Source organism: Lepisma saccharinum, chromosome 26, assembly GCF_977018435.1.
Source record: "Lepisma saccharinum chromosome 26, izLepSacc3.1, whole genome shotgun sequence".
In the NCBI taxonomy this organism is placed as follows: Eukaryota; Metazoa; Arthropoda; class Insecta; order Zygentoma; family Lepismatidae; genus Lepisma; species Lepisma saccharinum.
In genome coordinates, this window is record NC_139254.1 from 43,678,132 (window position 1) to 43,966,489 (window position 288,358).

General features: G+C 37.8%; 1 protein-coding gene across 2 annotated transcripts; it reads right to left on the reverse strand.

Moving 5' to 3' along the window:
• Positions 1-42,996: 42,996 nt before the first annotated feature.
• On the reverse strand, positions 42,997-234,943 carry hyd (E3 ubiquitin-protein ligase hyd). Of its 2 annotated transcripts, none has more exons than XM_083112520.1 (44): positions 234,750-234,943; positions 214,930-215,130; positions 209,825-210,041; positions 205,985-206,196; positions 199,441-199,604; positions 192,858-193,054; positions 178,713-178,981; positions 176,319-176,470; positions 172,479-172,724; positions 167,566-167,676; positions 165,376-165,518; positions 162,536-162,647; positions 159,097-159,251; positions 152,236-152,512; positions 149,525-149,644; positions 140,195-140,317; positions 130,481-130,636; positions 129,614-129,743; positions 124,538-124,784; positions 123,433-123,671; positions 121,364-121,491; positions 117,378-117,482; positions 115,019-115,143; positions 113,922-114,088; positions 112,693-112,873; positions 109,119-109,290; positions 105,138-105,374; positions 100,950-101,061; positions 94,020-94,111; positions 93,127-93,377; positions 90,585-90,792; positions 87,768-87,994; positions 85,209-85,497; positions 83,547-84,424; positions 79,701-79,855; positions 78,668-78,887; positions 70,363-70,551; positions 65,156-65,281; positions 61,297-61,615; positions 59,430-59,625; positions 54,131-54,337; positions 50,884-51,031; positions 46,713-46,943; positions 42,997-44,533 (listed from the first exon to the last, which is right to left on the reverse strand). In XM_083112520.1, exons 1-44 carry the CDS (start codon positions 234,809-234,811, stop codon positions 44,321-44,323), a joined length of 8,709 nt encoding a protein of 2,902 aa, XP_082968646.1. In that variant the 5' UTR covers positions 234,812-234,943; the 3' UTR covers positions 42,997-44,320. The 2 variants fall into 2 exon arrangements, with proteins under 2 accessions (XP_082968646.1, XP_082968645.1); XM_083112519.1 differs by having other exon boundaries at positions 100,950-101,091.
• Between the last annotated feature and the right edge of the window lie 53,415 nt (positions 234,944-288,358).

Below are 288,358 nucleotides of genomic sequence, written 5' to 3' on the forward strand. Positions count from 1 at the left end.
GAAGAAGAGTTATTACAAAAAAAAAATTCTTCTGTTTCATGTCTCGCAACCTCTAGGGCTTTCTTATTTTCAGGAATTATAATTTTAAAATCGTTGCTACAAAAAAAGGACTAAAATACGAGGGAAAATTACGTTATTTTATTTATTCATTCGTGTATATTTAGTGTCAAATTTACCCCACGCTCCTACTTAAGGTGGTGAAAGAGGTGCGCATGGTTAAGGCTTAATGAATGTTACGTTGTAAGTAGTAATAAATCTTGTATAAATCTACTGGGAACCTGGAAATTACAACGTCTTTCCACGAAAAGAAGAAATGCGAAAGGAATAACCATGGAAGTACGAACAGGGTGGTTTTCGAAGGCGTAATCAGTAATCTCGAAAGGAGGGGTTACGTATGTTTTTTAGTAGTCAGCCCTCCCTTTTCCTGACCTTCAAAGTTCTATTTTTTTTGAAGGAATATTGAGCCAAGAAAGGGCATGATAAGCACACAGGTCTTTAGTTCGACTTCAGCACATTGTGTTACAATAATTCATTAGGATTACAATACGAATTTCAAAAGTTCATTCTTGTGAGCGGTTTCCTGAATAGCTAAAATCGATATAACCGATGTTATATTCAAATTATTACCTTTTAGATATTTTTCATCCCTTCCTCTTGTCATAGACTGTATTAAAACCATATGTAAGAGTATAGTGAGAAGTAAACTAGAATATGCGTCTATTATATGGTCTCCTTGTTACAAATTATGAAAGTAGTCTAGAAAGAATTTTAAAAAAGTTTCAAAGATATTTATATTTTAAAAAATATAATAAACCACCACAAGGACAACGCCCTACAAAAACCTACTTTAGGAATTCAATTACGAAACTCTTAGCAATATAGGCGAAAATTGTTAGATAAACTTATCCTGTGCAAAATAGTAAACGGCATATTAGATAATAGTTTATTTCTTGGACAACTTCAGTTTAATATAAGGAAGAATAGAAATATTTTCATCGCTGAAATTCCAAAAACCAAAAAATTTAAGAGTTGTCCGATTAATAAAAATTGTGATATGTATAATGAAATTATAATTAATTCCATTCTTGATTTATAAGAAAACATTAGAGTCAATTCTGAAAGTACGAACATGTGAAAATTAATACATAATCACTATATTTATACTCAAGATTATATTATTTTTTCTTTTTCTTTTTCTTTTCTTATCCTAATTTTAAACTATTCTGTGTGTTTATACTTATGTAATGAATACTATTTGAGAATGGATTATATACGATATATATTGTAATTGTAGCTGTATTGTAACTTTCTAATTACTAGTCAGTATTATTATTATGTACACCTTCTGTCATTGGAAGATTTGCCTCTGTTGAAGATAATGATAAATAAATAAATCATTCATCCTCATCGTCTCGATTAGCCAAGAGTGGAAGAAAGCGACGTGAAATGACTGAAATACAAATTTAATCTAATATAATTCATCTAATGTACTAATAGCACCTCTCTTTATATTTTTTTTCCGACGGCTATGGCTACTGAGCTTCTCTTGTCCTCGCTCCCCCTCGTTCTTTCTCTTGTTCTATCTCTCTCTGCTCTTCTTCATTCCTCTATATCTATCATTCTTCTCCTCCTTCTTGTTTCTTTTCCTTCTGTCTGCATTTCTCTTTCTATATTTATTCCCGTGTCTCTCTATTTATTCCTATCTTCCTTCCTTCCTCTTGCTTTTCATTTTCTCCTTCGAGTTTCTTTCTAACTTTTCTTTTCTTCTTTTTTCACTTCTTTCATCTGTTTCTATCTTTATATTCATCTTTCTATTGTTCCTTATCTTTCTCTCTTTTGTTCTTTATTTCATTCTTTCTACATTTACTTATCTCCCCTCTTTGCTGTGTATTCCTTTTCATCTCCATTTCTTCGGCTATCTTTTTTTATCTTTCTCCATTTAATGCTATGATTCTATCTGTATTCCTCATTCCCTGTTTCTCTACCCCTTTCTATTATTTTCTCTCAACTTTTGTCTTTCATTTTTTCCTTCTCTTTCTCTCTCTCTCTCTCTCTCTCTCTCTCTCTCTCTCTTTGTAGCCCTCCCTCTCTTTCTCTCTATGTGTGTCTTATGTGATACTCTAAGGGAGTTTTCAGACCTAAGCGATAGCTTGGTTGATAGATTGAGTGATTTTGAAAGGCTAGTCGGGAGTGGAGTAGGATCCGAACCACTAACTATGTGCCTCCACCGGGTTTCGAATCCGACCCCCTTGATTACAAGGCAATGACGTACGCATTTAGCTCGGAAACGAGCCAATCAACAGCAACGTTTCACACCGTGGATGCATGACAGGCCTCACTAGCGTGTCGCTTCGGTGTGAAATCTCCTTAGGAAGCTTGCAGACCGAACCGACAAGCGATCTGGAAGCGAACGTCAGCGGTCAATACAACTTTCCGAACCGAAGAGACACGAGAAGCTGCACTTGTCGTTTGTAGCAGCGGCGTATACTCTGGGTCATCTAGGTAATCGCAGATGACCCGGCTGTATTTCTTTTTTTAAAAAATAAATATATATATATATTTCTTCGCAATATTCTTCCAAACCAATTTCGATGCATACATTTCTTTGCTTCCAGCGCGCGAATGCTTCCAACCGTTTGCCGCTGAATGTCCGGGAACCTTTCTCCAGCCGGTGGAATGACTTCAGGGAATCTCACCCTGACGTCATTCCACCCGCTTCCCTTACAACCCTTGGCGAGGAGGGAGGAGAGGAAAGAGGGGGAGGAAACACTGCTTCTCAGGCGCGGTGATTCCGTGCCCAGGGTAAGCTCCTTCTTGTGAGAGTCCACCGGTCGCACTCTCAACCTTCAGAGCCTTTACCGTTCCCTCCGCTGAACTAGGGAAAACGTACCCGGTAGAGTGCGAAGAACAGGAAAATTGAATAACATGGGCAAACCAATTCGACGCTAATTTTCACTTTACATTTGCTTCTGTCTTGCTGATTTCTGTTACTTGAACATAAATTTATCAAAAGGAAAAAGCTTAAATATTGAAGATGAAGCAAACTAAATTAAAATTCAAAGCTTAAGCAATTAAAGCACCTATATGCTGACTCCCCCCATCTTTGTATTTACAAAAATAGTAATTGTTTCTCCTCTCTAATCTTCAAAAGCAGCGAGAATACTTCCTTCACGGAAGTGAATATATTTTAAAGGGAAAGATATCAAAAATAAATTTTGTATATATATATTAGTTAATTTAAGTTGCTATATTCCGCCTCTTTAGATTAATAGTGATGAAGATGAACGAATTAAACATAAAACGAAAAAAACACATCAGGCACGTAGCCAGGTCTCCACTCCTCCCCGAAATCCTACAAATATCTAATTTATAAAGTGTATAGTGGTAATTAATTTTACTTCATTAGCAGGATTAAACGCCTTGCATAACACGTTGTAATAATCTGAGATTCATCTTCAGGACTTCTAACCTCACTGTTTCAACTTTATGTGGCGGCTGCTAATAAGGGATGATCCCCATCCCGAAATAAAATTCTGGCTCTGACCTGCAATGATTCGAACTTTTAAAACCTGTCATTTCGAGCTCGGAAAGGGATTTTTTTTTTAACATTGAGAGAAATTCATTCTGAGCCAGGAACACAACAGAAGTTTGGCACGTGACACTGAATGCGTGTAGTCGTTGGCTTCGTGCTGTGCTTCGTGTTTATTATTTATTTAGGTGTTAGTGTTTGTCGTGATAGTGCTGTGTTAAAGGGTAATGGTTGTGATACAAGATTTGCTGGTGAAACCTTTTGGAACAAGATCTTTTCAGGAGAAGTTGCAAATTGTTAATACAGGTAGGCCAGTGTCATCGCTTGAACTTATTTCTACACACAAAGACAAAAATCGGGAATATGTGAGGCATTTTCGCAAGCAAATTATGACAAAACACCATGGTTGACAGGAAGTATAAGTGTTAATGAGCTTTGCTTTTTTGTTGGCCGTGCTTACTTTTCGGGGCTGAAAAGAATGTATGGACTCGTGGCGGATACTGTAATCTTTGCAACGCTTGTGCCAAACATGAAAAATCCAAAAGTCACATAACTTCCTTTGTTAAGCTGCAATCTTTCGCACAGACACGTATTGACGTGCAACTGGACAAACAGCGTGCTTTGGATGTGGTACAGCACAAGTAATCGGGTCCTGGAGTAAGTTGAATTTTGCACTTAAATTAATATTGCGGGTTTTTATTTCACTAGTGCACGTCTTTCATTTTATATTCCACATGTTGTTTTTTTATAGCTTTATAATACTGTCTTGTTTTATTATTTGAAATTCTACACGTATATTAAACTGCAATAACGAGAATTAATTGATTGTGGTCGTAGCAATAAGACAAATATTCCGACACAATATTCCTAAATCCAATATGGATCCTGACATAAATTGCACGGAAACTTTTGGAGTTTGAGGATCAAGGGTCGGAGATTACCCACTCGTTAGAACCAGCATACGCCACTGGTTTGTAGTTGGGACTTGGCGAGTGGGCCGTTTTCTCAGTGGCATTCATCATGTAGATTCGGTCTGTTGTTCGCGATGCGCTGGGAAGGATTGCCGATAGAGTTATAGGGCCAGTGTCTCTTGTCACTTCCGCTTGAATGCCCACCTGTCGCTCCGGTCTGAAATCTCCTAATAACTCTGGCAATTTCCTACCAAGGGTTATTGGTGGAAGGGCTACCACTATCTTAGGGGAGGATATGGTCGTACCTCGCCGCCCTGGACACACACGCGAAAATGCATTCAAGACTAACATTAATATGGCGATGGAGAAGTGAAATTATAACAATAACAAAAACAACTTAACGAAAACAGAAAGCAAAAATAAGTGAACCTTTGACACAGATCGAAGTAATGAACCTTCAATGCAGAACTCTGACCAACATCTGGAGTATGTGCTTGGCAGCCAGGCAATGATGACCTTTGGCAATGTCGCTCGTTAAGATTTCAGGGGCTCGTCAAGTATCTGAGCGCTCAGCGAACAACGTGATCGCAAGCTACTTGACGGCCAAATAGGCATTCCTCCGTGAGCGCTGCGCACTTGATCGCTGAGCGAACTTGAACCTTGCTCGCCACAGGTTTGAACCACAGAATATAGCGTTTTTGTGTTTCGATCTCGTGAGGCAAAGAGAAGAAGAGGAAAACTGTATGAGGATGGCGGGGTGGCGACCAATGAGGAAATATTTATGATGAACTGAACGGCTTGCGATATAGCGTAATTAGAGAGAAAGTTCAAGTAACAGAAGGTGATGTAATATTCCAGTTTTTGTAATTGTATTAAAATGTAAGTGTTTCTTTTTTTCAAATAATAAATACTAAATATACACCGTAGTTTTGGAAAGTTGTGCAAGGGTGTGAAAATGAAAATTTCGACAGTTTTGCTCACATCAACTATTCCATTTCCATAATTAAGAGCTTTTCAAACACCGAAATCTTGTCCACTCGACGCCAGCCACATTGATCACAGATTATTCAAAGGCACTGATATTTTGATCAATGAGCAAACAGCGTCAAGTAAATGATCTGTGTGCTAAACGAGCGAAAATCTTGCTCAGCGAGCGTCGCTCAGATACTTGATGTGATATGTTCAGTTCCTTTTCTAACAACACACTTGCGATTCGAGCTTTCTGATGCGACATCTGACGAGATATTTTGGAACTAATCTTTGTAGGGATGCTCTGCTTCGCCATGTCGACGCAAATTGAGAAAACACAGGAAAAGTACAGTCACCTGCAATAAAGATCGGACAGCTAGATCCTGAAATAGTCGCTTCCCTGAGGTGTTATGTATGTTGCCTAACTCTATGGCGATTGTAATAGCAAACTTTAAATGGAAACTTATATCACCGCCGTAGATTAAGGCAGAGAAGCGAGTATTTCTAGGTGCCCCATTTTTATTGCGGCTGACTGTACATTGATTATTGAGCTAAGATTTATGTCAAGGGGGCTTAAAACTAAGGACAGCCACCCGTTAATTGATATCATTCTTCTGTTGTTATCTCAGGATTGCAGAGGCGTAACGTTCATGTAACAGGTGTTACGGCAGGTAACAGCAAAATGTAAAGAAATTAAAAGGTTTTTTTTTCTCAATAAAATAACAACATTGTTAAATAAGTTAACCGACAGCGTTGCAGTTGAGTGTATATTGCAGAGGTATTTTTGCTGCAGCCGACAAAAGCGAAGAGACAGGCAGTTCCGCTACCCTCAAGAGGCAACAGGAGGAAAGGACGCCAATGCAAGGGAACAGCGGGGAAAGACTTCGAGGAGGCAACTGTGCTAGGGGTTTATTCATATGCCTGTTTAGGGGCCCTGCTGCCGCTGCGGCCTACCGGATCAGCAAGTGTTGTCACATTGGATTTCCAGAAAAGAGCTAAATCCCGCCTAAAACGGGGATACTATTCTCTGAAGCAACAAGAGCTAGACTGCAAAGCCAAAGCTGGATTTAACTACAACTGAGACCGTTTAGTAATAGACGAAAAGATAAGTACTTTATGCGATTCGTGATTTGGACAAACCTTGCTCCAAAAAACTAAGTTGGCAACAGTAGTACGTACATCTGGACTTCCTCCCACCGCTGGAGGAGGGGAATTCTGTCGTCTGCTTAACGCAGAAACGTCAAACTGACCCGAATGTGTGGTTCTTCTTCCCCTTTCCACCTCTTTGCAAAGAAACAGAGATGGTTGACAAGGCTCGACTACTATTCACTGGATTTTCGCGGTAACTCTCTCATGAGTGGTAGTTCTTTGTAGGAGTGATTGTGGCTAAATAAATCATTGAGCGGATTGGAAAAAAAATCCAGATCAGAGGCAGTAGGGTGGAGATGATAACGTCTGATGGCCGATAACACTTTTGAAAAAGTCACCCCACGCCACTGCAGGATTGCATATCAAAATATGATATTCATCTTTACACTTCGCAAATATTTTCCCGACTTCAATTCACTCAGGTGATATGTTTTGATTGCAATATATCAAGCACTGCCACCAGTGGTGTAGTATTGGAAAACTCACCTTTGGACATAGGCTTTATGAACCCAGATTCTTTTAAAACTAACAACATTTCTCAATTGACGAACCCTTTGTGAAATGCATACAACATATGAACAAAGGTAAGAAAGCGCAAGATTGTGATTCTAAATTTAATCGATTCTAATGGCACGGTCCGTGGCTAAATGCTTTCTAATAGGAAGAACTGAAGCCGAGAAAAAAATTCAAAGCAGGAATGTAAAAAGAAACTGATTTAATAAAATGTCACTTTTTCAAAGACCGTTTGTCTTTTATTTTTAGCAATAAAAATCTTGAACGCCATAAATCATTTATTCCGAGATTAGATCTAAAGGTGTGACCATTGATATTGCTGTCTTTTCCACGTGAAAAATGTAATTCACCGCCACTATAGTTATTCACGAAAATGGCTTGAAGCGAAGATAAATTAACAAAATGAATCGCTCCATCACTTGACGAGAGGACAATTTTGACGCCAGAAATTTACATGGCCTAGAGACGAAATCCGACCCTATACAATAAGATGCACAAGGGCCGGATTAAGACGAAATTGGGCCTGATGTTTGAAATCTTCAGTGAACAATAAACACAACGACGTTATAATTACGTCATAGCGCAATGAATAATAGTATGATAACTGTATGATAAGTAACGCTGTGTCTAGCCGTCCGATCTTTGTGAGTGTCCATTCATCAATTTCATATCATCACTCATCCTTATCTCCGCAAATTAGCCAAAAGTGGCACAAAAAGCGAAGTAAAATAAAGCAAGTATACACAATAACAATCAACGTGCAGAACATGACCTATGAGTCTGTGTTTTCTGTAAGTGACTCGCTATTGAGGGCTAAATAGTCCAAAGAAATTACATTTGTTTCATGGTGATTAAACAAATTGCCTTGTTCTCTAATAGAAACCATTAAATTATTACATACCGAGTGGTCCAAAAGTTCCGAAACGGTCACATATCGTGAGAAATACACATCGAACTGGAAAATGAAAATATACATGTTTAATAAGTGAAAAAAGCTATTCAATGATATCACACTGGGGTTGGGGCGGAGGGGCAACTGTGAAATTTTAAATGGAAACCCCATTTTGTATTGTAGAATCGGAAAGAGGACTTAATTACGAGTCCAACGAGCTATCAGCCATCCTCCTAGCTCAATTAGGAACGGAGACGATTTTAAATTTAATATGGTAGAAACCCCCCCCCCCCCACCCATATACTCTATTGAAAGGTCTTGACGTGCAGATTCCGAATCTGCAATCGCTTTCACTCTAGCTCAATTAGGGGCAGAGCGCCCCTTTTAATTTTTTTGGGGTTTTATAAAATTTTCACCTTTTTTATTTTTTTCTCTCTCTCTCTCTCTCTCTCTCTTCGAAAATTTAAAATCGCCATATCCCCGTTCCTAATTGAGCTAGGAGAATGGTTTGATAGCTCGTTGGACCGGAATGAAGTCCTCTTTCCGAATCTACAATACAAAATGGGGGTTTCCATTTAAAATTTCACAGTTGCCCCTCCGCCCCAACCCCAGTGTGATATCATTGAATAGCTTTTTCACTTATTAAACATGTATATTTTCATTTTCCAGTTCGATGTGTATTTCTCACGATATGTGACCGTTTCGGAACTTTTGGACCACTCGGTATGTAATAATTTAATGGTTTCTATTAGAGAACAAGGCAATTTGTTTAATCACCATGAAACAAATGTAATTTCTTTGGACTATTTAGCCCTCAATAGCGAGTCACTTACAGAAAACACAGACTCATAGGTCATGTTCTGCACGTTGATTGTTATTGTGTATACTTGCTTTATTTTACTTCGCTTTTTGTGCCACTTTTGGCTAATTTGCGGAGATAAGGATGAGTGATGATATGAAATTGATGAATGGACACTCACAAAGATCCATGCCCATGCCTCGATACGAACCCGGGACGTGTACGTTGAATATGAGCCCAAATATAGCACATGATAGGCATTACCTATCCACTCTTCACCACTGGCATCTTCAGAACAAAGTCCTTCACCAGAATGGGTCTAGGAAGTTTTGGTGCAAGAAGATAACAAGGTTCGTGTTTAGATTCGTGTTGAAGGGATTGCAGTTTCCTCAAAATCCATAAAGTATATATAGAGTATAAATTACTTCATTTAGCTTAAATTATATTTTGCACAAACAATCAGTAATTTGGCTAGATATAAGACATAGGCTGAAGGGACATCTTCTGGCGGTACAAAAGCCAATGCTGGAATCATCTTACATTTTAAAGCAAATTCCTGATCTGACCCATACAACTCCTGGAGTCCTTCTGATTGAATATTTCTCCAGACACTCTGGCACAACAATACAGAACAATACATTAGTTCATAGCCTGTTTCTCTTTATATAGCTAATTACTATCTGTGAAAGTGAAAGGCATAAGTGAAAATGAAAGGCACGCCCACGCCCATCCAATTGAAATGTCTATCGAATGTGCACCGAAACTTCCGTGCACCGAGACTTCATGCACCGAAACTTCCGGATCCCCACCAAAATACATTCAGCATCTAGGGTATCTTCCATCTTGCGCAACGGTTTAGAGAACCCAATTATTGATGTATGTCGGTTTAGGGAACGATGCCATCAACATGGGCGTCCAGAGCCCCCCCCCCCCCCTTGGCCCCTCTGGAAAATGAAAATCAATCAAAAATTATGTATTTTTCACATATAATTTCATTTCAGCTACAATAATGTGTTAATTATTGCATGAATATGATAAATTCAAATTTAAGCAACGTTTTTTTTGAGGGAACAACACTATTATTGGGGAAAATGTGCCTTACTTGCCCCCCCCTGGAAAAAAATACTTTCCTGGCCCCTCCCCTCCCCTTCCATGGCCATCAATAACAATAATCTCAAAAATTTACAAATTCTACATATTCACAACTAAAAAAAAAATCGTTATTCTATCTACAACGACCTGATAAAACTGTAAGACTTTACTCATCCTTCCAGTATGAATAATATAGTGTTATGCACAGACAAATAAAAGTATTTAAATTATCCATAAAGAAAAATGTCTCCCTACACAAAGAAAACCGTCACCAGCGCTCGTTTCACTGGTCGCACAGTATCTTGGGGGCCTAAAGAATAGAGTTACTCGGTTACCGCAAAGTGTCTGTAGCCTACTTCTCGGCTGTGAAATAGTGGTGTGTCGGTTTAGGAGCCCTATGTCAGTTTTGGTGACTTTTCTCTATGCTTGGAAAATTGACAATGAGTATTTTCATCCTGCATGTTTTTAGGAACGAATTTTTATGTCTGTTAGTGTACAAGTTGTTACTAGCTTCTTTGGCGTTGTGTTTCAGTTCTTTAAACTTTCATTGTGTAAGACAACGAGAATAAGCATGGTAATGGACAGTTGGCATTGTAATACTTATGCATCTCACTCTACATACACATCTTCTTCCCCTGGCTGGTCATGGTTCTTTGTGTAGGTCCCTTCGATCAATTTCATCAAGGGGTCCAGGGTTCGTTACCCGGAAGAGGCACATAGTGGTTCGGTTCCCACTTTAAACTGTAGGTCCAGTCCCGATTAGCCTTACTGTGCATAAAGTGGACTTAAAACACCAAATCAATCAATTTCATCACGTCGTCACTCATCCTCATCTTCGCGATTAGCCAAAGGTGGCAGAAAAGCGACGTAAAAAAACGAATTAAATCAATCAATCAGCATCTCATTCTATAAACACTAACTCACTCTCTAGCCTTCCTAAATCCGAATGTTTATTATGGCTGTAGCAACACAAGCCGTTTATCTGTCCCTATTGTGGGCAAGATCAATCCAATCTTTTCCATCCTTAACGATTTCCTTTAGGTCCATCTCAACGTTATCCCTCCATCTTTGTCTTGGCCTTCCTACAGGCCTCTTACCAATAGCCATGACGTAAACACAGACACATATTTCTTATTCTGTTTCCATTGCGGTGCAGGTAGATCTTGGTGGAAAGCCCCACAACGCCGTCAACGTCTCTACCATCTGTGGGGGCCTCTTTTTTCAGTTGGAAGAGGGACGCAAGGCTATTTGCACCGGACAGCCCTGCGCCGGAGAACCAACTCCCATCGACTTCCTTGTCGATGGAATTCTCTTTTCTTCGCCACACAAGGCACTTGGTCGACAAGGGCCTCCACGATGGCGTGGTGGTAGCGTCGTCGCCTTGTAATCAAGGGGTCCCGGGTTCGATACCCAGTGGTGGCACAAAGTCGTTCGGATCTCACTTTAAACCGTAGGTCCAGTAACGATTAGCCTTACTGTGCATAAAGTGGACTTAAAGCACCAACTCAATTAACTTGATGGGCGCAAGAATTCTAGCGGGGGACATGTAGGATTTCCCCCGCCAAAAATTTCAGGAGGGGAAAGATTTTGTTATAACAACAAAAGATAACCAATTAGCTTTGATTTCAAATTTACATGACCACGGATAATACTAGACACATTCTCTCTCTCTCTCTCTCTCTCTCTCTCTCTCTCTCTTTCAAGAGACTGTTTACATATCTACACCAATAGCAATAGGTAGGACGCACAATAAAAGTAAAACATGACAGGACAAATATAACTATGAAATCTAATTGATTAGAAAGCGAAAACTAAACAAAAACTTATGCATAATAAAACTATTTCAACTATTTTGTAATTTATTGGCATCTTTAACCAGCTAGTAAAGGGTATAGATTGCTACTTTATAAATATCTGACATCTATCAAGTAACAAATTAATTTATTTGTATGTATTCAATAATAATGTAATGTACTTATTATAAATATTTATATCATATATATGTAAGAGAGAGAAAGAGAGAGATGGGGGGGGGGGAGATCTTCCTACCCCAGTCTTCAGTCTCGTACCAAGCGCGTTGAGTGGTCGAATCACGATCTCTCTACCGAAGATTCTGGGTTCGAGTCCTGACCTGGGTATGGATTGATGTTCTCAGAAAGAGACGCTCAGGCAAGAAGGCAGTCAGTCGAAATTTTAAGCATGAAAAGACAAAGGAGAAAAGAAATGAAAAAAAGAAGAATTAATAATTTTCCTCATTTCGGAAATCTTGATGTAATAAAGAAAAAAATAAGTTTTCGATGCATTAACCAGAAGGTGAACATTATACAGGTGCGTCCGTCCAAAACATTCTGCAGAATGTTAGTATTATTCACGTATGGTCGTTAACTTACGTTGTATTTATTCTTAGAAAATCTTAATAGTACAAAAAATACGCTCAGAGAAGTCGTTTTGTGCAGATCTATAACGTTCTCTACTTATTTCACCTCAAAATTCCCAAACAGTGTTGATGGACTCACCTGTATAGTTCCCCTTGGCTCTGATGAATCTCGTATTACAGCAGTAACTTAAAATTATCATAATAGATGTCGGTAAGATATAAAACTAATTAAAACAGATAAAAAATATTTTGTATGAACATTAGAGTAAAGTTTACAGACAAAAAATAAAAACAAATAAAATAAAATGCAGAATGCATAATTAAGTTATTAATTTGTCTCTCCTTTAATCTAGCAGGTAATGCTTGTTCACAAAATGCGAACTTTCATTAATAGTTATTCTATTCTGGTACGGAAGTACCGCAACAGAATAACATTTTTAAATTAACGGGTCCAATTTTTGGCAGGAGATATGGGGTGCTGCGGTTGGTCCCTAGTCTTCTCTTTGGAGATGCACCAGGGCCCTCCCTGCATACTCAGCTCCAAATAATAAATAACATAATTAAACACTGGAGGAAATATTACATTGAGTTGTTCAGTATTCTCCGAAATGCATTACGCTGCCATTAAAATATGTACAAAGAATTTAATTCCCATAAATCAAATTATTAACCAAAAGTGCAACTGAACAAAAGGGGAAAAAATTGGAATATGTGACATATTACAAAAAAGTATTTTGAAAAGAAAGTTCTTTTTTTATGAGGTCAAACTAAATTACAAGGTATTTCAAACTAATTAAAGGAGTATTTAATCCAAACTGAAATTTGGTTCATGCATCTTACATTTCATCTGATCTTAGTCACACTAACACAAATGCAATTTTAAGTTTAAGGTGATGTGGAAAAACTCCGGACATTCCTTGACAGGTATTTTTGGGAATTGCTTATATGCAGGGGATCCTCCCACTCACCCCAAGCTCCATTGGCCAGTACTTATAATTATTCCTTAGAATATGGGTGCAGCGGTTGGTGTATCGTTATAACATTTGAACAGATGCATCAGGTCCTTCCCTGAACTGTTGAGAGCTGAAAGAAATTGTGTTAAAGCATTCGATATTGTCCTGTATGGCAATGATTTAAATTATAAATAACACAAGCAAAAAAGCAAACAGAAAACCATGATCAGAAATCATTCCCTGCTATGTCGGTGCTTTAATTTGACATATATTATAAAGAATGAAAACCTGGTTAACGTAACATGCTACAAGCCATGGGGCCTAGGTTCGAATCCCGGTCAAGGTATAACATTGCTCGTTCCTTCATCAATTCACCTCAATCGCCAGCAGGGAGATAGAAAATACATAAAGTAACAAAAATAGAAAAAAATAAATGCATAAAACCTTACGTCACTTATGCACTACGGTTAATTTATCCATTGTAAACATTGGTGCTTGAGTTGGTTTTAACAAATGACAAAATAAGTGCGTTTACGAAGTGTACAATCAGTTTCGTCAATCGTGCGTTATACTCATATTCTGGAACGAGTCTTACATAAGGAATGTGGCATTGGACATAGCCTACTGGAAGTATGCAGATGTTTCAAATGTTTATTGAAACATACGATAGATCAGGATAATTGCTAAAGCAATAAGAAATCTACACTGAGAGTATACTCTGATTATATACTTAATTGATTACAGACATAGCTACCCTATAGAACATACTCACCAATCTTAAAGCTGCGTTCAGTTACACTTTCATAGTTACCATCTTCATTGTTGACAACAATTCATAGCATACTTAACGGAACAATCGCCTAACCCACAATTATTTTGTGTCGGTGCATATAACAAAACAAATCGCCTAATCACTGAAGCAACTTTCGATTTAATCTAGAACGTTGGCTTGATTGCGAAAATTATAATGTCTAAATTAAATGTATTAAATCATTTCACTGGTATTGCCAGGGAATTTCCTTAGCGAGGACTAAAGGGCGGAAAAAATATGTTCATTCAGATGGAAATATTTGGCTTCTGTTTCGAGGTCATCGTCTCTTTATTATACTTCTCTTTTTCTCTCTCCTATTCATTTCTTCATTTCTTTCTGTTCTCTCTGAAGCAGTTCTCTTACGCATGCGCTGTGGGCCACTTCATAGTTTAATACTTTTTTCTGTCTTGTGTAAGAAGTTAGTTTAGCACCATGGAGAGAGAGAGAGAGAGAGAGAGAGAGAGAGAGAGAGAGAGAGAGAGAGAGAGATAGAAGCGAGAGATAAAGAATGGAAGATAAAGGACAGAGAAAGAAATAGGGAGAAGAAAAGAAAAACACAAGCGGGAGACAGAGATAGAAAAAGAAGAAAGAAAGCGATAGGGAAAAGAGAGAGAGACTAACAGAGAAGAGAGAGAATATAAATAAAGAGGAGGTATACAAACAAGAGAAATGTAGAGAAAGGGAGATAAGAAGAAAAATGTAGAAACGAGAGATAGAGAGAGAAAATGAAGAAGCGATAGAAAAAGGAATAAAGAGTATAGAAGAAGATACAGGGGGAGAAGCAAGACACCCCCCACACAAACACAGAGAGAGAGAGAGAGAGAGAGAGAGAGAGAGATGGAGAAAGAAATAAAGAAGTGACAGAAAAAGATAGAATTGCTGAAAATGAAAGAGAGATAGAGAGAGAGGGGGGTAAGAGATATAACAGAAGATTGATAGAGAGAGACAAGGAAGGGAGGGAAGGAGAAACGATTGATAGAGAGAGAGAGAGAGAGGAAATATACAGGGGGCCCTCAAAATACTACACTTTAGTTTCTGTCACCAGAGCCTGATTAGCGAAGAGGGGACATAGTCAGTGGCGCAGGAACGGAGGGGTACAGGGGTACAATGTACCCCCTAAATTTTTGAAGGGGGTACTGTACCCACTAAATCCATAGATCCAGTTGTACCCCTTGTACTTCCTCAGATTATTTGACAGACAGAACTTAGTTTCTAATCCCTCAATACAAAAAATTTATATTGTTTACAAGCATTATCTTCCTTTCCACAGGAATTCAAACTATTGTAAACCTATTCTACGACATTGTGCTACTAGTTTGTTCATTGATCTGTGTTCTAGAGAATATTTTTAAGGAGATGGAATCGGATAAAGTTTACTTTCAGAAAATCACGCTGCTTTGCGTAAGGGGGGTACAATGTTCTAGAGAAATGGTTGCGTCGATTCGAAGATAAGATATAAATCAAACAGTGGCGATGCTACATAAAGGGCAACTAGGGCACTGCCCCACAACAATTTTAACATAAAAAGTTCATCTGAAGAGACGATCGGTATATACGCATAAATATTTTTTTGTTTTTTCCCTCAACTCTACGTTGCTGCAACCAGACTTACAGGGTATGCACCCTGTGCGAGGTTAATATATTTCTCCGTCCTGTTGGAGAGAGTCCAATTTCGGCTCTGCCCCGGAGACGTGACGTCACTGACTGATCCAAACATTTACAGCATAGGCAAGGGACGGTCCTCTCACAATGGAAAAGCGCAAAATTCGTAGCCGTCTCTGGGCAGAGAACGAGCTGCCCTGCCCATTCATGTTTGCCCCGTTCACCGTTCAGTGTTTCCAACGCTTGGCAGGCAGTTCATTCGTTCTTCCAGCCTGCAGCAATAAGATAGAAAAAAATCCCTCGAATGCTTTTCTTCGCGCTTGTTCCGGCGACCTGAAAAGTTGACAACACTTTTTATTGCACAAACTAGTCCCTCGTATTTTTAAAAAGATCCTCCTTTCTTCCCATTGTAATACGGATTTGGATTTGAGTTAGTGTGTGAGTTTGCGTTGCGTTCCGTCTGTGCGTATTGGTCGCTTATGAAATAATTAGTTTTTCGCGATTTTATAGTTACTGTACGTGTTTATTTATTTGTGTAATTGTGTCTGTGTTCCAGCAACTTGACATGCAGAATATCTTCGTAAGTAGAAACGAACTTTTTGGGGGTACATGGCCAATGTAAAGTGTTGTAACTGAACTTAACGCTGCATCATCTTCCTAGTTAGTCATTGATATTAGTGGATACTTGGTGTAACATTTTCCTAATCATTCCAGTATCTACCCAAAGTTTAGTTACTGCAAGCGTATAGGGTTCCGACGTCAGTATTCGATTTTTTTTATTCATGTAATTTGTTCCATATGTTGCTGATTTTTCGTATTCCTACGTAGTGAGTATTTAATGCTCTTTGGAGAGATATATTCCAAATTGTTCAAACAATTTACTTACTCCATATCAAGGAACTCCCCTCAAAAACCTTAAAGAGGAATATAGAGGTAAACTGGCCCCCCTCCCCACCCAAAAGAAAAATGTGCCCTGCCTGACTGAAAAGGCACGCGCCGCCCCTGAAATCAAATCTGCACCAGAAGAGTACAAAACTGACCTTCTTTCCTTTTCAATTTTTCAAATGGAATTTTCCGAAACGAAATCCTTCTACAATTCCTGTCTCGTCTCGAAAACGAGTCGAGACACGACAGACCAATTTGGGGGGTACAATGTACTCCTGTACCCAGTGACGTGCACTGAGGAGTAGCTAGTCTAGCAGAGATAGGTTAATCAATTCCACATCTCTAATTATTTTCAAATCACAATATTTATTGTTTTGTTGAAGCCACAGTTCATATGCAACACTTTTTTTCACGCGCTTCTCGACCCTCGGTGCGTTCAGCGGCCTAGCTCGCTCTTTCTCCGCCTCACAGTTCCAGGTAGAAACGGGTTTTCGAAGGGAAAGGGAAGATTTCTGTCTCTACCTCCCTTGCCCCATCGCCCCCTCTCCAATGGTTGAAAGCCCGTGCTTTCAGGTCCTCCAGTCTATCTCCTATAGAACAAATAGGGGATTCGATTCCCTTCGCTTCCTTTGTAAATCCTTTAGAACTAAGGGGAAATTTTTCTGCAGTACTTCTGTTCTCTGTATTTACACCACGTTTTACACGTACAATATGTATGTATAACATGGGATGTACTTTTATTATTTATGCAATTGGAACGTCTAATGTGCAGACAAAAATGTTATGTTTTTTTTTTTAAATATGGAATATATAATGATTAAATAAGAAATATTTGCTCACGCTCTCTTGCTCTCGTTTTAGTAGTGTTTTATTTAAATATACTAATCTCTTGGCCTCCAATAAAAAATTGGTAAGCTAAACAGTCATAAATACGGACGTATTTATTTGGGCAAGTGAACGCACGTTCTAATTCTTGTTGTTGGTTTGGTTTATTTTACTTCGCTTTTCTGCCACATTTGGTTATCGCGAAAATGAGGATGATATGATGAAACTGATGAATGGACCTCACAAAGAACAATTCAGGCCGGAATTCGTGACGAGCGTGCATTCTTGTTCTTATGTGTTGTACTCTGCCTGCAGTGAATAATGAGAAAATTAGAAATGAAAGATGTACCCCAGAACTCAAAAAGCCAAATGAATATCATTGAAGAAAGTAGAAAAAAGGTTTGTTTAAAGGTGTGTTTTGTTACCCATCGCTTTTTCTAGCTGTATAGATTTAATCGGAATAAGTAGCTAAGAGCTTGGAAAGTCGTGAGGGACAATCATAAACAGAGAATTCTAGGCTCCTGATTTCACAGTGCCCTGCAGATGCACTGGGTGGAAATTATTTGTATTTTCTTCTCTCTTCCATCGCTTTACCTAATTTCTGCCATGACGATGAACGTTGATTAAATTAAAGGGGTGAAGAGTGGTTGCAAAGAAACACTCACGCAAAAGGCCAGGGCTCAAGCCCGGATCCTTCAGTAACGAGATCGTGAGATGGGGAAATTTCGGAAATCAAGCAATGCAAAAATTTTGAAAAAAACGTTAATCATACATAAAGATGGTATTTCCAAAATTCAATTGAAAATTACATCTCAGGAAAATGGAGTTTGCTTTACCGATACCCACGTATCCGAATGGTTAGCGCCTTCCTCACATGTTTGTTGTCGGCCGACCTCCGTGGGGGAGTGGAAGTGGTCCGGGATCTGTACCCGATGGAGGTATATAGTGGTTCGGATCCCATATTAAACTATAGGTCTAGTCCCGATTAGCCTTTCTGTGTATAAAATGGACTTAAAACGTCAAATCAACCATCAAATCATCCAACCATGGAGGAGTGGTTACCACAGCATGCTACAACACCAGGAGTTCTGGGTTCGAACCCTACCTGGACATGGGTGTTCTTTGTGTTTGTCCCTTCATTAATTTTGTCGTATCATCTTCGCGATTAACCAACTGTGTCAAAAAAGCAAATCAAATCATTCATTGATTGTTTGATTTGGTTTATTTTACTTCGCTTTCCGCCATATTTGCCTAATCGCGAAGATGATACAATAAAATTGATGAAGGGACACACAAAGATCACCCATTGCCAAGCCGAGATTCAAACCCGGCATCTCTGGCTCAGTAGTCAAATCAAATAGTTTTTGATTTTCGAAAGTGGGTGGAAGTTATGTGTACAATTTTTTGTAGTAATTCCTAACTTTGCAATTTTTCCTGTACTTGACGTTCTTCTTTTAGGAATACTGGGCCCTAAAAAGGGGGGGGGGATTATGACCCATTGGGCACACCACTCATTGCTACCCCAAGTGTCGACGTCACCGCACGTCACTGCCTGTACCTCAACGATTATTTTCATAACTTTGTCAGCGGGTGTTCGGAAAACTATACTTAAACGTACAGAAAGAGATTTGTTGAAAATAGAAATGGTACTAAGACAATAAAAGTCTCTCTTTCCCCTCAAGTTTTGAAACGAGACTGAAATAAATATCTACAGAATCAAAGCGAGACGATACTTTATGTCCGACACGACTCGTTCGAAACTTTGATATCATATTTGAAGAAATTACTTTAAAAATTATTTAAATTTCTATGGTTTATTCAGACATACTAAATGTATATCTTATTGATTTTTTCAAATAAGTTGTATATTTTGTTTATTGTAATTGCAAAGTAAATACAGTAGTGACAATTGCGAGTCTGTGCTGTCCGGTTTCATATATTCAGTACAAAATTCCGTATTTCGACAGTTCGCAGCTTCGAAAGATGCCAAATCAGAATAAAAGTTAAGAAAAGTCTTTGCTTTAATGAAATATATACATTGTGAAAGTTTTGAGTGGTGACACACACAATGCATATGTTGCTTACACTAAATATTTCGTGGACCAGGATGAGATATTTCGTCTTGTAATTGAGGGGTCCCACATGCACAGTGCTTTGGATTTCACTTTAAACGGTAGATCCCGTCCCAAGTAGCAAATCTGACCGTGACGTAAATCTAGAATAAGTTTTAACAACTTTTGAGTCGAAACCGAGACAACAATAAACACAAACGAGAACTAGAAGAACTTAGCCACACAGGACACGAGATGAGGCTGTGGCAATTCTCGACTCGTTTCATCTCGATATGATTCCTAGTTGAAATGTACCAGCGATTTATTACACATTAAAATAGGGTGCGATTTGTAATTTTATCAGAGGGGGGAGGACTTATTTTTACCTATGTATTAGGTATGCTTAGAACTCCACATTAATTTCTTAAAATCTAATTTTGATATCGAATTCAACACAAACACAACGCCATTTTAAGTTAAATTCTAGTCAAACTGTAAGAAAATTACGTTAGTCAGATGAATGCACGAGATAAATGAAACTCGCTGCAGGTTCGACGGTTTGCCAATTAGCTTGTCAAGGGCACTCTGATGCTTAGACCTGATCTAATTGTTGCAAATTTTTCTGCATCAAAGCAATGTCCTTGGGCTTTGAAAGGAAAAGCAGATTTAAAACTTCTAAATGATTTCTCTAATCAGGCATGTACCAAAAGTCCCATTACTCCTCTTTGAATTGTAGACAAATCTGCAAAATGTTATTTTAACAGCATGCGTATGATGAGAGGATGGTATACCATTAAATCAGACCAATGGCCATCATTTACTCTGTGTGCACACCGCCATTTTCATGGCACAGTATTATACGCCTCCAGGTGCGATGCGAAATCCTCCGTACCTTGGAAGGAAGCAAACGCACTGCGAACAGCTTCTTGAAGTTCCTCAGTTGTCTGATAACGATTATGGGCGACTTTCTGTTTGATGTGCCACCATAGCGCATTATCACAAGATGTCAGATTTGGACTTCGGGGTGACCATTTTAAAGGTGCTGGTAAATTTGGCGATCTTCGTCCAATCCGTTTGTCTCTGAACACATCATTGAGGAATTCTCTCAAAATGGCCACCCCGAAATACAGATCTAACATGTTACGTTACGGAGGATTTCACATCGCACCTGGAAGCAAATAATACTGTACCATGAAAATGGCGGTGTGCACACAGATCTTCTGGAGTAAATAGTGGTCATTGGTCTGATTTAATGGTATAACATCCTATCATCATACGCATGCTGTTAAAATAACATTTTGCAGGTTTGTCTACACCCTGTAGATATTGGTAGAATTTGGATTGAATTCCCAAGGTCTTTGACTAAGGTGTATATGTTTGATTATTTTTTTTTTACTTGGCATTTTTACCTCTTTTGGCTAATCGCGAAGATGAGGATGAGTGATGATATGATGATGTATTGATAAAGCGACACTCACAAATAACACCCATGCCCAAGTCGGGATTCGAACCCATCGTAGCACGCTATGCTCACCACTCCGCCACGGAGGCCAACGAGGTGGGAATGTGTTGAAGTTTCTTTGTATACAACATTATAGCTGTCAACAAGTGCTGGAAAAATGCTTAGGGACGAAGCAGCACAAAAAAATATGTCACAAACAGTTTTAATATTCGATAGAAAAGTACTTGTTAAACACTCTTTAGTATTCTGAGAAAACATCGAATACTTGGATTCTAAAAGGCACTGTGTATATGGAACACATCTACCATAAATTGCTTAACGATATTTTTACATCCTATGTAGCTATGGGACTCTTAAATTAACTGAAGTGGAACCTTATAAGTATTATATATTTCATAATATGGTTTTCACATCCAGTGGGTGGGAGATATTTATTCCAGGTTGGGATGGCTCAAGATTGAGGAGGGGAGAATCATCCTTACCCCCTTTAATCACACACTGAAATAAAATTAATAGATCCATCCTTGTTCACAATTTTTTCATTATGAACTCCTGATTTTCCGTTCCGTTAAATTCAAAATTAGCCCAGAATAAGGTCCAGAACTTTATATGTTCATGTATCGGAATGATCATCTTAAAATCAGTTTTTAAAATAAACAAATTCTAAGAAAATTAAAAATATATATATGAAATTGTGCATGAACAAACGGGAAATTCGCCGGATGTGTTCTTCTAAAACAGAATTTCCCATGCCTTATACGTGTGAAGTATTGTGTATAGGGGAGAGCGGGGTCAATTGTAACACGGGGCAAATGTAACAATCGCTACTGTGCTGCTCTCGTGAGGTATTTTTTAAAACTATTCAAACCTGTAGAAAGGAGACGTCAGTTGGGAGTGACTCATGTGGCGGTGGTGCTTACGTAGCGATTGTTCCGGCTATTATTGGGAGTTTTTCAAATTTTCAACACGGAAGTAAAAACATAACTTTCCTTTTTATTTTTTAATAGTGATTTCGCAATGTCGTCTGGTCAAGGTTTGTATATATCATCGCAATACACAATATTTGATGTTTGTTAAGATAGTTGTGATCAATTTCTGGTGTCGGGGTTAGTAGCTGCAAGCCAGCAAACAATATGGCGTCAGGATGGGGCAAATGTAACAAATGTAACCGGGACAGTTGTAACACTGTTACAATTGCCCCTTATGCGTTTCTTATGTAAAATATTCACTTGCATTGTAATAAAAAACATTGTTCAACCATCCTGAATTATTACATTCTGTATGTTTCAGAATGGTGAGAAACAGAAAAAGAACTGCCGAACGAGGCCCTTCACAAGATAAGATGGAAGAAGCTGCAAAGTTAGTTTTGGAAAGCAATGTTTCAATCCGACACGCAGCAAAAGCGCACAATATTTGTCATGTGACATTGACCCGTTTTGTTAAGAAGAGGCAAGAAAAGGGGAATCCTGTTATGGGTTATAAACCACACAATAAAGTGTTCTCTGCCTACATGAAGACCCAGTTAACTGAGTATATAAAGACATGTGCAAATATATTTTATGGACTCACCCCAAAAGAAGTCAGACAGTTAGCCTACCAATATGCAAACCAAAATCAGTTTCCAGAGTCCTGGGCAGATCGTCAAATGGCTGGTGCAGACTGGTTTACTGCATTTATAAAGAGAAATCCTACTTTAGCAATAAGGACACCAGAGTCAACATCCTTAGCGTGTGCTATGAACTTTAATAAAGAGAATGTTAAAAAAAAAAATTGAAAACCTATCGAAGCTTTTGGAGCAATATCAATTCGAACCTCAAGACATCTACAATGTCGATGAAACAGGCATATCAACAGCCCCTAAGCCAGACAAAATAGTCGCACCAAAGGGAAGCAAGCAAGTTGGAGGAATTAATTCTCATGAGAGGGGCACCTTGGTAACGATGTGCTTAGCCGTTAGTACCATAGGCAACAGCATTCCACCCATGTTCATTTTTCCACGGAAGAACTTTCGGGATCATTTTCTCCAGAATGGTCAAATAGGGAGCATAGGAGAAGCAAATGGTTCGGGGTGGATGCAAGCACCACAGTTTTTACAATTTCTCGAACATTTTAGGAAGTATGCCAAGCCTAGTGTTGAGAGAAAGGTTTTGGTTATCCTGGACAAGGGAAAAAGAGGCTGTTCGACAGAAGTGACAGTCGTCAATCAAAAAAGAAGAGAACTGCAAGCAGAAGCGCAAGAAGGTGTCAGGAAAGCAGCTCTGAAGGCGACGAATGTTTTTGTTTAATTTGCCTTGAGAAGTGGTCCAAGAGTGCATCTGGTGAGCAATGGGTGCAGTGCTTAAATTGTGACAACTGGTCACATGAGAATTGCACCAAAGGAGACAACTCTTACATTTGTCATAACTGTCAGTCAGAATGATCAGATATATCTTTGTTAGAAACAGTGTTTGGGACCTGGTATGGTTCGATTAGCCTACTTATTAACAAAAGCACAGTTAGCTAATTCTTAATCATTGTGAAAGGGTACATGTTATTTCCAGCAAAAAAATAAATTGTATTTCTGGTCAATGTTAGTATGTTACATTTGCCCCTGTAGTGTGTTACATTTGCCCCCGAGCAAGGGTTAATTGTAACATTTGTCACACATTTTCAAAACATTAATTATGATTAGCATATTATATATGGCGGGATTGTGACTCCATAATATCAATAACAACATATTGTAGTATTTCCATGCCGATTTTCACGCTGCAAAGATTATTAGTTTAATAGAAAATGCATCATTTGTCAAAATTGTTACAATTGACCCCGCTCTCCCCTATATATACTATGTATATATATGAGGCTGAATTTTGTATCCCCCCAAATGAAAAAACGTTCCTGCGCCACTGGACACAGTCCAGAAAGGATGTATTTTGGTTTATTTATTACTATTGAATCACGTTCCCATCAGCAACTCAGAGGTAAGTTAACGAACGACACTAATGTCTCTGCCAGTGACGTGCGGTGATGTCGACACTTGGGGTAGCAGTCAGTGGCGTGCTCAAGGGTTTGGGGTTGGTGTGGATCACACCCCTATTCCTAAAAAAAATAATGTCAAAAATAGGAAAAGATTGCAAAATGATGAAAGAGTACTAAAAAAAGTACACGTAAACCCGTAAAAAAAACGATTTGATTTGACTACTAAGCCAGAGATCCTGGGTTCGAATCTCGGCTTGGCCATGGGTATTCTTTAGGGATGGGCCGATATGAAATTTTGGCCGATACCGATAACCGATATTCTACCGATCCGATATAAAATTAGAAATGGTCCTTGAAGAACCTGAAAGGTTCATTGACCTCCTTAATAAATGTGTGTTTTGAGGTGACTGCAATGAAAAAGAAATTGCATATTTAGACATTTACTTTTTTTTAAAATTAGGGCATGGAGATTATCCATAAAAATTACAACAAAATGGCAGAATTTTCCACTAAATTATCAGATATTTATCGATATATCGGATCGGTAAAATAATCGGTAATTTTACCGATAAACCGATACACCGATATGCCTATATCGGCCGATACCGATATAGTACCGATTAATCGGTCCCATCCCTAGTATTCTTTGTGTGTGTCCCTTCATCAATTTTATCGTATCATCCATCTTCGCGATTAGCCAAAAGTGGCGGAAAAGCGAAGTAAAATAAACCAAATCAAACAATTAATCAATGATTTGATTTAATTTTTGTTACTTACCGTCTCTTTTTTGTCACATTTGGTTGACTGCGAAGATGATAAGATAAAATTAATGAAGGGACAAACACAAAGAAAACCATGCCCAGGTAGGGGTTCAAACTCGGAACTCCTGGTATCGTAGCGCGCTGTGATAACCACTCCCCCACGGTTGGTTGATTTGGTGTTTTAAGTACACTTTATGCACAGAAACAAAACGTGTAACAAAACACACTTTTTTTGTAGTTCCTTCAATAATATTCATTTGGCTTTTTGAGTTCCGAGATGCATTTTTCATACCAAATTATTTCATTATTCACTGCAGAGTACAACACATAGGACAAGAATGCGCAGTCATCACGGTTTCGAATCCTCGCCTGGATTGTTCATATGAGGTCCCTTCATCAATTTCATCATATGGTCCATCACTCATCCTCATTTTCGCGATCGTATCAATCCCTAAGATAACCAAATGTGGCAGAAAAGAGAAGTAAAATAAACCAAACCAACAACAATATGCCCAAATAAATACATCCGTATTTATGACTGTTTGAGGCCAAGAGTAGTATGTTTAAATAAAACACTACTAAAACGAGGGAGAGAGAGAGAGAGAGAGAGAGAGAGAGAGAGAGAGAGAGAGAGAGAGAGAGAGAGAGAGAGAGAGAGATAGACCGAGCACATATTTGTAATTTAATCATTATACAGCGTGTCCACAAAAACACTCCTCGATTTTATTTGGTTATAAAATGAAAACTTTTTGTAATATGTTTGTAAGTATGGTGTCAGAAGGTGTAGTAACTCAAAATATTTTTGTTTATTCCCTACACGTTGTGAAATTGACCCATTTTTCCGCTAGAGGGCAGTAAATTCAAGATGGCGCTTTCAAAACAGCAACGAAGTTGGTGTGTGTTAGAATTACACACAACAAAGAGTGTCGTGTCTGTTCAACGTTCGTTCAGGCGTAAATTTGGTGTGGAACCACCTTCGAGCAAGTCCATTTTGAAGTGGTACAAGGATTTCGTCGAAGAAGGGTGCATCTGTGACAAGTGGAAAGGGCACTCTGGCCGACCGACAGTCCCACAGCAAGTTGTTGAGAGTGTGAGGGAAACCTTTGTTCGGAGCCCCAAAACGTCAGTGCGCAGAGCGAGTATTGAACTACAAATCCCAAAAAGTACGATTAGCAAGGTGTTACGAAAACGCTTGCACTTTCAGCCATATAAACTGCAACTGGTGCAGAAGTTAAAACCTGAAGACCGTCCAAAGCGACAGCAGTTCTGTTCGGATCTCCAGCAGTTAATGGAAAATGATGACAATCTTCTGTCGAAGATCATTTTCAGTGATGAAGCAACCTTCCACCTGCATAGTAAGGTAAACAGACACAATGTGCGGATATGGGGATTGGAGAATCCCCACGTCACGCTGGAGATACAACGTGATTCTCCTAAGTGTAATGTGTTTTGTGCCATATCTGAACAGAGAGTTTATGGTCCTTTTTTCTTTGAAGGCGAAACTGTGTCCGGCGACAGTTACTTGGATGTGTTACAAAACTGGTTGATGCCTCAACTTACTGAGGTAGGTGACTACCTTTTCCAACAAGATGGGGCACCACCGCACTGGCATCGTAACGTCCGTAACTTTCTCAATGAGGTCCTGCCAAACAGATGGATAGGTCGTGCTGGACGCCATGATCAGGTGTTTCTTCCCTGGCCTGCTAGGTCACCTGACCTTAGTGCTTGCGATTTTTTCTTGTGGGGGTATATCAAAGACATAGTGTTCGTACCTCCCCTACATGCATCCATTGAAATTCTGCAGGACAGAATTACAGAAGCTGCAAACACAATCACGCCCGATATGCTTTCCAGAGTCTGGAATGAGCTCGATTATCGCCTAGATGTTTGCCGTGTGACAGGTGGGGCACACATTGAGTGTCTGTAATGAAATTCAATCACATGAAACTTTATGAGCTTTTACATGTTTACCCAAAAAATGAACACAATATTCCTCAAAGTTTTCATTTTATAACCAAATAAAATCGAGGAGTGTTTTTGTGGACACGCTGTATATTCCAAACTTGAAAAAATAAAAAAGAAAGAAAGCATAATATACATGCATGCACATAACATGTTCCCATTTCATAAATAATAAAACTGCATCCCATATTATACATACATACTGTACAACGTGTAAAGGTTGTGTAAATACAGAGAACATAAGTACTGCAGAAAATTTTACCCTGAGTTCTTTAGAGGATTAACAAAAAAAATCTATGAGAAACCAATCTCCTATCTGTCCTATAGGAGATAGACTGGGGGACCTGAAAGCCTGGGTTTTCAACCATTGCAGCGGGGGGCGAGGGGGCAAGGGAGGTAGAGGTAGAAATCTTCCTTTTCCTTCGGCCGGTCGTTTCTACCTGGAAACTGGTCAGGCGGAAGAAGAGCGAGCTAGGGTATCCAGCCAGCTTTGCCCGCGGATCACACCGATGGACGAGAAGCGCGTGGAAAAGAAAATGTTGCATATGAACTGTGGCTTTAACAAGACAATAAATATTGTGATTTGAATATAATTCGAAATGTGATATTGATTGATCTATCTCTGCTAGACTAGCTACTCCTCAGTGCACGTCACTGGTCTCTGCCATTTAACACGTAGCGTGCATAGTTTAAGGGAACAATTGTGCGTGTACGTGAATTCTTCACCTTCACATTATTTGCTTCATCTGCAGTGTTGCTATCTCATTAAAATTTCAGTCATAACAATAGCCTGCTGTGTTTCAGCTGAAGGCCAAATTAAAAGCGGTACCCCCGCGAGTAGGGGAGGGGGAGAGTGGGACCATGCTCCCTTATGGCCCGAGGTGGAGGGAAGAAGGGAAAGCTGCAAGGGGACTTCTCGTCCCAAGGTTTTTTCCTTGTGGTCGATCTATAGAAAAGTAGAAAGTGAATTTCCAGGTTAGAAGAAAACCTTCATTAGCTGAATAGTTCAAGTCATAGATGTCGCCGAAGGAAATGTGCTGGAAACGTTTTCACCCCTCCCCTACTTACAGCCTGCTTTTCAGAAAGGTTTGGTGAAATTATGCTGTTGTTACGTTTTTTTTTTGTAGTTGTTTTAGGGGAATCTGCTACAAATTTCTGGGAGAAATATGAACAAGATCTAGCACTATAGCTACAGAAATTGTCAGAATGTAGAATCAACTGAAATTATAAGAACACCGCTCAGCATTGAAAGCGATTGTACTCGAAAACTGGACTTGACGAAACCTGCACAAGAATATACTTCCATCAAAAAATGCAAATGCCTGGTAATGGGCATTTAACAATATCGTAATTTTTGTAGTAACAGTGCATTTTCATTTGTAATTGTAACACAATTTTTTACCGTTTGTCTTATAAATCCTTTCGTACCAGTTTTTAAATATATTCAAATTACATACATGTATTTTCATATTTGTAAATTGCAGAAGTGAATTAATATTTTAGAAAAGAAAGTTAAAATAAATCGTAGGGGCGCACAGCTGTAAGTTGCAGGGAGTCGAGAGCATGTTAGTTACGCTACTGGGCAGCAGATGTATGTAAAGAAAGCAAAGAGCGATCATCGTACCTGTATTCGCCCTGCGAGAGAACTCAAGATAAAACGTCCTTCAATGTCTGCAGCAGAAACATTCCACGCCCAGTGATTCAAATAACATTCCCACCCACTTTTGATCAGATCAATTCATTTCACTTGTTATCGCATTTCGCAGCACGTCCACATTACAAGAAAAGAAACATTGTTTACAATTTCGTTAACATGAATTACATTCTCGCATTTGACAATGTCTGTGTCCATGTGCTTGCTATTGTGCGCAGCGCGGAGTGATACGCACAATAGCAACCGGTGTTACTGCAGGTAACAGCAAAAATGTGAAGAATTAAAAGTTGTTTCAATAAAATAACAAAAACATTGTTAAATACGTTAACCAATAGCGTTGCCGTCGAGTAGATATTGCAGAGAACATTTTTTCTGTAGCCAACAGAAGCGAAGAGGGATGCCAGTTCCGCTACCCTGAAGAGGCAACAAGGGGAGTGGAGGCCAATGCAAGGGAAGAGCGGGGGATGGCTTTGGGACAGTGCGCTACAGGCTATTCATATGCCTGTTCACGGGCCCAGTTATTTTTTTTTTTTTTTTTTACATGGCTTTTCTGCCACAGCATCTATTTTATTTAGCTGTAATCTCGTTAAACTATATTTTACATGATATACGAGTAAGGAATACATAATAGAATTTGGTCTCCCGCAACTGTCGCAGGGAGAGGGAAATCTGGAAGGTTCCCTAACGACACAAAGACGAACACAAACATAAAACATAGAAGAAGTGATGTCAGATGGCAGCTAACAGTTCCTGAAGAATCTGCAGTCTGACATCTGAATCAACAGTGCGGCGAATAGCTTGCAGTCCATCCACCAGCACTCGCAGGGGCTGAAGTAATGTTGGATTCAGCAACGTGTGTATCAACCGGCGAAGAGTTTCCAAGTCGTCAGCATGCTGGGGGTATGGGCTCGGAGAAGTGTCCATGGATTGGCTGGGAGAAGGGGCAACCTCTTCTGATTGGTTGTCAAGCTTCCTGGGTTGAGGGGCGCTCTGCTGTTCTCGTAGAGGTGGTAAAATGGCGCCTTGCGACGAAGTCGTAGCTGGTTGAATGGAAACCTGCTTCGGGGGTAACTTCTTCTCCTGGGGCGACTTCTTGGGGTTCGAACCTCGGGAAGCTTCCAGTAAGCGTTGATACACCGGACAACCTTTAAAGCTGGCCGTGTGTGCTCCGGAACAGTTCGCGCACTTCGGAGGAATATCCGGAGAGCGCTGATGACAGTCCTCGATCAAATGTGTTTTAGCACATCTAAATCCCGCCCAAAATGGGGATACTATTTCTCTGAAGCAACTAGAGCTAGACTGCAAAGACAAGGCTGGCTTGAACTACAACTGAGGCCGGTTGGTACTAGACGAAAATATAGTTCCTTGTGTATAGCGATTCTTGATTTGGACAAACCTTGCTCCAAAATACTAAGTTGGCAACAGTAGTTCGTACAGCAGGAGTTCTCTTCCACAATTTTACTGGCTGGAGGAGTGGAATTCTGTCGTCTGCTCACCGCACAAACATCAAACTGACCCGAGAAATGTGTCCCTCTTCTTCTTCCCCTCTCCACCTCATTTGCAAAGAAACAAATGAAAAATTGACAAAGCTCGACCACTATTCATTGGGTTTTCGCAGTAATTGTCTCGTGAGCGGTAGTTCTTGCTAGGAGTGTTTGTGGCTAAATCACTGAGTTGATGAAAAAAAGAGAACAAAATGAAGAAAAATGTAGGTCGAAGGCATGTATTTTTTGGGGGGGTGGGTGTAGATGATAACGTCTAGCAGAATAATTGTCGTACTGATAGCCGTTAACACTTTTGAAAAAGTCACGGCACACAACTGTCTCCCTGTTATATTGACACCATGAGGTGTGTGTACCAGGGATGGCCAGATCCGGATCCTAGCGGATCCGAAATCCGGATCCGGTTGGTTCCGGATCCTAAGGATCCGGATCCTAAAATTTTTCGGATCCGGATCCGGATCCAGAACTTTCGGATCCGGATCCAGAATTTTCGGATCCGGATCCGGAATTTTCGGAGGCGGATCCGTTTTGCCATCCCACATGCGCTTCTTTGGAAAGTAACAATGTGCTTATAACATATTGTTACCTGCTAATATATATATATATAATATACATACACACATATAATATATATATAGTGTCTGTGCGTGCGTGCGCGATTTGCAATTAATTAATACACTTACAAGGGAGGTCTAAGTCTCCCCCTCCGATTTCCATGAAACTTGCAGGCCCCAAATGAAGAAATACGTGTTTTTTTTTGTTTCGGCAAAAAAATTGTTCTAGGGGGCAACCACCTCTCAAATGTCAAGATGAGGACAAATTGAAGTGGGGATCTGACCCCTGTGTTCCCCTCCGATTTCCATGAAACGTGGCAGGTGTATAGTAGGGATGGTCAGATCCGGATCCTAGCGGATCCGAAATCCAGATCCAGAACTTTATTTTAATTTGTAGAACTGTAACTGTAGAACAATTGTATAATTTTTGTATAACATTTCTATCTTGTTATATGTGTTAAAGGTTTCATCCTGGCATGGAATTTCCACATTTATGTGTGTTTTCATTCCCCCCCTCAAATGTCAAGATGAGGAGAAATTGGAGTGGGGATCTGACCCCGAAACCACGTAAATATGGCTTAGGAAGAAACAGGGGGCATACGGACTCTCTATACACCTGTCAAATTTCATGAGAATCAGAGGAGGACACAGGGGTCAGATCATCCTGACGTCAATTTGTCCTCATCGTGACATTTGAGGTGGGTTTTGCCCCCTAAAACAGTTTTTTTAGCCGAAAGAAAAAAACACGAAATTCTTCCTTTGGGCCCCTCTATACACCTGCCACGTTTCATGGAAATCGGAGGGGAACACAGGGGTCAGATCCCCATTTCGATTTGTCCTCATCTTGACAATTGAGTGGGTTTCGCCCTGTAAAACCGTTTTTTAGCTGAAACAAAAAAAACACGTATTTCTTCCTTTGGGCCCCACTATACAACCTGCCAAGTTTCATGGAAATCGGAGGGGGACACATAAGTCAAATGCCCACTTAAATTTGTCCTCATATTGACATTTGAGGGGGGGTTGCCCCCTAAAACAGTTTTTTAGCCGAAACAAAAAAAAACACGAATTTCTTCCTTTGGGCCCCACTATACACCTGCCAAGTTTCATGGAAATCGGAGGGGGATACTTAGATAACCCCCCTTGTAATTATTTAACACTGCATATATTATAATGTTTTATTTTAATTTGTAGAACTGTAACTGTAGAACAATTGTATAATTTTTGTATAACATTTCTATCTTGTTATATGTGTTAAAGGTTTCATCCTGGAATGGAATGTCTCACATTTATGTGTGTTTTCATTTCCAATACATTCGAATGATTCGTTTCAATGGCATTTACAAAATCACCTGTGACATGTGTGCACGAGTATGTTAGCCGATGCGTAGCAAAGTATTTTAGGAACAACACTTGAAAAAAATTCTTGTAGGACTAACGAAAAATTTCTTTGTAATCAAAGATCATAATATATTTTAAGTTGTGGTAATACCGGGTGTCCGAGAAGTCTTTGTATGAAAACAAAAATTAACTGTATCCGCTATATGCAACATAGACATGAAAAAATAGTACCAAAATGTTCGGAAACTATTCAAGTTTTTTTTGTTTCAGATTTCTGTACCGTTGCAGTAGTGTAGCAGTGCCAGTGTTCAGCAAACCGGAAATGTACACAAATCAGAAAAAGGCTGAGTGTGTCCTGTGGTTTCACGAGAGCAGGTCACAAAAAACAGTGCAGAGACAGTTTCAAACATCGTGCGTATCTGCGGTAAAGAGCCCACTCATGAGGTGAGGAAGTCGACCATGGGCAACCCGAAGGTGAACGTTTGGTGCGCGCTGCTGCATGACAGAATAATCGAACCATTCTTTTTCTGTGAGGATACCGTAACATCTGGAGTGTATCTCGACATGTTGCAATTGTTTGCTGTTCCTCAATTGCTAGAATACCACCCAGATGTTATCTTTCAACAAGACGGTGCACCGCCACATGGGAGTCTGGAGGTTCGTTCCTACCTTGAACAGACATTTCCTGGAAAATGGATTGGTCGAGATGGACCGACGGCGTGGCCTGAACGATCTCCAGACATAACCCCTTTAGATTTTTTCTATGGAGTTATGTGAAAGACAATGTCTACAGAACTCCTGCATCCGATCTTGCAACTCTGCAACAACGGATAACCCAAGTCATCACATCAATCCCTCCTTTGATGTTGGCTAATGCATGGCGAAAAGTTGAATTTCGACTAGATGTACTCCGTGCTACCAAGGGTGCTCACGTGGAGATTTATTGATTTCTTTCCTTTTGCCAATAAAACTTGAATAGTTTCCGAACATTTTGGTACTATTTTTTCATGTCTATGTTGCATATAGTGGATACAGTTAATTTTTGTTGGGATTGAGATCCGAATCTTTCGGACCCGGATCCGGATCCGAAATTTTCGGATCAGGAACTTTCGGATCCGGATCCAGATCCGAAACTTTCAGACCCGGATCCGGATCCGGAACTCTCGGATCCGAAACTTTCAGATCCGGATCCGGAATTTTCGGATCCGGATCCAGATCAGTAACTTTTGGATCCGGATCCGTTTGGCCATCCCTAGTGTGTACTACATATATGGTGGTCACATAGAAGTCAATATAACCAGAAGAACATCATTGAAGATGATCATTTCCGAATTTCGGAGGTGTGTGGACTGGCATTATGGTGGGCTCTCGTACACCTCTCCGTGGTTTCCGTCACTGGTCAGATGTACCGGGACATGATTATCCAACATTATATTCAGGGGTGCAAAGGGACTTTCTTTCCTATTTATGGACGATAATGCAAGGACCCATAGAGCGGACTTTGTCAATGAGTCTCTGGAATCAGAGGATATCTGGTGCATATATTGGCCGGTGAGTTCCCCCAAATAGAACTTGCGTGGGATATGCATTGCAGGATGGAATCCCCTCCTCATCCCTCTCCAGAGCTGTGTAAAGCATTGTTGCAGGAGTGCGGTGCTCTTCTTAGGAACAGCTCAATGCTCTTACCTGCAGTATGCCGAATCATTGTATGGCAGGTATTGCTGTCAGGGAATACCATATTCACTATTAACATTTCTGTGGAGCATTCAAATTTGCCTGTGTGTGCAGACCTGGCAATCACCATTTGCTTTTTTCCCTTTTTACAATTGTTTTCCACCACGATTGTTGGTTTCTTGTGTTTTCTTATTGCTTTCAGTTGTATCTTACACATGTAAACCAGATTGGTGAACATTACATTGTATGATCCTTAATTTATGGACAAGTGTGTAGAAAAGAATACAGAGATGTAGGGAAACAGAGAGAAAGAGAAGGGGGAAGATACGTGGAACCAGAGGAGAAAAAAGAAAAGAAAGAAAATCGTGATAGAAAGAAACAAAAATGAAGAGAAATAGAAAAGTGAGAAAGGCAGATAAAAGAAATTGAGAAAAAGAGGGAGAAAGGAAGATAGAAAAATAAAGGAATGAAGAAGAAATAAACAGAGGAAATAAGAAACGAAAGAAAGATATGCAAAAGAGGAGAGAGAGAGAGAGAGAGAAAGCAAAACAGAGACTCTTAGCAGTTAGGATAACCGAAACACAGCCCACTTCAGAATATTTTGTAATATTCATATCTTCCATTTTGTTATACACACTGTAAGCCCATAGTGTACGTTAGCTCATGGATGACGTATTGAAGACTCAATATACATGTGACTAAGGTAGGGTATGCCATTGGCTGAGCTTCTGCGCTGGTTGAGCGAGGAGTTTGGCGTGGCAGATCCTTGCCGACTGGGGGAGACTGAGGACTAACTGGACACAGGCTGAGTATACTGTATTTCCGTGTATCACCCTTTTGGGTCTGCATGGCCAGGTGTAATTTGCCTAACGTTAATATAGTTATTTCGACTTCTTAAAAGTGCTAGAGAAGGAATTTGTTTTTTTGTTGTTTTTTGTTTAAAGGTAGATTGCTCCGGGTCATGTTGGCTGTGGGGGTTTTGGGCGGGGCTGCAGTTGACTCGGACTTGTATAGCCGTTACTTACTGACTTTTGACAATCTAATTGGATGGACTGTTATAATTTAATTGGGAGATAATACATAGTTATTTTCGTTGAGTTAAATAAAATGTGGTTCTTAAATGTTTTGATTTGTTATGAATGAACCATGTTATGCATATATAAATTTGGAAAGTATATTTGCTGATTTGATTTGTTAATAAATATTATAGTTGAAAGTTTAAATACCTACTGAAAGATAATTAACTTCCACTGCGCAGATAATATAATCCTCGTCTCACTTCTTTATTATTTATAAAGGGGAATTAAGAGACGTACAGGATTATAACACACACACATACAAATATTATACACTGCTCAAAATATAAAAGTAGTCACATGTAAAACATCAGATTTGAAAACAATGATTGCATGTACAAATGATCTAACAAGGCTACAGCTTAATTCAAATGTTCTTCGCTACAGAAAAGATGGCACCGCCTTTGCTGCTTTGTTGATCAAGGCACCATATGGAAATTATGGAAACATTATCAAGAGCATGGAAGCGTTGACAGAAGCCCTGGAACAGATCCCCAAAGGAAAACAATACCAGCACAGGACAGTTTTGTTCGTTTACAAGCATTACGGAACCTCCACGTTAGTGCACTAGAACTGCAAGAGGACCTATTGCATGCTTCAGGTGTGAGAATTAGCGACCAAACTATCAGAAACAGACTGAGGAAGGCTGGTTTACGACCTCGACGACCTGCTGAACCCCACAGTTGATAAGAAGATGTCCACCAGAGACCATATTCAGTGGCAGCTAAGACATTAGCATCCTGTGTTATTCTCTGACGAGTCCCATTTCTTCTTGGATGGTTCAGATGGTTGTAAACGTATTTGGAGAAGGCAAGGGGGACGATTCCAATCCTCAAGCAATTCAAAAAATACTGAAAAATGACCTAAATTCCAAAATAGGCTGAAAAATGCAAAATAATGTTTTCAGGTCCCAACGGAAGGGTAACGAACTGATATCAGTTTTAGCATTGTTTCAGGGTGTCTACCAAAATAACGAATTCAAAATTCTTGACTTTTTCTTAACATTTATACTTAAGTGTAGTTGGAAATTAAGAAAATAGATATTCTTATTCAATTATTTTATTTCTTATGAAAAACGCCTATCACAAGGCAGGTTAAGATGAAAACAGACGTTGTACTTCAAAAAGAGATTTAGACTTGCTTGAATCATTAATGCATGAAAAAAATAATGCTTCACACTTCATCCTGGATGGGGAATGGCCACATTACTTTATTTAATATGTTAACAAAACTTCATGCATCTGAGAATGTAATTCTTAAGAAAGGAAGTGATCAAATTTTAACCACACCTGAATACAAATTTCCAAATAATCAATTTGATCAAATCCCAGTACAGGTATATAACAATGCAAATTCACTATACAGCCCCTGGCCAAATTATTAGATGCACCTCCAAATTTTATGCAAAATTTTAAGGATGTTATCTCGTCTAATTTTTTTGTTATTCTCTATTTCTATTATTTATATTTTATTACATGAAATATGACATTGATTACATTTGAACCTTAACATAAAACAACAATTACTTGATACATTAATAGTTACAAATATAATTTCTTACTGTGTTTCTTGAATATTAGCTATATAATATGTACATTATGACTGGAAGTCAATTTTAATATTTGGTTGAGTCGCCTTTGGTCTTTATCAGTGCTTGGATTCGTCTTGGCATACTATCAATGCATGCTTGTACTACTGTCTCTTTCATATGAGGATGGTGATTCCACACTTTAATTATTTTTTCAATTAGGCCAATTCTTGTCGTAATTGTTTGCTTTGCCACTTCTTTTTTCACTAGGTACCAAACATTTTCAATTGGGTTCATATCTGAAGAGTTTCCCGGCCAGGGCAAGAGAGGGACATTTTCACTCTGTAGAAACTGTTTTATTGATTTTGTGGTATGGCATGAGGCTCCATCATGCATGAATACCAACGGTTCTCCATTTGGAAACCATTCTCTTACTTGAGGTAGCAACTTTCTTCTAAGCACTTCCCTATACTGTTCTTGCCTCATTGTTCCTTGAATCAAATACAGACGTCCTGTACCTTTGCCACTAATGACAGACCAAATCATAACTTTTATCGGATGTTTGACAGTCTGCACAACACAATCAGGATTGTATTTTTCACCTGGACGTCTTCTCACAAACTGAGATTTATTCCCCAAGAATTCAAACGTGCACTCGTCACTAAAGCAAACAGATCTCCAAAAGTTCAAATCTTTTTCTTTGTGAGTTTTTGCCGAACGAAAACGTTTACGAATCATAGCAGGGGATAATTTTGGCTTCTTAGTAGGTCTGAGTGCCTTCAGGTTCATATCAGAGAGCCTACGCCTTACTGATGCACGAACACCACTCTTTTCAAGTTTATCTTTAAGTTCCTTTGTACTCACAAATCTATTCGTGAGGCAAATGTTCTTCAAACAGCGTAAGGATTTTGGAGTAAAAATAGTTTTACATCGACATCTGTCCTCTTTTTGTGGCTCACACAGTCCACCATATTCAATTTTCTTCTTTATTCGCCTCACCGAAGCTTCAGACACATCAGATCGTCGAGAAATCTCACGATTAGAGAACATTTTTGTCTTTATTAGTGTCTTAATTTCAGCCATCTTTCTCGGTGTCGTCACTTTTTCACCCATGACTCCCTAATGTTAATAATTAAATTTAAAAAAATATACTGACAGTACAAAAACAACATCACTGCAAAATTTAGCACAAATACAATTCACTATTCGCAAGACGTCGTCCTCTCAACTCAGCTTGAATTGAACTGCGGCATGTTCGTTCAACAACAAAGACGTTTGGTGATGGCAGTATTGTTTGTAACAACAGTACCTCCTCTTTTCATATTGTTCATTACAATAATCAAAGTTCAGCCACAAAGAACCCTATTGCAACATTTTAAATGTAAAAAGGAAGCGAACTGTTAAAATTGTCCACTGTGTCGAATTACATTACTATGTATTATTATTACTATCACAATTATTGTTATCAATGTTGTGCAAGAAAGTGCTTTTGTACGTATTACTTGTATTTGCCAGGGTTCAAATAACGTACAGGAAATTTTTCAGATAACTAATGGTGAATTTTGTATAATTTTCCCCTTCAAAACCATTATTTTCAAAAAAAAAATGTGGTGCATGTAATAATATGGCCAGGGGCTGTACTGTAGAAAATAGCCAAAATTCTTGACCACAAGCATAATTTCTTGACATTCTGTTTTCCAGGATCAGAAAAAAAGTTGACGTCATAAACTTCCGAGCCCTACTGATAACGTTACACAGGAAATATAAGCATGCATATGTGTGTGTGTGTGGGCATGTTGTCTTTTTTTTTATTAATCTTAAGCATCACTTATACTTTTGGCTAATCGCATCTATTAGGATGTGATAATCAGAAGAAATTGATGAAAACACTAAAAAAGGAAGCCCATGTCCAGGCCGGGTCAGTCATATATCCTAGGACTTCAGCACTTCCTAGAGTTTCTTGATGATGATAAAGGGTTTACCAATAAAAGTGTCAGAACTTGAAAACGCGACAACGAAAATGACACCTGATAATTAATATTTCTTTATTACATATGAAAAAACAATATTTGACATTTATGTTTTGAAAATAACATCATTCAAATGCCCTCCTCTGCTTTGTTTTGTTGAACAGATTCTTGAGACCCACTGTCTGGCCACTCTTTCACACATAACGCGTGGTAAATTAGCAATGGTGTGCATGATGTTCTGTTGAAGGTCACGGATCGTTCGTAGCTTATTCTCGTAAACCTGCGATTCCACATAATTGCACAGGAAGAAGTCCAAAGGGGTGATATCGCATGACGTGGGTGGCCAGTTCACATCACCATTCCGTAACCCCTCCAGGAAATTTGTCGTGCAACAATGCGATAGTCGCGCGTGCTGTGAGACATGTGGCACTGTCCTGTTGGAAGAAAACATTGTTCACGTCAACATTTGCCAGTTGTGGCGAATTGGGTGCTGGAGAGGTTGCAAGTCGCCATTCACAGTAACCTGATTGCCTGCAGTGTCTTCAAAAAAATATGGGCCAATCACTCTCCGAGTCCACAGAGCGCACCACACAGCAACTTTTTGTGCATGGAGTGGCAAATATCTCTGCATGTTGCTTTGCCAACTACGGAGCACGACTGTCACAGCAGAGAGCCAACATTTCAACCAGTGTTGCCAACGTGACCGTTTCAAGTTCTGACACTCTTATTGGTAAACCCTTTACATCATATATGAGTACTCGCGACTGCCATTTTGTAGGTAAAGAACCTTGCTGGGCTTTTAAAACTATACTCTCCTTACGCCCGAGTCTGCAACATTGCAGTTACCAGGGGCTGACTTTTGGGTGTCACCAGAGTGGCCCCAATTTCTACTCTGTTCTGGGGCTTGCGAAATGCCAAACGTCATACCTGTTGTATGAGGATACTAGATGTATTAATGATGCCAGAGGGTAGATGGATGTACTCATACAATAGTTAGCAAGTTCTCTTTTTCATGAACAAAGTCTTTTTAAAAATATATATAATAATCAAAACACTTGTAACATATTGGGAAAGAAAAACTGGTTCGATAAAAATGTAACAAAACTCCAAAATGGAAGAAAAATTAACTTCACACAATTTCTCAAAATAATGCCGACATTTAACTCATGTACAGTAAGTACCCTGTGCAACAGAAGAGGAAAAGAATGAATTGCCCCATGAACCTCCTACTGAGGTTAGGGCCCTTTGAAGTGTTTCAACAGTTACAAGAAAACTCCACTACCTTGCTGTAGTGTAGCTAATAATCGTTAAATAGCATGTACAGTCCAGTGCAAATTAATCGGAACAAGATACTTTTTTCGTAATTTTCCTGATGGTTGGCAATAATGTGCTACACATAGCTTATTTTTAGTTATTCTTGGATCCTATGCATTATCTATAGGAGCAGTATTTGCTATTATAGCAGGATTAGTACACTGTGCATTATTTGCTCGTTTGTGCATTGTTCACTCATTAATTCAATAGTACCTACCTGCTCTGTCTGATGACTGTTTAAGTTTAAACATGCATTTATTTATATGCATGTGCTATACTTTCGAGATTTCCATGTGAGATATATATATATCTTTCTTCAATTGATACAAACCCCAAGAAGTTTAGTGCGATTCTAGCATTATCGCATACTTCTATGGCACAAAGAGGCATGCCTACTAAATTTTTGTGTTGGTGCAGGCACTACAGATAGAATTATTCAGTGGCGCAAACTGACTGTCTCCATTTTACCAAGGAAAATGGGAAACTGTGCCAGGAAAGACAAAGTACGCCACGTAATGAACACTTTTTTCCTCAAAAAAAGAAAACTAAACCATTGGATCACAGCTATGGACTTAGTTCATGATTTGGCGGAAAGGGAAGTGAATCCGCATATGCCTAATATTCATCATAGCCTTCTAGCAGATGAAAGGTATGCCCACAGAACTCCAAAGAAGCACCTTTTAACGACAGAATTGCACAGGAGATGTTTCTTGTGGGCAAGATCTCATCGAGATTGCACAAGAATAAAAATAGGAAAAAAAAGTTATTTTGCTGATGAGAGCCACATTGAAGTGCAAGGACTGAGGGTTCAATATGTGGCTGAGCTAAGAATCAGGCAACAACTTCTGCACATTTGCAACAGACTCTCAAAATATCCTGTGAAGATGTTTTGCGGTTTTTTACACCCATGATGGGGTCCTTAATACCAGTCAATAACATGATAAAAAGTGACCAGTACATTGAAATACTGGAAAGGAGAGTTGTTCCTGAGCTACAGAAGAGGTTTCTGGATGGTAACACAATTTTTCAGCAATTAAAAAAAGTCAAGGAGTCATTAAATTGCTCAATGATAACAATATTCGTGTTCTAAAGTGGCCAGGAAACTCTGCTGGCATTAATCCAATAGAAAACATTTGGGCATTTTGAAAAATGAGACTTGCAAAACTTGACTTTAACACATAACAGCTGTGAACATTTGGGAAATTTATCTTCGGTCTTATTTGGATATGAAAACAGATTGACAGCCTCTGGAAAATGTTTTTTTGAGGAGTTACATTTTAAATACAGCACATAAAGTTAATTCATAATTGGGAAAAGAGACACGCGGTAGTATATAAATACGGAGAAACTAGTACTCACTTTTATCCGCGAAGCTGTTTTTTCTTCTTTTTCGATTAATTTCAGTGGCCACTGCCACCATCCTCGTTGGAACTTGCTGCGCTGTTGCTGCACCAAGACGCACGGTGCACCTAACAGCGCACCTAGCGGCAGCCAGAGAACTACGAACAAAAGATGCACGCCAAGCAACAGCGCAGCAAGTTCCAACGAGGATGGTGGCAGTGGCCACTGAAATTAATCGAAAAAGAAAAAATAGCTTCGCGGATAAAAGTGAGTACTAGTTTCTCCGTATTTATAAAGTTAATATTAGTGGTAAAAGTTCATGAATTACAAATTTGAGTGTTTACTCATTAAATTAGCCACACACTGGAGAGGTACTACATACATTATTCAGTGAAACATGCAGGCTCGACCTTGAATAAGGCAACATCCAAGTCTACAGTGTTTCAAAGGCAACAGATCCCATTGGAGTAGCACTAGAAAAGACGATTCCACACAGGTAAAACAGAGAGAGCAAAAAATCAGGCCAGCTCAGTGGCAGAGCAATGGCATGGTATGCCTGACCCCTAGTTTTGAGTACTGGTCGAGCCTGTATTTTTCGCTTAAAATCTGTGTTGATTGTTTAGCAATAAGAGAGAGACTGGCAGAGCAACTGAATCTTCCTACTTGATTCTTGACTCTAGACAATTTACACTCTAAGTTTATGGCAAACTGTATACAGAGCGTTTTTCTTTGTCCCTATTGATGGCCATCTGAGAGAGTTAATTAGTCTTGTTGGACAGAACTCACACCAAGTTGTCCGTACCCCTCTGACTAAGTCAGTACACCCTTGCTTATTACGCAGACATTGTTTTATGAAATGTTATAGGTAGGCAAAACAAATTTATGGTAAATAAAAACTGAGGAGAGCGGTAAATAAAATGTTAGAACAGCGGTATATACCAGCGGTGAAAAAAAAAATTGGCACACACTTTTTCATCATGAGAGAAAACAACATACAAAAGAGCTATAAATTGATAAACTACTTCATTTTTATATACTGTACACATACACAAATACTTAGCTGTCCAACCAAAAAGAAAACATCAACACAAAATCACTTCATTTCTAAATTGCATATTCGGGGGAAGAAAGGAATGCAGCTTGACAGGGAGCGAAGTTTTCGAACTGAGATTATGTGCATGGGAAATCACAATTTGCAGCGTCTTTCTGATGTGATCGAAGATAGAACGTTCTTCAGCTGCAAGTGGTAGGAAACTTTAGGCAAACATTTAGTTAAAAATCGACAGTTTGCGTGCACAACCTCGATTGTCAGTTTTTGCATGTTTTCTACTTAATTTGATGATATTTTTAGGTTATTTTGCGGAAAAGTGTTCATTTCGTGGAAAAGCACATATTTCGCATTACTTCGCAAATAAAACTCGTGCATATTTCATGATTGGGGGTGTAGTTACATGCAGAATGTTCAAAATTGCATCTTTTTTTCACATTTCGCGCATCGCGAACATTCAATGGCCCTAGTTATAGGGAACCCACTGGACCATCTGCTAAAACATATTTGTAATCAAGGGGTCCCAGGTTCGATACCCGGCGGAGGCACAAGTGGTTCGGATCCCACTTTAAACTGTAGGTCCAGTCCCAATTAGCCTTACTGTGCATAAAGTGGACTTAAAATAACAAATCAATAACAAATGGCTAAAACATATATAAAATAACAATAAACAAAGATCTGTCAAGTTATTTGGCCTCCCCAATTGCATGGTGGTAACGTCAATGCCATGCAATCAATAGATCCCAGGTTTCAATCCTACTTTAATCTGTAAGTCCAGTCCCAATTAGCCTACTTGTGCATAAAGTGGACTTAGCTCTTTCTATTTTCTGGCAGGGGTGTTTACTCATCCCAATCTTTGCAATTAGCCAAAAGGGGCAGAAAAGGAAGTAAATCAAATCAATCCAAGAATTTTCAGTTCGAATCATTTTGTTGTTGACCCACAGCAAACCGTAACATAAATCGAATTTTTAGGAATTTCTGGAATTATTAAAAATGTCAGGAACACATGCAGAGGTTGCTGTTTGATTTATTCTTGGTGTAAGAGCAACTTTCGCAGAAGGTAAAATTTTGATATCCAACCTACAAACAAACGCAGTCACGTTTAGTTGGACCATGCCGACTCACCAAATGAATTTACATGTTCGGGTAATTTTTCCCTTCTAAATACAATTCTTGGGAGGGAGGATGAAAAACCTACACTTTCTACAAGAGCATGGTCTCCCTCCCCCCTCCACCTAAAAAAATAACAAAACCAATGTCAATTCTCTCTGATAAGTAGTTTCCTGTTCTTTCTTTTTTGATTCATCACTGCACATTTGAAAAGCACACGCCTGGAAACCTTCCAACCAAAATGGTCAAAGGTTAAATCGAGAAACAATTCTAAAAATATTTTGAGTCTACATTTGATGGATGAGAAAAAGAGGACTTTAATCTTAATGCAGCAGTACACATGAAAATAACTTTTTATGCAGTTAGGTACAGCATATTAAGAGAACCAAAACAAGTTATTGGCCATGGATTTATTGGACTTCCGTTTACAATGATCTAAACAATAAAACTATTGTTGAATCACAGGTATAAAATATGAGAGAAACAGGTATTACTCCATCAAAATAATTGTTGGCATATGTTTATCAAAAGCAAGTTTAGCTGCAACTTCTTTTTTCAAATAATACTCAAGTGATTTTAACAGTGTAAGGAAAAGAAAACTGACAAAATATAGCTTATGTGTAAGTGAGTGAGTGCTCAACAAGCAATAGTCTGTCCATGTCACATCTAACTTGTAGCACTATTAAAATACAGCTTACATATTAACAGAACAGAATGTACAACAAATACAAGAATATTGCTTTAGTAACAATAAGGATGAATACAATTTAATAAATATAGATTTTTGTCTTAGTTAAGCAGTATGAAATTAATGCAAGAATCTGATTTTGAATTTCTGCACACAAAATTAAGCACTTACAACTCTCAAAGTATTCGAAAAACACAATTTATCTGCAAGGAAAATATTTCTGAACCAAAGCAATGCTTGTAATTTTTTTCTACTTTCATATTTTGAAACTGTTCAGCGCACTGTTCTCGAAATTCCATTGCGCATGGAACAAGTACTGTAGAGAGATCACAAATAAATACCTGATGGTCAGTAATTAAAATAACATAAGGGCATCCTTGAATAATTAACTAATGACATTTCCATGGCACTTAAAATACTATCCACTTAAGATAATTTATTCTTTATTGAGAGATTGCATCTGAAATATGACATTGCAAAACACCATATGATGAACAGTGTTCTCAACTGTAAAAGGCATAAAATTAAACTGTTTGTTTCAATCTCATGTTTATTTTCTTCTCAAACATTCACAGGTTAACATAATAGTAATAATTTATTATGTCTTTTTAAAAGTTATGATGCTGTATGTCTTAGAATACCACTTCCAACAATTCCATCCGTTCCTTGTTCTGAGATATGTACACGGAAATCCGATAGGATTCATTTCAATTTTTCTTCTTGCACATCTGCATCACTCCAAAATCTTAGCACTTTTTTCCCCTTGTCAGAACATTTTAGGTATTACAAACAACAATTGGTGAACTAGTAAATGTCGAATTAATCTATTTAAGAACATATAACATTTTTGCTCATGAAAAATGCATTTTTTAATGCATAAGAAAACCTTTAAATTACTCCTCAAACAGATGCAAAACAAATCAAACGGTCACTTCCTTCCAACATACCTCTTCCACTGTTCTGTCTGAAGCGGTCAAAAAAAACACAAACACGATCACAAGCTTATGTCTTATAAAAATTCAAACAAACCCAAAGTTTTTTGTCTTTATAGCCAGTAGTACCTTGTGCCTCAACACGGCTCTGCTGCTGTACAGGGGAATATACAGTCTGGAAATGCATGTGTTTGCGGTAGGCAAGTGAGTGTCGTCTGCTGGACGAATTGTGACGCTTGGCATTGGCTGGAATCCATCTTCCGATGCAGGTAAAGCTGGTGAGCCTGTCCAGAAATACACCTGAAATGGCAAAATACAGAAAATCAGATATTCATATAATAAATGTGTATGTATAATGTATAATAAAAGTTGTAATAAATATAAATGTTTAGCTATTTGCATTTTTATCCATACTTGCCACTTTTCTACATTTGTGACACGTTCAAACAAATTTCACTAGATGCCTAACCCACAAGACGAATCTTTCTTTCTACACCTTGTCAATTGGAACATTTATTACTTATTTCTGATGCTAATAAATACAATATTTTGGTACTACCGGTTTTTATTTGTATGTATTTTTTTAAGGATGTATTAAGCTCTGGGTCTTGTTATTGTATTAATCATTTGGACTTATTATAATTAATATGATGGGAGGAGGAAGGGAGGGAAGAGAGAGAGAGAAAGAATGAGTGTGGAGTTATTCGTGAGCACCAATGACGATAGAATTGATGCTATCTTGAACTCCCTTCCGACTTCCAACTCCACATAGTATCTGATAACAGCTGCTTGAAGTCAGTGACTAGTAAGAATCACTCATACTCTATTAATAGAATTACTTGAAATTCATGTGGAACAAATTCAAATGGATATTCACATATAATTAGAGACATAATTAGGGCTGAGTCAATATCCATGCTGATGTATCGGTAAAGGAAAGTATTTGATGAGATTTATTCACTGATACTGGCAAATACTTTGGGTATATTGCAGGGTCCACAAAAATGACACTGGCACTCTCTCAGTCTAATTATCATGGAAATTATGCAAAATGCAATTTTTTTATTTATTTTGTTTTAATATTCTGAAAAAATGAATTTCTGGATTGATTTTGATTTAGTTTATTTTACTTCGCGTTTTGTGCCTCGTGGCTAATTTGCGAAGCTGGGGATGAATGATGAAATTGATGAATGGACATTCACGAACAACCAAGCCCGACCGGGATTCGAACCCGGGACCCTTGGCGTCGCAGCGCGATGTGCTAACCGCTCGGCCACAGGGTCGGGCGAATTTCTGGATTGAATGACACCTATATTAATATTATGACACAAACTCTTAAAATACTTTAAAGCAAATAATGATAACTAAAAGCATGCATATTTCGTTTTTGACGAAAACATGAAATTTGAAATAACACATTGTAATGTTAATTTTTCATGTTTCATGTGAGGTGCATTTTCCTATCCTGCTTATTCACGAAATGATGCGAAATGAACTGCAAAATGCGAAATAAACTCTTAAACACAAATTTAGAGTTTCTTTACTGACGTGACATTTTCTGAAGTTAGATTTATCCTGCAAGTTATGCAATTCACGGAAAATTGGTTAATTGTGCTGTAAATATTTGAGAAGCAGAAATGGACCCCTTTATACAGGAATAAACTTAATATTCTAGTAACAACATAAATGTGCTATTAGAAGGGATATGTTTATTTTCTGTAATACGTGAAGTTTTTAAATCAAATTTGGGATTACATTCACATTTTTAAAACCAAAATGTCATTTTATATACCGCTTTTTCATCGATATAAAAGCAAAATTTTAATTTATTTACCGCTTTTGAACCCGAAATTTGTATCGAAATGTTGCTTTTTTTATTTACCAAAAATATGTGCCTCTAATAATAACCCATGGCACAACAGCCTTTGAGGGCCAGGGCATACATACCGAAGGGCAGTCACACTTGCACATACCTCAGCAGAGATGGGCAATCATCCAAACAGTTACGTGGTGATGTGTGGTCAGCACGATGAACCCCCAGCTGTTGTCGGAGGTTTCTATGACTGGGTTACGCTACTGATTCACAACTTTCAATTTCCTCATGATGGTGGTGGATATTGGTCCCATACACATGCCAAATTATCAGAGAAAAGTTGCTACACTTTCCCCCTAGGAGATGTGAACCAGCAGGCATCCCGTAGCCCGAGCCCAAAGGCTCACACCTTAGACTGCATGGACACTGTGCGGGATATTTTCCAGCAAAACTCTCGTAAATATATGCACATAATGTTGATCAGTATTTTGGACAAAATTTAAATGTTGCAAATTTCAAGCATCAATATTATCGGTCAGAATCAAGAAGGGTACTTGCATTGTATCGGTTCAATGTCATATCAGCTTAGCCCTACACAAAGGTTTGGATACATCTTTGTAAGTACAGACAAATTAACAGCACCTCAGACATATCAATGTAACTTACCAGATCCTGTCTTTCTAGGGGATTCATCTTCTCCACAATCGACCACAGCCATCTCTTAAACTTTAGCAAACGGTCACTGGATTCCCCGGACTCATCATTGAAGCTGGTGTACGAGATGAGAACAGAAACATTTATGTCACCAACCCCGTTCAGCAGAAGTCTGAAGTCTTCTGCTGTTAATCCATCCAACGATCCTGCGGGAAGAACATCAAACACGCCTGCACGAAGGGCCTGAAAACAGAAAGACAAACGACACTCTTCAGTATTGGCAAGTAGCACTATTTTCAATTACTCTTACAGTCAGGAACAGTGGCGGTGATTGGGTTCCAAAACCTTGGGGGGGGGGGGGGGCAGGTACCAAAACTGGGGTGGGAAGGGCAAGTCAGTATTATTTCCCTTTGCATATAACATTTAGCATAGTGTGGGGGCATCTGCCCCCCCTAATCGCCGGCACTGGTCAGGAATGAATTATATACTTGTAACGCTTCTTTTCAAAGTTGTCCATTATATGCTCAGATTGGCTAATTGAGACTGGACCTACAGTTTAAAGTAGGATCTGAACCACTATGTGCTTCCCCCAGGTACTGAACCTAGGGACCCTAAATTGTAAGACATAATGCTATTGGATTTTTAAATAATAACATTCTAACTCAACAATGGCACCCAAAATAATAAACACTATCTTGTCTGGAGGTGACAGAAACAAATTCCCAGATTATTTCCAGATTCTCATTCTGTAACGTTTTACCTTATTTTAACTGGTTCCAGTTGTAAGAAGCGCCATATTTTTAAGCATTGGCAGCATTTTCCATCAAATTAAGGTTCTTAAATACAAGGTGTGGCTATTAAAAAATGGGGCTGCTGGTATAAATTCATTTACTGACAAACACGTACATATTACATGCTATTACATTCGATGTACACCCCTTCACTGTCCATACACAGCTGCATACACGTCTGCCACTGTTCGAAACAGTCTTGTCACTCTGTAACTGTCATCTTGTTTAGCAACTCTGTCATTTTCACCTTCACTGCTTCCATACTAGAAACGGATTCCCTTCAAGGCAGTTTTCATGTTTGGGAAAAGAAAGAAGTCACATGGGGCTAAATCCGGTGAGTACAGAGGATACATAAGCATTAGAATGCATTTATCATTCATGGACTGGGCGTTGTGGACTGGCGCGTTACCTTGATGCAGCATCCAGATGGTGTTCTTCCAGAGATCTGGTCGTTTGCTCTGCACACATTCTCATAGTCAACAGTCAAAATCTCGATGTAGTAAAACAATCAAATGCTGACCAAAACAAAATTTATTGTAGAAAAAAATTATACACTATATAAAACGTAATGTTTCCACCATTTTCACAATAATTTTATTATTGTCTTTGTCTGAAGAAGACCCTGTTAGAGGGTGGAAACGTTACATTTTAGTGTATAATTTTTTCTACAATAAATTATGCCTTGGTCAGCATTTCATTGTTTTATTAACATGGAAACAATGCTTAACAGTTTGTTAAAAACACTAAAATACACAAACAGCATGATAAAAAACACTTTAGCAGTTCTCCCGAGCTTTCGATTCCATCTTGGAATCAACCTCAGGGCTGGTCGAGGGGCTGCAGAACTTCAACCGCATCCCTTCCGTTCTCCCGAGCTTTCAATTCCATCTCAGAATCATCATCAGTGCTGGTTGAGGGGTAACGGAAGGGATGCGGTTGAAGTTCTGCAGCCCCTCGACCAGCCCTGAGGTTGATTCCAAGATGGAATCGAAAGCTCGGGAGAACTGCTAAAGTGTTTTTATCGTGCTGTTTGTGTGTTTTTTAGTGTTTTTAACAAATATGTTGCCGGTACGTGACACCCTCCTTTAACCATTTGTGCCAATCAAGGATGCATGTATATGATATGGTATTGTACACCTCCCACATTTGAAGAGACACTATTCGTGTTTTGTTCAATCCACCAAAAATTTGAGGTTCACACGTAGCTCAATGTTTCAAATTGGCATGATTCCACCACTGTCACCATGCAGCACCCACTTCCTACAGAGCTCACAGGCACACTAATGGTTAGAGCGAGACGACAGAACCTCTCGTGGATCATCACACTTCAAAGTCAACATCTTCCACCTCTCACCAATCCTCCCCTACCAACATCACCAGCAGATGGCCAGTCTTGTAATTTAATAGCCACAACTTGTACATTCAATAAACCCACATTCAAGTACAACACAACAACCCAGTTCTATATTTCCAGACTTTTCCAGTTTTTGAGCAATTTCATAATTCCATAATCTTTCAAATATAGGTCAACGTACCTAACTTTTCCAGGTCAAGTTACTACGTGGTACTCTATGCCCCCTTACAAAAATATTCAAACGTCACCACTGTGCAACTCGGTTGTTAGCATATGCAGGTGAAGATGATGAGAATATTCTTGAGAATAACATCAATACAGTTAAGAATAAAATTGAAATATTTTAAAAGGAGCAAAGGGAATAGGTTTGCAAGTTAGAATGGAAAATATTAAATGTATGCTTGCAGAACAAAACCAAGTTTTATGTAATAACTAGGGATGGGACCGATTAATCGGTACTCTATCGGTATCGGCCGATATAGGCATATCGGTGTATCGGTTTATCGGTAAAATTACCGATTATTTTACCGATCCGATATATCGATTATTTTCTGATAATTTAGTGCAAAATTCTGCTATTTTGTTGTAATTTTTATGGATAATATACATGCCCTACTTTCTAAATAAGTAAATGTCTAAATATGCAATTTCTCTTGCACTGCAGTCACCTTGAAACACACATTTATTAAAGAGGTCAGTGAACCTATCAGGTTCTTCAAGGACTATTTCTAATTTTATATCGGATCGGTAGAATATCGGTTATCGGTATCGGTAAATTTTATATCGGTAATTTATCGGTATCGGCCAAATTTTCATATCGGCCCATCCCTAGTAATAACTAAAAACTAACTACAGAAAATAATTTCAATCAGTTCCGAAATTCAAATACTTAGAAGCAGTGCTTTTTTCCTGGTAAGAAAGGTTCCAGTACTCTTCAACTTGGAATAGCAAAAATTGTCTATTTCTCCTAGCTTTCATCATCATTTCTTTTTCTGTGTCCTTCCCATTCTCAGCTGTATTTCTCTCTATCGGTCTTCTGCTATTTCTCTCCCTCTTTATGCTTGTTATCTTTTAACTTTCTCTTTTCTTTCATTCACGCTTTTCCACCACCCCTCCCCTCCCACTCTCATTCGCTGGCATCCATGTAGTTAGTTATACACACACACACACACATACATTTCTTTTGTTATAATAAAACATTACTTTGCGTATCACCAGAAAAAAAGTATCGAAGTAATATTAATGAACTAAAATAATATTAAACGGAAAATTAAAAGCAGGATAAATTCAGATAATGCATGTAACTTTCTATTCATTATTTTTCTTCTGTTGACTAATATCAAAAAATCTGATACAAAACATACAAGACATACAGTAATTATGGCTGCACGAATATGAAAGATGGTTCTTTACACTAAAAGATGAATTTATACTATGGGACTGAGAGATGCGGTAGTACATAATTCAGGTACTCATGTTTTCAGTGAAGCTGTCTTAGGTAATTTTCTATTAATTTCGGTAGCCACTGTCACCATCCTTGCACCAAGCAACGACAACGAATTCCAACGAGGATGGTGGCAGTGGCTACCGAAATTAATAGACGAAGATTAATTTCTATAAAAAATATAAATATATTTGGACCTAAAAGGGCTGAAAACTGGTGATTGAGAGGTTTACATAATACTGAACTGCATGGATAATTTATATTCATCCCCTGATGTTTTATTGGAACAACTAAAACAATAGGGCTTCTGTGGGCAGGCTACAGAAAGGATAAAGTTCACAGGCTTCTTGTTGGGAAATGATGGCAAGAGACCACAGGATGGCCTACATGAAGACTGATGTGAGGCAAGTTAATAAGGGTGGGCAAGAGTTGATCGATCTTGCCCAGCATAGGTATGAGTGGGTGCTGCGACAAAAACCTTCATGTTTAATGTCAATTAGTCTAATAACAAACATTTAAATTTATCTAGAACATTCTACTCGCATTCGACAGTTATTTGAAATACACAAATAAACAAAACTTAGAAATTCTTACCTCCAGAGCTTTTTCTTGGGCCTTGATCATTCGATATTCTGCATACTTCCGCACGTAGTCGTACACATTCTGTGCTGTAACTTCTACATCTCGTCCAGCATGAATCAACTCAATAGCTCCACCACCTTCTTCTACACTCAAATCAATGCTGCAAAATTTAATAATAGATACATTTTTCTGAATGTATTTAACCATAGATTTTACATAGCATATTAAAACATCCCTTCATTCCATATCGTCAGAACATGACATCACTCAGTGTGCCTGTCTGCAGTGAATTTGTATTTACTTTTGTATGAGTAGATGTGTCGCATTGAAGAAACATTTATAATCACTTCAGTGTAGTTTGGTAAGATGATAAGCGATAAACAGATAAGTATTATTAGTGATGCTTTAATGTTGCAAAGAAAGTACCTTCAGTAAAAAAAAGTACCCGGAATTTGGCTGGTAAAAGTCCCACATTGGAGGTATCGAGAATTCATTTTGTCCATAGGATGGCAGCACTGTACTGAATGACCACGCAGGGTGGAAGAGTAATCTATCCATCAGTTTGTGCACAGCAGCTGTTGACGGTAGTCATGTTGACGAGTACCCTGCAATTTGCAGAATGGAGACAAATATCGAGCAAAGAATTTCTTTGAAATTCTGTGTTGCCAACATGTGCAGAATTGTTGAAAATGCTACAAAAGGCATTTTGTGATTTGTGTCTGTCGAAACCACAAGTGTATGCATGGTACAAGGCTTTCAAAGAAGGCAGAGAAGTTGTTGCTGATTTGCTCCGTTCTGGTCGACAACTGACGAAAACATCGGAAAAATCAGGACAATGGTGCTTGAAAACCAGCATGTGAGTGTGAGAGGTGGTTCGTGAGCTTGACATATCACACATGTCCGTTCACAGCATTTTGACTGATGTGTTAGGCATTAAACACGTCGCGGAAAGACTTGTTCCGAAGGAGCTGAATTTCCTGCAAAAGCACATCGCAGGGATGTTACTGAAGACATGATTTCGAGAGCCTCTAGTGACTCAACCTTCACGAAATGCATCACAACTGGTGATGAGACATGGGTGTATGAGTATGACATGCAAACAAGTCAACAATCTTCGGAATGGCACTTCGAAAATGAACCAAAACCCAAAAAAACATGCCAAAGTCACTCAAAAATTAAGGTCATGCTCATTATTTTCTTTGATTATCGTGGTGTTGTGCACTCAGAATTCCTTCCAGCAGGACAAACTGTGAATAAAGAGTTTTATGTGACTGTTATGAGGCATTTGCGTGAGAATGTTCGCTGGAAAAGACCAGAGTTATGGAAAAACAATTCTTCGATTTTGCACCACGATAATGCGTCGTCGCACACGTTGACTCTTGATCACAAGTTTTTGGCAAAAAAAAAAGAACTCAACACATTTCCTCGCCCAAGCCCCATATTCTCCAGATATGCTGTGTGATTTTTTAATCTTCCCGCCACTCAAGTTACCACTTTGGGGAAGGCATTTTGAATCAATTGAATCCATTAAAGGAAATTCGTAGAAGGAACTCAGGGTGATACTGTCTTCTGCATTTCAAGTGTTTTGAAAACTGGGTTAAGCATTGGCATATGTCTGTTGCATCTGATGGGGCCTATTTTGAAGGCAACAAAATAAATGTTGATGATTAACCACGTATATTGTGTTTTATTCACAAATGATGGGTACTTTTTGTACGTAGTAGTACATTTTAGAACACAAAAAATTATGAATGATTCTTACTGTAACAAATCTGAAACAGTACAAGGACAAAATTTCCAACATCTTCTGTGACAAAAGTTAGTGACTACTTTACTTGTAATTGTAAAATACTTTAAATAAAATAATTAGAATAAACCTGTAACAACTAAATGAACGGAGGAAAATATAAAATTCAGGCTTCACTGTATAGTTTTTTCTACCTTTATGACTAATGCAGTGGAAACTTGCGTTTTATGGTTTTCAGGAGACTAATGTGAAAAAATTTAAAATGCAGAAACATAAAATTAGGGTTTTACTGAATTTTGTATTAAATTGTACTATTACTACCAAAACAAGAAATTGACTAAGCTGTGAAAATTAATGTGTAAGGCAAGCCGTTAAGCTTTTCAAACTGAGATAGGTGATAACCACACAGTAGCTTGATATACATTATATCAGAAAGAAATATACATATGAACTACAGTGATAATCAATAAAATCTATTTACTTCATCTCCTGCTAATATAGTTGGAAACTTATCAATCACTCCTCATATACAGGGTGTATCATAAGTAATTGCGCAAACTGACACAGTTAGAAGCAAAAAAGTCTCGGTAAACATGGGACGAGCCGTTTGAGATAACTGCGAATGTGTGGTTACAAGCCGCCACTGACTTCATCGTTTGTAAACATCGTCCTAGTTGGTAAAATGCTAATAATGTGTGGAAATATGTGGTTACAAGCCGTCACTGATTGCATTTTGTAAACACAGAGAGCTTTACTCCTTGCACTTTCCAAGGTCTGATCTTTGTTTACAAAACAAAACATTTCCGGGAGGTGGTGGTGTAATCAAACATGATGGATACAATCAGTACACAGTCTAATCGTACGGTGGGAGTCACGTCAGTTGTGCTGTACTGCATAGTGAAAACGGAACCTTACAGCAACGAAGAGTATGAACACTTTGAACACCTCCTTTAACAGGTACGAGTGTACAGTAATTGTAACATGTAACATACTAACGTAGTACTGTATTCCTTGTTAAACTAAGTAGAAAATTCAATAAAAGCAACGAGATCTCCAATGAATTTTCTTACTGTATTATTAGCATTTTACCAACTAGGACGATGTTTACAAACAATTAAGTCAGTGGCAGCTTGTAACCACACATTTGTAATTATCTTGAAAACGACTCGTTTGCAGACCCATGTTTACCGAGACTTTTTTGTTCTATTATCGTGTACTTTCAACTGTGTCAGTTTGCGGTATTATTTATGATACACACTGTATAATACAGTACAAGATGTAAAAAGTCAACACCTGTGGTGGATTGGTCAGCATTATGAACTACAAAGACAGATGTTTCCGGTTCAATCCCTGGCATTGGTGTATAGTGACTCTCTCATCATCCATTTCACCAGTTCCTCATTCATCTTCACTGCCATGGTTAATCAGAGAGGTAGAAAAGCAACATAAAATAACCAAAATACAAAGGAAGACACTTATAAGAATTAAAGCAGTATGATAGCATGCACTTACTTGAAAGTGAGGTCCAGTGCAGAGAACAGGCTGTTGCTGTCCTTCGTTTCAGCATCCACCACCAACTGCCGCAAGCTTTCATATATTACAGGGTCAAAAAATGCCAAGTCATGAAACCGAATATTACGACCTAAAATGTATTTTATCACATGTCGATTCAGGAATATGGGGCAGAGCTCATTCTGCAGCAAACAGAGTCCCATAAGCCTGGAATTGAAGAAGGAATAAACATAATTTTAAATTAAGGAGCATAATTTAAACTAGGGATTTTAATTAGTATTGGCATATCAGTGTATTATTGATAGAATTGTCAAAATTCAATAAAAATCTGTGAATGAGTAATTCATTCTTCAGTTAGTTTCATTTTTTCCATGTAGTTCTTATTTGCGATCGATTTCACCACATGTCTGGTGGCATTGTCTGGCATGTACTGTGAATGAGTGTATGCACAACTTTCGAAAGTTAAGAGGTATAATTCATTTACCCTGGTTTTACACAGAAAAATTCTAAATATGAGGCTTCTTCTCTAATGGAAAACCCATTGCAGTCTTCATGGGACATATACATACAATGGCAAAAGAAATGGTAGGAGAATTATCCACCACCATTTTCCTCCATTCTCTTTCCCAGTGTAATGATCATGATTTGAAATAAAGAAGTTAATAGGGAGAGGACAATGTCTGCTTCGCATCTATGGATTCCCATTCTTGATGTACACTGGATGTAGAATGAAAACAGCCATGAACAATTTGCCTTACTATTAACTTTGCTGTTGGCTGTACAAGCAATTTTATATCAAATGGGTAGAATATGAGTTACCAGTAGCAGTGTCAGTATATTTTATAACTGTATTACCAGTATCATTTACAATTTTGTATTCATTCATTCTAAATTTCAACTATTCAATTTTCAATGTGCAAGCTGGCAAAATTTTTATACACAAAATGATAACTTTGTTCAATGTTGTTTTACAACCTTGGAAATTATATTTCATTTATCCAGATCTTAATTTGTCAATTATTTTCCAACGAATAAAAACATTCCTAAATTTGATTTCATATTAAAGCATATTCTCTTGCACCAATGTAGACTAGGGATGGCCAAACGGATTCGGATCCAAAAGTTACGGATCTGGATCCGAAAATTCCAGATCCGGATCTGGGTCTGAAAGTTTCGGATCTGGATCCGGATCCGGTTCTGAAAGTTTCGGATCTGAATCCGGTTCCGAAAGTTCCTGATCTGGTTCTGAAAGTTTCGGATCTGAATCCGGTTCCGAAAGTTCCTGATCTGGATCTGGATCTGAGAGATCCGGATCTGGTTCTGAAAGTTTCGGATCTGAATCTGGTTCCGAAAGTTCCTGATCTGGATCCGGATCCGAGATTTCCAGATCTGGATCAGGTCCAAAAATTTCGGATCCGGATCCGAGAGTTTCGTATCTCAATCCCATTATAATATTACCACACCTTAAAAGGTATTATGATCTTCGATTACAAAGAAATTTTTCGTTAGTCCTACAAGAATTTTTTTTCAAGTGTTGTTCCTAAAATACTTTGCTACGCATCGGCTAACACACTCGTGCACAAATGTCAGATATGATTTTGTAAATGCCATTGAAACGAATATATATTTATTCGAATGTATTGGAAATGAAAACACACATAAATGTGAGACATTCCATTCCAGGATGAAACCTTTAACACATATAACAAGATAGAAATGTTGTACAAAAATTATACAATTGTTCTACAGTTACAGTTTTACAAATTAAAATAAAACATTATAATATATGCAGTGTTAAATAATTACAAAGTGTAAGACTAACAGGGGAAGTTATCTAAGTGTCCCACTCTGATTTCCATGAAACTTGGCAGTATTGTGGGGCCCAAAGGAAGAATTACTGTGTTTTTTTGTTTCAGCTAAAAAACGGTTTTAGGGGGCAAACCCCTGTGTCCCTCCGATTTCTATAAAACTTGGCAGGTGTATAGTGGTCCCCAATGGAAGAAATACGTGTTTTTTTTTTTGTTTCAGCTAAAAAATGGTTTTACAGGGTGAAAACCACTCAATTGTCAAGATGAGGACAAATTGAAGTAAGGATCGGAATCCTGTGTCCCCCTCCGATTTCCATGATACTTGGCAGGTGTGTGTATAAACGGGCCCAAATGAAGAAATACGCGTTTTTTTTTTGTTTCGGCTAAAATACTGTTTTAGGGGGCACCCCCCCCTCAAATGTCAAGATGAGGACAAATTTAAGTGGGCATTTGACTTATGTGTATCCCTCCGATTTCAATGAAACTTGGCAGGTGTACAGTGGGGCCCAAAGGAAGAAATACGTGTTTTTTTGTTTCAGCTAAAAACTGTTTTAGGGGACAAAATCCCCTTAAATGTCAAGATGAGGACAAATTGAAGTAAGGATCTGACCCCTGTGTCCCCCTCCGATTTTCATGAAACTTGGCAGGTGTATAGAGGGGCCAAAAGGAAGAAATACGTTTTTTTTTGTTTAGGCTAAAAAAACTGTTTTAGGGGGCAAAACCCGTCCCAAATGTCAAGAGGAGGACAAATTGACGTGGGGATCATCTGACCCCTGTGTTCTCCTCAGATTCTCATGAAATTTGACAGGTGTATAGAGAGGCCCTATTCCCCCTGTTTCTTCCTATGCCATACTTACGTGGTTTCGGGGTCAGATCCCTACTTTAATTTCTCCTCATCTTGACATTTCAGGGGGGGGGGCTCTATACACCTGCCAAGTTTCATGGAAATCGGAGGTGGAGACTTAGACCTACCTTGTAAGTGTATTAATTAATTACAAATCGCGCACGCGTGTACACACACTATATATATATGTGTGTGTATGTATATTATATATATATGTATATTAGAAGGTAACAATATGTTATAAGCACATTCTTACTTTCCAAAGAAGCGAATGTGGGATGGGAAATAGGATCCAGATCCGAAAATTCCGGATCCGGATCCAAAAGTACCGGCCTAATTCGGATCCTTAGGATCCGGATCTGGCCATCCCTAATGTAGACACCGTATCGGCCCGAATATAAGCCGCACCCTAAAATTTGAAGGAGCGCAAAAAAAAAAAAAAGATACCCGAATATAAGCCGAGGGAAGAAAACAAAAGAAAGTTTACTGGCAGATTCAGGGGAATATAATTAGGTAGGTACATATTTCATTTTATCATAAATACTACGGTTGGGACCAATTAATCGGTACTCTATCGGTTTCGGCCGATATAGGCATATCGGTGTATCGGTTTATCAGTAATATTACCGATTATTTTACCGATCCGATATATCGATAAATATCTTATAATTTAGTGCAAAATTCTGCCATTTTGTTGTAATTTTTATGGAAAATCTCGATGCCCTACTTTTTAAAAAGTAATTGAATAAATATCAAACTTCTTTTGCACTGCAGTTACCTTGAAACACATATTTATTAAGCAGATCAATGAACATTTTAGGTTCTTCATGGACCATTTCTAATTTTATATCAGATCGGTAGAATATCGGTTATTGGTATCAGTAAATTTTATATCGGTACTTTATCGGTATTGGCCAAAACTTCATATCGGCCCATCCCTAATAAATACAGTACATAGAAAATACAGTATCATTATTCAAAAATTAAGGTTACAATTGTGTGTGCTATACCTACTTCAAAGGTAGCACATTTTTAACAGCATATGATTGATTGATTAATTTGTTTTATTTTACTTCCAAGTTTTGGGCCACTTTTGGCTAATTTGAGAAGATGGGAATGAGTGATGATATGATGAAATTGATGAACGGACACTCACAAACATCCATGCCAAGGCCAGGATTCGAACCCGGGACCCTTGGTATCGTAGTGCGATGTGCTAACCACTCCGCCACGGGGACCGGCTAACAGTATATGATTTGACGAAATGTTATAATTTTTTCAAGGTCGCGAACATAAGACGCATCCTAATTTTTCACAACTGCAATTTGGGAAAAATGAGCAGCTTATATTCGGGCCAATACGGTACTTGCAAGATGCTCATTTTTGTCCAGTTTTATATTCCAGAAATCAATCTCAATAAAACTGTAAGTACATCAATAACTTAATGGAAGAAACTTATTCACTGGCATTAACTAAGTTATGCCTAAAATGATTTTCAACACACTTAGGAGTGCAACTTGTAGTTTTGAGAGTAAAATGAGAGAGATAAGTGAAATTAGAGAGAAGTACAACAGGAATCCTGCCTATCAGCCTCTATTCAGCATCTACTTAGAAGAACTAGTAAACAACTGTTTCCAGAATAAGGGAGGTGTAATAACACAATGAAGATAAAATTGTATAAGATCTGCAAACAACATGGCCTTGTCAACAGAAGACAGTTAGAAGACAAATACCCACCTTGAGCGGTTCAGGATGAAAATTAATGTGAAGAAGACAAAAGTTATGGTTAATGGGGAAAGGAAAATTAACACAAAAATAAAAGGCCAAAGTATTGAACGAGTTGACTGCTTCAGATACCTGGGATATACTGTAAGCAGCAACATGAGCTGCAGTCAGTAATGGCAAAGAAGCCTTTAATAGAAGACGAAGTGTGTTTCTAGACCTTTGGACAAACAACTACGATACTAAGGAAGTGTGTGGAGTATAGTCGTAAAGGTAAGTTCCCCGTGCATATAGCACCATGTCATGGAGACATTTAGGGGACGTGGAGGTAGGGCCCCACATATTCTTGATCTCAGCCATCTTGGAGGTGATGTGATCAGCACCATGCTCCAGATGCCTTTACCCCCCCCCCCCAAGGTACCCATCGATTTGAGGCTGGATGTGCCCCAGGGCCACTTTATGTGGGAACAAAGCAGCAAAATTCCTACCTTAGATCACCCAGCCTGGGAATCGAACCTGGGTCTCCCGCATGGTAGTCAGATCCCCTACTGACTAGACCACCCCAGCACTAGTGTTGTATAGTGCAGAAACCTGGACCATACAAAGAAGTGAGGAAAAGCAACTAGAAGCTTTACAAATGTGGCTATGGCAAAGAATGGAGTATATGTAATGTACAAAGAACGAAATAAAACAGTGTTGGTGCAACAAGAGCAATGCTGGAGTGACCAAGAAAAGAAAAACAAATTCGCAGGGACACCAAGAAGGAGCTGCCTGATAATGGAGGGAATACTTCACGGGGAAAGGATGCGGGGAAGAAGAAATCAGATGATATATGATAATTTAAGTGGATCTGACATAAAGCATACTTTTGCAAGGAAAAAAAAATTGGTAAAGCATATATTATATAAACTCTCTGCTTTCTTACCTTCCCACATTACGGAATGCATTAATTCTCTCAAATGAAGCTTTCCCTTGTCGAGGTGAATAAAAACCACGCTTTCCTGGGCTATAGAACAGAGGGCTATTATCATCAGTATCTTCAGTTCCTTCATCAGCCTCTGTTCCTTGCGAGTTGCTTCCTCCCTTCTTTCCACGCTCTGACAGGCTGAAGACATCCAGATCTGAAGGCAGAAGGCACGTTTAGTAATTTGAAACTGACAGGACTAAATGAACAAGCAACTGATGTGTCACAATAGAACTTTATGCGCTTTTAAGATAAAAACATTTGAAAATTATTAAGTGTTACAAAAAAATGTGTGAAAAAAAGTTGAAAATTTCAAATAAAACTTATAATGAAGTCATCAAACAATACTTGTACACTAGGGATGGCCAAAAAAAAAAATATGGAATCTGGAATCCGGAAAATTGGAAATGTGGATTTGGAAAATTTACTATCAGATTTCAGAGAGAAAGTGGATTAAAAAAAGGTAAAAGGTAAAGGGTTCCCCTGTGCATAGCACCACGCCATGAAGGCGTATAGGGGGTGTGGGGGTAACGCCCCACACTTTCTTGATCCGGTCGTGAGTGGGGGTGATGTGATCAGCATCACGCCCCTGACCGCCTTTACCCCCCAGGGTTTCCCCCAGGTACCCATGTTATTCGACGCTGGGTGGGCGCCGGGGCCGCTTCCACCGTTAGAAAAGTTCCCGGATTTGAACCAGCCGGGGATCGAACCCGGGACCTTTAGCATGGTAGTCAGACGCGTTACCGACTGAGCCACCGCGATTTAGGAGCAAAAAGGATTATGGAAGCAAAGCAGATTTTGGAAGGAAAAAGGATTACGGGGACCCAAAAGATTTCGGAGGCCCAATAGATTTTGGAGGGAAAATGGATTTCAGATGGAAAACATTTCGGAGGCAATCCAGATTTCCTCGAAAATCCAGATTGTCTCCAAAATCTGGATTCTCCACTTTTACTATCCACATTCTGGATTTTAAAATAAATAAAAAACTTTTCATTATTTCTTGTAACGAGGGTTGTTAAAGCTCCTGGAATTTTAAATAAAATGAATTCTGGTCCAGGAGAAAAAATCAGTGAGTGTAAATGTGTTGTGGACCACAAAGAACCATTTTATCTGCAAAGTATTTCAGTCCTAGAATATTTTTTCTGGATCAATTTAAATACAGTACAGGAACATTTTTTTTAGGATCAGTTTAAATATTGAAATGAAACAATATGCAACCTGGACTCAATTTAAATTGTGCAAGAGGGAAAGAAAAAGGTTCTGGTGTTGTTGTGGAACCCAATTGAAGCCATTACAATTTATTGGTTCCTGAACCTGTATCAACCCTGTTTCTAATGAAATTGGTATCGGTAAGAGTATCGGAATCAGCTCGAAATGGTATTGGTTCAGCCCTGCGTACGTGATACTTGTGGCAACCTTAGTTTATCTGGATTGGTTTTTGGGTTGGATTTGTTGTTTTAAGTCCACTTCATGCACAGAAAGGCTAATCAGGACTGAACCTACAGTTTATAGTGGGATCCGAACCACTGTGCCTCCACTGGGTATCAAACCCGGGACTCTTTGATTACAAGGCAGCGATGTTACCACTGTGCCATCGGGAGGCCCAATTTATCTTGAAACAACACACTTATGTTTAAAAAAAATCATACTTTGGGAAAACAATACAGCTACATACACTCAGCAACGGAGGCTGGTATTGAACTTCACGACTACAAATGACATCAAGGATGGTTGTTTTTGTCTGTTCCATCAGATGAACTAATTTAAATTGAATTTTTTGTAAAATAAAATAAACTTTCATTGTTCGAGTTCAAGAAGAAAGTCATACCTAAGATGGCATCTGAAGCTAGATCTCGTCCATGACTTAAGATGAGTTCGACAGCTTCATCCACTTTCTGTCGTAAAGCATCCTCTGAAGCCAAAAGCATCAGCAGTTGAGCTGGAGTGAGTTCCAGCAGCATTCCAGTAATTTTGCTTGCAAACGAAGGGCGCAGTGCCTGCACTTTAGGATAGAGCCTGTCCCCTAGTTGTTGCTGATGAAGGGAGAGATGGTCGTTTGTGCCACCTTCTCCTGGAGGTGAAAACGGGCGAGCATCATAGGATAAAGATCTCCGTGGCTCTCTGCATCGCTGCGAGCTTCGCTGTGTCTAAACAAGTACAACAAATATTAAGATATACAAGCCAATATATACACTATTTTAAAAGTTTTCGCAACAGAAGGAATATTTATTACTGGAGCATTTGGGCAATTCTAATTCTACAACATACCAATATACACTATGAATTCATGTTTGGGGAATAAAAGACACAGTTGATAATAATTAGACGTAAGCAAGTTACTATTTGTTCCACAAAACTTACTTGTAGAGGTTCTATTAATTTGGTAGTTGCTTGGGATTGCACAACCAACTATCGAACTAGCAAAACATCTCAAGTTCAACAAAAACAATATCAAAACAGTTTGTCAGGCACACATCACTAAAACCCGGATTTTTATGTAATATCAAAGTACAAAATATGTAACAATAATTGCCAGACCCTGTGGCCGCGCTGCGATGCCAAGGGTCCCAGGTTCGAATCCCGGTCAGGCTTGGTTGTTTGTGAAGGTCCATTCATCAATTTCATCATTTCATCACTCATCCCCATCTTCGCAAATTAGCCAAGAGTAAAATAAACGCGAAGTAAAATAAACTAAATCAATCAATCATGCAACAATAATTGATAAAATATGTATCTAAATATGTATTATCAAAAGAATATGTATCAAAGAATATGTAATATTAATAATAATCTAGTATCCAAGCAATTTCAAGAATTCTGCTAGATATTTATTTTATTTGAACATATTCAATTTAGTTTTAAGGACACAAGTTGTTTAAATTTAAATTTGTATCAAATTTATAAACTCAAAAAAAGGACAGCAAAGTGTACATATTTACGAAACCAATTTTATCAACTTTTAATTACTTTTCATATCGCAAATGACTGTATAATATGTAGATATGTAAGAGAGCTCTTTGTAACTTTCGAAACAAATTGTAAAAAGAAGCATCTACAGAAAGAACAATCAAATGAAAAAACATAGCTACTTTTGTACAAGTGAACATATTATGGAACTCATTATGTACAGGAAAGTAGCTTTCTTGTCCACCGATGCAAAGTTTCTAAGTGCTTTGCCTAAACCTAAAAGCGAAACGAAAGTAAATAACCAGAAAGAGGTGGGGGTGTGGAGAAACTCAAGCATCTTTCAATAAATAACAGTTCTTTTTTTTTCCTGTCCGTTTGTTGATTTGGCAGTCAATTTTAGGTGACCATAAGCACTAAGCATCTCATTGAAAATATAACATGAGCAACAAATTTTCTTCATGTTTCAGAGATTGAAAACAGGAAAAAATTAATGAAATATGTTGTTTTATGTAGAGTAAATTAGCAAATATGTAAAAATATGTAACATAGAACTTATGCAAAATCATGTCAGTTATATAATTCGTTGATATTTTCCTTTTCAAGGTATATATCTAGAATGGAATAGAATATGTAATTACATACAAATCTGAGCTCTACACATCACGCACACTGATTGACACCAAAATCAAAGAGATGCATGCAATTTTGCACATGATCTGAACATCGACAGTGGTCAGGTGCACCACATTTGGCTCCTGCTACTGCAACTACTTAAACCCAGCGCACACAGCAGATGAACTGGATACACTAGCGAACCTAGCGGCACAAAGGGAAACGAAAGGAACTGGAAGCCAGCCCAGCAGTGAAGCAACGATTTCCCAAGTGGATGGTGGCAGAGGCCAATGAAATTAATATAACCTCTACAAGTAAGTTTCACGGAGAATAATTAGTAACTCACTTAAGTCTAGTTATACACTATGAAGCTACCAGAGATTGTATAATTCAGCAAAGAGATCAATGTATGATAGAAATGGATGACCGATTGATTTGGTTTATTTTACTTCACTTTTGACTAATAGCAAAGATGAGGATGAGTGATGATATGAAGGGACACTTGCAAAGAACATCCATAGCCAGGCTGGGATGCAAACCTGCATCATCGGGCATTATAGTGCAGTGTGCTATCCACTCCACCACAGAAGTCGGCGAAAGGGATAGAAGTGATCAATTAGTAAGCTATAGTTATTGGCCGATATGGTCATCCAGGTGTATCACTTTATTGGAAAATTTGTTGATCAAATTGGCAATTATTCTGGATAATTTGCCCATTATTATGGTAAAAGTTAAAGCATGAACAACTTTGCAACCTTTCTTGCAGCTTCCTCAGGCTTGTACAGTAGAATACATAATCCATGCACCTGTTAAACAGAAATATTTGATATTCCTAATGAAACTGGCATGATATTAGTACGTATGGTTCAGTACCAGGAAGGTGGTAGCAAGCAAGTGCCATACCAGCAAGGGAAAGAGTTAAAGAAAAGATCCACAGCTTGCATAGTGTTCTGCTGTATAGATGGAACAGGCAGAATGTAAGGCCTTCAAATTGACAGTTGACATCAACTTTGAGCCAAGAATTGTCACTGATAATCTACCCCACTGGGATGACTCTTTTTCAAACCAGTTAGTGAAAAGTCATTTACCGATTTTGGCTCTGTCAACACACTTAATGTTTGCTCAACCTTATGAAAGAAGAATGTCATGCATATCAATTCCTGCCCTCGCAATGCTGTTGTCGTGAGTTTTGTGCAAAATCATAAAAATCTATATGAATAACTTCCATAGAACTTGACATAGTTGGTACCATGGCATGGCATTCTTATTATTATTGCAGTTGTATAAAAATGATCAAACATTCTACAATGAATACAATAAATGCTTTTTTTTAAATGCAATGACTCAATCAGGAGATGCAAGTAGAGGAAGTGGGAATGGTGTGGAATTTAAGAGAGAAGAGAAGAAATACATAATTAGATAGGATTGCTTGTCTGTCAATAAAAAGGAAAGTAAATTATTTCATTACGATAGAAAATTAATATATTAATTAGGAATGGGACAGATTAATTGGTACTTTATTGGTATCAGCTAATACAGGCATAATGGTGTATTGGTAAAATTACCTATTATTTTACCGATCCTAAATATCTTATAATTTAGTTCAAAATTCTGCCATTTAGTTACAATTTTTATGGATTATCTCAAAGCCATGCTTTTTAGAAAAGTAAATGTCTAAATATGCAAATTCTTTTGCACTGCAGTCACCTCGAAATACACATTCCTTAAGGAGGTCAATGAACCATTCAGGTTCTTCAAGCATCATTTGGAACTTTATATCGGATCGGTAAATTTTATATCGGTACTTTATTGGTATCAGCCAAAATTTCATACCGGCCCATCCCTAATATTAATTAATATAATTTGAGGAAACACTCAATGCTCAAAATTTGTTTTGTGCAGGAAAGTGACTCCTGGTGAAACAAAAAATTCCTGACTGCCAGCTTAAACTTTAAACTGAAATCCCCGAGTATTCGAATTAATGAAATGATTGATACCACAAACATTACACCACAATGGCAAAATCTTAAATCATGTTATCACACTCTAAGAGAAACCACATCAGTTACAATGATGCTGCAATTCAAAAATAATACACAAAATGTAAAATTTTAAACATCAGACGAAAGGATAAACACCCTATCAGAATCAGCCAATTTCAACATTACCTGACTATGTCTCCGCAAAGTTTCTCTCTCCCGGCTCCTCAGCCTCTGAAGAACATTATATTGTGCGTACTTGGTTCCAACTTGAGCTGCCTCCAAATTAGGAAGTTTATCGTTGGCAAGTACAGCCTACAAAAAAAAATAAGTCAAATCACAGACTGGAAAATAGTAGAAAGTACTAATAACTAGAGGCATGCAAATTTCGTTTTTGACGAAAACACGAAATATGAAATAGCATGCTGTAATGTTCATTTTTCATATTTCTGAGATGTCTGATGTGCATTTTTCTACCCTGTTTTGTCACGAAATAATGCGAAATTGACTCTTAAACCCGAAATTTACCGTTTATATACAGTTTATATTCTGAAGTCTGAAGTATCCTGTGAGTTATGCAATTCATGAAAAATTGATTAATTCTGCATTAAATATTTGAGAAGTAAAAATGGATCCCTTTATGCAGGAATAAGCTTAATACTCTGCTAACTACAGTCAACTCTCGATTCAACGACCTTTCACAGTTCCCGGGAAAAGGGTCGTTATTTCGAAGGGGTCGTTATTGGAATTTGCACCAATTTTCAGCTTAAAGGGAGCTCAAACGGACACAAAGATACCTAGGAGATGGTAACACCATTTATCCTGGTAGTTATACAACCTGTTATGCACAGGATGCGTGTTGTGAGAAGGAAAATAGAACATGAAAAAGTTTTCACAAAAGAGAATTTAAAATAATGTTACTTTGTTTCAATTGTGCACAGTATTTGTTTTTCCAGGAAATTCTTACAATTCTAGTTCATGAGAAACCCGTTTGCACTGAGACCAATGGAAAGGAAAACAATCTCTCGCTTATTGCAAGCGAAATTCGAAGAATCTTGACACCAGTCAGACTGGTGCCAGCAAAAGTCGGGAGATAATCGGGCAGAATGAATGTTGGATTTTATATGGGTTTACTGGAGCATTGTCTGTTACAAGATTAACTGGTAAGATTAGATCTCTCGGGAGAAACAACACAACCTCTCTAGGTACCAGACAACAAAAATAAAGGCAGGGCTGTAATTTTCATTCTGGTTCGGCTGTGTAAAATACATCGTAAAAAAAAAGTCACTTTTCTTTGCTTCAACCAACTTCATTCACCCTCCTTCCCCATTCAAGGGAGCAGTCCAAACTCCTTCCTTGTAATCCAGCGTGAAAAAGGAAATGCGCAACTTGCGATCTATTTTCACCCAAAGCATATTGTAGGACAGGTCATTAAACAACGTGGCAGTTGATAATCATTCGGGTTTGGAATTGAATTTCACTTTAAACTGTATATTTAGTCCCGATTAGCCCATCAGCATAAAATGAACTGAAAACAAGCTTTATGAAACTGCGCATTTTCACATCTCAAAATGGTAGATCGTTATTTACTCTCACGTTAATCGACCATTTAATGTTGGATGTAGGAGTATTCTCGATGTCAAACACCCACCCCTCCAAACGTTTTCCCCTTGAATAATGCATTTTTAATCAGTCTCAGCGACCATTCCTACATTGAACACACTTTTTTTTTTTTTCCTCCACATGAATGGTTCTGAAGAAAGGTAAATTAAATTTACAGTTGTGCTTATCAGAAGGCGCAGAACATGATGTTATTTTAACTCTTGTTTTGCTTTCTGGAATTTCCTTATCGTCAAATCAAAACAGCTTTGCGAGATTCAAAACAATAACTTTTTTCTTCGCGCTGGATGAGTCATCGCTGTTATCTGCAAGCAAGAGCTTAGCAGACGCTAGACAAAACACTGGCACCAGCTGCATCTTAAAAACAAAGAGACCGGCTGGAAGTAAGTTCGATCAACAGGTGGCGGAAGAGAAAAGTCCCAGCAGCATTTTAAAGATAACGCAACTGTCGAAGACGGAACTTTTAACAGTCTATGACCCTTGCTTTACGTTTTACCGTTTTACCACGCAACAGACAATAATATGGGCAATATTTTCTATGCAGACAACAGCATTAAAAAATATGTATAATAAATAAATTTTTTTAAAAAAACTGAATTCTGCAATTATCAACATTGCCATGCACACCAGTGGCGGAGAATGAGCTGGGGAAAGGGGGGTCCCTTTTTGTTTTACTTGTTCTATGGTTTTTGTTCGTTTTCAAGAATATATCCAGAACTGGTTGCCCCATTTTAGATGTCAAAGGAAAGGAAGAGGGATGGGTCCTTTTCCACCCTCGCCTGTAATCAGCCCGCATCAGCAAGAAAATCGTGGCTGAAACAATCTGCATCGCACCCCCCCCCCCTACGTTTCCTGACAGGAAAAGAGGGAGAAGTCAGTAAGCCAACGGAACACTTTTTTAGCAGATATTACGACATCGACACAATTAGGAAAACATATGAAGTGGGAAACGGGAGTTATGATGCACGTAAGATCGAAGTAAACTTTTGTGGAAACCTGGATGACAACGCATTAAGCGGGTTGACGATCTTTAGTTCACCTATGTGGTTTTGATTATCTCTAACAGTTTCGCTTTTTTATGAAGTGTTGCAGGGAACAAAGAACACATTTTGAATGAAAGCGGTTACCGGAAGTTGTCGGCTACAAGGCCGAGAGTTGCTCACTCACAGGAACCTGCTGAACTGGACAGATGGGCCAGACTTCCAGGCGCCACACATCTGTATTTTCGAACATTACTGCGATCTTATCTCTCAAGGTGGTGTATTCATCGATGAAAGAGCTTGACCTGCCATACACATTGGCAAAGACTGCAAGTCCAGCAGTCATTTCGGGCTGCTCCCACCCTTCCCCGCGAGTTTTCAGCAGCTCTTAGGACAAGGAAACAAAAGGTCGATTTAAAATAACATCCAAGCACATTCGATCTTCTCTTCTCGCGTATCCAAGAGAAAGCATGGCAAAACAAGCCTGGCGCGTTGGGTAGCGGCCGTCGGGTGCGGGGTAACATTGGTGCGCTTGATTGAGGGGAGGGCAGAGGTCAAGTGCTATTGGATATCACTCAAGCATGGTGTGGTGGTGTCTATTTTTAATTCAGACCCAATTGTGAGCGGTAGAGCGGTCGCGAAGGAAATGAGTGGGGAAAAAAACAACGCATTTTTCGGCGATTTCCTTCAATTTTTCAACTTTTTTTTTCAAATTTTTCTATCTTTTTCTAAATTTTTCACGGTTCCCGGGAAAAGGGTCGTTACTTCGAGAGGGTCGTTATACCCGGGGTCGTAGAATCGAGAGTTGACTGTACATAAATGTGTGTTAGAAGGGATAAGTTTATTTTGTGTAGTAAGAGCAGTTTTTAAATCAAATTTAGGATTATATTCACAATTTTAAAACCAAAATGTCATTTTATATAGCACTTTTGATGTGATTATTCACCGCTATAACACCGAAATTTAATTTTATTTACCGCTTTTGAACCCGAAATCGACTGTTTTTGTACAGAAATTTTGCTTTTTTATTTACCAAAAATATGTTCCTCTACTAATAACCCATTGAAACACACAACTAAAATTGCCTTAAGGCATAAAAATACATGTAAATCGTTTGAATTTAATCAATGATGCAATCCATTACTTTTCAATAATCCAGGTATCTTGTGGATTCTAAATATCTCGAAAACTATGAATAATTTGCAATTTTCTTTAATTTTGCACCAAAGTTACATTTTATGATTGAATGACATCTGTTATAATATTCCGATTATGCCAGTTTGTTTTAAGTTCCCCTTTTTGCTCATACAAGTTAATCTGGACTGGACTCCTAAATTTAAAGTGGAATCCTAAAAGCTGTGCCTCTCCAAGGGATCGTATCTGGGACCCCTTGATTTGAAGGTGATAAGGGAACTTATAATCCACAACAATGCCAATGTTAACTTTGTAAAACACTGACACTGAAAAGTATTAGCCAATACAGATACATTGACATCGATTCAGCCCTAGTTCTCAGTGCAACTGAGAAGATTTTATACAAGGATGACCCAAAAGTTTCAAATGTCTTAACGGTGCATTCGGTCGAAAAATATGTGAAGCAAACAAAAAGATGTTAATCCTGCTACTCTGAGGATTCAGACAAGTGCTGAATCAGGTGAAGGGACCAGGAGTATAAAAATTAAAGTTGTACTGTGTATACAAAGTAGCCAAGAAGTCCCTGTACATCTAGATTATCTTACATAGTACATGTTGGAATTGGAGCTCTCCTGGCGATGTGATTTGGACAAGTATTGTTGGGTTACCAGTCAGGTTAAATCGGCATTAACTGATGATGAGAACTGATGCGCTCAAAATGTTGGAAGCTAATACTGGTTTCACCTGAACGGTAACCCGAGAACAGTTGTTTATACGTAGTACATTTTATCCCAAGATGTACATGACTTACTTATTGACAGAGGCATGCATATTTCGTTTTTGACGAAAACACGAAATGTGAAATAACACATTCTAACGTTAATTTTTCACGTTTCTGAAAGGTGTGAGGTGCATTTTCCTACCCTGTTTTGTCACAAAATGATGCGAAATGAACTGCAAAATGTGAAATAGACTCTTAAACACGAAATTTACCATTTATATACAGACACAACACTTTCTGAAGTCTCGAGTATCCTGTGAGTTATGCAATTCAAGGAAAAGTGATTAATTCTGCTGTAAATATTTGAGAAGCAAAAATTGACCCCTTTATACAGGAATAAACTTAATATTCTGCTAATGATTTAATGTGCTATTAGAAGGGATATGTCTAATTTGTGTAATAGTGCAGTTTTTAAATCAAATTTGGGATTATATTAATATATATAATAAGTTATTGATTATAACATATGCATTAATCTATTTACATTATAACATACTTGCAAGCAAACAAATTCAACACGTTACCATGATAATAATATAAAAAATGTAAATTATGGTGACTCAGCACATGTCTGTATACTTAAACTTTCTAATAATATTAAACACCTAGGGCTTGTAATCAACAGGTTGAATTAGTTCACAACCAATTGTCCTGCGAGTATAAAGCAAAATTAAAGTTAAAAATTAAAGAATACTGGCCAATTTTCGACACAGTCGCAAATAGAGATATGGGGACTTCTTGAACACTATGTAGAATAAACAGTGAACTAAAATAAAAAATATATTACACTACCGACTACAACACCAAAAGAACATATGGTTTCAAATGCATATGCAGCACCACTCTCCATCATGGCAAAATAATATTTTAAAACAACTTACCTCTGCAATTGCTGTGTAAAAACTCCGAGCTACTCCGGAACCTTCCCCCGGTTCATCCTTGAATGTGACCTTGACCCTGTTTATAGCAAGAGGAGGTTGAGAACTGGATGCTCTGCGATGGTAATTATTGTACTGAGTGTTCAATTCTTTGAAAGTCTGAACAATGAGTTGTGATCTTTCTCGTTCAATCTAAAAAACAAGAAACAACAAATTATTCACATACCTATATATCTTCAGTGCACATATTACATTAGAACTTCTGACATCTTTGTTCCATACATCTTTATGCTTCTGAATCATGCATTATATGAAGGGCTCAGGAGTAAAACAAGGTAAGTAAAATTTTTGTCATTATTGAGTTTCTTAAACCTAGCTTACCAGAGGGGGGGAAGGGCCCTGTCAGGCCCACCATCTCTTTTTTTCCTTCTAATTTTCAAGTCAAAATTTTTATAAAAATTTGAAAAACATTTACATTGTTCACTAGAGTATTCCCAATATTTCTGTATTGCTTTTGTTCATAAAAACTTAACATAATATAAATAGGAGGCAAAATGCACTTGGTGGGCCTGTCAGATGCCATTTTGGAATGCATGTTATTTGAGACGCTCATGCCAGTCACGGTGTACAATTGGCTGGTTTTGATTGATTGATTTGGCATTGTAAGTGCACTTTATGCACTCTAAGGCTAATCACGACTGGACCTATAGTTTAAAAATGAGATCCGAACCACTATGTGCCTCCACCGAGTATCGAATCTGGGAACCCTTGATTACAAAGCAACGATGTTAATACTGTGCCGTCGAGGAGGCCCTTTCAATTGGCTGGTAATTATGGTAATTATTATAATTAATAAACAATTGCACCTCTATAAACAAAAAAGCACCATTGTAAAATTATTGTGGTTTTTGTGAGTGCTAGTGAAGAGTATGTGAGTGACACTTGTGCAATAATTGGTTATTATTTTTTTATTAATGGGTCATTTTTGTATTTATTATAATTAATAAATAACTACATATATATATAATCAACAAAGGAAGCAGGGATTCAATAACAAAATAATTTATTGAATCTTAATGATAAAAAAGTGTAAGTTTCTCGAATGGCACGGGTAAGCAATATGGTTATTAGAAACTAAGCTATGCTGTTGATAAATTGTTTTGGTGTTGTGTTCACCAATTTCACAAGCATTCAATGAGCCCAATGGAAATTGCATGACATACCAATTACATGTGAAAATTGAAGAATGGCTCTTTTTACTTTGTAACTAATAAATGACCAAAATGTCACTTACGTATGTTGCATTAATTTTTCTGATGTGCAACATTCAGCACTGACAGATAGAACTCCAAATAGGTAAAACAGTGCCAGTGAAAAATTGCGCAAACCTGGGACTGGATTGGTCCCACAGTTGGTAGAGAAATGGTACAGGCATCCGGGTTTGACTCCTGATCAAGCCTGCATTTTTCACTGAAATTTCCATGTAACATTGAGTTTATTTTTACAATTTAGAATATCGTAGAGCAATTTGTTTTCACGGAAAATATATTGAGCCTACTGCTGTCATTTGGTGCAACAAAATAACACAAATTTTGCAACAGATTCACATTTTTTAAATAAGAGGTAATAAGAAACTGTCACTTGCCCAATATTTCAACTAACACCTCAGTTACATAATGTGTAAGGTCTGTAGAAGGGATGAGTCGATAACATTTTAACCTAATACTGATACGAGTGCTGGTACTCTCACTGGTTCTCAACCATACCTATGGCAGTACTTCAAAATTGACAAATTTAAATAGTTTACAATATTTATAAGTTTTAACACTGGGACTATACCGTATCAAGCTCCAAAGATTTACTTCCAATTTCACATTAGATAAATATTTAATCACACAGTCGTTTGGAAAAATAATGAAAATTATGTGTTTTGCATAATTTTTAATTTGCAAGTGGAAAGTGTAATTTTTTGTAGACTCCACAATTATTAGCTAGTATGGGTGATTAAATTCCAAACGGTACATCGGCATCAGGTCAACCCAAGGTTCTAGTTTTGCTTCCAATCACCAGGGACTCAACTTTTTTGGTGATAAGAATAATTGCTTCTAGTTTGTTCATGAATTTTGAATAAAAAATAGTGGATATTGATATTTGATGCTATTCCTTACATATTGACTAAATCAATTTACCTCTGTATTTAATTTATGTGCAGTATGCTTGACCACGACATTAATTTTTACCCTCCAGTTGTACCAACTCAGTCATCTCTCTTGAAGGAACATGAAGTTTTTATTAGGCTCAGTCAATACATAACGAGGCAGAGGAAATTTCACAGTACATACATAACAAACCTCAGAAGTATTGTCAGTCACTGTTTAGGCATTTATCCCATTGTGATACCAGTCGCAAAATGGCATGCTCATAGAACTCCATTGGCTGCTGTTGGAACCAATTATGCACGCTCTCCTTGACGTCATTGTTCGATTGTTGTCCCCGTAGTGCTTTTTTGAGCTCACCGAAGATGTGGAAGTCACACGGGGGACATGTCTGGTCTATAGGAAAGGGGGGGTAGCTCAGGACTTCCCACTTGAATTTTTTCAGACATCCCTTTGTTGAGTTGGCTGTGTGTGGTTTAGCGTTGTCGTGCAATAGGACGACACCACGAGAAAGGTGACCGGGATGTTTCTGCTGAGCATTGACCGTAGCTCCATGCTCCAGGAAGTCAACGAGGAGCGGTTCCTTGCGATCGAAGAACGAAAGCATGACCTTGCCGACACTAGTGTGGAAGGGAATCCGTGTGCTTCCACTGACGACTTTGTCGTTTCGACTTGGGCTCAAAGTGGTGGCACCAACTTTCATTGCCGGATATATTCTTTACTTTTGTTGATGAATTTCATGACCACCTACCCCTTACGCTGTCTAGAAACGCACAACACCCCGCTGAGCCTCTTTGGATACCTCCATTATGTGTCGCAGTCAAACACAGAATGACTGGACATGGCCACTGCTCGATTAGCAGCCTTTACGCATACCTTGTCAGACACATCTAGTGGGAAAACGTGCACAAATCAGTTTCGTCACACCTGCACCTCCATTTTGGGCCCATCGACCCATTTCTAACTACCATAGTTTTGGTGTAATATCCTCTGCCTCATTATTTATTGACTGAGCCTCATACATTGCAGGTATTTTGACTATACGGAAAACATTGAAAGTTAAGCAAGTTTTAACAGTACACTGATAAATATTCATGCAATCTTTTCTTTTTTAACCCTTGCATTCCAATGACCTGTTGTACCAAATTAATACCAAACCAAGGAGTTTGATGTCTCTTTTACCGAAGCAAGTGTGAAAAAATATATATAGATTATTAAATGTATTTATACACAAAATGTACATGCTTAATTTTTATTATAAATATTTTTACTGACCGTGTTAGCATCCTTATTCTTCTGTGCTCAGATGCTAATATTCATATGGGTGAAAGAGTAACGAAGTGTTCAGTAATGAAAATATCAAGAGAATTTACAACAAGATTTATTTCGGCACTGCTTAGAGAATATCGCCAAAATGCAGTGCAAGTTAGTCGAATTAGCTTCAGCGCATTGATTATGAGAAGTTGGATGTTTATTTTGGATAATTTTGCAAATGCTTTATGCATATCATGTATATCACCATGCATCAATATATAAAATTAATAAATACAAGGTATGAAATTCCTTGTAAACTATATGAAAATAAATATAAAAATAAAAATAATTTGTTAGCATTTTACATTTTATATTTTGTTAAAAATTCACCAAAAGGACTCAATTAGGAACACAATTACCATGATTTTGGTACATTTTCATGGTTCTAAAACAATCCTCAATTTATCCTCAGAGTCCAACCCTTACACATCGTGTGAGTTGGTATAAAAATCTTTAAGGCTGGGGATGGTCAATATGAATGTTTAATCAATACTGATAAAGCACAGAGATAAAATTTAACAATACCGATACTCAAAATTTTACAAAAGGTGTCACATGTCGTAATTATAACTTTGACTGCACATAACATGGAAACTGTACACAACATAACACCAGGCTTCATTCACTGAGATATTTTTTTAAAAAAAATGTTTTCCAATTATAATACAGGAAATTCAATAAACTGATTGCCCACATTACACTGCAATTTGCCAATTTCGATGGAAAAAAGAGGATAAGAAATTATTGCAGTATCAGAATTTAAAAAAAAAAATGATTGGTGCCAAGCTAATATGTGGTTTGCAACATGAGTCAGCAGCAGCAGTTAATGGATTTGAGTAGTGATCTGAGGAAGCTGAAAATTTACCGATGCCGATGTACTCACCGATAATTATTGGAACCGATACCGTTGCCAATATTTAAGCGATTCCGATACATAAGACTATTCAACAGAAAGGGAATGTTATTTTCATCATGACCAAAATAAATTTGCTATAAGCATTTCCAATTGCACATAAAAATATATATACATATGTATATTCTAAGAGATTTAACCTTAGTACACAAGCAGTTCTTTGAAATGCAAAATGAATTCCAGATTTCTCTAAATGAGAGTTTACACTTAAAAACTCCACAGAGATGAAAATCCATTCATTTTCAATGAATATACAGTCAACTCTCGATTCAACGACCTTTCACAGTTCCCGGGAAAAGGGTCGTTATTTCGAAGGGGTCGTTATTGGAATTTGCACCAATTTTCAGCTTAAAGGGAGCTCAAACGGACACAAAGATGCCTAGGAGATGGTAACACCATTTATCCTGGTAGTTATACAACCTGTTATGCACAGGATGCGTGTTGTGAGAAGGAAAATAGAACATGAAAAAGTTTTCACAAAAGAGAATTTAAAATAATGTTACTTTGTTTCAATTGTGCACAGTCGTTGCTTTTCCAGGAAATTCTTACATTTCTAGTTCATGAGAAACCCGTTTCCACAGACCTATGGAAAGGAAAACAATCTCTCCCTTATTGCAAGCGAAACTCGAAGAATCTTGACACCAGTTAGACTGGTGCCAGCAAAAGTCGGGAGATAATCGGGCAGAATGAATGTTTGATTTTATACGGGTTTACTGGAGCATTGTCTGTTACAAGATTAACTGGTAAGATTAGATCTCTCGGGAGAAACAACACAACCTCTCTAGGTACCAGACAAAAAAAAAAATAAAGGCAGGGCTGTAATTTTCGTTCTGGTTCGGCTGCGTAAAATACATTGTAAAAAAAAAGTCACTTTTCTTTGCTTCAACCAACTTCATTCACCCTCCTTTTCCATTCAAGGGAGCAGTCCAAACACCTTCCTTGACTTGCATTGTAATCCAGCGTTAGCCCATCAGCATAAAATGAACTGAAAACAAGCTTTATGTAACTGCGCATTTTCACATATCAAAATGGTAGATCGTTATTTACTCTCACGTTAATCGACCATTTAATGTTGGATTTAGGAGTATTCTCGATGTCAAACACCCACACCTACAAACGCTTTCCCCTTGAATAATGTCTTTTTAATCTGTCTCAGCGACCATTCCTACATTGAACACTCCTTTTTTTTTTCCTCCACATGAATGGTTCTGAAGAAAAGTAAATTAAATTTACGTTTTGCTTATCAGAAGGCGCAGAACATGAAGTTATTTTAACTCTTGTTTTGCTTTCTGGAGATCAATTTCGTTATTGTCAAATCAAAACAGCTTTGCGAGATTCAAAGCAATAACTTTTTCTTCGCGCTGGATGAGTCATCGCTGTTATCGGCAAGCAAGAGATTTGCAGACGCTAGACAAAACACTGGCGCCAGCTGCATCGTAAAAACAAGGAGACCTGCTGGAAGTTCGAGCAACAGGTGGCGGAAGAGAAAAGTCCCAGCATTTTAAAGATAACGCAACTGTCGAAGACGGAACTTTTAACAGCACTGTAAAGAAGAAAGAAATGACCCTTGCTTTACGTTTTACCACTTTACCACGCAACAGACAATAATACGGGCAATATTTCCTATGCAGACAACAGCATTAAAAAAAATATATAATAAATAAATTTTAAAAAAACAACTGAATTCTGCAATTATCAACATTGCCGTACACACCAGTGGCGGAGATTGAGCTGGGGAAAGGGTAGAGGGGTCACCTTTTGTTTTACTTGTTCTATGGTTCTTGTTCGTTTTCAAGAATATATCCAGAACTGGTTACCCCATTTTAGACGTCAAAGGAAAGGAAGAGGGTGGGTCCTTTTACACCCTCGCCTGTAATCAGCCCGCATCAGCAAGAAAATCCTGGCTGAAACAATCTGCATCGCCCCCCCCCCCCCTACGTTTGCTGACAGGAAAAGAGGGAGAAGTCAGTCAGCCAACGGAACACTTTTTTGGCAGATATTACGACATCGACACAATTAGGAAAACGTATGAAGTGGGAAACGGGAGTTATGATGCACGTAAGAGCGAAGTAAACTTTTGTGGAAACCTGGATGACAACGCATTTAGCGGGTTGACGATCTTTAGTTCACCTGTGTGGTTTTGATTATCTCTAACAGTTTCGCTTTTTTATGAAGTGTTGCAGGGAACAAAGAACACGTTTTGAATGAAAGCGGTTACCGGAAGTTGTCGGCTACAAGGCCGAGAGTTGCTCACTCACGGGAACCTGCTGAACTCTAGGTCAGAGCTGGACAGATGGGCCAGACTTCCAGGCGCCACACATCTGTATTTTCGAACATTCCTGCCATCTTCTCTCTCAAGGTGGTGTATTTATCGATGAAAGAGCTTGACCTGCCATACACATTGGCAAATACTGCAAGTACAGCAGTCATTTCGGGCTGCTCCCCCCTCCTCACCTGCGAGATTTCAGCAGCTCTTAGGACAAGAAAACAAGTCAAGGTCGATTTAGAATAACATCCAAGCACATTCAATCTTCTCTTCTCGCGTATCCAAGAGCAAGCAAGCGTGACAAAACAAGCCTGGTGCGTTTGGTAGCGGCAGTCGGGTGCGGGGTAACAATGGTGCACTTAAGGGAGGGGAGGGCAGAGGTCAAGTGCTATTGGATATCACTCAAGCATGGTGTGGTGGTGTCTATTTTTAGTTCAGACCTAATTGTGAGCGGTAGAGCGTTCGTAAAGGGAATGAGTGGAGGAAAAAACAACGCATTTTTCGGCCGATTTCCTTCAATTTTTCAACTTTTTCTAAATTTTTCACGGTTCCCTGGAAAAGGGTCGTTACTTCGAGAGGGTCGTTATACCCGGGGTCGTAGAATCGAGAGTTGACTGTACAAAACTAAAATATTACTTATTAGAAGGTAAAACTAGTATTATCGGTACCAGTTTAAATATCGGATTTTTGCCGATATGTCAATTTCTGCCAATATTCATACATAGGTAATCGGTAGAGGCATGCATATTTAGCTTTTGACGAAAACACAAAATGTGAAATAACACATTGTAATGTTAATTTTTCATGTTTCTGAAAGGTGTGAGGCATTTTCCTACCCTGTTTTGTCACGAAATAATACCAAATGAACTGCAAAATGCGAAATAGACTCTTCAACACGAAATTTAGAGTTTATTTACCGACGCAATACTTTCTGAAGTTAGGATTATCCTGTGAGTTATGCAATTCATGGAAAATTAATTCTGCTGTAAACATTTGAGAAGCAAAAATGGTCCCCTTTATACACGAATAAACTTAATATTATGCTAACAACATAAATGTGTTATTAGAAGGGATATGTTTATTTTGTGTAGTAAGTGCAGTTTTTAAATCAAATTTAGGATTATATTCACAATTTTAGGACCAATATGTCATTTTATATACTGCTTTTCTACCGCTATAACAGCAAAATTTTATTTTTTTACCGCTTTAGAACCCGAAATTGACTCAGTTTTTGTACAGAAATTTTGCTTTTTTATTTACCAAAAATATGTGCCTCTAGTAATCGGCTTCATCACATCCCTAGATTTGAGAATAGCACATATATAAGCACAGTGAGAAAGTGGCATTTTATTGGAATATAAAGTTAGCCTAGAATTTTATTTGCAGACAAGGTAATACGTGTCCCAATACAGAACACACACAAGAGATCATAAATCATAATTTTGGCCATACAGTGAAAATTATGAAGCATACAAAATTGCAAGTGGCTTACAGTAAATAATACTTACTTGGATTCTACAGAAGTGAACTGTTTTAACTGTGTCTACATATTAACTACATACATTTGAAGCATATGAATCATGAAAAATCTACTGGGACTGATTCATACCACTCAATTAAGGATGCACAAGCCATTTAACAAAAACAGAATAACCATACCTTATTAAGCGAAAAATCTCTCTGTTGAGCATTCCTTAGTTTCTCCATTTCCCTTCGGAATTTTGCCTCCTTAACTGGAAAACCACCCAGCTCGGAAACTATTGATCCAGGCTCCAACCCAACATCCTCCATGAACACACGACCAAACAGGTCAAGTGACAAACGCCACCGGCCAAGTAGCAGATCATGTGATACAGATTGTCCTAGGGTTAGTTGTGTTCTGTGGAAAACAACATTGAGTAAAAAAGTTATTATCAAACCAAAATTGCTCTTGCAGAAAAGAAAATTGTACATGAAAAGTGGTTCAAATATACTTCAAACTCGTCTTAAGAACTCTGGTACCGTTTGTGCAGAATAAATTAAGCACTCTCTTGCAGTACCTATGCTCCAAGTTTCATTCCATGCAATATTTGGAAAATGAAGACAAATAAATTGAATTATTTTCTTGTAGTTTACGGTTATTACAAGCATAAGAAAAGAGTTTTTCGTTGTGAATAAATAGAGGCATGCATATTTCGTTTCTCATGAAAACAGGAAATGTGAAAAAACACACTGTAATGTTCATTTTTCATGTTTTTTAAAAGGTGTGAGGTGCATTTTTCTACCATGTTGTGTCATGAAATGATACAAATTGAACTGCAAAATGCGAAATAAACTTTTAGTTAAATGGTTCCGGTTCTGGAAGCCTACCCAGCAATGAAGCAACAAGTTCTCAAGTGGATGGTGGTAGGTGGTGTTCACCAAAATTAATAGAAGCATTAAAAGAAGTCTCGGATAATTCAAACTTCAGATGGTGTTACGTCAGAAAATAAAGCCTAAATTTCATGTTTAAAGAGTATATTTCACATTTTGCAGTTCATTTCGTGAATAAGCAGGGTAGGAAAATGCACCTCACACCTTTCAGAAACATGAAAAATTAACATTACAATGTGTTAATTCACATTTCATGTTTTCGTCAAAAACGAAATATGCATGCCTCTAATCATTAGCAATAAGGCATAACCTAAATGGAGTACAATAATATTAAACACACCTTGTTTGATCTTGTGAAAAATATCCTGGTCTGCTTGTCTCTACAGTAACATGTGCTGATATATCTTGATTAGCAACACTTTCTTGATCACCTTGCTGCTTTGATTCTGTTGGCACAACCATCACATCTGGAGCATCCGTTTTAGATGAAGAAGGCTGAAAGTAAAGGGACATTGGTTTATTGGAACTCTTGGTATTGGGCAATGTAAGCATTTTCATGTAAGAGTGAGATGTCACACAATTTTACTGATCCAATATTCCTGAAAATAGCCTGAAACTTAGTGCAACTTTCTGCAAAACTTTCATTGTATTTATGAATATATAATGGGAGTTTTTAAAGGAAACATCTGCAAACACAGTTTCTTTTCTTTCAAATCTCTTGTAGCCATTTGCATGTTTATATTGGATCAATGAAATTGGTTATCAGCAAATATTAATTATATCAGTGCTACATTGGGATCGTCAAAATTTCTCATGGGTCCATCACTCATTAATGTGATTAGCTTTGATTCTTTTTCTATTTAGCTATTTAGAAAAACAATCTCCCACGGGGTTGAAATTTCCAATGCACTTAAGAAGGAACACTTAGGAAATATAATTTTTAGCAAAGAAATCACCAACACAGACAGATATCACAACTTGAACTTTTAAAACACTTTCAGTAGTTCCTTGAATAAAGATGCTTTTGTTTGCTGGTGCTTATGAAGAACAGTAGAAAACAAGACACAGAAACATCATAACCTATTACGCTATCCTTTGGGAAAATTAAGTTAAATACGAGGGTTATTTTTTAAGTAAGGTCCATTTTGCAATAAAAACTAAGAAAGTAAATGTTTTTCAAAAAAACATTTATTTTCTGAAGTTACATACACTTCTCTATTCTTCTACATAATTTCCTTGCTGGTTTAAACATTTATCGTAACAAACTATGAGTTTTTGGATTCCCTCCTGGTAGAATTCTGTCGCCTGTGAGGATAGCCAGTTATTCACAGTCATTTTCACTTCTTCATCAATGTCTAAAAGCTTGCCACCCAGGAAGGTCTTCAGATGGCGGAAGAGGTGGTAGTCGCTAGGTGCAAGGTCTGGACTGTATGGCAGATGATCTCCCAATCAAAAGATTAGATCAAATCTTGAGTTTGAACTGCAGCATGTGGCCTTGCATTGTCATGAATCAGTACGACACCAGCTGACAGCATTCCACCCAGTTTGTTCTGGATTGCTCGACAAAGTTTTTTTAGTAGGAAGCTGAGTTAATTGATTTTGATTTTCTTAAACATTTTAAGGAAGCGTACAGACTGACGCCATGAATGCAAATGGCGTCAGATGCTGTTAAAAGAATGCCGGAAGCCTGCACACGCACTCATTCCCGCATGCACATGCAATTTCAAACAATATTCACAGACAGAACTTGCACCTAGCGACTACCACCTCTTCCGCCATCTGGAGACCTTCCTGGGTGGAAGAGTTTAGACACTGATGAAGAAGTGAAAACGACCGTGAGTAACTGGCTATCATCACAGGAGACAGAGTTCTACCAGGAGGGTATCCAAAAACTCATAGTTTGTTAAGATAAATGTTTAAACCAGCAATAAAATTATGTAGAAAAATAGTGAAGTGTATGTAAATTCAGAAAATAAATGTTTTTTTTTTTAAAAAAAACATTTACTTCCTTAGTTTTTATTGCAAAACGGACCTTACTTAAAAAATAACCCTCGTATAAAGAATGAGATGACAATGTCTCAAACCTTCATCAGAAGTTCAGGAGAATATAAACAGAACTACCAATTAGTCAACTTCATATAATATTCTAACAACGTTGAAAACAAAATTCCACTTTTACATGTGGATTAACTAGACCTGGATTTATAATTGTTATTCAGAACCTGAAGCACCTAACCACCCCTCTTTCATGTCTTCCCACATATACACTTTATTTTTTCCATGTTAAAGGCCAAAAATTATATATTTTCTTTCATTTGAGGAAGTGTCAACACATAAATGAAAGATTAAACAATATTCTACTTTTTGTAAGGACCTACAAATGTAAGAAACTGCATAAATCTCTTGGATTATCAACCATAGTGAATGTGCAAAAGAAAAAGCTTTCAAAATCTGTGACTTACACTACAGTTCTGTTTAACCGAATTTGATGGGACCGATGGTGCTTTGGTTGAACAAAAATTCAATTAAACCGGAATAAAGGTTTTTTGATATACAGTACGTACATTATATTACATACAGTATTTTGATATACAGTACATATGTATTTCAGCATGTAGGCGTCAATAACAAAAAGCTTACAATAATATGTAGTCATTTAACTCAAGAACATGAATTACAGTAACATTGAGGCTCCTATTTTTTTTTTTTTTTTCAGTCACAAACTGTTGCAACCCGGACTCCGTATTCACCCTTGTCCATACAATAAATTGCCTCCAGTTTCTTTTGCAGTCACAACAGCTTGCTTTCTCTTTTCCGCCATAATCACTGCCGATCACCAAAAAAGATTCACTGAACACAACGCCATGCCATGAAACTACGTACAGTATAACGCTCAGTAACAGTAAGATTTCAGGCATACTGAACTGAATTACAAATCTCAACTGGCAGGTGTCTCTTGTCCTTGAGAGTACAGCACTGTACGCATGCTAAAAATAGACAGGGATGGGGGAGTGGGTGAGTACAGCCAACACATCGTAACAAAGAACTTACTCTTTGATAACTAACTGTTAGACCAAAACAAAGACAAAAATTGCTTTGTCAGTGCTCCCGTGTAAAACACTGTCACGCACGAGTAACAGCTTTTCTTAGCGATTCAGTTAGCCCAGAAATTCGGTTAATCGGGATTAGGTTAAACAGGACTGTAGTGTAAAATCTCAAGGGTTGGTTCCAAAATTCATCTAAGAGTACTTTAATTTGCACTCTGCTTTTGCCCGTTTCTTTCCACAGACGGTAATTTATTAACACAATGTTGATGGATCCGAGTACATTAATCTGTTACAACCATTGTTGCTACACAAGAAGTCAACTCACGCTGGTATTTTATGCCATGTTAGCTTTTATGCGTGTTCCTTAAGGTGATTATAATAGGTTCATGTTAACGTTGCACAGCTAATTGCTAAGACTTCATCTAGAACACCATCTGTTGAGGTTTGTGTGTTAACATTCAATATTATGGGTTTGGCAAAGGACTTGGTTAGATGTTGCAATTTACCAACATGTTTGGTGGACCTCGTGACAAACTGTAAGATGTACCACTACTTGTGTGATTGTAAGCAGCACATATAACAGGAAATATAATCCAAATTAGTAAAGAAAATAGTACCAAGTGTTTTCCATTCATGGAAAGGTAAATGAAAATCAATACACATCTAACAAGTGTGATGTATACCTTCATATGAATCTGTATTATGCCATACAGTACAACATAGAAAAATTATTAAGATGTTGCAGTAAAATGTCCTGCAAGTTTCATGTACACATTTTAAAGCTCATTTGTGGTGTTGAATTTTGAACAGTATCATGGAATTCACTTTGTTGCTGTTTGATTTGATTTTCATTATTTGGCATCTATTTTCAGCCACTTTTGGCTAATCACGATGATGAGGATGAGTCATGATATGATGAAACTGATGAATGGACACTCACATGGAACACCCATGATCAGGCCAGGATTCAAACTTGGGACCTCTCGCATCGAAGTATGCTGTCCTAACCACTCCATCAAGGAGGTCGGCACTTTGTAGGATTGTAAGAACTGTCTGGGAACAAGAAAGGTAAACAGCGCACCCAAAAACAATTTATATGGGAACAACTATACACATGAAATTATTTCAAGAGTACTTACTGCATGCTGCATTGCATTTGACCCAGCACCTGAACTAAAGTTCACTGCAGATCCTGCTCTTACGATAACACTCTTTATAGCAGTTCTCCCAGCATCGCCTGCAACATGAGCCACATCGGCAGCAGTTTTTCTGGGTGAAACTATGATGGGGGCCCTGTTCTGCTCCACCAATTTCCTATCATCTATCAAAGAAGACAGAGGAGGTAGGGGTCCACTTGAAGCAGCCTGCGAAGCAAGACCCTCAATCGTCTGCGTACACTCGGTGTTTGTCTCCTTTTTGAAAAATGGGCCTAGAAATGGAACGTTGCTGGAATGGCTGCTGGTCTGCTTGCTCAAATCGGCCGGTTCCTCCATCTCTTCACCACTTTTTTCTCTCTCTTCACTCTTGTTCCCAGAGTTGACTGCCGAGGATGAAGGCAAGGGTACATCAGGTTGCGGAAAAGAACTGCTTTCGTCGTCCACTTCCATTTTGCTCGATTCGGATTGATCCTTGAAAGACAAATCTTGCGGTCCTTCCTCTAAAACAGGAAGTGATCCACTATTTTCCATGGCACCGCTTCGATTAGCACTGGTTAAATCCACGGAACTTTGTTCCTCGTGTTGCATCAAGTCATCGAAAGCATCGATCGCAGACACTTCTATTCTCTCTTTGCCTGGTAGCCTGAGAGAGGAAGAGTGGCTCTGTAAGGTCAGGGAGTCAGAATTGCTTCTCCTCTCCTCGGTCATTCGGTTGTCTAATGCACTGAATATGGGAGGCACCTGGACTACAGCTCCTATGGGATTCTGAGGAACACTGTTTCCATCTGCCGTGCGGACTGACAGGCTCAGGCGAGTAGGCAGCACTTCTAACGGATTGTAAGTTCCAGGAGGTCCTGAACCTAGAAAGAGTTTAAAAATAATTTGTGTTGAATAAACTGAATTTAGGGATGGAATAGAATAATTGATAATCTATTGGTATCAGTTAATGTAGGCATATCAGTATAAATGTATAATTCGTATGTTCTGATTATGTAAACTTAGTGCCTATACATGATGATTTTTTTTTTAAAAGGCAAAACTTTTACAGTCATCATTCAAGTTCCTAGGGATTATTTGCAATTTTGTATCTGATTTATTGAATATTGGTATCAGTAAATTTTAGGGATGAGACAGATTAATCGGTAATCTATTGGTATCATCCAATATAGACATATCAGTGTATTGGTTTATTCGTAAACTTACAGATTATTTCACTGATTCAATATACAGTCAACTCTCGATTCTACGACCCCGGACATAATGACCCTCTTGAAGTAACGACTCTTTTCCCGGGAACTGTGAAAAATTTGGAAGAAAGTTGAAAAATTGAAGGAAATCTGCCGAAAAATACATTTTCTGCACTCGTTTTATTTGCACTCATTCCCTTCACAAGCACTCTACCGCTCACAGGTGGATCTGATCTGAAAATAGACACCACCACACCAAGCTTTAGTGATATCCAATAGCACTTGACCTCTACCCTCCTCTCCCCCTAGAGCTGTGAAATGTAAAAATTACATGATATTTTCTTTACAATGCAGAGTATCAAAATAAGAAACAACAATATTTGATGACGACAAAAAGTTTTTTGTGTAAAGTTGCACAATAGCAAACACTTGTAATAAAAACTTATAAAAATCATACCTGAAGAAGGAACAGTAATTGGCTGTTTCAAAATGCCAAATAATTCTTCCTTCCTTGCATTGGGTTGAAGCAAGTGTGGTTGATCGGCCAATGGCAGAGCTTCTGACATAGGAGTTTCAAACGGGTCTGGAGGTGGGCAGCCAAGACACAAGGTAGAATCTGAGCGCTGGAAGAATGGATGCTTCCGACCTTTTGAACTCATGTTGGATGATTCCTCTTCCACAGATTCCGTTTCCATTGCGACGGACTGATTGAGTTCTTCATCAGCTTCTTCATTTTCATTTTCATCCTACAGAGAGAATATATGATGCATATTGGATGCTATGTGTCAATGAACTGACTGATGAAAGAATAAACTAGTACATGTTGCCCTCACATGCATAAAATATGTAACAACTCCACGTTGAAATCTATCTTTCATGGAGACTTTCAATCATAAGCTTTCTTTCGGCAAGTACTTTCTTTACAGAACAAATGCAATATTACATCAATATAGAAAAAGGAGCATTCTTCTACCAAAATGCAAAACTAAACTTAATTAAATTCTGTGGTGCAACAATCTTTGGGGTCCTAGCCATGCAGAAAGTGCAGTGTGTTTCAAAAGTCACACAGCACACAATTTGTTTACTTGTAACTAGCGGAATGCTCTCCCAGGAAATTCTTACAATTCTAGTTCATGAGAAACCCCTTTGCACCGAGACCTATGAAAAGGAAAACAATATCTCGCTTATTGCAAGCTTAACTCGAAGAATCTTGACACCAGTCAGACTGGCGCCAGCAAAAGTCGGGAGATATCTGGCAGAATGAAGGTTGGATTTTATACGGGTCTATTGGAACATTGTCTGTTCAAGATTAACCCGAATGATTATCGACTGCGACCCTGTTTAATGACACGCACTGGGTGAAAACAGATCGCAAATTGTGCGTTTCCTTTTTCACGCTGGATTACAATGCAAGTCAAGGAAGGAGTTTGGACTGCTCCCTTGAATGGGGAAGGGGGGGGGGGGGGGTGAATGAAGTTGGTTAAAGGAAAGAAAACATGACCTTTTTTTACGATGTATTTTACACTGCCGAACCAGAACGAAATTTACAGCCCCGCCCTTTTTTTTTCGTGACAAAACATTGCTACCATGTTTTGTCACGAAATGATGAGAAATGAACTGCAAAATGTGAAATAAACTCAAACCTGAAATTCAGGGTTTATTTACAGACACAACATCTTCTGAGGTCTCAATTATCCTGTGAGTTATGCAAATCACAGAAAATTGATTAATTTTGCTGTAAATATTTGAGAAGCAAAAATGGACTCTTTTACACAGGAATAAACTAAATAATCCGATAACTTCATAAATGTGCTATTAGAAGTGAAATATTAATTTTGTGTAATATTTTTGGTAAATAAAAAAAGCAAGATTTCGGTACAAAAACAGTCAATTTCGGGTTCAAGAGCAGTTAAATAGAATTACATTTTGGTGTTATAGCAGTGAAAAATTGAATCAAAAGATGGATATAAAATGACATTTTGTTTTCAAAATTGTGAATATAATCCAAAATTTGATTTAAAAACTGCAATTATTACACAAAATAAACATATCCCTTCTAGTAGCACATTTATGTAGTTACCAGAGTATTTAGTTTATTTCTGTATAAAGGGGACAATTTTTTCTTATCAAATATTTACAGCAACACTAATCAATTAATCCATGAACTGGATAAGTCCCTGGACCATTCAAACTTCAGAAAGTGTCACGTCGGTAAATAAAATCTACATTTCACGTTTGAGAGTCTATTTCGCATTTTGCAGTTCATTTCGCATCATTTCGTGCCAACACAGGATAGGAAAATGCACCTCACACCTTTCAGAAACATGAAAAATTAATTATTTTCCTGTAGTTTACAGTTATTATAAGCATAAGAAAACAGTTTTTCTTTGTCTATAAATGTCTGATGAAAGGAGCGTCTGTTCTCCTGAAACGTCACAAAGAAAAACTGTTTTCTTATGCTTATAATAACTGTAAACTACAGGAAAATAATTCTAGAATGCAAGCAATGAGTACATACAAGAAAAACTATATGAAAAATTAACACTGCAATGTGTTACTTCACATTTCATGTTTTCATCAAAACGAAATATGAATGCCTCTAGTATTAAGTGTAGATTTTAAATCAAATTTAGGTTTTTATTCATCATTTTAACACCAAAATGCCTTTTTATATACCACTTTTGATCCCGAAATGTCCCAATTTTTGTACCGAATATCACAATGGATGAGGGAGGCTTCATAATCCAAAACACCCAGTGTAAATATCTCTTCTGGTTTTCATGTTACAGGCAATGAAAGTTTGGGATGCACAACTTTTGAAACACATGCTCAAGCAGTTTATTTCTAGACAGGGGGTGGGGAGGGAGGAAACAAGAGGGTAGAAAAGGGAAAAAGGAAGAGACAGAAAGAGAATGAAAATCTTAAATAATTCACAGAATCAATCATGCACACACAATTTCAGAAACTCTCTCATAACAGGGCATGCCAACAATGGAAGAAAATGCTGGTGACTTACCTGATCATTCCATGCTTCAATAGGTAGTCCATCTCGCAAAACATCTGTTTCACTACTTTCTGTGCCTGACCTCATGTAATATATGAGTGCATCAAAGACATATGCTATGTGTTTTAAGGAAGACACGTCCAATACTGGGAGGCTGTCCAAGTGTTCACCATTATGAGCACGCATCAGTGACAGGCAATACGAGAGGAATTCACGCCGTGCAGAATGTGGATCAGTAGCTGCAAATAAATACAAATAATTTTCCATGAGTTACTAAACGCATATTCAATAATAATTACTACACAAATTTTAGTACAAAAATTAACTGAAATATATTTCAGTGTTGTCATGGATAATATCTTAAATGTGATTTGGAAACTTTACACATGACAAAAAATAAAAGATTTCTATCCTAATAAATAGAAACACACGTTTGTGGTGAAAAGATGATCAAAATTTTTGTACAAGAACTGAACACATTTAAAGATTGAAAATAAAATGTCATTTTTTTGTGTTAAAATGGTGAATAAAATCCCATAAGTTGATTTAAAAAAAACATATCTACCACACAAATAAAATTTATATTCTTCACATACCTAAACTTCACTCATGTAAAAAAAACGTGAAAAAAATCTTACAAATCTTTGGCTTCATGGTCTCTGACAGTACTGTATTTGCATTCAGGATGAATGTTGGACAGAGGGCTACAAAAAGCTCTTCCACTTCCAGGTGAATTCCCTTCAAGTACATTGACAGAAGGTATGATCCTGCCTTTTTAATGCTAAAATTAATCATATTTCATTTCTGATAACAGTGCATAACTTTTCTTGATACTTGCCAACATGCGTAATTGAACATTTTTAAGCAAACTTAGTTCCATTTGTTAGAACACGTTTACATAGTATATTAATATAGAAGAATTGTGTCAAAATATGTACTTCAATTCATTAATGTAGTTATTGAAATGTGATGTTAGGAGGGAGAAGTTTATTTTGCGTAACTATAGCTTTTCAAATTTTAAATCACCATTTAACACTGAAATGCCATATTTATATACTACTTTTGATCCAGAAATGTAGCCAGTTCTTGTACCAAATTTTGATCTTTTTTTTTCACCATAAATATTTGGTTGTAGTAATCAGCAGGGGTGGCACCAGGGGGGCATGAGGGGGTGCATTTTTAGATGCCGATATACGTACAAACTTTTCTGCACTGGCGGCAACCTCTTTCTATCGTCAGCATTGTTATGATATTTTTCTTCTTTTGTTTCTTCAAGTGGTCTGTTTGTGGTTTTCGATAATTGCCTATAGCTTAACGAGAGTTATGTCTTTTTCTTTTTCTGTTTTGCACTGTTGATAAACGGTTCATTTTCCGCCTACTTGTTCTTCCTCACACTGGAACAAAAATTTCAGCTGCTTTCAAGGTATCACCAAGTCGTGCTCGGGAAATTATTTAATGGGAGTTGTAACGTGAAGGGTAGTTTTCTCGTTAATACGTACTATCTATTTGTTCCACGCAATAGCCGCGATTAGGAAGGATGAACGCCGCTACTGGTTCCACGTAACATGTCTGGTAAACGTAACACTTCAGGCTTTTTCAAAAACTGTTAGGAAGAGGCCCAGTGTTCATGAAGAAATTTTACAGTTCATTGTTGGGGATAGTGCGGCAGAAGGGATTTTAACAAAGATGAAGTTGCTGTGCACTTTGAGTTTTGTCCTGAAGTGGCAGACGGAAGGTACATATTATGTAATATATAATATACTAAATTTTGTACCTCCATTGGTTACATTGAAAAGGTTCAAAAATTGTGTTTTTAAAGGCAAGGATAATTTCACTTTGTTTTCACTAAGACTGCAACGTGTATCTCAATGTTTACACTGTATGACCACTTTCTTGGGAGTATAAATGAGACCTTAATACATATCATCATGGGCATCCAGGGGGAGGGCAAGAGGGACACAGCCCCCCTGGAAAACTGATTGATTGATTTGGTGATATAAGTCCAGTTTATGCACAGTAAGGCTAATCTGGACTGGACCTACAGTTTAAAGTGGGATCCGAACCACTATGTGCCTCCACTGGGTATCGAACCCTGGACACCTTGATTACAAGGCGATGATGCAACCACTGCACCATCGGGGAGGCACTTCCCTGAAAAATGAATATTATTTCAAGCACATAATTTCATTTCAGTCAGTAATTTACGTTAATCAGTGGCGGCTTTTAGGGATGCAGTTTCTCCCTGCTTTTTGCTATTTTTGCCTCTGCACTATGCTAAACCTTATGTACCAAGGGGAATTAAACTGTCCTTGCCCCTTCCCTCCAGTTTTGAAAGGTTGCATGCGCGTTTCATGGTTTCCTTATTTTCAGCATCGCACCCCCAAAATTTCTTTCTGCACCCCCTCAGCACACCTAGATAATTAATCCTGGCGGCACCTTAAACAAGGTTTAATTGTGTCACAGTTCTGTTGCAAATTTAGAGTTGAGCCAAGCTAACTCTTATCACAGAACAGCCTTCATAGCAGTGACCTGCTGTTGCCACGTTTACCCACAAAGACCCTTGAAATCACTCCATCTCGAAGTGGCCAGCAAGGAAACAGAATTTTGTCAAAACTGTGCATTGTGAATTGGTGCCAGGCGATAGCTTGACCCAGATATAATAAAAATTGCAAGTTTTGCATAATTGCCAGGTTATTTACACTCCTTTAATGTGTCATGCTCCATTTTTCACACTCCAACCAAAATCTGGGAAGTATCAGCCAGAATCACAGTGATTACATTCCAAGCTAATGAATACGTCTACCAAAACCTAGGAAAGAATTCACTCACCTTCCCTTTCACGGCCTCTTCCTTCGGTTGTGAAACCTACAATCCTTGTGCGTTCACGACGTCCAGTATTTGTATGGAGAGGGTGGCTGGGGTGTGTGGGATCTGATGAATTGGTGAGTGAAGCCCCAAACCGGAGCTGAGCTTCAGTAGAATCCATCACTGTCAGCAACCAGTCCCAAGTTGGCTTCAAGTGGTATTCCAGGTACAACTGGTTAGAACAAAAACGAAGTTCATAAGTAAAGGAAAGGAGCAAGTTCAAACAGTACAGCACACCAGTTTTACGCAAAAAAAACAGCAAATCTTATTATCAATAAACATGTATACAAGCAACAACAGAAAACATTCAACTTGATAAGGGTTTTAGATATGAGGATAAGGGTGCAAAATAGCCATATGTACCGATGGACCCAAAAATTTTAACTCATTCACATTCATTCATCCCTAAAACTTTGTCTTAAATCACTAAATGAAAAATGGGATCATAGGTTTTTCCATCTTGAGGGTGGCCACTCTAGGACCATGATAAAATTCAAGTATAATTCACAGTTTTCAAGGTGAACCTTCCAAAACTTCAAGGGTACAAGAAGAGGTTTTCTCTATTTCAACTAGGGATGGGACCGAGTAACCGGTACTCTATCAGTATCAGCCGATATAGGAATATCGGTTTATCGGTAAAGATAAATATCTGATAATTTAGTGCAAAATTCTGCCATTTTGTTGTAATTTTTATGGACAATCTACATGCCCTACTTTCTAAACAAGTAAATGTCTAAATATGCAATTTCTTTTTCACTGTAGTCACCTTGCAACACACATTTATTAAGGTCAATGAACCTTTCACGTTCTTCAAGGACCATTTCTAATTTTATATCTGTAGAATATCAGTTATTGGTATCCGTAAATTTTATATCGGTACTTTATCGGTCTCGGCCAAATTTTCATATCGGCCCATCCGTAATTTCAACGTTACGTATTACCTCCTCTCGCCACCCACATACATACATACACACAAATATAGTAACAATATTAAGGGTTTGTGTGATTCCAGTATATCCAAAAAATCCTAATTCAATTCAATTAAAGGGTACATATATTTAAAATATTTAATTTAAGGTGTGGAATTTATAATTGCCATTTCACATGCTCAGGCTTAAAATATGCCTACAAACTCAAACCAAGTCGCAAATGCTACAGGATATAGTAATCTACGAATTTTTTTTTGTTGTATAAGAATTTCAAGCTCAAATTTACGTAAATTAGTTGAAGATATCTTGCCTAGCAATAATGTTCCATTTGTAAGATAGATTGCTCTGTAAAAGGCACTAGCAAAGTAAACGGATTGAGATAATTCTGTTTTGTTTTCCATCAAGCTTTCTTTTACTTCTTCCATTAATATAAATACTAAACTGTGAAATACTTGCCTCAGGGCATTTATAAATATGCAAAAATTTAATGGGATTTGTATCAATAAAAGTTGCAATATTTCATGTCTAGAGAGAAAAATTCACATATTCAAGGAATTCCCGGTGTGTAACCACCCTGCATCTTATACAGAATTTTCTACATAGTATGCTTTATTGAAAATACATTTTAGTATGGTTAGGTCTCAAGATAATCAGCAAAGATGTTAAAGTTCAAATCACCAAACCTGAGACCTTCTGTAAACAAAACCATGTGCATGCAGAAAGCATTGCAAACTCATAGAAGTAAAATAATCCACACGAAAATCCAGTGTTGTTACAGGATTCATTACGTAAGGTAAAACAACTGCCAATTTGTAGTATGGGATACACTGCCTCAAATGACGTCTCACTTTAAACCCAATGGTCTTTCTTTTGTACTTATTGCTTCACTTTTATGGTTACTCTTTGCACCAGTAATCATTTCCCATAAATTTAGCTCTTTCTTGAATGTGAATTGAATATGTTTTACTTGCATTTTTTTAGACAAAATGATATAACATGGTAACGTATATTTCTAAGGTTTGATAAAGATAGGAGTGTATTTGAAATTTATTTGTAGATTTTATGTAAATAAAATATATAATGGGCATAAACAGCCATATGCAATGCTGTAAGTTCAATAAATATATTGATGATGATGATCAAAACAAGACAAAGAAAGTTCGTAAATTTATTGCGGTTGGAAACTTTGACAAGCATCCTAATAACGATTTTTGTTCCGCCAAATATAGTGCACTTCCTAAAATAAATTGGTGACACGGCAAGGCAAGATAAGTGTGAACATTTTGTAGGAATATGCATTGTAACTTTCAATGAGCTTAGAGATTTGTGTACATAATGACATTTTATAACATTGGTTATTTTCTAAAAATAATCATGTGAATAGCAAGGAAGTAGTGCCACTTTCAACATGGCGAGTTCTAAGCGTGCGGGAAGGTCTCGGTGTTCAGTGATACATGGAATCGGTGAGACGGTTTGTTTACAGAAGGTCTCAGGGTTGGTGATTTACACTTTAGAAAGTACCTTGCAATTTTACAGTTTGCATAAAAAAATTGCTATCATGGAAGATGGAATGTTACCTGAAGGTTTATTGATTCCTGGTAGGAGATTTCCAATGTTCGAGGTAGTGCAGGTGCCAAAGCATGGTAATCCTGCAGCATGGTGAGAAGGTCTGCAATCTGACGGACAACAATCCCGAATGCACGCCCGAGGCAACTTGCTGTTGTGGCCATCGTAACTGGTTCTTGGTTTGTTGCTGCTGCAACAGCTGCGGTGGTTGTTGTGGACCTCCGAAGAGATGTTGGGTCGATGAATACTAGGCTGCTTCCACCTGGAAATTTACATAAAATAAGTTACAATTGCTCTCATCTATTGTCAATATGAGAAGCCTACAATTTACAGTATTAGGAATTTTCAAAGAATACATTTAAAATTCACAGTGGCAGCAATAAAGGTGCCCTTCAACATTTTCAATTCCTCATATTTGTATCATGCATAAAATATGCTTTATCTCAGTTGAGAAACATGGTGGGTTTGTACTCTTGGTGTTAGAAAGGATGTCCTTAGCTTTGACAATATCATCTTCCTTCTATTTTTACGCCTCACAATGCACAAAACGAAGCCACCAATTATGGTGATGGGTAATTTGAGTTTACATATTCTTGAACTGACTCCACAGTTACCAATAATACTGAAGCCTGATAATTTTAAGAATTCATTTTCAAGAGCCTGTGTGTAAATTACATCAGGAAAATAAATTAAATGCATAAGGCTTCTCTTAAATTTGGCACACACTCATTTTAGATATGCTTTACCACTGCCTGCCCACATAAAATATGTTGTTACCTGCAGGCCGATTAATACCATACAATGAAACTCTCTCTTACATGCCATTCTTGGATTGTAAAGAAATGAAAAGAGAAACCTACACTTAAAATAATAAGGATGTTATTGGTATGAAGATAATACAAACCTCCAGTTCGTACTCCAGCCTCCCTGTTCCGTATGGCCCACTGCATTGACTGTGGTGCAAGGTTTGACCTGTGTCCATGGCCTGTGTTGGTGCTGCAGGGAAGTAATTAAAAATAAGTTTCTCAACTGCCATATCCAAGAATACACTTTACCAGAGGACCATGATGGAATTCAAGTATAATTCCCGGTTTTCAAGGCAAAGTTTCCAAATATTCAAGGCTACAAGTAGATGTCATCTCTATTCCAGACTTAGGTATTACTTCCTCTCAGCCCCCCATCCCCCCCTTCCACACACAAACATATTAATAATAAGGATCTGTGTGTTTGCAATCCTATCAAAAAAATTCTAATAATTCGATTCAATTAAACGGTATAAATATATGTATATATATTGGTACACAGTGTTTAAGTAACGTTACATTTGCCATTTCACATATTCAGGCTCGAAATACCTCTACAAACACAAGTCATAATTATTACGGGGCATGCTAATCTACGAAAAATTGTTAATATATAAGAATTTTAAACTCAAATGTAACTAATCAACTTCATGATTATCTTGCAACAATCTTCCATCTGTCTAGTGTATTGTTCTGCAAAGAACACTAAAAAAGTAAACGGATTGAGATATAATTCTGCTTTATTTTCCATGCAGCTTTCTTTTCCTTCCTCGATACACATAAATGCTAAACTGCGAAAAACTTGTCTCATGAGCATTTATAAATGTGTATAAATTCAATGCGATTTGGATTAATTAATTAATAAGTTGCAATTTTTCACATCTACGGAGAAAAAGTCCATGCAGAATGCACACATAATTCCCAGAGCCAATAATTCACACATAATTCCTGGTGAATAGCCACTCTGTTTACCTTCACAGTTCTTAACACAATAAGATATAGCAGAAACTTAATTTTATGTTTATTAAGGAGGCTAATAACAAAAATTGTCATGAGTAGCCGAAAGTGTAAAATAAGCTAATTCAATCAACCAAGATCAAAAACTTAAAATGCAGCAAAATGAAAAATCATGGACAATGAATTCTGTAACATTTTGCTCTACTGGGACCATGAAATTGAATATAGAGGGTGAGTCACCTAAAATTACCACCAGAAATATTTTGTAAACAACAATAAATATTGAAAAACTGTTTTCACAGATATATAGGTATGAGAGGGGCTCATGAAATTAGTGGACACAATACGTTCAACTACATAAATATGGTTTTCAACACAAAATTAGTTGTTTTTTAATGGACACACCCATTATATTTTTAGCAATTCTTAATTAATAGAGGCATGCAAATTTCGTTTTTGACGAAAACACGAAATATGAAATAATATGCTGTAATGTTCATTTTCATGTTTGTGAAAAGTGTGAGGTGCATTTTTCTACCCAGTTTTGTCACAAAAAAATGCGAAATGAACTGCAAAATGCGAAATTGACTCTTAAACACGAAATTTACCGTTTATATACTGACGCGACACTTTCTGAAGTCTGAAGTATCCTGTGAGTTATGCAATTCATGGAAAATTGATTAATTCTGTTGCAAATATTTGAGAAGAAAAAATTGACCCCTTTACCCAGGAATAAACTTAATACTCAAGTTTATTTTATGTAACAAGTGCAGTTTTTAAATCAAATTTAGGATTATATTCACAATTTTAAAACCAAAATGTCATTTTATATAGCACATTTGATGTGATTACACTGTTCAACAATGAAATTTTTACAGAAAGGAAAATGCCCAATCTTTATAGATTTTGGTACGCTGAATTCGAAAATGACAATAGTTTTTGTTTTTTAGCTCCCGTTTTTGAGATAAAGTAAAAAACAATCTTAGAGATTTTGGTACGCTTTCGTATGTTTTCGTGCTATATGAAGTTTGTCACGTCCTTATCCTTCCACATCTAACGATCCCACCTTTATACCAACATCATATAGATCATATAGCGAAATGCACAAAATCACGCAAAGTGAACTCAATGATCTTGTTAGAGACTTGGACATTCCAAAACATAAAGCCGAAGTATTAGCTTCTCGTTTAATGGAGTGGAATCTTCTGGAAGATAAAGTTCGAGTATGTACTTTTCGCCAACGTCAAAAGTCACTCGAAAGGTTTTTCAACACAACAAACGAAATGACATACTGTGCGGATGTTGAAGGTTTGATGCAAGAACTCAATATCTTACACAAACAGGACGATTGGAGACTTTTCATAGATGGTTCGAAAACTAGTTTGAAAGCCGTGCTATTACATAATGGCAATGTGCTTCCTTCCATCCTAGTGGCATATGCAGCCCTAGCAAACGAAAGTTACATCATGATGAGAGGTATTTTAAACAGCATCGATTATGATAAGCATCAATGGCTCATATGTGCTGATTTAAAAGTCATCGGTATGCTTATGGGCCTACAAGGTGGGTACACTAAGTACTGCTGCTACATTTGTGAGTGGGACAGTCGTGCTAAGGATTTACATTACAAACAGAAGGACTGGCCACGACGACAAGCTTTATTGCCTGGCAAGAAAAATGTCTCATGGGAGCCACTTTAAATCCCAGTAAAGTCTTGTTACCACCACTACATGTGAAGCTAGGATTGATGAAGTCATTTGTAAAAGCAGTGAATAAGAGCAACAAACGAGCATTTGAATACTTGCGTGTAAAATTCCCTGGACTGAGTGCTGAGAAGATCAAGCAGGGAGTATTCATTGGTCCACAAATACGTAAGGTCCTTGGAGTGTATTCTCAGTCCTGATGAGCTAAACGCGTGGCAATTCTTTCGGAAAGTTACGTCATTGTTCTTGGGCAATAGGAGGGCTGAAAATTATATTGAACTTGTGAATGACCTTATATGTGCCTATGAGAAACTGAAATGCAACATGCCACTCAAAATGCACTTCATTCACTCACATATCGATCGACGTTTTCCCTGAAGATTGTGGGGCGTTTAGTGATGAACATGGTGAGAGGTTTCACCAAGAAATCTCTGTAATGGAACATCGATACCAAGGAAGATTCAGTGCTTCAATGTTGGTAGATTTCTGCTGAACTTTGCAGATAGACTCTCATCATCCCCATAAGAGGCAGGCGAAGAGAAAACGCGTGTTGTAAACAAGGTAGCTGTTAATAGTGTATCTTTAATTTAACTAAATTGACTAGCATTTCATGTACTTAGTCTAAAGCACTTTGATTTATTTTTTAACATGATTTGTGAATAGGTTACATTTTACTAGTTTGCATTGTTAGTTTGCATTGTAAAAACTAGTCTGACATAAATGATGTGATATATGGAATCAGCAAGCTTGTCATTCAAAAATTTTGAATAGAATATGAAAAATATATGTATCAGTATTTCAGTAGCAATATAAACTTCAACACCCTGTATCTTAAAAACTAGAGCCATTCGAGAAAAACAAACTCCATATTTTTGATCAGTGCATCGAATTAACCCCAAAACCACTGTAAATTGTTTGGTAAGTAAATGTGTGTTAGGCAGTGCTACGCTTGTTAGACTATGGCCCATTATAATGTGTGAAGAACATAAAAGTTTCAATAACTTCCAAACCTGAGCTAATCTAGATTTTTAATTGTCATTTTCAACTTCAGCACACTCAAATCCATATAAATCAGCTATTTTGGCCTCTGTAAAAAACAAAAAGTTAAAATTTGTTGTCTAGTGTTATTCACCGCTATAACACTGAAATTTTATTTTATTTACCGCTTTTGAACCCGAAATAGACTGTTTTTGTACTGAAATTTTGCTTTTTTATTTACCAAAAATATGTGCCTCTAATAATTAATTTTTCCAAACTTTCAAATGAGCTTAAAATACAATAGGGTTTCCATTAAAAAAAAAAAAAACTAAGTTTGTGTTGAAAATCGTGCAGTTTTTAAATCAAATTTAGGATTATATTCACAATTTTAAAGCCAAAATGTCATTTTATATAGCACATTTGATGTGATTATTCACCGCTATAACACTGAAATTTTATTTTATTTACCGCTTTTGAACCCGAAATAGACTGTTTTTGTACTGAAATTTTGCTTTTTTATTTACCAAAAATATGTGCCTCTATTAATTAATTTTTCCAAACTTTCAAATGAGCTTAAAATAAAATAGGGTTTCCATTAAAAAAAACTAAGTTTGTGTTGAAAATCGTACTTCCTTGCGTAGTTGAACATATTGTGTCCACTAATTTCATGAGCCCTCTCATACCTATACAACTGCGATAGCAGTTTTTCAATATTTATTGTTGTTCATGAAATATTTCCGGTGGTAATTTTAGGTGACTCACCTTGTATAATGTTAAATTTGGATTCCACTATTTTAAAATTATTTCCCCAATTTCACATTTTGCTGTATTTTTATATTTAGCAGATGCCTGTGAAAACATACCATGGTGAATCAAATGGAACTTTACAGGCTCAACAAAAATTGTAGCACACACTATGTAGAGCTCAAATTTAGGTAAGCTATCAGTTGTTGTTTGCAGAATGTCCTCAAGGTTAACAGTGATCAACTGAGATTTAACCTTTTGAGTCCCAAGGCCATTTTCACTGGTAAGACTCTCGGTACCGAGCCAATTTTGAGCAAAATGCAGAGTTTCAATTAAATGAGTGTAGATCGGAGACTAATTGCCCTAGAGAGATGAGTGATATACCGTTGAACGCGGAATGAACCAGAGATTCAGACTATATGAAATTTATGCAAATTCGGCGTATATGTGGTTGGGGGAGGGGCTAACTCTCAAAATTCCAAAATTGCGGGGAAAAAAATTTGGTTCTCCCCACCCTCCCCTCAAGAAAAAAGTACATGAAAGTGTCGACATGCACATAGAAATGATCACTGACATGTAAGGAACACAAAAATATTTGCATTATTATCATATGACCAATGTAACTTGAGTTGTACCCCCAAAAGGAATGGTGGGCACGCCACTGATTCAAGCCTTCAAAATGCAGCGGTACCTTGAAATGACTTTAGCTCAGAGACTATTTGCCCTGGAGATATGAACGATATACCGTTGTACGCAGAATGAATCACAGATTCAGACGATATATAATTTATGCACATTTGGCGTATATATGGGAAGGAAAGGGGAAAAATCCCCTCAAAACTTTTTTTTTTTAAAATGGGGTTTCTCCCCACATCCCTCCTGCCCCCTGAAAAAAGGATATGAAAAGTTCAAAATGCACATAGAAATTATCGCTGGCATGTAAGAAACAGAAAAATATTTTCATTTTTGTCATATGACCAATATTACGAGAGTTGTACCCCTGAAACGAAAAGCTTGTACGCCACTGTCATAAGCTTTGGAATTAATCGAACTGCAGAGTTACATTGAAATGACTATAGCTCAGAATTTGGCGTATATATGGAGGCGGAAGGGAGAAAACCCACAAAAATTATTTTAAAAAATTGTCACCACCCAAAAAATGTCCTTGCACTTGGGCAAAAAACGACACCTACGCACAACATTCACGGACGAAAAGCTAGAATGCAGTGAAAAATGAGCGCCGATTCTTGCAGCTGCTTGAAATTCTATTTTTAGACAATGCAGGGTAACCCGTGTTGCAACTTGTGGACACTTGTGCTAAAAAAAACAAAGGTTTCCTTCAGCGCGCTTCGAAATTCCATTCTCACAACGCAGATTCAACAACCAGTCTTCCCCTCCCCCACCCCACACCCCCTGCTTGCACCCTCACGGAAATCTTTCATTTTGACATCGGATACTGATAAACAAGTTTCCTTCGAATGCAGTTAACAGGCGGGAGTGAAAAGCATTGCTTTAGAACAACAAAGCCCGTCTTCCTTTGTCGGCAAAAATTTTCCCTTGAAAAGAGATGCAAAAGAGAAGTCCCTTTTCCCGCCTTTTCACGAAGAAAAAAAAAAAGGTGCAAGAAACATTTCTGTTAAATACATGTGTTAGGAACAATATATATAAAAAAATCGAAATTCTAGCCAAAAATAGAAAAGTTATAACGTAAAAACTACGACCTTGACACAGCGTCTCAATCGAGACGCTTGGGACCGTGAGGGTTACATTAGGGTATCTCGATCGAGACGCTTGGGAAACTAAAGGTTAAATGTCATTTTAAGGGTGAGCACCTCCACACAAAAGGAGTGGGCAATCCCAGGTTACTGAGAAGTTAGAGGCTGCATACCAGCAAACTGAAACTTTCTCTTCCCTAAGATTGTGTCTGGATAGCTGCCTTTGAATTATCCAAATAAATGGTTTGAAAATTCAAACTTTAACATTGGTAGTAATTTTAAGGGGAATAAACATTTGAATTCGAATTAAATTTTTTTGGTGCATCAGTAATTAAACTATTTTGCACCTGTCATGTTATATGGGGTCCAGCCCCTTACCATAACTGTAATGTCGTATATTTAAAACATTAAAATATTCTGACAGGTTAAAAGTTGAGGCTGTAAAGGGGCACTCAGCACACATAAGGACAACACAGAGGACAACACACACCCAGTCCTATGAAGATTATACAGGCCGTAGGTCAAGATGCCAGAGCCTCGTTAGTCGAGAATAAACATGAATAACCAAATAATTATAATTATACAATTTTGAATTTAAAAGAGTCCACTGCACTATTTCAGGGTGTCTGCCAAAATAACATACCAAAAATTCTTGAATTTCTCCTGACCCTTTCCCCTTTTTTTCTTAACATTATTTAATGCTAATTTTTAATTAACTTAAATTTCACTTAGGTACAGTTCCAAATTAAGAAAAATAGATATTTTTATTCAATGGAAAACCCCTACCATAAGGGCGGTTAAGATGAAAACTGAAGTTGTACTTTAACAAGAGATTTAGACTTAACTTAAAAAATGTTCAAAAAGAATCTTAAGTGATGCTTTCATTATGCCCATATTATAGATAGTAAGTTATAATTTGAAAACTAAGACTTACTTCCTCCTCTCCAACTGTTCGTCAGCCAATGCAAATTCTTCAGTGTCCTGTTCATCTGTTTCTCCTGCTTCTGATTCGTCATCTTCCTGTTGACTAGACTCTGCAGAATCGTCTTCAGGAAAGAGGAGAAGTGATGCTATACCTATTCATACAAAATTGCTTTATTGCAGAAATCACATTTTCCCATTACTTTGCTATCTTCACTTTATGTCACACACACATAACTGTGAATTCAAAGCCTGAACAATAAACATGGATGTTCTTTAGTACAGCACTGGAGTATAAGTGTCTTCTGCCTAAATTAAATCTTGCTTCTGAGACAAATACAAAATTATTCTGACATACACGTATGCACACATATTGCAAACACTTATCCCCCCCCCCTCAGTTAAGTGATCACTGATTACCCAATTAAATTAATTGTATTAGTAAAACTTCCACATTTTTTGGTACTTGAAAGTGGTAACCATATGCAACATTTTGTAATTGAAATCTACAAGATAATTTGATAAAAAGTGGTGAATAGCAAAAAAAAATGAGTGGCTACAATACAACACTGAAGTACAGAAAGATATACTGGGCGTAAAACAGAGCATTTTTCTGATTGATCTTGTATATCGTTGTATTGGTTCATAGGTAAGATTACCGATATTTTACTGATCCGATATATCTATAAATATCTTATCATTTAGTGCAATATTCTGCCATTTTTTTAATAACTTCTATGAATATGAACATATAATCTCCATGTCCTACTTTTTAAAAAAGTAACGGTCTAAATATGCACTTTCTTTTGCATTGCAATCATTTGCTAATATAAAGTAAAAAAAAAAGTAAAGTGCTCCCCTGTGCATAGCACCATGCCATGAAGGCGTATAGGGGGTGTGGGGGTAATGCCCCACACTTTCTTGATCCAGTCATGAGTGAGGGTGATGTGATGTGATCAGCATCAAGCCCCTGACCGCCTTTACCCCCCCAGGTTTCCCCCAGGTACCCATGTTATTCGACGCTGGGTGGGCGCCGGGCCGCTTCCAACGTTAGAAAAGTTCCCGGATTTGAACCGGCCGGGGATCGAACCCGGGACCTTTAGCATGGTAGTCAGACACGTTACCGACTGAGCCACCACGGCCACACATTTGCTAATATAGATTTATAAATAAGGTCAATGAGATTCTTCCAGAACCATTTCAAATTTTATACCGGATTGATAAAATATCAGTATCGATAAATTTTGTATCGTACCTAATTGGTATCAGCCAAAATTTCATATCTGTCCATCTGTACTACGTAAGCACCATTGATTTTTATTTCACGTTTTGAACCTATTCTTTTTTTACAATAATCAGTAGTTACATGATTGTATTTCTTTCTATTCAGTAAAGCTTATTTACAGCTACCATTTAACCAGAATAAAACCAGAACGAAGACTCACCACAAGCACATGTTAAACCAGACCTTAAACAATTTTCCCTAATTTACAATGGGTGTAATTTTCCTTGTTTGCAGCACAAATAGTATAAAACTAGTAAACTTAGCCAAACGAGCATATGTAGGGGCTTACCTATTCACATAAATATTTACCTGTTTCCATGGGCTGCTTTCCACAGCAATTTTCATCACCAAAACTTTATCTACCTCAGTCATAATAGAAATAATAATATGTTATACAGGGCGATTTTCTCACTTGGAAACTAAACATTCCTCAATGAATTTTTAATATTTGTTCAGTTTCCTATGAAACTTTACATAGGCACAACTACGTATATCTATCAAAGCAGAATCATAACACCTCTCAATGAAATGAACTCTTATCTGTGACCTGAGACATGAAAACCAAGCAGACACATGTACTCAGTTGAACAGAGCACATTTATTTTTTGTGAATACTGTTGAATGAGTTCAGTAAAGCAAGATCATTTTTCATTGAAATTTCTACATAATAGGGATGGACAGATTAATCGTTACTCTATCGGTATCGACCATTTACTGATTATTTTACCGATCCAATATATATATAAATATCTTATAATTTGGTGCAAAATTATGCCATTTTGTTACAATTTTTATGGATAATCTCCAAACCTTACATTTAAAAGAAGTAAATGTCTCAACATGCAACTTCCTTTGCACTGCAGTTACCTGGAAACAAACATATATTAAGGAGGTCAATGAACTATTCAGGTTCTTCAAGAAACATTTGAAATTATATATCAGATCAGTAGAATATCGGTATCGGTAAATTTTATATTAGTACTTTATCGATTTGATTAATTGATTTGGTGTTTTAAGTCTACTGTATGTACAGTAAGGCTAATCGGGACTGGACCTACAGTTTAAAGTGGGATCCGAACCACTATATGCATCCAACAAGTATCAAACCTGGGACCCCTTGATTACACTGCTCCATCGGGGAGGCCTGGTACTTTATTGGTATCGGACAAAATTTCATATCGGTCCATCCCTACTACATAGTACATGTCCCGTGGATGCCAAATCCTAAGATGTTCTCCATATTGTGTGTCTGTGGTCCAAGAGTTGCTTCCAACATGTACAATACAGTTTACAGTTCCAACATTTTGTTAGGGAACATCTGGGGATATTGACGTTGCATGGTTTACAGATGAACCCTGGTTTCAACTGAGTGGCTATGCAAGACAACAAAACACATGTGCACGCACCACATACCCCACGCAAAATCCATACAGAGGCTTTACATTCAGAGAAAATCATGGTGTAGTGTGCTTTGTCTTAAAGACAAATTAAATGTCCCGTATTCTTTGAAGGTGTACTTGAACATGTTAACAGACACAAATTAATGCAGGGTTGCTTCAATAAGATGGTGCAATAGCAGCTAAGTTCACCTGATGCCACATGGTTTCTTCTTAAAAATTTTCTTGTTCCTATATCTAGACATTTCTAGATAGAGGGAAAGCATATGATAGCATGGGCAGAACAAAGATTTGCAACACTCAGAGAGAAAGGGGTTGAGAGAGAGGTTGTATATACAATGCAGAGCACATAGAAGACTAACCAACAGTTAATTTCTGTTATGTTAAGACACCACCGGGAAGAACAGGTTGGTTCAGCAACAGCAATGGATTAAAGAGGGAGGTGTGTGGCTTATCACAATCAGAATGGATATTATTATTAAGAGAGAGATTGGGAAGAAAAAAAGATGAAGGCTGCTAATATGGGTAAATAGCGGAGGAAACATTCAGAAACAACTTGATAGCTGGAACAAGCAATTCCAAAGAGCCAGAATGAAAATCAGCACAGAAAAAGAGGGAAGTGATAACAAGAAATGGAGGCACAAAGAATGAAGTTGGCACAGACGAGTTGAACGTATTGAAAGAGCAACCGTGCTTTGCACCATGCCAAGAAGGCATGTTGCGGGTTTGGAGTTAGGGCTCCACACTTTCTTGATCACGGACGAAGGTGGGGGTGATGTGATCAGCACAACACCCCTGGCCACCTCCCCCCCCCCCAGCATTTCCTCCAGGTACCCACTTTATATGATGCTGGGTGGGCACCGGAGCTGCTTGGCTTGAAACAGGTGGGAACTAACAAATGAAAGTGCTATTAAAGAGGATATAAAAATGCATGCTCCTTTTCTCTTCATAAACTTTTATCTTCTCATATAATATCTAAGAAACTGAAAGTATACAAAACATAATTTTGCCTGTAGTATTATATTATATGGATGCGAAACTTGGTCACTTACATTGAAAGAGGAATATAAATTAAGAGTATTTGAAAATAAAATCCTTAGGAAAATATTTGGATCTAAAAGGGATGAGGAGACAGGTGAGTGGAGAAGGTTACATAATTTAGAACTACATAATTTGTATTCATGTCCAGATATTATTAGAATAATTAAATCAAGAAGACTTAGGTGGGCAGGCCATGTGCCACGAGTGGGAGAGGAAAGAAGAGTTTACAGGATTCTTTTTGGGAAACCTGATGGTAAGATACCAGTAGGAAGATGAAGATGGAGGGATAACGTTGAGATGAAACTAAAGGAAATTGGTAATGATGGAAAACACTGGATTGACCTTGACCAGGATAGGGACAGATGGCATACTTGTGTTGGTGCAGCCATAAACCTTCGGGTTTAAGAAGGCTAGCTATTCAGTCCTACTTTCAATTTTAGTTTGCAAACTGTTCTTGAACAAGGGTCTATAATAATACCTGTATCGGAACCAGCAGTTGCCCCAGTTGGAATGCTGCGCTGAGCTGAGGAGTTGTCTTGGTTGCTTTGATTATCATCTGAATCTGATTCGGTTTCTGCCAAAAGATCTAGCTCGGTGTCAGATTCTCCATCCCCTGGAGGGTCTTCTGCTCCAGCCTCGGTCTCTGGCTCCCCTGCTCTATCCACGTGATCCTCCTGCTCACTACCTTCAGCATCACCATCCTCTGCTGCTAGCCCTAAAGTTAAGCAGAATTTCAATGTTAGCATACATTCACATAGTGCTGAAGTACCAAAAACACCAAATATCAGGATGTCTACAATTTCATAAAAATAAAATTCCCTGGCGTTTACAGGTCAAGAACCAAAATGTTCCAGAACAAGTCATTGTGGCAATTCATGTATTTACACATTTGTCTAAGACACTACATTTTAGCTGAACAGCACACTCAGTAATAACAGGAAGGAAAACTGACCAGAAATTAAATGTTGGGTAGGGGCCACATATTGACTAGTAATTAACAAAGAATTCTTTCTTTATAATAATACAGTATAGTTATGTTAACCTCTGATAAAGTAGCAATACAAAATCTACCAATACCAATACTCTACTAATTATAGCAGCTGCAACATGCAAATTAGAAACAGAAGAATCACTCTACTTCTAAATATTTATAATCACTAAAGCCATCTTTGCAATGAAGTCAGCTTTGATCTTAATTGATCTTCGGTATATACTAGGGTGATTGAAAAGTTCATGGGCACTTGCAACATTCATATTTCTCTAACGTTTCTTGCGCATCTTATGTGGCACAAGTATGGTCCCCAAAGGAAGAAGGCAAATGGATTTAACTTTTTGCAGATGTTTGCTGGTGGTATCACTTTTCAAAATGAAGGTGTCTGTGAGACACAAGAGGCAGAAAGGTGTTTCCCTTCTCCAGTTGTTTAGAAAAGGCAGCAAAAGGAAAAGTTCCTCTTTAAACAAACTTGCCGAAGAGAGAAAATGCATTTTCCATCAGCAGCTGAGGCTGGATTAAACCTTGAGCACACAGGAGCCTCTCCCACCTATAAGCCTCTCAGGACAGGAGGTTTTCAAGCACAAACTTTTCACATGTGCAGTTTGGACAAAAAAAATGAAGAAGGAAATAAGTTGTGGTGGTTTCCTTTTTCTACCAAGTATCATGTTCTTGTGGGAAGGTAAATTATTGGGCCTGAGCCTTACCAATGCCAATGTATTGGTATCTGAAAGTATTGGTTGAAAACTATTTATTCATACCTGCCAATACTTTTCAGGCATTTGGGTCTTTAAGGAACTCCGCAAAAATGTTGTACGACCCTTTCTCAGTGTCTAATTATCCTGAAAATTATGCAAATTCAAAGTTTCTTTTCATTTTCCACCAGTTTTATTTGAAGAAGCTGACTTTTGTGATGACTTTCATGCTGATAAATAACCTTTTGTGTCCCAAGTATCTCGATCGAGATACCCAAAAGTAAGCCTCACGGTCCCAAGTATCTCGATCTAGACGCTGTGTCAAGGTCGTAGTTTTTACGTTATAACTTTTCTATTTTTGGCTAGAATTTTGATATTTTTTTTATATTGTTCCTAACACATGTATTTAACAGAAATGTTTCTTGCACCTTTTTTTTTTCTTCATGAAAATGGAGGTGAAAAGGTAGGGGAAAAGGGACTTCTCTTTTGCGTCTTTTCAAGGTCAACTTTGTGCCGACAAAGGAAGACTTGCTTTGTTGTTCTAAAGCAATGCTTTTTCACTCCCGCCCGTTAACTGCATTCGAAAGAAACTTGTTTATCAGTATCCGATGTCAAAATGAAAGATTTCCGTGAGGGTGCAAGCAGGGGGTGGGGTGGGGGAAGGGGAAGACTGGTTGTTGAATCTGCTTTGTGAGAATGGAATTTCGAAGCGCGCTGAAGGAAACCTTTGTCTTTTTAGCCCAAGTGTCCACAAGTTGCGACAGGGGTTACCCTGCATTGTCTAAAAATAGAATTTCAAGCAGCTACAAGAATCAGCGCTCATTTTTCACTGCATTCTAGCTTTTCGTCCGTGAATGTTGTGCGTAGGTGTCGTTTTGTGCCTAAGTGCGAGGACATTTTTTGGGTGAAGTGACAATTTTTTAAATAATTTTTGGGGGTTTTCTCCCTTCCCCTTCCATATATACGCCAAATTTGCATAAATTTTGCATTTTGACATTTTTTTCGGGGGGGGGGGGAACCATTTTTTTTAAGAAAAGTATTTTTGAATGGATTTCCCCCCTTTCCCCCTCCATACGTACGCCGAATGTGCATAAATAATATATCGTCTGAATCTGTGATTCATTCTGCATACAACGGTATATCTTTTATATTTCTAGGGCATTTAGTTTCTGAGCTATAGTCATTTCAAGGTACTGCTGCATTTTGAAGCTTCGATCAGTGGCGTGCCGACTATTCCTTTTGGGGGTACAACTCAAGTTACATTGGTCATACGACAATGATGCAAATATTTTTCTGTTTCTTACATGCCAGCGATAATTTCTATGTGCATTTTGAACTTTTCATATCCTTTTTTTCAGGGGGGGGGGGGGCGAAACCCCATTTTTTAAAAGAAAAAGTATTTTCATAGGATTACCCCCTTTCCCCCTCCATATATACGCCGAATGTGCATAAATTATATATCGTCTGAATCTGTGATTCATTCTGCATACAATGGTATATCTTTCATATTTCTAGGGCATTTAGTTTCTGAGCTATAGTCATTTCAAGGTACTGCTGCATTTTGAAGCTTGAATCAGTGGCGTGCTGACCATTCCTTTTGGGGGTACACTCTGGTTACATTGGTCATATGATGATAATGCAAATATTTTTGTGTTCCTTACATGTCAGCGATCATTTCCATGTGCATGTCAACACTGTCATGTACTTTTTTCTTGGGGGGGAGGGTGGGGGAACCAAATTTTTTTCTCTGAAATTTTGGAATTTGGGAGTTACCCCCCCCCCGCCACATATATGCCAAATTTGCATAAATTTCATATAGTCTGAATCTCTGGTTCATTCCGCGTACAACGGGATATCACTCATCTCTCTAGGGCAATTAGTCTCCGAGCTACACTCATTTAAATGAAACTCTGCATTTTGCTCAAAATCTGCTCTGAACCGAGAGGCTTACTTGTGAAAATGGCCTTGGGACTCAAAAGGTTAAGAGTGGAATATTTCTACACTAATATTATATTTTGCACAACTTATATTTATTACAATTTTCAATCATGGGTAGCGGTATCGAAGTTACAATATTTCAGTAAAGAAAATGAATTAAAGAGAGTAAACTTGAATATTTTCTTTTTAAAATCAATGTTAAAAAGCCACTGTGGCCCTCGCAATAAACCGATGTGAATACAAAATTCTAAAATGTACATAATTGGATTAGGTAGTACTAAAAAAAAGCATCATAGTCGATCAGTAAGCTACATAAATATTGTTTAATTGTAGAAGACTGCACATATGTCGAACTGTTGGAAACAGTTTTTGGCAGTGTGCTAAATAGGGGTCCAACACGGATGGACTGAAATTAGCAATTTTTTTTTTTTTTTTTTGGTGGAGAATACATTTGAGGATGAGGTGGGGATTAAAGTTCTGCCATACTTTGTCTACAGGCCTGGCCTATCACATCATCAGATTTCCACCTTTTCCGGTCAATGGTTCAATTTCTGCAAAAACTGCACTTGAATTCAATGGAGGGTCAGGAATGACATCTGCAATTTCTTAGTCTGTGCACCAGCCAAGTGTGTTATACTGGAATCAACAACTGACAGAAGGATAGGTGAAGACCACAGCTAGTGATGACATTTATTTCCAAGAATTGACATTTGCTTGTGCGTATGTTTTGCCTTAATAACAGTCTGGCTTACAAGTGTCCAATAACTTTTGAATCACCTTAATGAAAAGGATAATCATTTATGTCTTTCAGAGAAACTCTTCCAATATAACTCACCTTCAACAGTATCCCCATCATCAAGTGCTTCCCCATGTGATCTTGCAGATGCAGACGACAATCCCACAGGCCTTGTGGGTTCCACAGTTATAGTGCTGGCACCCAATTCTTCACCTGCAGCTGAGCTTGCGTGTGGAGTCAACGGTTCTACAGAAAACAATTCTTCTCTTCCCTGTAAGATATATGCATACATAAGCTTCTCGAATGCTCTTAATTTTTATAATAGATTTAGCATAACTATTATGCTGAGTGTATACAGGAGTATATTACATTTTGAGGATGGGAATGATTCATCGAAGCTCAAAAAGTATTTGTCTGTGTAAACTATAAAATATCTCAAAAACTACTATAAGCCTACCACATAACAGCTCAATACAACATAAATTACCTTATTTTTCATGTAAATGTATGGCCATGTTGCTTGCATCTGTTGGCAAAAAATTGACCTGCTAGTGTTGCCAGATAAGGTGATATGGCCCTGAAATAGCAGTTTTCACTTATCCCATACAATCACCTGTCCAAACCCATCAAAAGCTGCTCATTACTCATATTGGATGCAAATGACAGATTAACATGTCATCAGACAGCTCTAATTTAAGCCCCTTTGAAAATTTCTTATACATTTTTCTTACTGCTCTGGCACCCACCCGTATAAAGTTGGTACCTGGAGGAAACTCTGGGGGTAAAGGAAGCCAGGGGCATGGTGCTGACCACATTACCCCCATCCTCAGCCGTGATCAAGGAAGTGAGGAGCCCTCCACACCCCCTATATGCCTTCATGGTGTGATGCAAAGCACTGGGGAGAACTTTACTTTACTTTTTATTATTTTATTACAATACTCCTCAGGGTACTTGCCCCTTTCTTCTAATAAGCACCGTAGCAAAAATAAAAATCATTTGAGTCGGTGTCAAATGTTTTGACCACCCCAAATATTATGAAGATGAACTCCTTTATATCTCTGAATGTCAGTTTAAGTACAGTAGTTCTACATTAGCATGCAATTTTAATTTAATGAAACCTGCAATGGACCAGTGGTTTTAAATGCAAATCCATTGCACTAACCAACTACTCCACCCGGGAATTCTATATTATTTTTACTACATTTAATTTACCATTTCCTAAGAAAGACGACATTTGCTTGAAATCTACAGTGCAATGCTGTTTATAGGGGCGTTTGGTCATAATCTTTGATTTTGTTCTGTTTCCAATTTTATTCAGTGTTGATGTTCCATTGAATTCTATACATGCTTGGCTATTTTTGACGTTTCTATTTTTTCTTTCCTTGAGTGTTTGTGTTCATCTACCCTCGTTTCTACAGGATAACCAGATTACAGTCAATTACTCAGGAAACAAAATCAGTAACAGCAAAAACAATTATAGAATTTTTGGATGTGGAGTAGTTGGTTCCTGCAACGAATGTGTAGTAAAATCACAGTTCCATCATAGCTTCAATCCCCACCACAATCAAAACATAGTGTCAGGATGGGTAAAAGTAGTGTGTCCTAGGCAATGGATAATATCTAGGGGCATATTTTGTTTTTGACGAAGACACGAAATGTGAAATAACACACTGTAGCGTTAATGTTTCATGTTTTTGAAAGGTGTGAGGTACATTTTGCTACCATGTTTTGCCATGAAATGAAATGCAAAATATACTGCTAAACACAAAATTGAGTTATGCAAATCATGGAAAATTGATTAATTCTGCTGTAAATAATTGAGAAGCAAAAATGGACTCCTAACTTAATGCTCTGATAATTATATAAATGTTGCATTAGAAGTGAAATGTTAATTTTGTGTAATAACAGGGTGGCTACTCTAGGACCATGATAAAATTCAAGTATAATTCTCGGTTTTCAAGGCGAACTTTCCAAAAATTCAAGCAGATGTATTCTCTATTTCAACTTTACGTATTACCACCTCTCAACATCCACACACAAATATCTTCATAATATAAAGGGTCTATGTGATTCCAACATCCAAAAATTATAATTCAACTAAACGGTATACATAATATAATTAAAATATTTAATTTAAGGTGCTGAGTTTCTATTTATAATCAGAGGTGCAACCATGAATTTTTGTCTGAGAGGGCAGGGAGAAAGTGCCAGGATAAACGTACTAATAATAATAATAGTGTTAATAATAATATTATTATAACATTATTATTATTGATTTGTTTTATTTTACTTCGCTCCTTGTGCCACGTTTGGCTAATTTGCGAAGATGGTGATGAGTGATATGATGAAATTGATGAATGGACAGTTACAAACATCCATGCCCAAACCAGGATTCGAACCTGCCGGGACCAACATTATTGTTATTATTATTAATAGTAGTAGTAGTAGTAGTATCAAAGACATTATTATCCTTGTAAATTATGCAAAAAATGGGTAGAAGTTGGTGCTAAAGAATTTGTGTTCGAACAAACAATTTCAATTATTTTTTCTCCACACGGCACAGTAGTTCAGATCTTACTTCAAACTGTAGGTTTAGTCCCGATTAGCCTTTCTGTGCATAAAGTGGACTTAAAACCACAAATCAATTAATCAATTATACAACATTTTTCACTTAGATAGTTCGGCGCCCAGGGCCGATTCCCACTACCTCCTAGCTATGGTTATAAACTTGATAAGAGTAAGAAAAGCAGGGATTGCAAGCGAAGCAAGCAAGAACATTTTTCGAAAATAATTTTTATTTGCATAAAATGTGAATAGGATTTGGATTCGAGAAAGTTGTAATTTTTCACGTCTACGGAGAAAAATTCAAGTAGAATTCACGCATAATTCCCGGAGCTAATAATTCCCGCATAATTCCCAGATTTCCCAGTGAGTAACCACCCTGAATAAGTACAGTTTTTAAATCTAATTCAGGTTTCTTATTCACCATTTTAACAGTGCAATGCTATTTTATATACCATTTTTTATCCCGAAATATGACAAGTTTTTGTACCGAAATCTTGATCGTGAACATGTGGCTCTAATAATATCCAATTAACATTTTATGTTAAAACGAATCCCATCTCAAAAACAAAATAAAATTACGTGCTGAGAGTGTATAGGAGCACTCTACACACAGATAAGACTCATGATAACATGGGATTATACTGGCTATGAATCTAGGTCTGAAACCTTATGCTTTGCAAGAATGCAGTTTCCAGGGTGTACTGTGTGGACCTCATTAATTGGGACCGAAGGTTATGCGGATAACGATTTTTGCAGATAATCAAACATGTGTTTATTTAACAAAGAAAAGCATCTACGGTACGTTTATTTTATACATACAGTACACAGAACTACATACGTATACTGTACAAGAAAACAAAAGACATGAGAAAATGAGTATAGTATGTGCCTAAATTACAGTAGTGTGTTACGTAATTATGCAGAAATGAGTGCACGGATAATTGACGTGCGGATAAACGACGTTCTACTGTTCCTTCAAAAATGGCACCCTTTACAATCCAAATGTGAGTATGGTGTTACATGGCATAAATGTTATCATAATATGATTTATTTCTAGTAGGCATCATACTCTTATGCTCCATTGGGTTGGAATGGAGGAACAACTTACGTGAATAATGTCTTCTATGTTGGAGTTTGCTAAAGCAAATGGAGCAGTTGGCCTTGCCACTCCCAGCCTGACAGGGGCTATCAGAGAGTCAGCTGTTTCACACAGTTCCTCTACTGCCAGCTTAATCAATGCCTGGAAAACTCTCTTGCATTTCACAAGTGGTTGGGACATGCTTGTTAAACTGGAAAATAAAACAGAACGTATGTCACACACAAGTACAAAAAATAAAACAGTGACATATAAACATGAGCATTATCAAATGGGGTGAAATACTATGTGCTATGAAATAACATTACAGCCTCGTTAATCCGGACTAACAGGGGGATAAGTTGACCGGTTTAATGAAACTCCGGATTAACTGAAATAACCTAAAAGAACAGTAGAAAGTGCATTACAACTACACTTATAGCAACAAAACACGTTTATTATGGTGTATGTAAAGGGCATAGGCCTGAATACACTATACAGAACAGTACAAAGTCTGCAGGAAACAGAATTTCATTAGTGGTTGACTGCCTTTTCTTTGGGACTGCTTTTCTTTGGGAAGTTCTCTTGTTGACTTCTAGCCACTTAAAAACCTTGCACTCTGCCTTGCCTGTCCGGATTAAGCGAAGTCCGGCTTATCGGGGTCCGGATTAATGAGGTCTTACTGTATTTACAAAGAGTTGAATCAACATCACTTTGGACTGATACAGATACTTGAAAATTGTACCAATTTAATAATCTCTTAAAGGTCTGCATAACCACAGCTTGCAAATATTAAATAAAGCAAAAATCTCTATGTGTGGTTTGTAAGTCTTGTACTAATTCCAACATTTCCGATCCTTCCTCAGGGGTGTCCAAAAATCACATTAAGGAAAAAACAGAATAAAAAGTGGTCAAAAGAATAAAAGACTTGGAATCTTAAAACTACACCTGCATCCATGATGGATGCGGTAAACGTGGTTTAAAAAAAACACCTACATCATTATCAATAATGTAAAGCAGGGCCAGTGATGTGTACCTTGCCGTTCATGCAATACAGCTAAGAAAAAGATGTAGGTGCAGTTTTTCCTTTATGTGATTTCTGGGCACCTCTAAGAAAGGATTATAAATTTACTATTGTAAAGATACTTTATCAAAATAATACTTTCTAGTCTTGAAGGTCATGTGTTAAACTCATCATTCTCTTAGAACTGCTACAAAGAAACAGAAAAAAATATACCAACATAAAATAGGAAAAATAGTACCTCCTCCTTTTGTTAGTGTTTGGTGCCATGTCAACACTGAATATAACAAATATCCGGGCTACAGAACGTACAAATCTTCTTGCTACAACTTTGGCATCTTGCTGTCTTCCTGGAACACCATCATTTTGCAGTTCCCTAATCAGAGTATTCAAGAGTGTGTCCAACATCTGCAAAACAATCAGAACAATTGTAATGGGCAAACAGTAACAGTAAATTATTAAGAAGTTATGACAATTGTAGGCAACACAGTTAAAATAGATTAAAAGACTGTTTTCATTATTAACTTAACTATATCAACCTTCCACAACTCATTCTGTTCTCTCATCTCTGAGGAAAGATGGATTCATTGATTTGTTTTGCTATATATTACAGCAGAACGTCGTTTATCTGCACATCAATTATCCGCAACGTCAGTTATCTGCACACTCAAAAAAGCAAGATTTAGTATTGAACAAATTTAAGCAATTTCTTCGATTGCACATTGGATCTAGATGTGTTTTAGTTTATTTTTAAATGGACCGGCAACCCTGCAGAAGGAAAGTTGAGTAACGTAACGGACTCTGCAGCAATTAAGCTGAAGGAGTGGAAACACCTGCCAAGCAACTTTGAATTCGTCAACCTAGCATTGTTATCAGAAACTAGCAGTACAGTACAATACTATTTTTTTTAAGAGTGCTTCTTTATGTATGTACGTATAAATAAACCTGTGCTGTACATGCTCTTCTTTGTTAAATAAACACGTTTGATTATCTGCATAACCTTCGGTCCCAAAAAATGTGGATAAACGACGTTCTACTGTACTTTGCTTTTATGCCACTTTTAGCTTATGAGGATGAGTTATGATATGATACAATTGATGAATAGACACTCACAAAGAACATCAATGCTCAGACTGAGATTTGAACCCAGGACTCCTGGTGTTGTAGCATACTGTACTAACCACTCCACCATGGAGATCGGCTGAGGAAGAATAAAGGATCAATCCAAAAATTTGGAGCTCATTGCATATGCAATGCACACATTAACAGAACTGTGCTGTACCAGGGAAAAAAAGGTTCACAATAAGAAACTGCTTTGCAAGGAAAAGAACAACTCACCTCAGCACTACATTTAACAAGAAGGCAATGAGTGAATTTGTCAAGAAGAGTTGTACCGCTCTGACTCTGCAAGTAAGCCTGATCTTCATAAATGGGTTGGGCTGCTGACTGGCTTTGCTTAACACCTGAAAAACATACATTTGTTAATACAATTATACTTTATACTGTAAAATAAGACAAAAAAACACATGCCTGTCTGCTATGTTTCATCAAAATATATCAAAGTAGATGACTAATCCTGGAAATCAATTTCTTAAACTTCAGTTATGAAGGACTTGCTGTTTAATCTTGTCAGATTTAATACTGTTAAGAACAATAACAAAAGTTCATAAAAAGAAAATTACCCCCAATTTACAGTGAAACCTCAATTTAATGTTTTTTGGGGCCATAGATGAACACATAAAATGAAGGAAAGTATAAGGAAGGGGCAAAAATCAAATGCAGATAGTAGAGATGTGACGAAGCTGAAAATTTACCGATGCCGATGTACTCACCGATAATTTTTTGAACCGATACCGATGCCGATATTTAACCAATTCCGATATTATTCAACAGAAATGGGATGTTATTTTCAGCATGACAAAAATAAGTTTGCTATACACATTTCTATTGCATTTCATATGTATATACATATATATGAATATTTGCATCTAAAAAAAGTGGTTGTGTGAACATTTAAGCACAACATAGGTTCTCAAGAGATTTAACACAAGCAGTTCTTTGAAATGCAAAATAAATTCCTGTTCTTAATGTTGTAAAGTTAATGCTGGCAGATTCAATTTCAGAAACAAAAGTTTTTGAAGCACTTTTGGAAGTAACCTACTTCTTCCTTTATTGCAAATCTGTCCAGCAACACTGAATACTGATGCAGCAGGTACCCCAAGTATTTTCTCACCTATTGCTTCAGGTTTGGATACTCACTTATAAACTTCCAATACAACAGCGGATAATGGTCATGTTCAGCAATGTACTGTTTTATTTCTGATTTTGAGAATGAGAGTTTGCAATAATTTTATTACAAAAACTCTACAAATGATGAAGAATCATAACCTAATTTTCAATAAACCTTACAAAATTAAAATATAAAACATATTAGAAGGTAAACTCTAGTATTATCTGTACCAGTTTAAATATCGGATTTTTGTCGATTCCGATCTGTCAATTTCTGCCGATTTTCATCCATCTGTAATCAGCTTCGGCACATCCCTAGCAGATAGGAAAAGGTTGCACAATTTCTCCTTTGTACGTATTGTATTTTAACAAGAGAAAAGAAGTAATATTATGGACTCCTACAGGCAAAACATGCAGTGAAAATCAGTGACAGATTAACAACCCTCGCTCACTGTCTGAGCCGATACTACTTTGAACCAATACAGATACTTGAAAATTGTAATAACTAAAAGTTGTTCAAATTTTGATTAATTAATTTTAATTTAATTAATTAATTAATTTTGATTAATATCATGTGTAATTATTCCCCTCCAATTGTATGCATACAGTTATACTTTCAAATATTCAGGAATTCTATCAGAATATTAAAATACACTTTATGTAATCTCACAATCCAGTTTTTCACACTAAACGAGGAAACTTAGAATTTTGTACAATTTTCAAGATAATTACACTCTGCGACTCCATGAAAAACCAAAATGCCAGAAAATATTGACCAGTATCGGTAAATTCCAACCTATAATTTCCGATCGAATGAACCAAGATAAAAATTGAATATTTAATTCTATTTTCTGTGCATATAATTTTACATGGGTGAAATTATTTACATAAATGTCAAGTTTTTCACAATATAAGAATATCTCAAGAGACACTAGAACTATTACTGTGAAAAACTTACAACAATACTTCATCATCAATGGAAATGCAAATCAGTAATTGTGAAAATGATGAAAGAAAATTAATATTACAAGTTTATGTTTACTGCCTATTTTAAATCCTCTTTCATTTTATAGTTTCGATCCCCGGCCGGTTCAAATCCGGGAACTTTTCTAACGATGGAAGCGGCCCCAGCGCCCACCCAACATCGAATAACATGGGTACCTGGGGGAAACCCTGGGGGGTAAAGGTGGTCAGGGGCGAGATGCTGATCACATCACCCCCACTTACGACCGGATCAAGGAAGTGTGGGGCGTTACCCCCACACCCCCTATACGCCTTCATGGCATGGTGCTATGCACAGGGGAGCACTTTTTTTCATTTTATAGTGCTTATTTTCATAATTTTTGGTGACTATTTTAAAAGTTTCTTTGTGCCTGTCATAATAACTTTCATTTGCCTTTTGAAAAATAGTTATGTATTCTACAACAATAGTTACATTAAATCTAGAATAATAAACACTGTTTCTAACCTGACATTATCATCCCTCGTACAGCAGACCAATCGTTGAGTAAACGCTCCAATGCCCTTCTGCTAAATCTTGGTGGCTCTAGATCATGATCTGGCATATCAGATTCTGAAAGAAAATAAAACAGTTTTACAGTACAATTTTGAGAACACGAAGTGAAAATAAAAATAGTTGAAACAAAAATATAACAGTTCTATACACTAAACACTTACACATATTCTAGAAGCAGAAAATATCATGAAACACTAAAGGTTTAAGTTCACTTTATGCACACAAGAACTGCATCTACAGTTTATACGAGAGGTGCGAAACCACTAATGTAAGTGCTGACACTGTAATTCGAACATGAGACATCTTGACCACCACACCATCAAACTTTAAAAAATCACTTGCTACCTGGGAAAAGATCATTAGTTGCTCTTTCAATTGCCATGCAGCCATCACATATATCCTTCAAGAACCTATAACCTGTTTGCTTTACATGAAGGAATATGAGCACCACAAAATATGATGCAATAAAATGCAAAGGTAATAATTTTTCATTGCATTATATTATGTCAAAATTACAGATTTCTGAGTATATAATTTATGCATTTGAACGTAACACCAACTTGGTATTATTTCAGATTATCATTTAAATATTACATAAACATTGGATTTATAAATGTTACAGTACGACAATGACCAACAGCAATATGTCAACTAGTGCTACAGGAAAGGATGTACATGTACAACTGTAATTTGCCTGTTGAAGTGGGCACTCAAATATGGATTGTGAAGTGAAAGATGCAGTGAAATTGAAACTAAAGTGAACAAAATCATCAACACCATGTTAAAATGTGGTTTGGTCTACCTTACCAACACAGTGATATATGAAAATGAAATAGAGGACTGTGGGATGAAACTGCCTAGGTGGGCATTTTATATATGATTATTGTCACATTAAGATGATTCGAAGGTATGTTATTACCGATTCTCAGGGAGACAAATTTATGGTAAATAAAAACTGAGGAGAGCGGTAAATAAAATGTTAGATCAGCGGTATATACCAGCGGTGGAAAAAAAAAAAATTGGCACACACTTTTTCATTATGAGAGAAAACAACATACAAAAGAGCTATAAATTGATAAACTACTTCATTTTTATATACTGTACACATACACAAGTACTTAGCTGTCCAACCAAAAAGAAAACATCAACACAAAATCACTTCATTTCTAAATTGCATATTCGGGGGAAGAAAGGAATACAGCTTGACAGGGAGCGAAGTTTTCGAAATGAGATTATGTGCATGGGAAATCCCAATTTTCAGCATCTTCCTGATGTGATCGAAGATAAAATGGTCTTCAGCTGCAAGTGGTAGGAAACTTGAGGCAAACGTTTCGTTACAAATCGGCAGTTTGCGCGCACAACCTAGATTGCTGGTTTTTGCATGTTTTCTACTTATATTGGTGATATTTCACGGTTATTTCGCGAAAAAGCGTTCATTTCGTGGAAAAGCACACATTTCGCATTACTTTGCGAATAAAACTCATGCATATTTCATCATTGGGGGTGTAGTTACGTGCAGAATGTTCAAAATTGCATCTTTTTTTCACAATTCGCGATTTCGCGCATCGCGAAAATTCGATGTCCCTACTGATTCTTATTACTTCACAGAATATGATTATCTTTTTCCGTATTGAACCATGATGTACAAGTATTTGTTGCACTGTGATTAGATATTGCTAAAGTTCAAATCACAAACCCTGAGACCTTCTGTAAACAAAACCACGTGCGTGCAGCAAGCATTGCAAACTCATAGAAGTAAAATAAACCACACGAAAATCCAGCGTTGTTACAGGATTCATTACGTAAGGTAAAACAATGGCCAATTTGTAGTATGGGAAGGGGGCAAACGGCTGCCGCAAATGACGTCTCACTTTTAAACCCAATGCTCTTTCTTTTTTTACTTATTGCTTCACCTTTATGGTTAACTCTTTGCACCAGTAATCATTTCCCATAAATTTGACTTCTTTCTCGCATGTGAATTGAGTATATTTTACTTGAATTTTTTAGACAAAATTATATAACATGATAATGTATATTTCTAAGGATGATATAGACAGGAGTGTATTTGAAATTTGTTTGTAGATTTTATGTAAATTGTATCTTATGTAAATAAAATATATAATGGGCATAAACAGCTATATTCAATGCTGTAAGTCCAATAAATATATTGATGATGTCCAATAAATATATTGATGATGATGATGAAAACAAGACAACGAAAGTTCGTAAATTTATTGCGGTTGGAAACTTTGACAAGCATCCTAATAACAATTTTTGTTCCGCCAAATATAGTGCACTTCGTAAAATAACTTGGTGACATGGCGAGGTAAGGTAAGTGTGAACATTTTGTAGTAATATGCATTGTAACTTTCAATGAGCTTAGAGATTTGTGTACATAATGATATTTTATTTTATTTTCTAAAAATTTTATTTTCTAAAAATAATCATGTGAACAGCAAGGAAGTAGTGCAACTTAGTAATATTGCCTGACTTATCCTTAGAAAAATAACATGCCGAGTTCTATGCGTGCGGGAAGGTCTCAGTGTTCTCCGAGCTTGTTTTCAAAACACCAGCAAGGACAGCCTTTGAAAAGGGGTGAGAAACAGATTCTACTCAATATTTATGTAACGTTCTGTCAGTGGTATCCTGAGAAAACAGTAAATGAAGTGGTTAAGTTGGTATCCCAGTGCAGTGGTGTGTCAGTGTCTACAGTTTTAAGGGTTATGAAAAAGAGAGAGTGACCGGGAGAGTAACAATGTGTGCGGCTGCATATTCGTCTGATGTTTTGAGAGCGGGTTCTCACATTCAGAGGCTCTTACATAAAACAAATAGGTGCGGCGAACTATGACTGTAACAGCAGATGATTGCGGTCATGAATCAGCTGAAGCGGTGTGATACATCGGTGAGACCGTTTGTTTACAGAAGGTCTCAGGGTTGGTGATTTACACTTTAGAGACATGCATATTTCGTTGACGAAAACACGAAATGTGAAATAGCAGATTGTAATGTTAATTTTTCATGTTTCTGAAAGGTGTGAGGTGCATTTTCCCACCCTGTTTTGTCACAAAATAATGCGAAATGAACTGCAAAATGCGAAATAGACCCTTAAACACGAAATTTAGAGTTTATTTACCGACGTGACACTTTCTGGTCAGAATTATCCTGAGTTATGCAATTCACGGAAAATTGATTAATACTGCTGTAAATATTTGAGAAGCAAAAATTGACCCCTTTATACAGGAATAAAATTAATATTCTGGTAACAACGTAAATGTGCTATTAGAAGGGATATGTTTATTTTGTGTCATAAGTGCGGTTTTTAAATCAAATGTGGGATTATAGTCACATTATTAAAACCAAAATGTAATTTTATATACAGTTTTTTCACCGCTATAACAGTGAAATTTTATTCTCTTTACCACTTTTGAACCTGAAATGGATTTTTTTTTGTACCAAAATGTTGCTTTCTTATTTACCAAAAATGTGTGCCTCTATATATTGCATACTTTCATATATATATTGTATTTGGGTGTTGCATAGTAACATAACATACATGTTTGCATAGCAAACATCAGGATAAAAGTACCAATAATAATAATGTTGTTATAATAATATTTTTGTTATTATTTTTATTGATTTGCTTTATTTTACTTTGCCTTTTGTGTCACTTTCGGCTAATTTGCATAACTTATTAATTAGGACTGCAATTGTTTGGAGTACTTTCTTTCCATGTTGACAGTACTGCTTATTAGGCTCTGTAATACAGGTTGAGGGCATCTGCCAATAGTTTCACTATACATGCCAGGCATAGCAGGCTTGAGGGTGAGAGACTTGGACAAGTATGAGCGAATCAAAGTGCTCCTATGCAGAACTCTAAATGTCAAAACTCATCCTACGCTGCATTTTATTGAAAAGTAAAAGTACCAGCATGAACATACCTAAATCTGAAGAAGGTGTCTTCCTTGAACTTGCGGATGCACTACGAGGACGAGCTGCCCTATACTGTCTCTGCTCCACAAGCTGTCGGCCAACAGTCTGCACCAAGAACAGGAGAATGTTCTCCCCTCTGGAATGAAAATGTTTTTGTAATATGCAAGGAAGGGAAATATCCACAATCATGCTGCTACATTCAAATTTTTAAGTATAGGGTAGATAGCATCAGCTCTACTGGGCAGAACCTGCCATTTCCAGCTGCAAAACCTCATATCCCAAACAATTTAGTCACAACATATGTTTATTTCAATTAATTCCCTTATTAGTTTCATAAATCCATCTTTCGCCATCATTCACTGTGATTAACTGGTGAAGTAGAAAACCTTATGATTTAATTCTATCAGATTGTTGCTATAAAATATTTTTAGATTTGCTCTTTCAACCCTTGGAGGGCTACATGGGGTGCAGGCATAGAGCAAAAATTAACTTGGGGATGATGATGTACCCCACTTGGCATGTAGAGGGTGCTAAACAGTTATGCCCTCCACAAATCCACATTTCCTCTACAACTGTAACAATTAGTTAATATTCATGCCTCTTGCAAACCTCAGATACAGTATTACAAAACAAACAATTTACAGTGAAACATGCCCTTTGATGATACATTTTAGTAGGAACTAACATTGTGCAACACAAATTGAGCAACAAATAAGAATTATATGAAGCCATGTGCAGAGTAAAATGCTTAGGAAAAGTAGTATAAAATTAATTTTATAGGAAACTGAAGCAAAGTATAAAATTACATTTTTTTATCTCAAGTTTTCTATCAGTGTTATAATATAACTTACATTACATTATTCACTACTTTCACTATACAATAAAGAAACAATTCTATTTTAAGTAGATAATTCTTTTCTCGTGAACATTTTATTGTATTTCACCAATAAAAAAAATTACGTATTTAGGTTATTTTATTGTTTAAATATTTTGCATTCCCATCCACAAATTTCCTTTACTCTTGTCCAAGTATTAAACCTAGCATGATTATAATGAGATCTATGATGGAATTTTCAAAATAAAGATAATGAGTACTAGAATCTGTTAATATCAGCAAACAAAATGAAGTGCTCGGAAAGTGGCTATAACTCTATTCTACCTTGGGTGGTTCAGATGGGCGGTTGTCAGGTGAGAACTTTTCCAATGTGCAACGGGCAAAAATAAATTGTATCAGGGAACATACCTATCAGAGAGAGTTGAAATTGGGTTTTGATTTTTCAGGGAAGACTTTACTCTTGTGGGTAGTGAAATATTTTCATTCTCCCTCCCAAAAAACATAGTTAGAAGATGAGAAAGAAAACGGACAATGTACTTGAGAATATTCCGTTGGTGAGTCAATATGGTCCAGCCAAATATAATTGTGTGAAAGTGGGACTTCAACATTTTACTTCATGTGAAAGTCCTTGACATTCCTTCCAGAATAAGTCAAACATCAACCCTCTATGACAAATACTTCTCATTTGGTGATGTTCTTTGTATGTATCATCATAGTTGAAAAGCCCATACTTTTAAATTCAAACAGATTTCTTTTTAAAAAAATTTAAAACCAGCTCTTGACAAACCTACAGCACTACATAGAAATATTCAGAGAAAAATGCAGGCTTGACCAGGACTCAAAACCGGGTCTCTGGCATATCGTGCCGTTGCTCTAACCACTGAGCTACCGAGCAGGCCTGGTCTCGCTTGATTTTTCGCTCTCGCTGTTTTACCTGCGTGGTAACTGTGAGACCATGCAGGCTCGGTAGCTCAGTGGTTAGAGCAACGGCACGGTATGCCAAAGATCCAGGTTTGAGTCCTGGTCGAGCCTGCATTTTTCGCTGAAAATTTCTACGTAGTACATCTCTTGTGTGTGCTAATCATCAATAAACCTACAGTACTCATATAACATTGAAATTCAAGAATACCGTACCTTCATATTATATATATAATTAAAAAAAAAAAAGACAGAAATTAAATATCAAGAGTTGTTTTGGAGAAATTACAAGACATGTACTACTGGTTGTAAACCTGTACTTACCTTCCATTTGGCAATGAGACAAGATCAGTTTCTATAATCAACCGACAGAGAAGATCAAAGCGAGCAGTCTGCTGACCCATGATGAGAGCTTTGCATTTGCATTTTTCCCAGCAGTCACAATATGCTGTTGGCGATGTGCGCTTCAGTTTGCAATCGTGCCCTTTGTGACACACACGAGCACACTCAGTACAGCAGCAGAGAGAGCCTGTAAGTCCACATGTTCTGCATTCAAAAATATCCTGAAAGAAATAAACCACCAGATAATTACGCAGCGCAAGGCAGGGGCAGAGATCAAAATAAAGTTTTCCAATTTGCTAGTTTGAAATTTTAGCTGCCAATTTCAAATATTCCAATTTTTGTTGCACTTTCCTAGTGCATACCACGTGCAATCCAAAATTTTCTGTAGAAATACTTTTAAACTAAAAAAAAAACTCAGCATGGAAGTTAGTCACCTTCTACACATAAATACCAGTCACTGCAGTTGTGTCAATTACTACATTTCTCTGCTTTGAGTGAAAGGTGCATGATGCAGCTTTAACGCTGTTTATAGAAGTACCAAGTGACAAGAATCCTATTTGCTATCATCCTCCAACAATAGTTTTCTAATTTAAAAATCAACAACATGTGAACAGGTGTTTGAGTTATCAGTCAGGTTAAGTCAAGTTAGCGTACGTTTCAACCACATACATTGCTATCATCACCAAGCTATGTTGAATTGGAGACCGGTGAAAAGTTATATATGCGTGTGTGGAGGGGGTGGAGCTTAGGTTCTGTCCTGTGATTGGCTCGTTCTGGATCCTAGTGTTTTATTAGCGGATGTCGTGCTTTTGCGGAGAAGTGAGTTCCATGCATGACCAAGCTGGAGTCTGTTGAGAGTCACTGTCCCCTCCACACTCACATATATAACTTTGAACTGGTCTCCAATTCAACAAACCTTGATGAGAACAACGTATGCACTCAAAACGTTGGACGCTAACATCAACTTAACCTGGCTGATAACCCGAGAACACCTTTCGAACCACGTCGCCAGGAAAGCTAAAATTCCCATCAACAACAAGGTTTATTAGTTCCTAAAAGTACTATTCACTAATGGCTGCATAATTACCTGATTAATATGTTCCGCTCCAGTCCATGTAAAACTGCATGTGTCATTACAACAAATAACATGCAAAGGAGAATCATCAGGATTAGAGCCTGATGGATATATCATCATCATCAACAGCTTCCTTTGGGCCTCTTGGTCTCCACAAGCTTCCTTCACAACCTGCTGAATCGTGTCCAATAAACTAAAAGCAGCAGTGTACGCACGAGTTGATACGGCCAACATGAATGGTGTCTGTCCTTGGGCATCCCTAGAACAAATGAGGAAAATGTTTAATTCTCTTTACTTCAGTAGCAAATTGCATTTTGTTATTTATTGAAATGGAACACTAATCTGCACTCTGTCTGGTATTGGCCGATAAAAGCATACTGGTGTATAGTACAATTTTTCTTTGTACTTTTTAATTAAACACGTTTCGGGAAGAAAAGATGTGGTAGTGTAACAAATACACATAAGCAAATTGCTCACTCTATCCACATGACTGAAGTAGCAAGTTCCTATATGGATGGTCACAGGGGCCACAAAAATTAATATAACCATTAAAGGAAGTCTCACTGATAGAGTTAGTACAGTGGAACTCTAATTTTACATTAATCGATTTTGCATTTTCCCACATTATACATTCAATGGTCTCCACATAGCAAAATGTTATATAAAATTTTACTCCATTTTAAGTTTTTTCATCTTGGTCCCCTGAAAAATGTAAACTCAAGGTTCTACTGTAATTCATATATATGTGTATTTATAAATATATAATTCATGAACTTGGTGCATGTCAACATATGTACTTTATTTCTAAACCAAAAGGATTAATGAGTTTCACAACATGAGTACAGTGAAACCTTGATAACTCGAACTTCAACATCTAGAATTCCTTGATAAATCGAATTGTCCATAACACTCAATACTAATTTTACCTGAACAGACAAAAACCTGAAATTAAATTCTAATCACCACTATAACTCGAAGTTTTAGTCGCACGGACCTCAATAAGTCGAAGTGTAGGGAGCGTACATACAATGTCACGTGATCAACAATCGTGTCGGGACTTGAACTCCCCCCCCCCTGCCATGCCGTGTAGTACGTTAAAGGGATACGTAGTGCTGACGTTCAGAAGGATCAGTAAACTTTAGACCTCTATAACTCGTAAGTCGCCGATTCTGGCCCTCAATAACTCGAACCTCAATTTTTTTAATTTTTCCAATCAAGTTCGAATTATCAAGGTTCCACTGTATTTGAATTTTTAACTCTGTTCAGTGGTGTGGTAGATATGAACATATCCATTTGGTATGGAAGAGAGATAAGAAGAAAGCATACATGATGAACGAAGATAAATAAATCCATTTAATAACAATATAATTGTGGATTCCTCAACCTAGCTCATCACATGTCTGTCAGATCTTATCTCATACTTCTCACGTGGCACTTGGTAATACCGTATTTACACAAGTATAACCTGTGCATGTGTGCATATAACGTGCACCCTGCTTATGAAAGTAAAAAATTACAAAAAATTATATCTTGTATTTCACTGAGCAGTGAGAAGCATGTGAAAAACGTACAGGCTTTGACTTTGTGAAGACAGTAATAACTGTGATTTGAAAATAGAGATGTGAGGTAGATGGATTTATCAATGATAGACTTGCTACTCCTTTGTGAAAGTCATTGTATACATGTGGAAGACACACTGTTCACCAAAAGTTAAAGGTTACTTCATATTATTCAATATCATATCAACAAGGTTTTCCTGTATTTGCTGTTTTTAGCTTGTATTGTCAACCTAACAGAAAAACCACTATGATCAACATGTACAAAAAATTGTTGCAGTTCAACAGTTAATGAAAATTTTTGGTACTGGCAACACTGATGAAGCTGCACGTGCACGGAAGCATGCTTTAGTATTCTGTGCCTGCAACAGAGGTATATTTCTCAGTGTGGAGGTGCGTACTTGCGAGTAGCAGGAAGTTGAAATAGAAAATCCCGCCCAATGCGAGGGGAGGTCAGTGATTAGATTTCTCAATGCAAAAGGACTGAGTACAGCTGACAATCATAGGGAATTGTGTGCCATTTACGGACCAACAGTAATGAGTGAAGGAAAGGTAAGACAATGGTGCTGCTTTTGGGAAGAACATTCAAATGTTCATGACGACGAGCAGAGCGGCAGGTCTAGTGTTCAGACAGACGACCTTGTGCAACGTGTTGATGAGAAAGTGCGATCCAATCACCATTTCACCATTACTGATCTAGGCAAGGATTTTCCTTAAGTGTCTGATAAAACATTGCACCAAATTGTAACAGACAATCTGGGTTATCACAAACTGTGTGCGAGGTGGATGCTAAAAATATTGACAAACGCTCACAAAGATGAAAGAATGAAATCAGCACATGATATTTTGGTCCGCTGGGAGAAGGATGGGGATGACTTGTTTTCTCACATAGTGACTGAAGACGAAACCTCGATATCGTACGTCACTGGTGAATCGAAGCAGCAATCCATGCAATGGTGTCACTCCCGTTCACTGAAACCGAAGCAACACCATCGCATCGCAAAATCATGGCAACTGTGTTTTGGGACCAAAAAGGTGTAATCCTCGTGGAATTCCTGGAACCGGGACGAACCATCACAGCAGTTGTGTATTGCCAAACACTGTCTAATCTGTGACGTGCCATCCAAAACCGGCAAAGAGGAATGTTACAGTCTGGAATTTTGCTCATTCATGACAACGCCCGTCCACATTCAGCTGACCGAACTGTTGCGACAATTCAAAAATTCCAATGGGAACATTTTAAGCACCCACCATACAGTCCCAATCTTGCCCAAGTGATTACTTTCTGATTCTTCACCTACAAAAGTGGCTTGCTTTGCAAAGTTTCGATGATAGTGAAGTTCTCAAGATATCATTTCTCGACTGGCTGAGCTCCCAGGCAGCAGATTTCTACTCAGAGGGCCTACGTAAACTTGTTCCACAGTACCAAAAATACTTGGAGCATCATGGTGACTATGTAGAAAAATAGCCAGGGTATGCACTTGTATAGCATCAAAATAAAAATGTCTTGCTTGATTTTATTCTCTGTAATAACCAATTGGCCCTTTTCTTACATGCCCCTTGTACACAGAGGACAGCTCTAAGGAGATTATTCAATTAGAAAACTTAATTTTCAAAACAGTAGAGAATAGAGATTATATGTTTATGGTAGAATATTGCACTACATTATAAGATATTTATAGATACACGAGGTTGGTAAAATTATCAGTAATTTTAGCCATAAACCGATACATAGAGGCATGCATATTTCGTTTTTGACGAAAACACGAAATGTGAAATAACACTGTAATGTATTTTCATGTTTCTAAAATGTGCGAGGTGCATTTTCCAACCCTGTTTTGTCACGAAATGATGCGATATAGACTCCTAAAACACGAAATTTGGAGTATATTTAACAATACAACACTTTCTGAAGTCAGAATTATCCTGTGAGTTATGCAATTCACGGAAAATTGATTAATTCTGATGAAAATATTTCAGAAGCAAAAATGAACCCATTTTTACAGGAATTAACCTCATATTCTGGTAACGACATAAATGTGCTATTAGAAGGGATATGTTTATTTTGTGTAGTAAGTGCAGTTTTTAAATCAAATTTGGTATTATATTCACATTTGTAAAACCAAAATGTAATTCTTTTTACACCACTACAACAGTGAAATTTCATTTTCCTTTTGAATCCAAAATTGACTGATTTTGTACAGAAATTTTGCTTTTTTATTTACAAAGAATATATGCCTCTACCAATACACTAATGTGCCTATATCAGCAGACACCTGTAGAGTAACGAAAAATGAGTTTAGTTCATAGCCTTCACTTTCGCAATCGTGTCAAAACAAACGTCATCGGAACCTCGACCATGTCTCCTTCACAGTCTCTCAACCAGCCCTGATGATAAATCTGAGATGGAGTCAAAAGGTTGGACAAAATTTAAAGGTGTCTTGTTTATGCATTTTACATTGTTTTTAACTAGATAAATCTTACTTTAAAAAAATATTAATAAATATGTTTCGACCCCCTTCTCTCTTCTACTTAAAGTTTCCATGAATCAAACCAATGTCTTCTTTTTATTTTTCTTAACAGCCAGTTCTATCTTTCTTTCCCCCCCCCTCTCCCTGTGCTTTGTGTAGTTGTATAAAGTAACATCTTCCTAGAGCACCTAAAACAAGTAATAATTCCATGAGAACCGAGAGAAAATTCTAGCTTCCCTCTGACACTAGACCATGTCGATCCCCCCCCCCCCCTCACACACCTCTTAATGTTGGTGAAGAAAACTAGACTCACTGGCACAGTGGTAGCATCGTGCCCTGTAATTAAAGGGTCCACATTGTGGTTTGGTTCTCACCTTAAACTGTAGCACCTAAAAAAAGTAATAATTCCATGAGAACCGAGAGAAAATTCTAGCTTCCCTCTGACACTAGACCATGTCAATCCCCCCCACACACACCTCTTAATGTTGGTGAAGAAAACTAGACTCACTGGCACAGTGGTAGCATTGTGCCCTGTAATTAAGGGGTCCACATTGTGGTTTGGTTCTCACCTTAAATTGTAGGCCCAGTCCCAATTAGCCTTATTGTGCATAAGTGGACTTAAAACACCAACTCAATCAATCACTCTTCTTGAATAAAACAAATTGTAAACTCTTTGGTCCTCTTGTCTGCAATTGCATACAAACTTATTTACCACATTCAGTAACAAATTGTACTGTTGTCTACCTGCGTTCCTTTCAAATGAGAGTCCACAATGACATTCCTTGAAATACCTGATACTTTACTCCACATAAGCACCAGATACAAGCAACAAAAAAGGTTCATTAACTCATCTGCATTTATTAAGACAGACAGTACAGAAAAGTTATAAAATGTATCTGGACAAATCATAAATCTTCATTTTTCAAGAAGCAGCATTATATTTTTAAATTACAGTTTACAATTGCATTATTTCTACTTCATATTTTTCGATTAACCAATTCAAGAATAAATGACACACAGAAATTGGTAAACATTCTCAAAAAATAAATCTGTGAACTTACTTGGAGCTAAGAAGATCCTTAAGGTGTGGAATAAGGTTTGAGCTTTCAGACAACAAGCGCAAGATCAGAAGAGCATTGTTCTTTCTTTCCACTGGATCTGCTATGTAGAAATTATTTCCACAGGTGGAAGCTAAAATGTTAAAGAAAATATTCATTAACATATCAGACAAACCTATATCTATATAAGAATACATTTTTTTTATTATAATGTGAATACTGACAAATGAATATTGTATATACTTGATAATTGTACATTTCCGTATGTATGAACATGCATATGAAGAATTCATTGTATGAGAACCAGATTAATGAAACTCCAAGAATGCAGGATTCAGTTTTGATTAAATGAACTCCTCACTATTTGCAGTCAGATCATACACAGTCTGGCAATTAAGTAATGAGACTGATTTTATATTGTGAAAAGGAAACAAAATAATTGAACATTGCCTGTTTATTACTCAAAGTACATCCCTCCTGCATCAATACAGCAATTGACACAATTGGCCAACGATCAGTACGATATCTGCAAGTCTTCATGTGGTATGACTTGAAGATTGGACGTCACAACCTGTTGGATGGTCCTGTGTTCTTCAAAAGTGTGAAATTTCATTTTATGTTTCTTTGTATAACAAGTACAGTTTCTTAATCAAATTTAGGATTATATTTACAATTTTAAAACCAAAATGTCATTTTATAGACAGCTTTTGATCCGATAACACTGAAATTTTATTTCATTTACCGCTTTTGAACCCAAAATTGACTGTTTTTGCACCAAAATTTTGCTTATTTATTAACCAAAAATATGTGCCTCTACTAAAACAACTGACTTCCTCAAAAACTTAATACACAGACAAATTCCCAACTTACTGCTTGTGGTGGCTTTGCTTGCTGCTAACCCCATTAGACTATCCTCGTCACCACTTGCTGGATCAAATGTTTCAGGTGGCCAGCTCAGCGTAGGGATTGGTTCCTCTGATATAGGTGGGCGCGAGGCTTCTGTGCTTAGGTCTCTCTCTAATCCAGCTGCAGGGACAAATCACAGAAAGCAGAATGAGTACAGATGACTTCCAATTATGGATCTTACTGCTACACGAGTCCAAACTTTTTACCTTTTTGACACTTATGAAATTTCACAAAATCGTGGATTCTGATATTCAAAACCACAAGCCACTGTGTAATTCAGTGTTCAAATTCAAGAACAACTCCCCCTCCCCCTGGATATTCTTCCCAACATGTACAGGGGTGCACATGTTTCTTCAGGGTGTCTAGAATTTCAAAAAAAAAAAAAAAAAAAAAAAAACAATTTCCCCAACTTTTCCAGTTTTTCCAGACCAAGAACAAAAATTTTTCAGACCAAATCATTAGGGCATTTCATGTATTTAAGCATGTGTGTAACAAACTCAATACACTTTAGCTAAACACCACACTTAGAATCCCATTTAATCAAGATTTAGAATATTCACTTCACATGTAAAGATAACAATGAGAATGAAAACTCAACAGAAATTGGCTGTTGGGTACGGGGAGGGAAGCAAGAATTGACTAATGATGGAACAATTACAGTGAAACCCCGATTTTACGTTTTTAAGGGAACCTGGCTGAAAAAACTTAAAATGCGGGAAAATGTAAAATAGAGGAAAATGTTATAACATTGCACTACTACAAAAATTTCGAATTTTCCATAAAAAAAAATTTCGCTGACATTTCCATGACTTTTTCATAAAAAAAGTATTTTCCCTGACTTTTCCAGGATATCCAGGTTTTCCATACTGCTAGATGCCCTGTACTACGTTGTTCATCGATTGTTGCAAACTATTAATATTTCAGTTCATAATTTGTCCGTTTGATGGCAGCACAAATGCTGTTTATTTGTTCTCTCTCTGCTTGTCCATGTGGCATGTGCACTGTGCACTTTCTCAATTGATACAATGACTAACAAACCTGCTGCAGGTTGCTCTGGCAGATACTCTCCCAGGATGATATTCATTGTTGTCTGGATGATATTGTGATAATTCTGGGACTGAAGATGAATAGGAGGTAGAAACTGATATCATTCACTGAATATTTAGTAAAATAGAGACATTGAACAGATTTCGAGAGTTGATGCTTGAAGAAAATCATTTTTGTAAAATATATTTCTATAAGTTATATTGTAATGTGCAGCAGTTTGTATTCACACAAAAAAATTAAGCTCCATACAGTACAAAGCAACAGAGTAATAAAGAGAACAAAGAAAATAAAAGATTTTTTGAACATTCTTGGGATGGTAACTCTGAACCTTGAAGAAAATTACATAGAGTTTTTGTATTTTAAACAGTAGTATTTTGTATTTGTACACACAGGTCATACTGTAGGTCTGTACATAGTAACAGAGTAATAAAGAGAATGAACAAAGAAAAACATTTCTTTAGATTTTTGAATATTTTTGTGACAGGGTTTGAGTTTAACTCCATTTTATGCACAGAAGGGCTAATCGGGAGTGGACCTACAGTTTAAAGTGGGATCCAAACCACTATGTGCTTCCCATGTAATTTTTGTGATGGCAACACTGACACTTAAAGAAAATTACACAGTTTTTGTAAGTAAAATTGTAAACTGTTATTTTGTATTTGTTCACAATATGTGAAGTTCGTAGAGCACATAGTAACAGAGTACAGTGGAGTCTCGTTTATCCGACCTTCACTTATCTGACATTCCGAATTATCAGACATACACCTGGGAAAAAAAAATATCAATCAGCAACAAGAACTGCAAGTTGCGAGCGTGAGCGTAGTTTATTTTTAGTTTCTCCCGACTCTACCCCGCGGCATGCCCGCCTACTCTATTTTTTATGTATTGTTGTAAAACACGATTACTGTATTAGTTTCGTAATGTGTAAAATTATAACATTAGTTCGACGTTTAATAGGCTTTTTCTTAACACCTCCCTATTATCCAACATTTTCGCTTATCTGACGTTCTGCCAGCCCCTTTATGTCGAATAAGCGAGACACTACTGTAATTAATTTTCGGAAAAGGGCCCAAAATGGTAGATTGGTTGTCATATTTCCAATTCTGTGCATGCGACCCAAAAAAGGATTAAACTTGTGTCCAAAAAAGATTTAAAACACTTTTTCTATTGTTAGGGTAAAAACTGGAATCGTCATTTAGACTCCAGAAAGTGAAAAAGAAGTTGCAAAAATGGCAACATTGTAGTTAGTTATCCACCACACAAGAAGTTGAGAATCCAGGCACTATCAGAAAGATCCTGCTGACAGTGTTTGGGGATCAGAAAGGTTTCATAATTCCTAACAACTACCTGTGAAAGGTAGTACATTTAAAGATGCCTATTATGTCAACTTACTCAATCACTACATGTAGGTGCAGTATGCTGTCCAAAGGTGAGAGACAGCTTCCAGATAATGACTGGTTGACACATCTCGCACTGTAACAAAAAGGCAAGCTGCCATGTCTGACAATGAAATACTGCCACCCAGTCCACAATTGCTTTTTGACATATGCATTCATAAATTCACATTAGAAAGTCATCGGTCACAACTCAAGTCAATACTACATCATCTGTGCTCATCACAAGTTGATGTAGTTTCAAATATTTAAAGTTACTGTAGTATATGTTTGTGAAAGAAAGGTGTCTGTTATGTGTTTAGCCATAACAATCATATTGCATAGCCAGCGTTACAACAATGTAACTTCGATTTGGCCTCTGAATGTTCAGTTTTAAATTAAAATAAAAGACATAATAAGTTATTTCAAATGTAATTTTGTGCAGAGAACATTTAAACAATGTTATATTGCTTGGCAATTATTCCAAGCACCTTGATGTTTGATTGTTGTCAAAATTTTTGCAATTGATAAATGAAAAGTAGAAAGGTTTGTTCAAAATACAGCTAGATTACTGTATGCAAGGATATGAGATGTAAAGTAAAAGTATGAAAAGAGTAATTCCATGTCAATTCAACACAGATATGTGATTTTCAACCTGACCATCTCAGATTTTCATGAAATTTGGGGAGTTGAAGGTATGCATGGGACTTAGTTACTACGAAAATTTTGAGTCGAGCCTTGTCTTCTAATTGTAAAATTATTCAAGGTCAAAGTTCGCAGAAATTGTCCTTTCTGAGCTCGTTGAGCTATACTAAATGTGCTGTAACTCTGCCTAGGAAGCTGAAATAAAGTTTACTGTGCAGGGAATTGAACAAGCTTTCCAATGATATACAACAAGCCTACCTTTGGTTAAAAAGAAAATTTTACACATGACCTTGAATATCTCAAAACATGTCATCGCCAAAATTTGAGAAAAAAATATATTTGGCACACCATGCTATACTCTAAAACACATGAAAAAATCAAACTGGGACTGCAATGGGATCAGAAGATACAAAATAATATGTGTAGCTATGTGACTGATAAAGACCTCATTACAATGTACTAGGGTGAGTCAAAGTCCCTTTACACCACCTATAAAATGCAGAAGAGTTATGCTGGGTAAAATTGGTCATTATAGAAACATGTTAAGCCCAGGGGGAACTATAGTTGCATGTGTCAAGCAGAGGCCAGCCATATTGTTGGCATCATAGTGAATTGAACTCAAAACATTTTCAAAGGAAAGGGGCCCACGGGCCTCTATAAATTTGTGCCACTGTACACAGTCGCCATAAATTGCATAACAAAATTTTTGTATGTAGCTAAGGTGCGGTAAAATTTATTGAATTCAACTGGAGCACCATAAGTACAATGAAGTTTACAAGTGGGTTGATATAGATACTTTGGAAAAACCTTCGCCACTGCATTTCTCGTGAAATTCTAGCCTGATTTGATATATCACATCAGCCCCTTTCCATGGAAAATGTTTGGAGTTGAATTCACTATGGTGCTAACAATATGGCGGACCTCTGCTTGACACACACAACTATGGTTCCCCCTGGGGCTGACATGTTTCTATAATGACCAAATGTACCCAGCATAACTCCCTTACATTTTATAGTAGCTGTACATGGACTTTTGACTCACCCTAATACATTCTAATGAGGCCTTTATCAGTCACATAGCTACACACATTATTTTGTATCTTCTGATCACATTGCTGCCACAGTCTGATTTTTTAATATGTTTTAGAGTATAGCATGGTGTGCCAAATATATTTTTCTTTCACGAATTTTGGCGATGACGTGTTTTGATATTCAAGGTCAAGGTCATGTGACAAAATTTTCTTTTTAGTCAAAGGTACACTTGTAAGCTTGTTCAATTCCCCTGCACAGTAAACTCTATTTCAGCTTCCTAGGCCAAATAGGAGCGGAGTTACAGCACATTTAGTATAGCTAAAAGAGCTCAGTAAGGACAATTTCTGCAAACTTTGACCTTGAATAACTTTACAATTACAACACAAACGAGACTCAACATTTTCATAGTTACTAAGTTCCATGCATACTTTCAACTCCCCAAAATTCATGAAAATCTGAGATGGTCAGGTTGGGAGCTGTGTTGATTTCATATGGAATGACTCAAAAGGAAGTTTCATTGGAATCAAATCTACGACATTCCACACTGTGGGCAGCAGCCACACTTGAAGGTGGTTGTGTTATCACTCTTTTATACATGCAAGGTTCCAAATTGAGACTTATGTCACTGATATTCTCTTTTATACTGGAAGTAGGTTTGAGATATTCATGTCGTTAACAGCATTTCGAATGCTGAATCAAACAATATAGGTTCAATTTAATACTATTGAGTTTAAGCTCGTAATGCTTCCTTCTTAGTTTATCTGCACATTTCCAGATTAGAAAGAAAAAAGATGGAAACAGTTTACGGCACTCACTGCTAAGCTCAACCAATAAGTTAAAAGCATCTGGACCGATCCTCCACCTTTACTCTTCAGCTAGTGATATTTCAAAGTAGAAGATTTTGATATGTGATTAATAAAATATAACATTTTCAGCATGCCAGAAATAAAGGTGCAATAAAAAAATCTGCTCACAGAAGCTTTTTTTTATGCAAGAGTTGAACCTACATCAAACAAGCAAGTTCTTTCAATTTAATGTTTCAGAGAAGAGAATAAAGTAAATGTAAAATTAGAGCCTTACAGTAAAACAAGAACTTCAAAACTACATGCACAGTTCGACAATTTGAAATCGAGACTGATTTTTTTGCTCAGTAGGTGGCACCACTGTGCAAGCGTTCTGTGGTGGAAACAAGTAACAGGTATCTCACAAACAATCGACGCAGAACTTAAGCGACATTGCCACTTGTGGCATTCTTGAATGTGGGCACGTGTCGTGAAATGATTTCAACATGGAACAAAGAGCAAACATCAAGTTTTGTGCGTTCTTGGGTAAAAATGCTGCGGAAAGGTTTCACATGTTGTAGCAAGTCTATAGGGACAATTGTTTATCATGTAAGCGTGTATTTGAATGTCTCAGGCGTTTCAGTGAAGGACGGGAGCCAATTGAACACGACGAGCATCCAGGTGTAGCAGGGACGGTGAGAACACCAAAATTGGTTGAGAAAGTGAGGACAATCATTACTGAAGACTGAATTTTCAGACAGAGTGTTACTGCTGGATTTTATCTTGAGGTACAGAAACGTTTGATGCAAGGAATAATACGTGTGAGAGCCACATATCGGGATGATGGCAGCTGGTGTCTGCTTCATGACAGTGCCCCAAGTCACAAGACTGTGATTGCGAAGAACTTTTTGGCCCTAAATCAACTCTGTGTGTTGTCACACCATACCTACTCACCGGATCTGGTTCCGTGTGATTATTTCCTAAACCAAAATCTGCACTGAAAGATTTCTACTTTTATGATGTACCAACAATCAAGAAGGCTACGACATGGATTTTAAACAATTTGATTTGTTGTTTTAAGTCCACTTTATGCACAGTAAGGCTAATCGGGACTGGACCTACAGTTTAAAGTGGGATCCGAACCACTATGTGCCTCCACCAGGAATCGAACCCAGGACCCCTTGATTACAAAGCGACGACTCTACCACTGCGATGGATTTTAAACAGCATTACACAAAACAAATTTCAGCAATCCATCCATGCACTGGTAGGCATTGTGCTATGATGTGCGGATGCATGAGGGTCCTACTTTGAATGATCCCTGGTAAGTGACTTTCTATGAAGAACTTGTTATTTTTTACAGCACCAGTCTCGATTTCAAATTGCCGCACTATGTATGTTGGCTTTTCCTTAAAGGAGAACAGCACAAAAGTCTGATCTATAAAACAGGCCAAAATTATAACAATATGTCCTCTAAAATAAAACTTTTGAAATTATGAAACTGAGTACAAGAATCGATTTAATTTAGGGCTAAGGCGGTATCAATACTGACATATCAGAAGCGTCCAATATCAGTGCATTGGCATTGTAAAGTACTGATTGTAATTTATTTGGCAATACATTCCCAAGTCTGCAAAACTTTTGTGGAGCTTAAATATCTTGAAAATTATGTACTTATTTTTAAAGCAAAACTCGCGTAATTTCTTGGTATCATTCCATCACTGGCATATTTATATTTATAAATAGTCTGCACTACTTTGAATTGTTACAATTTTCAAGTATCAGTTCTGTATCAGTGAAAATCTGTTAAGAGTTTTGGCACTGGTATTGATATTGGTTCAAAGTGGTATCGGCTCAGCCCTAGTTCAATTATCAGATCGTTACAATTATTATACAGATCCAATCATTATTCATTATTTTGAAATTGCCTTCTTCACATCCCAACAAAGCAACTAACTACACACTAATAATGTGCAATGCTGAACAAAGATGGCAGCAGTAAATGGTTGGAATAGAATGATCCAGCATCATCATTGGTATAGTATGAATCACAAATTTCTCAGTGCCAATGAATGAATTTCACTGGCTGCCTTAGCTGAGACCATGGATGGAAGTGTGCATGCGCTAACTGGACGTGTTCATTGGCAAAATAGGGGTGACGGGACTTTGGTCAGGAAGCAGCAGAAGCAGTGAAAATCGTCTGCCGTGGAAACAACAATGAAGTTTGAAGCGTAGTAACATCGCTGCCAGAATACGTAGAGATGTTTACGAATTATGTAAAGGTGCAGAAAATAATAGCCATCCATATACTATATAAGCAAACAGATCATATCAGGAAGGTCTTCATCACGTCACATTAGTAGATAACCTATTTGTAAACCAGTAACTCTATTTTGGATCATTCGATTAAATTGCTCTCCTTAGTGAATATTATAATTAGCACAAATGTACACAGCAGTAATCAGGATAGTATTCAATAATAATAGTATTATAAATATAATAAAGAAAATGTAGTAACTGAATGGCTTGTGACATTGTGTATTATATTGAGGGTGTTTTGTAGATTGTGCAACAGAGACCAAAACATCACAGTCTTTTCTTTGTTCTACTTCGAAATGATTAGTTACAAATTGTAAGATCAATCACAAACACAACACAACAAGCAGTAATAAACACAAGTGAACTCATACAAGCAAAATGCCACAGGGTGGTTTAATGAGTGTTCTACTTGCTTCCCCTCTCACGCTTGGAATCATACTTTCCAGCTAGTTTAATTTCCCTTAGCGGACTGTATACAAGTTTATATTGTAGGAATGGGCTAATATGAAATTTTGGCCAGTACCGATAAAGTACTGGTATAAAATTTACAGATACCGGTAACTGAAATTTTACCAATCTGATATAAAATTCTAAATGGTCAAGACCTGAGTGGTTCACTGACATCCTTAATAAATGTGTATTTTGGTGCAAAAGAGGTTGCATAGTAGACATTTACTTTTTAAAAAAGTAGGGCATGGAGATAATCTTGCACTGAACTATAAGATATTTATAGATATATCAGATCGGTAAAATAATTGGCAACTTTACCGATAGAGTACTGATTAATCTGTCCCATGTCTATTATATTGTATTTAATACAACTCTCATTGTATACACATTATAAATTAGGTTTATTTCCTCACATATACATTTAATTTAGTTTGGTTAAATCTGCAAATCATACATCCACTGCACTGATATGTGATTAATGTAAACACGATGCCAATTATCAGTAGTTGAACATTTCTAGCTCATGTGTCATGATATAGGAAGAAAATTATGTTCAACTTAAAGCAAATAATACTTCTCACTCTCTTCTTCTCTGTTCCGACCCACTTTTTCCTTCGCATTATTTTATTACATTAACTATATTTTTATATATAAATTACTGACAACTTAAATTAATCTATACTTTGATTCTTTTTTTTTTTTTTTTGATGTTTTGATGTCCACTTTATGCACAGTAAGGCTAATCAGAACTGGACCTACAGGTTAAAGTGGGATCCGAACCACTATGTGCCTCTACCGGGTATCGAATACGGAACCCATTGATTACAAGGCGAACACGCATCACTATGCCATGGGGGAGGCCAAATGCATCTCTACTTTCTGTTTCCTTTTGTTTTTCTCTGCCTCTACATTCTAATATCCACCCTGGACTTCTGGTTCAAAATCCTACATACCACAAAATCTTGTATCTATTTTTAGGATGAATAAAAAATAACAGGTAAAAAAAAGTGCTCTAGTTCTACAGATGTAATTTGCACACACAAGTTCTTACTGATGATAAATGACAGAAACATCATCAGATTTTCCTTTCGACAACAAAACACCAAACCTCACAATTGCTACTTAGTTGTGCAATGTACCAAATCAGTATGTACTATAAAAACAGAAAATCTGTCCAAAACTTATAGATTTGACTCAGCATTTCAAAAAATCAATGAACAAGGAAAGAAAATTAGAAGTATCTAAGAAAGAAGTTATGCTGTGAAAATACATCAGGTGTAACAAGATGTAAAAGATAAAGATACACCCTGCACATGAAGGGATAAATGGAGGATCTCTAGCACCTGTGGAGATGATGTGATCAACACCACAGATGCCTTTAACCCTCAGGCTGGCCCCAGGTATTTTATTTGAGGCTGGGTTAAGCCCAGAGCCAATCCATGCAGAGATATAGATGAAAAAATGTCCACCTGAAATCATGCACACAGAAATTTAACCCTGATCTCACGTGTGGCAGGCAAACTGGACCACAATGGCTCTTTTGATTGATTTGGTTTATTTTACATCACTTTTATGCCACTTTTGGCTAATCATGAAGATGAGAATGGGTGATTATTTGATGTAACTGACAAAGGACCAATCGCGGAATACTCATGCCCAGGCCAGGATTCGAACTTGGGGCCCCTGGCATCGTAGCATGGCTCTTGTACCAAGATAGAGGAGTGTGTAATTCACAACCATGTTCCTGGTTCATTTTATGAACACACTAACCAAATGATTACATAGATATATTCACCAATTCTTAATATGAAAAGAAACGTTTTAGTCTTGTTAGTGTCCTACTAGGAATACATTTTCTTTTCGCTTAAATATTCCATGAGAATATGCTTTGGGCGTGTGCAGTAATACAGGCACTTAAGAAATGAATTGGTATATTTTCCCACAATCAATCCGTACTGTCTTCATGTACTTCATCAATGCTACCGATAAATTTAAGAAACAAAGGTATTAGGTCTCCTGCTTTCCACTTACCAGATGATCTTACGGCTGCTGTGGCCCTTCGCATCATTTCTCTCAAGCTAACAGAGCGAGAGCCAAGGGCGTTGGTGATAACATTTATTGATTCAAGGCCTGAGCTTGTATTACTGCTGCTTTCTATGGATCAAGTAAGAATGAAAGTATATATAGTGCACATACATATCTATTATCAGTTATCACAGAAAGCTACGCAAATTAGAGGATCCTTACAGATCACTGGGGTTTGTCAGATCTATTTAACAATAATATACATCCAATATTTTTAAAAAAATCCAACAGCAATCAAAAATAATATTCACCATCACCTTTAATAGACAAATTCAATATAATCCCTTCACTTTACACAACTACTAAATATCAAGAACAAGAATATAGTCTATCCTAGTAGGCAAAATATCAGTTACAATAGTGAAATTATTAAATACGAACTACGTATTTCAAAAAATGTTCTCTAATAAACTACATACATGCAATCTCAGCATCAAAACACAATTTTATATACTGTGTGCAATCTCTGCACTTCATTTTTCTGTACCTTTCTGTACTCGCCACTTAATTGTCCGAAACTTTATATTAACTTATCTATTGTCAGAACAGTTGCCGGCCCCCGTGGCAGAGTGGTTAGCACATTGGCTACGATGGCAGGGGTCCCGGGTTCGAACACCCATGGCCAGTCCGGTGGCTCGAACGAGAGAAGTTCAGTGGCGAGGTTGAAAGTCGATCGCTTAATGCACACGCTGCTGAGCCAGCTTAAATATCTCTGTCTGAAGACATATTTGAATCTTCAGTCACTGCCATGGTTATACTGTTCTGTGCATACGCTTTTAAAATAGGCACAGCTTCTGTTATGATGAAATGACAGTATTTGGCATGAGATCTTTCTAGACATTTTTTTCCAGTATGATATATGGTGACGATGTTGTCTCTTACTGAGTGGGTTCTGCCTTCGATCTCCGTTGGAGACACAATGCACACTGGCTCGGATCCCACTTTTAACTGTAGGCCCAGTTCAACAACAAAAACTCCTTCTGGTTATTTTGTTTTCTTTTTACTTCAGCTGCCTTTAGAGATTGTCTTCGCCTGAATTCCTGATGCTTCAGAACACTTCTAATCGTTGATGATTAGGCACACACAGGAGATGTACTACGTAGAAAGTTTCAGCAAGAAATGCAGGCTTGACCAGGACTCGAACCTGGGCCTCTGGCATACCGTGCCATTTCTCTACCACTGAGCTACCGAGCCGGCCTGGCCTCGCCTCTCTATGTAGTACATCTCCTGTGTGTGCCTAATCTTCAATAATTAACATCTCTACGCTGGGAGGAACCAGGCAACGTCGAAGTCTACTGTGTTTCAAAGGCAACAGATCCCGTTGCGGTAGCACTGGCAGAGATGATTCCACGCAGGTAAAACAGCGATAACAAAAAAACAGGTAATGCCAGGCTGGCTTGATAGCTCAGTGGTATAGTAGGGACACGATAAGAAGCGGCGTGCAATCAGAACACAGAACGTGACCAAATTCTGTCTCCTCGTTGGCTGCCATGTGGCTGGGGGTTTTCTGCGTTGCCACGTTCGCACAAACAGACGGACAGGCTAGTCAGCTGTTGGCAAGCTTGGGAAAAAATTAAGCACGTACGCATCAGGATGCTAATATATGTTATTTCCGTCGTAAAGTGATAATTTAACGAATCTAGAAGTTTGAATCTGAAGTTTCTTGTAGGTTAACGTTAACTTCCCGTGTGAATTTTACATTCTGGCAAGCATGAAACATTTTATCTTCCTGCTCTACACAGCAACCGAAAACCTTCACTGCAAGAACCTCTGTTGTATTTTTATTATGGTACATTGCAAGCATCAGTTACCGGCATATTTTTACTTGTGTTGTATCGTATCATAATTACCTACAAAATAAAATGCATCTTGTGTTATGAACAACTGTGGCAAATAGTTCTCCTTTGATTTCATGCAGCCTAGCCTTCTTTGTCACACTGCGACGTTTGTCTTTTTCGCAACTCAATACCAACCGCAGCTATGCCGCTTATTGTTTTTGTACACGAAACTCGCCCTTTGTTTTGTAACGACATGGAATTTATACTTCTGTGACATAGTTGAAGCTTCAGAACCTACAAATGAAATGTATTTCTTGAAAATTAGGGCGAATAACGTATAAACAAATTACGTACAACTTGGTTTCGTTAACACGTTTTTTAAATTATATTTTTTGGAACCTACAAAAATTTACCTTTTATACAGAATTTCACAGAACTGAGTTACTGTATTACAGAGAAGAATTTATCAGGAACAAATCAATTGTGTGTGAATTGATTGATTGATTGACTGATTTGGTGTTTTAAAGTCCACTTTATGCACACTACGGCTAATCTGGAATGGATCTACAGGTGGAAGTGGGATCCGAACCACTATGTGCCTCGACAAGGTATCGAACCCAGCACTACTTGATTACAAGGCGACGACGCTTACCCTACCACGGTACCATCGGGGAGACACATGTGGGTGTGTGAAGTGAGATAATTTGGGAAGCTACAGGATAATACAGGCTCTGGCAATACAGAGTTCAATTAATTACAACGAAAAGCTTGGCAATTGCTTGATTTACTGAACATTAATGATACATTTGGTACATGTGTAATTAATGCTTCGATCTACCTGTACGTAAAAACATAAAAAATGAATGAAAGAACAGAAGTTAGTAGTTAAAGAATCAGTTGTTTTTGCTGAGAGTGAGAACAATTGACTGTTTAACCAGATGTTTAATCCTACACGTGTTTCTGTGGACTCGCGAAAATCCTGAAGTAGGTCAATCCGGCAACTGCACGTCGCTACCAGAGCGGGTGGTTCCACGCCGATTGCTAGCGCGTCCCGACTTAAGAGCAATGGCACGGTATGCCAGAGACCCGGATCTGAGTCCTGATCGAGGCTGCATTTTTCGCTGGAACTTTCTACATACATCTAATCGTGCTTCATTGTAGGTCTCTGACGCCCTTGACTAACGCTTTCCTTCCATCCCTTCCCCATTTAAATTGTATGCAAGTTAATCACAATAAAATCACATTTTAGTGCATTACATAACTTGCAGGAAAGTGGACTTATAAATACAGTTAGCCACTCATTTTGAACTCCCTAATTCTGTAGCTCTTTCCACAACTACAGAATTGGTGTATCAAAATTTAGTCACCTTGGTATTGTAGCAATCATGATTGTTTCTTATTAATTAGAACGAATATAAAAATTGTTATTCTGCACACCACGCAATATCGTTATTTGAATATGGCAGTTACAGAAAAATTGTAACAAAAGAACACACCCAATTATCCATGTCTTTCCCGGTATTCCAAAGTAGACATAATTAATAAGGTTGAAAACATGAAGATGATTTTATTTTTTTTATATTTTATTAGTTTTAGATTATTTTAATCATACCCTTGCATGGATTTATATTTATATTTGTATGTGGAGAATTGTATCTGACGACATCTAGAGATCACCGATATACAGTTTTTGTTATTTTGTTATAACTTGTAGATTAAGTTGTCAGACTGAAAGTTATACTTTTCTTAATATATTTGCCACATTGCACATTTACAGATGAAGGTCCTGAGCTGCAGTCCCCTCCTAAACTAAAACAGACAGTCGACTACGGCTGTGGTTTGCTTCCGATTACCAAATTGTTGATTAGAACACAACTTTTGTTTCAGAATCTCTAATCATTCCTATTCGCTTTCGAATAACGGAGTTAAGTAAGTTGAAAAAAGCTAATTTGTATTGTCAAATGACAGCAAAGTTTGATATGGGATGATAATTTGAGGACATATCTAGAATCTATAATATTCAAAAGTAAGATACACAAGAGTGAATAATACCAGGTTAGTAGCTAACCTGCACCCACTCTTGTCACCGTCCCTGCATGCCAGACAACAAGCAGCATTATTCTTTGAGTTTCAAAAAACAAATTATATGGGGCACATCAGCACTCTAGGCTATTTGCACCTGTCTCAATATCCAAGGAATAATCAATCACCTTAGCCAGCCAATAAAACCAGAGTTGTAAATAACCTTGAAATACAGGGGGCCCAAAAAAAGGTAACCGATCACATAATACAACGGTTCTACATTAGGGTTACCTTTTTTTGAGGCCACCCTATATTAAAAGCGAAACACACAATAAAAAAATATAAGGCAAAATACTCAAATGCACTGCTAAAAAAACCTGTCATCCAAAGTAAAAAAATATGTTCAAAATGGTGGAATCATTTCCCAACAGGGAAGGCAGATTGTTGTGGAGCACAAATCTATGCCAAACATATGTAAACTTAGCACACTGTAGCAGAATGTGATTTGCACTAAAAATTAAATCTCACGACAAAAACAGCAGTGAATCCATACCATGTAATTTAATTCCATGTGACTTGTTATTCTGGCTGCTTCTTTCTTAGTAAGCAAGATTGGTGATTTTTATGACAAGGCAGAAAGAGTGTGAATGAAATTGCTTCTTTCGGTAAAAATTGTGGCTGAAGTTATTGTTGTTGCTGTGTTCAATCAAACTTTTCAAGTTGAAGTCCTGGTTGAAATCAATGGTTCTTTACATCAATGAGTATTTTTCTCCCATTTGAAAAGTGGCAACTTGTTGTTTGAAGAGCTTTCAGTGTGTAGAAATGATGAAAATTTTGACTAGGCAGTCAACAAAATTGTCAAAACATTACTGAAGAAGTGACTAAATGTAATGAAATTTATACCAGAGAACATAAAAAAGAGCTTGGAAATGCATAGAAGTATAAATTAGTTGCTGCACCATGACAAAATGTCATGTTGGTCAAGCAGTTCTTGACAGAAAACAATATGTCAATTGCTCCTAATCCTCCCAACTTCTCTGATCTTGCTCATTACATTGTTTTTATTATTATCACAAATGAAAACCATAAGGATTTGAATTTGAATTTAAATTTTGGGTGTGTCAGCACTAAGGCTATTTTGCACCCGTCACATTATATGGGGTCCAGCCCCTTATCGTTCCACATAACAACTCTAATGTTGCATAACTAAAATCATAAAATCTTCTGACTTTCGTTAAAAGCTGAGGCTGTAAAGGAGCACTCAGCATGAAAAAGGACAAAACGCAGGACAACACAAACAGAATTATACTGGCCATGGAGGCCAGTCGCCAGAGCCTCGTTAGTCTGCAGTCCAGGGTGTACTATGTGGAAGTGAGGTTGACTATTGGGTGCACTACGTGGAAGGAGCACCCCGAAAACCATAAGGAGTAAGCAATTGTTTATACAGTGATGTGAAAGAAAATTTGTTTGAAAGCTATGAGTAGTATTCTAGTTCAAGTTCCAAAACTCTTTCCAGCAGTGAAAAAAAAACATCAGGTACACAGGCTCGCAAACACATTACTTTGAAGGAAACTATAATGTGAAATTATAAACTTTAATACTAAGATGTTAAAAAAATATAATTAGTTATTTTTGGGTACTCCCTTGCACAATCATCATTAGACTATAGGTCTGTGAGGAAGGGGAGTACAAATATTCAACCTAACGTGTTTCATAAATGGTAGTCACTGATTTGAGAATATACATGCAATAGTAACACACAATACTGCTGAGTTATGGTAATGTAAGAATACCATCAGTAAGAAGAGAGCTGAATTACTGTGTGAAAGAAGAACACATATTAATAGATAGCACTGCACAATTTGTATGTTAAAAAAGGTGAAGGCATTTCCTGTGCAATGCACCATGCTATAAAGGGATATGGAGGTACAAATTCTCGATCTTTTCCATGCTGCAGGCAATGTGGTCACCACCATGCTCTAGCAACCTTTACCCTCAGGTGCCCATTAAATAGACTGAATGAGCCCCAAGCCACTTTATACCCAGGCATTGTCGGAAAATTACCCACCATCACCTGCTCTTGGAAATGCTACAGAGTTTCCTGTATAGCAAGCAGATGTCCTGCCTACTGGACCACCCTGTGGTTTTCCACTTCAATTAGAAAAGAAGATGGGGCCACAAGAGAAACAATTCCCTCTAAAATTTCACAGTACCCAGTAACGGTCACGTGCATATGTTATTTACAAATGTGCACCACAGTTCCTTCACCTTAAGAACATGATACGTTGCATCGCCAGCCCACTACCACAAGCAATTTGTAACAGTGAATGTGTTTGTTCAGATTTTTTTCCCTTTGATATAAAATCTACTGAATCTATCACAACAAATGATGGTTACCTAGTACAGTTTCATGCTATTTCTATCTAATAATCACTCAATTCAGAAATTAATTCAGGGAAAACATTTACTACCTGCTTTCATTAAAAAAAAAAAGGTGTGTCAATGTCAATAGGACATCAAAAAGGTAGCCTATAACTTCACAATTTAATAACATGACTGAATCGTACGGGTGTGTGGGATTCCAAACCAGTCAGGAAATCGCAAATGATAGTGCTTAAAAGTACTTAATTTCTCAGACACTGAAATTTCTTGAAACTGGCAGTTTTAATTCCAGAAAAGGAAAAAACAATTCCAGAAAAGCAAAAACAATCACCTGAGGAGAATAGTGTGTAGCACTTAAGATTTCACAGGAGGGAAATTCTACCATTTCCTGTTACAAAAATCTCCCAACTGAGTAGGGAAATGGTGAACATTCCCATCCCAATCCCATCGCAACCAAAAATATTCTATCCCACATGCCACTAGATAAATGATTAGTTAAAAGACATGACATATTCTTTCGATCAAGGGATAAACTAAATCAAAAAGTTTCTTCTGGACAGGTATTTAATAATCCATTTCAGGTGACATAAGTTGCATAATTTGAAACTGAACCAAATCTTTCCAGAATGATGTCAGTGGAGATGACAAAATTGCATGGCCTCTTAGGTCCTATGACAACCTCTGGACTCTTTTGTGAGGTTATGTCGAAGAACAAGCATACCAAATTACATGAATGATTATGGAGCAGGATGACCAGTGTTATTACCACTGTTGACAGGGAGATGTTACATCGAGCAGGGAGAGAGCTAGAAGACGGATTAGATGTTAAACATCCCACCGAAGGTTCACGTTGAAGTGGACTGAACACAAAAAGAACTGCTCGAGCTGCATCTTGATGCATGTATTTCTACGTCAATTAAAAGTCATGTTATTAAATTGTTAAGTTGTAAACAACTTTCATGTGGACAATTCTCGTGAAAATGTATGTGATATGAATGGCATACATGCACTAGAATAGACCAAATATTGTAAGTACTAGCACTGAGTCAATACAACTTTGAACCTACACCACAATACCAATACAGAGTGTCACAGATACTGATAAATTGTAACAATTCAAAGCAGTTCAGAATCTTCACAAATTTTAACATACAGGGTTATTCAAAAAGAACTCGGTGGTTTCGTGATTTTATTGTGGGGAACTTGCAGAATGTATCATGATCATATCGGTTTACATCTATACCTGATGTCCACATGTTTCTTAATTAAATTATCCTGTTCACCATTGGTTGAACACTTCGCAAGGAGGGTGCAATGGAACATGGCAGTAACTCGAGGGGAGAGGCCATTCTGTGGTTTCAAATTGCATGAAACAAAGCTTGTTACGACCATACAATGGCAGTGGAGAATGTATTTAAAAAAGAGCCACTAACGAAGAAAATCATTTGTAAGTTGTACAAACTATTCACGGTTGCAGGTTGTTCATTTCCGTGGGATTTGTTGGAAAGCTTCACTGACCTGGTCCACAGTTTCGTTCGGCACTGATGGTCGACCACTGGATTTTGCATTGTACAGACAACCAGTAGCCACCAAGTGTTTGCACAACTTATGAATAATATTATCTGTTAGTGACTCTTTCTGAAATTTCGTCCTCCATTGGCATCATAAGGTCGTAACAGGAGTAATATTAACAAATAAAAATTATATTAAAGAGGAAATCAAAAGTAGGCTTAATTCAGGAAATGCATGTTACTTCTCTCTTCATAAACTTTTGTCTTCTCGTTTAATATCTAAGAAACTAAAAATTAAAATATACAAAACAGTAATTTTGCCTGTAGTATATTATATGGATGTGAAACTTGGTCCCTTACATTGAAAGAGGAACATAAATTGAGAGTATTTGAAAATAAGATCCTTAGGAAAATATTTGGACCTAAAAGGGATGAGGAGACAGGTGAGTGGAGAAGGTTACATAATTTAGAACTACATAATTTGTATTCATGTCCAGATATTATTAGAATAATTAAATCAAGAAGACTTAGGTGGGCAGGCCATGTGGCACGAATGGGAGAGGAAAGAGGAGTTTACAGGATTCTTGTTGGGAAACCTAACGGTAAGAGACCTGTAGGAAGGCCAAGACGAAGATGGAGGGACAACGTTGAGATGGACCTAAGGGAAATCGGTAGGGATGGAAAAGAGTATATAGATCTTGCTCAAGATAGGGAAAGATGGAAGGCCTGTGTTGCTGCAGCCATGAACCTTCAGGTTTACGAAGGCTACAGAGTTAGTTAGTTAGTTAGTTAGGTCGTAACAGACGTTGTTTTATGGAATTGTAGAATACCGAATTGCTTCTCCTCTCCAGATGCCACCATGTTGCATTGCATGTATGCTCTTAGTGGTGAAGTGTGGAACAGGACTATTCGAGTAAAAACTTGCGGACATCAGGCACAGATGTACCCCAATATAATGACAATATGTTCCATAAGTTTTCTACAATAAAATCACAAAACCAGTGAGTTCTTTTCTAATAACCATGCATAAGTTTTCCATTAGAACTGTACTACGCTAGTCTAGCATGGCTTTGCTTTAAGATATTTATAATTTTACATATCATTTAATCACAAAATCAATTTCATATTACAATATTGTTACAAAAAAGGATAAAAATTATGCATGCGCATTACATAATTTCAAAAATTCTATCAATATGCTTTACATGATGATAAACCGTCCCCACTTAGCTATTTAAAATTTAATCTAATTCTTACTGATTCAGGTTCCACCGTGTAACAAAATATTTACACTCCACAAAAGTGTCGCACAGCATTTTCGCAGACTCCAGAAAAATATAGGCCAGTATCGAATAAATTTTGATACTTTCCACATTGATAACAGTATGTTGGTATCTGCATCAGTATCAGGCATGGTGGCCTAATCATTACATTTTGTGTAGTTCAGACTGCATATTTTGTATAAAAATATAACTTCTAAGTCCCAACAACTTGCACGATCGCATTTAATTACTTGGTGCTATTTGGCCTATTGTAGATGGATGTATGCAGCGAAGAAAAAGCAGCAATGAAGTGCAACTTACCTTGATCACCTTCTTTATTAGAAGCAGGTGCACACATGGTAACACACGCATGGAAAATGTTTCTGTTACCATCACATCTCTCAGACAAGAGGCTCTGCAGTGTTGTTTGTGACAAATTTTCTGAAAGGGAGAGAATTCAATGGCAAAATCAAAATCATTTTAAAGAAATAAGAGTGCATTGTCACACGTACAGTCAAATTATAAAATCACACCCTCCAACTTGACCATAATTTATTAGGGAATCAATTTTCTGCAATTAGGTAAAGTTTCAATGACCTCAACTTCACATGAAAACCAATATGTTTTATCCTGCACCTTTCACATGTAGTACTACACTTTCAATGTTCTATGAATACCTGTTTTTATATTAATAAGTCCGCTATCTATACATTCCTACAACCTTTTAGTCAACATTAATTAAATCCATTTACCAAAAAAAATCATCCACTTACCCTCCTTATCAAGCCAATTTCTAAACATTTCTCCTTGCAATTATTAATGCTAACCAAGTGCATACACGTAGTTGTCTTGAAAACTGAATACTCAGTGACAGTCAACACACTGTAATGGACTTGGCATACAAGTCACATGCTTTCTGTGACCTGACACTGTAAGTTCCTTCTACATATCCAAACTCCCATTGCTGGGTAACAAAATGTGGGAATAACACAAGACAAAACTTATAAGCAGTATTTCCCCTCTTTCATCAATATGAGATCTGTACAATATCCGATAAATAGGGCCTGATTTATATGTAAGTAGTACAGCAAATATTACAAATGTTGGCAAGTTACGATGTTATGAACAATATATGTGAATTTCGTATTACATATTTTTACATATTTTGAGTTTTATTACATATTACTGGTTTATATTAATATTTTTCATAAAATGTTGTACTTGGATCATCATTGTGGTATTTAACGCTTACACAACCAAGCCTGTTTTGCTGGTAAATGCATTAAGGACTGAGGCGTTTTCAGCGGGATTTAAATTTCCGCATGCTTTTATGTAAATTTTTATACCTCTGGAACTAAGAACACTAGTTACAAATTATAGCTCCTTTTGTTTAGTAAACATTGGGCTATAAGAGTATGGCATAAAAACAAAATTTTCCATTATTGGTTAAAAGAAGAAAGAAAAAAAAAATATTTTTTTTACCAAATTTGAAAATCGCGAGCCCCCATTCGGCAGCGCCCCGACGTAAATGTGAAAAATTGTACCTGCACATTGCCTGATATGTTTGGCATTATCGTACAAAAAATCATGCAAATATTCAAGATAGTTTTCAAAAAAAAGAAAAAATATTTTCCAATGCGAAGCACCCGAGTATTTTCCAGCGGGAAATTTGAAATTCGGTGCACATACATTATTTCTTTTTAGCTCAGGAACTAGGAACACTGGAGTTACAAGTTATAGCTCTTTTTTTTACAATACACATGGGGCTATAAGCCTATGGCATAAAAACAAATTTCCGTTATCGGTTAGAAGAAGAAGAAAGAAATGATTTCTTTTACCAAATTTGAAAATCGCAAGCCCCCATTCGGCAGCGCTGCGACGTAAATGTGTAAAATTGTACCTGTTCATTGCTGATATGTTTGGCATTATCGTACAAACAATCACGCAACCGACCACTTCTAAACACAGCTGTAAAGATGAATTCGCCCTTCCAAACGCCTTCCTGAAAAACAGCCACCACCCTCCCCCCCCCCATTACTCCTCCCTGGCCTGGACAAAGACATAGCTGAAGCCAAAAATAGCATAGCTTGGCTGAGGGGAGACGAAAACACCCATTCGACAAGCTGAGCCCTGCTTGGGAATGAACAAAGGTATTACGAAATATTTTGTGCCTGCGACGTGACTCCTCTCAATGACCTTGAATGAAACCGTACAGGGTCATTACATGATTTTGGGACACTTGCATTGATTTTTCATGTTATATAACATTGTAAAGCTTGAATTCTGCAGTTTCTGAATATGCAAACAGTATTCAATACAAGATAAAGACACTAATGTGAAATGTTGTTGAAATAAGTTCATCAAAAAATGAAGAAACGTTCTGATTTTTATGGTACTTTGGATGAAAGAAAACAAGGAAAAAGATAATAAAAATAATGTATATATTACTGGCCAAATAATATGACATACATGGCGTGTGTAAATTCCTTAATGGAATAAATCTTGTGCTGCTAACTGCTATTTGCAAGTCCTGAATGTGCCTCATATAAATGTTACATTAGTCACGGAAACAAAAAGTATATATTTTGAAAAAGGAGGAATGAGCAATTGAATAGGTATGACATCATTCACTCTTGATCAGCATAGCAACTAAGAAAGCAATTTCTTGAAACTGGATTGTACTGCGCATTATATACGAGATATAATTTTTTTTCACTTTTACCCATCCAAAACCAGAGTGTGCATTATACACACACCCGCACTATACATGCATAAATACGGTAATAATATTGAGGAACTAATTTAGTATAAGTACATATTACTGCCAGGAACCTAAAAAAGAAGTTGAGAAATAATATGCAGGCATATTAGATATTCTAATATACTCACATATCTCAGTATATTTACAAATTCTTCTACATATTTCTGTACATATTTCACATGTTTTGGCTACAGAAAAATCCGGGTCATACCGATAAACATAACTAAAATACCAAGAAATAACCCAATACTGATTATGAAATTGTACTTACTAGATTCCTGGTCTAAATTGGTTAGAATCTGTTTCACTCCCTCCAAATCGCATCGAAGAATTCTAGGCATTAACGTTTGAGTGTCTGCAGCCAGGATAATTAAGGCAACTTGATTCTTTTGGTTGGAGCCAACATTCGAGAGAGCATGGGTTCCTATGCCAATGCATTTTATTGGAGGCAGATCCAACCAATGAGGATCACGAATTGAATCCAAGCAATCCTTTGCCAAGGGGTAAATAGTACTGTTTCCATCACGCAGAATCATCACAGTTTCACTCTAAAATACAAAATAAATGAACAAATCAACTACAACTCTTAAATTTCACTACATGGCATAACCTAACTATAGAATTCATTAAAGTGCATATAAATTAGGGCTGAGCCGATACCAGAGGTATCAGCATCGGAGAGTATCGGATGGAATTTATTTACCGATACCAGCCGATACTTTCCCAGTATTTTTGGTCTTTCACGAGTTCTGATATCCTGGAAATTAGGCAAAATTCGAAGTTTCTTTTTATCTTGCACCAATTTTGTGTGAAAAAACTGAATTTTGTAATAACATAACATTTAATTTAATAATCTGACGTAATTCTTGAATATTTTAAGCAAAAGTGTTGGTAAATACAGGCAAATAAATTAGAGTACAACAATTATGGACAAATATTATGCAATACATTTTGACCAACTTTCAATTTCTTCAACTATCGGTACAGGTGAGAATCGGTGTGAGTATCAGTATCGGTTCAAAGTGGTATCCGCTCAGCCCTAATCAAATATAATTCACACCTGCTGGTCACAATTTTGATGGGAACACACATACACACACAAGTAAATAGCAGGGATGGGACCAATTAATCTGTAGTTTATCGGTATTGAGCAATATAGGCATATCAGTGTATCGATTTATAGGAAAAATTACCAATTATTTCACCGATCCGATATATCGATAAATATCTGCTAAATTAGTGCAAAATTCTGCTATTTTGTTGTAATTTTTATGGATAATCTAGCCCTACTTTCTAAAAAAGTAAAGTTCTCCCCTGTGCATAGCACCACACCATGAAGGCATATAGGGGGTGTGGGGGTAACGCCCCACACTTTCTTGATCTGGTCATGAGTGGGGGTGATGTGATCACCTTTACCCCCCAGGGTTTCCCCCAGGTCGCCATGTTATTCGACGCTGGGTGGGCGCCGGGCCCGCTTCCAACGTCAGGAAAGTTCCTGGATTTGAACCTGCTGGGGATCGAACCTGGGACCTTGAGCATGATAGTCAGACGCGTTACCGACTGAGCCACCGTAAATGTCTAAATATTCAATTTCTTTTGCACTGGAGTCACCTTGAAACACACATTTATTAAGGTCAATGAACCTTTCAGGTTCTTCAAGAACCATTCCTAATTTTATATTGGATCGGTAGAATATCGGTTATCGGTATCGGTAAATGTTATATCGGTATCGGCCCATCCCTAGTAAATAATGTTACAGGACCTGTAACAACACGATAACTCAATACCATTTTGAAGCAATTCCAACAATAATACCAATACTCTTACTGATTAATGCTAATAATAATACTTTAACACTGTAACAATGTAGCAATGAAAAGTTGTTCAGAGCCAATTTGGTGACTCATCTACTCTTGATCTTGCCACTAAAATTCCCAAGTTCAGATCCTTGCATTGCTGTTCTTTGGCACTCTAGCTTCATCAATTAAATCTAATCATCTCATCATCGCGATTAGTGAAAAGTGACAGAAAGCGATGTTAAATAACACAAATTGAAATAAAAGTTTGTTCAGAACAGTTATAAAACTATACCACATAAATTGTCAGTTTTCATTAAAAATATCAATAGGTTCTAAAAGTGGAACATGTTAACGGATACCAGCTGATATAAGTGTTTTAATTTATTGGTGAAGTTGCCGATAACTCCAATATTTCAACATACTATAACCTTTAACTTATTGCAAAATGGTTCCATTTTGTTGGCATTTTTCAGAATGTAAGGTTAAAATTCACATCCTCTAGTTTCATAAACAGGGTGGCTACTCTTAGGCCACGATAAAATTCAAGTACGAGGGTGAATCAAATATGAACGAGCCTTGATTGGCTAAGTGTCGGAATGGGTAGCAGGGTGTGATTGGGCATGTGCGGTCAGTAGGTGGGGCTGTCGTGAGTCAGCAACCAGAACAGCCGGCATGTCGCATGCTTCGTTTAGTAGCTCTCACGATGAGTGAGCAGAGTGTGCCACTGTCTGTTGCGCAACGCATAATCATCAAGTTCCTCACCCAGGAAAACGTCAAACCGGTCGAAATTTACCAGAGACTGCAGGCCCAGTTTGGGAATGGTACCCTCTCGTGGGCAAGAGTAAAGGTGTGGTGTAAGGAATTCCAGCAAGGCCGTGAACGTGTTGCAAATGAAGTGCACCCCCGTCGTCCTCGCACCAGTGTGACGAATGACAACATGGCTCGTGTTCGTGAGCTTGTCGTACAGGATCGCCGAGTCACTGTGAAGCAAATTGCGGCAGAACTTGGTGTGAGCTATGGAAGTGTCCAATCAATCATCACAAAGCACTTGGGCTTCCGCAAAATCACAGCTCGGTGGGTTCCCAAGCTGCTGAATGTTGCTCACAAAGATGACCGAGTTCGCATCGCATCGTTACCTGTGACGAGACATGGGTGCATCATTACACCCCAGCATCCAAGCGTGCCAGCATGGAGTGGAGGAGGAAAAGACGAAGGAAACCCCAAGAAGGCCAAAGTTCGGTTGTCTGCGAGGCAGGTGTTGGCCACGGTGTTTTGGGACTGGAGGGGGATCCTACTGGTGGATTTCTTACACGAACGTCGGACCATCAACGCACCCTACTACTGCAGCCTCCTGGATCAAGTTAAGGTGCAGTATTGACGCAAACGACGAGGCTGTCCCATCCACCAGGTCTTGTTCCTCCACAACGCCAGACCCCATACAGCAGGTGTTACACAGCAGAAACTGGTGGAAATTCACTGGGAACCGCTTCCGCATACACCGTACAGCCCAGACCTTTCACCATGTGATTTTCACCTCTTCGGACCCCTCAAAGAAGCACTTGGGGGCGAGCAATTTGCGACCAACGATCAGGTGGAAACCTTTGTGCGCAACTGGTTGGCTACCTGCCCAGCTTCGTTCTACGAGAACGGCATCAAGAACCTACCACAACGTTGGGAAAAATGTATCACTAAGGGCGGAGACTATGTAGAAAAATAGGATGTGGCAATGTCTCTGTTTCCTTCAATAAATTTTGTTTTTCCGCACAAGGCTCGTTCATATTTGATTCACCCTCGTATAATTCTCGGTTTTCAAGGTGAACTTCCAAAAAATTAAAGGGTCCAAGCAGATGTTTTCTCTCTTTCCACCTTATGTATTATCGCCTCTCACCACCCACACACAAATATATTAACAATATAAAGGTGTGTGTGATTCCAATGTATCCAAAAATTCTAATTCAATTAAATTAAATTAAACGGTATATACATTTAAAATATTTAATTTAAGGTGCGGAGTTTACATTTGCCCCTTCATTTACTCAGACTCAAAATATATCTACGAACACAAGTTACAAATGTTACGGTTTATATTCTAATCTACGAAAAATTGTTAATTGTGTAAGAATTTCAGACTAAAATTTACCTAATCATCTACAAGATATCTTCCTTCTGTCCGATATTGTTCTGCAAAGGACACTAACAAAGTAAACGAGTTGAGATAATTCTGTTTCATTTTCCACACAGCTTTCTTCTCCTTCTTCGATAAATATATAAGGTAAATTGTGGAAAACTTGCCCCAGGGCATTTATAAATACAGGAAAACCTCGTTAATACGATATTGGTTAATACGAAGTACCCTTTAATCCGAAGTTCTTCCCATTCCCCAGCCGATAAGATAGGATTTCTAATGTATTTCAGTACGGATAAATCGAAATACGGATAATTTTTAATACGAAGTTGTTTACAAGACACTTCCGCAAAACTGGTTTCGCTTAATTCGAAGTAGACACCTGCGTAAGTCGACAAGAGAAGATCGAATGTGGAGAGAGCTTGGATGTTATTTTAACTTGACCTTGACATGTTTCCTTGTCCTAAGAGCTGCTGACAACTCAAGGGAAGCAGCCCGAAATGCCCGCTGGACATTGACATTCTTTGTCAATGTGCATGGCAGGTCAAGCTCTTTCCCCACTGAATGCGCCACCTTGGAAATATTCACCAGTGCTAGATGAGAAATGCGATAAGATAAGATCGCACAAATGTTCCAAAATACAAGACGCGTGACGCCTGGAAGTCTCACCCATCTTCTAGCTCTGAGCTCGAGATACAGCAATTTCCCGTGAGCGAGCAACTTTTGGCCTGGTAGCCAACAACTTCCGGTAACCACTTTCATTAAAAGTGTGTTCTTTGTGCCCTGTAGAACTTCATTAAAAAAAAGGGAAACTGTTACAGATAATCAAAGCCGTATAGGCAAACTAAAGATCGTCAACCCGCTTAATGCGTTGTCATCTAGGTTTCCCGCAAAAGTTGACGTCGATCTTACGTATGTTGCAACTCCAGTTTCCCGCTTCATACGTTTCCAAACTGTGCCGGTCATAAAATTTGCCAAAACAGTGTTTTGTTGTCTGAGTGACTTCTCCCCTTTATCTATCAGCAAACGAGGGGGGGGGGGGTTGCTAATTGTTTCGGCCACGATTTTCTTGCTCGTGTGCACACACGAGCTCCTTTCCTTTGGCGTCTAATAAAAAGCAAACAATTCTGAATACCTTCTTTAAAACTAACAAAAACCGCATGATAAGTACAATAAATGTGACCCCCTTCCTTCTCCTACAACAGCTCATTATCCGCCACTGGTGTGCATGGTAATGTGATAATTTGCTGATAAAAGTTCAGTCTTCCACAACTGCATTATCTTTAAAATGCGGATGATTTCCCTTCTGCCACCTGCTGCTCTAACTTCCAGCTGGTCTCATTGTGTTTACCCTGCAGCTGGCGCCAGTGTTTAGTGTCTGGAAAGCTCTCGCTTGCAGATAACTGCAATGACTCATCCAGTGCCAAGGAATAAGCTTTATTGTTTTGAATCTCGCAAAGCCATATAATCCCCGCTTTTCTTCAGAACCATTAGCGTGTTGCTGTTAAAAAAAAAAAACAGCAATGCTCAATGTAGGAATACAGGAAAAGTTTTGGTGGAGCGAGTCTTTGACCTCCAGAATACTCCTGAAACCTACAATAAATTGTCGATTAATCTGAAAATATGCAAGTTTCGTAAAGCTTGTTTTTAGTTCTTTTTATGCTGATGAGCTAAGCGGGACTAAATATACAGTTTAAAGTGGGATCCAAACCAGAGTGATTATCCAGTGCGGCACTGTTTAATGTGTCCTAGGATACACATTTGGTGCAAACAGATCGCAAGTTGTGTGTTTACTTTTTCAGAGTGGATTACAATGCAAGTTGAGGAAGAGTTTGAACTGATCCCTGCAAAGGGGGAGGGGCGAATATGAAGTTAACTGAAGCAAAGAATACGTGATGCGATGTGTTTTAGACAGCGGAACCAGAACGAAATTTACAGCCCCGATTTTTTTGTTTTGTTTTGTGCCAGGGAAAGGTTGTGTTCTCTCCCAAGAGAGTCTTTTCTTACCAGTTAATCCTGTAACGGACAATGTTAAATCCAATATTCATTCTGTCCGATTATCTCCCGTCTCTTGCTCGCGCCAGTGTGACTACTGTCAAGATTCTTCCGAATTTCACTTCTTGCAATAAACGAGATTGTTTTCCTTTCCGTAGGTCTCTCGTGCAAACGGGTTTCATATGATCTAAAATTGTACGAATTTCGGGGAAGAGCAACGACTTTGCACAATTAAAAGAAAATACCATTTTTTATAAGACTTTTTGCCAGGACATGCATCCCGTGCATAACCGGTTGTATAACTAGGCAGGATAAATGGTGTTAACCGTCTCCTTGGAATCTTTGTGTCCGCGTTAAGCTCAGTGTTCTCATTTTGTGTAACATTTTTTTACACTTTCTTTAAAACGTACAATATTATTATATAGTACATATAAAGCTTATTTTCTGAGCTACCACCAAGTATAAAACATCCTTTGTGGGGGTAACTTATACTCTACTTTATTTACACCTGAAAACAGGCACCATTTTGAAAAGTTTGGATAACTCGAAGTCGTTTAATACGAAGTTGACATTTTTTGATCCCTTGAACTTCGTATTAACGAGGTTTTCCTGTATGTATAAATTTAATAGGAATTGGATTAATAAAAGTTGCAATTTTTCACGTCTACGGAGACAAATTCAAGCAGAATTCACACATAATTCCCGAAGCTGGCTTCCCACTGGGTGGAAACCCATTACAGACAGCTGCATTACTATTATTAACAAGCGAAGTTTGAGAAAAGTCCTTTGTGGACTATAACTCCCCAACCACTGCTTTCTTCTTATATATTTCACTTATACATGTAATAATGAGAACAAAAACACTTTAACACTGTGTGACAATTAAGGGCACAGGAAGAAATGGCAAATTTTTCAGGATATCCCGAAAATTACAACTTTTGAAAATGTTTTGTAACTTTCATGTTATTCAAAATTGGGGATCAGCATTACATATCATCAAAGACTGCTCATTTGGCTTTGTATGTATATAAATGAACAAAAAAGAGAGAACTGAAATATCATGTGTAGGTCTGAAGAAATGAAGTGGTAACGGTAATTGCTGCCATCCTTGAAATGTTAAATACATTTAAAACAATAACAAAATGGTAGAATGTGCACTGAATTTCAGGCTACTTATACAAATAATGAACATTTTTTTAAAAAAAGTACATACCTCTCCTGCATTTGTAAGACTAACATTATGAGCATCTAATCCTAGAAATGAATTAGTGTCAGATGGGAATGGGCTGTCTTGTTCAGCTCTGCCTGTGCTTAAATTGAACACTGCATAGCTAAGCTTGTTGCCAGTTTTCACTACTGCATTTATACCTGAGGACAAAAGGAAAAGTTATCAAATTTCAACATACTTTCATAGTGTGGCAAGACAATTTCCCTCATTTTACTTACTTTTATAAACACAAAAATGTAAAAAACAGAACAGGTATTTCCTGTAAAAGTTACCACACAAATTTCTTGGTACATGCAAAAATAGCCAAGTACAGTCATGGACATATCTTGGTTGTAATGATCGCATTGAAAGTCAACAGGATTGTTACAACCCAGAATTGTCTATGGCTACATATTGTAAGTATCAGATTATGCAAGCAGTACACTTAGAGCAAGACCCCATATCAAATGTTGCCAGATTTAAAAATTTAAATATGTCATGAAGTTTCAGATTGCTGAACTTAAAAAAAAAAAAATTTAAAAAGAGGAACTTATTTACCTACTTCCATATAGAAAACATAAACCTAATGTTTTTGTTACTAATAACTTTGCATGTTTAACTTTATTCTATCTTTCAATCTTATTGAATGCGGCCTATAACAAGAAAGGATGGCAGACTTTTATTTTAGCAATTCTCTTCCTCACTCCATCATTTATCACTCCCATGGGCCAAGTTCCTTTTGTCTTATTGCAATTTCATCATGCTACGTATGCAATTTTAACATAGTTCGATTTCTATTTATCTTTGTTAACACATACTGCGGAGTTTTAGCTATTACTAAAGATTGTGTTCAATATATGCTTTCATGGTTAGGTTAGGAGGGTCAGATTTGGTTCTCTTAGCATTAAAATAAAGCCCCTTAATGCATTCTACTAAGGTTCCGATTTACTTCTACATTCATTCCCACTAGTCTATGATACTTACAGTAGCTTGTCAACGGAAAATGCATTGTCAATGGGAAGAGTGCATGCTTGCGTAAGGTAATTTTTAAGTTGTTCTTTTAGACATAAATAATTTTCTTTCGAAATCCAAACAGTGCTCATAACCTTAACGATTGTTCAAATTGTGTGCGACAAAGATTGTCAAAATTCTACGATAATTAGTCTTCCTGCTAGGAAAATTTGAAAAAAAATTATAAAACAATCGGAACCCTTACCCACCCACATTCCACACACTTTTCCTCCACCCCCTCACCTGTACTAAATTATAGAACCACCAACTGTAGTTCCAAGTATTTCATGAATTCTATTAGCAGGGCACTTCTAAAGCCGATGATTAAAAAATTTCAATATGCATTATTAACAAAAATACAATTCCACTTTCGACATGGTAAAAATAAAAATTACATGAAAATTCTGTTTGCATATTATATATCTCTTGCATTTCTCTAATTTTACATCACATTTCTGCTTCTTTAGGCCAACTGCAGTAATGCACATGAATGTTGACGAGGTGAAATTGATGAAAGGGGGCTAACAAAGTAACACACACCTATGCCCATGCAATTGCTCAAACCTGGAACTTTCAGCACCAAGGCAAGTTGACCATTCAATGCAGTCACAAAGGTGGCTATTATACAGTGACGTGCACTTAGAAGTAGCTAGTCTAGCAGAGATAGATCAATCAATCTCACATCTCTAATTATTTTCAAATCACAATATTTATTGTCTCGTTAAAGCCACAGTGCATATGCAACACTTCTTTTTCACACTTCTCGTCCCTTGGTGTGATTCACGGGCAAAGGTGGCCTAGCTCGCTCTTCCTCCACCTCACCAGTTCCAGCTATAGAAACTGGCCGCCTGAAGGAAAAGGGAAGATTTCTGCCTCTACCTTGTCCTCTCGCAGCATGCTACGACACCAGGAGTTCCGGGTTCGAACTCTGACGGGTGTTCTTTGTGTTTATCCCTTCATCACTTTTATCGTATCATCTTTGCGATTAGCCAAAAGTGGCGGAAAAGCGAAGTAAAATAAACCAAATCAAGCAATCAATTAATGATTTGATTTCATTTTTTTTACTTAGCGTCGCTTTTTTGTCACATTTGGTTAATTGCGAAGTTGATACGATAAAAGTGATGAAGGGAAACACACAAAGAATGAATACCCATGGCCAATCCGAGATTCGAACCCAGGATCTATGGCTTAGTAGTCAAATCAAATTGTCTTTTATTTTCGAATGAGGGTGGGGCTTACGTGTTCTTTTTTTTAGTACTCATACATCATTTTGCAACCTTTTCCTGTTATTGACGCTCTATTTTTTATGAATACTGATCCCTAAAGGGGGAGGGGTATGACCCACACCAACCCCCCCCCCCTGAGCATGCCACTGATTGCTACCCCAAGTGTCGACGTCACCGCACGTCGCTGCTATTATACATGTGCTTAGATATTCTATAATGATGTACAAACATTTCTTACCTACGAGAAGTGATAGTTAATGAAATTTGAAATGATTACAAGCAAGAGCTTTAAAACCACGTACGTTAGGTTTCTCCTAACAGAAGAACACAGCAAGCTTATACTGTATTACACTATATGAATGTCTCCTCTATGATCAAAACTTTGAAAGTATGAAACTGAATATTGGAATTTGTAGAAAGTTCTGATGTGCAATTTTTGGTTAATATTCACACTTTGGAAATTAGCTTCAAAACATCCCTGTCAGGAAATATACAACTACTCTCATTTGTAGGGCCACATATTTATGGGCAATAAAATATCAAAATTTCAACACAAAAAGTCACATTTCAGGATCAGAATCAGTACATAAAATGGCATTTTGGTGTTAAAATGGTGAAAATACACCTACATTTAATTTAAAAACTACACTTATTACAAAAAAATAAACATTTCCTTTCTAATAGTTATCAGAGTATTAAGTTTATTCCCATGTAGGAGTCATCTTTGTTTCTCAAATATAAAGCACAAAATTAATCATGTTTCTGTGATTTGCATAACTTACAGGATAACTCAGACTTCAGAGTCTTGCATCAGTAAATAACCTATGAATTTCCTATTTAAGAGTTAATTTTGCATTTTGCAGTTCATTTCGCATCATTGTTTTAAGTCCACTTTCTGCACAAATTGGCTAATCAGGGCTAGATATACAGTTTAAAGTGGGATCTGAACTACTATGTGGCTCCACCAGGTTTTAAACACAAGACCCTATTACACGGTAATGACGTTATCACTATGCCATCGACATGTTAAGGAGTATGAAGATGTTTAATAATTAAGCCTTGTTCAAGCCCCTTACAAGAAACTTAATTGTGAAGCAGAAACCTCTGTTATTTGTGAAGGATTTCATGAACTTGTTTAATTTGGAATATAATATGTCCAGCAAAGTACAGAAGCAATGAACACATTTATAATTAAGTCTTTAATTTACCTTGTCCATCAACAGCTATTGCCAATATCTGTCCTCCTTCTGGAATGTTAACTCTCTTAGGGGTACGCTGAAAGCAATCAGGCACTCTTGCTGTTGTGCCAGACTTTATCACCTGCAAAAGAAAACTCTCTTCATTAGAATTATATCTTCAAATATAATACAATTGGCATAACTGATCAAACTGAAATTCAAAGTTATTTGGGAAAATGTGGTGCCATTATTCTAAAGAAACACACACAGTCTCTTCTTATGTTCATGTAACATCATATTCCCTTATTCTAAGGCCTGCTTTAGAGAAAGCATTTTCCTTAGCATCTTTCTTAACATTTGTGCCACGACCAAAATGCTACCCTGTAAAGTAAAAATCTTGTAGCATTTCAGATGCCATGGCATTTCTCAAGGATAGAACCCGTCTCATTTCAGTAGCACTTTTCATAGCATAACCAATCAGAAGCGACCTCCAGGTCACGAGTGAAAATGTAATGGCGGCCACGTGAGATGTAAACAATGTATCACTTCACATTTTTAAAAGCCGATAACTATTGAACTGAGAGGAATAAAGTTTCGTGTAAAACGTTAATAGGTATAAAACATTGGGGATACTTAAATACATACTTTACCTAGTCTTACCATAAATACTGTCACAAAGTTTTAAGTAAATTGACACAAAATGCTGAGAGATATTTTAATATACTAATAACATTATTGAAATGGATGCATGACAAATCAAAATCACAAATCAATATTCAAAATGACCACCCTTAGGATGCACACATTCCGTAAGTCTTTGTGGCCACTCATCAATTGAATTACGCAACACATCGAGTGGAAAATGGCAACTGCCTTCAGAAGAGACCGACCGCTTTCAACTTTCAATATTGGGATGTCTCTTCTTACAAGCCATCTCCTGAAGCTTGGACCACAATTTGAAGTCCAAAGGGTATAGGTCCAGACTTGCAGAAGGCCAATCTTAAGTGGAAATGAAGTCTGGAACATTTGCTATGAGGGCACGCTCCATTTCTGTGAAAAAGGGGTAAAAACATCAGCCAAAGTGTACCAGCAGACAGTGCTTGAGAGACTAGTCAAGAATGTCAACAACACTCTCTTCCATGGTCAGAACTGGAGTTTCTAGCAGGATTCAACCCCAACATATGGGGCCCGAACAACACAGCAGTCGCTGGAGGCAAATGTACCAGAGTTAATTTCCACTTCGGATTGGCCTTCTGCAAGTCCGGATCTATACCCTTTGGACTGCAAATTGTGGTCCAAGTTTCAGGAGATGGCTTGCAAGAAGAGACATCCCAATATTGAAAGTTTAAAGCGGTCACTTCTGAAGGCAGTTGCTCATTTTCCAGTCGATGTGTTGCATAATTCAATTGATGAGTTGCCACAAAGACTTACGGAATGTGTGCGTGCTAAGCGTGGCCATTTTGAATAATGACTTGTGATTTTGATTTGTCATGCATCCATTTCAGTAATGTTATTAGGATATTACAATATCTCTCAGCATTTTGTGTCAATAAAACTTTGCGACAGTATTTATGGTAAGACTAGGTACAACGTTTACTATACACGTATGGAAGAATATTTTAGTTGTTTCAATTGTAAACACTGTGCACCCAGCATACATGGTGTAACTCAACATGCCTTTCATGCTGTATATGTTATACATTGTAATCGCAAAAGCTAACCCAAAAGTTGCTTCCGTGTAAAGTACTGTTTGCTATGAGATTTTTGGAAGCATTTACGTAGCATTTATGCAGCAAAAATGTTAAAGGAAATGCTCTCGTCTAAAGCCGGCTTAAGGTAAAAGACATAAAAGGTGATTCTTTGGAAAACTGTAATATTCTGGAAGGTAGGGATGTGCTGAAGCCGGTTACAGATGTATGAAAATCGGCCGAAATTGACACATCAGCATCGGTATCGGAATCGGCAAAAATCCGATATTTAAACCGGTACAGATTATACTAGAGTTTTTACCTTCTAATAAGTTTTATATTTTAATTTTGTAAGATTTATTGAAAATTAGTTTATGATTAGTCATTATTCTAGAGTTTTTGTAATAAAATTAATGCAAACTCATTCAGAGGATCAACCTAACTATAAATCGGAAATAAAACAGTACATTGCTGAACCAGGATCTGCTGTTGTATTGGAAATTCAAAAATGAATATTCAAACCTGAAGCAAGTCCTGAGAAAATACTTGGGCATACCTGCTGCATCAGTATTCAGTGATTGAGTGTTCAGTGTTGCTGAACAGATTTGCGATAAGAGAAGAAGTAGATTACTTCCTAAGTGCTTCCCAATCTCGTGTTTCTGAAGTTGAATCTGGCAGAACAGGAATTCATTTTGCATTTCAAAGAACTGCTTGTGTACTAATGTTTAATCTCTTGAGAATCCATGTTCTTCTTAAAGGTTCACATATTTTGTAGATGCAAATGTACATTCGCATCTCTTGAGAATATATATGTATATACATATGGTATGCAATAGAAATGTACACAGCAAATTTATTTTTGTCATGCTGAAAATAACATCCCATTTCTGTTTAATAATCTTATGTATCGGAATTGGTTAAATATCGGCATCGGTAAATTTTCAGCTTCGTCACATCCCTACTGGAAGGTAAGTGTGTTAATGATTGAGCAAAAAAAATACAATTAGTCAATGTTCAATTAACAACAGTTAAAATAATACTGGTAGCAGTTTCCTTACTGAACCTAAGTTGGCAGCACATGGAACACTTCTCAAGCATTCACCAAAAACTTATTTCTCTATAAACTAAAGCTGAACATTAGCTGATGATAGACAATGAGTTACATCTCAAATGCTGGCTCACCTGTAAATCATCCTTCCTCATTAATCTGCAATCTTGAAGCAAAGTCATGGGATCATCAGTACTCCCTTCCTTATTCTCCCTTGTGTCTTTTGACAACGGAAAGCGCACGGCTGCATATGCTCCATCAACCTTTAACACACGACCTTCAAGAAAGAAAAATACAATTGTAATAATAGAAAATAAGGAAAGAATGACAATGAAAAGTAGACTTGTACAAAATGTTGGATAAAAGATAGATAGCAACATGAATATTTTGTTTTCGATGGAAACACAAAATGCGAGATTAGACACTGTAAACAAAGTTTTCAAAAGGCGAGATGTACAGTTATTCACAACTGTCCATGTTAGCACAGTACTTGTTGGAAAATACAGCAAATTTAAACTAATGTTTCTTCTGCACTAAGGTTCTTCATTTTCTCGACATTTTCCATCTTTCTGGAATTTCCAAAATAACTAACAGGTCAAGTGATTTTTTTGACGGTGAAGGTGTGCAACTACTTCGAGTGCCCCCTTAGTGAATCTTGCTTGACAAGTGACGTTTTGACACCAAGTTGACAAACATTAAAGTGCATTGTTTACAAGATCCTTGGGTAAATTTCTTAAGACCCTATTCAGTCACTGCACATATGTAGCTTACTAAATTGTCTGCCTTCTACAATTTGAACATAAAATATCTGTATAAAAAGCTACATACATTGTGAACATAAATTTTGTTTCTGTTTATTCTGACATGGTGCCTAAGCTGTAAATATCTCCATTAATTAGCATGTGGGACATTCTACTCTCTCTCTTCCCTCTGACTCAACTCACACCTACACTAGCATATGGTGTCATTGTTCATCTGGCTATATTACAGTTATGGGTAAAAAAAAAGGTAAAGCAATATCCCATGGATTGCACAATGCCAAGAGAAGGCACAAGGGTTGAGAAGTAGACTGCACACTTTCTCAATCTCTGCTACACTGGCGTTGATGGGAACAGTACCACACACACTACACACCTTTAGTCCTTAAGGTAGCCCCACGTAACCATGGAAGTTGGGTGACAAAACATATCTATAAATTATCAATGGGATAGATTAATCTGTAATCTATCAGTATCAGCCAACATAGGCATATCATTGTATCAGCTAATTGATAAATTACAGGAAATTTTACCAACCTCATATTTCTATAGATGGTCTGTTATTTAGAGAAAAATCTTTAGGTATTATTTTTATGAATGCAAAGGCAGAATTTCAATGTCTAGTTTTGTAAAAGCAGCCACATAGTATCTGACTACAATGTGAAAACACAGGTGGACATTTTTGCAGCAGTGGTGTAGCATAAGGCAGCTCTGGGACTCACTCAGTATGTAACATGGGAAGAAACCTAGAAGGGTAAAAGTGCTTATCACATCACCTACAATATGGCCAAGATCAAGAATGTGTGGGACCATACCTCCTTACATCCCAAAACCAACAATTTGGTAAAAAAAAAAAAAAAAAAAAAGGTAAAGTGTTCCCCTGTGTTTAGCACCACGCCATGAAGGCGTATAGGGGGTGTGGGGGTAACGCCCCAAACTTTCTTGATCCGGTCGTGAGTGGGGGTGATGTGATCAGCACCATGCCCCTGACCGCCTTTACCGCCCAGGGTTTCCCATGTTATTCGACGCTGGGTGGGTGCCGGAGCCGCTTCCAACCTTAGAAAAGTTCCCAGATTTGAACCGGCCGGGGATCGAACCCGGGACCTTTAGCATGGTAGTAACACGCGTTACCGACTGATCCACCGTGACCACCAAAATCAAGAATTTATGGGACCATAACTTCACACATCCTATGTGATATCACGGTACTGTGCAATGCACAGGGGATGGTTTTACTATCTTTTACCTGGTCACATTAATTAAAGAGGTTGTTTAACCATTCAAGTTCTTCCCAGAATCATCTGCAATTTTATATTAGATCAGTACGATAAAATTTAATAGGGGTCGATGCTTAGGTATATACAGGTTGGAGCAATGAATTGGGAAATTTTGCAACACTGGATATAGCTAGTTGTTATGTCAAAGGTAACAAGTGACTATCACCATCTTGCAGCCTCTGCTTTAACACTTAGTTATGATAGTCGTGGACCAAGGCACAGTGTGGATTTGCTGTAAAAGCATATTACAAAACAATGATAGATAGTCAACGTGTTAATGTACACTTACCAATAGGAATGTTTTTCACGTCCTCAACAAAAATCACATCCTTCAAAGGCCATTCTTCTTCATCTTTCTTTTCCGGATCATCTCCTTTAGGTGCAGGCCTTTTCTGTCTCTCTATAAAAATCGAGCAAAGACATTAATCCATCACTGAAATATTTATAAATCACGTCCATGGTTTTATACAGGAAGGGTATGGACCAACTAAGGCTCTATCCGAAAGGTTCAAAAATCAGTCGTGAAGTATGGTCTTGTTGGAAGTGACATCATCTAGTGCAGTTCGAAAGCATCAAGCAAATAAGCAATCGAGACCATATCGTGTAGCATGCGAGATTGTAGTCTTCTTTACTACAAATCGTGCAAGTTGAAAGTCAACCAGATGTTGGTTGTAGTTCTTCTAATGTGTGGAAATATAAGTACAAGAACTTTTTTAATAAAATACTACGTGATTTCTATGGTGTAAAACAAGGGAAAACAATGTCTTCTTAGTTTTACCTTCCAATCGTATTTGGCACTGCAGTCAAAGTGTTATTTGAAAGATTTCCGTTTCCAGTACAAGACTTCAAGACTGAACTGCGAGACTGTTCTCGAAGAGTCTTCACTTCAAGTACTCTCTTGCACCTTTCAGATATGGCAGATATCATCACTTATCTGACATGCAGTAATAAAAGCTGTTTGCAAGTTTTTTCAAATTGCCTTATATCTAAAAACTAGGCATAAGCAGCACAAAATATAAAATATTGCTTTTTCTTTACCTGTGGTATTTACCCACATTGAACTATGATATAGCAAAATGTCTTGTTAAAACAAAAAGCATTTGTAATTCATAAATTCATTAGCATACAGCAAGACATTGTATTACACATTGATTGGATGTTAGTCTCCCGATAGCACCATGGTTAAATTTTATTACCTTGGAACAAGGAGTTTTGGCTTGCTTTCCTCTGGAAGTGCAATTGTATTTTGTTCAAATCCCATTCTAAATCCAGGATCTGCTCTAACTTCCCTGTGCATCAAGTGAACTTCTAACAAACTTTGTCTGCTTTCTATGAACTTGTGTAGTTGTTTTTGCACATTTCTCTCATGCACACACATGAATTTTCTTTCTTCTTCTTCAATATGTAATGCAGTAAAACATATAGTATTCTTCAATTGTGAAGAGTTGTCTATTAGTATTTTAGTGACAGTCACTTGATTCTATATTACATGAAATTAGGCTATTGAAGTTTGTTCCCTTCAATTAACTGCAAGGCTCCAAAATTCAGCAATGCAGAATATTGGCAGATTGAGTCAATACAATCACCTTCCAAAATGTCAATAAATTCATAATCAAAGTGCGTTTTAAGTCCACTTTATGCACAAATAGGTTATCGACACTGGAACTTCAGTTTAAAGTTGGATCCGTATTACTGTGTGCCTTCACCAGGTATCACACCGAAGACCCCTGCATTACACAGTAATCATGTAACCACTACACCATTACATTTGCAGCTTACATGATGCATGGATTGACAATTTTTCCACAAGTATGTGACCCTACTTCAAAAGAAGCTTGGACCCTACATGCTATTGCCCCTTCACCATAATGTCCAAAAATTACACTTCAATTGAATATGGGGTATTCCAGCATTATGTGCGTGACATTTCTATGTAAACTTCTAAGGTTCTAGACAATGATTGGATTAACACGATGAACTGAAATACTTTGTATGATTGAGTATGATTACATGAAAAGTATTAACAAGTATTACGTGTGTGACACTTTAAAATTGTAGCAAATTTTGAGTTAATTTGTCTGTGAGGCATATAGGTTACAGGTGCTAATAACTTTGTTGGTAAAATATGCAAATTATATGCATTCACAAACATTTAAACATTAATGCAATTGAAACAACATTAATGTCTGGACTGGTTCATTTTGTTATTTGCATGGAGTAGGGCCACTTTTGATGGTGTTTTATTTTTTTTAATATATATACACACAGGGTGTTTTAAAAATTCTGTAGGATTCTAAAAACCTATAACTTTTAAATTAAAAGGTTTACTACAACAAAATATTGTTACAGAGAGGAAACTTTAACATTAATATTTGATGTGGTTTGGTTCATCGGCAGATCTCCAGCTGGGCAGCATTGATGTCCAAACACTCTTGCAATCTTTGTTTGAATCCGAGAATTGCACTGACTGTGCTCGTCCAAAATGTGAATCACTTCAAGTATCAAACTTCAGGTCGTCAAGATCTCTTGGTTTCTGTGCATACACCTGGGTCTTGACATGTCCTCACAGTCAGTACTCGCAAGGCGTAAGATCTGGTGACCTTGCAGGCCAAGATGTGGGTCCTCTGTGGCAAAATTTATCCCCCCTCCCCTTTCAAATTGACCATCAGGAAAATCTCGAACTTCAAGGGCAAAGGGGGGGGGGCACCATCTTGCTGAATGTGGACCTCATTGATGATGCCTAACCTCTGAAGTTCCGGGGCAAGGAGTGTCCATAACATGTTCAGGTACCTGGCACCGTTCACCGTGTCCTCCTTAAAGAAGAATGGACCAATGAGGTCCATTGGGGCTATCCCAGTTATGTGTATCGAACTCGTGTGGATTCTCAATGCCCCAAAATTTGGCAATTGTGTCTATTCACTTTTCCCAAAACATGGAACATGGTCTCATCAGAGAAAAGGGCATCACCAACATCACCATTTAATTGCATTTAATTCACAAAATTCCTTCATCTTGTCACAATCCTCTTCTATCAGATCGTGCACAAATCTCAATTTGAAGGGCCTGGCTTTCACTTTCTTACGTAAGATACTGTGTAACATAGACCTCGCCACTCCCAGTTCCAAGGATCTTTGTTTAAGAGATTTCATTGGACTCCGCTGCACGATCTCCTGAACTGCATCCACCACATCCTCACTCATTCTTTGCCTCCCACTACGTGGCAAATCTGCTACACTTTCCATGCTCTTAAACTATTCGTATCACTTGTCTCCTCAGGAGGCATTTTTCCAAACATTGTTTGGAACCTTCTCCGCAACATAAAAAGATTTTAAATTTTCCTCTGGGTAAAAAAAAAATATTTTGTTGTTATAAACCTATTACTAAAGGGTGATCCATAAAGAACGCCGGATTTGAAGTTGCTATAAATGAAATTTATTTTTAGAAAAAAAAAGCAAAAAACACATACCATTCTCTTCAGGAGATATTAAGGTTTAAACATGGAAAACAATATCAGGCATATGACCCCCCCCCCCCTACTAGCCCTACACGCAATCACTCGGTCCATGAAATTCACCATGAGCCGATCACACATTTCCCCATCAAGTGTGTTGAGGACACGTCAAATTTCTTGCTTAAGTTCCAACAAATTTTTGGGTTTGTTCCGGTAAACTTGTGACTTGGTGTACCCCCACAAGAAAAAGTCACATGGTGTCAAGTCACAAGATCAAGTTGGGAAGGTTTGCTCTCCTCGCAACGAGATTATTCTGTCCGGGAACTTCTCACGAGCAGATTGATTGTTTCTTCTGAAGTGCGGCAAGTTGCGCAGTCTTGTTGGAACCATACATTTTCAATGTTCATTTGATCCAAACGAGGCCAAAGAAAATCAGTTAGCATTGCACGGTAACGAATTCCATTCACTGTCAGAGCATTTCCTTCTTAGTCTTCAAAAATGTAAAGACCGACCAAACCCCCACTCCAAATCCCACACCAAACTGTAACTCTCTGAGGATGCATTTCCTTTTCCTGAATCACTCTTGGGTTCTCAGATCCACATATTCGGCAATTCTGCTTGTTTACGAACCAGTTTCAATGAAAATGAGCTTCATCGCTGAAAATAATGCGCTTTGCGAAACCCTCGTTCTCTCGTTCCCTTTCAAGGATCCAGTCAATAAATTGCCGTCGTTTTCCATGATCCACTGGTTTCAGTTCCTGCGTTAACTGCACTTTGTACGCGTGCAAGTGCAGATCTTTCGTCAAGATTCTTTGCATTGTTGTTGGCGCCATATGCAGTTTTTGAGCACGACGGCGATACGATTTTGCAGGACTCACAGCAACAGAATCACGCACAACAGCAACGTTTGCTTCACTCCGGCGACTTCGAGGGCATCCAGGGCTTTTGATGTCTTGTGTTGATCCAGTTTCTTCAAATTTCTTGATCAACCTACGAACAGTTCATTCGTTCGGTGCATGAAGATGACCAAGTATCGTACGGAATTTCCGAACAGTCACCGCGAAACTTTCACCATTCTTGTACTGCGTTTTGGCAATCAAAACTCGCTGTTTCTTACTGTACCTTTCAATGGCGTTAGCAACACATACAAACAGTAGAACAACTGAAACGCTTCTCAACACAAAACCTCAATGATAACTGATAACAACAATCGCACCAACAATGCTGCCAACCAAACAAAAAAAAATATGGCATCCTTTTCAAATCCGGCCTTCTTTAAGGATCACCCTTTATAAATAATATTTCTTGTATGTACGCACGCATTGCTTGCATTGTAGAATTATTTCTCTTGTAGTCTATGGTTATTACACTGAAACGTCGCAACGAAAAACAGTGTCTTTATGCTTGTAATAACCGTAGACTACAAGAGAAATAATTCTACAATGCAAGCAATGCATACATACAAGAAAAATTAGTATCCATCTATTACAGGGAGAGAGGTACGTACATATCAGAACTATTACTTTAAAGTTATAGCTTTTTAGAATCCTGCAGGACTTTTAAAACACACCGTATATACATAAAGTGGTTATGTGGCAATATAAAACAAGCAAAATGCCCAAGTTATACGTTAATCTTGAACTCCAGAAATGTGTATTTAAATGGTAAGTAGGTGGGTTAAAATAAATGTTTAATTCTATTTATGTCCTTAAACACCCTAATTCTTAAAACCAAAGAAAAGCGTAACTTACTGTGACTAGCTGGGCTCGTAATGCTTCCTGTATCACTGCAAGTGCTGCTAGCAGGGGAAGGTGGTGGAGGCATATCAAGCCGATCAGCAGTCTCCTTGCTCTTGTTGGGCTCCGGCTTTATTTCTGGTTTCTTCAGCTCGGTTGGCTGTGGTTGAGGCATCAGCTTGAATCGACAGGTGTCAGTGAAATTCCAAGCGGCATTCTGTAGCTGCCCAACCTTTGGAACTCCTCCGGAAATAATGAAACCTAAGACAAGGAGGTCCAAATTAATATTACATGGAAGAAAGAGGGTAAAGCATGGTAAGTTACCAGAAACTCATCAATTTCCAATTCCATAAATTCTTACATCATATTCAGAAACAGGTATATTTCATTTTTCATGTGCATTTTGCATCATTTCGTGACAAAGCATGGTAGGAAAATGAACTGCACACCTCCAAAAAATGTGATTGATTGGATTGATTTGTTGTTTTAAGTCCACTTTATGCACAGTAAGGCTAATCAGAACTGTACCTACAGTTTAAAGTGGGATCGGAACCACTATGTGCCTCCACCGGGAATCGAACCCCGGACCCCTTGATTACAAGGCGATGACGCTACCATTGTGCCATCGGAGAGGCCTTCAATGTGAAAATTAAACATTATTGCATGTTACCGTATTTACACATGTATAATGTGCATGCATGTATAATGCGGAAAAGGGTTTTTGATTGGGAAAAGTGACAAACAATTATATCTCAAATATCATGTGCAGTGCAATCCAGGTTGAAGAAATGGCTTTCTTAGTTGTAGGTCGTACAGCTGTTGCTATGCCAATCAAGAGTGGATGACATCACACCTATTCAATGAGTCACCTGTTGCTATGTGGACCTAGAGAAAATCGTCCTATGAAAACAATAAGTCACCAACCCATGCCACCTCCACCTTCTCCCTCCACTGTGTTTAGCATCCCAAAGCTTTTCCTCTTTAACCACCTTATTTATTCTGTAATATTGGAAAGCGAGAACAAATTACCTTATGGATTTGCAGTGCTCAAGAAGTTATTTTCGATTATTTCTCGCCTAACAAATCAAATACCACTGATACGCATCCCATGTGACAGGAGGTGCATGCTCGAATTCCACCAAAAAGACACTGCTTTTCTTTGAGTCACAGAACATTACATTGCAAAGTAACAAATCGTGGGAAATGACCTTTAAACTTTATACGTGGTCCTGCTCATTCCATCTTTACTTTTTCTAAAAGAACTTCAAAATATATACTTTTTCTGTGATTAACGTAACATTTATACGAGGCACATTTAGGATCCTCAAACTTGCAGTTAGCAGCACAAGATTTCTTCCATTAAGACATTTACACACGCCATATCATATTATTTAGTCAGTAATGAATTTTAATTATTATTTTCTTTTTCCTTATCTTTTCTTTCATCCAAAGTACCATAAAAATCAAATTATGCCTTCATTTTATGATGAGCTTATTTCAACCACATCGCAAATTAGTGTCACCATCTTGAATGAAATACTGTTGCCATATTCAGAACCTGCAGAATTTAAGCTTTACAATGATATACGTATAACACAATAGGATTCTGTAAACATGAAAAATCAATGCGTCACAAAATCATGGAATGACCCTGCATGGTCATTATTCATAAGTTTTTTCGTGCATAATACGCATCACAGTTTTTGGAGACAAAAATTTTGGAAAAAGTGTGCATTATACATGAGAAAATACGGTATTTCACATTGTGTGATTCTGTCAAAAACTAAATATGCATGCATCTAATGATATGCTTATATGCAGTATAGTTCAGCCTTTAATGTAAAAGTATTACTATTAACATCAAACACATAACATAAAGCACGATTGTGGTATATTGATGTCATACAATTACAAAATAATACTACAGAATTTACCTTGATGGAATTTTTATAACATTTTGCTCTGTTTGAACCATGGGGATTGAATTTATAATGCAGGGAAATGTAAAATCTGTGACTGTAAATTCTGGGTTCCACAGTATTAATAATGCTTATAAATACTACGAACAGTTTTAAATTGTTACAATGCTCAAACATCAACATCGGTAGAAACTGGGAAGAACCTCAGCTTTAAAATATTCATAATTCACGAGATAATTTATTAACCTTTAACCTTTTGCTGCCCAAGGCCTTTTTCACATGTAAGCCTCTCTGTCCCGAGCCGATTTTGAGCAAAATGCCGAGTTTCAATTAAATGAGTGTAGATCGGAGGCTAATTGCCCTAGAGAGATGAGTGATATACCGTTGTACGCGGAATGAACCAGAGATTCAGACTATATGATTTTTTTGCAAATTCGGCGTATATGTGGCAAGGAGGAGGTGGCTAACTCTCAAAATTCCAAAATTTCGGGGAAAAAATTTTGTTCCCCCACCCCCTCACGCAAAAAGTACATGACAGTGTCGACATGCACATGGAAATGATCGCTAACATGTAAGGAACACAAAAATATTTGCATTATTATCATATGACCAATGTAACTTGAGTTATACACCCAAAAGGAATTGTCGGCACACCACTGATTCAAGCTTCAAAATGCAGTGGTACCTTGAAATGACTTTAGCTCAGAGACTATTTGCCCTGGAGATATGAACGATATACCGTTGTACGCAGAATGAATCACAGATTCAGACGATATATAATTTATGCACATTCGGCGTATATGTGGGGGGGAAAGGGGGGAAAATCCCCTCAAAAATACTTTTCTTAAAAAAAAATGGTGTTTCCCCCCGCCCCCCGAAAAAAATGTCAAAATGCACAAAATGCAAAACTTATGCAAATTTGGCGTATATATGGAGGCGGAAGGGAGAAAACCCTCAAAAATTATTTTAAAAACTTGTCACTTCACCCAAAAAATGTCCTCGCACTTGGGCACAAAACGACACCTACGCACAACATTCACGGACGAAAAGCTAGAACACAGTGAAAAATGAGTGCCGATTCTTGCAGCTGCTTGAAATTCTATTTTTAGACAATGCAGGGTAACCCCTGTCGCAACTTGTGGACGCTTGTGCTAAAAAAACAAAGGTTTCCTTCAGTGTGCTTCAAAATTCCATTCTCACAATACAGATTCAACAACCAGTCTTCCCCCTTCCCCCACCCCCTGCTTGCACCCTCATGGAAAACTTTCATTATGACATCGAATACTTATAAACAAGCTTCCTTCGAACGCAGATAGCAGGAGGGAGTGAAAAGCATTGCTTTAGAACAACAAAGCTGGTCTTCCTTTGTCGGCAAAAATTTGACGTTGAAAAGAGCCGCAAAAGAGAAGTACCTTTTCCCGCCTTTTCCCCTCCATTTTCATGGACAAAAAAAATGCAAAAAACCATTTCTGTTAAATACATGTGTTAGGAACAATATAAAAAAATAAAATCGAAATTCTAACCAAAAATAGAAAAGTTATAAGGTAAAAACTACGACCTTGGCACAGCGTGAGACGCTTGGGACAGTGAGGGTTACATTTGGGTATCTCGTTCGAGATGCCTGGGCGGAAAAAGGTTAAATGCCAGCTTTTCCCATTTGGAAGACCTTGAGACATATAAACCAATGCTTTTGTTATTTTATGAAGTTTTTATGAAGCTTATAATGAGCACCAAATTTTCATTCCACCAATCCACATTATTCAAAAGCATACTTCCTCTCATGACAAGCATATTTGTTAAAATAAAACATTCCATGTTCTGCTAGTACAAAACAGGTTTTTGCTCACTGATATGTTTTTGGCAGCAATAATTATTAGCTACCTGCTATTGTCCAACTTTTCCCTACATAGCTAAAGAATGTTGTAACACCACATACCAACAGCTCCTGGCTGATACATTGGGCAGTTTTTCATGCAGACTTGACTTCCAGCAATTATTTCTGTGGCCACTGATGATGGGCGATGTTTCCTTGATTTTGCTCTGTACTTCTCCCACAAACGTTTCCTCTGGGCAAATGGAAGTATGCCCCTGGAAATTAAAGTAAGTAGAGCACAATGATAAATATGTTCAGAAACAAATATTAGAATGTAAAATATTAAGTGCAGAAATCCCCAGCTTTGTACACTCCTGTTCACATAAATTAGCACATTTCGTAAGGTTTTGATTGATTGAGTTAGTGTTTTAGGTCCACTATATGCATAGTAAGGCTAATTGAGACTGGACCTTCAGTTTAAAGTGGGATTCAAACCACTATGTGTCTCCACTGGGTATCGAACCCAGGACCCCTTGATTACAAGGTGACGATGCTACCATTGCACCATCGGTTATGCCCTACATTTTGTAAGGTTGGATAGTTAAAGTATGTGCCACTTTATCTGAACAGAAGTGTACAAAAATAGAACAGAAGACAATTACGTGCAGAAATCCACAGTACTGTACATAAATGGAACACAAGACAAGATGTTATTTGTATTTTTCCATCTATTGCTGAAGAAGCAACAAATTTAAACAGCTTATTAGTTTTTAATGAACAAGCTCAGAAAATACGATGACAAGTCTTTTATTATGTTTTTTTTTAAAAATTATGAATTTCTTCTAATCCTCATTATGTATATTACGTATACCTCAAGATGATTTTTTCTTTAATATCGCAAACTTTAGCATGTATTATATTTGTTTACTGGATTTACTTAACCCATAACGGATGTGGCATGGTCCCTGGGACCTGTGGCGTAGAACAACGCTCTCGTTCATGGAAGCAAAAACATGCACTTTGCTCTCATTTCCAGTAGCTTCATATCTTGGAATATCATGTGACCTGCCGGCACCACTTTGCTCGTTGCATTTTAGTTTCATAGCAAGACGACACTCCTGGGTCCCACAGACCATGTGATGCCCTTTGCGAAACACTTCTGGTATGGAACCTAGTGCGAGAATCTGAGTTGTTGATCCATCTTTTAGTGAAAATGTCCTTGCCTCACTTGAAGAAGTTGGAAGCGGACATACAATCTGTTAAAAGTGACAATGAAGTACTTATTTCCACTATCACTCTGATCATTGAGGTTTCTTCCCTCATTTTGACATTGTGCAGAATTTTTTTTGTGTGATTTTTGTTATCTTTGGGTGACTGCATCTACGTTCTGTGATAATTGAACAACTAAAGCCTTTCTTGTATCTTACAATCATATGACAGTGTTTATAGAGCTGTTTACAAATATGAGACAGATTTTTGTAGAGTTAGACAAATTGAGTAATAAAAATGGCAATAACAGAACTAGTGGATAAAAATGTATCATAACTCCATGAAGAAGGTCCAAAATACACGATAATCTTGAAAAAGTTTGCTAACATTTCTATAACTCATGGAAATAGTAAATTCAATTTCGTGGTCCATATGACCGTTCCATGCCAATTGTGTTACAATCTGACATCATGCCCATTACGAGGTAAGGACTTCAAAAGAACCACAGTAGCCCACATGGTAGGGTGTTAGGCTGCCACAAAGGTCATGTAAGTTCAAGTCCTGGGATGGATGGCTCAATGTACCTGGTTCCTGTTGAATGAAAACTATTGTGTTATCTGCACTGAAGGCTACTTGCACATGTTATCCTGTGCTGGAAAATCCCCACACATAAAACCCATACCTGACAGTACAAAGGGAGTGTACAGATATGAAAGTAAATGTTCCTACAAGAAACTATTTTAGACTCGTCCATTAGAAAAACCAAAAAAAAAAAAACACTTGAGCTCTAATAAGTTCTGCTGGTATTCCAGATCTGGACTAGTCAGAGAACAGTAACTATTACATGCAGGATATTCCCAGGTGCGGAGAATTAGGATAGGACAGGAGAAATACCTGGAAGCTAATCTGAAATGCCAAAAAGTAGCCTGCACGTGTAGGTGATACAAGATAGAGATGGCTTGCACACACTTGGGCACAATGGAAACACATTATGCCAAACTTTACCTCAGCCCCTAAAATGTAGACTTTTTAGGAACAAGTAACATGATTCTAAAGTGTTTCACTGAGTAAAATCATCCCCCTGCCCTTTCTTTCTTCCCAGCGCTTTCCCTTCCAATTTCTCTTTTCTTTAAAGTTTTAGCATGTTAGATGTTGTCCATGTTCAACATCTGTGGATTGTATTTTTCTTTTGTGGTGAAATGCATGAAACTTGGTTACGATCTATCACTGTACACATACATAAACAGTTTCAGTAATTAACTCTTTTCTCTGAGTTATCACGTTTTCTTTAAAAATTGTGTCACTTACCACCAATAAATAGCTCCATTTTCCAGCCTTGCTACTGTATACAAGCTGCATACATGAAGAGAAATAATTTTGTCCAATTGAAATTCAGAAAAACTTTGCGCAGGGTGTTCCAATTTTCCAGCAACATGACTCAAAGTATCATCACACCATGTTGCAACCTTTCCAGACTCCGTAGAAACTGTACAACGGATTGATGCAGCTGCAACATGGCTAATCTTCTCATTAAGCAGTCCAAGACTAACAGTCTTCGGATGATGAGCATGAGGATTCTAAGAGAAAAGAATTAACAAATGGTGAAAATTGCTATCTGCATGATTTTTTTTTCTTTATTTTTTCATCCCTCTCAACTTCTAAAATTTTCTATTTAAAGACTTGCAACTTCTAAATACAGTGAAACGTCGATTTTACGTTTTTCAGGAGACCAAGATGAAAGAACTTTTTTCATGAGACCAAGATGAAAGAACTTAACATGCGGGAAAATGTAATATCCAGGAAAATTTTATAGCATTTTGCTATATTGGGACAATGAAGATTGAATGTATAATGTGGGAAAATGTAAAATCGGGGTTCCACTGTACCTGTACAGTTCAATGCAAAGATAGTATCTCAAATAATAACCACTGTCAAGTCCATTCACTTTCTTTTCTATGATGTAGACTGATGAATTGAAACAAAAATACCAACAAAACAGCTGCCAACTTCTGCATCACCATTACTGTGATATTGATTCTTAAACACACATCAGAGTGTAAGTGAAAAGTACATGAAAATACATAGTATTTTAAAGTTTTGGAAAAATAATGTCTGATTTGAACTACTCTTGCATAGGGGCACAACAATATATGAAAAATGTATGATTTTTTAAAAAAATGGTCAAGCAACCAGTGCTGGAACATTTGGTATGGATTGACCATTCTTATTACCACATATATATAAAATTATGAATTTGAATAGTCCCAATGGAATACTCATATTATAATTTACAAATACAGTAGAACACAGTTTATCCGCATTAATTGGGACCAAAGGTTATGCGGATAACAATTTTTGCGGATAATCAAACATGTGTTTATTTAATAAAGAAAAGCATGTAGAGTACAGGTGTATTTTATACATACAGTACACAGTACTACATATGTATACAGTACAAGAAAACAAAAGATATGAGAAAACACTCATAATATACATACAGTATGTGCCTAAATTACAGTACTGTACCTGTACTGTGTTGGAACAGATTTGATCGTTAGAGGCACATATTTTTGGTAAATAAAAAAGCAAAATTTCGGTACAATAACAGTCAATTTTGGGTTCAAAAGCAGCAAATAAAATGAAATTTCGCTGTTAAAGTGGAGAAAAAGCACCATATAAAATGACATTTTGGTTTTAAAAAATTTGATATAATCCCAAATTTGATTTAAAAGCTGCAATATTACACGAAATAAACATATCCCTTCTAATAGCACAATAAATCAATACCAGAATATAAAGTTTATTCCAGTTTAAAGGGGTCCATTCTTACTTCTCAAATATTTGCAGCAGAATTAATCAAATTTCCGTGAATTGCATAACTCACAGGATACTTCAGACTTCAGAAAAGTGTCGCGTCTGTATATAAACGGTAAATTCCATGCTTGAGAGTCTATTTTGCATTTTGCAGTTCGTTTGTCATAATTTCGTGACAAAACAGGGTAGGAAAATGTGCCTCGCACCTTTCAGAAACATGAAAAATTAACATTACAATGTGTTATTTCACATTTTGTGTTTTCGTCAGAAACTAAATATGCATGCCTCTATGGAGAGTCTTCTTATTGCCGCAAAATTTGTTCAAAATTGAATCTTGCTTTTTTGAGTGTGCAGAAAACTGACATTGCGGATAAAGGACGTCCTACTGTATTCTGAATTACTTCAAGTTGTTACGATGTTCATGTATCAATTATCCAAATCTGTGAGAATCATTGAAATCTGTATAATTTGACAGTAAAAAACTTCTCACATCACATGTCAGCAACATACTTGTTAGAATCAACACAAAATACACACACTGCACCATAATAAAACCCTTTACAAGTTTTTCCAAGCTTTCGATTCCATCTCTGAATCATCATCAGGGCTGGTCGTGACAACGAAGCGGATGCAACTGGAGTTCCGCTGGTGCTACTCACTGTGTCTGCCGGAAGATGTTGTTGCAGTCTTGTAGTGTTGGCAAGTTCTTGTTTGTTGGGATTGATGGCTGAGGGAGAAGGGTTTCTAATTTTCTCTATGTTGTACCGTGTCATTCTATAGAATGAAGGGATCTGAACCAGTTTACTGATGGGGTGATGTAAACTACTCATCATTCATCCTCTTGATGAGACCACTCGTCACTGACATGACGAGTTATTGCTTGGCATGCGAAAGGTACAAATTACACAAAGGAAATAAACTACTGAAAAGACAATGGCAACTCGTTGGATTTTGTGAACCGTTGAACCTGTATCATGGCTGGGTGTAGGATAATTACCTGTCTAACTGAAGTCTCTGAGCTGAATCGAAAATAGCGAAGTCCTCTGTGAGCTTCTCTCTAAGTGTTGACCAAAGCGAGCTTCCACTATCGACCTCCTGTCTTGCTGACCTCCTCTCTCTACCAACTCAATTCCCAAAGTCCAGTCACTTCCCAGCTTGTCTCACCTCTATATTCCCTGGCCATCGAGCTCTTCCTCGATGCCGAATCGCCGAATCGTGTTTATTATCATAATTGCTACCATGCAAACCGCTGACACCAAACCCAGAAGTGTTACCTATTTCCTGAATGCTCAGGAGGTTTGCATGGCACAACACAATGCATTGTAAACATGCCTAAGAGGCTTGAGACAGCTGAGAGAAAAACAAGTGAATGCCCTGGTCAACATGAAGCGTTCAGAGAGACTTAATAAAATAAACATACAATCCTATGGATTGATACGTTCGCGCCGCCTAGGAAAAATTTTCCTTTGAAAATTTAAAAGTCAAATCGCAAAGCTTGACATGACTCAGGTTCGCCAATTCCATATATTTTCTTAAAAAACCAAATATACAAAATAAATAAATCCACCAAAACATAACTTGTCTGTTGTTTGCCGTAGCCTGAATGAAAACAAACAAAAAAAAAAAATTTTTATTCCCTAAACTCTAAAATGAATAATACCCTTAATACTAACAAATTCGTATGTTTATACGATGTAAAAACAATAATATATACTATTATAGGACTAGAAATCACAAACGTTCGTGTCGTTAAGTGATAAAACTCTTAATGTATCACATGTGCGTGTACGTAATGGGTATTATGTATAATCGCTCATCAATCTGCTCCTAGTCAAGAGTCTGTGCTGTCTCGCCACGCGGTAACGACTCTGTGTGTTCCGTGAAGCAAGCGGTTGGAGCGTCGTGCAAGATGGAACGGAATTCACAATGTTTATGTATAGTTCCACTTGATATAGACTCTTCAAACAAATAAAAAACCCTTAAAAAGGTGCACAAGTAAGTACACGTAAGTAAGCATGTAAAACATTGTCACATCTCACTGTTTTGTCCGTGTGAAAACCTGATCATATCAAAGTGCGTATGTATTACGAACTACGTAGCTACTGCAAACAACGTTGAATATATGAACTTGCATGGCTGTGTTGCACATTCCAATGTATTATTATACAATATTCAATGCATATAGTGAGTTACACTGAAAACTGTCGCTGGTAAAACTTAATTATAGCGTTCCATTTTCTTTTCTACGTTAATCTGTACACTGTATACATATATATGGCTTGGTGAATACCTTTGTATGTCTGCACACACAAAAAAAAAATAATCTTGCAGTATTTTACCAACTGTCTACTCTGATTGAAAATATCAGAAAATGTGCAATATTGGTGAAACACAATTAACTGTTTGGAAAAAACATTTGCATAAAACTAAAGCATACTGTCTGCAATGTTTGAAAATACTGTAGCTATGCTTGTTATAGCTTGCATGTGCAATTGGATATCCATTGTAAAAACTTCTTCTTAAAACAAAAATATGCACTAATTGATGCACTGATGCTTGTCGCTTCCTTGCAGTATAATGTAAACTTAAATGCATATAAAACTGGTTCTCATGCATGACACAAAACTGAAAATGTATATAAGGACTATGGAAAAGTACTGTTTCCCATAATGCATGTCAAATGACCAAATAGATACACATGATAAAAGCTCACATGTGTATGTGTAGAAACACTGTAGCACAATTCTGTAATTATTGTTTGTGACCAGAACTGCTGGTTGTAGAATGTATGTTTTCTCTGCTTCCTCTTCTTTCTGGATTGCTTGTCGTCTTGACTGCATTGGGGCAATGTAAAAATGTAGTAAATTACCCGTAGAACTTGGGAGATGGGGAAAAGTTGTTGTTTTAACTGCAAACAGTGTGGAGGGGAATTTTATTTAGCTCCATCACTAGGTGTTGTTGATAATGTGTAGTCCGCTATATTTGGAAATGTATGGTTGTACATCCTTCATGTAAAAGGTAGTCTCCGTGCAGTAATAAGTAGAAATGTCTGCATGTCTCCCTCAAATTGGTGGTGACGAGTCTCTTCTTGAAATAGTACTTAAAATGTCTGCATGTCTCCCTCGTAGAATGATACTCAGTCTTTCTGCCTGGTAATAGTAGATTGCCTGCGGATGTCCGTAATGAAAAATGCCCATGGATGGTGTAGGCATTGCTTGTCCATGGCGTTCCGTATAGACAGGTTAGGTTGAAAGGGAAAAATTATGACAAAGAAAGGAAATTGCAATAGGATGGGTATATATAATTCAAGTACGCATGTACACAAAACCAACTAATTTCCACTGCCTTTTCTTTTAAAATTGAATTAAATTGTCTCATCAAAAATAAAATATGATTAAAATAAATTGATAAAATAATTGCCATAACTCTTTGAAAATAAATAAGGAAAATTTAAATAAAATATCCAACCGTAATTAAAAATATTAATGTCCATGATTAATGTGTTGCCTTAACCTATTAATTATTACTGCGCTGCTCTGAATTAATCTGTTTCGCAAGCTGATGATGCTTATAAAAATAATATCCTAGGGTTGCGGTTAATAACACATTCCAAATAATAAAAACTAATATAGACATGGGCAAAGGGTTTAGGACTAATTCTTGAAATGAAATGTTCTTACTAATTGATTGATTAAGTTGTTTTAAAGCAAGTTCAAGTGGAGTCCATTGGGGAATAGTGAAATCAGATAAATTCTTGGGAATATTAGGTAGTAACTCAATTTCCTGCATTTTGACTTGTTCGAAAGCTAAAATTCTTGTGTGTAAAATTTGTTGATCCACAATAATTTGCGAAAAATCCTGATAATTAAAAAATAAAGATTGGCCTTCGGTAAGCTGAACTGATCTGTGCGTGTTCAAATTATTATTCAAATTCTGAATGACAATAAATTGACCTGAGCCTGATATTAAAATACCATTGCGTGTTCTGATAAACTGAAATAATTTATTGTCAGTAATAGACTTCACTTCAAAATTACAAAATGTAGAATTAATAAACAAAAATAAGCGTTGCAAGCATGTTCTAAATGCTACTTCTGAGTTTCGTTGAAACTCCAGGTGGTAACAAATAAAGCATCAGGGAATTAAAAGGTGAAATTCAAATTTGAAACACAATAAAAATAATGAAAAACTTTCTCAATTTCAAATTTCCTTTAAACAAAAGAAATGTATCCACTCAAAACTTCTTGAGTCCGCCGTATACCTCAAATCACTTGGTCGTGTAAACAGACCCGCCGCGGAAAGGTATACTTGACTCATATAAGAATGGTGTGTCAATTCCTTAGGTATGTTTAAACAAAATAGATAGAGAATAGTTATGCTATATATTAAAATATAAATAGAAATTACTAGTTATTACCTACTGTACTAACATTAACACGAAGTTAATCAGTAAGAAGTAATGAATTTATTGCTGCATTGTCGAATAAGGTGCAAATTGGGTAAATAAGCTAAATTTCCTAATAATAATTATTAATAATAATAATAAATTTCCTAATAATAATAATAAATTCCCAAATTATAACATTTGTGGTAAACCACACTGTTTAAATTTGGACAGGCTAACGATGCCGTGGCGACTTTTGCTGCACATGCCTGTGCTAATCACCGAGGCTTAACCTGGCATGTTGCTAATAATCTTGATTACTCTAAGTGCATAAAGTGCTAAAATTGTCCTTTTGTAGAAATTTCCCTGATTTTATCAAAATTTCGTTTGACTTTATCCAGATTTAAACCAAATGTACGTCGATTTCCCAAAAAACTTACTTACTATAAATATCTCTTATGAAAAACGGGAAAATTTTGCGAGAAAAACGCAAAAAAAATCGTCTTGTTGTTCCTCTGTAAAATTATTGGTCGTGATTAATCTGAAGTGCATAAATGCGACGTTTTACGGAAAAAATTTACCTATATAGAACAAAATATCCCTAACATTGTTTACATGAACTTCTATCGTAAAATCAACTTCTGATGGCTATATGCGTAACTAAACTGATCCCATAAAATTTTAATGGACGACCGCCCCTGGCTGATGTAATCTCAATGCTAAGTGTTTTCTAAGCTTCTAGCGTGTTCAAAAGTACTCGGAAGAGCGCTTGAGTGCAGAAAAGGAATTCGCTGATACCAGACATTCTAAATTGTGCAAGGTTGCATTTGTGGTCGCTGGACGTAACTGAAAATTTCTCTATGGCGACAACGAAAGCTCTGGCAAGTTCGCTGCCGTGATCGGCGACTTCGGGTACGTTCGGGTTCCGTTCGGGATAGCGAACGAAAAAAAATCGTTGCTTTGGGCAACAAGCAAAGGTGCGGAAGAAGAAAATGCAACGCCATGATTCGCTGACCACCAGCATGACGCGTTAAAGTTTACAAAACTTTAAATTACTACGAACAAGGTTTAGTAAGCGCTGCGGGAATTCAAAATAAAGTCAAGGTCTTTGAAATGACGTAATAAATGGGATGGAAAGAGAAAAAACTTCGTTGTGCTTGCGACAGCGTGTTACTAGAACACTTCCGCGCTCGTAATAACAACAGTTGGGAAGCTGTTAGCAAACTAAATAACTAATAAACCTTGCATAAGGTACAATCAAACGTAAAAAATGAATAATACTTAAAATTTGAATCGTAATAAATATAAAATTCTAGGCGAACGTGAAGTCGTAAAAAATATGGTCTGTAAACAATACAACAGGTTCGGGAACCTGAAAATTTGGCTTACTTTCTGCTTTTAAAGTAACACTTGAAACTTTCTCGACTTTTACTGGTGACTGATTCGCAAATAACTCTTTAACTTTTACAACTGGCTGAACACAGTGTGAAATAGGCAATTCACTTTCCATTTTGCGACTGTTTGGAACAAAATTAGGACCCTTGCTTACGGCAAATTTCTGAACTCTATCTTTAATGGATAAAATATTCTTCGGCAAATCAATACTGTCGTCTTTAGTGACTAAACTATTTCTGGATGCATCTTGAACTTCTAGTTGTACCCTAGGTTGAATAATAATGGACTGAGGCAAGAGTGGAGGGGGAATTGGCGGGTGACTCGTTTTTAATGGTACCACTTCAACAATCGGTGCAATATCGTCGTAAATCTGCTCAATGGGCGGTGAATCATTAAGTTTGCTTAACGGTAATTCGTTGGTACACTCATGGTCATAAGTAATAGATTTCTTGCGGTGACATTGAAAATAACAGATTATGAAAATTATAAAAATACTAATAATAAATGTTGTTAATAATAAAATTGTAATTATATTATAAGGATAGTCAAAGAACTTGTTCACCAGATAAATAAAATTAGAAGCTTTTACGTATGGAAGAAATCCGTTTAAAATAACTAAAATCGCAATGATTTTCAAGTTGCTTAGGCAATCAAAACAAACAGTTCTTCAAAACTAATACGTACTATAAGCCTGCCTAGTTTAATTAGTAAATAGTTTAACTCAACTTTTAATTATTTCTGACTCTAGGCTCAAATTATCTGCGTAATTTATTTATTTAATATAATTTATTTATTCTCTAAATTTATTAGCACTGTTTAACTTATCTTATTTTAAATTTCAGGTGTTAACTTTACGTTTAAATTCTTTGAAATCAATCGAACCGTAAAAAATTGAGACTGATTTACTCCTGACTACCTGAAATAAAATAATTATTATTATTTATGCGATCTTTAAATGCATTAAAATACTAACATCACTAAAACTTGAAGAATCTTTAATTCTCTCTACTCATTCTAAAATATGCTTAGCATATTATTGTGGCAAAGCTTTAAACTAAAACCGTTGTGGTTTAATCATTATCATTCTGCGATGGCAGAATGGATTTCCAGGATTATCGGTAGCTATCCAATATCCGAAGGAAAATACTTGTTAGTGGAGCGCAATAAAATCTTGACGTCGACGTCTACATATTCATATAATATAAATATTCTCATAACTGTCGCTTAAAAATAAACTTTGCTAATATAATCATATACCTTCTTCTGAAGAGTAACTAAAAAATTCTAGTGATGTATTCGCTGAGCTAGTATTATTACATACTGCAAAAACTTTTGTGCCTAAAGCACATTATTAAATAATAAGTCTGCTTTTAATCTTTAATATTATTAGTGCTATTCTATAATAAATTATTATTATTATTATGTCATGCAAGTGTATTTAAAATATTAGACCTGTTTCACTTTAATAAATGCCGTAACTTGGAGCAAACTTGCAATATTTATATTTAAGATTTTAAAACAATCTGCATTTTAGAGTTTTTAACGTTCGAAGCTACAACGTGCTAAGGATAAATATTCAACTGTCAAACGAAACATTGTTTCGGACAGAGAAAAAAAAAAATATAAAGATATACTAACAAAAATTATCTCGTTAATATGTGAGAAACGTCCACGCCGTGTGATGCTCTCCTAATTCTCTTCTAGTTATTCAAAATAAGTTGGCTGTGCCTAACTTTGCTTAAAGCATATAAGTATATGTATATCTGTGTACGGATTCATTCTCGTCACTACTGCTTACCTGTGAACGGACATCTCTCGTCACTGCAGCCTAATTATACATCTATTACTTCTCAACTAGAACTTTTAATTAATCGGGCGGTTTATACCCTAAATCACGGTACGCCACTCTAACTATATACGCTTGGCGTAATAGCGGACATAATTGTACAGCGTGTCGAGGAATATAATTAGCGTTTCGTTTCTTTACATATTAACATGAATTAAAATTTTCAGGCAATGTATGCGTAAGTTAAGGTAACGTAAGGCAAGTGACTATCTCGTATAAACTTGACTATCTCCTTAATCTAAGCTCCCTTCATGAGGTGCTAGGAGACTTCAGTCATTAAGAATATAAATGAGTGGTCCTCGGGGCCTTATTCGTTCCCAAAACTATATATGTATAAAAATGTAATATCCTCGTTGCAATAATCTTAGCAGTTATAGTTCAAGCATTCTAAATCCTTTACAAGTTACGGTCAGTTTTAAACCAAATTTAAATTAAACTTTTAAGAAATTTCAATTAATAATAATAATAATAATATATTGACTCAAACAAGCATACTCTGTGCCATAACTCGTTAAAATGCACCATAGTGCCGATTGACTCTGACTCGGTGGCACTAATTTATTTTCCTCATTCATAAATAACTTTAAAATCCACTTTTAATCCACATTATTAATTAATTAAAATGTTAAAAGTAAAATCGTTTACTGTTCACTGTAGCTTACTGCATCCTCATAACCAACGTTGTAATAATTTTCGTATTCAAGATTATGTAAAAAAAATTCTAAAATCACTGTCAATGCAAGAAATCATCAAATCTAAATGCCTTTTCCTTGTTCCTTATTTAAAATTCTGGATGGTAAAAATTTTCTCAGGTGGGAATTTGTAGCCATGGTACCGGGTTCGTGAGTGAACCACAGAGCTACCAGGAGCAGATTGATAGGGAATCGTCCACGGACGTCCCTGAGCCGGCCACATTTTTGATGAAATGGGCCTCCCTCAAATCCGTCATCGAACCTTCCGCCACGCGGAATGCCGGATACTCCTGATACCATAGCGCCAGCCCGACGTGGGTAACCGCGACGGAGCTAGGGCGCAGTTTCCTTCGCATTCTACATTTCGCTGATTACCGACCCAAACTTGAAGTCGATAAATTTAATCAAATTCATCCTCATGTTAGACTAAACATCTATCATGGCATATATAAATTCTTCTCCCCCCATTAATTTTAAAACTTTAAACCCTATGTATTTTCAAAATGAAATATGGCAAGGACATACTAACGAAACTAAATAAATGAGCAAAATTTTAGGGTGGGTTTGAATTTAAAACCATGTAACAAAATTTGGGGTGGGGTTGAATTTAAACTGGTTAAAAATTTAATTGCAACTCTTTTCATTTTCGAAAAATGAAAAGGCCTCAAGCACTCCACCACGTGTCAAAATTTAGCTAGGGGGTTAAATTTAAACTGGTTAAACATTTCTTTTCATTTCTGAAAAAATGAAAAGACCCGCAAATCTCCACCACGTGTCATTCTATAGAATGAAGGGATCTGAACCAGTTTACTGATGGGGTGATGTAAACTACTCATCATTCATCCTCTTGATGAGACCACTCGTCACTGACATGACGAGTTATTGCTTGGCATGCGAAAGGTACAAATTACACAAAGGAAATAAACTACTGAAAAGACAATGGCAACTCGTTGGATTTTGTGAACCGTTGAACCTGTATCATGGCTGGGTGTAGGATAATTACCTGTCTAACTGAAGTCTCTGAGCTGAATCGAAAATAGCGAAGTCCTCTGTGAGCTTCTCTCTAAGTGTTGACCAAAGCGAGCTTCCACTATCGACCTCCTGTCTTGCTGACCTCCTCTCTCTACCAACTCAATTCCCAAAGTCCAGTCACTTCCCAGCTTGTCTCACCTCTATATTCCCTGGCCATCGAGCTCTTCCTCGATGCCGAATCGCCGAATCGTGTTTATTATCATAATTGCTACCATGCAAACCGCTGACACCAAACCCAGAAGTGTTACCTATTTCCTGAATGCTCAGGAGGTTTGCATGGCACAACACAATGCATTGTAAACATGCCTAAGAGGCTTGAGACAGCTGAGAGAAAAACAAGTGAATGCCCTGGTCAACATGAAGCGTTCAGAGAGACTTAATAAAATAAACATACAATCCTATGGATTGATACGGTACCATGATAAATAAAGATTTCTGTCATTAATATTATTTGCGTTTTTGATCATGTGCACTCCTTCCTTAATATCCCATGCTATGTTTGCTTTAGCCTGTGCCAAAAAGGAAATGCAATCCTGTGGTAATTGGTGGTTGGTTTCCATGACGTGTTTGGCCAACCCAGAAGAACTTTCTATGTACCCTAAGTGGTCTGCGAATCTGTCTATGATGGGTCTCTTGCATTAGCCTATACATTTCCTGATACATTCACATTTAATGCTATAGATGCAGGAATTCATTAAAGGGTCTTTGTCGTAAGTTATGAAGCTGACTAAGTTTTGGCCTATGGATTTTCCAGGTTTGAATGATATTTTGAACTTCCTTTTTCTTGGATGTGTTGAAGTTTGGTGCATAGACCTGGTACAAATGGGATGCCTAAGCATAATCGGAAGTCCTCTTCTTCGATGGTTGCTTCTGGCTTTTCCTTTTGTTTCACTTGCAGGTTCTGGTCTATAATGTTGAGACTGTAACCATTAAGGATTGCCTGTTGTCTTAGAGTATCCAATTCCTCTTGCAGCACTTTGTTGTTGGAAGAAAAGTGTAACGCTACACTGATGAAGTTGTTCCAGATGTTATCTTTTTGTCCTGGTGGGTGGTTGGAAATTTTGTGTAAAAATCGGGATCCTGGAGTGGATTTGCGGTGATGATTCCAAGATGGAATCGAAAGCTTGAAAAATCTCTTAAAGTGTGTTATTATCGTGCTGTTTGTCTGTTTTGAAAAACTCAATATGCTGAAAAAAGCAGTAATTTATTTTATTATAAAACATAAACTAAACTTAACGTTTCAACCTTCTAGCAAGGTCTTCAAACTCTGTACCAAGTTCAAATGTAACAAGATACAAAAACAGGATGATATACACAAACATTACTCACCTCCAGACTATTAGAAAGTTGTTCTAGACATTCTAGCAGGTGGCTTTCCCTTGTCAACTGTACTTTGACCTAAAGTAGAATAAGACCTTGCTAGCAGGTTGAAACGTTTAGTTTATGTTTTATAATAAAATAAATTACTGCCTTGGTCAGCATATTGAGTTTTTCATATCATGGAAACAAGGATTAATGGTGTTATAATTGTCTGTTTTATGTTGATTTTAACAAATCTGTATAATTATTGGCTAAGTCCTAATTATAATTCTTTATAAACCTATGAACATCCATCCCGCATCATTGTGTTCGACAAATATCCTAGATGGTATCATCATTTATAAATTCAACCTTGGACTAAATAAAATAATTTTGAAATACTCGTAGTCTCGAGAAACAGGCCATTTCTTAAATACCTGATGTGTAAAAGTAGTTTACCAATATAATACCAGGGTGTCTATAATTTCATAGGAATAAAATTCCCAAACTTTTTCAGACAAAGAACCTGAATTTTCCGGACTAAAGCCATTAAGACAATTCTGTATTTAAAAATGGGTGCAAGAAGGTCACTATATTTTAGCTACCACCTCACTTGGAAAAGAAGGGGAAATGAACAGAAACTGATTGTTAAAAAGGGTATTGAGGGGTGAGCTTTTACATAATACTTGTCACATATTGGTTTATGGTTAACAAAGATTTTCTTATAACTATAGCATAAATCAGACATACTTACAAAAAAATTAGCATTAGAATCTGTGTTAATCCCGATATACATTCCTCACAAAAAGTTTCGAATATTGTTATATTAGGTAAAACAAGTTTGGAATAATATTACATTAGGCAATAGGTGATAGTCATGGTGGCATATGTTGGCAAAAAGAACTTCCACCAGGAAGGTACCATGTGTTGTTGCATTCCAAGGCCATATCTATCAACTATTGACAATAATATATATGAAAAAACGAAATTTGAAAAAAACACATTGTAGAGTTAATTTTTCATGTTTTTGAAAGGTGTGAGATGCATTTTGTGACCATGTTGTGTCACGAAATAATGCAAAATGAACTGCAAAAAGCAAAATTAACTCAAACACGAAATTCAGGCTTTATTCACCGATGCGAGACCTTGTGAGGTCTGAATTATCCTGAGAGTTATGCAATTCCCGGAAAATTGATTAATTCTGCTATTAATATTGGAGAAGCAAAAATGGACTCCTTTACACAGAAACAAACTTAATACTCTGATAAGTACATAAATGTACTATTAGAAGTGAAATGTTAATTCTGTGGAATAAGTGTAGTTTTTAAAACAAATTTAGGATTATATTCACAATTTTAAAACCAAAATGTCTTTTTATATACCACATTTCATCCAATTTTTCACCACTATAACATTGATATTTTATTTTATTTACCGCTTTTGAACCCGAAATTGACTCAGTTTTTGTACAGAAATTTTGCTTTTTTATTTACCAAAAATATGTGCCTCTAACTATTGTCTAATATAACAATATTCCAAACTTCTTGTGAGGAACGTGTACTGCTGCAAAAGTGAAAAATGAAAATTGACACTTAATGTAGTAGATTTCTACATGAAACTATTTCAAAACATGACCTTTTCCTGCAGTATTTATTAAACAATTTATGTTGTAACCACTTTAATACTCAGTATATCAAACTGAAGTATTTTTGTCAACCAACAAATTTAACATTTCTTGCTTACCCTTTTCTTCTTTGTTTTCCACAAATCTACTTTCAGTACACTACTACAAAAATGTTGATTCCTTTCAGAAGCACAGTAACGTTCCCTGACTTTTCCAAGATTTCAAACTTTACCAGACTGGTAGATACCCTGAATAATATTCCCGAACATCCCATGATCAGCCAATAGTAGCTATTACAAATGATCAATCATTCTCATTCAAGAGGCTCTATATTCATTGTAAAAGAATCAATAATTATTTAACCTACCTCAGGATGTTTAAACGGTTCTGGCTCATTCCATTTCCACTGGTACAACTGTCCGTTAGTTGATACAGCAACCAGTTCACTGTACAAGGCTGCTATTTGGCAAAACTTGAGAGGCTGCTCTGATTTGTCCGGCCAGAATTCTAACTCATCCGACATCCACAGTGGACTCTGCTGGGCAAACTCCTTCTTCTTGCTTTCTACAGAGACAAAATAATACTGCATATCAATCACAATACATAAGAAAACTGCTAATCGCATATTCTAAAGAAAATAAAGTTTTTACTTCAATCTATGACCTATCTAGAGTGAATTCTTATCATGCCATATAATGGAGTAGTGGCAAAAGGAAAAGGACAAAATAGTATGCAGGAAGATGCAACATGCAGAAATTTAAAACTGGGATTCCAATAACAGAAAATATCCGTTCAAATTTAATCATCAATACCCACAAATCTTTACCAGAGTCTGAGGGTCTTACTTGTTCTACAAAATTCCCACAATACTTCTACAGAATATAAATATAAATCAGATATTTTCTAAATTTTGCACAAAAATTTCCTTTATTAAACCCCACCTGGTTCCCTCTTATGTGATAATGTACATAAAAATTCAGTACGTAATATCACCAATTGTAATTATCTTATTCGTTACACTGAAACATAGTATGTTCACAATCATGTACCATATTTAACCACATAATCGTCACCCCCTGTTTTGTCAGTCCAAAATTTGGATTATAATCTTTCATTATGCAATCATCACATTGGCATGTCAGTTGATGAAACCAATCGTGGGTCATTCCACGTCAATTCATCCAGGCCATGTCACCCACCATCCCAGATTTTGATCAAATTCGGTATACTTATAGAATTTTTAATGCTGATTACAAAAATGACAATTCTTTTTAGATTGGTCAAGGGGTTCAGAAGTTACGCGCTTTTTAAAATCTCCGTCTACGCCACTTGCGGCTCCACTTTGAATGACACGCATTAGGCTATAAATGATAGTATCTTCCTTCAGGTTTGCCGTAGAAACTTCAAGTTTCTTTTCTTTTGTTCAAAATAGTGTAAAATTTCATTTTAATAAGGTTTCAGATGATTGTATTAATAACCATGTATTTTTATGTATAGTTTCATGTATTTTTTTAGAAGAAAAAATGACTAACTTCAAGATCAAATTTCGTGCAATGCCCCCCCTTCAATTTCCCCCCAATTTTATATGTAGGTAGCTCAAAGTGTGTACTAATGCCTGATGCAAAAATTGGGATGGGTGGTTCAGAGACAGGGTGATAAAAAAATCATTTGCATCAAATGACATTAAAAGTTAATCTTATTAAAAATGCTTATGTATTTAGCACAAAGCCTGAAGTACAATATGTTTTAAGGTATAATATTCAAAATTTCTGTTCACTATGTGTGAAGGTAAGCATAGACGTAACCTGGCAGGGAAAGGGAAGAATTTGACCAATCTAAAATTTATAGATTAATTAAAATTTGCCAGTTAAATATATATTGTGAACCTTCTGGGACTTGAGGAACAAACAAATAAAGAGTAATAATTGTGATTTTTCAAATGTATTTAGCAAATAATCTTGGACACTATTTTTATGGGGCAGAAAACTTTGTGATTCTTTCAACCCAAGGATAGTTCCCAAGTTACGCTCATGAAGATAGTACTAATAATAACACTATTGTACTCTACGCATTGCTAAAGTTTCACATTTTAGAATAATATTTTGACCATTTCGAACACTCTAAAATATTTGACTTATCACTAAGTACATACAGTATGTCCTTCCATTTGTGTTGTTAATGTCCACTGGACACAGAATATTTTGTGGCCAGTAGTAGGAAGTTGATGGATCAAGTGGATGGAAGAATTTAATTGCTGCATTTCCTTTTTTCCCCATTGACTTTTGAAGCAATCTTACAAACAAGTTTTAGTCACACACACAAGCTACTACATAACTGTTTAGAGTTTAAATTCAGAAACTTCTTCACAACAGTCAAACCACACAGTTACACAAAACGTATTTCATCAGCTCTTATTAGTTTTGCATTGACTGTTAAACAACCAGTGTTTCGAAGTAACTGGTTGCAAGTAACAGTTACTTTTTATTTAGGAATTGCTGGCCTGGCAAGGAAGCTATGCTTTGTTGCATGCTGACTGTAGAACATCCACGCTTTACTTCAATTCATTTTTAATTATATGTGAAAAGTTCAGTGTTTTTGGTGGTCTGCTGCGTTCGTTTAGAATGTGGTTCGCAAGCTAGGACAATGTCATTGTCAAAGGAGTGGACCTTGTTGATCTTGGAATGGAGGAGAGAGAAATAGGTGCAAGTGGAATCAATGACACCATATTCAATATACCGTGGTTAGCATACTAATGATTTCTTAATTAAAATCGTTCAAGCAAAGCTGACTCTGTGTTCCATCATTTATTTGCAGTAGTAATGTAAATATATGAAGGCATATTATGTAGTAGAAACATAAATACGAGAAAACACTCAAGTCTTCATGATCATTGATTTTGTGTACTTTTTACACAAATCACTGATCATTAACTGTAAGTTAATTTCACAGTAATTGTAAAGTAACTCATAATTACTTTCAAAGTACCAGTAACTGTAACTGAGGTAGTTTTTTAAATGAGTAACTGTAACTTGGTTACTTGTAAAAAGTAACTTACCGAACCTGTAGCCTAAGTTCAAAATAGTGCATACTTAACTTTCCTGGTTCTGTTGTTTAGTACTTTGCAATCGCTGACACATTGTACTGCGAGTTTTGTCATTTCACCTTACATGATTAATAAGAAATTTATGCCTTGAATACTATTTCTAATTGGTACATCATTGCCGCACTTGTTTTAACTGTTCCAGCTAGCTAGCCCGTCACAAGAGTTTCTGTGGTATGGCAAAATCTCCATGGAAAAACTTCAATCAGCACAAATGTGTATTATTAATTCTAACTTCATATTACGTATCCCCGTGAAGAGTAGCCAAAAATAGAACTTCCATATTGAGATAAAATGCACAAAAAGAATATTTTCCAACATAATTTGCTAAACTTGGGAATGCTAATAATGATGATTATATTTCTTAAAAAAAATGAAGACAGTTGAAATTGACTTAGACACAGTGGAACCTCGATTTTATGTTATTCAGGCGACCAAGCTGAAAAATCTTAGAATGCGGGAAAATGTAAAACGGGGGAAAATATCTTAGCAATTTGCTATGCTGGGACCACCAAGATTGAATATAGAATGCAGGACAATGTAAAATCAAGGAACTTGAATTCGGGGTTCCGCTGCAATTATTATTTGTAAATTTAATGTAATTTATGAATATTGGAGGGAGCAAATGCTTCCCTTTGCCCCTGCCAGGTTACGCCTATGCTTACCTTCACACATAGTGAACAGAAATTTTGAATATTATACCTTAGAACATATTGTACTTCAGGCTTTGTGCTAAATACATAAGCATTTTTAATAAGATTAACTTTTAATGTCATTTGATGCAAATTATTTTTTTATCACCCTGTCTCTGAACCGCCCATCCCAATTTTTCCATCAGGCATTAGTACACACTTTGAGCTACCTACATATAAAATTGGGGGGAAATTGAAGGGGGGGCATTGCACGAAATTTGATCTTGAAGTTAGTCATTTTTTCTTCTAAAAAAATACATGAAACTATACATAAAAATACATGGTTATTAATACAATCATCTGAAACCTTATTAAAATGAAAGCTTACACTATTTTGAACAAAAGAAAAGAAACTTGAAGTTTCTACGGCAAACCTGAAGGAAGATACTATCATTTATAACCTAATGCGTGTCATTCAAAGTGGAGCCGCAAGTGGCGTAGACGGAGATTTTAAAAAGAATTGTCATTTTTGTAATCAGCATTAAAAATTCTATAAGTATACCGAATTTCATCAAAATCTGGGATGGTGGGTGACATTTTCACAAAATTCTGGATGATTTGACATGGAATGACCCTCGTAGCAATGCAGAATCTTTGGACACAGAAAATTGAATTTTGTACATCCGTACTTTGCAACACTGTAGTAAATTATCTCATGTGTAATATTTTTGCTAAACATGTTAATTAAAGTGTGATGAAGAAATTATGTGATTTGGACTAGTCAATTTTCTTTTCTTATATTCATGAGTATTCCATGTATGCTAATCTTGCACCAAAGACAGTTGGCATAGAGAACTGGTAATAAATAATTTTGAAATACCAGTAATGCAGGCATGCATGCATGCACGCACGCACGCGCACACACGCGCACGCACACACACACACACACACACACACACACACACACAAAGAATTGGCATAAAATCTACGACGATTATGCTGTGAAATACGGTACATGACTTTAATGTGACATGTAGAGCTTAAAAATTGTTCAAATTTGATTGATATTATTAGATGGCAAAGGAGAACCCTGTTATTTTGTCAAATGTTATTAACATCTGTTTCAATTATCTTATATTTGAAGGAAATGTTATAGTTGCAACAGAATACCTTTTATTGTAACATTTATCACATTACACTATGAAAACTACAGTCACCATCAAAGTAGCACACTTATTTATTTATTTATTTGATTTTACTCCTGAAAAACAGCGCCAAATACAGCAGTTTGTGATGACATATGACATATACACAATATTACAATTAAAAAGAAAACAAAATTAAAATGTATACTAAATGAAAAAATATAGTGAGAAGACCAATTTCGTTAAAATAAAGAAAAATACAAATTTGAAAAGTACAATGGAATTACATATGTTATAAAAACAGTTAAAAGTAAAATTACACACGTTATTATCACAATAAAAGGTTACTAAAGTTCAAATCACAAACCCTGAGACCTTCTGTAAACAAAACCACGTGCATGCAGAAAGCATTGCAAACTCATAGAAGTAAAATAATCCACACAAAAATCCAGTGTTGTTACAGGATTCATTACGTAAGGTAAAACAACGGCCAATTTGTAGTATGGGATACGCTGCCGCAAATGACGTCTCACTTTAAACCCAATGCTCTTTCTTTTTTTACTTATTGCTTCACCTTTATGATTAACTCTTTGCACCAGTAATAATTTCCCATAAATTTGGCTTCTTTCTTGCATGCGAATTAAATTATTTTACTTGCATTTTTTTAGACAAAATGATATAACATGGTAATGTATATTTCTAAGGATGATATAGATAGGAGTGTATTTGAAATTTGTTTGTAGATTTTATGTAAATTGTATCTTATGTAAATAAAATATATAATGGGCATAAACAGCCATATGCATTGCTGTAAGTCCAATAAATATATTGGTGATGATGATCAAAACAAGACAAAGAAAGTTCGTAAATTTATTGTGGTTGGAAACTTTGACAAGCATCCTAATAACGATTTTTGTTCTGCCAAATATAGTACACTTCGTAAAATAACTTGGTGACATGGCAAGGCAAGATAAGTGTGAACATTTTGTAGGAATATGCATTGTAACTTTCAATGAGCTTAGAGATTTGTGTACATAATGATATTTTATAACATCGGGTTTTTTCAAAAAATAATCATGTGAACAGCAAGGAAGTAGTGCCACTTAGTAATATTGCCTGACTTATCCTTAGAAAAATAACATGCCGAGTTCTATGCGTGCGGGAAGGTCTCAAGTGTTCTCCGAGCTTGTTTTCAAAACACCAGCAAGAACAGCCTTTGAAAAGGGATGAGAAACAGATTCTACTCAATATTTATGTAACGTTCTGTCAGTGGTATCCTGAGAAACCAGTAAATGAAGTGGTTAAGTTGGTATCCCAGTGCAGTGGTGTGTCAGTGTCTGCAGTTTTAAGGGTTATGAAAGAGAGAATGACCGGGAGAGTATCAATGTATGCGGCTGCATATTCGTCTGATGTTTTGAGAGCGGATTCTCACATTCAGAGGCTCTTATATAAAATGAATAGGTGCGGCGAACTATAAGTGTAACAGCAGATCATTGCGGTCATGAATCAGCTGACGCGGAGTGATACATCGAATCGGTGAGACAGTTTGTTTACAGAAGGTCTCAGGGTTGGTGATATACACTTTAGGCTCCAGTGGATTATGACCGTATTGGGATATAAGAAAATTAAAATACTTATTATGTCTAAAATAAGAAGTGACAGAATTGCAGAATAGTTGTTTTGGAATACATAATAACGTGTCTTTAAAATAATTTTAGATAATAAATATGGTACATCAAGTTTTCCATTAATTAATTGGGAAATGTAATTGTGATGGTTGATATTTCTTCCTTCAAAGAGACGAAATGTCAAGTTTGTGACAAATTATAATATTCATAATAAAACCTAAAAAGTCTGAATTTAAAATATAGAAATGAGACAAATCATTTCTGTACATTTTCCAGTATGTGAAGGATTTTATTGTACTGGAAAACTCTGTCAAATAACCTCACTTGAAAATTCTTTCGTTGATGCTAGTTCTCAGTCATTATAAAAATGTATCTCAGAGTAAAAAACCAGTTACCAAAATGATTGTGACCATATTATTATTCAGGAATACTAATATGTAGTTACCTGGATCTTTCTCAACCCAAGGGGAGTCTCTAAGAGCAGATTCTAGCCATCTCCGAGGTCCAAAATACTGACGATCTCTCCATCGTGAGAAACTGTCTCTATCCCTGTCTCTGTCTCGATCTCCATCTCTATCTGTGGGACGACGACTACTTGAACTGCCTCGGCTATATAAAAAAAAAGTGTCAAATTAAATTATCCACAAAGTATTGCAAATAATAATTGTAAATCTTAGCAAAATCAAAAATAAAAGAAAAAATAGCACACATGACAAGGTTTTCAGTTACTTCGCAAAACCAAATCCCCCCCGAGTTTTCCAGCTTTCTAGTTACTTTTAAATAAATTTCCAGATCACTCTCTCATGATTACAGTCTGTGTTTTTATGTAATTAGTTTTTCTCTTCATATGTAGCCAAGCAAAAATGACAAATTGCAGCGAATTACAATATTATGAACAATACACATCATCATGCTACATATTTTTGTAATACAGGGTGTCGTAAAAGGTACTTTACAACTTGAATGTCATATAACAAGACTTGTAAATCACTTAGAGAAACAAAGTAAGTTTTATGTGATGCACCAACTCAAAAAGTTTTGTTCTCTTACATAATGAATAACTTCCTTGTCTTTCCAGGTGGCAGGATCAACATAATTTGAGAACTGGAGTCTGCACAGGAAAAAGTGCAATGTGTGGCTTGGTATATTGAAACCAAGTCAGACACCCAAGTCCAGAGAAATTTCAGAACACGATACGGGGAAAACACCACCCTCTCGGCCATCCATAAGAAAATGGTACAGCAACTTCATGCAGACAGGCAGTGTGGATTTGAAGCACCACGTAGGAAGGCCAAGAACAAGTGAAGACGATACGGAAATAATTTGACAGACTTTGCAGCATTCACCGCAGAAGTCTATTCGCAAGGCATCACAGGAGCTGCAAATCCCTTGCACGACAGTACACAGGGTACTCTGAAAGCACCTTCAGTTGTTTCCATACCGACTGCAATTGTTACAGCAGATCAAACCAGACGACAGGCCAAAACGCACAAAATTTCCTGGGGACATTCTTGCAAGTATTGATAAGGATGAAAATTTTCTGAGGAAAGTGACGTTCTCTGATGAATCCACTTTTCATGTGTGTGGGAAAGTTAATAAACATATTGTGCGCATCAGGGGTTCAACCAAAGTCGCAAAGTTAATGTTTGGTGTTGCATGTTGGTTGACCATATTATAGGGCCATTCTTTGTTGCCGAAGAAACAGTTAATGCTGCAAATTATCTTGACATGCTCGAACTGTACCTGATACCACAATTGAATGAACTTGAACAAAGTGTTTTCTTTCAGCGCCACCACATTGGGCCTTAGACGTCAGATATCTCCTCGACAGGAAATTCCCACAGCGTTGGATTGGGAGAAATGGTCCAATTCCCTGGCCTCCTAGATCCCCTGACATTACACCCCTGGACTTCTTTTTATGGGGTTATGTCAAGGACATAGTGTAGAGAATGCCCGTGATCGATGTTGCTGAGTTGAGGGGCAGAATAACTGATGCTGTTGCCACAGTTGACGATGACATGCTACAATGGGTTTGGACAGAGTTGGAATATCGATTAGATACCGTACATATCACCAGGTGTGTGCATGTGGAAGTTGATTGAACTAACAGAACAAAACTTTTTGAATTGGTGCATCAAAGAAAACTTACTTTGTTTCTCTAAGTGAATTAAAAGTCTCATTAACGAGGATGGTGGCAGTGGCCACTGAAATTAATCGAAAAAGAAGAAAAAACAGCTTCGCGGATAAAAGTGAGTACTAGTTTCTCCGTATTTATATACTACCGCGTCTCTCTTTTCCCAATCATGAATAAAATGTGTTGTTTGCATCATTTCTCTGGTTTGCATTGAGTAATTAAAAACAGATATTCAAAGTACGATTTCCTAAAAATTCATTAATTTTCACTTTATTGTGGCAGCTCCATTTTACAAAAGCAATGTACTTTTATCCACTCATATTAACTAACTATTCCACATAATTTTGGGGCAGAGTTATCAATTTCATAACCTATCTTGCAGCTTCTTCTTACACAAGGATTTCTTTTTTTTTTTAAATTTAATGGAACCATATTAATTGATAACAGAGGATTATCTTTTTTCCAAGTATCCACAAGTTAATTTATTACCAGGGTGGCTACAAACAAGCAGAAATGAAATTCCCTGACTTTTCCAGGTTTTCCAGGACAAAATTTAAATTTTTCCCTGACAATTACAAACTAAACTAAATCGATGTTTTTGCAAATGGAAATAATAAACTCATACAGATCCACGTATGGTTTTGCTAAGTACTAATATTATCTTCTATTAAATTGACTTAATTTCTCTATTCTCTATGATTTCAATTCAAACTGCAAAATAATGAATTTGGAAAATTATTACAATTCACAAGCTAAGTAAGGATTATGGAATTTTGTCATACGCAGTAAGTTTAAAATAAAATACTTGATTATTTTTAAAGTTACGACTAAATGAGATAAGAGTGATTGATTAAGAAATACAATTTGTAATTTATCAGTCTCCTTATACATTCTCGGTATTATATGTTGATATTTCCACTGAGGTTTGGAACCCTCTGCTTGCAAGAACCATGAGTGCGGACTCATTTTTCAATGCATAAAGCTACTTCTCTCTTCTCTGTAAAGCAAACAACTTAACTCTTGCATATAAGTGAAACAACTGAATCAAACAAAAGAAAGTGTCATATTTCCTTACATTATCGATGGGATTTCTGCTTCAGTACAGTATATCCAAGTGAAGTACTGTGAAACTGACAACGTGCAGTTATACCATTAATGCTGACGAAAAGGGTATGTAAGTATTAGAAATTTAACGCAAGGAATTTATAGAATTGCATTGTATAGGTACCTGATTTAGCTAACCAACACATTAAAACAGGAACACTCTAATAATAAAAACTTCTGAAAGTTCATATACGAGGGGCATCCTGAAAAAGCTCCAATAGTGCCTATACGCAACACTAGTGGTCGGAGAGCGACACACACACATACAGGCAGGAAGAAGTGGCATGTAGCTGTAATCTGGTACAGTTGCAATGTAGCCGGTTTAGGACGGTTGTAGGTTAAAGATTGCAGTTCTCATAAAGTCTCTCACCGACTGCGATGTAGCCTACATTGCACGCTCAGAATTTGGCACAGAGCAATCGTGTGAGTTGTGCAGACCGGACGTCGTGCGTGATAGTATGGTCAGACGATGGTGCAGACAATTCACGGAAGGCCAATCGAATGTGCACAAACATAACCCCATAGAGCTGAGTACACACGGGCCCTTTGCATCACTTCAGGTGAGAGATCTTAGACCACTCCCTGTACAGCGCTGGCCTTGAATGTACCTACTTTCATCTCTTTGTTTAACTGAAGAGGTTTCTGGCAAGGCAACGATTTGACAGCTACATTGCTGTAGAGATAGTTCCAGTCTTTGCTGTCAGACACATATACCATGGGCATACAAAATTTAGTGCCATGCTGCGACACATGCCAGAACAACGGTGGTGATTAGGCCGAAAATATTTCCCAAAATTCACATTTTCATTTTAGCACATTTTCTGGCAAATATCTAAAATTATACCTTCATGATGTTTTTAAACTACTGTTTCAAATTGTAAGTCACATGGCTTATGGCTCTTCGCGAGAGTTTGATATCTTGAAAGTTATTTTGGGAAAGTTATTTTCCATACCCCTTTATTAATTTTAAGGTAAGGATTTTAGATAATGGAATTTTGGTGTGGAGTTAGGGCCCCACACTTTCTTGATCACGGCTGAAGTTGGGGGTAATGTGATCAGCACCACACTCCTGGCTACCTTTATCCCTCAAAGTTTCCTCAAGGTACCAGCTTCATATGATGCTGGGTGGGCGCCGGAGCAGTTTGAATAGGTGGAAAACATCCCGGTTCTCCCCCGCAGGGGATCGACCCCGGGTCTCTCACATAGTAGTCAGATGCCCTAACGACTGAGCTCCATTATTACTCACTCGACAAATGCCGATAGTGCGCACTTAGCTTGGTAATTCAAAACATATCTCGTGCGACAAATTCGAAGATGTGGCTCCCGTCTGACGGTAGATACACACTCGATCTCCTGTTAGAACCCTGCCACTTTGCTCTGTGATGCAAATGGTTTTGATAGAAGTTGAAAAAATCGTGGGAAATAAATGATTTAATGTGGCTGTCGGAATTATTCCACGTACGTATAACTCTATAGTTTACTCTTGAGTAAAATGTTGGAAAACTTACATGTTCTATGTACACAAACATGGCCTAGAAAAGACAAGGGTGTTGGATTTCATGGAATTTTTCATTGTTTTAGGGCATTTCTTTAAAAAAAAATCGCTAAAAATGCCTATAATTCGCATTATTTCGATATTTCGAATGGGCGAAAAATGTGTCCAGACATCACTGCACATTCCTAAACATAATTTCGCAGCAATTACCATTTTTCACGGTTTTGGAGTTTGCAAAAAATCAATGTACCTAGTAATTGGAAATTACTTTCTGGCCACCCCTCGTATAAATCAGTAGATGGAAAGTGAAAATTTAGCAGGGCTGGCAGAGAAAAGTCAATTCTTGAAGAAAGTGATTTGCTGTTATGATTGAATAATTTGAGTAAATATGATATTAGAATATTTACGTATTTATTATTAGTATTTTATTTCATAATATTGGACATTAACTTCACTCAGTGAGAGATTTAAGACCATCTCTCACGAGATTAAACAGACAGGACAGAGAGTGGCGTTAATTTCATTGCAATACTAGTGTTGCAGTATATTTGAGGTTGGGAGCATGCACTTGCCAATTTTTAAAACGTTCACCAATGCAGTTTTATGTTTCACTTTTTCGTGATAGTATTTAATATATATCCCGTTTGGTTGGATTCTTCTTGATATCTAAGAATATTGCAATGTCATTGTAAACGTATGTTAACTTGTGCGAAACCAGTAATACGTCAGGATTATAAAAGAAAGCCTTCGCAAGCACTGCTACATTCAATAAGGTGAAGTGAGCCAGAAGAGTAATAAAATTCCAGCAGCATATTTTCAGTCTAAAGCTCTTCTTGTTTATGCATGCGATTTTTGTTGGATGTTTCAGTCCATTCAATTTCTGTTGCATGTTGTAGTGAGATACTTTGTCGGGTGGCGATATTCAACAAAAATCGTATGTATCAATGGAACATATTTGTTTCCATGTTCCTTCAGTTTGCCCAACAAAATGCCTTACTACGATGTCCGACAACTATCGGACGGCGCCACCCGCTCTTATCCCCTCCATCTGTCGACAGGTCCCCTTACTACTCCCATACGGACAAGAAAAAATGATAATTCAATGCATTTTCCACATAATAACATAATATTTAGAGGCTTAACCTTTACTCCTCCGATGATACCAACGATGGTATCATCAGAGTAAGGTCGTACTGGCCCGATGATACCATATGGTATCATGGTGCTGATTACGAAATGAATGTGCTTTTTGGACCTTCATACTCTTATGTTTGTGTGGAAACTCGGACACAGGTCTGGAGCAAGCCTGGGAAATTCATATTGATGACCAACCTCACCGCCCCGCCCCCCCCCCCCCCCCGCTCTCTGCAACATATCCATGCCACATTTCCGAACAGAGTTTCTTTCACATTTTGGCTCATTATTCAACTTGTATGGCACCAAAGAACATGAAATATGTTTCATTCTTTTGAGAAATGTCCATCCTTTGAAAAGAATACTAAAGTTCGCACCTTCTTCCCAAATAGCGGGAGAAGGGGGGGTAAACTCCAGATTTTTAATTTTTTTTTTTTTCATTGAAATTCGGTAGTCGCTCCCCCCAAACCCCCTTTCCTCGGTTCAGCGTTCTGAATTGTACACCGTTGCATTTTCTGATGTTCTAGCTGAAAACCAAAACTTATCCGAAGTAGGTTGCTCCCATAGTACCCGAGTTATAACAATTTTCCTCCAAAAATGCAAATAGTTATTTTTCGTAAAAAAAAAATAAAAAAAAAATTGGCTTATTATTCAACTTGTATGGCACCCAAGAACATAAAACATGTTTCATTCTCTTGAGAAGTGTCCATTCTTTGAAAATAATACTAAAGTTTGCTACTTCTTCCCAAAATAGCGGGAGAAGTGGGGGCAAACTCCAGATTTTTGTTTTTTCCATTGAAATTCGGGGGACGTGCCCCCCAAAACCCCCTTCCTCGGTCCGGTTTGGAAATTGTACACCGTTGCATGCACTGATGTTTTAGCTGAAAAACAAAAGTTATCCGAAGTAGCTTGCTCCCATAGTGCCCGAGTTATAACAATTTTCGTCAACAGAGTGTTCGAAGTCAATGATGACGAAATTCCCTGACATTTCCCTGACTTTTTTTGACACCTCAAATTCCCTGACTTTTCCCGGTTTTCCAGGTTTTCCAGGTCTGTCGCCACCCTGATTACATACAATTACACTTTCAGCCAAACTCGGATCAGTGTAACAAGATTACTTACTTTCTCATAGCAGAGTAGCCAAACATATCCTCTGAAAACATTGCATCTGCATCAATAATTACGCTTGAATGGTCTGCATGAATACCACCATCAAGGAGAGAGATGAGATCTTCGGGAACATAGGAATCTGGAGGATCGTCTCCTTCGTCACCTTCTTCATCATCGCGAGACAGCAAGTTATTCACTGCCAAATTCACATCGAGATTTGTACGCTGCAAAGAAGAGAAAATTAGTATTTTAACAAATTCCAAGTTTTCCAAATCCACATTTAAATAAACACTATCCCGTTTGTTTCTTTAGAGCAGAGATGGACTGAAGGAAAGTTTTGCTGCTACAGGTATAAAAATTACTATTACTGATAACCAACCAGTGGTAGGAAAAACTAAAACCAAGTCAGGTGCCAGTCTTCTTTTTTCCTCAGGAGCCAGCTAACGTTTTTATAACATTATTTTTTGACAAATATGGTCTAAGAAAGCCATGATTCCAACTAAGGAAAAGCAATACATTTTGAAATATGATCTTAAACATGTAATATTAATTAATACAAGACTGGAAAATTTACAAAACTTGGTTCAGGTAATGACAAAATTTGAAATTGAACACAAGTAATGCCAATCATTATAATTCCCCAGTACATGTAATCATAGCTGAGCCGATATCATTAGTGGTGTTAAGGTAAATTAAAGTAAATTTTCCTGTGCTCATGGCACCATGCTATGAAGACACAGGGAATATAGACAGGTCCCATACATTCCCAATCTTGCGGATTTTTTAGAGTTGATGTGATCAGAACCATGATCTCTCTGGCTACCTTTACCTCTCAGCGTTGCCTTAATCTATCAATTTAGTAGAGGCTGGGTGAACTCCAGAGCCTCACATGCATTTTTTTCTGGAGAAAACTGCAATGTTCGAGTGGGGGGAGGGGGCTGCTCAAATGACCGATCAATCACCACCACCCAATTCAGTTGCAAGTCGTGTGTCGCGTACAGAACATGCCGAAAGTAAAAACCTTGTCGATCGGGTTTCTTGCGCAAACTCATCAGTAAATATGGCAATGCCGTGTTCAGCACAGACGGCAGTGTCTTATTTTGTAAGCTTTATGAGGTGACGGTGATCGCCGAGAAAAGTTTCCCAGTACAGCAACACATTGGGAGGGAAACATTTTAAAGCAGCTCGGGGGGAAGGAAAAAAAGAACCTTCCCACCTCCTTGGACAAAGTGTGAGTGTCTCCTCCAAATCTTTAGTTTTATCAGGATGTTTGCAAAGCTCTGATTTCTGCAAACATCCCACTGAAAAAGATGGACAGCCCTGCATTACGAGAGTTCCTCGAACAATACACAGGGCGTAACATTCCTGACGAGTCAAATTTGCACAAAGGCTATTTGGATGCATGTTACAACCTGACCATGGAAAGGATTAGCTATCAAGTTCGAAACAAGAAGATTTTCGTCTCCATTGATGAAACTACAGATGAAGAGGGTCATTTTGTTGCGAATGTGCTGGTTGGTACACTGGAAGAACACTGTGCTGGACAAATATTTCTGCTGACGACAGAAGTGCTGGAAAAAGTCAACCATCAGGTTATTTGTAAGTTGTTCGATCTTCTATGGCCTCAGGGAATTGTGCACGATAGTGTTCTCGTTTTTGTGTCAGATGTTGCACCTTACATAGTAAAGGCAGGAAAGGTTGTAAAGGCATTCTACAAGAAAATGGTCCACGTTACTTGTCTCACACATGCCTTGCACAGGGTGTGTGAGGAAGTACGCAGACATTTTCCAGAGGTAGACAAACTTGTGTCTAGTGTCAAGAAGGTGTTCCTTAAATCTCAGTCTAGGTTGCAGTATTTCCGTGTGAATGTGCATGTGGTATCATTTGGTGACCTTTTTTTTAAAGCAAGATTGCATTTTGTTTAATTTCCTTTTCATTTCAATTTTTAACCTGAAACTAACAAATTTAATGGTAATTTTTTGCATTTTTTACGTAATTTTTTCCCATTCTTTAGGACATTCTATAGGTCATATACCTATATTTTTTTAGGTCATCAACTTCCGCTCCCTAATAATGACAATATATCACTGACACGATACACATTGCTAAAATATCATGACAATATATCACCAACATGATATATATATCATCAAATATCATGATGATATATTGCCGACACAACATATATATCGCCAAAATATCGTGATGATACATCAGCGACACGATATATATCGCCAATACATAATTATAATATATAATCTAGTTGATATCTCCTGGACAATATATTTTTTTCAATATCGCATTATATCATCTGGACAATATATCACCCAGTAGTTTTAACACACAAACATTCAGGGTGTTGCTGTACAACACCAAAAAAACTTTCACGGTGTGTTAAGAGCATCAAGATAAATAATTTTTCAAAACATTATCCTCCTTGGGGTATTGTCTGCATGCCACAAACCCTTGAAAAGATGGCAATTTTCATCAAACATGCAGTAAAATCATGGTTGCCACTGCCAGTTATATTTTCTGCAACCAATCAATGCAAGGGCCCTACCTCCGCAGGCTGAATACTTCTGCACAAAACATACCAAGCCCTTCTTTAATGTACAAGCATGGAGTATGCATGAATAATTATTTAACGAGCAGGAGAAGTTGAATCACAAAATTTTGTGCTGATAGCATAAAAATGCTTCCAATGTGCACTATTGCTTTTAGTACAGCTAAGTTGGCACCAATGCCAATGTGTTGGTATCAGAAAGTATCGGTTGAAATTTAATAAATGATACTGGCTGATACTTTTGCATGGTCCAGGAATCTCGCACGTTCCGCAAAAATGCAAGTTTTGCAGTCTAAATATCCTGAAAAATACGCAAAAAGCATAATACTTATTATTATGGCAAGATCATTGAGGGGAGAAATGAATTTTGTAATTAAATACAGTGAAACTTCAATTTTATGTTTTTCATGGAACCAGGCTGAAAAAATTTCAAATTTGAAAAAAATGTAAATTCAAGGAAAATTTTACAACATTTTGCTATGGTGGCACCATCAAGACTGAATGTATAATGTGGGAAAATTTAAATTCTGGGAACGTAAAATCGGGATTCCGTGAATATGAATGAATGAGTTAAAATATTTGGTGCTCTGCACATATGGCCATTTTCCACCCTCGAAAGTATACAAGGAAAACATTCTCTTATCAAATGTTAAAAGGTGGGGGGGGGGGGGGGCTAAAGAATCAATTGTGAAAGAAAAAAAGACAAAGGTAGTGAAGGGACCTGCACAGGACAAACACAAGAGATTAAAAAGATAAGGTGAGTATAACAACTTCCTTGGAAACAGTGTGCGTCTTCTAAAAAAAGGTATAAACATTTGTCAAAACAGTGTCATCATCTCCCAATATGGATCTTAAACAGTTGGGAAGATTAAAAGTTTGTTTGAAGAAAGTAAATTCTGCACATCTGACACAAATTCACTGAACATTTAAAATAAAACTACACACACACACAAAGACACACTGGAGGGTCCAGTCCTTGCAGCAAGTGGTGACCGTAGGCGAGACAGCTGTGTCCAACACGAAGCCACATAAAATGACTACTTCTTAATGGGAGGGGCGATACAAGGAATGCCAATGGTTGGCTTGATAGCACAAAGATTATAATTTTAAAGCAAATCTTTGATACACTGATATGATACAGTTTCAGTTTAAAACAATAATATATAATTTATATATCATCTGAAATACTTTAAATATGATTCGGAAAGAAATACTAGCACTGGTATCAGTATAGGGTCAAGGTGGTATCTGGCTCAGCCCTTACACAAATAATGTTCTGTCATATTTACCTGCAATTCTCTAATAATCAGGTTCCTGCTTTTTCCTTGCAAGACAACTTGTGCTTGGGAGACCAATTCTTCAGGAACGTATGGAGCTGGCACCAAAGGCCTTGATCCACCCATGATGACTCCCGTGCCTCTGCCCCTAATTGCATTGGATCTCATGATCCGGGCTCGTGTCCTTGTCAACTGCCTGCTTGATCCAGATCCAGAATTTTTGTTGTTGCTGCAATGGTACACAATGCACAATAAATATCATAAGAAAGTTTACATAATCATTTCTAATAACAATTGGCATAATCTTAAGGTGGAAATTGAAATCAACAACAGCAAGTATATCGTACACTAGTAAAGTATGGGTGGCTACAGACCCCTAAAATTGTGGAAAAAAACAAATGGAAACTTGTCTAAAAATAACACCCCATTGCCATTTTTGATAGCATAAAAGTAAATATACGAAATACCTTATTGTGTCATCCGCCCCCATATAAAGCAGCTTGGCACTATCCACCTTTACAATTCCAGCCCCTCCCGAAAAGAAATCCTGCATACGCCAGTAATTAGCACAACGAACCCCCAGTCATCGTTACAGGTTTCCATGACAAGACTACACTACTAACAAGAAGCTCCCTAATTTCCTCACGATGGTGGGTGGCCACAGGTCCTATACACAGGCCAAAATCTCAGGAGAAAAGTTGTTACGCTTCCCCCATGTGCACCGGAGTCCAAAGCATTATGCCTTCGACCGCATGGTGCAGGACAGTAAAGTTTGGTACATTTCAATTTAACCAAAAAAATACTAGATTTTACAATGCAAATATAATAACTAGCTCTCCTATTCATTTCCCTGCATCTTGAGCAAATCACACTTTCTGTTTCCAGCTGTCAATTCGTGTAGTACTTTCACATGCAAGCAATGATGTTCATTTATTTACTTTTGTCACTTCTATTCAAGTTGACCGCAGAACATGGCTGGTATGGTATGAAACAGTAAGTGCTTATAAAGCACTAGAGTCAATTGAAACTGACTTCTTTGGTGTACTTAATTTTGACCATTGAACATTGCAAAATGTCTGGTTGACTTTTCATCTATTAACCTCTCAAAGATAGCACTTCTACTTTGATGGTGATGAAAGAGAAACATTACTGCCACAAGACTCCCATGGAATGTGTTGCCCATGCAGAATGTTTTTCACTACTGGTTTTCCCTGTAAATGTGACCACTGTTGGTTAGTGTTGTCAGAACTTGCTAAATAAACTGCAGTTTTTCAACTATATTGTGCTGTTATGTGATGAATAAAGTACAAAAATTGTAATTGTAGATTAGACACACACAGGAGATGTACTACACAGAAATTTTAAGTGAAAAATGCAGACTCGACCAGGACTCGAACCAGGTCTATGGCATACCACGCCATACCATACAATACCACTGCTGAGCTACCGAGCCGGCCTGGCCTCGCCTGATTCTTCGCTATCGCTGTTTTACCTGCGTGGAATCGTCCCTACCAGTGCTACCTCAACGGGATCTGTTGCCTTTGACGTTGCCTGGTTCTTCCCAGCGTAGAGATGTTAATTATTGTAGATTAGGCACACACAGGAGATGTACTATGTAGAAAAATCAGGCGAGGCCAGGCCAGCTCGGTAGCTCAGTGGTTAGAGCAATGGCACGGTATGCCAGACACTCGGGTTCAAGTCCTGGGCGAGCCTCAATTTCTCGCTGAAAATTTCTGCGTAAAAATTGTAATGTTTAATGATCTGCACTCCCTCCTTCACATCTTGTTAGACTTTTCCTTTAGATATGCCACAAAGGTTGCACATGTTGCCTACTGTAATTTCTGTACAAATATGATACCATTACTATGCACATAATAACAGACCACAAATAGGTTCAAAAGTATGACAATACTTTAATGTCCAGAAGCCTTCTACAAAAACTTACATGCCCATGACATGCAAATAACAAACTATGAACAAAATTTATTTTTCTTTTCATATCATGATGCCATCATCTCTCCTGGAGTTTTTTCAAATTTTATTTCATTTGTTTAATTTGAAGAATTAGCCTGGCCATATCTATCAGATAAGCTTCTGAGTGACACTTTACCAATGTCTGCTTTTGAATAGTATAAATTCTCATCCCTAATTACAAGTTAGTCTTGCAGATAAAGTTAGTATTTCGCTCACATGTATTTTTCACACTACCACTTCTTTTATTTCCCAAACATGAACATTCACTTAACTTCAAATCAAGCTCAACACCAGCTTCTGCTGGAGGAACAAACTAAAAATTAGGGATGGACCAATATGAAATTTTGGCCGATACCGATAAAGTATCAATATATAATTCCAAATTGTTCATTGGCCTTCTTAATAAATGTATGTTACCTGATTAACCAACCTTTTGCAACGCAAAACAGGCTGCATATTTAGATATCTACTTCAAAAGAAAAGTACAGAATGGAAATTACATGAGCATGTCCATAAAAATTATAACGAAATGACAAGAGTATTGCACTAAATTATGAGATATTTATAGATATATCGGACCAATAAAATTATAGGTAACATTACCGATAAGCCAATATCAGCCGTAGCCGAACCCTGTGGCCGAGTGGTTAGCACATCGTGCTGAGATGCCAAGGGTCCCGCTCAGGCTTGGTTGTTTGTGAAAGTCCATTCATCAATTTCATTATTTCATCACTCATCCCCATCTTTGCTAATTAGCCAAGAGGCACAAAACGTGAAGTAAAATTAACTAATCAATCAATCAATATCAGCCGTACTGCTTAATCTGCCCCATGCATACTAAAAATTAAACTTCATGGTCCAACAGTCCTTTACAAAGCAGGGTTTACCAAGTGCTTTTTCACTGGGCGATGCATGATCAGCACACCAAAGCCATCGCTACTGTTTGCTGGCTCTCAAGACTGAAGCCTGCTAATTCTTCTATTCAAATAGCTCCTCAGTTGTCCTGACGATGTTGGGGAAACACCCAAATTTTGGGAGCTCCACTGGAAATTAAACCTAGGACCACCCACCATAAATGCAAAAGCACTAACCATTTGGCTACGAAAGGGCCAGCTGATGGAGCAAAGGTTATGATTATTTCTTGCTTGACCTGCATGTTCAAATATGCCATTTTTTCAAAGTTGGCAACCCTGTTACTCAGAGCCTTTTTCCCTGCAGAGCTCTGAAACGTTTCAGGTATAATTTACAGCACACTCCTCTTCAACTCAAAGTTAATAACATTTTTGAAGGACTAAGATTGAAACGTAGATTTGGAAGGGAAGGTCAATATTTGTTAGTAACAAGATTGTTGAAAATGTCTCAAACAAGGCTTCCATCATTTCTTTCAACAACTCAACAGAATTTAACTATGTTCCACAGACCACATTTAGCCTGCCCATTGTTATATGTGGCCTGCATTAGTACATATAAAACCTCTATTTTTTTCAGGCATTATATTTATTTATAGTCTGTGACCAATTGCATGTCCTGCATATGAAAAAGTTTGGATGCCCGATAAAATAATCAAACTGGAAAAATGAAGAAAATCTGAGAAGGAGCCTTCATAGACCTGGCCCAAAACCATATCATCCATCCCAGTGTCGATTTGAAACAAATAATGACGGAAATGTAGTAAAAACTACAGGGTTCAGCAGAATGATCTCCCGGATTTCATACTGCCACTGTACTGGTGTTGCCGGGTTCATGGGAAGTATGTCTGTGTATGTATGTATGTGCCAGCATGGCGTAGAATTGTGGACATCTTGCATTCATAATAGAAAATTTGGCATCTAATGGGAGTTCTGAGAGAAATGTTGCCGGGGAGTATCATCTTGCTATGTGACCTGCTCAGTCACAGATTTATCCTCTTGCGATATCCTGCAGATAACTGATGAACTGAATGCTGCTATTTGTTATAAAATTGCAGCAACGCAAGAGGTAAAGACTAGGCGAGCGCTGTAGAGCTTCAGAGCGAGGCTTCAGGAATAGCTTCCAAGGATATGAATTTGGGCAACATAATCTTTCAAGTGACAACATATATTGTTCTTGTTCTTTGTTTGCAATACCGCAAATCTTCAGAGATTGTTTTTAAAACCATTCAGAATGGGATTTTTGTTGCCTGTTATTTTACGTTCTGTATGATTCTGCAGTATAGGTTTCTGGAGGGGCTATGGAGTAGTTGGTTAGTGCCCTGTGTTCCTCTTTTTTTTTCTTCCGGGATTCAAACCTCAGACCCCTGGCAACACAGCACACTGCGCTAACAACTCCACCACAGCGGCCGGCACTGCATTTGCTCTAAATGATAAGTCCATTGTAGATTTAATCCCTACCACTGGCAAAAACACGCAACCATTTGTTCACCTCAAATCCACCATGTAAGGTGCACCCTCAAAATGTAGTGTCAGAATAAGGACGAGCACTAGATTAAATGTCCAAATACCATTGCATGCTAGTGGAGAACCATGTACATTTCTTGTATTCAATAGTTTTGACATGAAAATTTGTTATTAAATTATACTGCACAATTTCATTCATTAGTCTCCAAATAGGCCCTACATATAAATCTCTAGTTTCGGAATTTGAAGCAATCAATCACAAAGCAAGCCCCTGGCTTCCACCACTTACATCACTGTGTGGATTTTGGTTCATTCCAGGTATCACAGAAATCCTGAGCTGCAACTTGCTGCTGCAACCATTTCACCAAGTAGTCACATCTACTCTTGTGTCATCATAAACAAATTTAGTTTCACTGATATCAGTAAGAATGAATCTGAAAGCTAATAAGTACCTACTTATTCAAACTATATGTTCCTTTCTACACCTTAAAAACAAGAATAGATTACCATTTAGTTTTAATTTTTAAAATTAAGGATTTCAAATGGAAAATTTTTAGTTTCTGAAGTGCATTATACTACTATGGAACACGAATGTTTAGTACTTTCTACAGTTATCCAAGTTGGAGGTATGATATTTGCTACATACAGCAGAAAATTTCAGGATGTTGTAATGTTCTTCCCATATTCTGCCACTTAATCAATTGTGATTTTCAGTTTAGTAAGAAATCTATATGCATCAATTGAATCTATAGAAACAAATGTACTTACATTTTATTTGTGTCATTTTTGCTGAGGTCCAATCTGTCAGAAATGATAGAAAATGATACCCGGCACACTCTGCCATCTTCTAGAAGGAAAGCAAAATGTGACGGACCAACGACGCACTTTTTAACTGACACTTTCAAGTTGTTCAATGCCGGAGGCACAACATATCCAAATCGGTTTATCTTTTCAGACACATCTTTTAGCCTGCAAAAGAAAACAAGACTTCAGTTACTTATGATAAATTACAAGAATATTCAATACAGATATGCACTAAGGCTAATTAGCGATCTTAATCACAGATAAAAAGGATTTTGGGGGGGAGATTAATACTGTTACAGGGTGGATACTCTAGGACCATGATAAAATTCAAGCATAATTCCTGGATTTCAAGGTAAACTTTCCAAAAATTCAAGCAGATGTATTCTATTTCAACCTTACGTATTACCGCCTCTCAACATCCACACACAAATATCTTCATAACATAAAGGGTCTATGTGATTCCAACATCCAAAAATTATAATTCAATTAAACGCCATACGTAATATGATTAAAATATTTAATTTAGGTGCTGACTTTCTATTTACAATCAGATTCACAACCACGAATTTTTGTCTGACCGGGCAGGGAGAAAGTGCCAGGATAAATGTACTTCTAATAATAATGGTAGTGGGTTATTCTGTGCCAAACGATCCAATGGTGGTTGCATGACCATTTTAGAAAAAAAAATCATTTTTAGTACATACGTTTGTACATGTTTCTAGATATCAAAACCAATGTTCAAAAAAAATATTGTCTTTAGTTCTCCTGGAGTAGACATTTTTTCAAACATGGCACATGGCTTTCTTTGCTCATTTAGCACTTTTCACAAACCTTAATATCTCAAAAACTATTAGAGCTAGAGACTTGAAACAAAATTCATTTTGTAGCTAATGAAGTGTACTTTCTATGATATTCAAGTATGTTTTGCTTAAAATTGCATCGCAAGTACGAAAATTATGGTGGAAATTGTAGTAACGATATTTAACAAATTGGATTTTTAAGCCCGATTCTTTCAATGAAGGGGTTTAGTCCAAGGTTTGATTTTTTTTCATGTGTAGACCTGCCTACAGGGTGTCTGTAAATAAAATATCAGTGCTTAGAAATTCAACCCTTTTTTACAGCATGGGCTCAAAACATGGCCGTTCATTGAATTTTTTGACAGTTTTCGAGGTTAAATATCTCAGATGGGTGCTCTTGAAAAATTCTGAAATTTGGCACAAAGGAAGCCCTGCATGAACCTAACTCACAGTACAAATCCCAACTTTTACATTCAACTCGTTTTGGTCAATATAAGGTAACGTATGTCACCTAATTTCTGACATTGCAAAGTAAGGTTAAACTACATTCCATACTAACAATGAAGTATTTTCTTTCTCTTCCTTAAATTTGGGTTAAATAAAGGCTCAGAAAATATAGTAACATAAGGTTTTAATACTTGACTTAGAGTGCATCACACATAAATTTGCCGTTGCGTAGAAACGAATTTTCGTTTCGTCTCCCTCTCTCTCTTAGCATCACGTGTTCTACCCTGCTCGAAAACCTTCGCTATTGTTGCCATATTGTCATTCCATTCCTGGACACACTCGCGCAAACATAATTGAAAACAATTGAATAGCGCTCCAGCTCGCGGTTCCCACCGTTCGGCAGGGACGGTAATGTGGCAATATAGCACGGCGTAGTGGTTGCTTCTTTTATGCAGTGCATGTTCATTGGCTAGCTAGTAACTAGTGTTGCCAACTGTAATAATGAAGCACTATTTCTGTCACGGAAGGGGAAAGGCAGGTAAAGTGGCAGTGAATTTTGTTAGATTGGAAGCACCATATTTTTATTTTATACTAAGTATTTGACCGGTTTGACGTTGTGTGCATGTATTGCGTGTGTGTGTGTGTAAAAGTGTGTGTTTGCTAATGAACGTTAAATTCCATAATGCCTCCAGTTCTGTCGAAGTTGAAATCAAAAACCTTGCATAGCCAAGCTCGGGAAATTCTAAGCAACGTGCACGAGTTCATGAAGGAGGAAGCCAGTCATGGTGTTAGCATCCCAATAACTTTAATAAATACTTACTTTTACATATTTAAGGAAAATATACTTAATTTTACATATTTCAACAGGTTTAATTCAGAAATTGTTCATATTTCATAATTTTGGAATTATTCAAAATAAATAAATTATGTGGCTCCAACATCATTTCAACTCTGGCTCCGGCACGTGTTCTTGTAGAAATTGCATAGAGGAGGCTGTCATTTTTGCTGCTTAATGCGATACATATTGTTTTCTGTGTTAAAATTGCCATGCTTTGATGGGTGACCAAGTTCATAGCAGGGCCGGCGGAAGGGGAGGGCGAACCGTGCCATCGCCCAGAGCGGCAAAATTTGAAGAGAAGAAAAAAATAAGCCTATTGAAAACTGTGATCGAGCGAGATTTTTTTTGCGCTGAATAGTATTGAAATAGCATAAGAAGTCTCATTATTTATTTTATATTTTGATATTTTAGTTAGGAATATATTGATTTTCAATTTCCCGTTGCTGCGTAATGACCGGGGGGGGGGGGGGGTCGAAATAGAACGGCATCTGCCGCCACCTCCCAGGGAGGCAAAATGACTAGCGCCGGCCCTGGTTCATAACAAAAGAAAAAGCCGCACAGCTTATCGTCTAGTGGCAGTATATGTACTTGTTATTGTTGTGGAAGCCGGCATCCTTTGTAAATGTACGACAAAGGCAACCGACTGTCGCCGCTCTCAGAGAGGAAATAATAATACTGCTTGAGGAGGAGTGTTATGGTGCAATTGTAGCAGTTTAACACGTTGGCATGTTCTTATCTGACGTTGCAGTTCCATACCAGTGTATACGGGTTTTGGGAGTGAAAAGTTAGAACGCCGCCAGTGGATTAATGCAATGAAAAATAATATATATATATTTTTTTATTTTGTTTGAAATCACTCAAATAAGGAATCGTATGAAGAAGTCTTCTTTGCAGCATTTTTGGTAATTTTACTTATGTGTTAGTTCATATTTTGCATATGTAGCTACATACAAAGCCAGTTGTTAGTACATATTAATCCTAGTCCTGGTATAATGCATGACGTTTAAAACTCAACGTTAGATAGATCTGAATTGTCTAATTTACTTGTTGTACGTAACAGCTGTGCATCGGCACACTGCAGCGATTTTTCTATCTGCTCCATTAGCAACACTGCTTCTTTAGTTGTTTCGCGCATCGCACGGCAGAAATATCTGCGCTGGACTCTACCAGAAATTGAAATTACAAGGTATGACAATTGAAAATATGTGAAATCTCATTGCAAAAGGCTTGATTTATTAGGTAGCTACCAATGACCAGTTGGTATTGTCAGCTCCAGTTTCCTATTCATTCTCTTTGTTAAATCAGGCAGAATTCTTCGTTCTTTCACTAAGTTCCTAAGTAAATTATCAGAAACTTTCAATTCATCACATATTTTATTTTTTTTTGACCAAGTGGTAGCAGCAATCAAACTGATTCTGACCTTTTCAACATTAGTTTTTACTAATTTACATTTTTCTTCTTATAATTTCAATTATATGATTGTACTGTACATTCTTGGGTGAGTATAATAGTCGAAACGATCCTTGCAGACGACGTTTCACGAAGCTATGCTTTCGCTTCTTCAGGTCTTCTTGTCAGTAAATAAAATACTTCGTCATATATATAAATAAATCCAGGATTAGCTAAAAAAAGGTTTTGGGAAATGGAATGTAATAACATGACGATAAAAGTGCCATATAGGCTATGAGATATTTCAATGAGATTTCGCAGATTTTCATTTGTCACACCTTGTAATTTCATTTTATGGTAAGTCAAGTATTAAAACCTTATGTTACTATATTTTCTGAATTTTACCTTATATTGACCAAAACGAGTTGAATCTAAAAGTTGAGATTTTTACTGTGAGTTAGGTTCATACAGGGCTTCCTTTATGCCAAATTTCAGAATTTTTCAGGACCCATCACAAAAAACATAAAATGGTCATGCAACCAATTATTTTAAAATTGGTTCATTTGGCATGGAATGACCCTAGTCTTAATAATAATATTGTTATAACATTATTATTATTGATTTGTTTTATTTTACTTCGCTTCTTGTGCACGTTTGGCTAATTTGCGAAGATTGGGATGAGTGACATGATGAAATTGATGAATGGACAGTCACAAACATCCATGCCCATGCCAGGATTCGAACCCCCCAGCACCAACATTGTTGTTGTTGTTATCATTATTATTATTATTAGTATCAAAGATGTTATTATCCTCGTAAATTATACAAAAAGGGGGTAGAAGTTGGTGCTAAAGCATTTGTGTTCGAACAAACGATTTCAATTATTTTTTCTCCACACAGCACAGTAGTTCAGATCCCACTTCAAACTGTAGGCCCAGTACCAATTAGCCTTTCTGTGCATAAAGTGGACTTAAAACCACAAATCAAATTTACAACATTTTTCATTTACATAGTTCGGCGCCCAGGGCCAACTTCCACCGCCTCCTAGCTATGGTTATAAACTTGATAAGAGCAAGAAAAGCAGGAATTGCGAGCAAAGCGATCACGAAAATGATTTTTATTTGCATAAAATGTGAATAGGATTTGCTTTAGAAAAAGTTATAGTTTTTCACGTCTACGGAAAAAAATCAAGTAGAATTCACGCATAATTCCTGGAATTCGAGGAATTCCCGGTGAGTAGCCACCCTGTGTTATAAGTATAACCACAAATTATACACTCTGTAAAAAAAAAATAGCATCACTGTATTCTTATTACGGATGTTGACAATTTTGAGTTTCGCATGCATGCATCTTTCCTGCACAACTTGAAATCAATTGATTGAAGCATTGGTCTGGTATCACTACGTAGTGTGGTGTTATTCTTTTGTTGATTTAGTGTTTGGAGTGTCCGCTAGAGGGTGTTGCAATCAGTTACTGCTGCAAGGCTTTGTAATCAATTGTCAGGAATCTGTAAAACGATTGTTAGTAGTGTAACTTATGACGTGTTTTATGTTGCAACTACATGTTCATTATTGACAGTTTGGATACATTATCATATTTGTGAAGTGTTCTGGTGGTGTCTAGTGTATTTGAGCGTGTTTTCTCGGAAAAATGGGCAGAAAGTGTGACATTTCACCACGTAAGCAAGGAATGGTTATTGCTTTGCATATGGAAGGTCATTCTCAGAGAGAAATTGGTCGACAACTTCAAATGCATCAATCCACAATTAGCCGCTGCCTGCAAAACTAACAAGAACATGGAAAATCATCACTGAGAAGTCACTGTGGCAGAAAGAAAAAGAAATCACCTTGACTGGATCGTATGATAAAGGACATGGCACTGAAAAACAGAGGAATGAGTTCACGCCAAATTGCACATAAACTTCAAAATAAGGTGGAAGTTAATCTTACTCATGCTACTGTAGTGTCCCGACTAAAGAAACAGGGTGTTTCTAAACATGTCCCAAGTAAAAAAACACAGACTAACTGACGCACATGCAAAAGCTAGACGTGAGTTTGTCACACGTTATGGCGCATGGAACGATACAGATTGGGAACATGTGATATTTTCTGATGATGGGGAATGACAGCTCAGTTAAACTGTGGATGCGGAAGTGAGAAGAACTTGCAAAATCTTGTATTTTAGAAACTCAAACGTTTTGTGGCAGTGTTATGATTTGGGCATGTTTCTCTGCAAAATTGATTGGCAGGATGCATATTTGCACATGGACTGTTAAGGCTGATCAATATCTGGAAATCCTGAATCGGAAAGTTCTACAAACTGCAGGAGATAATTTTTCTGGACAGAATTTGGACTACTTTATTTTTCAAGACGATAATGCAACCTGTCACCATGCTCAGGTGGTGAATAACTGGTTTCTTGATATGAATATTGAAAGACTTTGGTGGCCGCCCAACTCTCCAGACATGAATCCTATAGAAAACCTGTGGGCTATGATGTGCAGAAAACTTGGTAATCAGACGTACAGGTCAAAAGAGGAACTTATGGCAGCAATTGTACATGTTTGGAATGAAATTAAGATCGAATATTGTCAAAATCTCATTCATAGCATGCCTCGAAGGTTGGAAGCACTTAGGAAGGCCAGGGGTGGCCACACTAAGTACTAGTCAATGTATTTACTTACTATCATTTCAAATTGACATATCATGATGCATTTAAAACCTTTGTTCAATCTTTTTACTTGTAAAAATTGTCTTTGTGCGAAAACGTTCCACAAGCTATATTTGCAATAATTTTGATATTAGTTCTGTAAAGTGCATTATGTACGTAACTATGACTTAAATAATAAAAATATATTGTACAGATATAGTGTTTTATATAATTGTTAGGAAAACAAATCGACAAGTCGAATTAAATCAATAAAACAACTGATAATTCACGAGAGAAATGCTGACGACCAAAAATAATGAAGTGATGCTAATTTTTTTTTACAGAGTGTACTACATACCCAAACATAAAAAAAGACATACTGCTCATTCTTTTCTTGTTACAAATTTACCACACAGCATTTCAATGTCAGTGGATTTGAGAAACTCCTTACACCATGTGTTGGGAAAATTACGTGACTTACCTTAAAGGAAGTATGTTTCTGGTGAAAAAAAAGAAAAACTTGCACAAATAAAAACCACTCCCAAGCTCCCTGAGCCAATCTAAGGGTCATCAGGAAAATGTACATGAAGATCACAATAGCGAGGAAAGGCATTTTAGTTTTATTTGTGTTGTGCATTTAAACATGCTTACTTGAAAGCAAGTCACATATGCAGTGTATTTGTTTCAGTTAGGTGTCCAGAAAACACTAAACATAATGCATGGTCTGGCAATATATGTCTATTATATATATTTATCTATTTTCCCATAGTATCACAATGCAGGTAATGTAGATAGCTACCATTCCATGTTTTAAAATCATGAAGTCTTTGAACAATTGTCCATTACAGACATCAGCACTGTGGGTGGAAATGGCTGAGCTTATTCCCTAATTCTTCTTTGCAGTGTGTCTAATTTGGGGATGCGTGTCGCAAAAATGCAGCCTTGAGCTACCCACACAGAATGAAATCACAGGTGGTCAGATCGGGTGACATCGCAGGCCACGCTATGTCCCCAAAACATGGGATGATTCTGCCTGCAAACACATTATGTAACGTGCCATAGTTTCTCAAGTGGGATGTGTGGTTGCCCCATCTTGTTGGAAATAAACCTACATGTGTCTGTAGTTCAGAAATAAGTAAAATTCATCAGCGTTCCTACACACCATTCCAATTTGACTGTGACTATGATCCCACAGTCATCCTAAGGAAAATAAATGTGCCTCTACCACAAAGGCAAGGTGTGCAGTGGTCAAACACTCCACTGCTACAGAAATCGCATCCCCTGTGCTCTTAACTAGTATGCTAGGTTTCATCCCTGTCGCCGGGACATAGGGACCAGTGTTTAGCAGTCCCCATTCTGAAATGCAACAGTGATGCTTGAAAATTGTTCATAGCAAAGGTAAAGTTCCCTATGCATGTAGCACTGTGCCATGAAGGCACCTCACATTCTCGATATCAAGCCATTTTGGAGGTGATGTGATGAGCACCATGCTTCAGCCACCTTTACCCCCTGCCCCCGGGTACCCATTGATCTCCCACCTGGCAGTCAGACAGTGGCGTAGCGTGATTCTATGAAAGGTGTAAGGCTTCCTTAGATAAACCTGATCTGAATATTGGATAAAGAAAACCCAAAGATATTTTAGCTAAATAGAGTCTATTTGAATGTAAGTCATGCATGGGCATACTCAATTTCAAACATAAAATGCAAACACTCTATGTTAACAATAACAGCATATGTATGTATTACTTAATGAAAATTCTCATTTATACTGTAACTCGATCCGACGATCCTTTAGTCTGAACACCTGCATCACGTCGTCGTAGAATCAGGAGTTTCTGGTCAATGTCTTTAGCAGCTCCTTTTCAATGGATATCAGTCCCAAGTCAGATTTCCTTGCCTGAGTCTGTGTGCTGCGTTGAAATGTATGAATCCTCTTCAGTGCAGAAAACTACTTTTCCACCAACGAGCTTCAGGCAGGAACAGTGAGGAACAGTTTGTACACTTCTTCAAAACTTCATTCAAATGGGTAGTACGCAAGTACTCATGAAGTTCAAACACACTCTTTACTCGATATTCGGCTTCAGAATAAATTATCTGTAGCTCAACTTCCAACTGGTAGCAATTGACAAATTTCGCATACAGCTTAGTTAAGGACACAAACTCTTCTTCTGGAAAGGCCATGTCATATTTTTATTCTTATTATTATTTTTCTTTCACTAAAAAGCATTTGTGGGAAATGCGTAGGATACAATTTGCAAATGCATTTGAGAATATTACTCATTATCATGGTTACGATATTTGCGCACACTTTGAAAAGCATATCAAGCAACTTAGTCAAAGGAAAAGGTAAAACAAATTTGTAAATCATAACGCTAAGTATTACGCGTATGCTTTTAACATTATGGGCAACTGGGATGCATGCGCCTAACTTTGCGGACGCTGCCAGATCTAGGATTGCCAGACATTCCTCTTTTATCTTTAACTTTGTTGCTTCTAATGAAGGTAATATCCAACATTAAACCATCTCTTTGTGAACTTAATAGTTAGTTTACACATTTAAAATGACACCCGTTTTGTTAGCTACACCTCCCGTCAAGCATTGTTGAAACAACATGGGAGTCGATTTCTTGGTTCTCTTCCGACCGTGGCAAACAGATGCAGCAGGGACAGAAATCTCGCCAGTTAGCACCCACTGGTAATGCGCCTTACAGTGCTGTCATTGGTTGAGAAAATACTACGTAAGCAAACACACCCGCCATGGGTGAGTCCAAATCATTTCGTCCATTCACCCGCACTTAAGTCCTCTCAAGAAGCCTTACAGAGAAACAACTCGAATCAAAACAAGTCCTCAATTGGTTCATTAAAAGTTCTACTTGAAGTCTGATATTGCTATGTGTGTTCAAGCGATAAATACGGGAATGAAATAAGTTTTCTCCAATAATTTCAACTTGTAAGGTGATCTTACAAGCCTTACGTGGACACTACGCCGCTGCAGTCAGATGCCATACCGATTAGACCACCACAGCTCTAATTGTTTACAGCATTGATTAATATTAACATGTAACTATTCCACTCCAATCATATTCTTCAAAATAGCAGAGTTTTTGCTTTAATATGTTCAAGAATTACATCAGAATATCAACATACGTAGCTGTCATTTAATCACAAAATCCATTTTCACACAATACTATTGTAAAATAATTGGAAAATTTGAATCAACAAATGTTTTATGTTCATATATAAAGAAAGAACATTATGTGGATCTCTCTCACAAGACCACAAACTATGAAATTAAGCTGGCGCCATACCAGCAAACCATATAAAGTTGGCTACAACTTGCACATGGGCAATTCCATAGATATGGATTAACATTATGAAACTGATTTTGTGTACGTTAATCATGTAAAAGCTTTGTTACTATGCAAAAGTAGATTACAGTTACATTTTGTACATGTAGTTTACATGACATGCAGAATACTTCACTGAATACTTAGAAAAACCAATACTGAATATAATTGTCTTTAGTGATTGTTTACTTGAAGAAAATTACATACGGTGTTCGTAAGTTATAGAGCAATGCGTAGTAGCTTATTTGTAACAAAATTTAAGGGCTGTAAGGTAAATGTCCCTAAGTTCCACAGGTTAAAGAAAATTTTTGCAGTTAATTGCTTGTAGTGGCTTTCGTATTTCATAAATGCGAGTAATCATTTTTTGGCCTGAAATTTTAAAGATTCTACTATCACCCAAAAAGTATTTTTCATTCCAACAGTTACGTTACGTAATTATTAAAAAATCAAAAAGTGAATCCTACAATATGTCCCTAAGTTTGAAATCCTGTCCTTAATTTTGACAGTTTGTGTACCAAAATTTGACACCCCCTTATCTCTCAACATCAGACACTAAATATGCAGATGTTAATAATACCAATAACTGCACATGACCTTCTATTGGCATTTTATTATATTCAACTGAATTTACAGTTTTATCAGGGCATGAACTGAACAAAAAAAGATTTGTTGTTAACCCCTCTTCTTTTATGCTCAACAAAATTTAAAATATTAACATGAATTACTTACCATGCCAAAGGCTAGGTACATAAGAGCAAATAGAGCACTGAAAATGTTTTTTGCGTTTTATATTACAACTTTGAAACATTGGTTTACAGGGTGATTCCCAATGGTGTATCAAAAACAAGGAGAGAATTTTAGGACTAACTATAACATTTACTTAGCCAAGCCTAGATGCTAAGGAACAATTGCTGTTGGTATCTGTGATATTGGTAACATTATATATAACACTAATAATTAATTAACATAAGCTTTAAACAAATGCAAAACAACTTTCTATCTGAAGTATGAGTCCTCAAAATCAAAGACAGGTCTTAGAGATATTTTTTTTCTTGAAAACTTTTTTGACCCTTTCCCCTTCATTACCAACTCTGGCAGCTCAACACGACCAATAACTTGATGGTCTGATATGAATGAAACATCACTTCATTGGAGACAAATTCCTTCTTGGCCACATGAACATGCTTAAGTCCCATCACTTTTATTACATCTTCCAGGATCTCCTGAATAACACAGAGGTGAGTAAATTTTGATGCATTTCTTTTCCCCTAAAAAAATTCCACAAAAATGAAATCCCCTTCTATTACACCACTTTCATTGACAATCTCTAATGTCATTTCATCTGATTCCTCCACTTGCCAGTCAGAATCACTTTCTTTCAAGGACAGTGCACTTTCATCTGAAAATTCTGAGTCCCTCACTTCAACCCATTTCTTTCCCTTTTTGCCTAAATGCTTTGTCTTCTTGTTCTGTGCATCAAGTTTATTCAGCTCTCTAGCTCTTTTGCCTCCTCTACTTGATGCTTTTTCTCCTCCTTTGTTAGCAGTGGTAGCATCATCGCCTTGTAATCAAGGGGTCCCGGGTTTGGTCCCTGATGCAGGCACATGATGGTTCGGATCCCACTTTAAGCTGTAGGTGCAGTTACATTTAGCCTTACTGTGCATAAAGTGGACTTAAAACACCAAATCAATCCTCCTCCTTTGTAAAGTATTTGATCATTTGAGGAGATGTAATCACAGCATGCAGTGTTTCAATCTTTTGCATTGCTTTCTTGGAAGTTTTTGGACTTGGTAAAAAGTAACTAAAGTAAGGTACAAATTAGGCTGAGTTTAATGTAAATTAATTATCAACCTTTGTTCCTCGCTGGGCAAGAACTTTGCCTCCTTTAAGAATCAGAAAGAAGCAAACTTGTCCCCTTCTTACTCATTGCGAGGATCACGAAAAACTGATTTTAATCAGAGAATAAATTAAAATTAAGCTTACTTTTATTCTCAGTTTTGCAATTTTGCAACATTTTTCTAGAGGTGGGCGGGATCCCGAAAAGTCAAGACCAGGATCGGTAAATGATTCCCAACTTTTCAGGATTACGAGCAGTAGGGGAAATACCGAATGGTCATTTTAAAAAGTCGTTAATTCTAGAAGTTTTCTGCATTGTAAATAACTAGAACTTATCGAAAATTGTTCGTTTTTGTACCAGGAATGCAAAAACAATCACTTAAAGTGAAAATGACATGTAGAATTTGAGATTTCCAGAGCTTCGGGAAATTTTGAACATTTCCCATCCTGACCCAAAAAATTCTGTCCCGCACACCCCTAAGTTTTCCACAAAATCGTATAACAAGGAAAATCGTATACCGTATCAGGTCAAATTTTAGTTCAGTGTAATATTTATCATTAATCAGGCGAATTTTGCAACATTTTCACAGAATTGTTAAGAAAATTAAAAAATCGTACATAAAACAAAATTTACATCATTCGGCAATTTAATTTGCATGGAATTTTAGTTCAGTTTATCACATTAAGCCAACATAAACACGTACTTATAACATGTGACATTTTTTGGTGGTATTATTGTTATTATTGCAATTTTGTATAGTTCAGGTCACTCACATTTAGTGATACAGGAAGAAAGAGTGATTTCATGGAAATAGCAATGACAGAGAGAGAAATAGTATGCAAAAAGCCCAGAAATGACGTTTCAGGGAATGTCCCAAAATTCGACATTCACAGCACCACGACACCCCCCTGTCAGATTAACCTCTTAACTGGGTATGACGTAATACTCCGTTCTGGCTCTACTGATTTATAATGGGCATGACGGGATACTACGTTCTCATGTTCTTACTGCTGATATCTGTTGTGTATGACGAGATACTTCATAAAATTACTTTCTTCTTTGTTTCACCAGATGGCTCTGACTTCCAGACTGTTGTAACCGTTAGAGTTAGCGGGAAGCAACGAACACAGCCCGACGTTCAGTTCTATCGCGTATGCAATAATGGCTCAGGCAAATCGGAAGCGACGGCGTGTTTTTCCTGCTGAGGAAATCCGAGATATATTTTAGTTGTAAATCTCGCATATTGTAAAAAGTTCAACAAGGACCAATAAAAGAATAAACAATACCTAAATGGTATGCCATGGAGCACAGAAATATTAACTAAAATATAGGTTTACGAAATTCATCAATTTATCAACAAAAATTCCCAGGGCAGATTGGGCTTTCGACGAGGAAATTACCCAGTTAAGAGGTTAATGTTGCAATTGCAGTAGGGCAATGAAATTGGTATTTTTATGAATGGTAAACAACATGTCCTTCAATCCACATCAAAACCCAACATTGTGTATTTGAATAAGGTTCGACACTTGTCGAAATTTGGTGCACCACCCGTGTTTTGTGCTCCCATGTTCGACAGCCCCCTTATTTTGTTACATGAACAACCTTTGTCTGCCGCAACAGACTAGGAAGCTCAGAAAACGGCTCTAAAACAATAATAAAGTATTGTAATTTGTTTTGAAACAACACAAAACTAGTAAAAACCTTACGTAGAAAACTTACTTTCTTACGAATTCCACTAAAAACCAGTTGATTTTTCGCAGTTAGCAAATAGTGCCGTAACAATTTCTCCCACGCTCCTGCTATGTCTCACCTGGTGCAACCGTCCTTTTCACGACATTGGGTAAACCTGTACACTGTCGCATGATACTTACATGATTTTCTGCATCACATTGTTTCCTTATGTTTTAAGATTTTTTCAAATACCTTCTCGAACTTAGGTGCATTGTCTAAATTAGGGACGTTTACCTTACAGTACTTGGTAACAGAGTAATAAAAAGAGAACAAAAAACAAAAAAAGATCATATTTTTCATATTTATGGGGGTGGCCAACACTGACTCTTAAAGAAAATTACATAAAGTTTTTGCAAGTTATGTACTATACTGTAATATTTAGTATTTGTATATAAAATTTGAGGGATTAATTCTCAGAAAAGGGTCCAAGAGGATGTTGCGTGAATGCACTATAGTTCTCACGGACAATGCTAGATAGTGTACGAAATAGAACGCTCTTCAATCAAGCAAACAATGCTCGGCAAGGCAATGTACACTCTAAGCCCAGTAGTACATGAATAACCATATTTTGTCTGTGGTATTGGGCCCTCAAAAATGGGTCTTGAAGTAAAAATTGAAACTTTAAGTGAACACACTCATTACCTCCATGTTAAAATGTAGTTTAATCTATCTTACCAATAACATGATATATGAAAATGAATACATGATTGTGGGCTGAAACTGCCTAGATGGACATTTTATTCATATGTCTCTACGATTATTGTCACATTAACAGTTGGGCTGAAAAGTTCGTAGGCTAACATAGTAAAAAATATTTTTTTGACAAAATTCGATTTTATTATTCAATATAGTTGCCTTTGAGGGCGATACAATGATTATAGCGGTCATACAATTTTTCGATGCCATTTTTATAGTACGATTTCTATTTAGCCTCAAAATTGGCCTCAGTTTCGGCGATTACCTCTTCATCAGTGCTAAATTTCTTTCCAGCGAGCATTCTTTTAAGGTCTGCAAACAGGAAAAAGTCACTGGGGGCCAGATCTGGAGAATATGGTGGATGGGGAAGCAATTCGTAGTCTAATTCATATAATTTTGCCATTGTTTTCATTGATTTGTGACACGGTGCATTGTCTTGATGAAACAGCACTTTTTTCTTCTTCAAATGGGGCCGTTTTTTCGTGATTTCATCCTTTAAATGCTCAAACAACGCTATGTAATAATCGCTGTTGATGGTCTGGCCCTTTTTGAGGTAATCGATGAATATAATACCATGCGCATCCCAGAATACTGATGCCATAACCTTGCCAGCCGACTGTTGCGTTTTTCCACGCTTTGGATTCGGTTCATCACGTGCAGTCCACTCGGCTGACTGTCGATTGGACTCTGGAGTGTAGTTATGGAGCCATGTTTCATCCATTGTAATATATCGACGGAAAAATTTGTGTTTATCACAGTTGAATATCGCTAAACATTGCTCCGAATCATCAAAACGTTGTTGCTTTTGATCGATTGTGAGCACGCGCGGCACCCATTATGCACACAGCTTTCGCATGTTCAAATATTCATGCACAATATGTCTAACACGTTCCTTTGATATTTTTAAAGTCTCAGCTATCTCGATCAACTTCACTTTACGTACGATCATTTAAAATTATTTTGTGGACTTTTTTGATGTTTTCATCGGTAAGAGCCTCTTTGGGGCGTCCACTGCGTGCATCGTCTTCGATGCTCATTTCGCCTCGTTTAAATTTAGCAAATCACTTCTCAACGGTTGATTTTCCTGGTGCAGAGTCCGAATAATGTTTATCAAGCCAAGCCTTGGCTTCAACAGTATTTTTTTCGCCAAAAAGCAATGCTTTATTAACACACGAAATTCTTTTTTATCCATTTTTTCACAATAACAAAAGCTGCTTCACTCACAATGCTATATCTCACGAACTAATTATCCGGCAGCTGTGAAATTTATACACGTATCTTTTGAAGGTTAGTACTAAGTAAAAATCACATGGATTTAATTCTAGTAACGCCATCTATGAGTCAGCCTATGAACTTTTCAGCCCAACTGTTAAAATGATGTACAAGTACTTGTTGCACTGTGATTACACTTTTTGAATTGAGGGGTCTAGTGAGAGAGGGAGCTATGCCACTTTGACGATAAATGGAAATAAACTGAGTTTTCGCAAGCATTGCGTTGAGTCATAATTTGTATAACAAAGGGTAATTTTTTTGCTGAACATATTGTTAGGTAAATTATTCAAAAGGAAAAACATGAATTTTAATATAAATACCATTTATTATGAAAATGTATGGTATATTGTTGTAGTATACCCATGTGAAAAAATCATCTAGCACATCAAATACTTTGAACAAGGTTTACATACTTTTGCCTGAGTGTAAATCATGTTCACAGGGTTACATATGATCTACGTAAAGATAACTTCATATGTCTTCTGGAGGATCTTCACTGTCCATTGTTTCTATGGATTTTAGTTTTTGGTAAACACCATGAAAAACTGGAGCAATATAAGGCATTATTGCCATGAGATCTTTTAACTTGAGGGCTGATATTAAATCTTGCACCGGTTACTGCAACACAACCTCTGCCACTCCTACTGCAGACACCATCAGTAAGTGGCATAGCTCCTCCTCTTACTCAAAATTCTGATGAGGACGTATTCAAGAACTCAGAAAATCTGCTGCAGAACAAGCGGGAGCTGTGCCACATGGTTGTAGTTCACATGATAGATGACAGATGGTAGGAGAAGACTGAAAATGGCAAAAAATAAAATTTTGAAGATTTGTGGCATAGCTCCCTCTCTCACTAGACCCCTCAATTGTTTAGGCAGGTCGGTTAGCATGTGTACACAGGGGTTCAATTTTACGTTTCGGTCTGTAGATATTGCATGCTCTCGCATGGGTCTTATACAGTAATACAGGCACTTATTATTTAGAATTGTATTTGCTTGAATTGGTTTTAGGTTGACAGTAGCACTTATTAGGTTCTGTAATACAGGATGACCTCATACAAGGTGGTAACATCTGCCCATTGTTCTGCTACGAATGCTCCAGCATAATGCTTGAGGGTGGGAGACTAGAATGAGTACGAGCGAGCGAAAGTGGTCCCATGCAGGACTCTAGTATAAGATATTTCCATTTCTCTGCATATGCACCGAAAGGGTTAATTCACAAGTCAGTATTAGAAAATACCCCTCACAATTGTATTTTTGCTATTTTAAAGTTACTTTTCTGCTACTTTGGGCTATTTTAAAGTTACTTTTCTGCTACTTTGGGCTAATTGTGATAATGAGAAAAAGAGAGGATTATACGGAATTGATGAAGGGACACCAAAAGAGAACTTGGGTGGCAAGAGCTGGTCTTAATGATAAACTACTTTTATACCATCTGCATTATATAAAAAGAATTGAACAGCATGTTATGTCTGTAACAGCACCTCTGACAAATCTAATAAGAGTAATAGGCAGTTTTACATAATGAGCAAAAAGAACACCTTCAAAGGTTGACCAAGTTCTTAAGTTAGGGGTGTAATAAAAATTGTATATAGAATGTGCTTCAGATGTAGCAAAATCATTTTACTTTCATTACAATTTGAATGTGTTCATGTATGATATATTTATTGATTCAACACAAATATTTATGAATATGTGTCTTGTTGAAATTTTTAAAGCCTTTTAAAATGTTAACCCATGACTATGATATAAGTAAATACTACTAGTGCCTACTTCATAGGGTTTGCTAGGATGGTGGCTGCTGAATTTCATAGTTTGTGGTCCGAGAATGCAGGGGCTGCACGAAAATCCGAAATATACAAAGGAAGGGGGGCAGTGCATTGTAATGTGGATGTATGAACAATGCAGGTTATAACATTTCCACACTCCCTTTCCTCCGCCATGTGTATGTAAGTTTTTCGTGCAAAAGAAAAAAATACTACAGACAGCAGTGACTTAGAAGCTTCACTTCAAGCAGCAGTTACTTGTTCAGCCTACTTTTCATGGCCAATTCCTCACAAATTACCATTCTATGAGACTATAAATGGCACAAATTAGTTTCTCCAAAATTCAAAATTACTTCCATGCTGATTACAAGTATTAGAATACTTGTATCATACTTCATCACCTCCATTTCAACTTCCTTAACAATGCACAGTCACGGACACTGCTGGGTTGTAACAATTCCATTGAAAGTCAATGAATTCACTACAACCCTGAAGTATCCATGACTGTACAAGAAAGTTCTCAAATTAGCCCCGTCTAGTTTGCTGCACTTTTTGACTCTCTTTGCACCGAAGAGTCTAGTTGGATATGCGGTGCAACACAGAGTCCTCTAGTTTGTTGATTTGGAGTCAAGTAGTGTATTTGGTGTCTGCACCATCTGCACTACCTCCCGGACTGGTGTGTGTGTGTGGTGTAAGGTCACGTGGTCAGTACTAACTAATCAAATCACCGTTTAAAGCAGCAGACAGACATTTGTTGAATCTTCTGAACATGAACACTGCTTTCCGTGTAGTTGGTTTAATGTCATTTCTTTGCACCACCCTGAAACTGGATACACCTGCACTGCACAGTGTCAAAAAGTGCAGCAAACTAGACAGGGGTATTAATAGATTTATTTTACTTTGTTTTTTTGCCACTTTTGGCTAATCACGAAGATGAGGATGAATGGTAATAAAATTAAATTGATACGAGAACAATTACATACATACATGAGAGCACACACACATATAACACGGATTTAGACTGGCTGCAAAACACAGTCCAGAGCATACTACGTGGAAAAGGGTTTAACATTTAGGTGCTTATGTGAAAGTCTCCGCTTGCACCTCTCCTTATTATGAAACAAAAATTCCATTACACTTTACAATTTCAAAGGAACATGAATGCAAATTATCCATCACTGTTTTTGTGCACTTCTGTACTAATAGTTTTTCTTGTATGAATGCATTGCTTGCATTGTAGAATTATTTTCTTGTAGTTTACGGTTATTACTAGCATAAGAAAACAGTTTTTCATTGTAACGTTTCAGGAGAACACACGCTCCCTTCATCAGACATTTATTTACTGTCAGATGAAGGGAGCGTGTGTTCTCCTGAAATGTTACAATGAAAAACTGTTTTCTTATGCTTGTAATAACCGTAAACTACAAGAAAATACTTTTGTACTAGTTTGAGTTTTTGTTTCAAGTCCATTTTTATGCACAGATATGATAATTTCACCTGGACCTACAGTTTAAAATGGGATTCGAACCATTATGTCCCTTCACAGTATTGAAAGGGAACGACTGAAGATGACCAGACCCCCCTCCGATTTTCTTCATATTTGGCATACTCACTAATTGAGGCCTCCTAATCATGAATCGGAAGTTAAAAGTTGTCGGAAACTTCTAGAAATTGCAAAATAAGCTAAAATAAAGTTTTAGTTTTCAGAATGGAAACCGTCGATTTTTGCGAAATTTTTTGTTTCACAAGCAAATATATATATATTCCTCATACTACCACACCAAATTTTAACTATGTTTGCCTAACCTAACCGAAACTAAGCTAACCACATGTCAATGGTTCGCACTTATTTTGCAATTTCTAGATCCTGATACTACCACGACACGAAATTTTAACTCCTGATACTACCACGACACGAAATTTTAACTAAGTATGTTTGCCTAACCTAACCACACGTCAATGGTTAGTGGGGCTATAGATCGACCACAAGGGAAAAAACCTTGGGACGATAAGTCCCACGCAGCTTTCCCTTCTTCTCTCCACCTCGGGCCATAAGGAAGCATGGTCCACTCTCTCCCTCCCCTAATCGTGGGGGTACGGTGCACAGGAGTCGCGAGTCTGCGCAAGTTGTTTTGCTTGTGGTTCCACTATAGTGTAAATGGTTCGCAATTATTTTGCAATTTCTAGAAGTTTCCGACAAATTTTAACTTCAGATTCGTCAATAACCGGCCTCAATTAGTAAGTATGCCAAATATGAAGAAAATCGGAGAGGGGTCCAGTCATCTTCAGTCATACCCTAGTGTTATTAGTATATTAGTGATATGTACTAGTGTCCTTTCCTTTGTTGACATCTGTGTTCCTCCTCTTGAGCCTTACATTGTGCAAAACACACTGAATAAGTTTGGTAATGGGCAATGTCAGTAGATGTACCTTCCAACTTGCATGTACAAAGCATTATATTGTAAGTTTCATTCTTGCAGTTTAAAACTAATGCATAAACTTGGATTTCATATGCGTTGACGTTTCCCAAAACCACCTACAACTTAGAATATTTATGACAATGAATAGTTGTGTGGGGTGTGACCTCCCTTATGCAAAAATTAGTAAATTATAATGTTACAAATAGGAGACCATATTAATCACACTGTTATTCACATACTCTTCTTCTGGTAGGTAACTTTACAGCAAGCATATGCACAATTACTTCAAAAAGCAAGAAAGCGGAATATTAAATCTGATCTAAAAATTGAAATACGATTAAGTACCCATGCTGGACTTGACTTAGCAACATGGCAAACCCTACCGACACAATATGCATCACTAAATAAATATTTGCTGATGTAATATAGGAAAGCATTAACCAATAACCAGTATGGAAGTGCATTTGTAGTAGTTTCTGGTTTTAGATATATAGCTCTTCTCAACTACCTACTACTTACCATTTTCCTACATTGTTTCTAGAACATTGATGAGATCACTTTATGTGCTAATGCTAAGACCAAATATTTTGTATTACCTTTCATTTAATTGGTCCTCCGTTCCAGGAAGGGGATGAACAACGAAATGAATCGAAGCCATATTTCTTGTATTAATATGAAATTAAGCTACGTAGCACAACATGAACCACATAATCTATATTTCACACTTGCCACCTGCGTTTCCATCACTCGTCTTCATTTCTTTCGCGATCTCGATAACGACACACACCCAGTGATGCCAGCTTCGTGATAATAAATACTTTCTTGTTTGCTTCGTTGGTTTCTTTACTGGCCCTCGCCTAATTAAATGGCTTTTAGCCAGTGTGTTTCACTAACTTTTCAGGGTTGGCAAAATTTGTATTCTTTAATAAAGCTGTTTGTACAGGATCAAATAAATCGCGAACAAGTCGTTGAATGCTATGATTAAATGAAGTGACGTCATAGTACACGTCATGCTGCCACTCGTATTCGTCCAAGAATGGATATTTCCACTACAAGAAAAACGTTTTAAATCCATTCATTTTACAGATTACGACACAAAAATTATATGTGCAAAATATCTCTGCGATATTTTTTTTTGTTCTTGATAAATGCGCCTTCAAACATTGCTGAAACTTATGTCCTATGTAAAAACGTCCTCCATTGGCCTGACGTCATCTATTATGAAGGCGTGCAGGCAGAGCTTTCCGCTAGCCCCGCAAACTCAGCATGGGCCGTGAAAGCGACAACAAAAATGTTAAACAGAAACAGAGTGCGAATTAACGGGGGGATGCCCCCATTAAACCATTTTATCCCCGGCAAGAGAAAATTATTTTTATCCCTGCCATGGATGTCTTTATCCCCCTCAAACAAAATGGAATTGACAGCATGTACCATGTAGTAGTATACTTTTTCTTAACTATGTAACAAACATAATTGAAAAAATCATTCGTGTCCATTAAGGATTCAGTCATCAAAGATTTAGATTTCCATATCGAAAATTATGCAGCTTTGTGGATTAAAGAAGGACCATTCCAGTGGCGCAGGAACGTTTTTCATTTGGGGGGGTACAAAATTCAGCCTCCCATATATATATATATATATATATATATATATATATAAAAATATATATACACACACACACACCTACTACTACTACTATACCTAGCTGGTACGTATGTAGAAATACATTTTGGGGGTCCAACAGTGTCGCAATAATAATAATTATACATAATAATAATTAGAATAATTATATTTAATTAAATATGTAAATTAATTAATGTGGCATTGTTATTATTACATGGATAGGTAAAATATAGTAAAAGAATAGATATACAGAACAGCACGTACTCATTATCTAGATTTCGTGTAGTTAAAATCGCCAAGATTTGCATAAAAACAACTGCCCTGGCAAGGATTTAATGTCAAATAGGAAAATAATAGAATATTTATTGAATAACAAGAAAGGAGTTAGATTCAATTAACGAAAAGTGAAGTTGCTGATCAATATTTTATGGACATTATCATTAGGATTGTGCATAAATATTTGGAACCCTTCAAACCCGTATGAACCAATTTCCTTGCCTTCCAATAAGTTCAGCGGAAATAATCATCGATTATATATATAATGCTAAACAATTATATTTCGATTATTTACTTTTACTACTTGGTAAGTCTTTCGGGGGTGGGTCCGGCCCCCTTGGAACCCCCCAAATACATCCTTGATACCTATAGGTATGATGTGAAGCCATGGGAAACATTCTATTTTAGAACAACACACACGAATGTCCTGTTATTTAATGCAAAATTTGCATAAATATATTATTTCTTTGTTCTTTCTTAGAATTTATGTTGTTTTTTTAAATAGATTTTAAAACCTGATAACAATTCTGAAACATATAAAGCTCTGGACCTCGTTCTGGGCTTATTTGGATTTAACGGAACGGAAAATAAGGAGTTTGAAATGTGAAAATTGCGAACAAAGATACATCTATTCATTTTAATGCAGGTTGAGATTAAAGGGGGTGAGGAGGATCTTGAGCCACCCCAACCGAGGATAATCATCTACCACCCACTGGATATAGAAACCACATTATTGAATATATCATACTTATATAGTTCCACTTCAGTTCAGTTCATTCTAATATTAAAGTCCCATAGCTACGCATAAAAATATCTTTAAACAATTTATGGCAGATGTGTACCACGTCCAATGTCCTTTAGAAGCCATGTATTTCGTATTTTCTCAGACATCTATAGGGTGTTGTATTAAAAAAGAGAAAACTGAGTTGAGATGGTTACCGATCAACTCGTAAGAAGTCTAACTTTGAAATATTTATGAAAAAGTTGCCAAAGCATTTATTTGTTATATATTTAGCTGTACCTAATGACACTCTTCAAGCACTGAAAGTACTATCATTACATACACAAAACCTAAATCCTTCAGATCTCGGAGAAAGCAAGGAAAGCCATACGCTGAAAAGTTGTTGTTTTTTTCAATCAATCTTTGGTGGACAATATGAAGAGCCGACCAAGGCTTCTTTTCGTATGGAGTGGTATTAAATGCAGATACATGCGTGTGTTTTAGGGTGACAAGTCAATTTCTAGTTTATGTGAAAAGGTAAACTTTAATTTAAGCAAAAGCATGTGTGCATCTCAGTTAAAGATTTTTGAATCTACAAAGAACATCCAAAACACATTCCCGCCTCGCCGGCCTTCGTGGCGGAAGGGTTAGCATAGAGCGCTACGACGCCAGGGGTCCCGGGTTCGAATCCCAGCCTGGGCATAGATGTTATTTGTGAAGTCCATCAATTCCATCATATCATCACTCATCCTCATCTTCGCGATTAGCTAAAGTGGCAGAAATGCGAAGTAAAATAAACAAATTGTATCAATGAAACATTCCCATCTCACTCAATGACCTTGTGAATCCAATCCAAAATCAACCAATAGAACCTGCAGTGTGTCATTTATCTCGTGCATTCATCTGACTAATGAAATTTTCTTACAAATTTAACTTGAGGGTCTAATTTAAAATGGCGATGTGTTTGTGTTGCATTCGATATCAAAATCAGATTTTAAGCAATGAATGTCCAATTATATTATTAGTATACTTATTATATAGGTAAAAATAAGCCCCCCTTCTGATAAAATCGCAAATTGCACCCTGTTTAAATGTCTAGGAAAAAATTCATTTCACCTAGGAATGATATCCCGATGCGATGAGTCTAGAATTGTCACAGCCTCATCTAGTCTCATGTGTGGTGAGGTCCTTCTCGTTCTTGTTTGTGTTTATTTTTGTTTCGGTTTCCACACTGAAGTTATTAAAACACATTCTAGATCCATTTCATGTTCAGATAGCTTAGGGACTCATTTTATAAAAAATCTCTTAATACAGTTTATAGGTTGAAGTATAGTTTTCCGAACACCCTCTTACAAAGTTATTAAAAATATGGGTGAGGTACAGTAGTAGTACATTGTACCCCCCAAGTTGGTCTGTCGTGTCTCCTCTCGTTCGGGTAAGTATTTTGTTTCGGAAAATTCCATTTTAAATATTGAAAAGAAAATGGGGTTAGTCATACACTCTTCAGATGAAGATTTGTATCATATCTTCGAATCGACCATTTCTTTAGAAAAGTGTACTCCCCTTACGCAAAGGAGCATTCGCCTGCAGCGTGATTTTCTGAGAGCAAATCTGATTCCATAGTTCCACACACATTTTAAACCATTTTCATCTCCTTAAAGATGTTTTCAAGAACATAGGTCAATGAACTAACTAGTAGCAAGCACAATGTAGTAGAATCAGTTTACAATGGTTTGAATTTTTGTGGTAAGGAAGATAATTCTTATAAGTTATAAAAAATATTCACTTTTTTATTGGGCGAATTTAGAATAGGTTCATTTAACAGTAGCGCCTTGCGTCTGATGTCAAATTACCAAAGGGGGTTACAGGGGGTACAACTCGATTTACGGATTTAGGGGGTACAGTACCCCTTTCAAAAATTTGAGGGGTACAATGTACCCCTTTCCCCCCCGTTCCTGCGCCACTGGACCATTCTGTAACTGACCCACCAAACCGAATATGTATTTTAAAGTGTTCATAAGAAACTTGTATAGGTACGTCAATTGAACATTAAGTTTGAACTTGGTAATGGAAATTTGGATAAGTTTTCTGTTACTTGTTCGATAGCTCCTTTTGTGAACCAATTTTGGTTTTCTTAAAATGTAAATACTACACTGTTTCTAAATTACGTCATAAAAATGTTAGTCCAATGTTTAAGGTATTACTTAGAACCGCATCACAATAATTTTGTTTACTAACTGGTAACGTATACAAATTTGCATACCCATAAAACCTACTTCTAAAAATGAAATCACAAATATGCCACTAAGTGGGCCAAGGGCGCCCGCACGGGAGGGTGCACTTGCTCGCCACCTAAGATAGCATATCTTGAACTAGCTCGAATGATGAAATTCTAGCAACAGCAATTAACTGCCCTACCATGTCCAACAAAATAACGAGAGAGGGTTTTCGCAAGATCCGTTATAATGATGTTGACTGCCGTAAATAGGGGTGTGCAGGGGAGGGCGCGATGGGATTGGGAAGAAAATATTAATAATTCTGACGTTTGGGACTGAAAAAGTGCTCCATTTTCCGACCAGGTGGATACATTTTCAGAACAGGAAATTTTCGAAATTTCCCGATGCGGTGAAAATCTCGAATTGTACACACTATTTTCTATTCAAGTGATTCTTTTTTTGCAATTCTGGAATAAGAACTGTTAATTAAAGAATTACCTTATAGACTAGTGTAGAAAATATAAAAAATTAACCCAGTTTAAATACGATCCTGTGGTATTTCCTGGCCGTTCAGGATTACGCAAAGTCAGGATCTGACGTTGATATTTCACACCCCGTCATTTTGAATTATTCCTTTTTTTTACGGTAACCTTCGGCATGTTAAAACCAGTGGCGTAGCATGGGCATTTCGGTTGGCAATGCCAAGTCCGAAGGAAGGGTCGGCCCTTTTTTTCTAATAATTTACTTATGGAATTAGTCGCCACAGGTGTTGCTTATTTGCCTGAAGTCAGCTGGGTTTTCAATAAAACATCGTCCATGCATGTTTTATCTAGAAAATGAGATGCCTCACTATGCAACAAATGTTTTCAACTCTGGTGTTTTATACCTTTTTTATACCTTTCGGCAAGACGCAAGTCATTAAAAAACCTACCAGAATCAGAAGCGCCTCTGAACAACAGTAGACGTCATTGTTGTGGATGATCCAACTACTGATGATTTGGTTTATTTTACTTCGCTTTTCTACCACTTTTGGTTAATCGCGAATATGAATATGGGTGATGATATTGATGAAGGGACATTCACAAAGAACACCCGTGTTCACGCCTGGATTCGAACCAGGAACCTCTGTCGTTTTGACGCGCCGTGCAAAACACTCTGACACGCAGGTGGGTGGATGATCCAACAATCGTACACTCTACTAACGTAACAGTGCCGATTATTAATTCAGACCACTGTTTCTTGAAAATGCTGATAAATATTTTAAAATAATTTTGTCCAGAGACCATTCGACGTTAAGAGTTTTCAAATGAATGCTAAACATTTCCATTGGCACAATATTAAGCAGTTAGATACTAACATAATAATAATAATAATAATAATAATAATAATAATAATAATAATAATAAGAAGAAGAAGAAGAAGAAGAAGAAGAATAGTTTTGCGAGTTAAGTGGTAGAGCAGCCACAGGCTGAACTTGTACCACGAGGACTTCACCAACTTATTTGACAAAAACTGTGTTGATATTTTAGTTTCTAATGCACATCGCTGTTCTTACGATAAATGATACAATGCAATGGCTATTAAGAAGTAGTATATTTGACTTTGGTAAAGTTACATCAGTCAATATTAGGGGTGTGCGGGATCCCGAGCCGTCGAGAAATACCGAATGGTCATTTTAAAAAGTTGTTAATTCTCGACGTTTTCAGCATTGCAAATGTCTGGAACTTATCGGAAATTGTTTTCTTTTATTCCAGAAATGCAAAAACAATCACTTAAGTTGAAAATGACTCCTAGAATTCGAGATTCTCGGAGCTTTGGGAAATTTCGAACATTTCCCGTCTTGAAAATTTCCCGACTTTGTCGGGAAATGGCGAATTTTTTCCGTCTCGAATGTCGGGATTAAAAAAAATTCCCGTCCCGGCCAAAAAAATTCTGCCCGCACACCCCTAGTCAATATTGCGTATTGTAGCATTACACAGCACGAGCGCGAAGAAACGGGTAGGAATTCTGCTTCTTTCGTCTGCGTTGCGTTGGAAGGCAGGAATGGTCACATGAGCCCTAGAACCAATCACGTAGCTCTCTGCTCCGTACGCTGGCGTTCAAGAGAGCATTGTTCGCGGAATATAGAGTATTTTATGCCAAAACTACCCGGCGTCCGGCCAGGAAAGGTATTGAAAAAATCCCAGAACGAGTGTTGGTAGTGGAACGTTGCAAGCGGATCGCGAAAAATATCGGGTGCCCCACTTGAAAGTGGTACGACTCACTGACTGCTTTTCATACTAGTTGAATTGTTTTTTCATATGTAAATACTGCAGAGTTTCAAGACGTGTGTCATCATATAATTACATTTTCACATCTTATGTTAGGTTACGTACACTTACTGTGTAAAACTGTAAAACTGTCTGGTTTATAACAAATGCTGAAAGTGCCATCCACCAGCATCCAGGCATCGCTGCGCTCGCAGTACAATGTTCTGAGAAACACGTCGTAATTCTTCAGGGGAGATGTTATTTATCTCGTTTGTGATGTTCTCTTTCAGTTGGTCTATCGTATGAGGGTTATTAGCGTACACTTTTCCTTTCAGAGCTCCCCATAAATAAATATCACAAGATGTTAAGTCCGGCGATCGCGGAGGCCAAAGGTTTTTGCTGACAAGCCTGTTTTCGGGAAACACTTCACTTATACGGGTCATACTCTGGTTGGAGGTGTGGGCAGTGGCACCATCTTGTTGAAAACCGCCGTGTCTTTTTTCATTTCTGTTAACTGAGCATAGAACGACTCAAATATCGGCAGATATCTATCGCTGTTGATAGTCTCTTCAAAGAAAATTGGTCCTATAACGCGTGTTCCCGACACTGTACACCAAACGCCTATCTTCTCTGGGTGAAGAGGTTCCTCATGCACGACGTGTGGGTTATCCTGTGACCAAAATCTACAATTCTGTGAGTTGATGTAACCAGAAAGATGAAACCAAGCTTCATCTGTCATGAAGAAGAGCATAGGATCCAAGTAACCATCAGCAATCGAAGATAACATCCAGCTGCAATAAGTAACTCGTTTAGCTTTGTCTGGTTCTTTCAATTCATGCACTACGGTCAGACGAAATGGTCGGAAATGGAGCTCTTTTAGTACACGATGGCATGTTGTGCGGGATACACCAACTTGTTGAGATAATCTTCGTATAGATTTCTTGGGGCTTCTCAATATGTTACTGCAAATTCTGTCCATTACCACCGGAGTCTTCACTGTGGGACGCTTCTTCTTCAAAACATTACTAACGGACAACTCAACAATTACGTGTGACTTCAAGTAATGCGATATTTCAGTGTAGGCAACTACATTAATCTGATTCCACCCATTTATTTGTGAACGCCAGAATGAATGTTAGGCGTACCACTTTTAAGTGGGACACCCAGTAGCTATTATAATGCCATGAAGGTCAAACATATATAAAATTAGTCAATTTTTACTTTATATTTACAGCATTTACGAATTTTTGAAATTTTAAATCAGAGAACGCCGGGCGTATGGGCGAATTATAACGCTACGCCACTGGTAAACACATGGATCAGAGGACGTGGATTAAGTGCTCTCTGATATCTGTGCATTGACTGTTCGTCAACAAAGTGACAGGTGTATGTCGAAAGGAAGCAAGGCGAATTCAATTTGTATCTGAATTTAAATGTATTCTGAATCTATAGTTTAGGGGCAAAATGTGAGGAAGCAACCGTCTCCCTAATGGTCATCACTCTTGGAAATGAACATATTACGTGCAGTTGTTTTGAATCTGCTGTATGAAACCATGTTCATATATAAATTATGGGGAATAATGGAGGGGTGCCACATCGGTGCCACTGAAGTTTGTATTCTTCTAATACAGTTATTTTCAGTGGTTCCGTACCCATAACCCCTGTTCTATACCCATCAATACAATAAGACTGAGATGAAATGAGGTTTTTCTTTCTCCAAATGAACTTTCATCAAGATCCACCCACCCCCCACCCCCCTAATCAGAGGGTTTTCGGACACCTATGCTGAAATCTACAGCAGAATGAAGGATCAGTACGGAGATTGATTGATTGATTGATTTAAAACTTTTTTGGGTGCGTCGGCACTAAAGGCCATTTTGCACCCTTCAATGTATACGGGGAAGTAGCCCCTTATCTAAAATTCTGACTAAAGTCATAAAAAGGGGTGTAAATAGCCCCTTGGGAAAACATTAAAAGTGCAAGGTTGTAAAAAGACCTGCACGAGACCAACAAAACACATTAAAAAGTCAGAACAAACAAACTAAAAACCTCCTTACAGACGGTGGAAGAGTCCAGCTCTTCGTAAAAAACTAAAAACATTTGATAAAATGCTGCTGTCATCACCAAAGAGGGATGACAAACAGCCGGAAATGTTAAAAGTCTGCCGGAGGTAAGCAAGATCGACACATTCAACGAGAATGTGTCAAATGCTTAATAAAACATTACAAACACGACATAACGGAGGGTCCAGCCCTTGCAGCAAGTGACTATGCGTAAGACGGCTGTGTCCTAGACGCATGCGAGTTAGGGTGACTTCTTCTCGCCGAGAGGGACGGGACGAGGAACGCCAAGCACCTATGGTGGGCTTAATAGCGTGAAGCTTGTTCCCCGTTTCCGTATCCCACTCGGCCTGCCAAGTTTCAAGAAGGCGACAGCGGAACATGTTCTGCAGGTCGCTAGCTGGCAAAAGGTGGACGAGAACATCGCCGTCCGCACTAGCAGACTTGGCGGCAGCATCAGCTGCTTCGTTCCCCTGAATGCCTACGTGGCTAGGGACCCAACAGAAGTGTACATCGGCACGGGCAGATAGGGACACAAGCCGTCTGAATATGCGTTGCGCTACCGGATGCCGGGAATACGGCGAATTCAGGTTCTGCAACACGCTGGTCGAATCACTGCACACAAGGACTTTCTTCAGACCATTGACGTCTGCAAAGTCCAGTGCCTTTAGAATGGCGTACAACTCTGCCGTATAGATGGAACAGGCAGGGTGTAGCAAGTAACTGGAACTTTGAGAGTCTAGGACGAAGGCGCAACCAACTGATTCGAATGTCTTGGACCCATCCGTATAAAACACGTTAAAATTGGGGTGCTTCGCACGAAGTTCTAAAAACCGTTGCTGGTATACAACCATTGGTGTCTCTGACTTTGGAAGGGCAGTCAGAGAGAAATCGATAGAAGGTGCAGGAAACTCCCAGGTAGGGAGAGGCGAAATGAGTGGAGAGACGCCAGGAAGATCACTGTCAACACCAAGTGCTGACAGGATCTCGTCTGCACGAACACCAAATGGTCTAGTGACACTAGGGTGGAGCCGATACCTTTCCAGCCTATCCTCGTCTGAGATGGTGTGGAATGAAGGATGTGAAGGCATCGAGCGAAGATGGAGGAAGTAGTTAACTACCAGCCGCTGTCTTCGCAGAGACAGCGACGGCTCAGATGTCTCTACATACAAACTGGCGACTGGACTGGTCCGAAAGGCACCAGTGCACACACGTATACCAGCATGGTGCACAGTGTCTAGGATGCGAAATCTAGATGGGCGAGCAGAAGAATACACAACACATCCATAATCTAGCTTCGACCTGATGAGTGCACGGTATAGGCGAAGCAATACCGTCCTATCAGCACCCCAAGAAGTATGAGATAAAACGCGTAAAAGGTTGAGAACTCGAAGACAAGAGAACTTTAACTGGCGAAGGTGAGGTAGCCATGTTAATTTCTTATCGAAAATGAGGCCCAGGAAGCGGACCTGATTCACGAAGCACAGGGGAGACTTCCCCATGTACAGGTCAGGATCTAAATGACATGTACGCTGACGACAAAAGTGAACACACACGGATTTCTCGGATGAGAAGGTGAAACCTGTTTGGGAGGACCACTCAACCAAACGGTTTATCGTCAGTTGGAGTTGACGAGAAGCTGACGCGAGATTCCGTGAGCGACAAAAGATCGTGAGGTCGTCGACATAGAGGAGGCCATGTACTGGGGAAAGAATATTTGCCATAACACTGTTTACTGCTATGGCAAACAGAGTCACACTAAGTACGCTGCCCTGCGGGACACCGTTCTCTTGTTCTTGAAGATCCGAAAAGGAGTTCCCAACACGTACGCGGAAAAAGCGATCTGATAAAAAATTTTCAATAAAGTACGCCATATGGCCACGCACGCCCCAAAAATGGAGCTGCTTTAGGATGCCAAAGCGCCACGTTGTGTCATATGCCTTTTGGAGGTCAAAGAAAACTGCAACTAAATGTTCCTTGTTGAAGAATGCATCCTGAATATGTGTTTCCAGCTGAACCAGATGGTCCAGTGTGGAACGGTTGGAGCGAAAACCACATTGAAAATTACTTATCAATGAGTTTTCCTCCAAAAACCAGGTGAGACGCTTGTTGATCATGCGTTCCATCAACTTGCACACACAGCTAGTTAAGGCAATAGGCCTATAACTCGAGGCTGCGGTGCGTTGTTTACCTGGTTTCAGGATGGGAACAATAATAGCTTCTTTCCAGGAAGTGGGGAAAGAGTCCTCCAACCAAAGCCTGTTGAATACCGCCAAAAGGAAATGTTTTGCTCCAATGGGCAGATGACGAAGCATCTCATAGTGGATCTTGTCCACTCCAGGAGCTGTATTCTTAGAATCTCGAAGAGCCTGATCGAACTCCCGTTCAGTGAATGGAGAGTTGTATGGCTCGGTCTTATGACTTCGAAAAATTAGAGGGCGTCGTTCCTGACGGTCCTTCTCACGGCGGAAACGTGGTTCATAATTTTCAGAGCTAGACGCATCAGAAAACTGCGTGGCCAAGATATTAGCTATGTCTCCGGAATCAGTGTACAACGTCCCATCGTGCTCCAGAGCGCTCAGAGGAGTAGATGCAACCCCCTGGATGCGACGTACTTTGCTCCAAACGGCTTTCGACGAAGCCTGCTTCGTCAGAGAAGACACGTATTGGACCCAGCACGCCTTCTTACTGGCTCGAATAAGCCGACGGGCACGGGCACGCTTAATGCGGAACTGCTCGAGGTTTGCGGCAGTGTGGTTCCTATTGAATCGATCTAGGGCATGATTGCGGTCCTTGATGGCTGCACTGATCTCCGCAGTCCACCAGGGGACTGGGCGTCGCCTCGCAGGTCCACTGGGATGTGGAATGGAGGTGCGTGCAGCATCATGCACTCTTGACACAAATATATCTAAGGCGTCGATGGCTGGCAAAGTCGACGCTAGATCGAGTTCAAGGTCCACTGCACGCTCGAAGGCACCCCAGTCGGCCCGACTGAGATGCCAGTGAGGGTGTTGTTCACGTAAGTGCTGAAGATGTTCGAAAGTTAGAAGCAGTGGGAAGTGATCACTCCCACAGAGATCAGGGTGAACGCTCCAAGATGTGGTAGGAGCAAGGCTGGGACTGCAGAAGGACAAGTCCAACGCAGAGTATGTGCCTGAGGAAGGACTGAAATATGTGGGAGTCCCATCATTCAGCAACGTTAAACCTGATGCCTCACGGAATTGATCTACAATTTGACCCCGGGGCTCTGTACGAACGGAGCCCCACAAACGATGGTAGGAATTAATATCGCCCAAAAGAACTACAGGAGACGGAAGTTGCTCGAATATAGAAAGCAGGTCCTCAAGAGAGAATCGCTCATCCCTTGTGATGTAGACACTGCAAACGGATATTGGCTGTGGTAGATGTACCCGCACGGCGACAGCTTGGAGGGGGGTGGTGAGAAAGATTGGTGTTGAGTGTATGTTATCTCGAACACCTATTGCAACACCACCGTGTGCACGACGACCCTCAGGAAGCTTGTCGGTGCGGTAAAGCGTGTATCCGTTTAGAATCACTGATTCATTTGGACGAAAATGTGTCTCTTGGAGACATATGATGGCAGGGTCAAATTCAGATATTAAAATTTGCAGTTCCTCGAGATGTGTACGGAAACCGTTAAGGTTCCATTGGAGACAATAAGCCATAGCTGGAGGTATGGTTGTTACCTCTTAAGGCGTACTTTATTTCTAGGCCCTGTCACCTTGATAAATTCTTCATCCGCGGCTTCGTCCTGTATCATGTCCTCGGGTAAGGACACAGAGGGCGAAGGGGATGAAGGGGGAGTGGGGGCGGGTGCCTTCAGCGCCCGTCGGGCAGCTTTCAGCTGCGCTTTAAGTTTCAGGGTGGTCGATGCCGCCCTGACTGGAGAGCTACTGGATTTGAGAAAGTATTCTTTTCTGTGTACCTGCTTGATCTTCTTTTCTGTGGAGCGAGGCGTGGTTGCTGGTTTCCTCGAAGCAGGGCGAGCCTCTACGGGAAGCGTTGTAGTTTGAGTGGACACGTCGTGGGTTTGTACACCCACACTGCGGCGGGTAAGAGCAGCTGCAGCAACTGCAGCGAATGGCACAGGTAAAGTGGTGCGTATACTTTCCCGGAGACGTTGTTTGGCTTCTCCAGCGGAGATTTTCTCTATAACGACCAACTCTCTGATTTTCTTCTCTTGTTGGAAAGAGGGGCAGTCACGATGCCAGACTGGGTGCTCGCCTTTGCAATTAATGCATTTGGGACCAGAAGAACAAGGTTCGGTCCCATGATCAGGCAGACTACACTTACCACAAAGGGCGGTAGTGGCCTTGCAGGAAGGTTGGGTGTGCCCAAAGTGCTGGCATTTGAAACATCGCATCGGGTTAGGGATGTACGGCCGGACTTTGAGTCTCAAATATCCAGCCCGTACCCTATCTGGGAGAGTGGTCGTTCCAAAGGTCAGTATAATTGAAGCAGTTGGTAGAAGTTCTCCGGATTTTCGAGTCTTTATTCGCTGCACTGCGGTGACATGTTGGTCTGAGAGTGCTTCAAGGATCTCTTCCTCCTCAGCGTTTAGCAGATCCCAGTGGCGAATCACACCTTTACTACTGTTAAGTTGACGATGTGGTTCAACATTAACAGGGAAGTTGCCCAAAGATCTTAACTTTAACAGGTTGTTGGTCTGGCGATCTGTGCTGGTCTGGATAAGTAGACTCCCGTTTCTTAGCTTTTTTATTTCTGGTACGTCTGAACCAGCGGCGTAGTCTAGCTGTTTCTTGATCAGGAACGGTGACAAGTCCTTTAATGTAGCAGCTCCATGTTTCTTTGTTGTTGCAGATTCATCGGTACTGTCGGTCTTCTGCTCAATACTAATCACAAGATAACGTGGCACGTTACTTGTCTTTTCCGATAATTGAAGCGGGCTCGAAGGCCGCGCTCGTTTTGGGGGTTTCCCCCCGTTTGAGTTGTTTTTTGTACCCATATACAAAAATGATTTTAAGTGGAGGGTCCATAAATTGTCGCCTCGACATGCCCTCTATGCCGAGGAAGGCCTACCCCCAAAAATGGAGGCTACTCGAGGACCAAACCGAAATCCCCGAGGCCACGTTCGCGACTGCACCTACCCCTGCAGCCAACACTGTCCCATCGGCACGTGCAACTCACACCTTGGGATAGGGTTTTTTTTATCGAGGTTGTCTCCTCTAGCAGGACCCTTAGTTATAGGGAGGTCAAAGATATGGAGATGAATGACGTGATGGAATGGTGAAAACGTGAGATATGGATGTGAAGAATGAGTGAAATGATGAGATAAAAATTACCTCCCTACCTTAGTTTCTTAGAGGGAGGTCAAAGATATGGAGATGAATGACGTGATGGAATGGTTAAAAACGTGAGATATGGATATGAAGAATGGGTGAAATGATGAGATGAAATTGACCTCCCTACTAAGCCCCCTCGCCCCGTCAAGGCAGTCCTACATGGAGGGGGGATCAGTACGGAGACAATTATCTAAAGCCCGCATCACACGGAACTGGATTTCCAGTTGGTATGCCCTAGTTGGCGCTGTACTTGCTATCAATTTGCTAGTTTTCGCCTCACACGATACTTATCAGCGTACTTGTCGATAGACATTTGTTCCCATACGAAAGAAGATGTAATGGCGGCCGCGTGAGAAGTAAACAAATGTATCACTTCACATTTTTAAAAGCCGATAACTATTGAACCGAGAGGAATAACTTTTCGTATTAAACGTTATTAGATACAAAACAATGACACTGCTTAAATACATACTTTACAACGTTTACTGTACACGCATGGAAGCATATTTTAGTTGTTTCAAATGTAAACACCGTATAGGCTACTCGGCATAACTCAACGCGCCTTTCATGCTGTATATGTTATACATTGCTGGAGTAACACTCGGAAACTCCAGACAAAAACGCTCCTTTGCATACTCACAGATTATCTTCACATGGCGAAACTTTGCTATGATTGGCTGTTCCACAGAATCCAGTCGAGGAAAGCAAGTAGCAGCAATTAGAACATGTCCTATTCCTCCAAACCAGTCAAGCGGTCAGCCAGGCGGCCATGATTGCTACCTAGAAAGTTAGTTCAGCGCCAAGTACGGCATTTCAGCTAGAAATCCAGTTCCGTGTGATAGGGGCTTAAGTCAGCTGAGAGTGTACTAAATTAACGGATTCGCTGATCGATCTGGTGTTTCACTGTCTTAGTTGCCACGCAAACTGGTCTCCCACTGACATTTTCCACCCATTCATATACTCTCCCCTGTCATAGGCCCACTTTAGAAGAAAGCATTTTTCTTAACATTTATGCCATGACCGAAAAGCTACCGTGTAAAGTGAAAAATGTTATGGCATTTCAGATGCCACAGATGCCATGGCATATTTCATGGCATTTCTCATAGGATAGAACCGACTCTATTTCCATAACATTTTTCGTAGCATAACCAATCAGAAGCGACCTCCAGGTCACGAGTGAAGTTGTAATGGCGGCCGCTTGAAATGTAAACAATGTATCACCTCACATTTTTTAAAAGCCGATAACTATTGAACCGAGAGGAATATCGTTTTGTACGTTATTAGGTATGAAACGATGGCGCTGCTTAAATACATATTTTACGATAGACTGGGACAATTTTCGAAGATTCTGACTGTAGGAAGCATTTTTGAGGAAAAGCGGGGAAACAACATTTTCTGAATGTATTTGATGTGCTGATTACGAATATTTTGTTTGTCACTCTCGATTTTGGTGTTATATGCTTCAAATCGCTAAAAAAACAAAATGGCGGCCTTACGAAATGAGTTCCTATTAACTTTTGAAGGAGCAGAAAGAAAATAGTGATCTTGGTGTCAAACATTATGTTTTGGGGCATGCTGAATCCCAATATTATGTTTTCTAATCTGAAATTTAAGCTGGTTGTTCCAAATTGCTAACAAACAAAATGGCGGCTTCGTGCATCCATACAATGTTTCGTATCCATACTATTGAACTAGGAATAAAATAGTGTAAGAGTAGGTTTCTAATACAGAAAAAAGTATAGAACATTGCTAAAGTAAAGATGCAACATAATAATATTATTCATATCATAAGACCATATTGAAATGTTAACAGTACCAGTGCATGATAAATCCGCACGTTCTCCTTATTCAACCTTATTTTGCTCACAAAAATAGTATAACATTGTTCTAGTCACGGATGTTCATGCATTCCTTAGTGCCAGTATCTGCACATTTGCAAGCTGCAGTACATACAAGCTGGCCTTTCCTGCAGGAACATGTAGCGGATATACAACCACCCAAACATCCATAGGTGATAATGTCGTAGCAGGGTTGTGGAATTGGTGGCAGCGATTGAAGTTTTGGAACGAGCTATCTATCAACCATTTTCCATCCCAAGATAGTAGGTGGTGGTAACACAGGTTTTGGTATGACCGACTGCGTCTAAACCATGGCTTGATAGTGGGGCCGTTATACATGAAACCGTTGAGCATCGGTAGTGGGGGGCAGTGCTTGTGGTGTGTTTCCTTTGGTGAACAGCTTTACTCTGGCTTCATCACAGCTGCTTGCATCCGGTACACCATACAACTTGAATATGAACTTCTCTGCCTTGTGTGCTGTTTCTTGTTTCAATTCGTCAAAACCAAGATTTAGTAGATCATTATTATTAGTGTTAAATATTTTCCATGCTGTCTTCTTACTGATCCCAGCAATGTAGGATACTGTGTCGCATCCTGTTATGGCGGTCCCGCACTGCCAGGACGTTGGAGAGGAAATACAACGCCTTATAACTGCCAAAACATAGGATGACCGCGCATGCGCACCCTGCCACCCACCAGCATGGCTACCTTCTCAAGGCGTTGTATTTGTTCCCAAAGATTTGGCTTTGATTCGCCCCGCGTTCCGTGTTGTTTTGCTCGTGATTGTTGTGCATTATTTTTTAAACGTGTGGTGTGAAGTGATGTGATTATTTTAAGATTGAGAATAGTGAAAGTGTTGTGCAAAAGTATTTAAATAATTCATTTTCTTCGCTTTCGTATTTAGAGAAGAAACAACTGATTGACAATGGTCGACCATGTCCGAATCTCACGATGTCAACATGTGTTAAAGGAAAAAGTGGTGCTGGAAAAGGTTTTGAGAGACATTTTCGAAAAGAACTCTATGAAATTTCAGACTGGCTTTGCGGGTGTGATGTGGTGAATAAATTTTACTGTTGGACATGTTTATTATTCTAGACTAAAAAAGGTGTTGGGAATTATCAAGGGTATGCGGATTTGAATCATCTCAATACTGCAGTGAGAAAACCAGGGACGTCGTTAGGGGGGGCACGGGGGGGCACTGGCCCCCCGAAACGTTCACGTGGCCCCGGCAAACTGTTCTACATTTACTGAAAATTTTACTTTCATGACAAATATTGCAAAATAGTTTTTCAGTATTGTTTTCTTTCAGTTAGAAACACTGTACTTAATTTGAGTGGCATGAACCCAAAACCACATTTCTTTCTAGTTTTCCTGGTTCTAGCTATAGTGGATGTTAGTGTAGGAACCTAGAACTTCGTTGTTTCTCGAAATTTTGAGGGAGCTGTCTTTCCTCCCCTAGCAGTCGCAGGTCAACAACAGGCAGGGTTGGGCGTTGAGTGTTGCCGTTGCGTCCAAACAAAGTTTTGAGCTTGAGTAGATTGAAGAACAACCGCTTGTGCAGCGGTAAACCACATATATGCAAACAGTTACAACTGGTCCCGAATCAGAGCGCAATACACGCGAAATAAGTATAATGGTGGCAGGATGCCTCATATCTCCGGGTAAGGTAGTATTATTCGCACCAAATAACTATTCTACTATTGAAACAGTCTAAAACACGCAACGTGTTAAAAGTAATTATCTTCACAAACTAAACGATTTCTCGAGTCGCATATTTTTCTCGATATCGTGAAGACCGATTTTGAGAATCATCCTTAACCTCCCGGATTGCGCAGTGATTGCGTTGTTGCCTTGTAATCGAGGGGTCCCGGGTTCGATACATGAGTGGAGATACACAGTGGTCCGGATCTTACTTTAAACTGTAGGTCCAGTCCCGATTAGCATTACTGTGCATAAAGTGGACTAAAAACACCAACTCAACTCAACTCCTTAACAAACTTTTCGAAGAATCGAAAATTTAAACAAGAACAAGTAAATACATTTTTGTAATTTTGAAGTAAATTATTATTATTATTGTTATTATTTTGGGTATTTTTGGTTCGTATGAATCTGCCTCACACAGTAAGCTTATTTTGTTGAGTCAAGTACAATAAAAACCCTTGCAATAAGTCACTGGAAAGACATGTGAGGTTGCACATATATTTAAGCATCTATAAATAAATAATAACCCGTGGTTCGACAGCCCTGGAAGGGCCTTGGTCTATCTCCCGACTGCCAGCCCCTCCCACAATCCTACATAAAATTTTAGAGGTGTGGAGATCTTTAACCAGTAATGGGGTGACGTGGGGTCAGCACCCCCAACCGTTATAGGGGATATCCATAAAGAATAATTATATTCTTGTGGTAGGGAGTCGTTGTCATTTAACAAACTTTATTGATTTATTCCATCAGCATTATTTAAAATGTAGTGCCATACTGAACTTACCAACTTAACAAAGGCACATTGATTGCTAAATGAGGCATTTTCCTTGTGTTGCAGAGCAGGTTCAGTTTTTGGAGTATTGCAATGTTTTATACAGTCCGTTCGAAGAATTTTGAGAATATTGATGTTTTCTCAAAGGGACCACCCCCGAATAAATATCTGTGGATGTTTTACAGCTTTCATCGTATTTAAGAAGGTAATTTTTCCGATGCAACTTTCCTCCGTACAACATGTATTTTGCCACTCAAGCTGAAGAGCCGATTAATAGGTGCAACGACCTTGGCAGAAAGAAACTCTGATTGGCACCATGTTGACAAAAGACTCAAAAAGTCCCGCAACCGACTGAACTCGAAGCGCTCGGATCCTACGGTGACATACACTTTGATTGAACACAAACGGATGCATTGGTAGGAAATACAGTGATTTTATGGGCCGTCCCTTTCTGGGAAGTCGGGGAACTTTTGAAAACACACTTTCCCTTCATGCACACCAGGGGGCCTAAGCCAGATGCCAGGTCACCCCTTCCCACAAAATCTTCTCTTCATCTTTCGAACCTGGAAAAAAATACAAAATCAGTAACACGAAAGTAGGTATTTTTCGATGAAGAACGTTGCAACACTGCATAACCACTGATCATCGACAACGCTAGTCAAGATTTCTCCGCCACATTGCGATATGTCGAAAGTTGATATTGTTTGCGTGAAAAAAACGAAATGCAGAATACGCAAGTACCAATGTGAAAAAGAAGAAAGTAAAGGAATTTCAGACGTTTGGTGGTTACTGAAATTTTACCATATAAACGTTGTGCAAAATAGTTTGTGTTAATTCAAAATAGTTTGCGAAAAATTGGCCTTAGAAATTGTGCCAAATTGATGCTATACGTCACGAAAATCGAACGGCCTCTGATCATCACCTTCTCAAACTGGAGAAAGCCGAATGGCTTCTTCTAGTCACGTGACCGACGTCATCATCTGTAGGCGAGACAGCCGCCATGTTTGATTTATTTGGTGGAAGTAATGTTGGACCTTTTTAGTGAATGTGGGATTGCAATGCAATTTTAAGAACTGCAACGTAGTTTAAGTGAAGTGTGAACGTACAAGAAATGTGGTCTATAAGTGTTGAGTACCCCAGTGTAGAGGAAATTATGATGAGAACAGTAAAAGTAATGTATTTAGATTTCCTCAAGATGTTACTAAAAAGAGAAATGGTTTAGGGGAATTCCACGTAATTTTGTCCCTACGATCAACTCCAGGGTAAGTAACACAGATTTTATACTTATCAATAAACTTGAGAAATAGCTTAGTTCACAATGTAAAGATTTAATGCGCACGAAATAGGCATCTTACAAACTCTTAGATTTGCTCAAGTTTTACTTGTTTCTTGCAAATCATTTTAGATCACCAGTATCGAATTGGTAAATCTAACCAAGCTAATTTATTTAGAAATGCCAAATAATTTAACTTTAATTACCAAATTTGAATAAATAAATAAATAAGTTGTTTATCGTTTCAAAATGAATTGTTCAACGTTATAAAATATTGTCACATCTACAATATATACATATAATTTATACAAATATTCAGTTTCAAAGTACGCTTAAGGAAAGAAAACTAAAGAACTGAGCAAGATTGGGAAATATGAACATTTATGTTCTTATGTGCCTCTCTAGGTTAATCGGAGATAATGGAAGACAAGTTGATATTTATGTTATACATTGAAATACAAAGTACACTGTGTAACAACAAGCACTTTGATGGAATATTTCCTTGTATAATTATACAAGAATATATTGTTTATGTTTCAAATAAAAGTTTTCACACAAAAAGCATACTTTTTAACCGAGTTATGTGAATAAGCAAACATAGTCATTTTCTTTAACTTGGATTTTCTTCAGTGTATTTAATAAAACTCTGAACTTGCATGTGTATAAATTATTTGGGCTCTACAAACTTTCATGTGACCTTTTTTCTTTGGTATTCCTAAACAAAATGGTTGAGAAATTTCACCTATGTTTGGATATTGGAAACAAACAAATCGCCAAACTGCTCAACGCCAAACTGTCAACCTAACCTTTCTCATTAGTCTAAGCAAATATTTTTTCCGCGTACCAATTGTAACCTAAAAGCTTAAACCGTTTTGTAAAAAGTATTGGTTCAATTTTTTAAAAAAAATAAAGTATAGCTACCAGTATCGAGACTTGCTGATGTCATGTTTGATTTTTGTTATTTAGCGTCGCTTTTCTACCAATTTTGGCTAATCGCGACGAGGGCGACGAATGACGATATGATGAAATTAATGAAGGAGCACTCACGAATATCACTGGCCAGGATTCGAACACGGATCCCTGGTTGTAGCGCTCAGTGCTAACCTCTCAGCCACGGAGGTCGGCTCTGATATCAGGTGACCTACAGGAGAGAATATTATTTTCCTTTCAACAAAAGTAATACATGTCTACTTGAGGGCAGGTTAAGTAACTAAATACTGTAGATGTCCATTGTTAATAAATTGGATGAGCTTTCCTAGTTTGTTCATTCTATGCTGGTGAAAATGAATGTCATACCCACCTGTGATCTTTTTACTGCCAATTCCTGGCATTGTAAACCCCACGTCATGATTTTGCTGAAAATGTTCATGGTAACCACACACTTGTATTTCTATATTTCAAAGACGGTCACAATTTCTGCAAGATTTCAATTCTCTTATAACTTAAGTTCTGCTTCTATAAAGCAAGTACCTAATAGTTCACTTCATTCTAAAGACCCCACTTTACCTTTATGTTCCCAGTTATAATGACATTTTTCCTTGTGTTATTTCCAGGTGTGCCAAGCACATTTCAATACTGGGGACATTGAATGGGAGACTGTGCACTTGGATGACCGTACAGGAAAAGTCTTCATAGTTGCTTTGGCAAGGCCTCGGATCGTCCAGGTGGATTCCCATCTATTTTCTCTGGATGTCCATCATACCTGTCTTCTGGAACGCAAAATGAAAAGGCGCGAGAATATCCAGAAAAGAAGAAATAAAAGAGGGAGGCAAAAGCTTTAAGAAGAGCAATTGCAGACAGAATAGGAACAAAAAAAAGAGTATGACGCAACTCCCACATTTTCGATCTTAAGTGAACTGAACGCTCGGATCAACAAAATCCATCTTTCTTCACAGTGGGATATTTTGCAAGAGGAAAGTTGCATTATTTTCTTATCCCTCAACCTCTCTGAAAAACCTCATGCAGTTAAATATGTTGTTGTAAATGACTCACTCTCCTTGTCAATGTTTTATTGTGGAGTTGAAATTAATACAAAGAGATTTTCACGTAAGGTTTCAACTATACACGTGCTATTGACGATACCATACACTTCCTAGAAATGTTCGACAGTGAAGAATCAGCATGTAATATCAGTGATGTTTTGGGAAGCATTGAAATCCTTCTGGATAATGTAAAATACACTGTGCATGAAAGCAGAGTGTCAGTGCTTTATTTTATAAAATCCAAAATACGATTGTACGTAAAGAACGACTGAGATATGATTCTGAGATTATTGTTTTCTCATCATTTTTTAATTTTATATTTTATTTTACCCCATCCAAATAGTTTGAAGAAATTATGTTCAGATATCCGTGCAAGTCTAATTTCAGAGCAAAGTGAAGGTAATTTTCTGATGCACATGCAAGAAAAAAGTGGTTCACCTTAAATACCATGAGTTGTGCTGTTAACTGATATTGGATGAAAGCCATATAAAATCCTACATCGATTACAAGGGAGGTACAATTGTTGGCACTGCCTATGACAGTTGTGAAGCTGCAAAAAGTGCCCATGTATACAGTAGCGAAGCGTAGTCTTACGAAGGAGGCAAGCAATGTTTCAGTACAACAAAACATGTAGTACAACGACATGCCGAGGGGAAAGATTCAAGGTTTATAGCCTCATTTACCCAGTCGCTGGATTTGTCAAAATATCGTAATAAAGTGACTGTACTAAAAATAAACCATATGATCCGCAAACGTCACATTTACTTTTTAAAAAAATCCAGGTAACGTTATTCATATGATATTAAACGTTTTGCATATGCGAACTTTCCGCATACGACTAAAGGGAGACGGAATTTCTTACTTACTTATTAGTACCTTTATTTGCTCATTATTATTTAATATGGTCAAACGGTGACCAAACCGATTTAGATAAAAAAAATGGGAATCATTTGTTTATTTTACGCTGCATGATGTAATTTAGTATTTTTGGGCACCCTAAAAACCGCATTGGAGTAACTTAAACACTAAATAAAAAGTTAAACACAAACAATAAAAAATTCATTTCAAAGCAAAGAAACTCATGCATAGACGATGTACTCACCACAATAAATTTCAAACTCTTGGTCCATTGGATGCCACCCTTAGTGACGATATTCATACTCCATTCTTCTTTTCTTCTCTAGAAAATGTTTAAGCACACAATCGTAAAATTTAGTTTCATCCATTTTGAGTTCCTTTAATAGTTCCTTCTCAATGGACAAATGAGCAAGGGCTGACAACCTTTCCTGACCCTTGCTGTTCCTGGCGAATGTCTTGATACGTTTCAGCGGCGTTGGTCGACCCCCTTCCACGATTTTCATTTTAACACTTATCTCCCTCGAGCTAAACGAAGCAATTTTCAATTGCTCAATAATACACCCGCACTTCACATCAACCGTTCCTAAATACGCGTTCATTCCGATAAATTCACAGCACAAAACACGAAGCAACAAACACTCACACTATCCCACGCGCTTTCCACAACTGCAAATGCAAGCATCCACACAAGATCACTTTGAAAATCTCTGAAACAACAGAAAGTGATACCAACCTATTTCCTTAATTTTATCCGTCACAAAGGAAAGATATATCAGTTTGGAGATAAAAATTACGCGGAGGAATCAGAATCATTTCAGCAGAACGAATGTGTACATTAATATTTAAGTAATAAAGTGTCATTCAATGGCGTGCCCGGGGCGAAGGGGGGGTTGGATGGTAGACATAACCCCCTTTTGGCCCAGTATATCTAAGAAAAAACGTCAAAGGAAGGAAAAGATGACAAAATGGGGACCGTAAAAAGACCCTGGGAACACCACTTGCGTCATAATAATAGAACTTAAAACATATTCGGGCCTCCCCGATGGCGCAGTGGTAGTGTCGTCGCCTTGTAATCAAGGGGTTCCGGGTTCGATACCCGGTGGAGGCACAAGTGTTTCAGATCCCATTTTAAACTGTAGGTCCAGTCCCGATTAGCCTTACTGTGCATAAAGTGGACTTAAAACAACAAATCAATCAATCAATCATTAAAACATATTCTTGTGCTCATAATATGCAGAATGTATACGATTTACTTCTATGCCATGTACAAATATCAGTAGATAGTTCTTTCTCAGATATCTTTATTTTCACCCCAAGTTTTATTCAAAAGCAGTCAATTTATTGATTGTAAAATTTGTGAAAGAGCTCACTTGAATTACTGCGTAAATAATTTGGCAGTTGCAAACACTGGTAGCGGTCAACACTTCTGGCGTAATTTGAGCTGGACCGACCAGGAAGCAGGGTGCAGGACCAAGGTCCGTCCAATCTTCCCTCCCTCCCTGAGAAATCTCTTCACGGGGGTGCGGAAATTCCACTGCCCCAACTCCCAATGTCAACTTTTTTTACGCGTTTTACATTTCGCGAAATCTAAAATAATTTGTAATGTAATATGATATATATGGAATTTAGAACAGTGATAATAACTTCTTTTAGTTATTTTATGACTAACAATTATTATTATATTTGCGATCTTGTTTACGTGTTCATGAAGACAAATATTCGTTACTAGTTTTTGCTGGCAACGTACCCATAGATGAATCCTTCTGCTTTCGGTTGAACTCGGCTATTTTCGGGAATCACGCAAGCTCGGAAAGCACAGCTTTTTGTAGAAGCTTTGTGGACGGGTTCCACCAGAATTTCACGCTTCGCCATGTGACTCCTTCGGAGGCCTTATTTTCCCGCAGAACGGCTGCAAGCATTGAGGCTGGTGCTTGCTACAGAGCTGCTGGGGGAGTTTGCGGCCGCATTTTTTCGCGAAATCGAGTGCGATGGAAACTAAATACGGTTAGAACATTAAGTACATTAAATGATATTCGAATTATGCAAGCAGTGCTTGCATTGCTTGTACTATATCTTCGCCTCTGCATGTATATATGATTAACAGTGTGCTTTCTAAGTACAAGGAAGTTGTGAAAACACACATAAAAACATGATAAATAGGAAAGGTTTAATGTTGACCATAGGCACAACTTTGAGTATATTCACCCAACTGATAAGAAGAGGCCTTTGTTTTATCTTGTGGACACTGTGCACTTATTTAAGTGTATTAGAAACAACTGGCTCAATTAGAAAAAATGAAAATGTGAGTGTTGTTTACCCAGATTTTGAAAACTCTTTAGTATGGAAAGTGATGTCATCCTAAAATATGCTTATAAATTATCATTAAAATCTATGTGGCCAACTTCCCTAGAAGGACTAAATATGCAACTAGTTGTTCAAGTTTTCAACCATATGGCCATTGAAAGTTTAAAGCAAGAAGGGCCAAAACACAATTTGCCGAACTATGAAGAGACAGCAGAGTTCATTAACATTGTTTTAAACTGGTGGGAAGTAGTCAACGTCAAGTGTCCATGGAAAGGTGCGAGGTTAAGAAATATTTTACAGTATCCTCTGACAAACGAATCCTCAGATGAGAGACTCTTGTACCTACATAAATTCCTTGATTTGTTGGAAAAGTGGGAAAGTTTGAACGTCTCGTCAGGAAAACTCACCAGAGAAACTTCCAGTGCCCTGAAAATAACTACACATGGGCTAATTGAAATAACCAGATATTGTACAGAAGAGTTAGGAATGCAATATTTTTTACCAGGAAAATTTCAATCAGACACACTTGAAGCAAGATTTGGGTGGTGCGCAGTACAACGTACATATCTCTCCATCATATTTTTGAGACGGAACAAAAACTGCGTCTTGCCAGCAGAATGAAGTTGAAACTGAAGTCACTAAAATATGGTGACATCTTTGCAAATCAAGTTGACGAGTATGGTACATCTGAATTTACCCTGGCAGTTACAGACTTGGCTATGTTTCAGAGTTCGAAAATTCGTGCTGCGGATATTGTGGAAGCGAAGAGAGATCTTCCTGTTTTGATGTACCTAGCAGGCTATTGCTCTTACATTACAAGAAAAATATTGACGTGCGATGACAGTAGCAACATTCTAGTTTTGGGCAAGATTATGCAAGAAATTCCAAATGATTCATTGGGTTTTATAAAAAAGTTCGAGTAGAGGGGGATTGTTGTGTCCTTCAGAGGTGGTTGTGGATATTGTGCTGATCAAGTATGTTGTTGTCAAAAACTGTTAAGCCGTGAATATGAAGTGGAATTCTTGAAAGCAGTTTCTAAAAAAACTGTTTTTAGTCGACATAATTTGCTTCAACATATCAATTTGCTGATATACAATGCCGATGGCATAGCAAATCAGACACCTGAACTCACTCATCTACTTTGCAATAAAAATATAGATATTGCACTAATTAACGAGACTCACCTCAAACCACATATGAAATGGACCATCTCTCGTTATAGGATTTTCCGTGAAGACCGACTCCAACAAAGAAAAGGCGGACTTCTCATATTAACAAGACAAGGAATCAACGCGGCAAGAATAGCACTACCCACATTTACATCAATTGAGGCAATTGCAATTAAGGTGCATACTACTTCAGAAGATCTGATATTAGTTGCAGCGTATCGGTCTCCAGCTACAGTGCTGGATTATCAAGACGTACTACAATTGGACACACTGGGATATAACGTTATTGTTGGAGGCGATCTTAATGCCAAGCATCCTATATGGCATTCCAGAATATCTAACCCGTCTGGAAATATTCTACTGCAAGTGCTGCCAGATACTGAATTTTCTATATCTGCTCCACTGGACCCTACTTTCTACCCTAGGGGTAGAGGAACACCTGATGTCTTAGACGTACTTTTGAACAAAGGAGTAGGCATTAGTACTGCATCACATGTTGAAGACGCTCTTACCTCGGATCATCTCCCTGTTATCGCAGCTATTGCCCAGGGCATCTACTATCATAGGTTCCAGGCACTACAGGAACCCAAAACAGATTGGAACGCTTTTCGCCGGCAATCTGAACCTCCATCAATCAATGAATACGGCTGAGGAGATCGATGAAGCAGTAAACAACTTTACAGAGGTTATTAAAACATCTTGGAGCCGAACAACGATTACCATGTCTACTTTACCTACGCCAAACACTTATCCAGTACTGGAAATTTTACTTTGTTTGACACGATGGGCCCGACGTCGCTGGTATAGAACTCAATCACCCAATCATCTTTACGAATGGAGGTTGCTTGCCAAAGAATTACATAATTTTCTAGTAACAGAGCGGACCTCCCAATGGGATGAACGTCTACGAAAACTGGAACCACAAGATAGGCAATTTTGGAAGTTAGCGCGCACTCTCAATGCAAGAGATAAGCCAACATTGAATTTCTTAAATTCTCCAGAAGGACCTATAGTGAATCCTCAGGAAATAGCGGAAACTCTTGCAGACCAATTCCAAACGCATAAAAGTAAAGAAGTAAAGTGTTCCCCTGTGCTTAGCACCACGCCATGAAGGCGTATAGGGGGTGTGGGGGTAACGCCCCACACTTTCTTGATCCGGTCGTGAGTGAGGGTGATGTGATCAGCACCACGCCCCTGACCGCCTTTACCCCCCAGGTTTCCCCAGGTACCCATGTTATTCGACGCTGGGTGGGGCCATCGTTAGAAAAGTTCCCGGATTTGAACCAGCCGGGGATCGAACCCGGGACCTTTAGCATGGTAGTCAGACGCGTTACCGACTGAGCCACCGCGGCCACAATTCCAAACGCATTTCAAACTTAATGCAGAACTTAATGATCAAGAAACAGAGCAAGAGGTTCAAAATATATAGACCAACTTCTACAACTTCCATCGACTCTTGATGCTCCACACGTAACACCTCGTGAAGTCCAAAGGCTGACAAAAAAGCTAAAACCGAAAGCAGCACCTGGTCTAGATGGTATTCCACCTGCGGCACTTCAGAATCTCACAAGAAAGGGTTTTGTGTATCTTGCCAAACTTTTTACTAACATTATAGATTGGGCTATTTTCCAACACAATGGAAAATGGCAAAGATAATAGCTATTCCAAAAATGGGAAAGAATCCGCACGAGAAGACAAACTATAGGCCTATAAGTCTATTATCTCATGTTAGTAAGATTTTCGAAAGGGTGTTGTGCCAGCGTCTCACAGTTATTATAGACGAACATCAGCTAATACCAAACCACCAATTTGGCTTTCGGAAAAATCACAGTACTACCGAACAACTTGCCAGAGTCGTTGACTATATTGCTGTTCATAACAACAGAAAGCATCTTGTCGCTGGTCTATTCCTGGACGTGCAACAAGCATTTGATAGAGTATGGCACGGTGAACTAATGCTCAAATTACAACAACTTCCGGTACCTCAGTGCTACTTAAAAATTATGATGAATTATCTGCAAAACAGAAAGTTCATAGTAACTGTGCAAGGGCAGAAATCTACTTCCAGATCTATTGAAGCAGGGGTGCCTGAAGGCTCTGTCCATTGTTACCCTGCCCCCGTGTCAGGGCAACAGTGTTTTTTTTTCTTATTGTAATATTTATTAATATGTTAATTAATTAGGTAATTACGTGTATAAAAATATGTATGTGTGATTAGTGTAAATCAATTTATTATGCATTTTTAAGTTCGTATTATTCCATGTATAAATACCATGTAGCTATCTGTTCTTGCTTCGTGTTTCGAACGTTCAGAAGAAAGGCGGGCAGTTTAGCTGTTAAAGATTAAAAATTTTGAAAGAAGGGCGGTTGGCAACAGACGCCAACCAAACGTATATAAACTCCCAGATGAGAGTAGGGGAGGTCGGCTGTTGGAAATGAGACTTGGAAGGGAGAGGCTGTTTTTGCTTCGGTCAGCTAGGACCGGAGGACAAATCTCCCGAAACGGATGCTGTAAGAGATTGGATTGCCGGGCAAGCTAGTGCCTTGGTATCCAGTTTACAGGTAAAAAGGTAGTTTGTACTGGATGTTATTTTGAAAGTAATTACGGTGCGCCGGGCAGCCTAGTGCCTTGTCACCGTGGAGGTTGAGAAATGTACACGTCGGGCGGCCTAGCGCCTGTTAAGACGTTTCTTGGAGTAACGCGAGTCTACCTTGTGACAAGCGTACTTCCGATGTAATTCATGAAATGTAAAGCATCCAGGTACAAACAATAGAGATTCCAACATCAAAAATTAGAGTTTTGGCCCGATAAATAATTAGAGAAATGAACGTTCGGAAACGACATGTATATACTTTAAATTTTACGTTAATTAAACTATAGAAATAATCCAAAATTTCCGTTTTTAATTTCACAAAAGCTGGACAAGGTAATTTATCCCCCTGATCAAAAAGGTTTCGCAAAAAGGTTTTCCGTTGTCTCTTGTAGTTAATTATATAATTATGTTGACTTGTAGCAACCCACGTGCATTGTCGTACAAAGAAAGATACCCCTAGACAAATCTGAGCCGAGTACGAAGTGCACCGAACCTCGAGTGCGGAGGTAAAGTGTGGTGGACCAGGCGAGTAACATATTTATTTGGGGGCTCTGTCCGCGATTGAACTTAGTTATTTGAGGTCATGTCGCAGGATATTGAACGAGATTTTTCATTTGAAAGTTAAGGAGAGAAACAGACGAGGATCGAACCGATGATCTTGCGAAACAGAAAAGGGGAAGTTACAAGAATGTCGCTTGGTAACTCGAGCAGGTCCAGCCCGACCGCGTCAGAACTTTCTGTTGTTGAGGAACAGAGGTGCGTTCCAAGAGTGACAATGGAGAAAATTCGTTTGCCGCTTCCGACATTTGAGGGAAATGTAGGAAAGAAAGATGCTTTTTCGTATCTGGGTAGGATTCAAGATTACGCGAGAACGTTGAAAATTTCTGAAGATGATCTTCTGAAGGAGTTTATTCCTCTTTCGTTACGAAATGAAGCGAGGGAGTGGTTTTTGTTCACGGAACCGTTCGGTGATTTTTCACAATTCAGGCATAAATTCTTGCAGGCTTTTCACGGATTGGATTATCAGAGAGAAGCAGAGTTATTTTTGTCGCAAAGGTTTCAACTTGCTAACGAGGGATTGGCGGAATACGTTCGCAAAGTTGACAGGCATTTTAGCAGGATAAGGAATTCGGCTTCTTCACAGGAGAGAATTGACTTTGTGAAGTCGCACTGCAATCCGGTATTTAGGGATTATTTGTACAACAAGACATTCACTTCTATGAGAGAAATGAGCGAGTACGCCCTAGAACTACAAGCGGAGTTTTTGGAAAGGCAGAGGTTCAAATCTTTCGTTTCGGAAGACGAAATTCGTAACTTGGCCCTAAGAAAGTCAGTTAACCAGGAATGCGAAGAGGAGGGGGAAAGAAAGAAATCTGATATTTTCTGGGACCCTGTGAGCATTGGTTTTGACCGCCCGAAAGTCGAGCGCTTGAGGGCTGAACATGTGGTTTCACGTCCTCCACCCTCGCGGCTTGCGGTGAGGGATGAAAACAAACAGAACCGTTTTTCGAAGGAAGATTGCCAGAGAAATAAATTATGCTACACTTGTGGACAGAAAGGTTACAGAGCTTCAAATCACCGTAGGGAAAACAAGATTAATGAACGTGGGAAGGAAGTAGTAACAAAAAACTCGTAGAGTCGCCACGAATTTGTCAAGTTCGTGGCGTGGAAACTGCAAATTTTACGCGGAAGGAAAATTTTTCACCTCACAATGTAAATGTATAAGACGTAAGGGAACCTATCGTTTTATGCAACGTGGCTAACGTGGAAGTACACGAATGTATTGATACGGCGTTGTCCAATAACTTTGTGTCTTTGGAGGTTTTCGAGAAAATAAAGACAAATGGAGTAAAATTGAGGGGTTGCAAAACTAAAGTAATACTTGCGGAAGGAAATGTGGAATCTTTGGGGAGCGCTTACGTGAATATTAAGTTTCACGGACACAAGGCTCGGGATCAGACATTTGTGCTATCAAATGCTAATCATGAAATGTTAATGGGAAGGACATTAATGGCTAAGCTGGGACTTATACCCATGATTCATCGTAACGGGTGGGCAATTGAGCCTGATCTTTCGAAAATCGTGCCTTTTGATTCGCCGCCGACACGTGATAGCGTTGATGCTGTTGGTTCAAGGGGACTGGGTTCGACCACGGATGGAGTCGAAGGGGTCCGAGAGAACGTTTCTGCTTGCGGAGCGGAGACACGTAGCAGCGACATCAAAGAGGAGGGGGTTGACGAAGAGAGAAGGATTGCCATGCTGATGGAGGGTACCGATATCTCAGAGGAAAACAAGCCGAAATTGATTGCCATACTGAGAAGGCATATTGATGTTTTTCAAGATAAACCGGGATTAGCAAAGGATTACGAGGTTTGTTTGGATGTGAATAACGAGAAGCCGTTCCGAGCGAAACCTAGGCCACTTTCTGAGCAAAAGAGGAAATTAATGAATCAGGCTGTTGAGCAGATGCTTGAAGACGGGATCATTGAAAGGGGTGACACAGATTACCTTTCACCGCCTATCCTTCATGTGAAGAGAGGTAACACATGTAAAGTGATCATCGACAGCACAGGCTTGAATAAGAGATTGGAGGCTAGACGTAGAGAAATACCTGATATTAGGTCGACAATATGTAAGCTTTCTGGGGGAACTATATTTACAGTTCTGGACATTCCGTTTGCATATGTATCTGAAGATACAAGAAAATATGAAGGTTTCTTGACAGAAATGGGAACGTTTAGATACAAAAGGTTATTTTATGGCTGTCGTAGTGGGCCTTTTCACCTTGCAGAATTGATGCAGAAGACGCTAGGAGAGCATTATCAAACTGATGCAATATGTTATTAAGATGACGTAGTGATTGCAAACGCTACCGAGGAAGAACAACTGAGAGTGTTGGATTCTGTTCTGGGAAAGATGAAAGACAAAGGACTGACGATTAGTTATCGAAAGTCGCGTCTGTTCAGAAAGAAAATTGATTTTCTTGGGTTTACAATTTCAGAAAATACGATATCTTGTGCAGAAAGTAAGAGGAAACAAGCAGAGCAATTGCAGCGCCCGAGAAATATCAAGCAGGTTAGGAGACTAGTAGGCTTCTTAAATTTTCTGTCAGATTTCATAAAGGACCAAGCAAAAATATCCAAACCGATCACGGACTTGTTACAAGGAAATAGGAAATTTTCTTGGGGAAAAGAACAAGAAGAGAGTTTGCAGAAGTTGAAGGATGCAATTGTAAATAGTCCTGATCTCAAGATTCCTGACGTTTCGAAACCGTTTCACTTGTTTGTAGACTGCTCTGACATAGCGCTTGGCTATATCGTCGCTCAGGAGGACGACAAAACGAGAAAATTGCAGACTGTTGCATTTGGGAGCAAGAAGCTGTCTGACACTCAGCGTTCTTATTCTGTCACAGCGAAAGAGTTATTTGCATTGACCATAGGCCTGGAGAAATTTGAATATTACTTTCTGCAAGCACCGGAAGTGATACCTTACACTGACCATTCTGCGCTCGTGGACATCTTGAAATCTTCTCAGATTCCGAGCCACATAAACAGAATGATAAACAGGGTGACCAGGTTTCCAGTTACAGTAAAATACATTGCCGGTAGGAATAACACAGCGGTTGACTACTTGTCGAGGATCGAAGCGGGATTCTCTGAGAGGGAGAATTACATTGGATCTTCGGATGCAGAAGTGAATTATCCGATAGAAGATATCAATCCTGAAGGATATTTCAGATTAGAGATGCCTGATGGGACGATAATGGAACATCATGATATTCCTAAAGTCGAAGGCAAAGTGTGTCAGAAATTCGACCGGAAGCATAAAAGGAAAACGGAAGCGATGTTTACAGATGCAGCTGGCAACACTGTAAACGGAAGACAGACGGACGGACAGAAAGAAACTTCGCCGCCCGTAGATCTTAACGATAAAGAAATGTGGAAAAGAGAACAACAGTGTGATCCTTATTTGTCGAAATTAATTGGATGTTTAAATGGGGAAGAAGTTGAAATAAAGGATGCTCGAGAGAAGAGAAAATTTGACTTTTATCTGCAACATTCCTGTCTCGACGATGATGGACTGCTTTACCGTTTCGTTGACAAAAACACTGGACTTTATCCACCGTTTAGCTCCAGATTGAAGCTGTGGGTACCAGAGAAGTTAAAGAATGAAGTACTTAAATCTTCGCATGATGATTTATTATCTGCGCACTTAGGACATGGAAAGACATTGTTTAAGGTCCTAGAGAATTATACTTGGGACGGAGTAGTCAAAGATGTCAGTAACTATTGCAAAAGTTGTATCACTTGTCTTCAGTATAATCCTGACAACAGCAGAAAGATGGGCTTTATGAACTCGAGAAAAGCTACTGCGCCTGGATACAAAGTGTTTCTGGACATTTTTGGACCACTGCCTACAAGTACGAAGGGGAGATACAAGTACTGTTTAGTCATTCAAGATGAGTTCTCAAGGCACATAAGTTTGACACCTCTTAGAACTACAACGGCGAGGACGATCTCGCAAGCATTCTTGAAGTACTGTTTTCAGTCAGGATTCCCGAAATACGTTGTCAGTGACAACCAGAGTGTATTTCGAAGCAAACTGTATTCACAAACGTTGCGTTCTGTGAATTGCAAGCCTGTCTATATTACGCCATACAGACCGAAGGGAAATAAATCAGAAGCAGCAATTAAGATAATCAAGCAAGCACTTGGCAAGTTCTGCAGAGAACACTCGTCGTGGGCTGAAAACTTGGACGCGATAAGTTTTGCCATTAATAATGCAACGAATTCGATGACTGGGTTGAAGCCGTCATTCTTGTTCTTTGGACGTGATTTGTACACACCGCATGACACTCGGAAAATGGAGCTTCAGAGGGAAGATGGAACCGGGGAGGACGTCACGGCGGAGAGACAGATGGATTACGTCATACAGTTAAAGGAAAGAATGGGCGCGGCTTTCGAATTTGCAAAAGAAAAGGAGGAAAAGACGAGGCAAAAGGCGTCAAAGGCCTACAATAAGGGCAGAAGAAGGGTTAATCTTCGTGTCGGAGATCGAGTACTGCTTCAAGAGCATAGAATTTCGTCTGCTTTTAATAAGCAAACTGCGTGCTTTTTCCCGAAATTCAAAGGGATCTACAGAATTCTGAATTTCACTACTCCAAGTAATGTTGTTTTGGAAAAGGAAGGTGAGGGGAAGAGAGTTCTGGCTAACGTTGACCAGCTGAAGGTCGTTCCGAGAAGAAATTTGAGAAGTGTGAGGGAAAGCACTCGTCCCTAAATTCTACCCTGAGAATCCATCTCAAGGGGAGGGGGTAGAAGGGCTGTGAAAAATGATGGAAAGGAAGCCGAGTGAACGACTTCTAGTTTGTACAGTAGTAATTAAGTTCCTGATTTATTGTCGCTACACATTTGAGTTCTGGTAAATTTATTTCATGTGAATGTAAGATTTAATTTACGGACTGTTGGATTTCATGTTATGTAAACCTTTTACCGATAAAAGTAAATGAATATTTTGCACACGAGATTTTCATCGCTAAGAGAATGCTGAAGGATGGCAGTTCGATGCCCGGAAAAGGAAGGGAAAGTTTCCTTATAGATGGAAAAATTAGAAAGCCATTTTAAAGTCGGGTCGTGTGATCGAACCATAGAACTTTTGAAAGCATTTGAAGCTGAAATTCGGCAGGAGTCGAACCGAGTACCGCGGATGTCCCAGACGCAAGGACTAGGGGACTAAGGAGCCGGAAGTTCTTCGGATGGACCGAGGAGGAGGCTGAGACGACCCTAGAGCGGGAGCCGGGCATGTTCTTTGGAAGGTGGAGGAGCTGAATCTGTCTGAACCTGGGAGGAGTCCAGATGACCAGATGGCTGAGATGTCCAGGAGATTCCAGAATTCCAGGAGGAAGAATCCGTGTGGAAATAGGATATTTAGTGCAGTGAAATCGAGACTCTTCTTTTCAGTGAGACGGTTGTGTGGCGTGTAGTGAAAATAACTTTTTTTCAGTGAACTTTTCTTTTTCAGTTACAGTGCTTAACTTTTCTCAGTGACTTTAAGACAATTCACACAGACTGAAATTTAAATTTCAGATTGAATTGTAACGCTGGGGAGGGGGAATCTGTTACCCTGCCCCCGTGTCAGGGCAACAGTGTTTTTTTTCTTATTGTAACATTTATTAATATGTTAATTAATTAGGTAATTACGTGTATAAAAATATGTATGTGTGATTAGTGTAAATCAATTTATTATGCATTTTTAAGTTCGTATTATTCCATGTATAAATACCATGTAGCTATCTGTTCTTGCTTCGTGTTTCGAACGTTCAGAAGAAAGGCGGGCAGTTTAGCTGTTAAAGATTAAAAATTTTGAAAGAAGGGCGGTTGGCAACAGACGCCAACCAAACGTATATAAACTCCCAGATGAGAGTAGGGGAGGTCGGCTGTTGGAAATGAGACTTGGAAGGGAGAGGCTGTTTTTGCTTCGGTCAGCTAGGACCGGAGGACAAATCTCCCGAAACGGATGCTGTAAGAGATTGGATTGCCGGGCAAGCTAGTGCCTTGGTATCCAGTTTACAGGTAAAAAGGTAGTTTGTACTGGATGTTATTTTGAAAGTAATTACGGTGCGCCGGGCAGCCTAGTGCCTTGTCACCGTGGAGGTTGAGAAATGTACACGTCGGGCGGCCTAGCGCCTGTTAAGACGTTTCTTGGAGTAACGCGAGTCTACCTTGTGACAAGCGTACTTCCGATGTAATTCATGAAATGTAAAGCATCCAGGTACAAACAATAGAGATTCCAACATCAAAAATTAGAGTTTTGTCCCGATAAATAATTAGAGAAATGAACGTTCGGAAACGACATGTATATACTTTAAATTTTACGTTAATTAAACTATAGAAATAATCCAAAATTTCCGTTTTTAATTTCACAAAAGCTGGACAAGGTAATTTATCCCCCTGATCAAAAAGGTTTCGCAAAAAGGTTTTCCGTTGTCTCTTGTAGTTAATTATATAATTATGTTGACTTGTAGCAACCCACGTGCATTGTCGTACAAAGAAAGATACCCCTAGACAAATCTGAGCCGAGTACGAAGTGCACCGAACCTCGAGTGCGGAGGTAAAGTGTGGGGGACCAGGCGAGTAACACCTTTCCCCTACTTTATACTCGTTATATACGGCAAATATTCCATATCCGAAAGAAGGATTACTAGCAACATATGCAGATGATACTGCATTGTTAGTACATGCAAAATTACTGTCCACTTGCGAAAAACGAATTAACAAGTATGTGCCAGAATTATTAAAATGGACTCAGAAATGGAAAATAAAAATAAATCCAACAAAAAGCAACACCATAGTTTTTGCATCGAGTGGAGCAAGGGAGAAAATCAAACTCCAAATATTCCAGACGCCAGTCCCTACGGTCAATAAGGTAAAGTAGCTAGGAATAAGCCTTGATACAAGACTGACTTTTGGCCCACATCTAGATGAGGTGGCAAGAAGGGCAAAACAAAGAACAGGATACCTCATGCCTCTACTAAGATCACCAGCGTTGACAATTGAAACAAGACTCCATCTGTATCAAATGATGATTAGACCTATATTATTATATGCCGGCCCTACATGTCTACAGGCCGCTAAAACACATTTACAGAAATTGCAATATGTACAAAACAGAGCACTCAGATACATTGGACATTACCCGTTAGCGACACGTATACAACAACTCCACGAAGACATGAACCAGCCCAGGATTGAAGATTTACTACATATTGCCCGGGATAACCTGTGGAGGCGGATTACGATGCATCCAAACCCATTAGTGCAAGCTATAGGTCAAATAAAACCCAGAGTAGAGAGGGTTTCACTTCCCCGTCCATGACTGTTTATATAAACCAGATAAATGAAATGACAATCAAGTTAATGTAATGATTGTGATTGTGAATGTTCATATATATGTAGTAGTGAGTAGATTTTGGGGATTTTCTGGGAACATTGTATATTGTACTAACGCGACAGTTGCGTTCGTTTTTGTAAAATATTGATGTAAAGAAAAGTAATTATTGTAACAGTATTGTAAATTATTGTCGATTCCAGTTAATGTTAAATAAACAATATGCTGGGATACACAAATCCTGACGTCAAATCCAAAAAAAAAAAAAAAAAAAATCCAATCCCGGAGTTCAGTTGGCTTTCAGGTCGGCTCACGATAAGATCTCTCTTACCAACGGACCTGGAAGAAGGATCACTCCGCTCTTGCGAGAGTCCAAGCATCCTAAGGAAGGAAGGAAGGAAGTTGCACTCCGCTCTTGCGAGAGGCCAAGCACCCTAGAGTAGCCGCACTCCGCCTTCCAGCGAGAGAGAACAACTCCACTTTAGAGTGAGAGATACCCCACTCCGCTTATTGGCGAGAGAGAACAACTCCACTTTAGAGTGAGAGGACCCGCTCCGCTTGCTGCGAGAGGTTTCCTTCCCCTATCAACCTGCGGCACCCCGCCAGGGTAGTGTGGCGTTTGCTTTCCAGACAACCTACTCTCTCTTTCAGGGGAACCCGTGACGACTGCGGCGACCAGGCCCTAAATAAAATTAGGTCCCAATTCTCCCCATTAGCGCCTCACTGCGAGGAATGAGTTGGATGTTCCCTGCACCCCCCTTATATCTTCGAGTCTAAAGGTGGTACAGGTAAATGCACGTGAGTGGTAAGGGTAAAGGTAAAGATACGTGTGTAAGAGTGCTAACGGGCATCCTTGTGATAGGATTATAATAAACTGTTACATCTATATATAAACCTGGTTTAGTCTTTCTTTAAACCCAGCAAGCCCTGAGATATTTCTGAGTCTTTGTACTACGACTGAATCAGTTAGCACATATGGGTAAACTTTTGCCGACCACCCAACTGCAGTGTTTAGCGTGTTGAACGCAGCCAGTACCAGTACTCCTGCGCCGTGGTGCTGAGCACTGCGTGGGTGGACGTTGAACTCTCAAATCTCAGTTTTACATAAATACTAATTTCCCAATGTATATCCCTCATTATATACTTTCATCTTACATTCATTTACCAATCACCTTCCTTTTCAATCGAAGATAAACAGCAACAGCTGGGCAACGTCATAAACACATGTGCGCACGGCGGTAATGACACTCCAGATTGTGGGAAAACCCACCAAGGAAGGTCTTGACATAGAATGTCGCGGCGGAAATGAACCGATAAGAACCCTCGGCTCAAATGGCTCGGCGCAAGCGACACGGACTCTATGAAATGCACCTGAATCTGAAATCTGAATCTGAATCATAAGAACATAGAATTCTAAAAAGAAACGGACGAAACTATGTATTTGAAGTTGATAAAAATACATTTACATTGAGAGAAGAGCGCAGTAATAATTTCGCATTCATAATTAAATTTATTAATTAAATTCGACGGTTACATTTTTCATTATTCCCCCCACCTTTCCGTCTCATTACGTAACCTTTATCAAGAATAAATACAAGGTAAAAAGAAAATATGAATTATGAACCATTCTTGTTGTCGACATAAAAGAAACGTATATTTTTAAAAACCCGGTATTGATATATTTACGTCGACGAATCAATTACACGCAATCGGCCTCTTTCAGAGATTTTGTTTTGCCACATGGCATATTTTTCTTAGCTTTATTTCCATCACTTTTAGTGTGATTACTATTTGTTATAGCTAATATCAATAATAAATGGGATGGGAATAAAATGCACGATGATAATTTTCTCCTTTCAAAGTAAAGTATAATTTCACATTGTTGAGCAGTGCAGCCGCGAAGTGTAAAACGCTGCGAAACAACATTGAATGAGCCCACCCTTTAACCGCGTGCAATTAACACTATTATTACCAGGTCATCGTCAGCACAAAACTCCATCCTACATTATTTTCCTGGCAAGGAGGAACGAAACATGAGCCTCGTTCCTTGGAACGAGAGGAAATGATTACAGGCAGTGTTGCCACAATATGAAGGCACAATTTCCCTTTCCAAGGGCAAACATTTCCCTTTTTGGACCAATTTTTCCCTTCACCTAAGCAAATTATATAATAATAATAATAAGTAGTAATAGTAGCAGCATTATTAGTGGTGGTGTTCGAAGCAGTAGTAGTACGTAGTTAAGAATTCCGTTATTCGTTTGAATAAAAAATATTTTTTAAAAATTTCAAATGTCAGTTTTATCATAGAATAGTTAGGATGGTTTCATCACTTCCTGACCAGATGTCCCAGGCGTAAATCCTTGTCAGGAATCCATCTAATCGTAAAGTTAAATCCTCGTCGTTACTATGTATCCAAAGATGCATAAAAGCAACGTACAATAAACTTAAAGAGCAGAAACAAGTAGGAATAGCAAAATAAATAAATAACATAAAAATGTGGATATGAAATTTGAAATTAACATAAACTGTATTAATTTAGCCAGATGGCCTTACAATTTGCCTGCAATTGTGGTATTTTTCATCGAAATTCCCTTTTGGCTAAAATTTCGGTCCGAATTTTCCTTCATGTGGCAACACTGGAACGAGACGGTCTGAGTCGGATCGACTTCCAGTGGAACGAGTTGGAGGAATCGAATCCACAAAAGGAACGACGTTTCCATAAGCCCTTGCCTATTATGTATAAATATTGGAGCACGGACACAACACGTCCAAAATGTGCTACTACAAAAAGAAAAGATAATTTCATCTTTGTTCTGGAAGCTTTAACACTGATCAAAAAGAAACCAACGACTTATTTCAAGAATATTCTAAATAAATCTATTGCGAAATACTACAATTAACTATGGGTAGATTGAAAAGTAACCTCAAAATATATATTAGCTGTACATTTGGTTATAAAGTGCAATTAAGTATATTAGTTCCTGATAATTATTTTATAATTACTTGAAGTTTACCTAAAGGAAAATCATAATTTAAAGTTTTAAAGCAGTGCTGCCATCTATTGACGTTCTTGTCCGGACAGTAGCGTTTAGGTCGCCAGATTTGTCTTTGCCCTAACAGCACAAGTGCGCCAAAACCAGTACAGAAGATAAGTAGATAATTAACATCATCTCACGCATGATAGAGTCTGGCAGTTGCATTTCATGATCATTGGTTTGATCCTGAAGATTGGCGGTTCCTAGTGATCCAAAACTGAAGGGGAATTTCTAAATTGCCGTAGTGGTAACATCGTGGTCAAAACGGTGGTAGACTTGGCCTTATAATAAAGACATGGCAGAGGCACATAAACTATTTCTAATCTGTGCACATAGTGGTTCGGATTCCACTTTCAACTGTAGACCCAGTTCTGATTGGTTTATCTGTGTATAAAGTGAACTTAAAACAAAAAACTTTATTTAACAGGCAACGTGTGCAAAGAAATTGTAATATTTGTTTTTAACGAATATAATGTTTTCACGTAGACAGCAAGAACAACTGTCGCTACACTGGAGAACACAGTAAAGTAAACCTTTACGCTGAATTCAAATATGTACTCAGAATTTTTCCATCACCCACAGTTTTTGTAAAATGACATTTTTAAGAGTAGTGTAAATTGATTGTCTCTAAGTCGTACTTTGTAGGTATCCTCTTTTATCCTCTTTTTTTATCAATTGAATATCAGTTTTTGACATATTTTGACAATTTTTTGTCGATGTTTTAGCGTTTAGCGATGTTTTAGTACCATTTTCAAATTTTCCCACCTCGTACTTGTAGGTATATCACGATCTTATGTGATATAACTTAACCTATCTTACGAATTTTTTTTTCAGTGATATAACTTAACTAATCATTTTTTTATTTTTATTTATTTGCGATCTTTTACGTACCGAACTAATTTACATTGGACTCCGTGTTTGTTTTAATATTTCAGTATTTTAAAGTTTTTTCACATATTTTATATAACCTAAAAATGTGTTGATTTTTTTTTTAGTATGTGGCAATTTTTTTTACGAATTTTTTAAAACTGCTCCGTGACCCTCTCGTTCTTCACGTCGTACGCGAAGGACTTCTCTGCGACCAGGATGACGCTGCACACGGTGTCCTTGGGCAGCGCGTCTTGGAACTCGCAGACGATCTTGATGTTGGTGCGATCGTTGACCACGACCTGCTTCCGCTTCGTCGTGTTGATGACGAACATCGGCCTGTGGGTTTTGAATTCGCTGGGCGTGTAGTACATGTCGACGTTTCCCCCCGTCACGCGCTTGTAAGCGGAGTACGCTTCGTAAAGTTTTAGGTAATCATCTTTGGTCATGTCGAGATTGTAATTTTCGCGCGGGAACACTTCGTTCCTGCCATTCTTCAGATAAACGTTTTTGATCTTGGAGTCGTCGAATTTGCTGGAATTTTTTTCCCGATTGTTATCGCGCCCGGTCTGAAAAAGTACAATGACGAAATCTGGCATGTCGAACTGTATGTTGTTGAACTGCGTCGTCACGTCGAATTCCATGTGACTTCCTGACGCTATTTTTTGCACGCACTGGTAACCGTGAAAGTGAATGGGCACCTGTGGACTTTTCAAGATCTCCGCTTTGTACTTGAGGGCGTAGTTCGTCTCGTATTCCACGATCGGCATTCTCAACTCCATGCTCCGGATGACGCATTTGGCTGCTTCGGGTAAAGTGTTGGGCAGTGGCGTGATACCGTCCGCGTTCAAGTTACTGTATCGCATCAGTGCGTCGTTATCATTGGCCGCTCTTCGAAATGTGATTCTCAGTCCTCCCTTCCACATGATCTCCTTGTAGTCCGAGAAGAATCCCGGAAGCAGACGCATGGGAAAGAGTACCGTGTGACTTCTCGTCGATATTTTGGTTCCCGCTTCGAAACCCCCCGCTTGATAGTATGCTGCGTCCGTTTTGGATAATTTCAATGTTCCCACTGCCGTTGACGTGATGCCTGGATAATCGATTCTGTCGATGACGGTGTTGTGTTTCCTCACCTCCACCTGCGAGAACAGGTGAGGCACGAAGTTGTCCACGAGTATCAAATTTGCTGCTGCGGGGAACGCGTCTCCGCTTTCTTTCTTCACCACGTCGAATTGAAGGTAAAGGTCCGCTAGTAGTGTGATTTGTGGTACTATAAACTCGAGAAATGATGAGCCCCTCTCAGGCAGATTTGGCTACACTTAAAACAAGCTCAACATGCCCATATGAGCTTTTTGCTCAAGTGTGGAACCCCGTCTAATCCAAGATTTTTGTAAAAATGCCCTCGGGAAGTTCCTGTGAAATGATGAGCCCCCTCAGATTGATTTGTCCACACTTACAAAAGGCACTTCTGTCAGATTGTTGTCCATAAGCTTGTTAAAAATATGCCCCTCTTGATATTTTTTTTGGATACACTTAAAACTAAGCCAAGATACACACACACACACACACACACCTACACACACACACACACACACACACACACACACACACACAAAGCACATTGTTGAACCCAACTGATATTTTTTATTAAGTATAGAGTTTTGATTTGAACCCAAGAAATTTTATATAAATACCAAAGCCAAAAAATATTAACACACATACACACACACACACACTAAATATACAAAACACACTGCTGAACCCAACTGATATTTTTTTATTAAGCATAGAATTTTGATTTGAACCCCAATAAATTTTATATAATAAACATAACAAAATTCTAATATTTATTTTTGTTTAACAGGAACAACAAGTTCTGAGCACATAAGCAGTTTCTGAGGAATACAAGGCAGCAGCAGCAGCAAGCAAATAACTTATAGAAGGCAGTGTGTATCATATCTAATTGCATGGATAATCTTGACACAGGATTTTTTGAGAGAAGATGTATTTCAAAATACATAAAATCTAAGTCACTTGTTGATGATTTAAAGGTTAGATTCTTTGGCCTGTCCGAGTATGACCTGTTTGCTGTGCAGAATGAAACTGAAATGCAGTGGGTGCTTGCCAGTGACAGGCCATTCCAATGCCTGTATCTCAATTTTATCAGTGAGTTTGAAAAATTTATGTACAGCAGGTTCAGGAGAATTGTTGGATTGTTTGTTAATTTTTATACAGACAGGTGCCATTATGATTTAAGGTTGAAATTGTTTGACAATTATTGGTTCAACAATTGCTATGAGCATTGTTTAGAGTATAGGATGTGCATGATTGCATCTCAGAGTTCAAATTGGAGACATTATAAATATTCAAATAAAATTATTAACAAGATATCTAAAAATAAGAAGATTGAATTTGTTACAACTGATAATGGGAATTTGTACAGTGGTGAAGATTTCAATCCAGAGTTTGTATCAAATTCCAACTATATATATTTGAATGAGCTTGTCATGTATTTTATAAGGCAAAAATTTAGAGATTGCACTTATGATTGTATTGTTGAGGCACTGGGGCAGAATAATTTGCATAACATATGCAACTGTGGGAGAGTTTTGTCCAGCCTCTCAGTGTGATTTCAGGCACAGGAATCTGGCAGTTGGGAATCAACCCGCAGCAGGCAGCCCTGATTATTTCAGCAGAGACAGCAATCAAGGTAAATAAATATTTGCTGCAAGTGTAATTTAATTCTCTTCTCATCAGTGTAACACATTTCCTGTCTTGTTTCACATTTCCAAATCCCTGCCCATCAGTGCTGTAGAAATATCAGTCAGGCTCGGGTCTGTGTGCAGGAAGAGGCAAGATATTTGTTTGAAATCTGTTTTGAAGCCTGTACCTAATCACAGCACAGCTCTGTCAGAGATAGGGACAATGAGTAATATCTGTAATTAATAATTCAGTAATCATTTCTAACAAGTTTAATTTTCAATAGGCTCTTCTCATCAGTGTAACACATTTCCTGTCTTATGCAGTTCCAAATCCCTGCATAGCAGTGCTGTAGCCAGGCTCGGGTCTGTATGTAGGAAGAGGCATAGTTGAAATCTGCTTGGGTATAATTTTTTGAAGCCTGTACCTCATCACAGCATAGCTCTGTCAGAGGATAGGGACATTGAGTATAAAATCTGTAATCAATAAGTCAGTAATCAATTCTAACAAGTTTAATTTTTAATAGGATCTTCTCATCAGTGTAACAAATTTCCTGTCTTGTTTCACATGCAGTTCCAAATCCCTGCCCCATCAGTGCTGTAGAAATATCAGCCAGGCTCGGGTCTGTATGTAGGAAGAGGCAAGATATTTGTTTGAAATCTGCTTGGGTATAATTTTCTGAAGCCTGTACCTCATCACAGCACAGCTCTGTCAGAGATAGGGACATTGAGTATAAAATCTGTAATCAATATTGTCAGTAATCAATTCTAACAAGTTTAATTCTCTTCTCATCAGTGTAACAAATTTCCTGTCTTGTTTCACATGCAAATCCCTGCTTATTAGTGCTGCAGCCAGGCTTGGGTCTGTATGCAGGAAGAGGCAAGATATTTGTTTGAAATCTGCTTGGGTATAATTTTCTGAAGCCTGTACCCATCACAGCATAGCTCTGTCAGAGATAGGGACATTGAGTAATAATTAATAATTATTCTTGTCAGTAATCAATTCTAACAAGTTTAATTTTTAATAGGTTCTTCTAATCAGTGTAACAAATTTCCTGTCTCATGCAGTTCCAAATCCCTACCCATCATCAGTGCTGTAGAAATATCAGCCAGGCTCGGGTCTGTATGCAGGAAGAGGCAAGACATTTGTTTGAAATCTGCTTGGGTATAATTTTCTGAAGCCTGTACCTAATCACAGCACAGCTCTGTCAGAGTGTAACAAATTTCCTGTCTTGTTTCACATGCAGTTCCAAATCCCTGCCCATCAGTGCTGCAGCCAGGCTCGGGTCTGTAAGCAGGAACAGGCATAATATTTGTGAAATCTGCTTGGGTTTAATTTTCTGAAGGCTGTACCCATCACAGCACAGCTCTGTCAGAGATAGGGACATTGAGTAATATCTGTAATCAATAATTAATAATTATTCTTGTCAGTAATCAATTCTAACAAGTTTAATTTTTAATAGGCTCTTCTCCTGTTTTGTTTCACATGCAGTTCCAAATCCCTGCCCATCAGTGCTGTAGAAATATCTTCCAGTCTCGGGTCTGTGTGTAAGAACAGGCAAGATATCTGCTTGGGCATAATTTTTTGAAGCCTGTACCCATCACAGCATAGCTCGGTCAGAGATAGGGATATTGAGTATGTATTATTACTGCACCTGCCCCATCTAACATGTTGCTCTGTTTCTTCAATACATTAGTCATAATCAATAAAATATTCAGAACAAACCTCTATAAGATATGACAACCTGCAACAATCTGGATGTATGAGATGTTTTATTTTTTGTATTTTTCAGGCTCTCTTGTTACAATCTTGTTTCTCTCTCCAACATTGCCATCACTATAATTCCACATGTTCTATGCTAACAACTTCAAACTTGAAAACATATCTGTAATCAATAATTATTCTTGTCAGTAATCAATTCTAATATTTAATTTTTAATAGGTTCTTCTCATCAGTGTCCTGTCTTGTTTCACATGCAGTTCCAAATCCCTGCCCATCAGTGCTGCAGCCAGGCTCTGTGTCTGTGTGCAGGAAGTTTGTAGTTGAAATCTGCTTGGGTATAATTTTTTGAAGCCTGTACCTCATCACAGCATAGCTCTGTCAGAGATAGGGACATTGAGTATAAAATTATTACTGCACTATATTTTAAAACCTGCCCCAACTAACATTGCTGTGTTTCTTCATAATCAATAAAATATTCAGAACAAACCTCTATAAGATATGACAACCTGCAACAATCTGGATGTATGAGATGTTTTATTTTCTGTATTTTTCAGGCTCTCTTGTTACAATCTTGTTTCTCTCTTCAACATTGCCATCACTATAATAATATCTGCCACATTTTCTATGTTAACAACTTCATAATCGATGCAAAAAAAATAAGCCTGAAAACATATCTGTAATCTAATCAATTATAACATTTAATTTTCAATAGGCTCTTCTCCTGTCTTGTTTTACATACAGTTCCATCCCTGCTCATCAGTGCTGTAGAAATATCAGCCAGGCTCGGGGGTCTGTGTGTAGGAACAGGCAAGATATTTGTTTGAAATTGCTTGGGTATAATTTTCTGAAGCCTGTACCTAATAACAGAATCACAGCATAGCTCTGTCAGAGATAAGAACATTGAGTAATATCTGTAATCAACAATTAATAATTATTCTTGTCAGTAATCAATTCTAACAAGTTTAATTTTTAATAGGCTCTTCCTGTCTTGTTTCACATGCAGTTCCATCCCTGCCCATCAGTGCTGTAGAAATATCAGCCAGGCGCGGGTCTGTGTGCAGGAAGAGGCATGATACCTGCAGTGGTACATACAATTTTGAAATCTGCTTGGGTATAATTTTCTGAAGCCTGTACCTCATCACAGCACAGCTCTGTCAGAGATAGGGACATTGAGTATAAACTTAATTGAAAACATATCTGTAATCAATAAGTCACTAACAAGTTTAATTCTTAATAGGCTCTTCTCTGTGTTGTTTCACATGCAGTTCCATCCCTGCCCATCAATGCTGTAGAAATATCAGCCAGGCTCGGGGGGGTCTGTATGCAGGAACAGGCATAGTTGAAATCTGCTTGGGTATAATTTTCTGAAGCCTGTACCTAATAATAACATCACAGCACAGCTCTGTCAGAGACAGGGACATTGAGTATAAACCAGTGGCGAAGCGTCCTATGAGGCCCGGAGGCCGGGCCTATCCTAATATATTTGTCTATAACGGATTATTTTATTACTTATAAATTTCATTAAACGACCCTTAATAAAAGAAAACTGAAATTCTTGGTCTTCCGATAATTACCGCAAGTTTGCAACCCTGCCTGGAACCGTATCTGAGCATTCAGCGAGGCCCGCCCGAGAGTGCCTCAGCTGGTCCCATAACAACCTATGTGATTCTTGCGGGAAAGCATAATTTCAGGGGTGCGTTCGCCTGTAATGTAACCTGAGAGGCCGGCCTCTTTTCTCTCTCTCACCCTCTCTCCCTGACTTCCGAAGACTGCCGATCGTGTACGAGCGCGTGACGAAGCAGGCAGTGGACGTACAGAGCTTGTTGAAGCAGTGTTTTCATGGAAGATTCAGAGCTGTGCCGGGAGCGGAGCACACCCAGCTGCTAACATGTAGCGAAAATGTGTTGCTAACACCTCTAAGCCTGGCCTCCTAACCTATCAAAGTAGGCGTTATTAGAATTCTAACTGCAAATAATGCATGCAAGTTGGTTACCAGTGTTAAGTTTGGTGCTTTCAGCTCTTTTGAGGAACCGCTTTTCGCGAAGTGTTAGCTGCTGGATGTGCCCCACACCAATCTCGATTCAGAGAGGGAAAGTATTTTATTTCTTTGAGGAAAGGGATATTGAGACGAAATTTCCTTTCATGATTAGTGACATAACTGAAAACGCGCTACTTTTAAAATGGGGCAAAGTACGTACAATGCAAACATATAGAGAAAATCCATGTTACTGAAATTTTCTGGTCGGTGTGTTACACAGTCCGTGTTCTCATTTAGCATTTCATCATTTTCTAAATCATATTATAATTTTTTTTAAAAAAGTCGCCTGTTGAAGAAGAATTATATGCATAAAAAAGTTAAAAAGAAATAATTGATTGATAGATTTAGTTTATTTCACTTGGCTTTCTGCCATTTTTACCTAATTGGGAAGATGAGAATGAGCGATAATATGATGACATTGACGAAGGGACACTCACGAAGAACACCTATGCCCAGGTGGGGATTCGAACCTGAGGCCCTTGTCGTAGCACGCTGTTATAACCAATCTGCCGCGGAGGTCAGCATTAAAAAGAAATAAACGCTAAGTGACGATCAAGTGAACCAACCATTTCTGTAATGCGAGAAACATTTACAATACTGTTATTGAAGTAGCAAATAATTTTTACGAGCAGCTTTAATCTAAGAAATGTAAGATGGCTAGGGCCTGACAGAACGGCTTTTTATTGGGTGACGCGTGGTCAGAACATCCAGTCTCATTGTCACTTTTTTCTGACCTTCGAGACAGAAGCGCCTTTATTCTCAGATATCGAATCGAGACTAGATTAAAGTAGAATCTGAACCAATGCCTCCAGGAGTCGAACCTTCTACTTCTTGATTATAAGGCGAGAGCGTTAATCACTACATTATCCTTTACAATCACTATCCCGACTTAAGTAGACGAGATTCAGGCAATATGTTATATTTTATTTTCTAGGGGCTATATTTTAACATACTATTGTTAAAAAAAATCACATCTTCCCCTCCCCCCCCCAAACCCTGCTCCGTCCTGTGCCTACCCTTCCAGAGACAGCACGCTTCGCCACTGGTATAAACTTTATTGTGAAAACATATCTGTAATCAATAATCATTATTCTTGTCAGTAATCAATTCCTTCTCATCAGTGTAACAAATTTTCCTGTCTTGTTTCACATGCAGTTCCATCCCTGCCCATCAGTGCTGTAGAAATATCAGCCAGGCTCGGGGGGTCTGTATGTTTCAATATTGTTCAACATACGTTGAAACGTTTATATAGGAACAATGGTGGAAAATATCAGAATCAGATTATCAGCAGCAGCTATAAAGCAGCAACAGTGTCTTCTGGATTTACCTCCAGGGTCACTGTCTTGCCTGTCAATATTTTCACAAATATCTGCATTATATGTATATTTATAATGGCTGCTTCTCTATCAGAGCTATGCTGTGATGCTATTATTAGGTACAGGCTTCAGAAAATTATACCCAAGCAGATTTCAAACAAATATCTTGCCTCTTCCTGCACACAGACCCGAGCCTGGCTGATATTTCTACAGCACTGATGGGCAGGGATTTGGAAATGTGAAACAAGACAGGAAATTTGTTACACTGATGAGTTAGAATTAATTACTGACAAGATTATTATTGATTACAGATATTTTTTCAGGTTTATTTTTTTGCATCGATTATGAAGTTGTTAGATAGAACATGTGGCAGATATTATTATAGTGATGGCAATGTTGCAGAGAGAAACAAGATTGTAACAAGAGAGTCTGAAAAATACAGAAACAAAACATCTCATACATCCAGATTGTTGCAGGTTGTCATATCTTATAGAGGTTTGTTCTGAATATAATTAAATTTATACTCAATGTCCCTATCTCTGACAGAGCTGTGCTGTGATGAGGTACAGGCTTCAGAGCAGATTTCAAACACATATCTTGCCTCTTCCTGCATACAGACCCGAGCCTGGCTGAGCACTGATGTGAAGGCATTTGGAAATGTGAAACAAGAGAGGAAATTTGTTACACTGATGAGAAGAAAATTAAACTTGTTAGAATTGATTACTGACTTATTGATTACAGATATGTTTTCAATTAAATTTATACTCAATGTCCCTATCTCTGACAGAGTTATGCTGTGATGCTGTTATTAGGTACAGGCTTCAGGGCAGATTTCAAACAAATATCTTGCCTCTTCCTACATACAGACCCGAGCCTGGCTGAGCACTGATGGGTAGGGATTTGGAACTGCATGCAAAACAAGACAGGAAATTTGTTACACTGATGAGAAGAGCTACTGACAAGAAAAATTATTATTGATTACAGATAAGTTGTTAGAGCATATAATCATAGAACATGTGGCAGGGCAATGAGATTGTAAGAAGAGAGAACCTGAAAAATACAGAAAAATAAAAACAATAAAACATCTCATACATCCAGATTGTTGCAGGTTGTCATATCTTATAGAGGTTTATACTCAATGTCCCTGTCTCTGACAGAGCTGTGCTGTGATGTTATTATTAGGTACAGGCTTCAGAAAATTATACCCAAGCAGATTTCAACTATGCCTGTTCCTGCATACAGACCCCCCCGAGCCTGGCTGATATTTCTACAGCACTGATGGGCAGGGATGGAACTGCATGTGAAACAACACAGAGAAGAGCCTATTAAGAATTAAACTTGTTAGTGACTTATTGATTACAGATATGTTTTCAATTAAGTTTATACTCAATGTCCCTATCTCGGACAGAGCTGTGCTGTGATGAGGTACAGGCTTCAGAAAATTATACCCAAGCAGATTTCAAAATTGTATGTACCACTGCAGGTATCATGCCTCTTCCTGCACACAGACCCGCGCCTGGCTGATATTTCTACAGCACTGATGGGCAGGGATGGAACTGCATGTGAAACAAGACAGGAAGAGCCTATTAAAAATTAAACTTGTTAGAATTGATTAAGGACAAAAATAATTATTAATTGTTGATTACAGATATTACTCAATGTTCTTATCTCTGACAGAGCTATGCTGTGATTCTGTTATTAGGTACAGGCTTCAGAAAATTATACCCAAGCAGATTTCAATCTAATTTCTCAGTTTGTTGTCCATAAATTTGTCAAAAATATGCCCCCCTTGATATTGTTTTGACTACACTTAAAACTAGGTCAAAAATGTTCATAAGAGCTTTTGCTTACACAATAATATAATGTAATATATGCTTAAATACTTGTTGCTGTTATGTTAATATGTTACCTGGAATATGCTCAATATTTTAATTGGACACCAGCCTCAACTTGCATATCTAGTACTAAGACAATGCATTGTGCAGAAATCTTCTAGAATTGCTCTGTGACTCTCTCATTTCTTACATCATAAACATATGATTTTTCCCCTATAAGAATAACACTACATATGGTGTCATCAGGGAGTGTATCATGGAATTCACAGATAATTTTAATGTTTGTCCTGTCATTAACCACAACTTGTTTTCTTTTGGAAGTGTTGATGACAAACATGGGTCTCTGTGGTTTGAATTCATCTGGTGTGTAATACATGTCAGTATTGCCAGTAGTGACCCTTTTGTATGCTGTAAATGCCTCATATAATTTAAGGAAATCATCCTTGGACATGTCTAAATTATAATTTTCTCTAGGGAATACCTCATTTCTGTCATTTTTAAGATATATGTTCTTGATGTTGCAGTTATCAAATTTACTTGAATTTTTTTCCTGATTATTGTGTCTTCCAGTCTGAAACAGTACCACCACAAAATCCGGCATGTCATATTGTATACTGGAGAATGAATTTGTAGCATCAAACTCATAATAGGTACCAGTGGCTTGATATGTATAAAATTGTAAAGGTACTTGTGGATTTTTTAGAATATCTGCTTTGTATTTAAGAGCATAACTGGCTTCATATTCAACAACCGGGATTCTTAGCTCCATAGTCTGAATAATGCATTTGCCCTCATCAGGTAGGGTATTAGGCAGAGCTTCCCCTGTAGAGTTTAATGAACTGTACCTCATCAAAGCATTATTATCATTGGCAGCTCTTCTAAATGTGATTCTTAAACCATAATCTGAGAAGAATCCTGGCAACAGGCACATAGGGAACAGCTCTGTGTGGCTCTTAGATATAATTTTATCACCAGCCTCAAATCCACCTATTTTGTAGTAAGAAGCCTCGGTTTTGGATAATTTTAGTGTGGCCAAAGCTGTGGAGGTAATGCCGGGGTAATCCACTCTGTTTATAACAACACCATGTTTTCTGATCTCAATTTCAGAGAACAGATGCGGCACAAAATTGTCTACCAATCTTATATTTGAATTTGCCGGATAATCTGTACCATCGAGCTTTACAACATCAAATTTGATGTATAGATCTGCTCTGTGGGGGTGTATAAAGCCATCCCCTACATCAAGATCAACCTCAATCTCTGTGTTGGGTTGATTTAAATTTGCAAATGTCCTCCTGTTTGGGGGGAATGATTGTAGCTCATAACTCTCAAAATTTTCCATTTTTTTTGTATGTATTTTTATTTAAATATTAATCTCTATGATTGCAGTTGTTGTGGCTCCAGCAAAATCAACTAATTCTTCTTTTTCATTAGTGACCATCAATTCAATATAATCTATTCTATTATGGCACACAGGAAAATATAATGTTGGGGATGGAATGTAGATGATGGGCTCCATAAATTCAGAGTTAGGTTTGAATGTTGCAATAATGCCAGTTTGTTTGTGAGTGCCTATGCCATTTGATTTGGTGATCATACCCTCGGCCACATTACAGTGAATATTCAGAGTCTCTATGGCTAAGAATTTAGGTATATTAATAGCAGTGTGTTTGATGGCTGGTTCAAGTTTTGTGTTGTTCTCAAAGCCTAACAGCTCTCCTATAGTACCCAGATCCACTGTTTCTGTAGCAGATACAATCTCTACTCTGTGAGTGACAGAATTTTGAGTTAAGACTATACCTCTGGGCAATTGAGCATTTAGAGTGGACAGATTATATTGCCCTGGAGTGATGACAATTTTTTGATCCCCTACTGCAATTTTGTTGTTGTGGTGTGTAATATTAGGGATCAAGTACATGCCATAAAATGCTCTGAGAGCTATTGTTTTGGGATACACTATATCATCATGTAATTTGAGTTTCAATATTGAATTTTGGCTGGTGAGATGGAATACCCCCATGATGTTTTAAATACCACAGGGCCTTTTGAAAATTTTCAATTGATGGTTTATTTATTTGAGACATATATCTAAGAACAGATAAACACAAATGTCCACAATTAACATCTTTGAAGTTTTGAACACGTGCATTATTGTAATAAAGATTAGCTGATTTTAGATATTTTACTAAATTTTCAGGTGGAACACCTCCAAATGAATCAAACCCAAATGCCTCATCTTTTAAATATTTAAGATAACAAATCCAGTGAGTGCCCTGATTTTTGTACTTATCCAAATTAACAATGCCACACTCTTTGTTGAGTGGTTGTTCTGGTAAAGAATCAGACATGTACACACCTCTAAAATTTTTGATGCCCAGTGGCTTGATTAAAGCTTCAATATCTTGGTTTGTAAGCGGCTCTTGTTTTTTAAACTTATTCATGGCTCTCTTAACACCTTTGCCTTGTTTCTCCATGGCCAGGTTATGACGCTTCAATTCATCTAATTCTGCCCTATTTTTCTTGGCATCTATTACTGTTTTTGCTATGGCAGCTGATCCCCCAGCCAAGCTCCCAACAGCCCCAAGTGCTGCTAAGATGGCCGGGATAGTAAATATAAATCCACCCACATGTGATTTTTTCCTGGATTGCTGTAATTTTTTTAATTGGGGGGTACTAAGCAACAATTTCATACCATGGCCCTTGGCAAGACAAGAATTTTTTTTCTTGCGCTGCTTTTTGGTTAAAAGACTATCAATAGTTTTAAGAGATTTAAGACCTGCATAAGGTATTTGATACATAACACCCTTGGCCTTCATCCTAGGTTTATTATATACATATTCACAGCCCCCACCCCAGTTTTTGTTTGGTGTTCATAGCTATGGTGGTCCCCAATGCTGCTATTTTCTCACTCAAAGAAGCATCTTTGCTTACAAATCTACCAAATGCAGCCTCTTCTAATTTTTTGTCTCCAACATGTCTCTTGTCAAGATCAGAATGTGTGTTGTATGCTATGTCATGGTCTCTACAAGCAGCATCTAGGGGATTAACACCAGGATAACCTCTGTTTAATCTATGCTCCAATTTTGTGCCTGGACCATAATACTGATAGCCTGGAATGTGTAGTTCAAATGGCAGCTTTTTTATAATGTCATTAACCAACTCCCGACCCTCAGAAATATTCCAAAATTTAGGTGGTAGAGTATTAATAATTTTTATAAGATATCCAATCCCCTTAGTGTCATTCACTATAAAATTAGACAATTTGGTGCTTATCATGTCCATAATTCCAACCTTTTCATTGTAAAAATTGTGGTTGCCAGCATTTTCCTCCCCAGCTAACACCAATAACCTATCTACAAGTTTCCTGACATCATCAACCCACACAAATTCTTTAGGCAGGGTGTTGTATTGTTTGATTCCACTGCCAGTCTTGATCTGTGACCATATGGGCTTGATCAAGTTGTTATATTTTGCTCCACTGCTAGACTTGACTCTTTTTTGTGTGGGATCATTGTTCTGGTATAGAGCATCTGATTTTATTAATATTTCTTTGTAATGCTCATAATCTTGATCTGTATAGCTGCCAGGCCTTTTCCTAGTCATCAGTTCCCACAATCCAGGTGTGCCGGGATATTTAACAAAAGCACCTTTTTCTCCAAGATGAGATTCTGAATATACAATTATATCATCTCCCATAAATGTTACTCTGAAATTGCCAATTCTATGTATGATGCTACCATCACGCTCTGTGTCAGCATATAAGCCAAAGACCTCATCTTTGTTGTCTTTAGGTGTGCTTAAATATTTTTGAGCAAGGAGACCCAATTCAATAGGATCCTGACTAG

Coding starts and splice junctions, on each gene's coding strand:
- hyd (XM_083112519.1), bottom strand. CDS start 234,811: ATGGCTTCGATTCATTTCGTTGTTCATCCCCTTCCTGGAACGGAGGAC. Junction 206,197..209,824: donor TGATTATTAGAGAATTGCAG/GTAAATATGACA, acceptor TCTTCTTTGCAG/CGTACAAATCTCGATGTGAA. Junction 115,144..117,377: donor ACGAGGGATGATAATGTCAG/GTTAGAAACAGT, acceptor TATGTTTTTCAG/GTGTTAAGCAAAGCCAGTCA.